The following is a 288,358-nucleotide window of genomic DNA, read 5'->3' as shown; positions in this document are numbered from 1 at the left end:
CCGTAAAGAGGTAATTTTTTATTATTTTATTATTCATTTTTTTTACATTTTTAAATTAATGCACCAACCCAGAAGACATTTCACGCATTGCACTAGTTTTTCAAACAATAAATACAAAAATACTCAAAAGAAAATAGAAAATTCCCCAAGTTTAAAAATCTACATGTGTTGGGCTGCCTGAATACAATTACAATGTTTTGGGAAACGCAGACGCTAAAAAAAAACAAAAACTACTATAGTAAAAACAAAAGCAACATTAACATCCCGGTGAAGTTTTCTTTCTAGCCGCCTGTTAAAGTTGGTCATTTCGGGCTTCATCAACCAGCTCCTGAGGAAAAAAATCTCAAAAATTAGCACGTTTAACCTTCTGAAAATAGGCGATTGGCTCCTTCGTCATGACAAACGGCGCTGGAAAAAAGGGGACACTAGAAAGCAACTTTTTTAATAAACTTGTTTATAAAATACTCTTAAACATTCAGAATCAGACGCATCGTTTTTCTTTTTCGGACGATGGACGTAGCTATGGAGTGAGCCGTCTCGCTTCTTTCTTTTCTCTATTGTTGCACTTGCACAGTCCCGACCAGGCAGCTGGCAAAGATCTGGTACAATTAGGCCTTTACTTCATCTTTTACTTCAGCTGATCAGAGCCGAAGCCGATAAACACAAAAGCCAGATGTTCGTTCGTTGACTCTGACATTTCGTGTCGTGAAGGTGCAGTGAAAGTGCACAAAGTCTCGTAGGAGGGGCTGCTCACAGTTTCATATTCAGAAACGTGTTTTTTTAGCTTTGAGCGAGCTCGAAGTTGTTTTCAAATTATGGTGTTTATTCCCAGTGGGATCGGTGGTGCTACCAGGAAAAAACACTGCTTAATGCAGTATTTTTAGTATATTCTCACATCCTCAAGTAGAATTGGTTCCGACTTCATACTTTTTAGAAAGTATTGACCTACTGTGCCTCCGTCTACGCTACAAGCTAGGTTTGCATTAATGCATGTAGTGTTAAAATATGGCTCCTAAAGACAAAAAAAAATCAAATTAACAGTTTTTATGTCCACAGCTGAGGTCTTAATGGCCCAGAATCAGGAAAAATGAACCGCGAAAACATAACAGTGAACATTCAACTGCTGTATGGCATGATCAACAAGACTTTACCTTCAACCCAACAAAGAGTAAGAAAATGGATTGTAATTTCTCTTCTACTCAAAATATTTTGACAAGAATCTGAACCAAGATTAATTAAAAATCAGACGGATACTCAACCTTTGAGAAAGAGACTTTTCGTATTGTGTTTTTAAGGCTAATTCGTCGCCTCTGGCTCTGAGGTAAACCATCTCCAACCACCATGATATGTCAGAAAAAGTACATGAGCGTACACGCGCGTACGCTCATGTACTTTTTTAGATTTACTGGGCATTCACGCTCACACACTCAAACTGTTGTGCAAAAAAACAAATAATAAGGGCATGCTCTGGTATTAAGTTACGCTAAGTAGCAAACAGCATGCTGGTACAGAAAAAGTACAATGGAGGAAAATATTGAAACACACACTCCCACACACATGCACACACACCCACACATGATTACACTGTTGTTGCACTTTTTGCCCGGCTGCTCACTGTATCGCTGTCGTCTCCAGTCTGGCGATGTCCAGGGGCTCCTTCGCAACCGGGCTGTAAGTTTTGGTCAGTTTGAGCTTGCCGTGGAAACCGGGGGGGCTGTGCAGTATACACGGGCTGGATATGGAGGTGACGATGACGGACGACGTCTTGCACGCGGTCCTTGGCCCCGACTCCTCCGTCACGTTCTCCAGCTGTGTCGGCAGAGGGAGGAAGAGGCGGAGATGTTCAGGTGTTGTGACCGATAACTGTTGAAGCGTATGAACTGTCGCTGCGATCTGGATCGATACAACTCTCCTCCACTTAACCTGTTAGCGCAAGGCATGAAGCAGTCACAGCAAATCAAAGGCATTGATTGTTTGGATTGATGAATGGCTCTCCCACAGTGCCCTTGATGAAGTTGTTGACTGATGACACGGTCGACCCCTCTGAGATCAATGGCTCTGCACTCGAGGAGCAAAGTTCTCCAGCTGAGTATGTTTAGATAGTAGATCACTTCTGTTTTTATTACAGCCGGGATCTCATGTTTGTAGCTTTGGCTTAAACTCAATTGAATTTTAAACGAAGCACAAGCTGTGACATTACAGGAGGTTATACAGCATGTGCATGTGTGACTAAGCGAAAAGGCGGTTAGCTTAATATTTAGCTGACGAACACGACGGTGGTATCATTCATCTCGTCTAACTCTTGTTAAACTGTTCCTTAGACGGTGTTAAGATGTAGGAATGTGGAAAAACTGGTAAAAAGGAAATCACACAGGAATCTTGGAACTAAAAAGGAACAGTTAACCCAAAAAATGAAAGTAGGGTAAAGTCTATCTGAAGTATTTTTCTGTGAAAGGAAGTCTTTCTTTGTACGAGAGCAGCTTTATCGAAGGTGGGTGATTTTTAGCACAATATTCTTTTCTTTTCTTCTCAATAGAGCAATCAGTCAGTCGATAACTTCTGTGGGGAGCGGTCAATCAATCTTTACATCAATTTACTCCTTTGTATTGACGGTGGAAGGCATCCAAAAACAAACAACACAATCACTTTGGTTGCAGAAACATGGGGTCTGCATGTGAAAGTATGAACAGATAATGGCAGCTTGAAGTATTGATTAATACAGATGAATGAAACTGGACAGAACAGAAAGTACAATTGATTTGGATTAATGAGAATGGACAGGGGGAAAGAAGGGAAAGGACGTAAGAGATATGCCAACCATTTCACGTGACATGCAGAGTTATTTTCAACGATCTATTTCAAATGTTGAAGGATCGTTGAGAAGTGCTGTAGAATGGGTGACATGTCCCTTTAAGTAGCCCTTAGATGCAAATGACTAAAACATCTGGGCAGGACAGATGATGAAGGTTGAGGATGGTAAAACTTTTTATTACAAACAAATCCCTTGAAAGACTAAAGCAAAGAAGGAATGTATCTTAAGAGCTGCGGTTTCAAACCGACCTCGTTTCCAGCCACTGCTGTTACGCAACTATAAGGAGGTGATGACGTATTTACAACTCAACCCTTAGTCGGTTGAACTGACACAGATAATGTTGTTATACTTTTTCCCCACACAGATGATAGTTGTTAGTACAATGAATATGTTGTCGATTTCATTTTTTCATGGGATTTGTTGATTTTCTTGATTTAAAAGACAACAAAAAGAAAATGATGCCACATCGACTGCACAGGGCGAGAGGTGAACGGTCGATGGACTCTTACAGTAGCAGGCAGATGACTGGTTGTCTTCAGACCGATGTCCGACATGGAGATGTCTTCAGGCTGTGTCAGAGTCTGAACAGTACGCACATAAACACAGCCATTTAGTGTTCGTTACAGACCAAGCCTCCAGGTCACACTATTAATAAATACAGAGATTTATTCTTTTACTCTTTGAAAGAGTCGTGTTGTTTCTTCCCACAGTTCACGGGTTATCCCAGGAACAACCACCGGGGGAGTGTTAGTGTTTACACTGCTGGCACAGGAGATCTACACCGTGACTGGCCAGGGGGTAGCTGGTTAGCATGCTAACTTCAATAGGTATATTTACAACTCAAAACACAGACATCACAACCTCAAAACTATTATTTCTTCACACTTTATAGATGATTTTAGTTAATTTTTGAATGTTTTCAATGAAAATTCTTGCACCTTTAATTTTGACATTTCTAATCCATCTATTCAGTTTCTCGCTGAGAGTTACATGAGAAGATTGTTACATCCCTTGACGCTACAGCTAGTTAGCTTAGCTTAGCATAAATACTGGAAACAAGGGCACACAGCCAAGCAACAAGCTGTAAATCCAAGGCAGAGAAACAGTCGAGCGCAGAACTTTTGACAATTTCACACTTTTACAGACAGATTGCGTTAGCTTTGCACTGTGCTAGGCTAGCTGTGTCCCCCTGTTTCCAGCCTTTATGCTAAGCTAAGCTAACCAGCGTCTGTCTGTAGCTTCATAGTTGGTGTACAGACATGATTGCGGTAACGTATCCAAAAGACGTCAATTCAATGAACCTCCAGCCTCAACTGAGCCAAATTGTCACTACTGTTTATTGATGTTTTCTACAACGTCCCAACTTATTCAGACTCAGGTCTCTCGAGTCTGATACCAACTTTTTGCTGAAGTGAGTCCAAGAATGGTGTCGCAAAACATTTCATATTATAAGGACGTCACTTGGATGTTTGAACCTTCGACACAGACAATGAAGCAATGTCTGCAAGAAAGGAAATGACTCTATTTCCCAAAAGGAAAAACTGTTAAACTCATTTACGTTACAATATCATGTTTTAAAAGTACTTCAGAGTTACCTTAGAGGTACAAAAATGAGTTTTTGTAAAGAAATAAAAAAGGGAAATGCATCGGTATTTCATTTTCTTGCATTTCTTCATTTACACCCCTGGTTTAAAATGGCATTTTTTCAAGAGGACCAGCAGCTAGTCAACGATTAAAAGCTGAAGGAGGCAGATGGAGGTCAGAGACTCCTCGACAATCAGCCAACTTCAACTGCCAACAAGTACACTACTTTGAAACACAGGGCAGCATCATGCAAGCTGTGGATTAAGACTGAAACACCCAGATTATTGGATTAGTCTTTAGACCCTCTGTAATGGAGTCCTCGTTGAACCTGACCTGCATGGCAGTACGCCTGTATGTGTGTGTGTGTGTGTGTGTGTGTGTGTGTGTGTGTGTGTGTTTGCATGTGTGTGCATGTGGGTTACTTGTGTTTTTTTCTGTGAAGTAAGATGATTACAGAGAGACGGAAATGCTCCGTTGCCCCACATAGATTGACCTGTCATTTTCCACTGACTTTACAGAACGATGCTTAGAAATGTTGCAAACGTTCACCAAGAAGCAACGTTCGTACAACCCTGCAAATCCGTTCTGACCTAAATTCAACTGATTAACGACAGACAATGTTTTAACTGATAAACGTCATTGGTTTTTGTAAATATAGTCTTATTTTAAGTTTGATTCCTGCAACGCAAGACTGGAAATGTTGCGGAAAGCTCGTTCATTGGTAACAGGTGATAGCATCGTGATTGAGTATGACGGGATCATCTTTGAAAGGCTCACCACTTTGTGAAATGGTCCAGCAGTTTAGGAACATCATTTTTTGGAGGAATTTAGGGATTTCGTCATCTACAATCAATCATATCATCATCATTCATCAGAGAAATGCCCCCGACCTTCGACCCCTCGAGTGGCTCTGCATTACAAACCGACATGACTGTAAGAAGGATATTACTACATGGGTACACTGTCAGCACAGTTTGTTGCTGCGTCTACAAATGCAAGTTCAGACTCTATCATGCAAAGCGAAAGCCGTAAGCCATCAGCAACATCCAGAAATGCCACTGACTCATGTCCTCCGAGCTAAAGAGGAAGTGGGCCGACCAGATTGTTCCCAAGCGCCTACCGAGCGTTGTTATGCAACATGCCCGTCTCGCAGCTTTTTGGGGGCGTGTTGCAGGCATCAAATTCAAAATAAACAATAAAGTTCATCAGAACATTGTGGTAACAGTATTGCGTTTTAAAATTCTAGTAATTCAATTTCAAGCAAATGTTTAAGCATCGTTTTCGTGCCTATTCGCTGATGAAGGTGAGACGTCGGTGCTCGGCCAAAACTACATTTCTAGTCTGTCATATATTTCTAGACGTCTTAAGTCAAAAAGGCTACTGGACTTGCTCTTGATTCTTGAAAATATACCAAAACCTGGATGACCGAGAACCCTTAAAGTCCATCAGAACTACCTGAACAGAGAGTAGAGAGTCGAAATCCCTGGTTGTAAAAATCTTGATTTTCCATAAAGATTCAATGGATCAACTATCTTATTCCAGTTTAGATGGTAGTGGCATTTAGAAAGTCGTCCTTCTTTGGGAGCTTGTGTATTCTTTCTAAAAACTTAGTATCTGTATAAAATTTAAAGATTTTTCCATCAAAGGTGAAAAATGAGTGTTAGCCAGACTCCAAAGCAGCGCTGCAAGTGATGCTAAAACGCTGGGATCACAAAATCAAACCACACAGTGTCAGGGGACGAAGCAGCGCGACCTTATCAGATTACACGCTTTTAAAACCGTGAAGAGCCTGGATTTTAGGAGGGCTCCAACTAACATGACCTCATGGACTTACTTGCCATTCAATACCGAACATAAACATGACGTCTATTGAATTTAACAGGACTCCAAAACAATATGACTTCACTTTTTAAAATGAGGAAGAGAGGATTAAGATGAGACCTGACGTAATGCCAAAACAGAAGCATCACAAACATCGTAAAGTTACCGTGAGCCCTCCACGACACTCCGACACTTGAAGCAATAAAGTTAGGAATGTCCGACTTTCAGATTGCGTATTTTTAATACACACTCGTGCACATTAAAGTATGTTAGTGACAGTGTGTTGACGTTAAACAGACCCTGACACTCACTGTGATCTGCGAGAGGAGACATATGGCCGGGTCTGTGGGGTTGTGGGCGGCAGCTCTGTCGAACTCTCCCATGTTGTGACCTCTCACCTTTGACCTCTGGCTGGTATGGCGCACCTGTTTGACATCACAGGATAACTGACGACTGACGGGCGTCCGAGACGAGCTGTCCTCCTCCGCGTCTGAGAAGCGAGCCTGAGAAGGAAAAAAAAAAATCACAAACAGACTAAAATCATCAACTGGTAGGTCGAGGTGTTTGTCATAGGAAGTGCAGGACAGCGACATACCATATTAGATATGAGACACACTCACTGATTCGCTCTCGGACAGGGAGGAGTTGCGCAGCTTGTTGGGGCCTTTGCACTCTGATTGGCTGGTGAGGGTTGATCGCCGGGTGGACTGGAAGCTGCTGCTGCTGAAACGGTCTCTGCCGGTAACGCACAGCAAAACCCCGAGGTAGGGAATATACTTGCTGATCGCCGACCTGAGAGAGAGGGATATTCAGAGCCATTATTGAACACATTTTATTGAATGATAGAGAAGTGTGTGTCTCCCTGAAGAAAAAAGAGAAAGGTCTCTGCAGCCAGCTGGTTTAAGAAGCTGTGGCAGAGCTACTGAGGCACTGTAGACTACTGCAAATAAAGAAAAGGCCTTCATCAATTAGGCAACACGTACGCAGCATTTTCAAAACGTGCTGCAAAAACACACAACACATTACAGAAAAGACAACCGAGTGATTCGACAGGGCGCTGGTCCGCATCCGCCATCTTTTTCTATCCTGGCTTTAGGCTTTAATTAGCTTCTAGAGCTGTTTGCTGACAAGAGGAGAGCTCAGAGATTAGTCTTTAACTTTTGGTATAAAAAAAACGTGGCTTTATCTTCATTAATATCTTCTGCGTGACGTTACAGAGAGGAGAGGGGAAGAAGAACAGAGCACCAGAGTCTCTGGTGAGTGCCGAGTACAGTGAGAGGCTCAACTGATTGAAACACGGCGACACACACATCCTCCTTTTTGAAAACAATGGCTAACAGCCAGAAGTTCGATATTTTACAGAAACGGGACGTTGATGCAGCTTGTATCGACCGCGCAGCTGATAACTTCAAGAGTGGAGGAGAACAAACCCAGCAGGCTTTTGATGGTTTTTGCACAAGCGACCAGTTGATTGCAGTCGAGCTTGATGATTGTTCACTCTTCTTCAAGTACCCGGAGTTCTTTCTCTATACAAGAGCTTGAGTGTGCACTGAATGCATGGCCCGTTGTAAACAAGGAGAAGACTGAAAGCGCTGCCTCTGTCGAGGTCAGTATACAACAACTGCCTGCAATCATCATCATCACCGCAACGACCACAGCCGAGTCTGACAAGAACTTTTCCTGACAGCAAAGGATGAACGCCCTCGACATCGCTGCTGTCTCTTAAATTGTTTCCACCATCGGCGCTGAATTAAAATCATCTATCAATATTTGATTGTATATTACAACGTCCTGCGTCATTGATGTGCCTTCATCAGCCATGCGTCGCAACAAAAATGCCACAGGTACTACTGCAAATGAAAAAAAAATCCTAATTTCTATTTAAGTGCTCATCAGATTATAAAGTGACCGGATCATTTGAGCCCGACGAGCAACTAGAAACTTGAAGACATTCATTTGATGTCGACTGAGTGACGGCAGCCCAGCTTTTGAGACACAGACAAACCTGGCAACACAGAGCGAACCGACTCAATGCTGCCAACAGCAAGAAGAAAAAGAGCAATACCAAGAATTTGACACACCCGCCGACCAGAATAAAATTCAATATTTACTCGGGGAGAAAACTGATATTGCCATGGAGGCAGCCAAATATGTCAAAGATATGTCTGCAGGAGTGAAAAACAGAAACACATGAAACTTCACTGAGCTACTTTAGAAGTCCTCCTCCAGGTTTTGATTTTTAAATCTAGTTTTTTCTGAGCTTCTCACTGTTACCATCACATTCGACTGTTAAACAGCTGTGTCTCACTGAATCATATCTTTAAAAATGTTTTTCAATACGTTGTTTGCAATGTTTTTCTGTATTTGACTTCACAATGTGCGGCACGATCGAGTATTTGTAGTGTACAACCTATTATATCGACTCATGCACTCACACATAATTGCGGTCATTCCAAGAGTGTCTTACTGAGATGTGACCTGCTGAACCTGTTTATCGTCAGCAGCAGGAACATTTCCAGCAGAAAAGATTTAAACTGTTAATAAATACTGTTATTTAATGTTCACATTGTTCTTTTCAGTCTGTCGGCTCCTTCCCTGCTCTGCTGTTTTCTCCACTCATTACCCTCACCTGTGTTTATCCACCTCTCTCCACCTGCACCTCATCCCCTCGTTAGTTTGTATTTAAGTCCGGTCATTAGTTCAGTCATTGTCGAGTTGTCTGTTGTGTCTTCCCATTTTCCTGCTGCTCTGTTAAGCTGTTCCTGTGATTAACCGTTGATCCGTCCGCCTGCGGTCTCTTGCATTTGGGTCCACCTTTGTTGCGCTCAGCGTGACAATAAATACTGATACCAATTTAATTATTAATATTAGTCATAAATATTACATGTATTCAAAGGTGCAATATGTAAGAATTTTGTTTACAAATCACCAAAACGTAAAGAAAAAACAGTTATGACTTAATGATATTAGGATGCTAACCAGCTAGCCTCAGTCTGTCCACAGCCCCTATGCTAGCAGTTGAAAGTCAGCCCTTCCCCAGTGCTCCTGTCTCCCAGTCCGGACAGCCTGCTGCACTGCTAACGGAGCTAACTAGCTAACAGCAGCAGTTAGTGGTTACCGTAGTGAGATGCTGCCCCCTTTTTTTCTTTGAGTAGGAATTGGACATGTAGCCACCTCTTACATATTGCTCCTTTAGCTATTTTCATTTTGTTTTGGTATGTAGCCTGTGTCCTACAAGGTCTCTGGTCATGGAGGAAGGACGACATGAGTCTCTCTGCAGAGATGCTCTCAAATCTCTCAACCCGCTGTCACTAAACTATGTATACCTGCACATTTAAAGTGGTTACATGTTCATCCTGGAGCTTTGTTAGTGGGTGAAAGACGTAGACCTGCGTAGAACATAGACTTCACCACTAATTATAGTCACTGAGAGCAAATTGAATTTGAGAGATGGATTAACGAAGTGCAATAACATCCTGCATAAATGGTAAATTTAACTTGTTATTTCCACATCGTTAATTTAATCTGCTGTTAATAAAACACTGAGTGCGCCTCTTACCTGTATTTGGGATGTGTTATGGCGTATATGATGGGGTTGTAGATTGCAGATGATTTGGCGATCACGGCAGGAACAGAGTTCATATACGGAGTCAACATGTCAGCGTACCTGAGAGAGGAGAGCAGGGACAGGCAAGAGAGGCAAGAGGAAGAAAAATGAGGGGAGGAAATGAGACACATTCGTGTAATGAGGGCAGTGTTGGGTGTGTTGTACAAGATTAATGTGGAGAGACAGGAGTGGGACGCACACGTCACACTAACATTCAGTGTTGGTTCGTGTTGTCGGTTAAAGATCCCATAAAATGAGCAACTTGAATTGAAAACTATTTGACGTGACAGTCGAAACATTCCACCGTGAAACCATGAAAACTACAATGACGTCTGTTGATCATCCAGAGTTTTATCTATGAACAAACAATGAAACAAGCTGCTCTGTACTGAGCTACACTGATGTTCATTTGAAGTCATGTTTCAGTCCAATATCCACTCTCTTCTAGCTCTCTACCAACACCCGAGGGATCAATCTGGCCCTTTGGCTGCTAAATGATCCATAATGTTCACCAGCTGGTTTGCTAACTGTGCAAAACAGGTAGAGTACAGTGGGTTTGTAGAGCCTTTTCACAGAAAACAGCACTGTGAGAGCGAACCGAAACACCTAATTAGAGGGTGGACAGCTGAACGCTGAGCTTGAGCTCATCAAGAAGCTCTGTGAAATAAATCACTACAAGCGACCTCTTTTCACACTGTCATCTGATACACTGTTATTATAAAAACATTGATGACAGCTTGTTATACTAAGATCTGCTCCATGGATCTGATGCTCATGTATGTCTTTGTTATGATAAGTGTTATCTTTCCCATAGTCCTCATTGCTCGCTCGGATGCCCTGAGAGCGGAGACTTTTCTGTCCTCATCAAACTGTATAAGAATTTGCTCTCCATGTTTCTGAAGTAGGATTAATGTCCCACCTTCCAGGCAGCCGGGGCTTTTCACTTCAAGCCGGTGTGATAATCAACCTGCAGGGGCTTAAAGCTTCGTTGATATAACTGCAGGTAATCCTTCAAGGTACATTCAGATTGAGCACAAAGTAAATGAAAAGCCAGTGGATGTTCTCTCCTGCCTCGCCAAACTTGCTGCCATCACACCCCTGCCTGGTTAAATAACAGAGCGACAGACGGATCACCTTCAACTAGGGCGGCTTTAATAACATCTTCCTCCCTAAACTGCCAGTTCTGCTTCATTATTATGAACCATGCTTTTCATTTCCTATTAAGATGTTTTGACATAATCGCACTTAAGAAAAAGTCTCTGCTGACAAAGCGCCCACGCATACACACCTACCCAGCAAATGCAGTGAGGGCCGCACAGGAGTACGGGGCCCAGGAGATGACGAACAGCAGGATGACGATGAGCGCGATCTTGGCCATCTTCCATTCGCTCCTCATCTTGTTGAACCTCTTCGCGGAGTCTCTCGTTCCCTCACAGTTGATTTTTGTTATCGCTCTGTCGCACACAGATACATAGCTATTATTAACACTGAAATAACAGTTAACTAAAGTTTAATGAACTTAAAAATGCTCCATTTATTGATGACGGTTATTATAAAGTGTTGCCTTTCTCTTTTCAGTCAAATGATTTTGACAGCTCAGCTAATTGATTTAGACATTTATTCCTCTTGTGTGTGCACACAGTTTCCTCATCACCTTCATTGCCCACCCAGGCAGCATTAGCGTTCAGGTTGAGCAAGACATCAGTGGAAATCGATAGAAAAGCCCAGACACATCGTTAATCAGCAAGACATCAGCATCAACACGTGCACGGCACTGTGTCAGCCGCCTATGTGTGTTTATCAATGCACGTAGGAGTGTGTGCTGCAAGAGCAAACAAGACAGGAGCATGACTTAACACTGCGCGTGTTTATGCATGTACCAACCGCGTTGTGTGTCGGATGGCTCTGAAGATGCAGCAGTAGCTGAAGATGATGACGAAGAGAGGGATGAAGAAGACGAAGGTGAAGAGAAGCATGGTGTAGGAGCGGACAGAAGGGGTAAACGTCATGTAGTCCCACGAACAAGACGTCATCAGACCTTCAGGGACGTAGGCACCTGTGGGAGAACAGTCACACTTTAGTGGTCGCTTCCCACGCCGTGACGTCGATACCTCTGACAATACCTATTTTTCTGTCAGCTTTTGTATTTTATGATTTACTGCATCTTCCCTATCTGAAAGACCTTGAACCACTTGCATCTGTAATAGTAACACATTCATCCTTCTGTCCTCCAAAGGATGCAGTCTTGATAAAAAATAACCTCAGAACCAGAATCAGGTTTACTGCCAAGTTTTTACATATGAGGAATTTGCATCAGTGTTTTTCAATAGAAAAACATAAAGAAAGAAAAAAAACAAGAACACAGGCATTCATTGAGAAAACTGCCAATAAAATATGCACAAATATTTTAAAAATATAACTCTGTTATTTAAATGAACATGATGTGCAGTTTTATGCCGTAATGTAGGGCTCTGTTCAGACCTGGTTTGTGCCTGGGATGTGCGTGTTTATTTCCTTAAAGAGTGAGGAAGTGAGATCTAATCACAAGTGGTCACTCGAGATGCATGTTAATGCCAGGTGTGAACAGGGTCAGTCTATGTTGGACCATCAGCCTAACTGACGGACACTGCCATCCTAGAGCTGTGTGCGTTGCTGATAAGCAGATTGTTTGACTAAAATGGTATTATACAAATTAATGCAGGATTCTCTTATGTATAACAGCACCTGTCAAGCTCAGGCTTTAATATATGACTGTGGGTCCTCAGTGGCACACGTGCATAATCCATCAGATAAAGCAGTTGGAGCTTTCTCTGGTTGTCTCTACTGTGAAAACAAACACTCGCTGTGTTTGGTATGCACACCACAGGCTTCTTCTATATTGGACTGCATCCTTCATTTCACACAAAGCCACCAAAGAAAATACACAAACACATGAAGAGGCACCACTTTGTCTCGACTTACACATAACAGCACCATAAACCAGGCTCAAATACACTAAATATCAAATAGCAGCAGACTTTGGAAAACACTCTCGTTTTCTCCAGACACGGAAGGAAGCCATAAGTCACTTTTATTGCGTGTTGTGTTAAGTTGTTGTGGCAGCGGGGGCTCCGAACCCCAGGAGAATATTTTTAGCAGAAAACAGCCACTGCAACAGGGTAACATACAACGTGACAGCACTTTCACAGGGGCTTCCAGAACATGTGTCCAAAAGATACGTGTAGTTTCTGTTTGAAAAACTAAACATGTCTTGTAAACTCGTGAAATAACTGGCTGTGCAAAAAGTAGTAGTCATTATAGAGACAGAGGCCATTTAATGGCTCAATACTGCAGCAATCCACATACGGGTCACTGCATATCAACCCACCTAGGGCCTCCCAGTTCATTTAATCGATTTTCTTGAAAAAAAAAAATCATTTTGTAACTTCCATTAAATTCATGGGGCCTTTCAAAATCCTATAACTGCACTCCAAACATCTTTTGAGTTATGATTTTTTCATGTTTGGCCCTCTGAACTTAATTTTAGCATTTTTAGTATTCTAAGTTTCATCAATCACTTATTTTTCACTGGATTTGGTTGAAATTTGTCCCGAACATCCAAGAGACCCTTAGGAAACTTGGTAACATGTATTCAGTTCTGTTGCTGAATGGTTACAGTAATCAAATTAAGAACAGGAAGTTTTTTTTTACCCAAATGAAGAATTTGTTCAATCACATCTAGATGTGACACAAATTTTGCTAAACAGAGCTTGAGAGATGAAAAACCCACTTTTTGTTTTTTTACTGTGAATGAAACCGGGAAAAGTTCTGGATTTTGGTTGAGTTAACATGGAACAACCCATATTATATAAACATGCAAGAAATATATTTAAATACAGATTAGTTGTATTACCTCTATATTTAATGTACATGTACATCATTCATAATATACTGCAGAGCCCATTTATTGACCATGGGTTTGGCATCTCAGGCTCAGTTAAATTGTTTATATAACTCAAAAAATTTAACTTTCTTCTCTCATTCTGACCCGTGGAGTTCCCCAGGGGTCTATGGTCGGTCCCTTATTGTTCTCTGTCTGCATGCTACATCACAAGCAGACACAACATCTGTGAATTCATCTGCTTATGAGATCAGTCTGATGGTGACAAAAGTAAAACAAAGTTTTACTAAGCTAATAGATGCTGACTTGTTAACACCAGCATACAGTCTTAGTTGGGAAGGCATACAACAAAGGACACAACCTCATCATCTGTTTTTGTTGGGCTGTTGTAATGACAGCTGCAGGTAAACATGAGGTGATCTGTCTTCTGATAACTGAATGTACATTAAATATTTCTTATATTAAATTTGGCAGTTTGACAAAAGGCGAAGTCGGATCTATTTGGCAACTTTCAGCAGGAATTTGGCACGCTGACACAAATAAAAGCAGCCAGAGAGAAGTACTAAGACAATGCTCAACAAACTGAATCCCTCAGAGGAATCACGCTGATCGATAATGACTCAGCTACCGGGTCCCAGCTGTACTCACTCCAGCCAAAGAAGGGGGGCAGGCTCCAGCCCATGGAGTAGACCCAGGCAGCAGCCAAAATGCTCAGGGCTTTCCTGCGAGACATCACCCCTAGGGAGGCCAGAGGCCTGGTGATGACCACGTACCGGTCCACTGCAATCACCATTAGTGTCATCATGCTGCAGATACCGAACAGCGCTCCGCAGAAGGCGTACAACTCACAACCTGGAAGAGGAGAGGTGAGGGAAGTAAAGGAGAGAGCGAACATATTAGTTTACAAGACTGTGGCGATCGGGATAAATGCATTGTAAACAGTGGATCCTACAGCTCTTTAACAACAGCTGGAAATACTTTAGTTGATTTTGTTTCTAAAAGTACAACTCAGTTTTGTTGGCAGTTTTGGACACGTTGATATTTCAGGGCTGTTTTGTCTGATGACCATCTCTCTATCAGATCTATTATATGCTTTGTTAACAACATATTAGCGAGAATACATCTGTTACACAAATGCTCCATTATCACTTTTAAGATCATTGTACAGAGACCTGTCTCCACCTCAACATCCCGGATTGAGATATTGCACTCGACGGACGGATGGTGTTATGAGCCGAAAGAGTGCAGGACTACAGTGGGATTAGGAAAGCTGGACTGTGTGTTTATGTCACTGATGCTTGATGCTTGCACTCTGAGACTGTTGTGCCTACATCTTTATAGAGACCTGGTTCCACCACATTATCCCAGATTGAGATGTTGCACTCAATCGGTGGACCGTTTTCAGGACCGACAGTGCGGGACTGCAGCAAGATGAGGATAGGAGGACTTTGTGTTTACGTCATTGATGCTTGATGCTCACATGCAGATGGACAGTGAAGCTGCCAACAATAAATGCACATCATGATTTGTTCCTAGATGTATTTAGCATGTGTAAAAATAACTGTATATATGCTCTATGTTTGTGTAGCATGAAGGAGTTACAAACTTTTCTATCGTTATGCAACCCTGTGTTGTATAATGACATAAGTCACCCTGACCCTTCAAATATTTTCCTGATCAGAACATTTTAATACTTTTTTTAAATTACTTTTAGAACGCCATTGCCTTCATCTGTCAGTATCTCTTCTGTTTTACCCTCTCTTTGTTTTTGAATCGACTCGATGTCATTGTAATGAAAGTCGCCCGGCAATGATCTCTAAAGGATTGACTGAAACTAATAATGAATGAAAGAATGATCAAAGATGGATGGATGGGTGACTGAGGACAAATATGGGGGGGAAAGATTGTGAATAATTGAGAAACTGATGCATATACAAACAGCATACACTATGAGTGTTCAAATATTTAAATATTCTTATGAGTGTTTAAATTTTTAATGCATGTTGAACATACTTACTGTATGTTTATAAACTATTATGCTGACATGCTTTTTCATTCAGCCAGTGTTAGTGACTTCTAACAAGTCTCTTTATGTTCTCTACAGACAAACATTATGCTAAATGCATCCATAATGTATGAAGAAATCTCATGCACACACTCATGCACACTTGCAGATATATGCACAAGCATGTACAAACACACACGCAGATAGACTACACACAATACACAAAATGCAAATAATCAGTCATCACTTTATCAGCTGCCGTCCCTTCAGGCCCAGAGTGTCATTACCACCGACCCAGTAACACATCATCAAATCACGGCACCGATTCGTCCGAGCACAAGACAAAAATCTGAAGTGCGCCGCAATGCGTGAAGAAACTCAAACAAATACAGAAATGTAATATTAATCATGATGCCTGTACGTCCGGCGTCCTGGCTTGTCTGTGTGTATTTGACAGCCCATGTTAACTAACTGAAGCTAATGAAGTCCAGATTGGCTCCCGAGGAACAGCAGATGTTCTCCAGAGGAACAATAATTAAAAAAAGTCCTGGAGCATTTTGTCCAACAGCAAAGTTCACTGCACCGTGGTCAAGTCAACATACCAAGTATATGTAAAACAACTCGGACATGGAAAGGTCATTTAATAAAGTCCTGCAGTGAGTTGTCAGGAGCCGACCTTTTTAAGAAGTGTGTTTCCGAACTCTGGAGTTTATTTGCTTGTTCAATTTGCACATAAAAAACAACAGAGTGGAAGCTCAGAAATGTGTTTGAAATAACTCAAAATGTTTTACACTTGGCTGAGTGTCACTGAATGATTTAATCGAAGCCCTTTCAAAATAAGAGCATGGTCACATAGTCAGTTTTGCTCTGAAATACAGAACAACGACGCCTGAACTGCCACTTCTTCGTCACTTTAAATGCACAAGATGTGATTTTCTGCCGCTCGTGATCCCTGAATCAAAACCATGAAAACAAAAGACATAGTTTGTTGGCCTCGAGAAATATTGTGGGATCATGGGAGTTGTTGTCGTAATTGTTATTGTATTGTATTCACTGACATAAGGGCTGTCCACACCAAGAACGATAACTATAAAAACAAAGAAAAATGTTGGGTTCTTTTACATCTTTTTCAATTTTAATTCAACGTTATATCACATATACATTTGAAATGGCTCATGGTCTCTGAGGTTGGTTTTGTCTATACTGATATCCTCTCTGATGATCAGCAGGCTAATTGATGTTGACTCGTACAAATGTATAAACCATTTACTTCTGGGTTCTTTGTTATGTAATGTACAGCAGTAACAGGTCATCAATATCCATTTTCCGAAGCTGCTGACACAGCTGAAGCACGCACCCCGTGCTGCTTGGCGCCACGGTTCACAGAGCGTTATCGATCATCAGTGTGGATGCTCATCATTACAGTACTTGTACATTATCATTATAGTTATCTTTATAGTGATCATTCTTGGACTGGACGGCCCTTTATTTCCTCAATCTCCGACATATCATCTTGTGCTTCCCGAGGAGTTATAGCGGAAACACACAACCAAATGAAACGCAGCGTTACCTTGAATAAAATGAGGGAGGGAGTTTTGGACAATACAAGTACATAACTCAACAAAAATATAACATAGGTGTAGTGGTTTTAAACATTTTATTGTGAAAATGTTACATATACGTTTAAATGTTAGAAATGTGTGAAAAACTGAAGTTGATGGCTTCATTAAATTAATTCATCCTTAAGGGATTATGAATATCTTTCATTTAGTTGCAGTAATTGTCCAGGTTGGTCCCTCTCGAACAAAGTGTTTCACCCACACTCTGACAGACTATCTTGCCACCCCTCGAGCTACAGTGCTACTAATAGAACCCCACGATTAAAGAGTTCACAGGGAGCTTCGATGAATTTGTGTGAGACAGAATGAATGAAAACAAATAAAAGGTAAGGCACAGTTGGCTTTTTTTCTTTTTGCTTTCCATCTACCTGACTCACTCTTGACCTCTCCTATTATCTGCATCTCTCTCTGCCTTCTGAAAGGGATTGGAAGAAGGGAAAAAGAAGACATTTTTTCGAGGTGGTTGGGGGGTTGGTTGGAAGAAGAAGAAAAAGCAAGAGTCTTCTAGCGGTATCCACGGTTGAGAGCAGAGAGCTGCAGATCTGACAGTGATTGGCTGTCTTCATCAAGGTCAGGACAACTCCTGAAGGAAAACACAGCGCTCCGACTATCAGTGTTTGATCAGTGGAGTGCGGAGTCTCTTTTACCACCTCTCTATCTCTGTTCCCAGTAGGTTGCACGCTGCCTAATACACACTTTAGTGCAACCCCCTCTCAATGCGCTCATGTAAAACACACGACCGACATGCAGACTTGCTTGCTCTTTGTGATCGATGGGATTTGGATACTGTGGACTAAGCCTTTGGTGCTGCTTTTTAGACCGTAGCAGAGAAGGGTGATAGAGGAGGGCAGGTTTGTGTATATGTGTGTGTGTGTTCATGTGTGTGTACAGAATCGTAATTGAACTGTAGGTCACACTCAAAGGGTAGAGAGACAATGCAGGTCCCTGAGGAATTCAGAGAGTGCGTGCATTAATGTTAAAAGCGTGTTAGTGCATGTAAAAGAGTGTGTATACCGCTAACATCTGTGTTTATGTTGTTGTTACGTCAGGTGACCTGCGCAGCACTTCTAAATGTAACAGAAGTGTAAGATGTGATGTAACGACGTTGAAATGTCATCACTCGGTGTGCACGTGTTACCTTTCTTTCCAAAGATCCATCGCTTGTGCATGCTGGTGATGAAGAAGATGGGCGTCTGTGTGAAGCACATGAGGAAGTCTGTGACTGCCAGGTTAATGATGAAAATATTGGATGGCGTCCGCAAGCTCCGGCTCCTGCACACACACGCACACACACACACACAAATATTGTTGTTATCTTATTATACTCAGACTATGAATAAATCAGACATCTCATTATCACATATATTATTATCATACAAAGAGCAGCGCTGAACTGAAAGTTTATTTAACACTAAAAAAACACATTTCCCAGACATTTACTGTGAATAAAAAGCCCGTTCTCACTTCCAAAATACAGCAGCCTGATCAGTTGCCCCATGCTTCTAAGTTTGACGCTGTATATGCCCCTTTAGCGTCTCTTCTTGAAGCGCCCACTCTGTTGCAGTAGTGTAAAAGAGCGAGAAAAGTCAGAGGAAAGAGTCTGAGATTGGTTGGGGTGGTTGCATGAGTCATACGCTGGACCTTCCCTTCAAGGACTGGAGTTTGTATCCCGTTTGTGACCAAGAGTCGAGAGTGATTTTTCCTAAACCCAAGTGGTTTTGGCTCCTAAACCAAACCAAACCGCAACCGTTTGACAATGCTAATAACAGCCCAAAAGTCAGAATATGTCATAACAGCAAATTAACTTTATTTTGAAAACTATAAACTGGACTTTGTATGGTACACATTATTGCCAACTTGACCACAAAGCCCTGCGAGTGCAAAACTGACACCAGAGAGGAAGGAAGAGCGTCTTAGATTAAGGATTAAGGCTGCTGACCTAGCTGGACTGTTGGGAGTGAGAATGTATCGTAAGTCTAGGAAATACATACAAAACCTGAAGCAGTGCGAACAAGGTACCTGCAGAAAGCGTACATGACCAGGAAGTTTCCCAGCATGCCTGTGATGCCCACGGCCAGGATGACAACACCGATGGTGTAGTGAGCGTGGTCCGGGACGTCTACCGTTGGAAATGGGTGGCTTGGAACCGTGGACCCCTAACAACAGGAAAACAGGAAGGACTGGGTTAATTTGTGGTGTTAGACTCAAAACAACATGATACTTTGTTACCACAACACATTTCCACATGCTTTTTGAAAACATCAGGAGCTGTAGGGAGCCAGAAAAAAAATACAATAAATGGTTATAATTTGATTTTTATCGGATGCTTGTGACGGCCTAAGCGTGTCAGCAACTGGAGTGAGAGAAAATCCACTTAGTCTGAAGCCGACTCTATTAACTACAAATACATTCCATTCAAACAATAATATAATAGGTCATTTAGTCACATAATTAGGTCAATAATAATCGTTTTGCAGCGCTGGCTTGAAGTTTAAAATGTCATTAGGGGGACATGAAGTAACCTCCAGTGCATAAGAAGCCACTCTGAACAGCTCTTCTTTCTCATGAGCCGAGAGAAGATGAAAGCGCCCATCAATGCTTTATGCTCCAGCAACTACTTTGTTTCTGAAGGTCATGAAGACAGTGAACTTTATAGATCTGTGGGCAACAAAGACACTCTGAAAGCCTTCAGGAATCAATCAATTACAGTTTGGTGTGAAAAGCTTCAGTTATACAACTAAACGGGTACAATCATGAGCAGAGTTAAACCAAGTGTGTGTGCAGTACAAAGTGGAACAAAATGGAAATACTTGGAAGCCGCAGAAAAACTCTTACTTAAATGTAAATTATGAAATGTTTTACCACTAGTGAAGCTATTGAGCAATGTTTAAAGGACTGGGTCCACTTTTCGTTTGTATCATGCTGCCACGAGGCACGACGCACAGTGTTTCTGTTATTTCACGTAGCAATTTGTTCAATTTGCTTTGTTGAACTCTGCGGTCATTAACCCTAACCTGCAGTAGCCACCAGGATAAAGTCATGGTGGTGTTGTCAGAGCATAAAGCCAATGATCTGTGGCTTTTTTTAAAAATCCAGATGTGAATCAAATCATTAGCGTCAATCAAAAGTCCAATCAAATTGTGGATTAAGAGAATCGTGACAGGACTATTTTAAGACATTTGCTCAGCTGTCGTACCACCAGACTACACAGCAGCTTCTTTCCTCAGGCTGTGAGACTCGTCCTCCGCCATAAAAAAGCCGGTGGCAGGCATTAAGAATAACTATATAGAAAAAGCACTTCTACTCGTTGATGGTCTTTACCAGTCAAAAGCTCCTTGCGGTATGTTCGAACAAGACTATTAGCACCAAAAGAAACCTCACAGTACCAAAAGTGATGGTACTCATGCAGAATGGCCCATTTCAGAACAATAACTACTGTTTGATTATATAGCTTAAAGTGTTGATATGTTAAAAACAAACAAACGTGTAGCTCCCTAAAAGCTGACTTCTCCTCAATGGAAGGTTTTCAATTCACGGCAGCATTCAGCCTCTGAGAAAGCGGCTGCACCTCAGAGCACATAGCTCTACTTGAGTATTCCTTTCAGAGATCATGACACACTCCCCTGCATTTACACTTTCCTTTTGTCGCCGTGTTTCATTCAAACACACACACACCCAGCCACTCACCAGGACTACTTCCACTGAGCTAAATCCTTCAGTGTCAAATCGGAGCACACACGCCTTCTTTTATTAATCCTGGCCGTCGCGTTGAAACCTGCTTGTGTGTGTGTGCGTGTCCAACATCTGTTTCAGCAATCCTACTTTTCTGCAGAGTCACAAGCTCCTGTGACTGAAAGGATGACATCTGAATAGTGTAGTGAGAGCGATGGAGCGGTTATGTAAGCAAAATGAGTGAAAAGGTCACGGGGGATGTGTTACTGAAAGTGCAGCGAGTGAAGGTGATATGCAGATGTGACATGTGCATGTGTGCAGAATATAAACACACTTCCAGTCTGACGCCGTCAGCTGCGATGTGGTGGATCGCACTCAAGGTCTCCTTCCCTCCCAGTCCGGTTCCTCCTCCTCTTCACTTCCCCTTGCTGGATCTGTCTCTCTCATCGCAGCTCTCATCGCTGATTCCCGATCCCTACTAATTCCCCCTTCCACGTCTGCTCCCTCTGTCCCTTCAATCTTCAGATCACTTCCTTTCCTTCCTCTTGCTTTCCCTCATTTCCTCGCCCTCTCTCTCCGAACTCTAGCGGCTCGGGGGCCAGATTACACCGATCACACGGTGAGGAGGAAGGAGAGGCGCAGTGAGCGGCGTGGAGGTTCTCCTCCACAGTACATTTGCGTGGGATTTAAAGATGGAAATGGTGGGTGGAAATGTCTCTCTATAATCTCTGAGCTTCCCTTCGTCAGTGGAGAGCGGGCAATATAAATGTTATTGGTCATGATGCAAACACACGTGACTTATTAATAAAGCAGCAGAGGGGCTTCCCTCTAAATACAAAAAAACAGCTCTAGTGACACTGGTATCGCACGTAAAATCAGTGCAACGGCTCATCTACAGTGAAGAAATGGGCTTTCTTTAGCAACAGGTCCGTTGCCGCTTCATCAGAGAGCCACTGAGCAAGCAATGTGACTCAGTAAGCGAGCCTTGAACAATGAATGAAGAGCTTCACGTGAGATTTCAGTATTGTACCATTGGCATTCAGGATGCTACATTCTGATTGGCCGCTGTGTAGCTTTCTAGTAACCAGGCAGTATAACCAGACCTCACTGAGAAAGGGATTTTTTTGGTGCCTTTCTCTCATCTCTTAGTCATTTAATGTAAATCAGGTTTTAACCCGCCCTTACTCATTGTTTACCGTCTCTCAGTAGAAGCATGTCATACCAATATATCGTTTTATTGTTTCACGCTGTGCAAATAATGTTGTCGAGCCAATTGTAATTGAGAAAGTGAAACAAAATAAGTTTCTAAAATGTTTTTCCTTGTTTACATGAATAAAGGGTTTTGTTTGATGTCAAATAGGTGCAAATCCCATCATTGGAAAAATAGGATTTATGATTTGTCCCCCCTAAAACATCAAATATCTCTGACGGTCACACATTGGCAAAATGCAGCCCCGGGGGCTGGTTCCTGCCCGCGACACCCTCGAAAAATATTAAAACAATCTCCACAAAATCATCAATAATGAATCTTTAGGCAGACGACTACAGAGAGTCTTGCTTCCAACAGAGGGCGCTGTCTACACCTTCGATCGAACAATACGCCTCAAGTTGACTCTTGCTCAATCACCTCAAGCGACAAGTTGCAAAAGCAGTTGTCAACTTCAGCAAGTCACGTTACAGATCACGACATTTCAACATCAGACATGATGTCTTTTCTTCATTCAGTGCGGCATTTGGTACTGAGAATTAGTTGAACATAATTCAGCACTATGTGTTTAATGTTTCGATTCAATTGCCCAATTTGTGGTCTTCACTTTGGAAGTCAGTGTGGCCCTGTATGTCGTAACTTAGCTGTCCCCTCCAGGAAGTTGATATTAATATTAGATTTTCGCCCTGGTAACACTGTTGCTTTTGGCCCATGAGTCTATAATTAGGACCTGGACACGTCTGTATAACTCTTGACAGCGTTAAGCACTCCCCCCTTCTGTGTTTCCTCCTCTGTTCTCCTTCCCTTCTCTCAGGTGTTGCTCACCAGGCAATTAGCACTGCTACTTATTTATGGGAGGCCGGAGGAGAAGGAGCTCTCTCTCCTTCCACAGATCGAGCAGTCCTGACCGTTTTAGATTGTCTCTGTCTTTGTCCTCAGTTGGTGTTTTGTTTTCTTTTGAGGACGGAGGTCTGGTTGTCCTGTTTTTGTGGCTTTGTTTGTTAGTTTAGTTTATGTAGTCTTTTCTTAGTTCATGGAGGGAAGTTCTGGATCGTATGGCTCACTGCGTGGCTGGCCCAGACTTCCTCTCATAGTTTTGGTTAATTTTAGTATTATTTATAAATAAACAATCACTTTCTTTTGCAAACTTGTACTCAGGTATGGTGCCCTTTTTAATTTTGTTGCGGGACACAAAGTAGAGTCAACTGTTTGTTTTGTTGCACACCTCAAACCGCAAACAAGCTCAATTATGACTCTTTCTACAATGAATTTTTGATTATTGTCATAACAATAAAAAGTCTATAAACCGAGCAGGAGCTTGTAGGCGGGGCTGGCAAAAGAAACACTTCTGCGTGCAATCAGTGGGCTGCATACCCAGGAAGTAAATCCAGAATCTAGAAAACCTTTTTTGCAATATGTGCCAGGCGAGCCATTCTCAGTGGACTAAATTGGCGCCATCTTTGCATTTGGTATCTAGTTCTTTGTTACGTCAGGTTTAGGAAAAGATCATCTACTACTTTTCGATCGAGACAGTTCAGGCGTTGGTTCAGAGCCAGGGTTATTGTGACAAAGTACCAACTAAAACTGCTTATGACCGCAATTAAAAAAAACAAAAACAAAGCTAGTGTAGAGTGCTCTGACTCAAATAAAAAGATTTGAACTATGTTCACTAATCAAGCAACAGTGGACCAAGGACCAGTCATGTTTGGATGCCAATGTAGCTACGTGAAAGCCAAGAACAACACTTGATCCACAAATCCATAGTTGTTCCTAACAGTGCTGGGGAATTGGAGACTTAAACAGTGATCGAATGATGTGACTCTGCGGTGGCTCTCATGCCCGTGGAAAACCAAACCGGTTCTTAAAATGTTCACAGCTTGAACCAACTTTGAACCAGCACTAGCACCAGCCCAGAACCAGCTCTTGGTTTGCTTTGATTGAAAAGGGGTCACAGTCTTGCTTAAAATATGTATGCACTTCCCAAAAATAGTTGCAACAGACTCACAGGACTAAAACCCTGGCCACCCACATGTAAGTCCTACAAATAAACCACCTGACTATCCCTAATCTCTTTCTGATATGGATTTTCTGGCTCCTGAATGCCATGTTAGGTAATGTGACCATTCTCGTTAGCTTAGCTTAGCTACAAACCTACTGCATTATCTTCTGTCAGCTTCATTGTAGTTTTGTCAAACAATCTAAACAACTCATTATCGCAAGTTTTTACTCTTGCGTGTCGTTCATCTGATGACTATATTATATCATGTTGAGCCCGTTTACGTGACCGAACATCCAGTTTCTTTGACGTTTCTACGTATGCGCAGATATAAAAGAATGAAAGATTAACAGTATACATGCGCTGAATGAAATATAATATTGGGCAAAAAACAAGGTTTGTTTATTGGATTTCTCATAATAAGATAACAGCTTTTCTCCAATCAAGCATAGTGCATTATGCTGTTCACATGACCACTTGAAGAACCTGGTAACGACCTCTTTGACTCCAGATAAGGCTGGAATGTTGAGACCATCCCTGCGGCGCTTTTCAAGCATCGTCGCCATGAAATTGGGAGGCGGAGCTTCTGAAGGAGCTCTGAGGGGTGTGTTTGTTTGTTTGGCCTTTGATTGAAATGTCAACAAGCTTCTCCGGAGTCGCTGACACCACCTTTAAGTCTAATTGGGAATGCCGGTGTAAAAAAAATAGATAAACTACTACTGTGACAGCACTAACGAACGCTTAACTAACTGCACCACCGATTATCCGGCGACTGAGTCAGCAACGTCACAAGCAAGTCATTAATCAACTTATCAATAAGTCAGCAGCTAAATGGTTATCTGTGACCTAAGAGGCCAACCATTTGTTTACCAGCTGACACACTAATCAACTGCAGATCAGAGGACATGATCACACACACACACAAACACACACTCACACATCAGCATGCCTAAATTGAACCCAGACTTTTTAAAATTATTCAGAGAATGTAGATTTGATGGGAAATTAAGAGGGAAAAAAGCAACAAACAGTGGTAAAAGGAAAAGAGGGCTCTGGAGAGAAATAGAGAGCGTTTCTAAATGAAAACCACACTTATAGCCGAGTAGAAGATCCCATCTGTCTCAGTCCAAGCTGCCCCCGGGGCTCTGCTTCAGTATCAGCTTTCCCAGAACTCCCACCATGAAGGCCGGGCCACAAGAGCTAAAGAGACTGAAGCCTGCAGGTCTGAACTTCAAAGTCAGGGGCCAAACTCAAGCATTCATACTTGTTGAGCTACGTTCACCGTAGCGGTGGTGCACCCATGTGTTTCTCAGTACGCCCCAGTCAAGGTCCGGGCTTCTGGGGCAGAGTGAAAGCACTGCTCTTTGTTTTTACGTTACAGTACAGAGGTGGATACACCGCTGCTGTATCAGTCCGAGCATCTGGAGGAAAGCATTTCCCAGAAGGCAACTCGTAAACTAATCCCACTCTCAGACATAGAGGGAGACAGAGAGAGATGAAAAGGTAATGATTACGTCTTCATGCTGGTCACCACACATCTTCGAGGAGTGGGAATGTGGCAGTGATGTCAGAGCTGGCACGATTACACACCTTTAAATTTTTTAAAAGTCACGTAACCAACTCTGTGGTGTGTTGTTATGCTGCCTGGCTGCAAACAGAATTTCCTGAACTGCAAACCTGCAGATTGCATGAGGGAAATGTTGATCAGGGTCTGTTGTTGTGATGTTAGGGCACAAATTGTGACCGAATGGGTCTGTAAACACAATTGAGTGGAACATGACATCACAAAAGTCTCCACTGAGCACTTACAAGTCATCTGAAACGTTGCAGGAACACTGACAGGAGAAGAAAAATCCATAAACTCACCACAAATTGAATTAATTATGAGCAACACTCGAACAAAAGAGAGAAAAAAATTACATGAATGGCATTTTTGGCAGCACTGATGCACAAAAAAGTGCAAGCAGAGGTGAAACTACAACCATTTTCTACAGTCAGAGATAAAAACGATCCGCGCTCCTTCATTCAGCTCCGTGCTGAATGAGCGGGGCGCAGATGCGCAGGAGAGGATGCTGAGATTCATTCATTCATTCATTCATGCAGAGTTAACACCTCGCTCACTAACACCTCCCCTCATACTGTATTCCTCAAATCTCATGAATGAAAACAACAACCAGAGGCATGAAACAGTTTATTTGGCTGTTTTGCCAGATGTGCGCTGCTGCTGTGGATCCCATCCTGCCGCTGTTACGCATCGCTGCAGCGCACTCTCCACTCACACCGAGGGGGTATTCCTCCAAGCAGCCACCAGCAAAAAAAACAAAAAACAAACACAACAGAGTGGCACGGAGCCGGGGGGAGCCGCGTACTCACAGCTGTGGCGACCGGAGACAGCTCCATGAGCCGGTGCGGACTGATGGAGCTGATGGAGCTGATGTTCCAGGGTGCCCGGGCGGTCGGGTCCGGCGTGGGGATCCCCGATCCAATCAGCAGCCTGGAATCCATTCCCGGTCCAACAGTGCGTGAATGAAAAGCTGTGTGAGAGAAGTGGACTGGAGAGGTGTGGAGTCTCTCTGAGGTGGTCTACGAGTCCAAGTGGCCCCTCATCATCGCTGCCCTGCTCTCATGTGTCACTCTGACAGGGCTACTGGTCGTACAGCAGCTGTGGAGGGGTGGAGATGAGGTGCTCTCTCTTCTCTCTCCCTCTCTCTCTTCTCTCTCTCCATCCCTCCCTCCGTCCAATCCCCTGCTCCCAGGACTGCCTCCGAGTGTGTCAATGGGACTGTGCATCCGTGCACAAGTGGCAGTTTTTCTGTTTGTTTATTTAACTCAAGGGAATCAATAGAGCAGGTTTCCTGTCATCTCAGTGCCCCCTTTGTGTACGTCCTGTCCTCCCTTTCCTTCACATTGTCTGCTCTCTGCCTCTGCTGACATTAAAGGGGCTCTAGTGTTGGAGACGACATTCAAACTCCCAAATTTTATAACATTAATGAGATAATATTACAAACTCTATGTCTATTTTTTCCATAACTGAATAAACAAGCTGTTCTCAAAGGAAAATAAGGTCCCCAGAACACTGTTTTGAAGGTGGCAGGGTCCGCCACGTTTGAAAAACAGCACGAGACTGTGTTGTCCTTTAAGATCAGTTTGTGTATTCAGTCATGAAAATGAAGAGAGTTTGTCAATGAAGATCTTTCTCCTCTGATTAAAATGTTTCACCCGAAACTACATAATGCACATTTAATAACACCGCCACGCACAGAGGGATCAAAACAAGAACCAACACTTGGTGTGCATCTCGCAGAGGTCTCGCTCCAATCTCCCGCATCTACGTAATAACAACTAAAAATCTATATTTATTGTGTCGCAGAGACGTGACTCAGACAACCGGAGCATGTTTCATTTGGCTTTTGAGTGCATCTGTGGGGAAAGGCCGGGGTCGCAGTGGCTCATGCAAAGACTAAAGAAGGATTGGAGAAATGAGTAGATAGTGCAGGGATTATGACCTATTTGTGGTTTTGGGTTGTTTTGGCCAGACATTCAGTGTGTGTGTATGTAATGTTTTAATCCTAAAGACAGAAAAGGAGGATAGAGGAAGTAAGAAAAGCGGAGGGAGGTATTAACAGAAACATCCATCATTTCATGCATCCATTTCCTTCCTCTTATCCCAGGTTGTTTCAGAGTGGCAGCAGGCTTAGCAGAGTATTTCTGGCGTCTCTCCCCAGCGACATCTTCCAGCTCTTTTTGAGGAATCCTGAGGCGTTCCCAGAGCAGATGAGATATGTTATCCCTCCAGCGAGTTCTAGGTCTACCCCGAGGTCTCCTTCCAGTTGGACAGTGCCAAACCTCCACGGGAAGGCGCCCAGGAGACCTCATAATCAAATGCCCGAACAACCTCAGATGTCTCCTTTGGACTACTCAGAGCTCCCTCTGGATATCCAAGCTCCTCACCCCCTATATAGTGCGAGGCTGAGCCCCAGCCACCCGACAGAGAAACTCATTTCGGCAGTTGTATCCGCAATCTGATTCAGTAGGCGAGGGCTGGAACATAGATCGAAAGCTTTTGCCTCAGTTTCCTGTTCACCACGACAGTTCAGTGTAATGCAGTCAGTACTGTTGACATGCAGAGGTGTTTACTCACGGTCGGACTCGGAAAAAAGCAATAAATGTTGCATCGATAGACATGTTTTCTGTAGATTGGAGGGCTTGAGCCTTTGTGTGTGTGCTCACCTCTGCCTCTGTGTTGGGTTGCCAGGTACCACGACACACATCCCACACAGAAAGTGAGAATCATCTATTTGATTTGTATTACTATGCATGTCTGGGGCCTTGTTCCACACTAAGACAGATCATTTGCAAAAAATGAAAACACTTTCCTGTACGCTTTGGTCTCTCATCCCCACACCCACACCGTTTTAGGTCATTAAAAACTGAGAAAATATCTGTACTAGTGTGGACAAGGCATCAAAGACACACAGTGTAGTTAAGGGTTTTGTTCAGTTTAAGTTCAATATGGAAATCTTAGCTCACCTCTGAAGAAGCTCAGAGGACTCAGATGAACTGAGGAGCAGCACACTTGGCAGAATGATATCTTGCCTGTACTGCCACAAAGTTGACTGTCACCCCTTCTTCTGTACAAGGAGCTGAGTCCGTTGTTTATATTAAAACGCAGAAGCATAAACACATTTCACAACTTGAATTCAAAATTAAAATCTTAATTCCTCCCCGTACAGCTGAGCGACAAGACGATCACATTTGTGCGTCTACAGCTTCATGTTAGTGTTTAGTGAGTGCAGGCCAGGGACATTAACTAATCTGCTCGTACCTGTGGCTAATTTCTCCATCTCATGATTTCTGGAGAGGGTGCAACGATAGCATGAGTTACTCCATTGAGACAGAGAAGGAGAGACCTGTGGCGGGGAGATGTTTGTTTGCGACTCTAACGGCTCCCGGGTGAAAAATAAAGCATGCCTTTCATCTCCACACATCCAAGATGACATTTAGCCGAGAGCAGTCTACCATGTGGACGGAGGGCGGCGGAGAGGCTGAATGATGGATTGGGAATAATGGCCAATTGTGAACGGTAGAAGAAGGATGTCGAGGAATTTAAGCATGACCGTCTTCCAGTTTTCTGCTCTTTCCAAGAGGAAGTGAAGGGTCTTATGATGCCTCTCGTAGCTCCACTAACCTTCCTTTGTCCTCCTTACTTCATCGCTCTGTTTGCCCGTGGGCTTGTATTAGGATTTTGTACACTGAGGCACACTAACCTCTTCCCCCGTAACCCATTTTCCCGTTTATATAAACGCCCGGCTCAGTAGTCTTCCACTCCAACAACAATAATGCTCTCTAATGCTGTTTAAGGCTCCATAACGGCATCTTAAACTCCCTTAAACTAAATCAAGCACCTCGAGAGAGTGTTGAAACAGAGTGAGGAATTTCTGGAAGACAGCGGATCAAATCAGAGTATCTACCACCTTTTCCAGGCTTGACCCCTTGTGCACTAGAGGTCACCATGCTTTCGGCACGTTTGCCTCGCTCACTGCACCGTACTAAATCATTCGTTAACACACACCAACACACACACACACACACACACACACACACACACAGCTTATGTGAGTTGGGTTGCAACGTGTTAGAGCGTTTAGCTGCTGTCCTCTTCCCGTCTCACTGAACTCTCTAACAAACAAACACATCCTTCCTGCATGGGTGTTGTGTGTTTTGTTTTTATGTGCAGCGTGTGTCCGTGTGTGTGCGTGTGTTCGTCTTGCAGCTGCCAGAGGGCTGCGTTGCTCGCAAACACACACAAAGTAACTGGTCCCATGATCCGGAGTACAGGCTGATATTAAGAGGATCAGAATCTGGGTCTGGACTTAACAACGGTAGCATTATACAAACAACACGACTAACACAAAGGCCAAAACAATACCACTCTGTGTGGTATGATCCCCCTCGTCCTTCCACCCTCCATCTCATTTATTCCTGTTCAGGGTAAATAAGGTGATTTTTTCATCATGAGCTTCAAATCCAGTGACCCAGTTTCAGGTCAGGCAGGTTCATCCGAGCAGGACATCGCAGATGTGTTTGTTGTTGTACGTGTCAATAAATCATGTGTCTGTGTAAGTTGTAACACAGTAAGTCGTACATAAACATGCAGTACAAATATTTCAACTAATGCAGTAATAACAATAATCTACAGCATAAACAACAGCCTGTAACAGTGAGTCAGCTGATTGTGACAACGATAAGAAGATCATATACAAATAAAGGTTACTGATCGTAACTGTGGTTCTATGAGACAGACAGATTCAGGTTCTATGGGCTTCTCACTCGTGTGGAGAGCACTGACGTTTGAATGAACTTAAACTATTTAAGAAATTAAAGAATTAAAAGATCTTTTCATGGCAGGAAAAGCAGAGTAAATATTAACATACATTCCTTTTTGAAAATGCATGCAACACCCCCCATCATTAATAAATGTCAATTTATAGTTAATTTATCTTTAGTTAATTGTTATTTCCCTGTTAACAAGCAGTGAAATGCTTCATAAACCTTTTTATTAAACAACTCTATATTGTAAAGTTGCAACTAATATTAATAAACCTTTACAACTTCTTATAAATAATTATCCAGGTGCCATTTTGTGACCTGCTAGAGCATAAACTCATTATAGTTCTTTATTTCAGGGAGGGAACAGAGGGTGGGTCTGCTGTCTTCGCGCTTGCTCATTGGCTGTTGTAGGCTCCAGGGCGGGCATAGAAGCTCCTGCCTGGTCAAATGAAGTGTCTGACCCGTCTGGTCTCCTGGGTGAAACTCCTGTGTTTGATCCATTCGTCTGCCCCAACCTCCCGATAGTCTGGTTTTAGACAGGTTGTTGTTTCAATGCTGGGTATGGAGTGCTTTGGAAAAGTGTAATGTCTCTGAGGCCTGTATTCAAAAGCTTTCTACATCTTTTAGTAGCAAGGCAGACCAGAACCCCCTCTTGATTTAAAATTTCTCCATCCATCTGTCTTCACCAACACATCCTTGCCACTCAGGAGGAGCTGCAAATGTTGGGAAAAGGCACCTCTGAATCAATCTCCAGCAGACTGATGTGGCGATGTGGCAGACTGATGTTTTTCTGTTGAGGTAAACCCGTTGCCCAGCTGCAGTAGTTTTTTCAGTGTGTTCATGCATACAGGCAACACGTGGGGGTATGTAGCTCCAAGACATGATTCATATCTGGTTAAGTTTCTTTATTTTGCAGGAAATAAGAAAAAATACAGCTCTTTCTATCTGTTCTCCGTAGGAGCTACTTCTGTAAAGTTTGCCCTTCATCGCAGAGCACAACTTGTTCTTTTCTTACATTAGCAGAGGTCATGAAGCGGGCAACCTGAGACAGCCCGATCTTCTGTTTGGAGAAGGCGACTGATACACGCTGTTGAAAGTTTCTGAGCTAATGGTCGTGTCAGACAAGATACCCAACTGACATTTAGAAGAATCTGTCTGGATGTAGGACAGCAGGTCAGAGTGAGATACTCGTATCACAAATTTCCCAGAAACCACATCTGGGATCAGTACAGTCATAATGCACTGTAAATAATGGATGAGGGGCTATCAGCCAGAGAGCTAGAAAGACACAGAGGTACATTGAAAAATGCAGGGCAGTTCAGTAAAAGAAAACATTGTCCGATAAAGTACATTTGTTTCCAAAATAAGTTTACTAGGAAACACTACAAAGTACTTATTTAGTTAGTTACTCTGAAAAAAGCACCGGTTCTGGTTGCTAGCAAATTTACCAGCAGAGTTTAAAAAAATATTATTTGTTCACTAACAAGATGATGTCATCTAAGAAGAGTGTACACAAACACAATGACATTTCACATTATTGACAAGGTGGTACAGCAAGTCCCTGGCGACAGTTCAATGTAATTTCCTGTTTCCATTGTCATATTTTGCTGTGTTTTGACCCTCGGGGCGCTGTATGACTCTAACCTGCTGCTGTATAATGTTCATCACATTCACCATCGTAGCTTAGCATGCTAACATTTGCCAATAGGCCTTTTTCACAGGACATATTTTGACTTGTCATAGAAGAAAGGACATGTTTTATATCTACAATTCAGGTTATTCATGTGTAAAGACTGCATTCTTTAGAGCTTATGGAAATATATACAGGGTTACGAACATTCGTGATATCATGTTGAACACCATCTTGGTTTTTCGGAGCCATAACCGACCATATTTGGACAAGAGGGTGGAACTGGGGAGGATATTAGGTTTGACTGAAAACCTGAAAACACACTGTGGTAGCCAATTGTCAATCACAAGGTAGCCATGCCTACATATAAACCTGCTTTATCATATATTTTACTCTAAAATGGGACATAATGTAAAAACTGATCATGCTGTATTGAAGAACATGAGATCATGAACTCATTAGGAAACTTGTAACGGGCTGAGTTGGGCCCCACAGGATACCAGGAATCGTTGATGATGTTTAATGACAAAACACAGCAGGAACAGGGCAAGACAGGTAATAATACAGAAAAGTCTCTTACCAAGTCGCGGGCAGACCAGCTAATATGGCAGGTGGACTGGAAAGCAGGTGAGTGAGTAGTGGGATTTGCCCAAACACACATACAGTTCAGTTCAACCACAGGCAACGGTACCAGGTAGGAGTAGGCAGGCGACGTGGTCGTAAAGGCAGAGGATCAGAAAGCCTGCAGGTGGGTTTTCACTGGGTGCACACACAAGAGCAAAATGTGGCATCACAGTGAGTCTCTGGACAGCAGGAAACCACATGTAAACTGACTGAAACACTCACACTGTAGTGTTGTGGTGGAAAGGTTACGCCAGGCAGCCACAGGCAAACCAGGAACCATGAATGCAGCAGAAAATCTCCAGGCTGGGGACAGAAGGCAGGTGCATTTACCGGGAGTCAGAGGCAGGCAGGGTCGGCAACAGGAAAAAAAAATGAAGAAAAGTGCTGGGGAGTCTTGCATGAGTGGCGAAGAACAACCTGGCAAAGAGTGTCTGTGAGGCTGGGGTGTATTTACTGGGATAACTAATGAGGAGGAGCAGCTGTGAGAACAGGTGAGTGCAGTTTGCTGATATGGTGAGAGTGGCTGGTGACAGGGCCCGCAGAAATGAGCAGGTGACAACCAGCAGCCATAAGGAAGAATGCAGGTTAAAGGCACTTGACTTTGTAGACTATGACCACTTTTTTAACAGTTTTGGGTTTTCGCTATTCATTTGTCCCAGTAAGTCAGACACTTGTAGCACCCTGCTAATTTGTTTATAAGGGTTTATTACATTTATTTCAGTTGGTAAAGTGTTCTGATGTGGGCCTATAAATGTTTTGCTGCTGTTAATATTTGTATGGTTAATTTGGCGAATGATACCAAAATGCCCTATGTTTTGAAAGGCCTTTGAACGCCTCAGGTTTCTTTTATTTGAATTCTCATTTGTTTGGGCAGCTGTCAATCATTTTCTCTGTTATTGGGGATTAACCTGTCGGATCGTTAGAGGGGCGGGACTAGCGGGAAAGCGAGGGAAAGGACGAGCTGCGTAGAGAAGCGGAAAGACGTTAAGTCCGAGAAAACTGTCAAATAACTTTATTAAAAAGTAATATTTACCGTTATCAACCGGGAGTTTATGCGAGTGTTTGCTTATTTTGTTAAGAGTGTAACCGAGCGTGTTTTAGAGGGTTGTGAGGGCTCGTTACTGGCGCAAACTGAAGACGACGGTGGGACCGTTGCTAGCGGTTAGCATCGCTAGCTGCTAATCAGCAGATGCTGTGGATGAGGATGAGGGTGGACCTTGGACGTTGCTAGGTGCTGCTGCAGGACCGAGGAGTCGGGACAGGACCAAGCCTCGGGACGGGTCTCTGGTCAAGTCGCTGCCTCTGGGAAGAGGTTTTGCAGGAAATTGCTGGATCGCTTTTCATGTGGTCCGGGTGAGTTTCCTGACCTGCGGCTCCAGCATGCGCGCCATCACAGGTACCAACTGAAACACGACACAAACCCCGGGGTATTACTATTTTGAAGGTTTCTAACGTGTGTGTATTTCTTGGTTATCAGGTGATTCAAAACAAAGGAAAAAGATATGAGCCACAAGGTTTAGACATTAAAACGGTTTATTATTACTAAATCCTTGTTTGAAGGTGTTTTTCAAGCTGATGATGTTTGAGCTATAGTTACGGTTAAAGTAAACTGCATGGGAAAATTAATGCTCAATAACAGTATCGTTACAATTAATAAAATAACCAGGCCTCTCTGCAATTTAGCCAGAGTCATTTTCAATGTGTGTTAATTATTGTAAAACATCCCGAATTATACATTTTAGTAGCTCTCACCACTTCGCTCTCACGCAGTCTGATACTTAAAGGGGTATGAAAATCATAAAACACAGTTGAGTGAGAGGGCTACACACTCATAATAGCTGCTATTAAAAAATGTATATTAGCTCTAAGCACAAAGTGAGGCTGATATCACTAGTTTTGCTGGTATTTAATCATAAACGATTTATTTTTGATGTTTAAGTAGGATCCATCCATCCATCCATGAAGTCAGCATGTTAACTGTTGCTTAAAACTACGAGTAGACTTGAAAAGTTTGCGATTTTGGCGGTCCCCAGTGGTAGCATCAAATAAGACTGAAATATCCCACACGCACATCCACTTTCTCGGTCAACGATCTGACAGAGGGGGAAGAAAGGGCTGAAAGCAATCCATAGTGTTTCCCAATATTCAGCAGGTTGTCAAATTTTTCCCCAAGAGCAAACAAACACACCATTAGAATAATTTTAAACGTGCTATAATCACATTTTAAGGTCTACAGATAGTGGTTTTAAGAGCTGAGCATCTCTAATATGGGCTCCAGGAACAAAACAGATGCAGTCACACATACTGACAATACAGTATGAGCTGTAAAATACAAACTCAAGCAAGGCAGCTGCAGAAATTCACACATGCAGTGTCAGTTTTGGTGCATAAATGTAAGTAGACACAGGCATACAGGGGAAGACACTTGAAGGGTATCCAGTACAGCAGATACTATATGTGTCATGTCAGTTCGTGTTTGGACCAGCTGCTCATTTTTTTTTCGCTTTCACTTCCCCGTTCTCTCCCTCTCTGCGAGCTGTCACCCCTCCTCTACCTGGAGTCATATAAATACACCTGTGGGACAGCTGTAAGGCTGTGCAGGTGTCACAAGGAGGTGGGATAAAGAAAGCTGACAAAAACAAACAAACACACCCACAAGGCTGCGTATATACAGATGATGTTGATAAAAAGGCACAAACATGTGAACTGCCTGCATAATAAATTGTGTCAGCTTGCTTTTCTTCCAGGGCTCAGCTCTCAATTGATGCAAATAAGTTAACCCTAAAGATGTGAGTTGTTGTGCAACCTCTCGTTCACAAGCAACTTCTACAACAACCAAGTCTCTTCTTTTATCAGATTTGCTTATCGTAAACATCTATAAATGCCGGCATAATCTGGCTCCTTCAGGTGCTCAGTGACCTTGTTGTTCCACTCAGAGTTTCTGGCTCAGTAACAAGTGGAGCATCCAGTGGGAATACTAAGGTGCTTTCACCATACTTGCCAACATTGAGACCTAAAAAATAGGAAGGATTTCGAAACCCCTGAAAAATTTGAGATTCAAGGACTTCCTGCATTCTGGTGACATTTAGACAAAGACATGAAAATACCAAAATAATAAGTCTTCCAGGTGGTATTTGTAAGAGTAAACCATGTCAACTTCCTGCCTAAGAAGAGGTCAGAGATCAGAGGATTGTTTCCAAGAAAATACCTCACAATAACCTGTTTCTGAAGGAAAACAATGGCAGCTTCCCTTAAAGCTTCCAGAAAGTACAAAGGAGTTTCCTTGTTCGTTGTACCACACTGACTGCAATTTGTTTTCAGTTCTGGACCTTTTGGCTTCTTCCATTAAGGGCAATAAAAAACCTTTTAAGATGTCAGTGACAGATTAGTCAATTAAGATATAATGTAATACTCCATCTGTACCCATTTTAAGTAATACTGTGATAAACTACTCAATCAACTGCACATTGTTAGATTTTGACTGTATTTGACCTTTGCTTTGGGTCATTACCTTCAATCAATTGCACCCCATTGTTCTTGTTGACATAGACACCAGGTTAAAAACAAAAAACAAACACTAACTGAGGAAAAAAAAAGATTTTAAGATCGTTTAACTGATTTTTAATTATGGCAGTGTGATTGTTCTACTGCTGCAGCAGTGACCCACATAATATGCAGCAAGTGGACAAAATCTAACATCAAACTCTCAAATATTAATTAATCATAATTCTTCCTGATCTTGTCCTAGTTACATAAAACTTGCTGCATTTGTCAACACTTAACCTCCTGTGCGGTTTGTCATTTAAATGACAAGTGGAGCAATCTGATTAAAGCACGCTAATGTGTAATTGTGCTCATTTCCCGAGCAGCATTAGAGAGGATTCTCACAAAGCAGCCACAGTAGTTGACCAATGTCCAAAGTAATTACAGCACTGTTTGGCTCCAGGGAGCTGGATTAACATGAATAATTATTAGGACAGATCAAATGGAATTATTAGGGTCTTACTGGTCATGCTGGCATACTGGTATTAGATGGAGCAGCTATTCTACTCACACGCTGTTGACTGGGTGAAGAAAAAACTCAAATGAAGCTCAACAGCGTGCCAACATTAAAACCACATTATGGTTCATTGTCATATTACCTATAAAATATAAGGAAACCTTCAGCTCCAGCTCTCTACTTTTAACACATTAACAAGAATCTGTGCGTGTGTTCCTATTAATGTGGTTACATAAGGGAGCTGGCAGAGGCTGCAGGTAGATCCTGACACTAGTAAGCTGCTCTGGGACCTGGAGTTGCTCCAAAACAACCAGCGCAAATGTCAGAGTTTCTAGGACACAACATCTGATGTAGAAAGATTTATCTGTCGTCACGTGATCTCTCTATCTCTCACATGCTCAATATGCTTCATTATTGACATAAGCCATTGTTGCAACAGAAACACATGACATACAGTACAGTACTAGAAACAACAGTGTGACAACAGAAACAGACATATAAATACCTGAAACATTTTGTTGCGGCCAAAATGGGATGCTTTGTTGTAGGGCTGTCGCAGTAATCGCAAAAATGAAATATCGCTATATTAAGAAGCCCACCGCGGTGCATGATGGGCCACCGCCATCACCGCACGTGACCTGACCTCACCTCACCTACAAGCAAGCTACCATCCAGGTATTGAGGCGCGGCTGCCGCCGCCTCCTGCCACACAGAGTTGCGGAGCAGCTCACGTCGGTGCCAGCCGACAGCTTGGAGTCGACGAAGCCTTTGCTCGAGTCGGCAAGTACAGCAGAGACAGTGACAGACATAAACGCCTAACAGGCGCTGTTACACAGTATCTGGTTGAGGAGATGGTGCCGTTTTCCACTCTGTTTTGAGGCCTACTGCACCGTGTGCAAGAAGAGGATTCAACTCGGAACAGTGGGAGCGAAGACGTTAGACTCTCATGCCAAATCGTCTAAGCACATGAAGTATGTTCGAGGAAAGGAACAAACTCCTTCCATCACCGCTGGGTTTCCTCCAGCTAACGTAAGCCAGCTAGCAGCTCCTGCAGGCCCTCCTCCTACGACCGCAGCTAACGCTAGAGTCGATCTATGCACGTCTTTCGGATCCACGCCAACGCTGAAAGCCCCAACGTTAAAAGCCCCCCATTAGCTGTCGACAAGGCGGCAGCTAATGGGGGGCTTTCACTTATAAAAATTCTTCCCAAGGTGACACCCCCTCATCCCTTACATACCAACAGATTTCTGTATTTCTTTATTTATTTTATTTAACTAGTAAATCACATTGAGACATCTCTTTTGAGTACTGTGGACATCTTTTGTTTGTTAAATAAATAAACACTCTGAAATTCAAGGATTTCATTCTTCTTTGCCGGTAGGGCTGTGAAATAGGCAGAGAAATAGGTATTAATTTTTGATATGAATGGTCTTAAAAAGGTCTTAAAAAGTCTTAAATTTTACTTGAAGAAACCTGTTGGAATCCTATAGTGAGAGCCCAACTACAGTCTGCAGAGCCATGAAGCCAGAGCACTGGGCCATGCTGCTGCATTGAGCGGTATTAGCTGTTTATTCAATATCTTTTAATATTGAAGATGTTGCATCCAAAGTGCATCAGATTCAACACTGCATTGTTTGGGTCCTCATCAACAAACCCGGTAAGTGTGAAGTGGATTGGGAATAACAGACAGACAGAAAGATTCACAGACAGAGATTCCTTGCTTTATAGTTAGATGATACAAAATAATTCTGTTCCTGCACTTATGCAAATATTTACATAAGAATATATTCAATAGTTGATATTTTGAGTAGGCCTGTGAACAATGGTGCTCTTCTTCTATCTGTGGGCAGCCATGTTTCCCTAATGTTTTCCTTTTATTCAAATCATTTATGTAAATATTTTATTCAACTTGTTCCACAGATGGATGACAGTTTTTATATTTGTTTGTTTTTCCCTCATTATTTGTGTACTACTCATCAATATATATTTGTCCAAGCTGCCAGTGAGCCTCTATCTGTGACAAGTGGGTCATACCTGCCGTTTCCTCTGTTTGAGACTCTTAGTGAGCTGTTGCTTCGACACATTTACACATTTACAGTGGTTTTGTTTTTCTGTCTATTTATGTATATTTTTAACTTACTTTGTCACCTGTATATCTCCATTCAGAATCTGAACACTGTACAGTGTTGATTGTTTTTAGTTTCACTTACTCTGTTCAGATAGAAAAAACAGACAAAAGAAAATGTTGCATATAAACCAGATTCACTGCAGTACACAAAAACTCCTGACATGTTGTTGACTGTACAGTTGGAGGAAGCAGACAAACCGTTTTTACAAACCAAGTTAATATGTTTAAGTTACTGGTAGTGCACTGAACAGGAAACCTGGCTCCTCTCTTCTCTACGCCATGAAAATATGCTGCTGGTCTCGTTCATACATGATGGAAGAAAATGATAAGAAACAACCAGTGTGAGCGACAGTACATTTAGCGATCACACAGCCAACAACACAGGAGGAGATGAAACCCATTCGAAGCCTTTAATGTTGACTACACTCTTCAGGAAACATGGAGAAAGCTACACCTGTCAAAGGTGAGTCCATAAAGTAACTCTCATATTGTGAATGAATGTTTTTCTGTCTTCAAGCTTTTTTTTCATGTTACTATCTTTGTCTCACTTTCTTTCCGTCAGAGCTGAACGTTATACTTGTGGGATCAAACAGCTCCCGGAAATATCTGGTTGGAAACATCATCCTGGGAAAACAGGCATTTGATGTAGATGTAACAGCCTGTTGTGAGAAGGGAGAAGGAGAAGTGTGCGGGCGAAGAGTCACATTGGTCAAAGCTCCCGGGTGGCTGCGAGGATACGACCTCTGTAATACACCTGAACTGTTCAAGACAGAAGCGATTCTCAGCGTCACACCTGGACTGCACGGTTTTATCCTGGTGATTAATGCTGAAATACAGTTCAAGGACATGTACGAGAAGACAACAAAGAAGCACTTGCAACACTTTTTTGGTGACAAGGTGTGGGATCACACAATAGTGGTCTTCAGCCACAGAGGTCAGATAGACCATGAAACCATTGAGGATTACATCAAGAGTGAAGGGGCTCCACTTCAGTCGCTTCTGGAGGCCTGTGGTAACAGATATCACCTCCTCTGTGACGATGGCAGAGACAACAGCGAGAAAGTCAAAGAGCTGTTTGAGAAGATTGACGACATGGTGGCTAAAAACAGTTGTTATGAACCTGACAGAACGCTGATAGAAAATGCTGAGTCGAAGAGGAAGGAAGTGGACAGAAAAGCTGGGGAGCTGCGTCTGCAATCACAACAACAAAGGGAAAAGCTCAGAAATCTCATGACAGGTCAGTTGACTTTGTTTGGTCATTTAAGCGACAGAACTCTGATTTCTGTAGTTGGTTGGTTGGAAACAAATCATTTTTGATCCCGTTTGAATTGGGCCATGAAATACACATATATTTGTCAATTTTAAATGTAATTTTGTAAGTTAAGAAAGTCACAGTTTGTTGTAAAGACAGTAAAATTCTATTTAGTTTTGTGTGAAACAGCTCAGTATACGTCAACAACACTGGCCGTCACCTCGGCAATGAAAAAGTATTCAAAAAGAATGATCACAATAAATCTGGTCATATTGACAACTGTAGTTATGAGAAAGGAGGGTTCGTTAAATCCGAGCGAACTAATATACTGTTTCCTGTATATTTTGTGTAATTTATATAAATTACATACGTTCTGGCTCGACCAAAATTCTGATTGGTCGATTTTTGGTGTGTTAATTACATACTGCTATGGCAGTGCATAACACGCAGCGGGTCCTCTCCATCCCAATGCTGTGTGTTCTGCATATGGCATATTTGACTTCATCAGGAGGAAAGTACCAAGTGCTAATGGGGGTGTTTTCAGAGCACCCCTGTTTCACAGGTAACAGTGTGTCTTCAGAACACCCCCCTTGTTTTCACTATTTTGGATTAGCCTAACCCACTACAGACAAACAGATTGAAGAACATACTAGAAGGCCTAGGTCCGGTGGTTTGTTAAATATTTATTTATTTTTAAGCGTTTCATTTACAGTCATTCCTATTCTACCATGTCAGACATCAGCAGTGTGGCAGCATTTTTTAAAAATAGAAAATGGAAAAAAGTGGAATGCAAAGTTTGCAAACAACAGTTTGTATATCACAGCTCGACTACAAACATGGCATATCACCTAAAAACGGTAAGATGACTTGTCTGCGTTAGGTTGTCTGCAATATTTTAGTCTAATAATCGTTTTGTAACTGCAGGCGCACCCGCCCGCAACGGCAGCATCCCCTAGTTCGTGTCTCAGCAACAAAGCTGAGCTCCTGTGTTCAGTCTCGCTCTGTGCGAGGACACGCGCAGAGCGAAATGATAGTGTCTGTCAGTTATTATAGCATGACAAAAACAATTGTCTAAATATTCCTCAACAGTTCTTGTGCTGACTAGTTGACATAGTATATTTTCGGAAATCATGGGCTATGATATTGTGCAGATGCAAGTGATGTTATTTGTCGCACCTCTTTGACGTGCAAATGTGTCCCGTGTCGGTCCATAGTGGGCATTGCTTCCCATGTCTTTAGGTGTGTCAGTACCACATTTTTTCATGATCACACACACACACACACACACACACACAGACCGACTGTCTCAAAAGATGAAAATTATAACAGAATGACTGAAACTGGGATTCAGTCATCTGTGACTGCACAACAAATGTGGGCTAGGTGTGTAAAGGTGTCCTTGTTTGGACCACACCCATTTTCAAAATCATCCTTCATTTTTTATCTCAGCTACACACCTGTAAAGGTACTCAGAACCCTTTTGTGTCATAGTTCCTGCTACAACAGGTGTCTCCAGGATGATAATTTGCTATGACACACACACACACACACACACACTTACAAGGGTAAAACAAAACCAGCCAACACTGTCGGGTACTCATGGGTCGGAGCGTCAATATGCTGATGGGTGTTACCTGATGTAATGGTAACGGTTTTGTAAGAAATTAAGATGAGCATCAAAACTACAAAAATAATATCCATGTAGTTATAATATTAATTGTCCTTTAAAAGTACCAGACTTTTAACAGCTGTGTTTTTCTGCAGAACCAACACTCAACCTGAGAATCTTGATGGTCGGGTGGGTGTTCTCCGGGAAGAGTGCGTCTGGGAACAATATTTTGAAAGCTGACATGTTTCAGGCTGGTGACAAAACAGAGAAAGCCTTAAAGCAAAGTGGCGAAGTGGCTGGAAGGAAGGTCGTCATCGTGGACACTCCTGGATGGTGGAAATTCTTCCCAGCGACGTTTACCCCTTTGCCTTTGAAGGCTGAGATTGTAAAAGGGGTCTCTCTGTGCTCTCCACCGCCAAATGTCATTTTGCTGGTCTTGCCACTTGACACATCGTTCACTGATGACCAAAGAAGAGTCACAGTGGACAACATGAGGCTGCTTGGACAGAGAGTGTGGAGACATGTTATGGTGCTGTTTACATCCAGGGACAAGTTGGGGGACAAAACTATTGAGCAACACATTGAAAGTGAAGGAAAGCCTCTCCGATGGCTTATTGAGAAATGTGGTAATCGATATCACGTCTTTAACAATATTTGCACAGATGATGATCAGGTTACAGAGCTGCTGGAGAAGATGGAGGAGATGGTGGCAGAAAACAGTTTCTTTTACCTCAATGCCTACCCTGATGGAGATTATGCAAAACATCAAGATGACAGAAGTGACATCGAGATCAAAGATGAGAACACAACCAAGAAGATCACAGAACAACTCACCATCGAATGGGATCGCAAGAACTGGGAAAAACAGCACTGTGAAGGAAGCAAGGGCTTACCACCAACGAGTAAGTTTCCACAGCCACGAACAGATGCTGTATTTTTTAAACACACCATGATTACAGTAGAACAGAATAAGTTTTATTGTCCCACCTGGATCAACATCACACCAATACAGTGTATTTGCAGAATTTGATATAATTAAGATTTACCAGCATGGGGATAATAATGTTTGTTTATTATTTTAGTTGGTTTCCTTATACTGTATATCTTTCTGTTTACCAAAGGCATTCTGATCATAATTATGCTTTAGGTTTGCAGCATGCATACTGTGTCTGAAATAACTTTTTACAATATACTATATTCACTCAGGCTGGCCCCTTAAAATCAATGGTTATTGAGTATTACATTTTTTTTAACTAGTGAGTGAAGCTATGCTGAGCTGTCAGGGCTCAGAAGGAGAAGAAGAGCAAATGGAGCATGAAGACGACCAGTTCAAGAGCTGCTTTGGTCCTGAACAAGACAGTGAAAATGTTGCAGGATCTGGACCTCTGAACATATTGAGTGAACTGCTGGAGAGAGAGTGGAGCAGAAGAGAGGTGGCCATGGAGCAGGCTTCCTGGAGACAGTTCTACAATCCTGTAGCAGGTGAATAAATCAGATTAACTTTGTGCAAGTAACTTCTGTCTTGTTTAGTTTTGTATTGCTTTATCATTCTTATTCTTTTTTATTCCCATCATAGCCCCCTCTGAGCCAGATAGTGATCAGCTGCTGACATCAAGAGAAAAAGTGAGAAGTTGGCTCAAACGTTCAACATCTGAGTATGGGACAGCCTCTAACACCAGCGACCAGATGAAGGAAGATAGTATCTGTTTTGGCCAAGAGCCTAGCCCACAACCAGGCAGAATGGGAGCCCAAGAGGAGGATGAAATCTTCAAAAAGAAATAATTGATTCGCGGCCCGTCTGCAGCAGGGCCTTTCTGTTAGGAGTTTGCATGTTCTCCCTGTGCCTGCGTGGGTTAGCTTCAGGTACTCCGCCTTCATCCCACAGGCCTAAGACATGCAAGTTAAGTTAATCGGTTTTGGGACAAGGATATTATAGAAAAAACATTGATGTTATCACTGCTACCTGAAAGAAACATTTGGGTTTCCTCATTTTGAGGATGTAGATTTGATTCATTCCAATTCAATTTTTTAGAAAAAACATTTTGAGAGTCATCAGCATAAGGTTACAATGGTGTGTTGATCTTCACTGTAACTCATGACTACAACTGAAGCAGTAGACTCTAACATCCTTGAATTAAAAAAAACAACAAAAAACAGTATTTGTCTTAAGTTGAAATATGGTTCAGTCTGCTAACAATGAAACAAAATAAAAAAGGACCAAAAAAAAAAACAGGAGTGTTTATATCTATCTTGTAAATCTGTGATGCAGTATTGCATGTTGGTGGTGGTGGAGATGTATAATGTGAGTGCAAATAAAAACAATCAATGAATAAGCAAGTATAAAAAATATAAATAAATAGATGCACATAATCCAAAATATAAATGTGAAAAATATAACAAGGTCAGTAGTTAATATCATCAGTTGCTCATATCTCAATTTGGTTCTTGGTGATGTCTGTGCAATCTGCTGTGTACACCTTTTTAAAGATGCATCCTACAAGTATTATACCATCTTATCATTTTATGGTTTTAATGTTTATCATTACTTATTTTAATTTATGTTTTATCATATTTGTTTTCTTTTTATCTATATTTAATATAGTTTGAAAATCTATTTTTATATTTTATTGTTATTATTATCAACTTATACATTTATTTTATTTTTTTTATTGCTCGTATCCATCTTGTTTTCTTTATCTTTTATTATCTAAACTACTCCTTTTATTTCAATTGGTGTGCATTAGTCTCTAAATCCATTTTTGTTTCCTTAATGTTTTAAAATCACTCGTAAGCACTTCTTGCATTATGATTTGTTTGAAAGGTGATATATTATTAACAATTAATTGATTGATGAAATTAAAGTCTAACCTTGGAATTCTGTTATTATAGAAATAAAGCTGGATCAACCTTTTAAATTTTTTGTAGTGTTTTCCTCCTTCTAAAACACTTTATTTGAAGGGTTGTGCTTAACACTGACATGACACAACATAACCATGACATTGTGAACCATATCAGCTTCCTGCCCTGGATGGATACCAGGGTAAGAAGAGGTCAGAGATCACGGGACTCTTTGCCCAATCGCCAAAATACCTACTACTCAACTAACTACTCAATCAACTGCACATTGTTAGATTTTGACCTTTGCTTTGGGTCATTATCTTTAATCAGTTACACCCCATTGTTCTTGTTGACATAGATGCCAGGTTAAAAACAAAAAACAAAGACTAACTGAGAAAAAAAAAAAAAGATTTTAACATAGTTTAACTGATTTTTGTTATGGCAGTATGATTGTTCTACTGCTGCACCAGTGACCCACATAATGTGCAGCAAGTGGACAAAATCAAATATCCAACATCAAACTCTTACATTCAGGAGACTTTTTTGGGGGATTGATTTCATAAAAAAAAGCCAAATAGAGTAAAGGATTTTTAAAATATTTTTAAAGGCTAAGATAGCGTTTAACTGATTTCCTGAATAATATTAATTAATAGCAATTCTTCCTGATCTTGTCTTAATTACATAAAACTTAGTGTATTTGTCAACACTTCCTATTAATGTGGTTACAAAAGGGAGCTGGCAGAGGCTGAATCTGACACTAGTCAGCATCAGCAACCAGCATCAACAACATATCAGCACAAATGTCAGAGTTTCTAGGACACGACATCTGATGCAGAAAGATTTATCTGTCGTCACGTGATCTCTCCTGTCTCTCACAAGCTCAAATATGCTTCATTACTGAGATAAGCCATTGTTGCAGCAGAAATAGGTGACATACCATAAACAACCATGTGACAACAGAAACAAAAACATCACACAAACATTGATTAACCCAACAAGTCCATCTAAACATGCTGTTCACAAGGGACTGATTGGTTGATCCTTGGTATTGCTGCTGAAAGCTCAAACATGACACCTGTAACTGTGCTTTCTTGAGTATTGAGTAATACACCTGCCATCACATGGTTGTGTCGAGTGTAGTGTGTGAGGAGTGTACAGATCCAGTTTTAAGCCTCCAAATCGTCATCAACAAACCTGCCAATTGCGAAGGACTTACTGACATTGATTGACAGACACATGTATAAACACCTGGCAAAATACCCAGTCGCTTCTGTGTTAGGTCTGTCGTGGCAACTAAAAATCAGTCGCTTGTCTAGTGCAGATGAGAGTTGGTCAAAACACCAAGTTTGACACAATATTTATTTTCTAGAAGTTCTTTATTGCTTACAAGCAAGAGTCACTCATTAGCAGCGCATAGATGATGACTAAAGGAAGGCAGTCTCCCCTTATCCTTTATAATAACAGAAACCAACACACACAATTGTAGCATAGTCTCAAGGTTACATATGATCTCACTCAAAACACTACTCCAATCATCTCCACATCCACCTCATGATACACATAAAACCTCCTATACACTTCAACCATTGTTGTGTGTTTGTGTTGTTGTTGTTGTCATGTCTGAAAACAACACAGACAAGATTTCACTTTACATAATATTACATCTACAATTGTTAGGTTTCATATGCAAGAACAACATATCAAAATAATAAGGGACATTAGAGAATTTCCCTCACAGGTCCTTCTATAAAAGGTGTCCTTTTCACCTGAGAATGACACACATCTTTCTTCAGAATCCCTTCAGGGTTTGTCTACATTAGTGTTGCTTTACTTGTCCACCTTAATGCATAAACGCTGGCTTGCCTCTCCTTTCTGTTTCTCTACCAGCAACGTTCTCTGCTTTTTACAAAGTCATCCCAGAAAACACACCTCGTGTTTGTTTGTTTTTTTTACCTGCGATTCCGTTGTCATAACAGCAGGTGAGCAGTCTGGGAGGAGGCTTATTACTTGAAGCCAATCAAAACCAATGTGCACTGTACGACATTGCAACAACCAGGTGCAGTTACAAGTTGGTACAAAACAAAGGCAAAAAGAAGCCGACATTAACAGGAGAGGATGCAGGACAATCAGTGAAATTACAGAAGGGATAAAATACCAGACCATTCAAGTAAAATATATGTGTGCGACACACTGGCGTCAAGGAATTGAAAGAATCGTAGTAAGCCGTTGTTCCACCACAACATTTGTACATTTGCATTTGTTTTGTTTCAAACAAAGGAAAATGCTGCAAATAAACAGGTGTAAGTGGGCATTAGCCCCATCAAACATAGTTTAATGTTAAATTTGTGACATCGAGTATATCACTGTAGTAAACCACATGCCTGCAATGTTGTTACTGGTAGTGCACTGAACAGGAAACCTGGCTCCTCTCGTCTCTACGCCATGAAAATATGCTACTGGTCTCGTTTATACATGATGGAAGAAAATGATAAGAAAACAACCAAAGTGTGAGCGACAGTACATTTAGCGATCACACAGGAACAGATTAAACCCATCTGAAGCTTTTAATGTTGACTACACTCTTCAGGAAACATGGAGAAAGCTACACCTGTCAAAGGTGAGTCCATAAAGTAACTCTCATATTGTGAATGAATGTTTTTTCTGTCTTCAAGCATTTTTTTCATGTTACTATCTTTGTCTCATTTTCTTTCCGTCAGAGCTGAACGTTATACTTGTGGGATCAAACAGCTCCCGGAAATATCTGGTTGGAAACATCATCCTGGGAAAACAGGCATTTGATGTAGATGTAACAGCCAGTTGTGAGAAGGGAGAAGGAGAAGTGTGCGGGCGAAGAGTCACATTGGTCAAAGCTCCCGGGTGGCTGCGAGGATACGACCTCTGTTATTCACCTGAACTGTTCAAGACAGAAGCGATTCTCGGCGTCACGCCTGGACTGCACGGTTTTATCCTAGTGATTAATGCTGAAATACCGTTCAAGGATGTGTACGAGAAGACAACAAAGAAGCACTTGCAACACTTTTTTGGTGACAAGGTGTGGGATCACACGTTAGTGGTCTTCACCCACAGAGGTCAGATAGACCATGAAACCATTGAGGATTACATCAAGAGTGAAGGGGCTCCACTTCAGTCGCTTCTGGAGGCCTGTGGTAACAGATACCACCTCCTCTGTGACGATGGCACAGACAACAGCGAGAAAGTCAAAGAGCTGTTTGAGAAGATCGACGACATGGTGGCTAAAAACAGTTGTTATGAACCTGACAGAACGCTGATAGAAAATGCTGAGTCGAAGAGGAAGGAAGTGGACAGAAAAGCTGAGGAGCTGCGTCTGCAATCACAACAACAGAGGGAAAAGCTCAGAAATCTCATGACAGGTCAGTTGACTTTGTTTGGTCATTTAAGGGACTGTGATTTCTGTAGTTTTAAACATGATTCCTACTGCCGTCTGGAACATTGCAAATAAGACTCAAAGGACTAGCTATAAACACCAGCTGTCAGATGATCAGACTGGGTTTAATAAACCCCTAGGTTAGCCCACATTTGTTTTAAGGTGCAGATCACTATACTCTAGGTCCAATCACATACCCATACACTCTAGTGCAGAAGGTATTGTTATCACCATGTGGCTGGCTATAATGTAATAATGACCAGAATAAATACAAGACTTTTAACAGCTGTGTTTTTCTGCAGAACCAACACCCAACCTGAGAATCTTGATGGTCGGTTGGGTGTTCTCCGGGAAGAGTGCGTCTGGGAACACCATTTTGAAAGCTGACATGTTTCAGGCTGGTGACAAAACAGAGAAAGCTTTAAAGCAAAGTGGCGAGGTGGCTGGAAGGGAGGTCGTCATCGTGGACACTCCTGGATGGTGGAAATTCTTCCCAGCGATGTTTACCCCTTTGCATTTGAGGGATGAGATTTTAGAAGGGGTGTCTCTCTGCTCTCCATCACCAAATGTCATTTTGCTGGGAGTACCGGTTGACTCATCATTCACAGATGACCAAAGACGAGTCACAGAGGACAACATGAGGCTATTTGGACAGAGAGTGTGGAGACATGTTATTGTGCTGTTTACGTTCGGGGACGCTCTGGGGGACAAAACTATTGAGCAACACATTGAAAGTGAAGGAAAGCCTCTCCGATGGCTCATTGAGAAATGTGGGAATCGATATCACGTCCTTAACAATATGAGCACAGATGATGATCAGGCTACAGAGCTGCTGGAGAAGATGGAGGAGATGGTGGCAGGAAACAGCTCCTTTTACCACAGTGCCTACCCTGATGCAGATGATCCACAACATCAAGAAGACAGAAGTGACATATTAACCAAAATCAAAGATGAGAACACAACCAAGAAGATCACAGAACAACTTACCATCGAATGGGATCGCAAGAACTGGGAAAAACACCACTGTGAAGGAAGCATGAGAATACCACCAATGTGTAAGTATCCACAGACATGAACAGAAAAATAATTTTAAACATACCATGATTACATTAGAAAAGAAAAAACTTGATTATCCCACTGGGATCATAAGCGTCACACAAGTTCATTTGCCAAATTTTATATGATTAAAATCTCCCAGCATGGAGATATTTTACGGTCACAAAGGATCCTCATGAATCCTGTTGCACAGCAGAGACTTCTAATCATTATGATGTGTTTTAAGTATGCAGCATGGCTATATGCTTGTTTTGTCTAGTATAACTTAACTATGACCAGTAGACACACTTCATTCATTTCTCTGATAGTGTGTCTTCACAGATGACGAATCTTACAGGTAAACCATGACACAGATGTAGCTGTTAAAGGGGTTTAGTGCGGTGCAGATGCTCATCAGAAGCACTGGTAATTGAGCAGCGACCATTCATAAATATTTCTAATAAAAGCAGGTGAGGATTATTAAAGAAAAAAGCAGCCTTAATGATGTGTCAGAATGGGGTTTGGTTTAACAGTTGAACCACTCGAAAGACCACCATTGGAAATCGTCTGTTTGTGCGATTTTAAAATTAGTTTTATCCTTTGTAGAACTAACCTGATGACTGTATTTCCTAACCAGTGAGTGATGCTAAGCAGAGCTCTCAGGGTTCAGAAAGAGAAGAACAAAAGGAGCATGAAGACGACCAGTTTGAGAGCTTCTTTGGTCCTAAAGTAGACAGCGAAGACAATGCTGGATCTGGACCTCTGAACTGCTTGAGGAGACTGCTTGAGACAGAGTGGCGCAGAAGAGAGGTGTGCATGGAGCAGGCTTCCTGGAGACAGTTCTACAATCCTGCCGTAGGTGAATAAATAAATTACCTTTGTGCAAGTAGCTTCTGTCTTGTTCAGTTTTGTATTGCTTTAACATTCTTATTCTTTTTTTTTATTCCTATCATAGCCCCCTCTGAGCCAGATAGTGATCGGCTGCTGACATCAAGAGAAAAAGTAAGACGGTGGCTGAAAACCCAACCTACATCTGAGTATGGTACAGCCCCTAACCTTAGCGACCAGTCGAAGGAAGACATTATGTGTTTTGGTCAAGCGAGCTCACAACCAGGCGGAGGGCGGCGCCGAAAGAGGAAGAAGAAATTGTTTAAAATGAAATAATGAAGTTAAGTGAAATTAATTTCCCAGTCCCTCTACACTTTTATGAGTCTATCACTCCCATCCAATGCACACATCAGATTGTTAAATATAAAGTGCTTACTCTGATCTTAACTGAGATACAGACAGACTCTTCTGGGGACCAACACTCGCCGGCATATCAAAACATTAAAAATACAGGTATGCTTATTATATATGAAGATGAACAGAAGTGGATGATGTAAGCAGAACAGATGTTTTGCACTTATGCAGTGGGTCCATCTGTCTGTCAGTGTTTGTCTCAGACTGGGCGTTGCTGACCTAGGTTCTGCTCATCAGCCAGACTCCTCTCACCTGGTTTATTGCCCAGCAATTTGGTGAAATGCATCCAAACTACAACTAAATAAAATTCAGCTCACTCAAAATAGGGCTGCAAGACTTGCTCTACGTCGCTCACTTAGGCACAGTGTTGAAAAATGCACAATGAATTGTCATGGATGAGAGTTCATGAGAGACTTGCTTGTAGCCTAATTTTATTTTTGAAAAACATTTATACATCAACTTAGCCTTCTTGTCTCTACTCTCAGCTGGTGCGTGCTAGTGACAGTCACAACCGTGGAACTAGACGAGCCTTAAGAGGTGATTTTACCCTGCCTATAGCTAGATCAGATGCTTTAAAAAGAACAGTTATGTACAGGGCAATTACATGCTGGAACAGACTCCCACAGCATCTAGTCTCAATCACAAGTAGAGCTGGTTTTCGGAAAAGACTAAAAGAAAGTGTTGCACAGAAAGAATTTTTTGGACTGCATTTAATATTTAGATTTCTTTTTTTCTTCCTTTTCTTTTTCCTACTAGGTTATGGGCCTTTATACATTTGCCTCATTTATTTACTTTATTTTCTTTTTCTATTATACTGTCATTTATTTTATTTTATTTGTTGTAGTTATTGTTTGCTACAGAATAGAGAATTGTCTTGAATGTTTTACATATTTTAACATGTATGTAATATTTGTATACATGTATGTAATATTTGTATATTGCATATGTGTGTATATGTTTTCGGATTGAGCATATATATATATATATTACATTTTGTATTGTGATGTAGGACCCAGGAAGAATAGTCGCTGCTGAGGCAGTGACTAATGGGGATCCATAATAATAAACTAAACTAAACCTGCTGACCACCCTAGTAAAACATATGTGTGGGAAACACTGACATCAAACAATTGAAAGAGTCATTGTAAGCTGTTTTTCCACCACAGCACTTTCACATTTGCATTTGTTTTGTTTGTTTGCTCATTTATTTAGATTTTTACTTTATCATCTGTCTGTATATCTCTAATCAGTAAATGAACACTGTACATTTTTGCTTGTTTTTTGTTTCACTCCCTTCGTCTGGTTGCTTCTAACACCAGCAACCAGACGAAGGGAGATAGTATCTGTTTTGGCCAAGAGCCTAGCTCACGACCAGGCAGAACAGTGGGTGCCCGTTCTGCCTGGTTGTGAGCTAGGCTAGAGGAGGAAGACATCTTGATAAAGAAATAATGTGTGTATAGAAAAGTACAGAAAATATAAATAAATAGATGCACATAAACCAAAATATACACGTGAAAAAAATAACAAGGTCAGTAGTTAATACCATCGATAGCTCATATCTCAGTTTGTTTCTTGGTGATGTATATGTCTGTGCAATATACTGATTTAAAGATGCATTCTACAATCATTATAACCAGCTTATAATTTTATGGTTTTAATGTTTATTATTACTTATTTTAATTAATGTTTTTTATCATAAAATATTTGTTTTCTCTGTTATCTATATTAATTATAGTTTAAAAATCTATTTTTACATTTTATTATTATTATTATTATTATTATCAACTTATACATTTATTTTATTATTATTTATCCATCTTATTTTCTTTATCTTTTATTTATTACTTTTTTTAGCTACTCATTTTATTTCAATTGGTGTGCATTAGTCTCTAAATCCATTTTTTGTTCCTTAATGTTTTAAAATCACTTGTAAGCACTTTTTGCATTTTGATTTGTTTGAAAGGTGATATATTATTAACGATTAATTGATTGATGAAATTAAAGTCCAACCTTGGAATTCTGTTATTATATAAATAAAGATGGATCAACCTTTTAATTTTTGTAGTGTTTTCCTCCTTCTTAAGCACTTTGTTTGAAGGGTTGTGTATAACACTGACACGACACAATGTAACCATGACATCGTGAACCATGTCAACTTCCTGCCCTGGATGGATACCAGGGTAAGAAGAGGTCAGAGATCACAGGACTCTTTGCCCAATCGCCAAAATACCTCACAATAACCTGTTTCAGATGGAAAACAATAGCAGCTTCCCTTAAAGGTTCCAGAAAGTACAAAGGAGTTTCTTGTTTGTTGTACCACATTGAATATAATTTGTTTTCAGTTCTGGACCTTTGGCCTCTTCCATGAAGGGCAATAAAAATCTGTTAAGACATCAGTGACAGATTAGTCAATTAAGATATAACGTAATACTCCATCTGTACCTATTTTAAGTAATACTGTGTTAAACTACTCAGTCAACTGCACATTGTTAGATTTTGACTGTATTTGACCTTTGCTTTTGGTCATTGAGTCACCTGGTCAGCATCAGCAATCAGTATCAAAAAACACTTCTAGGACACGACATCTGATGCAGAAAGATTTATCCGTTGTCACGTGATCTCTCTGTCTCTCACAAGTTCAAATATGCTTCATTACTGAGATAAGTTGCAGCAGAAATACGTGACATACCATAAACAACCATGTGACAACAGAAACAAAAACACCACACAAATATTGATTAACCCTGAGTACTACGGTACTGTGGACATGTTGTTACTGGTAGTGCACTGAAACCTGACTCCTCTCTTCTCTACGCCATGAAAATATGCTGCTGGTCTCGTTCATACATGATGGAAGAAAATGATAAGAAAACAACCAAAGTGTGAGCGACAGTACATTTAGCGATCACACAGCCAACAACACAGGAGGAGATGAAACCCATTCGAGGCCTTTAACGTTGACTACACTCTTCAGGAAACATGGAGAAAGCTACACCTGTCAAAGGTGAGTCCATAAAGTAAGTTTTTTCTGTCTTCAAGCTTTTTTTTCATGTTACTATCTTTGTCTCATTTTCTTTCCATCAGAGCTGAATGTTTTACTCGTGGGATCAAACAGCTCCCGGAAATATTTGGTTGGAAACATCATCCTGGGAAAACAAGCATTCGATGTAGATGTAACAGCCTGTTGTGAGAAGGGAGAAGGAGAAGTTTGCGGGCGAAGAGTCACATTGGTCAAAGCTCCCGGGTGGCTGCGAGGATACGACGTCTGTAATACACCCGAACTGTCCAAGACAGAAGCGATTCTCAGCGTCACACCTGGACTGCACGGTTTTATCCTGGTGATCAATGCTGAAATACCGTTCAAGGATGTGTACGAGAAGACAACAAAGAAGCACTTGCAACACTTTTTTGGTGACAAGGTGTGGGATCACACAATAGTGGTCTTCAGCCACAGAGGTCAGATAGACCATGAAACCATTGAGGATTACATCAAGAGTGAAGGGGCTCCAATTCAGTCGCTTCTGGAGGCCTGTGGTAACAGATACCACCTCCTCTGTGACGATGGCACTGACAACAGCGAGAACGTCAAAGAGCTGTTTGAGAAGATTGACGACATGGTGGTTAAAAACAGTTGTTATGAACCTGACAGAACGCTGATAGAAAATGCTGAGTCGAAGAGGAAGGAAGTGGACAAAAAAGCTGAGGAGCTGCGTCTGCAATCACAACAACAGAGGGAAAAGCTCAGAAATCTCATGACAGGTCAGTTGACTTTGTTTGGTCATTTAAGCAACAGAACTCTGATTTCTGTAGTTGGTCTGTAGTTGGTTGGTAAAACAAGTCATTTTTGATCCCGTTTGAGTTGGGCCATGAGCAACACGTTTGTCAATTTTAAAAGTTATTTTGCAAGTCAAGAAAGTCACAGTTTGTTGTAAGGACAGTACATTTCTATTTAGTTTTGTGTGAAACAACTCAGTATACGTCAACAACACTGACATGGCCGTCACCTCGGCAATGAAAAAGTATTCAAAAAGAATGAAAATCACAATAAATCTGGTCATATGTTATGTGAATGGAGGGTTTGTTAAATCCGAGCTAATATACTAATAATAAATATAATAAATAATAAATATACTTATAATAACTAACTTTCATGTATATTTTTTGTGTAATTTATATAATTTACATACAGTATATTCTATATAGTTCAGTTGTATCAGACATTCTATCAGTGTTGTTTTTATAACTTTTGATAACTGCTTTTAACTCTGGTTTTAACTTATTTTTCTTATTTGGTTGTTGTTATAGCACTTTGAGATTTTTTGTTAAATATAAAGTGCGTTCCAAATAAAATGTATTATTATTTGTAAACTGTGACTTTGTTGTTCTGTTCTGTATACGAAACATCTTCTGTCCGGCCTGGGAGAGGGATCCCTCCTCTGAGCTATATAAATAAAACTGATTTGATTTTAATTGATTTAATTTAATATGTGTGACCGGCTGTACAAGGTTTCAGTTAGGGTTTTGATGAGCATTAAACAACATGACAATTTGATGACAAACCGCGACTTTCTTGAGTTTAAAAAATATCTTTTAAATTGACAAACCCATGTGTGATCCCCCTTCACAACGCAAGGATTAAAAACATTATTTTTCGCTCCTCTTTGACCTACAAATGTATTCCAAAAATAGGTCCCATGTCGGTCCATAGTGGGCATTGCTTCCCATGTCTTTAGGTGTGTCAGCACCACATTTTTCCATGATAACACACAGGCACACACACTCATGCACACACACATAGACAGACTGTCTCAAAAGGTGAAAACAATAACAGAATGACTGAAACTGGGATTCAGTCATCCATGACTGCACAACAAATGTGGGCTAGGTGTGTAAAGGTGTCCAACAGATGTCTCCAAGATAAAATTTTGATGATGATGATGATGACACACACACACACACACTTACAAGGGTAAAACTAAACCAGCGGACACTGTCACGGCTGGCTCTAATTTAATAATGACTGCCAGGTACTCATGGGTTGGATTGTCAATATGCTGGTGGGTGTTACCTGGTGTAATGGTAACGGTTTTGTAAGAAATTAAGATGAGCACCAAAACTACAAAAATAACATCAAAATAGTTACAATAAGAATTGTCCTTTAAAAGTACGAGACTTTTAACAGCTGTGTTTTTCTGCAGAACCAACATCCATCCTGAGAATCTTGATGGTCGGTTGGGTGTTCTCCGGGAAGAGCGCATCTGGGAACTCTATTTTGAAAGCTGACATGTTTCAGGCTGGTGACAAAACAGAGAAAGCTTCAAAGCAAAGCGGCGAAGTAGCTGGAAGGGAGGTCGTCATCGTGGACACTCCTGGATGGTGGAAATTCTTCCCAGCACTGTTTACCCCTTTGCCCTTGAGGGATGAGATTGTAGAAGGGGTCTCTCTGTGCTCTCCATCACCAAATGTAATTTTGCTGGGAGTGCCAGTTGACACATCGTTCACCGATGACCAAAGAAGAGTCACAGAGGACAACATGAGGCTGCTCGGACAGAGAGTGTGGAGACATGTTATTGTGCTGTTTACATTCGGGGACGCTCTGGGGGACAAAACTATTGAGCAACATATTGAAAGTGAAGGAAAGCCTCTCCGATGGCTCATTGAGAAATGTGGGAATCGATATCACGTCTTTAACAATATGAGCACAGATGATGATCAGGCTACAGAGCTTCTGGAGAAGATGGAGGAGATGGTGGCAGGAAATTACTCCTTTTACCTCAGTGCCTACCCTGATGCAGATGATCCACAACATCAAGAAGACAGAAGTGACATATTAACCGAAATCAAAGATGAGAACACAACCAAGAAGATCACAGAACAACTTACCATCGAATGGGATCGCAAGAACTGGGAAAAACACCATTCTGAAGGAAGCATGAGAATACCACCAATGAGTAAGTTTCTACAGACATAAACGGAAAGATCATTTTAAACACCATAAATACAATAGAACAGAATCAACTGGATTGTCACTCTTGGATCATAAAAATCACACAAAGGTTTATATTTTACTGTGATTTGCTCATTATATTAATTGCACAAAGGATTCCTTATGAATCCTTTTGTATACCAGAAACTTCAAATCATCTGCTTTAAGTATGAAGCATGGCTATGCAGTGGGCTTGTCTTGTATAACTAAACTATGACTAGTACACACACTTTTGTGTCATCACAGAGGACGAACAAAGAATCTTAGGGGTAAACCCTGTTACTAATGTAGTAGCTGTTATAGGGTTTTAGTGTGGTGCAGGTGCTCATCAGGGGTGCTGGTAATTGGGCGGCTGCACATGTAGGTGAGGGTTATTGCAGAAAACAAACAGCAGTTATAAGGTTGATTATTCAGAGCCCTGGTGTTGTGCATGGTGACGCACTGGGAAACCTGAATTGAAGTAATGTTGGAAGTTAGATCTGTGTTTTTCTTGCTGTCACAATTCAAACTGTCTGGTCATCAGGTGTATTAAAGAGAAACTAGTTGAAATGTTTGACTGTTTCTGTTATGTATGATTTATGACATTTATGAGGTTCAGGTCAATGGAGTTGAAGAAGTGTTTTACATGGCATTTCCCTCTACCTTTGGTGGTTCTCAATTTTTTTCTGGCATGCCCTTCAAAAATGTCCAGGCCCCCACTACATAATTTTTCATCAATCATCAGCAATAATTGGTGACATAAGGCCCAATCCCAACACACCCCCTACCTCTACCAGTTAGTTCTTGCCTTGGGGTAGGGTGTCCTGACTCTAGTTGGGATAGAGGGGGAGGTTGAAGTGTTTCCCCCAAATTCCGCAAGATCCGTGTTTGGTCCATGTCGGATCCGCCACGGCAGCAGAGCTCATAGGTTTCACTCTAGTCTATGTGTGTACTTCCACTGGCTCCGCTCCGAATTCAGCACAGAGCAAACAGGAAGTCACACACCGAAACAACAACGTAACATCTGGTTCTTTTTCAGAATAAAACACTAAGTGTTGACCCCAGCACAAAAATCTAGAAAATGAGACAAATCCAAGCACTTCTTCTAATCCTTCGGTTGGGAACACCACGTTTGTTGTTGTGTTTACAACACATATATGTATAATTGCGATCGCGCGTGATTCTGTAATCACCGCGGGAACTCCTCGTCTGCCACACCAGCTGTCCAGCAGTGCTGCACCATGCTGCACTCAAAACAGAGCCGGTGGGTGTCGATGGACGAGGGAGCACAGAGCAAAATCACAGCCGAACCGTTCCTGGGTTAGGGCTACATGGCCCTCCAAATAGAGGCTTTTCAGAGGCACACTTCACACTATGGGTTATGGGAACTCTCTGTCGTTTCAGTGTATTACGGCCCTTTTCTTTGTAAGAAGCATGAAATAATCCACTTTGCTGATGTCTCAGCAGCGAACTAGCTAACTTTCTAACGTTACATTGTTATTGCTGATTTGTGCATGACAGTCCCCCATTTTCATGTATGTCAATGGGGTTAGACTTGGAAATGGGATTGGGCCGAACTATGGTAATAAAAAGGGATCCTAAATGAATTTTAGTAAATTAAGGTCAGTATGATGGCATCAGCAACCTCCTCTGTGTTTGTTTCTTTTAAATCACATCCATTCAACTTAATTTCAGCCACCATGTTTGAGAGACACTAGAATATAAAGACAACAAACATAACTGTAGAACTAACCTGATTACTGTATTTCCTCACCAGTAAGTGATGCTAAGCAGAGCTCTCACGGTTCAGAAAGAGAAGAAGAGCAACTGGAGCATGACGACGGCCAGTTCAAGAGCTTCTTTGGTCTTGAAGTAGACAGTGAAGATAATGCAGGATCTGGACCTCTGAACATATTGAGGGAACTGATTGAGAGAGAGTGGAGCAGAAGAGAGGTGGCCATGGAGCAGGCTTCCTGGAGACAGTTCTACAATCCTGCAGCAGGTGAATAAATCAAATACCTTTGTGCAAGTAACTTCTGTCTTGTTCAGTTTTGTATTTCTTTAACATTCTTATTCTTTTTTTTTTCTATCGTAGCCCCCTCTGAGCCAGATAGTCATCACCTGCTGAAATCAAGAGAAACTGTAAGACAGTGGCTGAAAACCCAACCTACATCTGGGTATGATTCAGCCCCTAACCTCAGCGATGACTCGAAGAAAGGCGGTATCTATTTTGGTCAAGTGAGCTCGCAACCAGGTGGAAGGCGGCGCCGAAGGAGGAGGAGGAAGAAATTGTTTAAAATGAAGTAATGAACTTGAGTGAAATGAACTCCACAGTCCCTCTCTACACTTTTATGAGTCTATCACTGCCATCCAATGCACACATCAGATTGTTAAATATAAAGTGCCTACTCTGATCTAAACTGAGATAAGCCTACAGACAGACTGTAGAGGGACACTCTCCTGGGGACCGATGCTCGCCGGCATACCAAAACATTAAAAGTACAGTTATATGCTTATTATATGAGGCTGAACAGAAGTGGATGATGCAAGCAGAGCAGATGTTTTGCACTTATGCAGTGGGTCACAAAGTCCAAAACTGTGAACCAAAAATGTTGATTATAATCAGTCTGAACTGAACTCTGAGGTAGCTTTTGTGTAGTGTGAACTTGTACAACACTGGTGATGGTTGATATTACCCTGAGGTGTCAGTTGTCCCTTCATGACCTCTGCTTTGCACATTGAGCCTTCTGTAGAGAGCAGCTTTTTAAATGCTGTGGCGACAACTGGGATTATAATCTAATCACTGCTACCAGGAAGAAATATTTTCATCATCAGATAATTTGAAGATGCAAGACAAGACAAGACATTTTGAGAACCATCATCATCAGTCTGTTACAGTGTTGTGTTATTGTTGCGACAATTAAAATATTAACGTGACTCACATCTCTAAGAAAGGTTTGTCCTTCACTTGAGATATGGTTCAGTTTGTGCTGTTCATTGTCGCATCGCGCTGGCTTTAAATCAGTCCTTAACAAAATATTCAAAGTATTGCAATATTTCTCTTCTTGCTTTTAATTGTTTTTCTTCAACTGTTTTGTTGTAATTGTTTTTCTTTGTTTTTTTATGGGATGAGCAAGTACTCGACTGAAACGAATAACCAGAACAGATATGTTCATTTTACGAGTACAAGTGAAAATGTAAAAATGTGACAATAGCTGTACATGTGATGAAGAAAAATCCTCATTGGGCACCGGACTGAAGTTTATTCAAGTTTATAAAAAACGTATCAAAAACATCGATCTGAAGCTCGTTTCTGAGTCTCCTCTATAAGTAGTTTTCTAATAAATGATAAATGTAGCAAATTCTGATCAGATCATATCAACTTTAGGCTTAAATGACCCACGTCTGGTTTGTCTCTCCCACTTGCCCATTTCCACGTATCAAGACGGGTTTAGTGTAGTTGGCTGAACAAATTGTGTACACGCTCATCGCTACTATTTATATCTAGCTCTTTATTATCTGTACTGTACTATAAGGTTACATGCTGAGGTGGTGGTGGCAGTGTATGACGTGATAAGGAGGTTGAGTACTGTGAAATGAGATCTGCTCCATTTTCCAAGAACTACACCTGAGGAAACTGGTGATTTTTAAGTATGTATGACAACTTGATGCCATGGAAATTATACTGCTTAGTGCAAATGTTAAGAATCAGAATGGTACTGTTAGCCATCTATGCAAGCATTTAAAGAATATCTTTTCATTTTGCCTAATAAAAATAAAAAAAACGTAGCCAAAGTGAGGTGATAATGAGGTGATGTTGTCACACACTGCTTGTTCCTGGTGGAATGCAGCTGATCAATGGGGGGCGGTTTGAGAGTGTATATATTAATAACCAATCAAAAAAGGTGCTGAAAGTATTCTTTCACGTATACTAGTAAAGACAAGTTCTGAAGAGCTCTCAGTTGTGAATGCTGGCTGTTGAAAAGCCGACGCTAAACGTGTTTTGCTGACTGTAAAAACTTGATTAAATACCAATAATGTGTAAATGTTGTTGGTTTGGTTTGTTGGTAAGCTGACGCTAAACCGAAGTGCTGTCTTTAGTTGATGTGAAGTTGCATCTTAAGGTTAGAGTCATAACAGTGACGTGACAATGAAGGATTCACAATATGTTTAATGGGGGGAAAACTGCAATGCTGACTCGGATTTGTGCAGAGAAGCAGCTGACAGAGTTTGAAGGAAAAATTGAATCAATCTCATAATGTATGGAGTTAAAAAAATAATATATATAATAGTTGAATGTAGTATTAATAGTTGCAAAATATACTCTACGCTTGTGTGTCTCTGTGTTTAGCTAGCTTGTAGCACACACACATGTTCGGCTGTGTTTGTGTTGGAAATAGATAAATCATGCAAAATATACTGTGTGTGTTTGATATCAAAAATCAGAAGTATATACGCAATGCCAAAATTTGCTGCCATGTAATGTCATTGTTACATAATAAAGTTCAACCTTGAAATGTTATTATAGAAAATAAAGCTTGATCAAAACTTCAGGTGCTGCGTTTTTTTTCTTCCCAATTTTCTTTTCATTCTAAAGCTGAAGCTACAGTTGGCAGAATATGTTGTACGACCAGTGTGAATAAAGCAGAATACAGAGACACATTCAACAGATGAAACATTTAAGATTTTCTTTCTGTTACAACTAAGTTTACCCTCACACTTGTTTGGATTGGTTTACTTGAACTCAGGTGTGTTTGCTGGTTTAGTTTGATTCACTCGGTGTGAGAAAGCTGTAAACTGAACTCAGACTGCCTGAAGAGGATCATCTCAGAGTATTTTCAAGCTTGTGTTGTTTGTTACTGATGAATGAGCTTCTGGTTCATTTTCGACTTTGTGCAATTTGTCTGGGCAGCTACTGTAGTGAACCCTTTAGAGGAAGTAGTGAACCCTTTAGAGGAAGTAGTTTTGGTCCAATCAGTTCTATTGTAGTCTGGGGAGGCAACCGCCATTCCGACATTAGGCCCTAATTGTCCGAATGGCAACACTCAAACCTTTAATGAAACGTCCCATCATTCCGACATTTTTTGCCTCCTAAGATCGGAATGGTGGTATTTATTTTTTTTTTAAATGTCTTGCCATTCCGACACATCTTTTAAAAGGGTTAGGGTTAGGGGTTGCGGATTACGTTGAAACCTTGTCGGAATGCCGGGACGTTCGCATGTCGGAATGGTGACATGTCGGAATGGCGGTATGTCGGAATTTTGGGATGTCGGAATACCAGCATGTAACCTGTAGTCTGAAAGCAAAACAGACCAATCACAGGATTTCATTAAAGCGTAAACATGATTTTGGCAGGTGGCCATGAACTGTCAAGGAACAATGACTGATCAATGAGCGTACAGCATGTTTAATGTAGGTATAGTTCTACTTTCTGTAGTTCAGTTCATTTGGTCCAGACCAAGGAAAAAAATGTGTTGGTGCCTTTTTCGTTCTCATCTGGCTTGTGTTCACATTAGTTTTGTACAAACAAACCAACAGCCGTAAGCATACAGATTTCTAACAGTTTTTAAGGACAAACATAGCTTTTAACTGATGTTAGGATCTGCAGAGCTTTGTCTATTTCCCCTTGTTTCTCCTGTGTTTTCTGCCCTCCCTTGTTGTATGTTTGTCTCCCTGTGTCTGTCAGTGTTTGTCTCAGGCTGGGCGTGGCTGACCTACATTCAGCTCATCAGCCAGACTCCTCTCACCTACTGCTTCACACACCTGCAGTCCATCTACACTGATCACCAGTTACCTGTCTTAAGCCAGTCTTTCCCCTCCAGTCTTCGCCAGTTCGTTGTTAAACCATCCGTGGTAACACCAAGGCCTCACTCTGTGTATGTTTTTTCTTTTCGCCTAAAACCAGCCTCTACTCTTCAGCAGGTTCAACTTCACTCTGACCTACCGCCCTGGATCCCGGAATGTAAATCCCGATGCCCTGTCCAATCAGTTCTCCTCAGAGGAACCAAACTCTGCCTTGGACACCATCTTCCGCCAGAATGAGTCATCAAAATGCTTACCTGGGAGATCAAGGAGACGGTTAGAGAGGCAGCGTGTTCTGTTTGTGCTAGAGGCAAGGCATCCCAACGTCCTCCAGCTAGCTTACTCCGTCCATTACTTGTACCTGGAGGAACCTGGACCCACATAGCTTTGGATTTCGTTACCAGTCTTCCGTCGACAGATTCTCTAAGGCAGCCCATTTTGTTACACTTACGAAACTACCATCTGCTTTTGAAACCACTAAGCTCTTAATTAATCATGTCATCAGGATTCATGGAATTGCCCCTGACAGTCTCCAACCGCGGCCCACAGTTCATTTCCCAAGTTTGGCATGCTTTCTGCAAGGCCTTGGGTGCCTCAAGTCATCAGGTTTCCACCCCAGACCAACAGCCACACTGAGAGGACCAACCAGGACTTGGAGACTACCCTACGCTGTGTGGCAGCTGCAAACCCAAACAGCTGGAGCTCTCATCTGCCTTGGGTTGCGTATTCATACAATTCATTAACCTGTTCAGTCACAGGTTTGTCCCCCCTTGAAGCCTCCTTGGACTATCAGCCCCCACTTTTTCCCGAGCAGGAGGTTGAGCTGGCAGGACCTTCGGTCCAACCCCACGTTCAAAGGTGCAGAAGGATCTGGAGAAAGACCCAGGCAGCATTGCTTCGGACTAGAGATAAAAACCAACGATCCGCCAATCAACACAGAGATCCTGTCCCGCAATGCAAACCAGGTCAGCCAGTTTGGTTATCCTCCAAAAATATCTCACTGCGCACTGAGTCCAAGAAGTTCTTGCCTCGCTACATTGGGTCAGGGTTAGGGTTGTCATTGAAAAAGTCATAAACCCCTCTCCTGTCAGACAAAAATTCCAGCCCAACTCAGCTCAAGCCTGTTCATTCCAGTGCTCTGTCCCCCTTCTTGTTGTATGTTTGTCTCCCTGTCTTTCAATGTTTGTCTCAGGCTGGGCGTGGCTGACCTACATTCTGCTCATCAGCCAGACTCCTCTCACCTGCTGACCACCCAAGTAAAACATATGTGTGGGAAACACTGACATCCAACAGTTGAAATAATCATAGTAAGCTGTTTTTTTCACCACAACATTTTCACATTTGCATTTGTTTTGTTTGTCTGCTCATTAATTTAGATTTTTACTTCATCATCTGTCTGTATATCTCTAATCAGTAAATGAACACTGTACATTGTTGCTTGTTTTTAGTTTCACTCCCTCTGTTCAGATAGAAATAACAAAGAAAGGAAATGCTGGAAATCAAATACGTTGTGGGCATTAACCCTATTAAACATAGTTTTATGTTAAATTTGTGACATGTGAGTAGTTCACTGCGGTACACCACATGCCTCACATGTTGCTGACTGTACAGTTGGAGGAAGCCAGTACCAGGTTCCTCAAAACAAGTACATTTGGCGATCACACAGCCAACAACAAGACACAGGAGGAGATCAAACCCATTCGAAGCCTTTAATGTTGACTACACTCTTCAGGAACCATGGAGAAAGCTACACCTGTCAAAGGTGAGTCCAAAAAGTAACTCTCATATTGTGAATGAATGTGTTTTCTGTCTTCAAGCTTTTTTTTCTATCTTTGTCTCATTTTCTTTTTCCGTCAGAGCTGAACGTTTTACTTGTGGGATCAAACAGCTCCCGGAAATATCTGGTTGGAAACATCATCCTGGGAAAACAGGCATTTCAAGTAGATGTAACAGCAAGTTGTGAGAAGGGAGAAGGAGAAGTGTGCGGGCGAAGAGTCACATTGGTCAAAGCTCCCGGGTGGCTGCGAGGATACGACCTCTGTAATACACCTGAACTGTTCAAGACAGAAGCGATTCTCAGCGTCACACCTGGACTGCACGGTTTCATCCTGGTGATTAATGCTGAAATACTGTTCAAAGACGAGTATGAGAAGACAACAAAGAAGCACTTGCAACACTTTTTTGGTGACAAGGTGTGGGATCACACAATAGTGGTCTTCACCCACAGAGGTCAGATAGACCATGAAACTATTGAGGATAACATCAAGAGGGAAGGGGCTCCGCTTCAGTCGCTTCTGGAGGCCTGTGGTAACAGATACCACCTCCTCTGTGACGATGGCACAGACAACAGCGAGAAAGTCAAAGAGCTGTTTGAGAAGATTGATGACATGGTGGCTAAAAACAGTTGCTATGAAACTGACAGCACACTGATAGAAAATGCTGAGTCGAAGAGGAAGGAAGTGGACAGAAAAGCTGAGGAGCTGCGTCTGCAATCACAACAACAAAGGGGAAATCTCAGAAATCTCATGACAGGTCAGTTGACTTTGTTTGGTCATTTAAGGAACTGTGATTTCTGTGGTTTGATCATGATTCCTACTGCCGTCTGGAACATTTCAAATAAGACTCAAAGGAATAGCAATGAACACCAGCTGTCAGATGATCAGACTGGTTTTAATAATCCCCAGGTTAGCCCACATTTGTTTTAAGGTGCTGATCACTGTACCTCAGATCCAGTCACACAGTTTTGTGACTGCATCTTGCACAGTTGTGATGCAATCACATTAATAACCTGCCAAAGTACAGAAAATCACCTCAGTGGTAGTTTCCACTACAGAGAGGCGAAATCAAGCCCCTTCTGGTTGTCCCCCATTGGGACCTTATGTAGGAAAAGCTATTGTACAGTAGTCAGTGAAGAGAAACAAATCATTTTTGGATCCCGTTTGAATTGTGCCATGACAACAGATATGTTTGTCAATTTTAAATGTAATTTTGCAAGTCAAGAAAGTCAGAGTTTGTAGTAAAGACAGTAAAATTCGATTTAGGTTTGTGTGAAACAGCTCAGTATACCTCAACAACACTTTTGCGGCTGGCTATAATAATGACTGCCGGGTACTCACGGGTTGGAGCGTCAATATGCTGATGGGTGTTACCTGGTGTAATGGTAACGGTTTTGTAAGAAATTAAGATTAGCACCAAAACTACAAAAACAACATCCAAATAGTTACAATAAGAATTGTCCTTTTAAAAGTACCAGACTTTTAACAGCTGTGTTTTTCTGCAGAACCAACACTCAACCTGAGAATCTTGATGGTCGGTTGGGTGTTCTCCGGAAAGAGTGCGTCTGGGAACAATATTTTGAAAGCTGACATGTTTCAGGCTGGTGACAAAACCGAGGAAACTTCAAAGCGAAGCGAGCAGGTGGGTGGAAGGGAGGTCGTGATCGTGGACACTCCTGGATGGTGGAAATTCTTCCCAGCAACGTTTACCTCTTTGCCTTTGAGGGCTGAGATTTTAAAAGGGGTCTCTCTGTGCTCTCCATCACCAAATGTCATTTTGCTGGTCGTGCCGGTTGACACATCGTTTACCGATGACCAAAGAAGAGTCATAGTGGACAACATGAGGCTGCTCGGAAAGAGAGTGTGGAGACATGTTATCGTGCTGTTTACATTCGGGGACGCTCTGGGGGACAAAACTATTGAGCAACACATTGAAAGTGAAGGAAAGCCTCTCCGATGGCTCATTGAGAAGTGTGGTAATCGATATCATGTCCTTAACAATATGAGCACAGATGATGATCAGGTTACAGAGCTGCTGGAGAAGATGGAGGAGATGGTGGCCGGAAACAGCTCTTTTTACCTCAGGACCTACCCTGATGCAGATGCAGAAATCAAGGATAAGGAAACAACAAAGAAGATCACAGAACAACTTACCATGAAATGGGATCGCAAGAACTGGGAAAAACACCATTCTGAAGGAAGCATTAGCTTACCACCATTGAGTAAGTATCCACAGACATGAACAGAAAGATCGTTTTAAACTCACCATAAATACAATAAAACAAATAATTAGGGCCGGGACTCGATTAAAAAAATTAATCTAATTAATTAGAGGCTTTGTAATTAATTAATCGAAATCAATCGCATATAAATATTTGACCTGAGAACAGTGAGAAGCAATTTTTTTCATATAGGTTTTAGTATACCATTGAATAATGACTGAATAAAAAAAAAAAGAAAGGAAAAAAAAAAGTTCCTTTGTAATATTTACATTTTTGGGGATACTGAATTTTAGGTCTTCATTGAATGTTAGCCATAATTATTACTATTAAAATAAACTGAATAAATAAAGACATGGGATGTTTCATTCGGTGTGTAATGGACATATATATAATGTATTAGTTTCACTTTTTGAATTGAATTAGTGACATAGGCCTTAATAAACTCTCCCATGACATTCTAATGCACCTGTACATCAGAAACAATAGGAGTGATAGGTGCAGTAGGATATGCAATAATTAACTACTGCATACATCTTGACAGCTCTACTTTACACTGTTGATTTGTATAATCCCTAGGGCCGGGACTTTAACGCGTTAATTAAGATTAATTAATTACACAAAAATTAACGCGTTAAAAAAATTAACGCATTTTAATCGCACTTATATTTGCACCGCGGAACGTTTCTCACTGGCTGAGTTTCAGGCGTACCGATTATACTGGAGCACAATTATTTAACGAGTTAAAAAGCCGCCGACACTTGGGGTGCGTCTCAGCTCGGGTCAGTAAAATTAACAGGCTGACAGTGACAATCACGTGAAACTGAGGCGAACTCATTCATGGTGCCTCTGATTATACTGATAATAGCCTTCCTATTAGCTTCCAATGTAGACGCGCGACATGCGCGCTCACAACCCAAAGCGGCGCGTAGCCACGTGCATTCGGTGCGACGGCGTCGCCGTTTTTCCCCCCGTGCATGTCCGTGGAGCTGTGCGCCGCAGCACGGTTCCCTACGTTGCTGTGTCAGGCAGGTGTTTCCCACGGAGCTCTGCCCCGTTTCAAAGGTGAAGGAAGCCCTAAAGCTTAGTTTATGCTTCTGCGTCGCGGCGACGGCGTAGCTACGTCGTCGACCCTACGCCGTCATTGAGCATTCGAAGTTCTGCGTCGAGGGAACGTGTTGGTCTGCAATTCACCGCCAAGCCGCGAGGGGGGGTGGGGGGGGATTGGTTTCGGGGGGTTCTTGCTCTCTTGCACTGCAGTTGCGGTCAGAGCGGATATGCTGTGTAGCATTCTGGTCACAGTGTGGGGCTTACAAGCTACATGCTGCACAACACCAATACTCCTCCTACCCTGCTGGGATCTCACAAAGCATGGAGTTCACAAGCAATAGGAGACAAGCATGCAGGCATTATGATATGTTTTAAGTATGCAGAATGGCTATAGGCTTGTTTTGTCTAGTATAACTTAACTATTCATTTCTCTGATAGTTTGTCTTCACAAATCTTACAGGTAAACCATGAGACTGATGTAGCTGTTATAGAGGTTTAGTGCGGTGCAGGTGCTCATCAGGGGCACTGGTAATTGAGAACTGAGTTTCATTTTTCACATCAAATATTAAAAAATCCACAAAGAGGATAAAATTGGTGAACTGTGAGAGCCAGCCAGTCGATACATGTAGCAAACATCTAATTATGGGTTAGTTGATGATGTTACTGAGTAAACGACATGTGTGCCGATTGTGCCTGTAGATTGAAGCGAATCAAAACTGTAAAAATAAGGCCCTACTATAAAATACCTGTTTTTAGAATGGGGTTTGGTTTAACAGTCAAACCACTCAGCAAACCACCATTAGAAATTGGCTGTTTGTGTGATTTGGCGCCCCCCATTGAGTGAAACACCACTTGTAAATAGAAATCCATCTGCTATCTACAAACAAAGCTCATCATGTCATAACAATGTTATGAGTTGAAAAATTGTATGTTGAAGTAAACATGGATGTAACACTGTGATTTTACCCTCTCACTGCAGTTACACAGTGCAAAAGCAAGTGATAGAGACAGAGACACCATTCACCCTGTTACAAGACACTGTACCATCAAAATCATTTTGAAGCCGTTATTTCAAGTAAAAAGTTGCATTTTGTTGTTTTAAATGAGTTTTATCCCTTGTAAAACTAACCTAATTACTGTATTTCCTAACCAGTGAGTGATGCTATGGGTTCAGTAGGAGAAGAAGAACAAATTGAGCATGAAGACGACCAGTTCAAGAGCTTCTTTGGCCCTGAAGTAGAGAGTGAAGATGATGCAGGATCTGGACCTCCGAACCTCTTGAGGAGACTGCTTGAGACAGAGTGGCGCAGAAGAGAGGTGTGCATGGAGTACGCTTCCTGGAAACAGTTCTACAATCCTGCAGCAGGTGAATAAATCAATGACCTTTGTGCAAGTAGCTTCTGTCTTGTTCAGTTTTATATTGCTTTAACATTCTTATTCTTTTTTTATTCCTATCATAGCCCCCTCTGAGCCAGATAGTGATCAGCTGCTGACAGCAAGTGCAAAAGTAAGCGGGTGGCTGAAAACCCAACCAACTTCTTCTGGGTATGGTACAGCCTCTAACTTCAGCGACCGGTTGAAGGAAGACGATGACAATTTTGGTCTAGGTAGCTCGCCACCAGGTGGAGAGGAAATCGTTAAAATGAAGTGAAATTAATCCCTCTGAGTCCCTCTACACTTTTATGAGTTTATCACTACCATCCAATGCACACATCACATTGTTAAATATAAAGTGCTTACTCTGATCTAAACTGAGATAAGCCTACAGACAGACTGTAGAGGGACACTCTTCTGGGGACCTACGCTCAGACATCATAACATTAAACATACAGGTATGCTTGTTATATGAGGATGAACAGGAGTGGACGATGCAAGCAAAGCAGATGTTTTGCACTTTTGCAGTTGGTCACAAAGTAAGGTTACATGCTGAGGTGGTGGTGGTAGTGTATGACGTGTTGAGTACTGGGGAATGAGATCTCCATTTTCCAAGAACTACACCTGCAGGAAATGGTGATTTTTAGTATGTATGATGACTTAATACCAAGGAAATTGTACTGCTTAGTGCAAATGTAACAAATCAGAAATGTATTGTTTGAATATCTTTTTACATTTAATAGAGAAATAATAATAAAAGCAGAGCCAAAGTGAGATGATAATGAGGTGATGTTGTCACACACTGCTTGTTCCTGGTGGAATGCAGCTGATCAATGGGGGGCGGTTTGAGAGTGTATATATTAATAACGAATCTAAAAAGGTGCTGAAAGTATTCTTTCAAGTATACTAGTAAAGACAAGTTCTGAAGAGCTTTCAGTTGTGAATGCTGGCTGTTGAAAAGCTAAACGTGCTTTGCTGACTGTAAAAACTTGATTAAATACCAATAATGTGTGAGTGTTGTTGGTTTGGTTTGTTGGTAAGCTGACGCTAAACTGTACTGCTGTCTTTAATTGATATGAAGTTGCATCTGAAGAAGGTTAAGAGTCATAACAGTGAGGTGACAATAAAGGATTCACAATATGTTTCAAGCATGCTAGCATGTTCGCCGTGTTTGTGTTGGAAATAGATAAATCATGCAAAATATACTGTGTGTTTGATATCAAAAATCAGAAGTATATACGCAATGCCAAAATTTGCTGCCATGTAATGTCATTGTTACATAATAAAGTTCAACCTTGAAATGTTATTATAGAAAATAAAGCTTGATCAAAACTTCAGGTGCTGCGTTTTTTTTCTTCCCAATTTTCTTTTCATTCTAAAGCTGAAGCTACAGTTGGCAGAATATGTTGTACGACCAGTGTGAATAAAGCAGAATACAGAGACACATTCAACAGATGAAACATTTAAGATTTTCTTTCTGTTACAACTAAGTTTACTCTCACACCTGTTTGGATTGGTTTACTTGAACTCAGGTGTGTTTGCTGGTTTAGTTTGATTCACTCGGTGTGAGAAAGCTGTAAACTGAACTCTGAGACTGCCTGAAGAGGATCATCTCAGAGTATTTTCAAGCTTGTGTTGTTTGGTACTGATGAAAGAGATTTGGTCCGGACCAAGGAAAAAATATGTTGGTGCCTTCTGGTTCTGATCTTGCTCGTGTTCCTGTTAGCTTTTTACAAACAAACCAACAACTGTGAGCATAAAATCAGTGTTTTTTTCCCCTGTTTTTTTTAAATACACAAAATATCCACAAAATTACAAAGATAGGTAGTAAAGTTACATGTCCAATGTAAAATCACATGAAAAAACTGAATAACAATATTGTTTTTTTTATTGAAAATGTAAAAGTCGAAGCTAATACTGTAATCAGGTTTATAAATTCAGAAAAAATCAGTGACAATCACCATTAAAAGTGATCTAGACAATCTAAACACACTAGATTAGGAACCCAAATGCACGACGTGAAAAAGTTCAGGTTGAAAAAGACAAAAATCTTTACTGGAATCAGGTTCGGCACACAGGAGATCAGTCAGCAAAGCAAACATAGACAAAGGGATCAGACAGAGGCAAAAAAAAAAAAAAAGGGTCAAAACACTGAAAAGGCTATCACGAGGAAAAACACTGGGATGTTTGCTACGGGAAGACAAAGATGAACTGGCACAGAAGACAGGGAGCACGCAGACTAAATACACAAGGGAGGAGGAGATAATGAGACACAGGTGAAACACATCAGGGAGAGGTGGACAATCACAACAGAGGGAAAGCACACAGGGATCTGAAACAAGAGGAGTTAGGCACCAAAATAAAACAGAAAACAACAACAAGAAACAAGAAACAAGAAAAAACTAAAAACGTGACCTGAAGGCAGACGAGACATGACACTCTACTATTAAAGCCATCTTGTGTATATATAAAGAATATATATTTGTTTCATTGACAGATATCGAGTCTACTTGTGGTGGTTTAATGTTTAAACCGAGTCAAACCTCCTTAAACGTCCAGGAACAGCACTCCTGTGCCTCAAACCAGCAACACAACTCAGTAAAATGTCTGCATGTGACAGACTGCTCCCTTTTCCCACCGCTGCATGCATTAATATCCTCAGGGCAGCGTCCATGCGTACCCACGTCATCAATTAAAACAGAAGATCAAACGATTGTGTGTGGTGGGCTGTGTGTCGTCCACTTCAAAGATGCACTTTTAGGAGGAATAATGTAATGAAATACGTGAAAGAATGACACAAAAAGGTTTTAAACATCACAGAGGGAATAAGAGCGAGGAGGGCGAGGAGAATGAGATTAAGCTGACAGCAGAAATGTGGAGAGGAGCTTCTGATGAAGAGCGATGAAGAGTTGGGAATGTGTACTCGAATCCTACCGAGACTCCTGAGCCCATCAGCCGGACCATCAGAGGGGATTAGGAAGACCGGGGATTACCATCGGAATGACAAAATTGGATCTCTGTTATATCAGAATAAATGTTAATCCAGAATTAAACCTCCTACAGTTGTGTATTCACAGAGAGACAGGCATCGATACGCATAAACACATGAAGACATCGGTTCAACGCTTACAATGATGTCATTTATCAGCTGGTATCAGGAGATCCACGAACACGGGAAGTATGGAGCATCGTAAAAACCATTAATCGATAATGAGCTGGTGATGCAGAGAGCGGAAAAGAAAGAAAAAGGCAGCATGGGAATATTCAATGTACAGACTGTCCGTCATCATGAAGCCTAATGTTACTCTACAGGTCTGCGGTTCATCAGCCCAGTGTATGAACTGCACTGCAGACTGGAGTCTGTGTTAAAACTGCCTCATGTTAAACCATGAGGCTGTTTATCCCTGCGTCTTTGGTGATCCAGTCACAAGTGGACAGCGCTAAGTCCGTCCGTTCACACTTGGAATTAATATGCGAATCAACATGCGTCTCGTCACTTCCCCACTCTATATGCAAATAAAGACATACGTTGTTTTGGACAAAGAAAGACAGAACTTAATGTGTAACGTCTGCCGAATTTACAAGAAGGCTCAAATACTGTAGAATTATTCATGGAGAGACTTTTACAATGTTTATAAAGTCATCCCTAAATCAATAACTCACAAAATTAAGCAATTTAACAAGGGAGTCTGGGGGAATTCATCTCCCTCTTCATCTCCTTGCTGTTGTTGACATGCAGTTGTGGCTGCTTTGGCCTGTAGTAGGTTGGTTTTCAGTCTGCAGTGAAAAACACTTTGAAATTGTAAAATTGTTGTAAATTACTATTAGATATAAGTTAAAAAGGTGAGTCAGATGAATACAAAGAACATGAATGACGCCATTTACTATGATGTCACTTTATAGAATGACCCTTCAGGAACCCCAGCTGTGATTGACCGCCCGAGGACGTCATTACATTTTCTCCAGTGAATAAAAGACAGCAGGAGATGTTGCTGATGTTCACAGTGGAAGGAGCTACTTCGAGTGCTGCTGCCAGTAAAACTGTTGTCATTTTTCCCACAGAGATCATTACATGAACACAGTTGAAGGCTTGTATCAGCTTGAAACTCACCTGGTTCAGTGTCAGCTCAAAATATGAAATATTCAGGTACTTTGAAGTCAAACTGCAAACCTGTGAAGTTCACTGGAGGATTTCTGTGAGTGTTCTGCTAACGGTACGAGGAAGCTAACAGCTTGAATACATTTACTTTGGGATTCTGCTTCCATTTTGGATTAATTGGGCGACTTTGGCAATGTCTTTGTTTACTAATTCAAAAACCAGGCATCTTTAATTCACCATCGCTCTTCACATCTCCGACTGTCTTCTCAACAGCCGAGGCAGCCGAAGCTCACGGGTAGTGGAGTAATAAGACCCAAACCCGGTGCCAGAATGATGGACAAAAACATGATTTTGCAGAAAAACTAAAAGAATCTTTCACAAATCTTTGGTGTGAGCAGGGTTTTAAACTGTGTTGAGCTCGAGTCCGGTTCAGCGAATGTGCCCTTTAACTCAGTTGCTTGGAAACAAATTCCAGTTCCCAGCTACTATAATAGCAACGAGGAGACGGCAGAGAGTTGTGGAAAAGACAAAGACGTTGTGTTGCTTCTCTGTCTCTGAACAGAGAACCTCAACACACCGCAGTTCTCTCTTTTTGAAGCATCTGTGCGAGTTCAAAATTGACACTTCATGATGCTACAAACAAAGACAAGAGGAAAACAAAAGAAAATAAAGAAATAACAGAGAGAAGTGGAGTTTTGTTTACGTTCTACAGATAAGTTGAAGTCGGAGTTATCCCTGTCTCCTATACCTTTTATATATTTATATAACATTCATATATTCCAGTAATGAGTGTTTTCAGTCATTTTCAATCTTGACACACAGGAACCAAACCCCACATCCCTCAGGGGAAGTCCTGTGTATGATCCATTCAGCCACAACAAACACACCATAACTTGGACTCTCCTCGCTCTTTACACCACTGCACTAGACTAGCACTTCAGGAAGAGATGCCAGAGGGGTAACAACAGCGTCCTGAATAAAAGTGTTGGGGGTGAGAACATGCTGCAATGACTGGGAATGTCATTCGCCTGGAGGGGAAATTGGGATTTCTTCAATTAAGATTGCGAGTTTTCATTTGACAGCAGTAAAATGCTTCGGTTCAACCTGTGTAATTGTAATGCACTACCTTTCAACCTCAAACATTGATCAAGCTGCTCCTCAGGGGTTTGCAGAAGTCTCATACCAGCCTGTGATTGGTCGTTTGCCACAGCTGTGCAAGAAACAATCAATTATTCTTAAATAAACTGTACAAATGTGACCGAAGACAACATACAGCTCTGCCTCTGTGGAAGCTGCGTTTGCACATTTTCAAATTAATGAACGCCGCAGAGCAAATCCGAGCTGACGCTTTGGTAGATTATTGATTTGCTCCATTGGAAACATTAATTCCCGTGTGAGGGGAGGGGTGTAATGTTGTAATCCCAGAACAGATCTCGACGAGACGAGAAGGACCCTCGGACTTTGAACTCTGCAGGGCAAATCTAATCGCATTGGGCCGAGCAGAGGATATCTGCAGGAGACAGGAAATGGAAGGTTTGGCGGGTAAAGAGTTTACAGCGTGCATGTAACTGACTGTAAGAAAATTGCAGTATTGATGCAAAAGATGATTACCTGCTCATCAAGCCATTTTCTGCACAGACAGGAAGATTGCGCCGAATTACGTTGTTCGTGTTCGTGCGTTCATGTTCACGTATATTGGGTAGTTCCAAGGTAGTGACTCAGAGGATGGCAGTAAATGAAACAGAGGACATCGCTTAACAACAACATGACGGCTGATGTGTCTCCATTTGATGGAGTTACCACCAAAAAGCATCTGGCTGCCCTGTGTAGTCCTCGCATAAAAGGCAAACAGATTAGATTAAAATGGCATACAACAGATTAAAATGGCACAACGGGGGGAAGTGATTTCATAGAGCTGGCAGACGAGATGAACGAGGGCATGTCAAAACTGACAAACAGCGAGTTGGACTCTTTCTCTGCGTGTGTGTGTGTGTGTGAAAAGAGATTAGCGAGAAAGACTGAATGAAAGAGAGAGAGAAAAAAATTAATCATCAGGTTTTTTGGAAAGGGTAGAGTTGAAGAGCGTGTGGGAGGGTTGGGAGTCGATTTTAGATGTAGAATAAAAAAAAGAAAACAGAGCGGTAAAAAAGTGACTTTCTGAGACTATAAAAGGAAAAAAATGATAACATGTCAAAGGGTTGACGGATTTTGCCAAAAGAGGCAGCGCCAGATAAGCCTTTCTGCTCCCGACTGACCCTCGAAGTGAAGCATTCTGGGGTTGAAGAAACGGTCATGGCATGAAACATAAAGGAGGAGCTGGGTGGGGAGGGGGGCGGTGAACAACAAAGCCTCATCCAAACATAATTTTCAGAGATTTGATTCTCTTTACTGAAACATCTGACGACAAAACGAAGAATATAGAATGGATCTAATTAGGATCTCACCACCTGCTCACACTCGCTCTTGAGGCGCACAGTGTTTACCGCACTGTGCTGCCAGGTGTGACCCATATTCAAATGCAAACATTCAAATCAGCTCCTCACTCTCTCACTCACATACTTACATCATCGTTGCCTAAACGACAAGATTGTTGCAGCGTGTCAGCGAAAGGCTTAACGGACCTTCGCTTGGTTAAAGGTGTTATTGCTTTCTGCTGCATTTGGGTTAAAACGCCGCAGTCGTTCTGATCATCTGCCCCCTCAAGTGGTTGCCAGTTTGTGCCCTCGCTCACGTTGCTAACGCTGGCTAATGTTGGCGATGTCGCTAACCTGGTGATACCAACAGCTATTGGCTGACAAACCTTGTGAGAAGATGGAACCAACTGTTAGAACGAATGTACCTACGTTACATTATGTACACGATGTAACTTCATTATGTCATTATGTTAAAATCACTCAAACTTGATTTTTTGGTTTCACACTAGACACAAAGGTCGACCTCTTGAGTGAAAGTCCTGTGCTTATCCGACCCGACTACCGGTCCCCGAGGTCCTCCTCATGTGGGCCTTCTCACTCTTTATTCTACTTCGCCTGACGTCCTCCTTTGTTGCCATAATAAATGCTACGGCCACTAGAGGACGCCACCTAATGACAAAATATGGGTCGTAATAAGCTACTTTCATAGTTGACCTATATGGTTGTTTTTCTGATGAGGACGGGTTGCACACTGTGCTGTACCTCCAAACTGGCATTGCAACTAGTCATTATTTTCACAACTGATTAATCTGTTGATTATTTTCTTGGTTTATTGCTTCATTAGCTGCAGGGTTTGTTTAAGACTTACTTTTGATTAACTTCTTTGTTAACTTTCTATTGATTTGTCTCTTTGCTTGCTTTTGTTTTGTTCCCTTACTTCTGTTGTGAAGCACTTTGTGACTCTCAGAGAATAAACTTATTATTGTAATTATTATTATAAGATGTCAGACCACAAGACGAGTAAATTAAATGCATAATGAAAAAACTGATAATCAGATCAGAGAACAGTTTGTGTGCTTGTTTGAACGTTTACTGTTTATCAGAAAAGTTGCTGATAATTATTTTATTTTGGTTTTTCATACAGAACATCAAACGAGATTTAATGTGTTATTGGTGAGCTTCAGAGGTTCTGGTAGGCAGATTTATTTCTTACCTTTGAACAAAAATAAAGACTAATTCCAGTCTTTATGCTACACTAAGCTAACCAGCTGCTGGCTGTAGCTTCATATTTAATGCACAGACGAGAGCGGCACTGATCTTCTCATCTGACTCTCATCAAGAAAGGTGGCATGTGGCATGCAAAGCCTTTAGTGCTACTTCAGGATCACAGTAGCTATGCATTTAGCTAAAAGTCGGCTAAAAATACCCAAAATAACATGAGGTTTGGCCACTAGGAAGACTGGCGAGCTAGTGGTCCATCTGTGTGGAGATCAGGTAGGGATCTAATGTAAACATGTCAGTGTGAGCCTGTTAAACCTGGTTCAAATGAATCCTGCCCGAGTGTCCTCGTGTAATCTTTTAATCGTCCCATATTAAATTGGCCCAGTATACGTGGAATGCACGCTACGTGTGCACACCGTCTGGATGGTGTCCTGCTGTCCATCCAATTATGACTGTGCCATGGGGGATGATGATGAGGGTGATTCAGCTGGTCAGCATAGACAAATGGAAGAGGGAAACCCTGCGGGGGGAGAGCGAAATCTCTCTTGAGGAAAAGGTAATGCCAGCCAAGTGATGAGGACGGTGTCAGTCACTCAGGTGTAGCCAATATTGTCACAGAGCACCAAACTACCTACCTAACTTCCACCTATTGGAGGATGCTGAACACAATTTACATCTACAGTGCAGTAAGTATAGTTTATTGTTTACATAGCATGAAAAAAGGTTGGGTTATACCCAGACCAAATGTGACAAGCTCCACAAAACATCCACCTTCCATGTATTACCTCTGAAAAGCCATGAATCCCTATCCAAGGGGCCTGAGAGGATGGCGAGGGATGATCATGCTGTGCAAAGGGCAAAGCCCAAATAAATTAACTCTTACCTGGAGGAGATGGAGAATGGTGGTGTGGTAACTGATCACACATGAAATAGATTATGTGACTGTAGAATAATAAAGTGTTGTCTAGTTTCAAGGAAACGCCCGGCTCAGCGCAGCAGGGAATGGGGAGTGACGATAATAACTCCACCCCCCTGGGCAAAGTAGACTCGGAGCCTGCAGGTGGATGCTGGGGTGGAGGTGGGGAATATGAAATGCTATGTGAACAGCAGGGGCAGCAAGTGACAGTTAGCTTTCAGCTGAGTGGTGTGGCGGCAGGCATACAATGCCACAATGCCAGGAATAGTTAAAACTGAAGGTTTTTCTTGAATTTTCTTCTTCTCTCTCGTCACAACACTGTGCTCGTGCTCTGGTTAGATCTAAAGAACATTTTGTCTGTGGTGTAACAAACTCAGAACACATAATGTTGCTATACAAAGACTTTAAACAAGGACTTAATTGCCCAATTTCAACCATTCTGGAGCTGCCGTTCACTGTGTGGCTGTCGTAGGAATAACCATTCACAAAATCTTGGCACTGAACATCCAGCTATCATCCTGCCGAGTCCGCTGGGACTCATCCGTCCACTTTTGCTCATTTTGTCTGACATTAAAACGTAATATCATTTTTTTCCCCCCTTCAGGTAACATCTCAATCGATTGTGTCAGTATTTTATTAATAATGTGCCCTCTTGCTGGAGATGTTACATGACTGACGGGGAACAGTTAAGCTACCTGATCTGGAGGGATGAGGCAGGGAGATATGAGACATTGGCGGGGAGAGACGGAGAGGATGATTGAAGGGGAACAGAACATGGAGACAAATAGGGAGGACGGTAAATGCACAGAGAAGAGGCAAAGAGTCAGAGAGATTGAGGGAAAGAACGACTTGACGAGGTGAAAGAATAAAGTTCGATGCGGGGATAGGCAGAGAGATCCATTATGCTCGGAGAGAGTAGATGGCCTTGGCATCAAGCATTATTGTGACAGATTAAGGGTTAATGTTCAACAGGGCGGAGAGGAGTGGAATACTTCCATCGTGCTCGCACACACACAGCGACGGTGCTGCTGAGTGTGATGCCGAGGGCTGAAATCAAAAGCGGTGATTCTGATAATAATAATTGCAGTGATTACCGCTTGTTCGCATATCTCCCAGCCATTATTCCCGTGATGTTGTTTTTTCTACTCGACTGTGTAAGCCTGCATTAAATCTCTTCAATCTCGGTCTCTGTCAGCAAGCACAGCTGAGGAGGAGATTGCACAAAGGGGAAAAAAAAAGCAAGCAAAAAAAAAAAAAAAAAAAGCATCCCTCTTGCTCTGGATCACAGATGGACTGCTGCAGAAAATGTAATCAAAAGCCCTGAAAGGGAGTTCTGACTTTTAATATGTAGAAAATTATGCCAGGTTGATGGGTTCATTGGTGTGTGTAGGTGTGTGTGTGCTCAAACTTTAACCATACTGTGCTGCTGTTCATCACAGGGGGTAAATGGATGATTTATAGTTGGTGCTGGTGCACATAACAATACAAATCACATTTGTTTTCCAATCACTTCACTTTACATATACTCCCACTATGCCTATACAATATTCAGTGTATCAGGGATATTGTTTGTCTCAGTTACACATCGAATAACATCGTCTCACATCACGTTCACATTACATGTTTATGACCAGACTTGCACACTGGGAGGAGGAGAGGATGGATGGTGGTGGAGTTACAAGCGAGATAGCTGCCAGAGACCACACTCCGAGACTGCATTTAAACATTTTAAAGTGTGAAACCACCGCATATTTTTAAGGAGACGTCAGGACAAATATCTAGCCGTGCGTGTCGGTACAAAAACCGGATGTTTTTGACAGTCAGTCGGGACATCGTCAGTCACGTTTCTGTTGACTAAAACGGGTATTTTGAGCCACAACGTGATCTTTTCCTAACACTAACCCAGTGGTTGCCAAGCCAGTGATCGCAGTTCAAGAGTGGGTTTCAACATTAGTGTGAAGCCACTGGATATTTTGAAAGTTATTTCAGGACAACATCTAGCCATGTCTGTGGCAACAAAAAACAGATATTTCACATCTTCAGCAGGTATTTTGAGCCACAACATGACCTTTTCCTACCCCTAACCAAGTGTTTTCTGTGCCTAAACCTAACCAGACCTTATGCACAGAGTTGCACAGCGAGAAATAATTGAAAATTATACCAAAATAAACAAAAAATTGCAACATAAAGAAATGTAAAGTTTCATCGTATTCGTGGTCGGCAGAAACGTACTTTGCCAACATTTTTCGGGGGGATTGGGTAGTAAAAGGTGGAGTTCTAGTTGTTTACAAAAACATGAAATAAACACTTACATCTGATTACAACTAAAATATCGTCTGTTTATTTACTAAACGATTAGACAGAATACAGCTCAGGAATGCTTAATGTGGGGATTTAAGTAAAAGTTTGCTGAAACGTGTTGCACTGCAGGTTAAATGCAATCTCTGTGCCAAAACACCTCAATCAGCACCTCCTGTTGTTAAAAAGCAAGTGTATACAGAACTGTTATTGCACTTCAGCTCGCTGCATGGTTTTTCTTTCTGACACTTAGTGGAAGTCAGTGCAGTTTCCTCATCGACGTGTGTGTGGGCGAGAGACAAAGAAAAAGACCAGGGAAGAAAAAAAAACTGAAGGAGTCAATGAGAGACTGAATGAATACATTGATGAATGGAGGAGAGAATGAATGATCCAGTCTGTGCACGTGCATTCGGCTAATTGGTAAGTCATGGTTGCTATGGTTACAGCTCCGTCTGATAGATGTATTTTTTTTCCTTGCAAACATTCATTCTGAGTCGCCGGCTCAACGTGTCAGGAGTTAAAGTGCAGTGATTTGTCCAAAAAAAAAGTTGAACTCGTACAGCGTCTCTCTGAAAGCGTCGCTGTGTGGGAGCATTAACGAGGGAAGCTGAAATGCCAGACGCTGACTTTTTTTTTCTTTTCTACCCCGAGTCACTGCTGGGTTTGATGGAAGAACTCCCCGGTTCAACTGAACAAAGAGTTTAGACGCCAGCGAGGGTGCACACCGGCAAAAATAAACCAATAAATAAAGAAAAGGCGAGAGGGTTTTCACAGGGAAGAAGTCACGCCTGGGTTGCAGCAGACTGACGCATGGGATAAAAATAACCCCAAAGTTTCTATTTCTCTCCCGCAGTAGTCTACTCGAGCTCATCTCCCTCCTCCACCGGTGTGCTATTTTTAGCCCATGATGACTCTTCTACAGAGAGCGTGAGGGGCCTGTCTGCCACCGTGCCGCACGTGAGTCCCCCTGCACGTGCGCTCCCCTCCGTGACAGGCAGCTCGGGCGTCAGACACAACTCCCACCACCGCCGCCGGTTACCGACTCCAACCGGAAGGAGGGAAGGGGAGGAGGGATGAGGGAGGAGAGACAACGAGCAGGACGGGAGGAGGATCGATCGGAAGATACACTTTATTCAAAAAGACGAGATCGGAATCGTTGCTTCCATTTTACTTCTGTTCAAATTCATGCATTTTCACATTACACTGTCTCTGAGATGGATTATTTCTGTGGATATACTGTATATGTAGGCTGTTTAAACTTGTATGGGCTCAGTGGAGAGTGCTGTGCTCGGTTTGTTGTTGATTAATATGTCTGAATAACAGATGTGACATGTAAATGAGCAAACAACGACAGGAAAAAAGTGTTTTGCATGAACACACTAAAAGACTGTGTTCATATTCTCAGGTGAACTAGTGATTGTGAGCAAGAGAGGACACTTGTTTGTTTTTTGCCTTTCCTTCAGTATTTTATACGCTTTCTTATGCATGTAAAATGTCTTGAATTTTAGTCCACGCTAACAGAAGCTCCTCTCTCCCACAGAAAACACTGCTCCTGAAGTGTCATTAGTCACTTTGTGACATCACACTACGTCAAACATTTGCATAATTCACGCCTAGCTGCTCGTTTGACACGTGAGAATTCATTTAGCACAGCTGCTCTGTCGTTGTTAGCAGCGCTGGCTCAGGCTTGTGTGAACTGACCAATCAGAGACTGAATATTCAAGAGACGGGCCTTAAAGAGACAGTGTCTCTTTTGAGCTTTAAAGCAAATTGTAAACCTATTCTAGTAGTAACTCAAAGATAAAATCATGAATCTGAAAACGATAATAATCTGCTCCTTTACGTCCTTTAAGGGCTTCGGTAGTTTTCTATTTTCCCTCTCCAGGGTTTGAGGTGCTGCTTCAGGAGAAATCAGTATTTTTGATTTGGGGATGAACTGTCCCTTTAAACCCATGATCGTGAGCAAGATATATCCCATCCACCTGACTGCTGTGGAATACTGAGATGCTGATTTAACAGCATGATAATTGCACAGATTTGCCTCAGGCAGGTCACAATAAAATGCCACTCTAAAAATGTGCTGTTTTATCACACGACAAAATGCCACAGACGTTGCACGTTTTGAGGGAGCGTGCTATCCGGCATGCTCACTGCAGGGGTGGGAGTCAGAGCTGTGTTTTGAATGTTCATTGCACGACCATAAGCAGTCCCCAACGTCATTTCTGAGAAACAATCAACCAGCCTCACGACCACTGACCAAGTGTAACCACGTCAGCCGCGTCATGTAATTATATTTATATGATTCTTGTTATTGCACTGCAGCAAGTGTCAGCAGTGTTTTTCTGCCTTTTTTCTGACATCATTCAGTTCGTGTGATTGGAAATGTGGTAACTTTGTTTTGTGTAGGATGTAAATTCCAGACAACTGGTGCAGATGAAGTCAATTTTATTCAATTTATACAGCCCAAAATCACAAATCACATTCCCTTAGGAGGCTTAACAATCTGTACAGTGAATGACACCCTCTGGGGAGGAAAGACTCAGGCACGGAGACAGTGTTTACTACTAAGCCACCATGCTGAGTTCATGTGCAAATGGACGATTTGTTTTGTGTGTGTTTGCATTTGTACTCATCATATATTTACTTTATGTCTTTATACAAAGAGAGATGTGAACATTGAGTGTAAGGCATCGCTCTGTGTCCACAGGGCCATGAAGAGGGGGTGGTGTTGAAGTCAGCGGGTGAAGAATTCACTTTTATAACATTGTTAAAATAATTTATCTGTTTTGTCGTGAAAACACAGCCTCACCGCTGAGGAGGGCTGGGTTGGCAGGGCGATTTTCAGTTGAATGATCCATTCTTACAAGTCTCCCCTCGTACGAAGCTTGCTGACTGTGACTCACTTTTAACAATCTCTTCTCCCCCGTTCTCCTCCTTTTCTTGGGCTCCTCTGGTGAAGAGTAAGGAACGCTGCGTCCATGTGCAGCGGACCGTTTGTCTCGTAGCGCCCCTCAATCCTCGAATCTCAGCTCCTCTTTCTGTGTCCAAGTGAACGTCCGGAAGTGTCCTCACTTTCTCCCTCTGGTTGTCCAGATGGATCAACTCGGGTCATCGGTGGAGCCACGTTGGAAGATGCAGCGGTGAAAATAGCTCAGAGGAGGTTTGTATTTGTGCGTCCAGAAGGAAACTAGAAGGAAATTAAAAGAATGAAGCGGATTGTTTTCAGAATTTCAGTGGATTATCTCATCACCCTCCTCCATCTCTCTCACCTACGAGGTTTTAACGTGTTTAGTTTCTTTTGCCGACTTCCGTATCCTGGAAGTAGCAGGGAGTAATAACAAAACGCTTGAGTACCTTGTGGATTTCTCTGGGTTTGAACATCTTTGGAAACATTCGGGAGCAAGTATACAACTAAATATTTACCTATAATCAAGTCATTTTTAGACATTTTAATGCAGAATTCCTACATATTATATCTTTAAAACTATCATTTGTGGTTTATGGTAACATTAAAAATGTTTTCCAATAAAGAGTGATTCAACAGCGATCCTTCCTGTAGACGGGATGCTACTTCTCCACTCTCAGATTCATCCGGTGACAATTTCACAGGTAGGTTGACCTCGTAGTACTTCATTGCAGGTGTTACAGCGAGCAATTTTTTCCCTTCATGCTCATTCTCACAGTGTCAAATCACACCTTCCTGTCCAGGCGCCTGGGAAACTTCCTTCCCGATCAGTGTTCAGACAAGATGGTGGATTGTTCTTGAGATGCTTGAGAGATTGTCTTCATTACCTTCACAGTATTTCAGCTCCTCCAGTTTTATTTACTATGTTTGCTGCATCGTTTCCTCTGAAGCCATCTCATGTGATTTGGTTCCTTCTCGTCCCACACCAGTAAGTTATCAATGTGTGCTTATACTCCATCCGAGCCTTTAACAATAACCCGCTTCACCGTCCTGGAAAATCCCAGATGTAGTTTACAATCAAAGGAAGCACTGAGAATCAATAGTGTCAGTGGACAGTTGAGCGATTTTATCATTGAGAGTCAATTATCATGTGATTTCACCCACAGTTGGATGCTTGCATCATATTCTGACACTTCCAGTTGCCTTTCCTAACAGAGCATTTACATTTTCTCACTCTGTGGGCTCAACAGCTCTCATTTTGTCCAGCGGGCAGACTTATTTGCAGTTTATCCGCTGATTTATGCGTGTAAAGTGTGAACTTTGACGACTGCAGTTTCTTCCAGCAGTTTGTTCTCCTTCCAGGCAGCCCAAGTCCTGAAAGACATCTTTGTGTTCTGAATCATCTGTGTTGTTGTCTGTGCTGACTTCACCACCTCTATTTATCGTGTTGACCCATTTCTTTTCAACTCAGGTTGTCATGCCTAATATTGGCCTGAAAGCATGGGCTCTTTTAGCAACACAGACAAATTACAATTATTGTGTTGATTTTCCCAAATCCCACAATCTCCCCCCCCTTTTTTTTGTGGTTAGCCAGTCACACCAGTGGATATTTTTAAGGACACCTGAGGAAATCTCCATCCATTTTAGTCTCGTCTCATTGGGTGTTTTTCAAAGAGACCTGCGGTGTTTGCAGTGTTTTTTGAGGCGACCACGGGATGTCGGACCATCGCCATCCTTGATCGAGCCGACCAAAACAGGTATTTTAAGCCAAACCATGATGTTTTCTTAACTCTAACCAAGTGGTTTTTGTGCCTACGTCGTGACGAGAGAGGAATAAAAAAACTCATCCTAAATTACAACTTAAAGAAACTCTCAGTTTTAACTTATCTGTGGTTTTGCAGAGAGATTATTGGGTTGGATTGCTTAATACGTGGTTGGTCTGAACATCTAAGATGTATTTTCGCCGTCTTTTCAACATCAGCGTGTCACAAAACACAAAGTTGTGTCTTCATTTTTTAAATTTTTTTTCATTTGTGTGAAGGTATTTTCTCCAAAGTCAAATTGCACTGTGGTCTACATTTATAGCATTTAATGCTTCATTTAAAATATCATAAATATGGAACCAGACAGGCTGCAAGCTGCTAATAAGAAGCTTCCAGGACTCTGTTTCATACATTAATGTAACGCCAGACAACGTTGTACAGGTTTATAGGGGACGAATGTAAACACTGATGGTTTTATTATCCTATATTCATTACATCGTGCAACATTTCATGATGGTACGCTGGTTGGTCTCGATGCTTCACAAATGCTGATGACATTTTCACGAGAGATGTCTACAGCTCTTAGCAACGTCTCAGCCATTAAAGAAGATCCGATCCCACTCACTGTTTTGTCTCTAACCAGAGTCGCCTCTCAGACATCAGATTTCACAGCTTCACCTCTTTCGTGGGCTTAAAAGCGTCTCGTCTGACTCTTAACACCTCATTCAGCAGATAAAAATGTTGGTTCGTTTTGTTCTTTCGTGTGCATTTTCCAGCAGAAATGTGTTTTAACCTTTGAGTGCATCTTTCATCCACAAAAACTACAATTTTGCGCCCACACGTCTGTGGCTTTCAGGAAATATTTGTTGCCATCTTCCAAAAATGTTGCCCGTCTCAAAATCAAGGCCAGAGCATCAATTTTGAGATGAAGTAAGAAGTTTGTTCTTGGCAAACAACACACAAGACGAGTGTCTGCGTGTCTGCTCATCATCAATCGCTGTCAAACAGCTACATTTGGCAGATTATTGGGCATTATTTTATAGTACTTTTTATGACGGATAGAAAATAATCTTTGATGTTGAAGGAGTGATGAAAGTGGACCGATAAAACTGCACTTAGCAAAACCATCCAAACCCTGAATTCAGGTCAGTGGTTCTCCAAAGGATTGCAGGACAAACATAAACCCACGCTGACATATAAAAGAACCATTAAATGTATTTTCCCTGTACCGGAGAGCGGCGTATGTGCAAGGTAATGGCTATTGATTCATCACCTTTTCTCTGCTCTGCTCTGCAGGGATTTGATGAGTTTTCTTTTTCCCCGTTTCCAAAGCGAGGACTCTGTCAAACTTTTTAATCGTCACCTCGAGCTAGAAAGAAAAAACTTTGACAACAAAAGGCGAGTGCAACGAGTACGGGTCTGTGAGTGTTTTTACGTGTCAGTGGTGACAGTTGTGTCAATACTTAATGCAGTGTGTGAGAGCATGCAGGCAAGTGTACCACTGCCTACATCTAGTGGTGGAGGGACAAACTGCACACTGGACACCATGACACAACTTAATAATATGTGCATGTTGACTGAGGGCTTCACAGTAGTAAAGTTGAGCAGCTGCATTGAAGAAAACTGCAATCAGTAAGTCTCACTTTTTAAAACCATAATTACTTCAATGATTGGCTCTGCAGAACAGATATTAGTCAAAAACCTCTTATTGTCAAGAGTCTAACTCAGTCCAGACTCAACACACAGACATGATGCACATATTTTATGTTCAGCTCGACTTACACTTTCCGAGGATGTCATTATCTCTGATGTCCATCCCGAATTCACGTCCGAAAATCAGCTTACAAATCATAGAAAAAAGACGCTCCTCGCAGCTGCAGAACCTGCCTGAGAAACTGCACGTTTTAAAGTTTTCTTCAGTATCAAATGAATCCAGTGTTAGCTATCCGTACACCCGTGAGTAAATTAAAAACAGGAACTCATATTAGCTTATTCGGCATACTTTTAATGATGCCAATTTGCTAAAAAGTAAACAAATAAAGGCTAAAACAACGCTCAGGTTGATGACGACACAGCTAACTGACGCCATGGCAACATTTTACTTCCTGTTTACATCCGCAACAACATATTTAAATGTATGACACGCAATTTGCAGTGTTTGCAAGCACAACATAATACTAATACTGCAATAATTCGACTTAAGTAGCAATAAAATTAATTGTTTAGAGTTGTGTTAAGTAGCCTGTTCAATGTTAGCATACATGAGCTACATAGGCCTCTCTTCAGCACTGTAAGAACAAATAAAAACAATTAAAAGCATACATTCGGTCAGGTATAATGGCTAATTATGACAATATCCTAAAGATTTATTTGATATTGTTTCTTCTTGATATTGTGACTCTTGTTTCAGACCTGGAGACAGTGAGAATTTTCAGTTATTACCATCTGAAATCTTTGTCTCTGTAAATATGGTACAAGAGCTGATACCTGGTTTTCCTAAGCTCTTATTATTCATTTTTACAGGTATATGGTCTGAAAGACTGTATTTAAAATCTTAAAATGTAATGTACAGTAAAGTACTGCGCTTTGGTACACATTCAAGATACTATCCAGCTTTTTGCTTTACTAAATCTCCCAGACATGTATTGTACTTTTTACCCCACTACATTTGTCTGACAGCTTTAGTTACTAGTTACTTTTCAGATTACAATTTTTCATACCCTTCCTGTACAGTAAAAAACATGTATCAGGGCTGAGGTCCGCGGGCCGAAGGTGGACCAACATAAGGTTTGATTTGTGCTGCCAGATGTTTTTAATTAAAAAAACAAATAATGTGAACATGTAGAATTTGAGTGGCTGCTAATGCAGTATTATTTTTATGAGGTAAAATGCTCTTTAAATATGTAAGATCCCTTATTATTCTTTATTATTTTTCACAATCTGAGCACGGACAGAGGGACACTGTGCAGGAAGTCAGTCAATTAAGGGAACCTCAGTTCTGAGTACTGTGAAAGCGCTGAGAGGCAAGTGGAAATATTTAAAGGAACTTAAAGAGATTATCTTGGACTGTGAGACTTCGACAATAGACCTTTTTTCTCACTTTCACCTCAGGCCTTCTGTGTAATACCATTTTGCATCCTAATACAAACAGTAGTGTGTTGCTTTTCAGCTGTGGTCCACTGTTAAGTTTCAGTTTTGGCCCTCGAAGAGAAAAAGTTTGGGTGGTTGAGAAAATTGTACTCCTTCTACTGGATTAGCTGGAAAATACATCACAGAGCTAAAAAGGTTGACTTTTAGAGATATGTGTCACGCTACAAACATATGATGACCTAATAGAGTAACAGTCAAGTAAACAGTGTATAAAATAGTTAAAACTGGCTCAAACTGAAACATCTACGGCAGTAAAATGAAAACAAATGATGACACACAGTGTACGGTGGTTACGCCCCCTGTGGGAGTGCATTGGTAATAACTTTATTGCAAAAATACAGGTTCCCTCTTTCCCCGAGCAACACCACCCCAGAACTGACACACAGTCTACACACACCCACAAACAATAAACCATCTGCAGCGGTTTCATCTTCACTCGTCACCCGTCTCTTTTGTCTCTGACCGTCGCATCATTCACAAACACACACTTTCATCCTTAAGTTTACATTCATTCGCTCTCTTTCTGCCGTTTCGCTCGCTCCTCCTCCTCCTCCTCCTCCTCCTCCTCCTGGTTGCTCTCTTTTTGCATTCCATTGGTTAAAACGTAATAGTAGATGCAGAACAACAAAGTTCAAACCAGCAGCATTAAAACATGAGATCTCCTCCTCCTCCTCTCCGTGTCTCTGCCAGAGTCCATGAGAGCGCCCGTGGGTGGGTGTGTCTGCCTCCTGACTGTCTCTGATACAGGATCGTGAGGGAAGGTTGATTTGCATAGCGGACTCATGCGCTACAATTGGCTACATTCTCCCACATCCAGAACCCAAAAGAAAAACAAACAAATCAACAACAACAAAAGAAAAAAAGAAAGACAACAACAAAAACCTGAACCTAAATGAAAAATAAAAATGTTAAATACGCTCTCTGAGTCAAGTGCCAACCTTTGGTTTAGTAACAACGATCAATCAACATCAGTAAATTCTTGAAGAACTTTACATTGGCCAGTTGTTTTGTTTATAAGTTGTTATTTTATATAATATTTAATAGAATAAAGCATATAATAAATGTACTCTACACATGTCAGAACGCTCCTCAGTAAAGGGGGGAGTGAATGAAGTTACGTTACTGTGTAATAACTGTTCATACAACTGAGGAATGGTTGACATCTCTGAAGAAGAAGATAGCTCACTGGCTGAAAATATACCTCTAATACATATATATCATATAAAGCATATTCATAGTAGACATGTCACTGTCTCAGGCTGAAGATGAGCATTTTTCTATTCACATCTGAGGTCATCAAAACCAGTTTCAGTGGGAGGGAGAACCAATAAGAAAACGAGTGAATTCATAAGTTCACCTGAGGCCTTTAAATAAAACAAACGCCAATCGGACTTCTCTCCGGCTGCCTCTCGGTCCAAAAGCCTCTCAGGAAAAGTGCACTTCTGCCGAGTAACCTTGCAAAGCGCACTTGAGTCATCTCTGTTTTTTTCATTAATAAAGCCTAAGAGAAGGGTTTCCTAACCTACATACTCTCGCTCCCCGTCTCGACTTCCCTCTCCCCTGTCGGCCTATTTCTGGTGCTACCGTTCCCTGTTTTTGGAAGGAAGAAAGCAAGCGCGAATAAAAGAAGAGCGGGGAAGAAGGGAAGAAAAGAAAAGAAAGAAAGAAAGAAAGAAGCAGAGAAAAAAGGAAGCGCTTTTCTTGTTTAATCTCCCGGTAGAAACGGGAGAGCTGTCATTAGGTCGGCGAGCGGTTTTTGTGGGGGGGGGAGGGCGGAAACTCCAGCTAGACACTTGTGAAGTGCACTCCACTCCTATTTGAAATGCAGACATGAGGAAGTACCACTTTTAAGTTTATCAATATTCGTTAATTATCATTATCAACATTCCATAAGGTCTTATTAATTAACATACAGGTTTCATACATGAGTTTTTCTGTACATGACTTTTAGTTATTAGAGAGTTCGGTCTCGGGCGGGTTTTTACTGTGCGCGCACACAGGAAGAGAAAAAAACAAACGAACCCGAAAAACAAAGAAGAGAAAAAATATGGCTGTCCATCTGAAACAGTTCGGCTACGTGTGCGTCCAACAGGAAAATGCCCGTGAAGAAAGAGGAAGAGGCGTGGCTACTTGGTAAGAGCCTCCCCCTGAGCTGAGGGGTCCTGTGTGTGGGGAGGGGCGGAGTCTGCCGAGAGCTCAGGTCCGATCAGACCCGGCCGGTGAGCGACCGAGCCGACGCTGAAAGCGGCATGCTCGCCAGGCTGACTGCACAGGGGGGAGCCCTCTGAAAACCCAGGGGGAGACAGAAACAACAGTCCCGGGAAGAAGGGGGGAAGGTTGAGGTTGTAGTTGGGGGTCAGAGTGACTGCATAGACAGAATAGTAGGTCGAGGACTTGGGAGGGGGAGGGAGGAAGGCAAGAAGGGGCTAAGCAGGGTGCTGCAGGCGCTGAGGGAGGCTCTACGTCAGTGCAGATGTGCATGTGTGCGTGCATGTGTTTGCGTGTGCATGTTTGTTTGAGGGAGGAGGAGGAGGAGGAGGAGGAGGAACAGGATGGGAGTTTGATCCTCCTGAGCCGATTCCAGGTCCGTCGAGGCGAGGCCGGCGATGGACCCCGGCGCCGCCGCTGCCCCGGGTGGAGGTGGAACGCGGTGAGAGATTAGTGAAGCAGAGTCGGACTCTGGTCAGAAGACAGTTTGACCCCCGTCAGACACAGCCAGAAGCTCCCTGCACTGCCCGACAGCTCCTGGACGGGAAGGAGGAACAACAGGTCGGGTCAGCACGAAGGTGCAACTCAGATTCACGTCAGACTCACTGAGTGAACAGTCAAACACAAGATGACATTTTTATGTCTGCACCTTTTCAGTGAAATTAGTTCATTCAAAATTAGCCATGTCTTTACTGCACTTTAATTTATAGGCATTTTAATCTTGATCATCTTTAGAAACTTTGGAATTTGTCCATAAATTTAATATGAAGTGAAGCGTGGTGCGACATAAAAACACATAAAAATACATAAAAACACATAAAAACACATAAAAACGGAAAACTGGAACCTCCCAGAATCAACTGCACCAAAGTGGGTTTGAAATTATTCTAACTTCAGTGTTTTTTTTAATGATATAAGTAAACGAGTACAGAGTATTTTTGCACATACAGTAAGTCAGAGAGAACCAAATTTCCTGTTTTGTGCTGAAGAAAAAACTTCTTTTCTAGCAGATAATGTTCAGGATGAAATATTATGTCTTTTATTTCTGGTGATGTATATTTCTCTTCTCTTGTCGTATGGCTGACTGATGGACTAAAACACAGTCTCACATACACCTTTAGTGTATTTACATGCATCTAATTGTCCCTTTTTTCAGGAGATTCGATGTAAAGAACGTTTCATCTCCCTGCACACGTGACGAAAACGCTATCCAGGTTTTATTGAGCGTGTGCAGTTGAGTCTGTGTCCCAGTGAATGATCAGAAACCTGGATCAAGTGTTTACGTGCCAAAGTTTCCTGGTTTCTGTCGGAGTAATCCAACAAAATCATCCAGGTTTCTGAGACCAGGATATAATGTTTAAATGCACAAAGCCAACATCCTCTGATGCTACGTGTGCATGTAAACATGCTCGCCGTTGAAGGTGAAGCTGTCGTCTCACGTCTCACATCCGAAACAGATTTGAAATAAATCTGACAGGTGTTTTATTTGTGACACCATTATTTCCTGCTTTGCTCATTATTTGGGTGCCAGCGCCTCCGACAGCTCGTCCCACAAATGTCATTTTTTAACTTTTAACTGGAGAGGCGCCTCACAGCCTGCCACATAAAGAGTTTCAGCTTGATGTATGACACAGAAGCAGTTTCTGTTGTCGGTGTATCCTCTGTGACATTATTAGAGATGTGAAGTGTTTTCTTCACGCCCAGCAGTTAAATCATTACAGTAAGAGCTGCTTGTTTCTCAGCTGTGGAGCACTTGTGATAATAAGTAGTCAACAACAGGAAGATTTGCATAAAACGTCTTGTAAAAATAATGCAAATCAGTGTGCACATAAAAAAATTGCTCACTGTAAGTATTCAGTGTTCTGGGACCGTATTTTCCTCTGAGAACAGCTTGTTTATTCAGCCATGGAAAAACTGAATATTTCTGAATTTGTATTATTACCTCATTAATATTATAAATATCAAAATTAATTACTTTTATGTACGATTATTAAATAATAAACACTTGAAAAACACATGAAGTTCCCCTTAACTTTATATGTAATCATTAAACAAACACATAAGGTTAGCGTCTAAGTCTACATTTATTTATTTGTTCTTTATTAAATTGGATACTTTATATTGAATAAATAAATGAATAAATACATGTAAAGGGAAAATGTAGTCCTTTTTATAGGATAATTATTTGGTTGAGCGTGCACTAACCTCAGCTGCCACAGTGAGGTGTGATTTTTATAAAAAGTCTCTAAAAAGAGACCTTAAATGACACAAACCACAGAAATCTGCAGGTCAGAAGTGTCATTTTGGTCCAAAACAAGGTAACCTGATTGAAATTCTGTTATTGCTCCGTCCTAAAGGACGAATAACAGTTTTTTTTCTCTAAACTTAAGTTACTTTTCATTTAGCTTAAGGAAATATTTATTTTTTCTAGAATTTAAATGAGCAAAAAGCATCCTCTTTATCATCTGGATTGTGTTTCAGGTTCAAAAGTTTTTGATTTCTGCAGGAAGTTTTAACTAAATTTGACACATGGCAGATTCTCCCAGGGATGAGAAAAACCTTTGGCTCTCCAGTTATTACAAATCAGCGCACATCCCCAGGATGTAGCTACGTGCAAATAGGGGCTTAGCCTACTTTTGTGCCAGACGAGTGTGGTTTGCCAGAAAGTGAAAAGATCACCAAACAGTCATAAAACATCACGAAAAGACACCGACTTTGCTGCTGTGACCTGATTTAAAAAATCAGCTCTGAAACCCACTCGTCTGGCACCAAAAGTAGCTCAACCAAGGAAAACGTGCACTCAGATGAGTGGCATTTTCCTTTAAAGACTACAAGTGTAAGGTCGTACGAGCTCAGCGCAGTGTTTACCTGTGAAGCGGTGGAGGGAGGTGGTGATGAGAAGGTGTTGGTGATGAGGAGATGGAGGAGATGATAGTGGTGGAATAGCGACAGGGACTCAGAAGAGAGGAAGTAAGCAGGGAGAGGCACTGACATCAGCCTGCTTCACCTTTGAGAGACAAAGAGGACAGAGAGGAAGAAGAGAGAGGAAGAAGAGAGAGGAGGACAGATTGGAGATCGAAAAAAAAGCAGGACAGAAGGAAGAAACGAGACAAACAGCGGAGGAGGGGGGGGAAGAAGAGCACAGGGAGAAGCAATGTGTCAGGTGCCACGGCGGGAATCATCAGGCAGGTGCAGTTTAGCAGCGCGGCCACAGGGAGGCGGCAGAGCACAGGAAGTCACACTCACAAAGCTGCGGGTTGCAGTCAGGCGGCTGCGGCGCGGGGTCACTACCGTGCCGCTCAGGCTGCGTCCGATCCGCCTCAGGTTTTCCCCGTCGTCTGGCTCCACCCCAAAACGCAGATCCCGCAACATCATTGGCTGAAGGGAAGGAAAAATGTCTGTCAGAGGCTGGAAGAGACGGATCCACGAGAGAGGGGGCTCTGTCAGGGAGATGACGTCGGTGTTACCTTGTTGAGGTAGGTGGGGGTGCTGGTGCAGTCTGCCCCGTACACACTCCTCTCCATGTCTGCGTTGGGGGTCTTGGAGCGAGCCTGCCCTCCCACCCTGGATATGAGCCTCTCTGATGGGCTGCAGCCTGGAACACACACAGGGTGGAGGCTGGAGGTCAGGAGCCGAGCATTCAAGGGTCTAAAACGTGCTTTTTTTTACATGGTTGCAGCCTTTTCAGCACATTAAATGTCTTTTTAAAAACATTTTTATTTAGAAGAGTTTGTTTTTTTGTCAAAGAACCCAAAAGCAGTGATGAAATGTAACCAGGTATATTTACTCAGGTACTTTACTTAAGTACAGTTTTGAGGGATTTGTACTTACTCTACATTTTCTGCTACTTCATACGTCCACTCCACTACAACTGAGGCAAATATTTAACTTTAACTCCACTACATTTATTTGAAAACTCAAGTTACTAGTTACTAAAGTCCTCGAAGTATGACTGTGGGTACTTTTTATAACACTGCCCAAAACGCATACTTAGTAGTTATCGTTGAGATATCCTGTTAAAATATGACTTTTGCAGAAGTGAAAGTCAAACACAAATATATTACTTGAGTGTCAAGTCTCAAAGCATCTACTGTTTAATGTATTTAAGTATCAAAAGTACAAGTAAAAGTACTTTCTTCATATATTAAAAACTCTATACTCTAAAACTCTATGCATGTCACCTCAGTCAATTTAAAAAGGTCAATGTTTGAAGGTGTGTAGCTCATAGTTTTGTTTGCATGACTGGGCGTGTGTGTGCGTGTGTGTGTGTGTGTGTGTGTACCTGTCTTTCCAGCCTGCAGACTGGCCTGGTAAAGGGAGTCGAGCTCGGACAGCTCAGCCTCTTCACGGTCACAGCAAGGATCACTGTGTTGCCCTGGGGCATGCTGGGAGCTGTAGTGCCCTGGAGAGGACTGGCAACTGTAGCTGTAGCGCTGACTGGACGCCTGCGGCCTGAAGGGAACGCAGCGGTCCGGGGGTGTTTCGTACGGCGTCACCACGGCGTCGGGCCGGTCCAAACTCCAGGAGGACCAATGGCGTGTGCCGCTGTCGGCGACAGCGCCGTGCCTCGGCCAATGCTGAGCAGCAACGGTGGGGGAGTGGGGCCGGGGCGGCTGCCAGAGAGGCGTGAGAGGTTTCCTCTGCCCGGAGGCTTCCAGAGGGGAGGACGGGGGAGGAGGATAGGACGGAGGAGCGGGGTGTGTGTGTGTGGGTTCAAGTTGTGTGGCGTGTGCGGTGTGTGTGGTGTGTGTATCCCAGAGACGCAGAGGAAGCGAGGGCAGAGAGATGGCTAAGTGCTTCCCCAGGGGTCTGACGCTCACCCCCCCTGCCTGCAGCAACTCGCACAGCCTCACCCCCGTCCCCTCCCTCCCATCCTCGCCTTCCTCCCCTCTCCTCCCACCCTCCTCCCCCTCCTCCCCTTGGCTGGAAGGGGCGCAAGGGTGAGGGATGCTGAGGGTGAGCGGGGGTCGAGGGGGAGCGGGCCGATAGGGTGGAGGGGGCGGGTCCGGGCCCAGAGCAGCGTCCTGGTTGGGCGTTGCCTGGTCCTCTTCCTCCTCCTGATTGGGCGTCAGCAGTACTTGGACCGGGCCAGGCTGTTCACTGGAGGACACAAGAGAGGGAGGGTGTCAGTCAGCCGGCAGCACGGACAGGAAAAAACAAAAAAACAGAGCTGCTCTGACGTCAGGTGAGTTACTGCATAGAGGGAAGGTCACAACAGCATACCAGGATAAACAAGCAGAAAACACACACACACACACACACACACACACACACACAAACAAACACACACACGAGCTCACCACCGTACAGAACAAACAGCTTCGAACACAATGATGCAGCCTTGTGCAAGCATCGCTTTGTGTATGGGATTTCGCAGCCATGCTGTTTGTGAGTCAGGCACAAGCTCAGCTCCACTGACTGACTGAACAAACTTCACTTCCTGATCAGAACGTCTCCCACAGATTTAATCTGATTATCAGAGCAGCTCTTTACCCTCCGCTGCACCGCTGCACTTTATCGTCGCGGAAAATAAATGTGGCTTCTGCAGTCTGGAGTAATTCAGCCTCAGCGGGCCGCTATATTACTTTATTGATTTACATACATTGATATGTGGAGGATATGATGTATGTTGAACATTAGTGGATCCTCTCTGCAGTGTAGCAGCGTGTGTGAGTGTGTGTGTGAGTGTGTGTGTGTGTCGGTATGTGTGAAGTGAGTCTGTAAATTTGTGTGTCTATTTTTAAAGACAGCGTGTGCGCAAAACCTGTATGTGTCTACGTGAGTGCCGGCCCCCATCCCCCACATTAACTCTCCCGTCTCTTTTCAGCCTTAGTAATTACCCAGCAGGCTTTGCAGCGGCAAGCTATAAATCAGAGGCTCGTGTTGATCAATAGAGGAGAGGAGGGAGGTAATAAAAGAGGCTGAGAGCCGAGCTTTACCTCCTCCTCCTCCCCTTCGTCCCGCTGTTAACAGTTTGGATTTACAGTTTAGTCATTTTTACCTAATTTCGCTGCAGTTTAAGTTGAGCTCTAATGAAGCAGAGACGACACGAACGAGTTAACAAATCCAATCATTTCTACTCTCTACCTGTAATTCTCATCAATTCATCTGGTTCAAAGTGCTGCAGTCAGACTCTGACTTTATATATATAAATAGACCTTTGCAATCAAAGCCATGTATGTGATCCTAAAATGTTTTTATCACATCAGCACTAGTGTTTATAGTAGTGTTTATTTTTCATAGCAGTCTGATCTGTGTGCTTTAATTTTTTATTATTAATTTGATTAAACATTTAATTTTAGTTCTATCTAAAATAGTTAAAGCTCCATGAAAATGCCATCATTTCTTAAAGGGTAACTCCACCAATTTTAAGATGTTTACCACCTTAAAAGCATGTACGGGACTGGATACTAAACATATTCACAACTTGCTGACTCAATATGAGTTCAACCGGAGATCCTCAACGATAAACCAGATCAGGCCTCTGAAATTCTGTTTAAAACGTTTAAAAACTGAAATTATGTGACGAAAAGTTTTGACGGTATAACAAAAATGTCTGTGTGTTGTGTCGCAGAGATATCTACTGAGGTTAGCATGCTAACCAGCGAGCCCCAGCCTGTCCTTTGTCAGAATACAACTCTCCGAGCTCTGCTAGCTGCACGGCTAACTGAGCTAACTAGCTATCAGCATCTACACTTATCAGCAGTTAGCGCTTACTCTGGTGACATGCTGCCCCGTTAGTCTGTCTTGCCTACAAGTCTAGTTTTGACTGTTTAACTATATTAAATGTGGGTTCTTTATCTCAGATTCTACGTTTTAAAAATATGAAGTACGTTTTTTTACTCAGCACTTCTCGTATGGAATAATCTACATCTGAATCTCACTTTCCACCTCCTCACACAGCAAAAAACTAAGACATCAGGAGGAGACAGACTGACTCACTGTAACACACAAACACAGCAGCGAGAAGCAGAACAAACAGACGAACGGGATGCTGAACAGTATCTGTGACTGCAGCGCACAGGACAGCAAACACAGTGACGGACTGCTGCCGCTTTAGGGCGCACAGAGGGACAGATCAGCAGCACACAAAGAGCAGAGGGAAGCCTTGGCAGCACACAGCTACAAAGAGCAGCACAACAACAATGAAGGGGAGCAGTGAAGCACGGAAAAGCAGAGAGCGACTCCGTCTCTCTCTTTTTTGCTCTCGATGGCAACACAGAGCCCAGCAAAGCAAGTTTTTTTTACTGCACTGCAACAAACACACAAACACAAAGAGGGTACGAAGTGACCGTATATAGTCGAGTGTGTGTGCTTGAGAACACACGCACATTCAGACACACAAACACACATACAGCGGGGATGTGAGAGCGCAGTGCTCGGGGGGGTTACAAAAAAAAAACAGGGGTTCTGGGATTTTGTGCAGCCAGAGCTGGAGACACACACATGAGGGTGTTGAGGTGGGTTTTTTTTGGACAGCCAGCACCCAGAGGACACACACAGAGGAGTCCTGAGGTGGGTTTGAGGACAGCTTGAGCTGAGGACACACACGAAGTGAGGAGGGGGAGGAAGGGAGGAAGGGGGGTCTGAGGTGGTTTTGAGACAGGCACCGCTGCGGACACATAAGGGGGGACAGTGGTGGTACCTGCGAGGCCCCTGTGGGCGGGCGCTTCCTGTCTCCCGTTCCATTTCCTGTTCCTGCCTGCGTTTGATTGGGCCCCCAGTGCTCCTCATGCACGCAGCTACAGCCAATCCGCTATGAGCGTTAGCCTCATGCAGGGGTCTGAGCACAGCTGAGGATGTTAACATCAGAGCGGGAGATAAAAAGGAGAAAAGACAGAAAAGATGTAACGACAGAGTGGCAGAGAGAGAAAGAGTAGTAGAGTGAGTGAGAGGGAAAGGAAACAACAAATAAGATTGAAGAGGAGTAAAAGATGACAAAAACATGAGGATGAAAGAACAGGTGAGACAAAAGGAGAAAATAGAAGCAGAGCAGAAGGAGTGGTTATGAGGGGGCCGGCATGCATTACGCTCCTCTACTGTAAGTCAACGTGTGTTTTAGACATGTATAGAGCTGCAAAGTGAGGATTTGTTTTGGGCGTCCCGTTTTTTCTTTATCGAGAACTTCTTTGAATTGGCTACATCGAAAATATTAGCATCTGCAGTAACAAAAATATATTGTTCTTCGTTTAAAAGTCAAAGGTACGGGCATGTGTACATGAAAGCTTAAAGAAGTCAACTACAACTCCCAAGAATCACACGTGTGACACTATTTAGTAACTATGGTATTTTATTCATAATTACACCAAAAAAGCGTTCCACATTTTAGCTCCCATTTGTGCCTTCTTCTCTTTAGCTAATGTACAGCTGCTGAGGCTCATGGGTAATGTAGTGCCATCCGCCACTAATCCCTCTTTCTCACACACAAAGCTGAAATAATTAAAACTGTAATCTGTGTTCACCAATTGAATGTTTCCTTAAAACTAGATTATGTAACTTTTGTAAGACGTCTATGGCGTCAGAGGAGTGCCACAAAAAACAATCTGTAAAAGATTTAGAAAATAAATTAGGAAATGTTAAGATGTATCCATTTATTTCCTTATTTATTTATTTATCTATTTATTATGTTATTTATTCCTCTTTGGATATCTTTTTAATTTTATTTTTTTTTACAGATTTTTTTTTGTTTACGGTCCTCGTATGACTCCATAAAGGTTTTGAAAACTCAAATCAATTAGTTTTTTGATTATGGGCTATTTTTTGTGCTATGAATAAAACTGACTTGACGTAGCTAATGTTAGCAAACTTATTTCTCAACTCATTTCTTACTTCTCATTTTATGTCACTCCTATGACAAATAATGATAAATGTTAATGCTAAATGCCAATGTTGTTTTCCTCACTCAGATCGAGACAGAGGATGTTAGGACATATTTTAAAGCCCACTGAGGCAATGTGAGCGTGAAACAGCCATTTCTGAATCCACTTGTGCTACTTTACTGTTACAGTATGCTTTATTCCAACAACGGTGGCTGTTTGGCATCATAACTTTTAACATTTTGAAGGAGACTCTTGTGTTTTTACATTTAACAAACATCAAGGATGTAATTTGTAGAAAACTCCGAAACAGGAAGACTTAATTGTAGGAGAAAGACTTCCACACCCAGCATCTGTTCCCACTTTGCAACTCTATTATAAATGCATCAATACAGTATGATAACTTGTACTGTAGTTAGTGAGTCAAAAAGTCAAGATAAGTGAGGAGCAAAGTTGAGGCTACGTTCATGAAACCACACACGCCAAATTCAGATTTCTTTGGTGCGCAGCTTTGTGAACGCACCTTGAATGGTGTTAGTTGGTTATAAAAAAGATGAAGAAGAAGAAGAGGACAACAAAAGAGCAGCCATCACCCATTTTGGCTTTTTGCTTAACAGACTTTTGATTGATAGACGCAGAATAAAGGGAGGCTGATGGCAGCTCTGTTGTTGTTGTTGGCTGTAACGTCCTCTAAAACACTGAGGCAGATTGTCTGGAGTCCGCCTGAAACCATCGATAGGGATGAGGGAAACCAAATTCTGTTACGTAATCGCACTGATAGTGATGCCATCTGTTCGTTCGCAAGTCGTCCTTTCACTTCATCAAGGTTGAGTGTACTCATGGGGGTGTGTGTGTGTGTGTGTGTGTGTGTCAGGTACATGAGGCTGAACACACTGAAGCACACACAGTAGGACAGACAGGGCACAACATAATAATCCCTGATATAGATTTAGTTAGTGCTGAGCTGGAGGGGAAAACCTGCACACCTGCAGTTCATACAAAACTCTCACGTACACAGAGACACGTGTTTACACACACACACACGCACGCACAGAAAAATATAATTTGCGGATGCATGAAAACACACACACACACACATACGTAGAGTAATACGTACACCAGCTGTCTTTGGAGCCAAGTTTCATGTCATCCAGGTCAGGTCCAAGTCAAGTCAAAAGTCTGCAAATTGCATCAGCGTGCTAACATGCTCACAATCACGATGCTAACATGATAATAGTTTATCTTGTATAACGTTCCTAGAGAAAATATTTTAGCTTAATGCCAACCAAACAAGCAGTCACCGCAGTAAGTTAGCCTACTGCTAGCTATAGAAGGTGCTGCTGTTCGCCATTTTTAAGTTTATTCACTTTCTTGCAAAGAGCTGGATGGGAAGATTTGTATCTCAAATCTGTGCAATAAATACGAAGCTACAAACAGTTAGATTAGCTTAGCACAAAGACAGGAAAAGGGAAGACAGCTAGTCAAGCTGTGTGAGCCTGTACAGAGTTACTTTGAGCTAAATGCTAACATCACAAAGGGCCGGAAAAAGGTATGTATGCGCCAGTATGCGCCTACATCTTTAAAAACTCATAGTCTCAGTTTTCCCTGTGACTAGTTAATTGACTTTGACATGTAAAATTGGTGGAGTGCCCCTTTAAATATAACTTGAGTCCAAGTCTGAAGTCTCACAATCTCACACACACACGTAACACATACATGACTATTTGTATGTATGTGTTTATTTACATGTAAAAACATAAACAAAGCGAGATGCACACACACACACACGGTGAATTCCCTCGAGTGAGGCGGTGACATCAGAGCTCTGAACGTGAACTGGGATTGTGATTTTAAAATGGGAATCACCCTGAGAGAATTTCCCACTCAGTGACGGTCAGTAAACGTCCCACAGGAGTTTCCATGTTGGTAAAAACTGATCTGACAGGGATTTGCTCTCTGCTCTGTTCTGCAACACTGAACTCAGCGAGAGCTCAGCTGGATGACGCACACACGCACACACACACACACATAAAACACTCGTGGATGACACACAAAAAAAACCAAATAGTATGAGTTATAGTAACACTCGCCGAAGACAAAAATACCGATGGAGGGAGACAGATGGAGAGACAGACGAACAGATGGGAGTGAGGACAAAGAGGAGGTCAGACAGAACCACGGACGTACAAGTCACTGTGACGACTAAGCTAGACAACAGGTGATAATGTGACCTTAAAGCTGCACCGGGCAAGATTTGAACACAAAAATACACTGAAGTGACGCAGAGCTTCACGTCCCTGCAATTGAAAGGCAGCAGATTTGCCCTCCGTCTGTTTCTTGTAGAGAAAATTAAGAATGAAATCCAAAGTGACGCCGTAAGTCAGCGCTAATGTCTTTGATGCACCAGTTTTAAACATACGACGTTGCCACATGCAGCTTTAAATGCAGTTTGACCTTCTTCTTAAAGGGCCGGTTCACACAAATTCACAAAGAAAAGAAACATATTTTCTCACTTACTGAGTCTGCTAACAAGCCATGCAGAAAGAGATCTCTGGACTGTGAAGAGTTTTTATCTGAAGTCGTTTTGACCAAACAAGTAGTCCCTTTAAACTACTGTGCGTATCAAAAATTGCATTAAACGGTATGAAAATGTAGACAGAAATGTCTTAAAGGTGCAATATGCAAGAAATGACATCCTTAGCTTAGTTAGCCGTGCAGCTAGCAGTCGAGACATTATGCCAAAACAAGTTTTCTGTTGATAATTTTCAGTTTTCATCTTAAATTCTTCCGAATTGCACCTTTAAAATAAAAACAGAAATATCACAAGATGGAGGTAGGTGAGATAATATGTTTTCCATAAGTTGTGTGAACCGACTTCTAACTCTTGACATCCAATACATTTCTACTCCACAATCCCTCGCTCCTACTCCCTGTCTTTCTCTTCACCCCTCTTCCCTCCATACCCTGGTGTTGGAGCTGGTCCAGGTCCATGAATTTGCTGGGTTTGGGGTTGAATCCCATGGCCGCCTCCCGCTCCGCCTCCCTCCGCTTCTGCTGCTCCTGCTGACGGGCTCTCCTCGCCACCTCCTCCTGCAGCTCGTCCAGCTCACTGCGCCCTGAGCCTGAGCAGAAAAAAAAACCCACCACAAATGAAATCATCAGTCAGAGCAGAGAAGCAAGATACAGCAAGTTTAAATATGTGCACAGATACGTACCTGCGTTGGTGCCGCCGCCCCAGCTGGGGGAGGGCAGCTCCTGCAGGATGGCACCGCTGCTCTTTGACTTGGGCACCGAACGCCATGAAGGTCCTGACATCAGCACCCGTTTCTGTTGCCCCACCTCCCTGTGGGATAAAGAGAGAGAAGGGAGAAAAAAGGTGAAGAAATAATGAGAGTGTAGATCATTCGACTCCAGACAAATATGCCCATTCATTGATTTGTTGTACTATTGTTGGAAAAATTCGCCGTCCTTAATGTCACATTCGTATTTCATGCCGATAAAGTGAAATTGAGCAGAAAAACAAGAATGACACAGAAACCGCGGGAGGGAAAGACAACGAACGACACAGACGGAGAGGAAGAGACAGTAATTGTTATTTGTGAGCGCCCTACCTATCGGGGCTGCTGCTGTTCCTCTCGCTGCTCTCGTAGCCACTCTCCATCCTCTGAATCAGACGTGGCTGGTGCTCCACCCCTCTCAGAGGTGGAGGGGCAGGGGGACCCATTGTCCGCCCGCTGCCCAGAGACCTGGGCTGCCCGACCAGCCCAAACCCCGCCTCCAACTCCCCAACCTCCCTCCCTTCCGCCTCTTGTAACCCTAGCTGTGCGGGTGGAGCGGGTCCCGCAAGGGGAAAGGAGTCCTGTGGCTCCGGAGGGAGAGAGGGACCGGGCAGGGTGTTGTAGCCCAGAGAGGAGCCTCTCGGTCGGGTGAAGATGCTGTCGATGTTCAGGGCCTCTCTCCTGGGCCTCCAGGTCGGCCGGTAGCGGCCTCCAGAAGAACTGGAGAGCGAGGAAGGAGGATGTCACACAGGGATGTCACGGTTAAATACTCAAAAGGTCCAAATGTGTCTTTTTAGTAAAATCTCCTTCACTGTGTATATAAATTACAATACTAATGAGGTAATAATACAAACTCAGAACACTGTTTGAAGCTAGAAAGGTGGCAGGGTCCGCCACCGCAACAAAGTATATATGTTCAGTTTATTCAGTCATGAAAACAAAGAAACCTTGTTATTTAGTTTGTTTAGGCATAAAAAAATCAGCCAATGAAGATCTTCAGATTTCCTCCAAAATTACATAGTGCACCTTTAAGGAAAGTCATTTTAGAGGGTAGTTAAATAAAAATACATGACCTATAAAAAGACTTAAATACAGTTCAGTCAGGAGACTCACGTCGAGCTTTTAACCGTTTATTGCACCAACATTTTATTTCTGTTCTGAGCTCGACACAGACTGAGATGTGGTGATAATTAGTTCATTTGAATACGGTAGTATAATTTTGAGACACTTGTAAATATTGTTCTTTCAAATCCACCAATTTTTTCTCACAGTTATAGTTAAAAGTCACGTTTCAGATTAAAAACATTTAAGCTTTTATAAATAAAATGCAGGATGTCTACAGTCGATGCATCAGCGGTGCAGTACCTGGACTTGCTCTCGCTGCTGGTGCTTTCATCCTCCCAGTGGGGCCCTCCAGCTCCGCCCTCGCAGCCCCCCACTCCTGACGAAGAGGAGGAGGACAGGGGACGAGAAGAGGAGGAGGAGGAGGTGAGCGGCCGGCGGGAGGAGAGGAGGAAGACGGCCGTCTCCTTGTACTCCGGCAGGGGAGGAGAGGGAGGGCGGGGAGGACCCTCCACCGCTGACTCTGAACATGGAAGACAACATTTCTATTTATCCCTGAGGGGGCAATTAAAGTAAGTAAATAGTAGCGAGGCGAAGAACACTTCTTTCCACTGATACTTGAAAACTAACCTGTGTTTGCTCTTAATGTATTTGTACAACAAGTACCGCAGTTTCTCTCTTACTCCCTGAAAACACCGCGGTCACTTGTGTATTTGCTGTTGTTTGGAGCTGTCAAGGTGCAGCTGTACTTTGTGAGTTTACATAACTTTACGCCAGTATTACCTCCGGTGTCAGAGCCGTGCGGCGGTGTGCCGGTGTCGTAATTACAGACCACCGTGGTCTGGGATTCGCTGGAGAGCTGGCTGCCGGTGGACTGGTGGAGAGATCGGCCGCGAGAGGTGCGGTGACTCGAGCTGTCCGTCGAAGAGTCGGTCCGAGTGTCGCTGGATATCGACGGCTCCCGACCTGAGAGAGAATCAGATCAACAGAGAGATGACCTTTCAGTTAATCCTGAATCTTCATATGTTTACAGTCAAATAAGTTCAGCGTGCGGGGGCAGGAGTTGGATTATAGGGTTGAAGGTCGGAGCGTTAAAGCAGTAACCTCGCCTGCCCCCTGATGATAAACACTGAGTAATCTGATCTGATCTGTAGCAGAGTGTGTCATCTTTGCTGTACCGGAGTCTTCGCTGTCGTAACCAGCCTTGCTGCTGCAGTGCTGGAGCTCCAGCTGCGGGTTGGAGCTGGTACAGGGGTTGGGGCTCTCCTGCAGTATCACCGGCGTCCCACGGGGGTCAGCGTAGAGCAGCAGCAGGGGCTGATAGTGGCCTTTGATACAGCGAGACACCACGTCCTTCCACTTAGGGCCGATCTGGAGGTGCAGCGGGGCAACACACACACATAAAGACACACATGAACATACATAGAAACCCCCCGCACGCGCACACACACACAAAGAGAAAGTAAATCTATCTGTATTGAGATATAACATTACGCATATTCCACCAAAAGCAGAAGGTCAAACACACATTGTGCTGCTGTGTGTCCTCACTGATATCATGTTATCACACTTTTCCATTAGCTCAGTGATCTAATATGACTGACAGCGTGCACTGTGACTGATGGAGGTGTCAAGGACATGTAGATCCACTTTATATCACACTTTGACAACAGGCGAACGCGGCTCCCTTCGGCTCAGCCACCGCAAGATTTATATCATGTTATAACTCACGCTTGAGCCGTGAAGCGTTACAACATGAGACCGGCTTTTAGCGCTTAAACCTGCGCTAAGATTCAGACAAAGACGGGGATTAAACCTTAAACACATAATCAATCTCCAGCCGCCCCCGCTGACCATGCAGCACTTGAACTAACCATGCAGCGTAGTTCTTGTCATTGCTGCTCTCACAGGCACAACTGGAGATGCAGCAGATACTGTACAGCAACACCTCCCCCCCCTCCCCACCTCCCCGTGTTGCAGCATGCAGACTCCGAACTGTGTCTCACCTCTTTGACGTGGGCGTCGTCGAAGTACATCCACTTGCGTATCTTGGTCTGGAAGAAGAAGGTGGAGTAGTGCTTGCCGTAGTAGCACACCATGCCCACCAAGTAGAGCTCCGCCTGGCGAGCCCTCTCCTCTGTCACACGGTAGAACAACTACAGAGAGAGAGAGAGAGGAGGGAGGGAGGGAGGGAGGAGGAGGAGGAGGAGACAGGGAGGGAGGGAGGGATGCAGGGAAGAGAGGGAGAGGTGTGCAGTAGCAGGGAGGAGATAGAGATAGAGGAGTTAGTGTGAATACAAGCACATTTTTTTGCTCACCTAGAAGCTGTATGCAGTAATCCTTCAGTCACTGCCTCTCCTCATTGTGTGCTGCACACACACCGCACAGCGCTACATGTGTGCCGCAGCTCCTCATGCAGAAGTGATGCACAGATCTCACACTGACGCCTCAGTAAGGTCAAATAACACTGCTGCACATTTCACATGCACAGATAGACGTGATAAAACTGCAGTGTTGTTGCAGAGTTGTTGGTTTAAGAATCGTCTTTATAATCCTTTATAATCTTTACCTGCTGCTGCATATGGTTCAAATGTCATTATTGAGGACTTAAAGGGACAGTTCACCCCAAATTCAACACATATCCCTCCTCTTACCTGTAGTCATATTTATCCATCTTGCTTGGTTTTTGATCCGAGGAGCTGAGTTATGGAGATATCTGCCTTCTCTTGAATATAATGAAACTAGACGGCGCTCGGCTGCTGGTGCTCAAGGCGCCAAAGAAATACATTTGAAAAACTCGACAGCAATGTCTCTTTACAGAAATCACGACCCGATTACTGAAGATAATCCACAGAGGTAGCCTCTCGTTTCCTTCAGAGCTAGGGCTGCGTATTGAACTTCAACACTTTTATGGCAATGCGAGTATCAAAAAAAGTCTTGTCATTCCACACCAAATTTCAATACCTAAGGAGTTTATCTCAGCGTCACGGAGCCAATAAGCATGCAGCATGCTTGTTGTGCCAAGATCTAATAGTGCTGGTGATTGGCTGTCTCGAGGCATGCAGGTTTCGTCCAGACACGGGGCTCATTACCTGTATGTGTACTGTAATCTTTTGTGAAAAAGGATTTCATGAAATTGGTACCAAAGAAAGTATTATTCAGAGACAGGTATCGAAGTCAGCGTATCTGTATTGACATTTATTTTAATGATATCCAGCCCTGTTCAGCGCGATGATACGGCAAGAAAATAGTTCAAACATGAAACTGCTCGGAGAAGCTCTGTGGGTTATCTTGAGTACCGAGTCATCATTCCTGTAAGAAGAAACTGCTGTTGAGTTTTTCAAATGTACTGTATTTTTTGGTGCCATCTAGTTCGATTATATTCAAGAGCAGGCAGCCATCTCCACGGCTGAGATCTCCAAACATCAGCAACTCAAACCTCCTGACAATCTAGATGGATGAATAGCACTACAGGTGAGAGGAAAGATATGTATTTTCTATTTTGGGGTGAACTGTCCCTTTAAGTCGACAAAATGTCAGATAATAGGCCGTGACGACTTTCCACAGCCCAAAGTGACGTCTTCAAATTACTTCTTTTGTTCGAGCAACAATCCAAAACTCAAAGATATTCAATTCACGGAGATAAAAAAAACAAAAGAAAAACAGCAAATCCTCATTTTTGACGAGCTGGGACCAGCAAGCGTCGAGCATTTTAGCTTGATAAATGAAAATCATTAACAATTGCCATCTATTTCATTGTAATAGACCAATTGTTTCCGCCCTAAAAAAACCCAAACAATGGGGGCAAAGAACACAAAAGAGTAACGGGGAAGCAGAAAAGAGAGAAAACAGATGCAGAAGACAAAGAGAGAAAATGAAAGCGGCGGCGGGGTAGGAGGGATACAGGAGACAGATGGATTCACTTTCTCTGATCTGAACGACTAAACAAAAGCAGAAAATGCGATAGATTATGCCTCCGATTCCTATCTAACAACTAGCTTCATCTCACAACGGCGGGGTGAAAACGAGAGAGACGGCAGCGGGCGGAGACAGAAGATAGAAGATAGAGGAAGGAATTTGACTCACTATAACACATATTCACTGATCCATTATTCATAGATATCGCTTCAGAATGCGGCTGGAGATGTTACAGTGGCATTAAAATGCATCAGCATTACTCAGTCATGACACGGAGTATCAGAGGCCAAACACGTGTGTGAGTGCGAGGTGTGAAAGCTGCAACACGAGACAGAGCAACGACATCCTGAGCTCCATATGAGAGTAATGGAGGTCAGGTCAGTTGTGTCATGTGTGTTATAATTTGTTGTTTGCTGTAACAGGATAGGTTGAGTTTACTGGGCGTTACAGCATGCACAGATATCGTATTTGTATTTAAGTGTATTTACACGTGTGTGTTTGAGAGTATTCGTGTATCCTTACGCATGTGTGTGTGTGTGTGTGCATGTTTTTGTTTCCTATTGGGGACCTTGTCATACACACTGACCATGCCAGGACCAGTAGTCTTTATGGGGACCAAAAACCAGCCCTAATGCAGCCAAACATGATCTCTGAGGTTGTGGTTGAGTTTAGGTTTAAGGTATGAATTGAGATTAGGTTAGGGTTACAGTAAGGGTAACCAAGTGCAAAAACCCACCGTGACATCACTCATTGGTTTGTGGACTATTGTTTTGATGACTCGAGTTCGACATTAAAGTCCTCACCATAGGAGGATAGGCTGTTGTAGCAACTTGTCAATCACAAGGTAGCCACGCCCTTAAGCATACCCTGCTGCTTTATCGTCTACTTCACTCAAAAGTTTACACGATAAACATCATGCTGCATTGAAGAAGACTTGAAACTAAAGATTGAGACATTAAACTCATTAGGAAACTGTTTACTGAGGTAATTAAACAAGTGAGAAGTAGGGTCAACGACATGAGCATGCCTCTGGTGATTCGTACCTCTGGCCTGGAGGTGAAGTGTCTGAATAGTTTTTCCAGTGTCTTTCCCCAGTTTCAAAACTGTTTCAAAAACCATTCTCTGTGAGACTGTGGTGCTTTGAGCTAAAAGCTAAAGTTGCAGATGTTTCGCGATGATATCATCATAGATTAGCATATTAGCCTGTGCAAAAAGTCGTTTTGCAGGTATTTGTCAGCCTCTGGAAACCAGGAATGTTTGCACCAGATTTTATAGGAATCCATCAAACGTTTCCTGCAACTAGAGTTACAAAAAACATGTATTTTTACTGTTTTACTGTAAGAATTTCTCTTGTAAAGGTCCAGTGTGTTGGGGTTAGGGGACTCTATTGGCAGAAATGTAATATAAAATTCAAATCTATGTTATCATTTGTGTGAAATCACTCGAAAATGAATCGTTGTGTTTTCGTTGCCTTAAAATGGGTCTTTTATGTCCACAGAGGGAGTGAGTCCTCTTCAGAGTCCGCCATGTTGCACTGCCATGTTTCTACAGTAGTCTCCCACAAACCTGTCTCAAGAGGGGCCTTTTGCATTTCTAATGGTATTAGGCTGTTTGCGATCTGCAACCTCAGAGGAGCACTGAAGGGGCACTCGCCACCACAACATTATTTCTGACTGTTGCTCTCAATCTTACTGCTACTAGCAGCGCTCACTCACATGTACACACTGTGCACAAACCTCTTTTTACAAACAAATTTAGAGCATTATGTCAGTGTTTGGGTGGATGTACTTGGCTGCTCAAAAAGGCATACATAACATACGTTAATGTGTTACAATGACCGTGTAATGTGTGTGTGTGTAATGTGTGTGTGATCCCCTTACATCTCCCAGACGCAGGCAGGTCCCCAGGCTGTGTATGACGTCCTCCGCCAGGTCAGAGTGGTCCGAGTCCCACACCAGCCCGATGGACACGATCTCCGGTGAGTTCATCAGCACCCGGCGGATACGCAACACCTCCCCGCAGTTACTCTGTGATGGAGGGAGGGAGAGGAAGGGAGGGGGGAAGAAGGAGAGCGTGTGATCAAACAGGTTTATTCATGCTGTGTTATGAGGCAGCGTGACAGCGGTGTACATCGCTAAAAAATCATCCCTGTATTTGGCAGAGGTGAACACACGTGCACGCATGCAGAAACACACACGGGATGAAGCGAACAGTGGGAGAATGAGTGGCCGAGATAAAAGGCAGGAGGGAAGCGACGATGAAAGGATCGTAAGAGAGAACGACAGAGGAAGAAGCGCTGTGCTGAGTTGTATTTGTCCCTTGGGCCTTCTGTTGAGTTCAGAACCGCGTGTTCTGAATCCTTCCTTTGAGTCATGACCCACCGCAGAGCTGGTGCACACACACACACATGCGCACACACGAGCATGCACGCAGTGCTGGCAGAGCGGGCTCGGAAACAGCCTGAGAACACCCCGGCAACCAGACACTTTGCCAAACACAACACTCGCACACACACATATGCACGAGCACACACAGAACTCTCTCTTTGTGGGCGGCGGGCTGTCTTGCGCTGGCACCAGAGATGGCAGGAAGGTATTTTGCCAGGGTCTGCTTCTCGATTCTCAGAAAGGGACACAAACACAAGCCTGGCAGCGGCAGCCAAGCAGCACAGCAACTGAGACACAGGCTATCTGTTAGCTTAGGACGGCGTCGACGGGACACACGGCCCTCGGTTAGCTCCCTGTGCTGTGTCTCTGCTGAGAACAGCCGCTGACAACATCATTCATCAAGCGATCGTACAAACAGATTCGCTCTGCTTCATAATACAACATTGATCTTGCAGCCTCGTCTCTGAATTTTGTATGCAAATTTCTTTTCTTTGCTTTTTTTTTTTTTTTTCCCTCGTTGTGGCTATGCAGACCTTTCCAAGAGAGACCGAGTTATATAACAAGTGCTGCTGGTCAAAGGATACTGTAGGTTTGCAGAATGCTGATTGTGGCGTTCTCCAGAGCAAAATGAAACAACTTTAGGAAAATGTTTGTGCTTATGCTTTCTCACGACTCATACGGCAACGAAATAAAGGGACAATCCCACTTTTATCAGCGTATTGGGGGCTGAGGATGCAGACTGAACAGCAGAATCAGGTGGAAAGTTACTGTAGATAAAGGACAATTCAGATGTTTTACAACTTGGATGTTATTTGTGTATTTTAAGCCATCATTTCCATCAATCATGACAATACTCAAGTTATCGCTGGGATCTAAGAAAGCTTAAAAGTCGCTACAACAAAGTCTACATCCAAATGTCGGGCGTTCCCTGCTTTTGTAAGTCTCAGAGCGCTGAGATCTGTACAAACCCATAATTCATCCAGAAGGCTAGAAGGTCCCTGAAGTGGACTTTCTGTAGACTTTCAGAGAGTCAGCTTGGGGTGAGGGTTTCACAGGATTTATCTGTTTAAATTACCCACAATTCATTGCAACACGAATTGACGTTTGAAGTTTTCGAGCTGCGGACTGAAAAAACAAAAAACGTATTATGAAAGTCTTTAAAACATTACTTGAATTGTGATGGCCAGAAACAATTTTAAGCCAATCATGACAAATATACATACGTACAGGCTATAGTGGTAATCAAAATGCATTACAGTATATTATAGTAGTCCTGAGGCCTGTTTATCACCGGCTTATATCGCCATGCAATCTCACACCTAACTACATACGTATGAGCGATCAGCAGATGAGGTTTAAACCAAGCCAAGAAGCCAGTCAGATTATCTGAGCTGCTAAAATATGAAAAATGTGTAAGTCGCTACCGGCAAAGGAGAAAAAGTTCTTCTTGAATAGAAAATTATCCTCCTCTCTAGATGCAGGCAATTAATTTGGTGAGTATACAGTTTTAGGTAATCAAATCTATGGAGATAAAGCCCAGAGAGCTGTTTAATAAAACAGCAGGAGACGAAATTGCAACATTCGCTGATACATTTGTGGTTCATGAGTGGTTAAATAGTTGTTTTCTGTCGTTGTTTCTTGTCATTAGTTAAACGTGTCAAGAAGGGAATACTGATCATGTTGCAAATTGCAGCGTGCATGTTTGAAAAATAGGTTATAACATATGAAATGAGTTCTGAAGTATAATTTTGAGATATTTAGTGCTTTATACTTTCATTTTGCTGCATTTAAGAGAGAAACTACTTCTACCACTTTTACTTTTGACTGTTAAACTGCAGTTACTACTTATCTTGCTGGATTTCACTTATAAAAAACATGCCAGTAAACACATTTATGTACATGGCACCTTTCAAGAGCAAGAATGTCGGAAAGGATTCGGTGTTGAAGACGATCAAACAGTTCACACTCAAACGTCTCTTTAAACCCCTCTAGCTTAATTTCAAATGCATCCTTAAAAGTTCTAAATAGTTATCTAATACTAGGAAAATTTCACATATTAACACATCATTTCATTTAATGCTTAATATCAGATCTAATGCGAGGGAAAAATTAGACGAGACCGAGCCATCAAAGAGGGAGCGAGGGCCCCCCCACGCGGACCCCCCGGCAACACAGCTGGAAGCCCCAGTGGGAGGCGGTGGAGGAAACTCTAATTGAATCTTGACCTTAAAATTGAAAGTCAAATGGAAACATGGATCGAGATAATCGCGACGCCCTTAATACGAAGAACGTTCAAATCAGCTCCGCCTCAAGCAGCTACAATATTAAAAGCTGCTGTAAGTGTCACTTTCTTATTAAAATAAGTGTTAAACAGCTCTGTGTTCCAGCAGTAATCACTGTGCGGTGAGTGTTTGGTCAGTAACTCACGTCTCTCCTCCTCCTGCTCGAGCAGTAAAAGAGAAGATACATTTTCTGGTATCCCTGCTCGCTTTATCCAATCAGGACAGAGAACTCTATGAAGAGGCAGTCCTGTCTGCTCGGGACGACTTATACTACCAAACAGGCCGAGTGATGAAAATGGCTTGAAGAAAAGAAAGAGGGAAAGAGAGCTGCCTCGGAAAAAAAGAAAGGAGTCGTGCAAGTGTAAGCAACTTAAAACACGGCAGTAAAAGACAATCCTACAGACGGAAACACAAAAACTTATTTGACGTTTTCTTTGTGCTGATTTTATTCACCGTGTTGCTTTGCCATCATCTTCAATTAACCTAATCCACCCAACAACAACACGTCACCACCAGTCTGCAGTTTGTGGTAAACTCAAGATGTCGTTCCCGTTAGTCTGAGGCTCAACAGGTAAATAAAGTCGTCAAACATGCATTTAAGATGAACTAAATGTTACATTTTAAAGTAAGATCATGAAAAAAGACCATTTTATTGTACGCAAGCTGGTGCGTGATGCAGGTTAGAGGATATCGCCAGATCATAATTGGTGCACCAATATCTGCAGCATCACTTTTTCCAACCAAGCCCAGTTCAAGTCTCTCATGCAAACTTATAAAATGTATCTAATTGGCTGCCAAAACAGGTTTGCATGACCCTCAAGTAAAAAACGAGTATTTTGATGTTACTTTAAAACTAGTAGAAAAACTGAAAACTTCTCCCACTGCAGCATCCATGTAATTAATTAATTAAATTCACTTCAGCTGTTAACCGACCGTCTTCACACTTCCCTCTGTCAACTCTTTGGCACCAAGCAAACATCTTCACACTCTCCTATCTTCAATCTGGCACCTACAGTATCTTCCAGCAGCCTCGCCGCCATCCAAATACCATCGCTTTGTTTGAGCAAAGCCCTGCGTGGTATTAACAAAAGATCAGCGCTGCGAGTGATGGAAGATAAACAGAGACAGGTTTGTGTGGGTCCCGCAGGACTGCGCACACAACGTCAGCGTTTGGGCCGTGAATAATCTAACGGTGCGTGTGAGTGTAGCTGCAGCGGCGAGAGTTTGTGGTGGTGGCGCTGCTGCTGCTGCTGCTCTGTGAGGCAGCTGAGGAGGCGCTTTGTGCGGATGCTTTGGCAGAGAGGGCTGGTCGAGCGCGGCCAAGCTGGATCTGTTCAGCAGCAGCACTTTCCCATGTGGCAGCAGGGAACAGACCTGCAGAACAAAGGCATCAATCCTCCGTCCACCTCCGTCAATACCTACACCTCCTCTTTCTTTCTCTGTCTGTAATCTCTCTTCACTTTCTTCACTCTAACAGTTTTCCCCGACAGGTTTAACATTATTTTTTCCCCCAGCACAGCCAAATGCTCTTTTGTTTCCTGCCACAAGAAGAGGACGATCGTTACGGTTTACTGTAAAGGAGGTCGATGACGACGGGTCGGAAAACGCTTCCGGTAATAGAAAGTGAGGAGAAAAATGGGAGAAAATGCAAATGAGATGCTGATTATGTAACGCAGACGCGGCGAGAAAGAGGGAGGGAAAAACAAACAAAGACATGATGAAACTGCCAAAGTGGTAACACTGCACTTCTATTTTTAAAAACTGAATTTCACCCGTCTTTTAGTTATTTTTATCAATCCAACTTTTGACTTTGGAAAAAACAGAAATTAGCAGATTCTTTTGGGGGTTTTAGATATTGAATATCAATATTGATATTGCGACAATATTGTAGGGATGACTCCTGGTCTTTAACAAAATATGTAAAATAATCACTGATGACGTGAAAATAATGACTAAGTGGGTAAAGGACAGTATAAGAACAAGAAGAACAGTCTGGTGGGTTCAGAAAATGACATCAATTAACTTAAATGCAGATTTTAAACCAAGTCAAACCAAAGCGTGTGTGTGTGTGTGTGTGTGTGTGTGTGTGTGTGTGTGTGTGTGTGTGTGCACTCACAGGGCAGTTGCGCAGGTCTCCCATGTTGCTGGCGTTGCGGAGCAGTTCTCCAAACATGTCCGGTGTGGGTTTCTCTCTGCACTCTAGCATCCTCACTGCCTGGTTACTGCAGCATCGAACACAAAAACAACACGTTGACACACTCTGTGAACGTGTGCGCTGCTCACAATGAGACCAGAGCTTCATTTTACAGGGCTGCAAATTTCATTGTAAGACGGTGGTGATTTACCAAGTAACATATTCAAATTTCTTTTTTAAATTACCCCCAAAGGACCATCATAATTGGCTCAAAATGTATTTAAAAATACCCCAACACCATTCAAATATAACATTCTGCTATTTTCCAGATATCAGTTAATAACTAGCTGGTAATTTATTTAGTACATTTCCAGGAAACTTCCAACTAGCTTCTGTCTAACTTCCCCTCAGCGTGCTACTCCATTGAAGTGATTTATCGCAGCTTCACCCCGAACAAAACGTCTGAAGGTAAGTAAAGTAAAAGTAAAAGTAAATTTTTGAACCATTTCATTTTCACTTCAACAACTTTGGAACAATTTTTTTATAATTGCTAATTTCCAACAAATACAACTTCATTATCAAGAATCAAGTTCGGGGAGTTTAGGAAAATGGTCGCGAAGTTGGACTGAATCGAATTTACTGACCTGCAGAAGTTGAGCAGAAACTAGTTTAAAATTAAAGTGCAACAACTCACTTCACTTTAGTGGCCTTTAGACAGAAACTAGCTGGAAGTTAAGGTAGCATGGTTAGCCAATGTTAGCTAGAAACTAGTCTTTCCTGTGTGAGAAGCTGTGAAACAGAATCCATATTCTGACTCCTCTCTGCAGATTATGATCTTTGACCTTCGTGAAGTGTTTGAGATGAAAGAAAATATCCCTACAGGGAGCAATAACAGTACAGAATCATCATTATTGTTCTTAAAGGAGAAGTTTATGTACAACTAATAATTTGATGACAGAAGCTTAACTCTCTTTCAGCGAGGCTTACACAGCGACACTGAGCTGCAATTATCCCCTTTAAGAACAGTCGTCCTCTGAAGGACAAACTCAAATATACGTTATTGTTGTTGTTGTTGTTGTCGTTCTCGTTATAATCTGTGAATACCAAATGAACTCATGCAGCTCAGCACCATGTATGGGATTATGTGCGCAATGAATCAGCATTGTTTTGTTTCTGGTGAAGTATTCCTTTAAGAATAACGATTTTTAAAAAAACATCCAAACATCCTCCCCCTCTCCTCCCCCCTCTCCTCTCCCTCACCCCTTCCATTAGCCTGACGTGAACTCAACCTCTTCTCTACTCTCATTCAGCTTCGACCTCTCCTCTTCGAGATGCGCAGGCAGATGTGAGGCTACGAAAGCGGAAAAAAACAACAACAACAACGCGGCAGGCGGAAACACACTTGTTTACTTGTGTCTGACTCGTGCTCGAACCAGACGTTTGTTTTGTATTTTTGTTGCCCTCTGATTATCTTACTCATGTTGACTTTTGCATATTTGGCTATCTCGACTGTAAACAACAGGCTCCACTAAGGGTAAAAATAGCTTGGCAGCGCTAACAGGCACAAACACAGAGCGGTGGCACCGCTGTGCCCCACAACTACCTTGACACAGTGTGTTTATTTGTACTTTTGCCCCCCATTCATCCCTCTATTTCCTCTGCCGTGTTCTATTTCCAAAAGGCATACGGAGTGATATATCCTCTTATTTCCTCATTCGCAGTCTTTCCGACCCACTGTTCCACTTATAGATTTATGTCGCCCCCTGGGTCTACTGAATCAAACAGCTGATTGATTACTTCCCCTGTTCCTTATTTCATTGACTGAGAGCGTGTGCGAGTTTTATGTAACAGCTCTGAGGATGCACACACGCGCACATGCGTCTCCCTGCCCGTGGATTTACCTGCGCTTAGCGTCTACCTGGACACTGGAGGAGATATTAAGCTCACCTGCTCTTGCATATGCATGATCGTACCCGTGTGTGCATAATGTGTGCGCGTGTTCGCAGTTCAGCAGGGACCCGTGAAGGGAAGAAGAGAACACGCTGTACCTTCCTTTACTGCCACCCAGCCTCAGCTTGCTGCCAGATTTACTGCAGTGTGTGTGTGTGTGTGTGTGTAGGTGTGTGTCTGGTCTTACCAGAGGGATGTAGTGGAGATGTAATGAACCATCTGAATGAAGGGCAAGGGGTCTGATGTGGCTCCACAGCTGTTACACACACACTGCAAACACGAAAGCATCCTCAGATTCATCGCAGGACATAAAAAAATGCTTGCGTGGGCGGTTGTTTTTCTTGATTGACAGCTCGGTAACGCTCTCCTACCTGTTCGAACAGCGTCATGGCAAACTTCTGGTGTGGTATGCAGTGTTTGGCTGTGCAGATGTCCTCTCTGCTCTCCGCGCTGATGTGGAAGTGGATACGCATCAAGAGATTCTCCTGAAGGAACACACGAGGCAAAGTGGGCATCAATTAATATGTGTGTTGTGTGGTAAGTTGGCATATGTGCTTGTTTATATTGTATACATGTGTACAGTGCATGTGTGTGTGTGTGTGTGTGTGTGTGTGGGTTTGATCGTTCCTCTCTGTTGGTGCTCTTGTTAATCTGACCGTGGGAGCAGCATCTATATTTCATAAGAAGCCGACGGATTCCCTGACTGAACACATTTACTACCAATCGATCAGACAGGGCCTCTCATGCACACACATAAAACACACACACACACACACACACACACTGTGGAGGTCCTTAAGGCAGAGAGAAAGCGGCAGAGAAAGAGACCGAAAGTGGCTGCGAGAAAGCAACAGGAAGTGCTGCAGAGAGGGAGACGACGAGTGAAAATGATAAAACCTGTGACTAATGACATTCCCTCGTCTTAATTTTCCCCCTTCAACAAATGATAAAAGTCAATTCCCAAAATGAGACACACACCATTCGAAAAAAAATGCTTCGCTTTGCTTCTGAGGAGCTAAAATCCAAATAAAACGTGATAAAGGAACATCAGAGAATTCAAAATCTGGGAATCCCCAAACCTGTGATACTTTCATAATAACTTCTTTCAGACAGTTAATATGTTTTTTTTTTCTCCATCTATCTTTAATCAAGAGCGTGGTCTTTTTATTTGAGAGCATGACTCACAGATTTCATGATCAGATTTTTTAACTCCTTCCCTCAAAGCCCTGCCTGTACTCTTGCTTTTCTTCTGCTCTATGCTTTGCACTCAGACACACTGTAGGTGCTTGAGCAGATTTCTAGCGTTCCAGTTTTTTTCTGGCAGATTTTTGTGTAAAAACCTTGTCAAAACTCCCCGTGAGGTGTTTACCAATGAAATGATCAGCAATCTGCCAGACTCCCATTCCTGACTCATAAAGCCGATGTCGTTCTCCTCTCTAGCACACCAACGGGGGCTGCTGAAGCTATTAGAGCAAAAGAAAAACTGTAGGTGCTCGTATATTTTATACTGTATATTAGAGGTCAGGTGTGTGGGATTTGTTGGTGTCTAGACCACAACTGAACCACTCAGTCTCAGATTCTGCTTTGGTGGTCGCTATGACCCGACACCTGGATTCATGCGTTGCTTTCCTGCATTCATCCAAAGTCATGTTCCTCCCGTAGGACCAAATCGCTCTCTTTTAGCTCTGTTTTTGGTCTCTACCACATCCTGAGCGACCGTCTTGCTCAGCTCTTCGGCTGCTAAATGCTCCGCTGTGTTCACCAGCTTGTCACTAACTGCTTCTGTCTTCTGTGCGGCGCTGTGCAGAAAGTGTACAGAGAGTGTTTAAGGGCTTATCTGCTAAAAACGGCCGTCCGCGGCGCCTTGAGAGCGATGAGAGTGAACCAAAACAGTTGGGCGGTACACCTAAAACAAGAAGCTGAAACTCGCTGTAAAGCTCCATAAACTGGGGGGAGCTGATCTGATAATTATCCGTAGGTCCAGCACTACGACCGACCGCCTTTCACATTGTCAGATTGTTTTCATATTCTCGTTTTAAACGTTAAAATATCTGCTGCAAAAACCCACACAGAGCTTCTCTGCACATACAATTAGTGAGGAATTACTTTAAATTAATCATCTTAAACAACACATTAGCAGGTGTGGTTAGATACAAGATACAAGATTTAATTTATTATCATTTTACAATATAAGGTTGTATAATGACACAGTTTTTTAGTAATTTATGCTACCACTAAAAACAGAAATGATATGGATGGATTAATAATTAATCTGAGTTGAGGAGTCTTGTAACCTGAGGATAAAGCTGTTCTGTAGTCTGGTACTTCTGTATGTTTTGCCAGACAGCAGCAGGGTGAACAGACTGTGGCGGGGTGGGTGTCTTTCAGTGTCTAGTATCTTAAAGAACGTCTGTGAGCTTACAGGTACAAGGGATGGACAAAGTAACACGGTATACCTGACAATATATAGTGTGATGAACCAGTCAAGTTGAGTGGATATCGTCGGTCTCCTGAAGGTTTCAGACCGCAGTGAAGAGTTTCCTCAGACATTTACTCAGATAAACCTTTAGGCAACCCCTCACCTCTCCTGTATATGTGTGTGTATACGTGTGTGTGTGTGTGTGATTGTGCCCATGTTGTGTCTCAGACTCACAAAGCACTCGGCAGCGTCGTCCATGATACCCAGCTGAAAGCGTTGCTCGTCTTGGAAAGTCTTGGCCAGAGCGCTCCGCAGTGCATCTGATGGCAGCACACGCTCACTGCTGAACTGGAACTGGGCAAAGATACTCTGCACACACACACACACACACACACACACACACACACACGGAGAAAGAGAGAGAAATCCATTAGCGCTTTATTTCACTGCTACACTCTGCCGTAAATGCTTTCCCCTGCATTGTTTGAGTTGAATCTCACAGAAAGCGTCCGCGCCCACATGTATATATTTATGTGCTTGCGTATTTATTTCAACAGAACTCTCTAAACACATTTGTCCTGTAAATCGGCACCTTGTTCCGTCAACTGACCCATAAAACAGAAGCAGTGGAACTCGTTGTCAACTTGTCAGGAACCAAAGTGCTGTACGATAAAAAAAAAAAAAAACCCAGACTGGACTAAAACAAACGCCACAGCCGAGCTGCGCAGCACAGCTGGCCTCGATATCAGACCATATCAATAATAAATGGCATTTGTAGTGCACTTTTCTCCTACAAAAAACAGCTCTCAGAGTGCTTTGTAGCGGTAAAATAGAACCAAATCAAACTGTTGCAGGGGGCGCGGAGAGAAAGCTAGGCCACTGAAGTGTGTTTTGAGGGCAGCGTTCAGAGTCTGAGCAGGAGGGTCAGTCAGCTTGGAGAGGACAGAGATGTTTACACTGTTTACACCCACATGGGTCCAGGCAGCTGCCAGATTATGACCCCATATAGTGTCATCATAATTATTATTATTAAACCCGTCGATTTTGTCCTGTTTGTTTCTCCCGTTAGTTAAAAATAAATCTCAAAAACTACATGACATAATACGTCACCCACTGCTTTGTGGACTACTGCTTTGAATCCTCGAGTTTGGCATTACGGCTGGCGCCATCTTGCTTTTTTGGAGGCAGGAGTGACCATATTTGGATGAGAGGGTGATGTCAGGGTTTGATTTTTTAGTTCTCTCATTTCCTGTTTTATTTTGTAGGTTCTTTCCTCATGTGTCATGTTTTGCTTTACACTTCCTGTCTTTGTCTTTTTCCTACCCTTTTCCCTGTTCACCCCTGTTTCATTAGTTAATTATAGTGCACATGTGGTGTTGGAATAATTGTAAAAAACTCATGACATCCAACAGATGACGCTGAAACATTGCTTTCCCTTCAATCATCTTGTAATCCACCGGAGACGTCCCTGCTCCCAGGTAAGGAATCACCACTCTTAACTATGAGGTGTTAAAGTAAAATCACTTTTTCCTGGATTGTTAAGGAATGGATATAACGCAGGCTACACCCGTATCTCCACCTTTTCCCACTCTTCTGACATTCTCCAAATTGTATACATAAAACCTGAAAAATACTCTCTAATCCAAACAATATGATCATAACTCACTTGAAATTTTAGAGAAAACAAAACATCAGGACTTTTACTACTGATCTGGATGCAAATGCTGAATAACTGCGTCTCAAATGTGTACATTTATATCATTATGAAGCCTTAGTGGAATAGTGTGCTCTCTGAGGGCTGTCTAGGTATTGTTATTGTTATTGTAGTACCAGAGAGCACAGTCCTAGAAGTTACTGGCTTCTGTGGGGTTGATCCGGGCTGATCTGTACTTTAAATGCAGACTAAACATGAGTACAAGCGGTCGCATTCATTCAAGCAGAGGCAGCCAGAGCAACTAAGTGAGCCCGGGCTGAAGAGAGCTGCAGACGTCTAAAAATGGGAGAGATAAAAGCGTGGATAACTTTCTCCCAGATTGCCAACGGTAAAAAAATGACCTATTTTTTTTGTTGGTTAGAATTCTAAGCTGCAAAAAAAAATAAAAAAAGCAAAACCAAGCAGCTACTTTTGACCAAAACTCAAAGAGCCCAAGACGGAAATAAACAGGAGTCAGGGTGACATGTCAGAGCGGTGGTTGGTGCTCTGCTGGTTTTTCTGTCCCAGCGGTAATTCAATCACTGATTAGACGGCTGAACTGGAAACCAGCAGGTGCTCTGTGTCCCGAAGACTGAGAAACACCGTATTAAATGACAGGAAGATATTATAACACAGGCACATTTTATCAGCCTGCGGTGTCAAATAAGGCTCGAGGATTCAGCAGAAATGTAAATACATCTGTGACGTGACTTTTATGGTAGAGTTTTTGATGATTAATGTGTGATTTATATATTTAAACATAATTTACAGCGTTGCAAAGCAGAACATGGAAAAAATTACAACAAAATCATCACGCAGAGGCTCACTGTTATTATCTAACAGTTGAAAAACATCCACAAACTTGTATCAAAATGGTTTTAAAAACATGAAATAAGAAGAAATATGTAAGTACGTGACGCAGGTCAGAGAGACACTGCGACTGAGCTAATGTGGAAGTCGGACAGCAGCGCTGATGGAAAATTACAGCTCAGTCACTGCTGGTTACAAGAGTCCTTTCAGTAGTTAACACAATGGCCCTGTGTTAAGAAAATGTGCTTAATTAGTGTTAGTTGTAAAAGCACAGTGCATTAATCACGAGCCAATCAGTGCTTGGATAAAAAGGCCAGTGTAAGTGAAGTTAAGAACCAAAACCTGCTCCTTAAAAAGTGGAAGAAATGTTCATGGACAAGTTATTTTAATGTCACGTTTCGTCACGTTCGCCAGCTTCCTTCGTCACTCTTTGACGCATCATCTGTTTTCCAAGAAGTTATAGCGACAGGCGAGGAAACGAAACCCACCGTAACCTTGACTGAAATTACAGATTCCTCAAGGTTGGAACATTGTTAAAAATTTGGCACAACTCAACTTTATATATAACAAAGGCCGAGTCATTTTTAGACATTTTTATATGGAAATATTACATTAATATATCTTTGAAACGTGTTGAAGGTCAGCAAAAGACCCTGGTCCGGGTTAAATACTGGAGGAGTCGACGTTGACTGAAAAGAGCGCTCCACAGATTTAGCTTTCAACATTTACAGCTTGTTCACCTGTGTAGCAGAGCTGCAAGCCTAACAGACCAACATATGTAATTAATGGACAAGGCAGCGTGGCTCCGTGCCTCGTGCTGAAGAGTTGAGATCATTTCAACTCCTGAAAACCGCTTGAAAAACACGATCAGGGTGTAAGAAACGAGCAGCCGCACGCCTGTGCCATAGTGAAACAATGGTTTCGCTGGCGACGTGTTTCTAGCGATGTGTCTCGCTGTGATCGACCTCTGAGACCTGAAAACATACTTTGTCGCTCTCCTTTGAGGCACGAAGTTCTGACTTTTACCTGACTAAATCTTGGCAATGTATGTTTCTGCAAACCATTCATACGTCCAAACTTAACATTTCTTTATGCTCAGTTTTTAATCTAATGTTGTGGCAGCGGTGCTTAAAGTCTGGTTAGGTTAAGGCACAAAAAACACTTGGTTAGGTTTAGGAAAAGATCATGTTTTGGCTGGTGTTGTTGCCACAAACACCTAGAAATTGTCGGATTATCTTCTTAAAAATACCTCCAATGTCTCGGTAAAAATATCGTATCAGATCAGATTGTATTGGATCATAACGTATCAGCGGTTTGCAGAAACTTACAATGGGGTTGAAGCACCTGTTGTGGCTGAACTCAGCCTCTTCTACTGAACATGACATGAAGGGAAATCTTCCAGCCTGGTAATCATCTCGTGTGACATCTAGACAAGTTAACAATTCCTTGAGTTGTTTGTTGAACTTAATCACAAAGTTTTTATCCACCCCTTTTTTTTTTTTTTTTTTTTTTTGTACATCAGAAGCCATATTTGATATTTCCGAAGCAGTTTACCAAGATGGCTGTGATCACATGGTGAGAAAATGTTATAAAACAAAAACAAAAAAAAAGGCTTCAGTCTGTGAGTGTGGCTGAGTGTGTGCAGAGAGAGGGCTGGCAATGGGAAAGGTAATGCAGTCGTACTGACAGGGAGTGTGTGTGTGTGTGTGTGTGTGTGTGTGTGTGTGTGTGTGTGTGTGTGTGTGTGTGTGTGTGTGTGTGTGTGTGAAAGAGCGAGAGAGAGAGAGAGAGAGAGAGAGAGAGAAAGGGAAACAGAGGAAAAGAGAAGAGGAAAAAGGGACTGTGCGATAGGGTGTGTGTGTCCGTGAGTGTGGGAGAGTGTGTGTGTGTGTGTGTGTGTGTGTGTGTGTGTGTGTGTGTGTGTGTGTGTGTGTGTGTGTTATGGTGGCTGTGCTGACTGCAGCAATGCGCCAAGGAGAATGGAGGGGGAATATACCCTACAGAGAGAGGGAGGGAGGGAGGAGAACAGGGAGGGATGAGGCAGAGTGAGTAAGAGAGGGAGGTGTGTGTGCTTGCATGTGTGTGTGTGTGTGTGTGTGTGTGTGTGTGTGTGTGTGTGTGTGTGAAGACATGAGCAATCTCCACCAACTCCTATATTCATTCATCTTTCTCTTTTCTTCTCTCCCACTTTCTCCCTTTTTCTTCTTCTCTCTTCCTATTCTGTGCCGTGTGTGTGTGTGTGTGTGCGTTCAGGTATCTGCGTCTTGTGTGTGTGTGTGTGTGTGTGTGTGTGTGTGTGTGGTGAGAGAGATAAAGTGTTGCAGTGATTTCTAGAGGGATAGCCACAGGCAGCCTCTGAACTTCTGTTTACTACAAGGGCGGGCGTCTTTATCTGCTGCAGATAAACCCCCCGATTTTGCACACAATCCCTCCAAAATAAAAGAAATCCATAATCGCAATTTATCCCCGAAAAAATGGATGTTTGAAAAATTTAACACGCCGTAAAAGTTCATTCGGTGCGTTGTCTCGCCCGGTTATTCGGAGACTTTTATCTGCTTTGCCGTGGGGAGCGCAGCTACAAACAGAGTGTAAGAACAACGTTACATCTGTTGGTTCGTGAGAGCCGGTGACAGGACGCTTAATGCAAACTGACAGGAAATGTGAACACTTAACACGGTGACAATACCTTTGATTCGTACACCCACAGCTGACTAGCACACAACACACCCACAAGCCTCACAAATGTGTGTGTGTGTGTGTGTGTGTGTGTGTGTGTGTGTGTGTGTGTGTGTGTGTGTAGCATCCCAGCACCGTAAGAAAGATTTGTGAGCACAAGGTGCATGTGTGTAGCTGCCTAACGTGTGCAGCATGCAAGTAAGATTTGTGTGCATGCGTAGGTGAGCCTGTGTGTGTGTGTGTGTGTGTGTGTGTGTCTGTGTGTGTGTGTGTGTAGCTTTCCCAGCGTGGGCTCTGCTAGCTCAGCGCTTTCAGCCAGCCAATTAATTACAGAGAAGCGCTGGAGACAGAACAGCGTGTAGAACACACACATCGACACTGCTACACACACACACACACACACTCACAGACACACACACACTACTACACAGCACATCACACACAACACCTCCCTCCACTCAGACACATATTTGTCATCATTGATGCAACAAATGGCTGGAGCAGAGCTGCATAAGGCTCGTTCATTATGAGGGTTTCATGATGTTACAGATCTTCATCTTCTGTTTGGTTTATTTTCTCTCGGCGGAGATTCAACCTGAAACCGCTTTGTGAAGCCGCTCTGTGCTGTTTCCGAACGCTTAATGTGAGGCGGCTCTTTACTGGGAAGAAAGTGTCTGGCGCATCGTACGTGATGTGTTTTACACGACGGTGGAAGAAGAGAATAAAATACAAGGGATGCACCGTGGGGGTTTTTTTCAGCCGAAGCTGATAACCGATAATTAGCCGCTTTACGTGGCCGATACCGATAAGATAAGCGATAGTTTCACAGTTTTTTATTTTAAGAGGAGCGCTATGTAGTTTTGGGGAAGAATTTTTAATCAGAAAAGAAAAATTGACTTTTTACGTCTAAACAAACTGACGTTAAAGGACAACACAATTTCATACTGTTTTACTTTGTTTATATGTGGCGGACCCTGCCACCTTTCTACATGTAGCTTCAAACAGTGTTTATTCACTAATGGAAAAGATTAATATTTTCAGGTTTCCACGGCTCTAATAAAATGTGCCCGACTCCACTTCTTCCATCCTCTCTGAACACTTAAGGATCATTTACTGCAAATTACAATCATGTAATATTATTAATCATCAACATTATTTTCATTTTCGCGTTCATACTTTTATTTTGGGTCAAATATTTGCTGGTTCCAGCTTCTTAAATGTGAGCATTTGCCGCTTTTCTTTGTCATTTATGAAGGTGAATGAACAGTCTTTTGGGTTTTGAACAAAAGAAGCAAGAAGCAAAAAAAAGGTTTTGACATTTTATGGACTAAACAATCAATCATGAAAATAACTGGCAGATGAATTAATAATTAAAGTAATCGCTTGCTGTGAAGAAGAGTAGAGTTTAGTCTTGAAAGGAAATTATTGTGAGAAAAAGGATGAATAGAAGAGGATGTTTAAAAGAAAGAAATGAGGTAACAAAACCAAAGAAAGTGAAACGAGCGTGAACTATATTCTTTATTTCATGGCATCTAACAGTTTTCTTTTTTCTTTTATCTCTTTGTATTTCCATTTAACTCTGTTGCATCTTAGATAAAAGCTTCCCATATTCAATTGTAAATAATTGAGTACAAAGTTAGAAAAGAAAACCCTGAAGAGCCGGACTGTAAAATGGATATTGAACAGACCGCAAATGTTTTGTTATATGGATCCATTTGCACTAATATTGATATTACATAAAGTGAGAAATGGGAAATGAATACTTTCCCACAATAAAAATCTAAAAGTTAGAAGTGTATAAGTGGACAGGAACTTTTCTTCTGTTCTGCCCTCTTTTTTAAAATAAGTAATCTGAAGTATGGTGGAGTGGTTGCGTAACCCGCTGCAGGAACGTCCCCTGCTGTGTTTATGAGGAGATGTGTCTCGCCGACCAGCGGGTGCACCGGGAAAAAATGAAGGAAGAAAAGAAGAGAAAAGACCAAACATATCAGAGCAGTCACATGAGTTTATCTCAGGTTTTGTGTGCGGCTGTCGCTGTCTCCCTCTGAAATGTGGCGGCTGAAATGTAGGAAGACTCCCAAAAGGGAAACACTCGAGTAAACTACTCCACTTCAGGAAACGGCCTGTGGTTTACATTTCTGACAACGATGTTTGTGGGCGCTTGCTTTAGGTTTACAGTAAGACCTCCACAAGCCAGTGGAGGACAGAGAGGGAGGGTTTTGTTTTTTTACCTTTAAAGCGCAGAAGATACACGAGTCCTCCATGCACTTGTGTGTGGTCAGCTGTCGAAAGCTTCGGCGGAAGATGTCGAGATGCCACAAAACCTGAGAGACAAAACACACACGTTTACAAACAGAGATAAACGTAAGTGAAGCAACTAAATCAAAATTAGAAAGGCATTTTTCAATTCCTTCAGTGTTTTATATGTTTTTGTGTCTGTAAAAGATCTGGAAAGTTAAAAAGTTAAACAGAAGCTCCTCTCTCCCACCGTAAACACTGCTCCTGAAACGCCTCGTCAGTAGTCCCGCCTTTAATTCTGTGACTTTGTGACGTCACACTACCTCACCTTGTCAAACATTTGCATAATTATAAAACTAGCAGCCAGTTTGGCACATGAGAATTGATTTAGCACAGCTGCTCTGTCGTTGTTAGCGGTGCTGGCTCAGGCGTGTGCGAGCTGACCAATCAGAGCAGACTGGGTATTCAGGAGGAGGGGCCTTAAAGAGACGGGAGCTAAAAACAGAGCATCTCAGAGGGGGGAGGTGTGGGAAAACTGATGTGTTTTTTGAGCATTAAAGCATGTAAATCTATTCTAGTAGTAACCTAAAATACAAATTATGAACCTGAAAATACTGTATATTTAGTTGGTCATACATTATGTGTTTTTTTTTTTTACAGGGACGCTCCAGACGCTACTTTTTCAGTGCAATTGGTTTGTTTCACATGCTTCCTCTTTTTCTACCAGAATCTGTCTTGAGCAATAAGAAATGCACATGTTTTATTCACTAGTTAAGTGTGTGACGACACCCTGTGGTGCATAAGAACTGATCAAGTTTCTTTTTATTAAAACTTTTAAATAGCTTTTACATCAGCTACAGTTTCTAATTAAGTCTGTAAACAGAAAAGAAGCAAATAATATTGGAATCGCTATTTAAAAACCCTGTTAAATATGCTGTGAGATAAGATTAGTGACATTACAGCTCATTGTTCGCCATGGCAACACAGCATGGTGTCTGGGTGCAGAGCAGTCAGAAATAGCAACTGATAGACGAGCGAAGGGATGAGTTATTATTATGAGGTGCCACTCAGTGATGAAATGAACTTTTTACATTTGAAAAGCACGTTCAAACTTGAGGTACTTGTACTTCAATTGAGTATTTCTGTTTTATGCAGCTTTGTACTTCTACTCGTTTACATCTCAGAAGGAAATATTGTATTTTTTTGCATCTCCAAATTTGCTGATTCTGATTTTTTTAATTTTTCTGATAAACTGAAGGGTGAAGCGCTCCTTCTTCAGCTAAATAAACTTTAAAAACTCTCTCGGATAAGCAGGAAAATGCATTGTCACGGAGCTGAAAGCAGGCAGTTTTTCTTCATGAAGAACGTGATGCATTGCTGTAGATTCAACAGCATAAAGTTATTAAAATTAGCTCAGCCTTAAACATCTACTGCAGTGAAATCCTACATACACATTAATGCAGCAGTAATATTAATCCAAAAACATCCGATATAATAGAAAAACACTGAAGAGAACATTTACTGCACAATGATTCCTTTTAATTTCATACTTTCCGTACATTTTGCTGATAATACTACATACTTTTACTTCAGTAGAGGCCGGACTTTTACAGAAGTGCAGGATCTGAGTACTTCTTCCACCACTGGTGCCATGGTTTGTGAACCACTGATCTAGATTCATTATCTGGATAATGTCTAATGTCAGATGTTATTGTCAAAATAAAATTCCAATTTTCTGCCCAGTGGTTTCTCACGCCGACAAACAAGCAGAATGAATTACATCTAAACGGAGCAGCGTGAAGCTGCGATCGCAGCGAGAGCCGAAGCGCCGTTCAGGTCTCCTGTTGGGTCGAGGACGGTGAAGCTGCTCTGTTAGATTCTCAGTTCAGGTGGTGTTAAAAGCTTAACTGGCTCAAAACAAACACTTCATGGCTGTAGGGAAGGATCCCTCTGCAACCGTTTTATTTGTTATTGTTTAGTAGAGCATGGACGCCTGATCCGGACCTGTCAGGACTCGACAGGGCAGGCCGGGTCTGGACAAATTTAGAAACGTCCAGGTTCGGTCATGTCACCTGAGATTGTGCTTTCAAGTGATATTAAGTGGTAACTGATAATAAGTGATGGACCTACTGTCCGTGTTGGGGCTATATGTCCTGATTGTTTTTGGGTTTGTTACTGTATTTACTCTGCGTGACAATGTCTTGAACGCAACACAGAAGTTAACTGTTGCTTTTCAGGAGGCTCAGATTTTATTTATATCTAATTATCGTAAATATTGTGATATTGCGACACCACTAATCTACAATCAGCATGTCTTTAAGTTCACACATGTGAACTGTAACTGTGGTACAACTGCACTACAAGGTAACACAATTCTCATCCTTTGTCTAACTTTGGATGCTTTGGACGGTTACTCACAGGAGGAGAAACATGCTTTTTAACCAACTTCCCTTAAACTTAAAAAAAAAACAGAAATGAAAAAGCTTTTTGTTACACAAACACTGAAGCAAATGACTTCCTGTAATAATGCGAGGCGGTTGCAGAGAATCAACACCCCGGTCTGCAGCTCTGTGTGGCTTTCAGCCATTTTCAGCTAATTGTTTTCTCCCAGCAGCTCCCACTGCGAGCAGTCCCTACTTTGTATATTTTCAGCAACAAAAGAGATTCAGCGGGACAGACGGACAGAAAAACCACCGGCACGAATCCAAAAGAGAAAGGAGGGAGGAACACATGAAAACTGGTGGAGAAGTGGTCCGCATGAGGTAGACCCCTTCATGTCCTCCCCTCCCTCTTTCTCTCGAGTGCATAATTAGAGGAAAGAGCTCTCAGTACGTTCATTCAGCATGCTGAAAGATAATATTGACACAACACTGTCCCTAAGGCTTCGACTGAGATCTGCAGCACTCATGCACGGGACCACACACACTTACAGTATGCACGCAGGACACTCACGAACACACACACACAAAACCAATAAGTATGGCAACCTTAGCAATACCAGTCTGCACAGTGTGTGTGTGTGTGTTAAGGAGAGGGTGATAGGTGGAGGAAAGAGGGGGCGGAGGATGACAGACTGCATGCTGACGCTAGTGTATGCGTTCTACCTTTCCCCCCTCTCTGTTTCCCCTCCTCTCCCCGTAGTTTATTTGGTCGTGATGAATCGGCTCCCTGCACGGCACTGCAGCAGCCACAAGGAGGGCACACTCTCCCCATGCCCATCTCTCTTTATCAGGATCTATCTGTCCATCCATCTACTTTTTCCTCCTCCTCTAAGCACATCCCTCTATCTCTTCCTCTGCTTCCATTTGTATCACTTGTCTCTCTCCCTCTCTCTCTCTCTCTCTCCCCCACCCCTCCCATTTTGACTCCCCTCGTTTTATCTGCAGGAGCATCTCAGACAAAAGAAACTGGAAAATATATCGAACAAAAAGACAAAGTGATGGAAACACGGACGGAATAAAAACCGAGCTCGTCAGTTCGTGTTTTGAGGGGGGTCATCGTCCTCCAGCTTCTTTACTGTCGTTGTATTTTGAGCAAGAGACGAATGTGAGCGATGATAGACGACGCAGAAATGTCTGTGGTCGTCTAGGAAAAGGTGCTCCTGTCTCTTTGTTTAAACACATACTGTATTTGTATTTTCATTTATTTGACCGTGCTAATCTAAGCTGCCAAGACATTTAGAGTTTTAATGAATGATATAATTTAGTCAGCTTTGTTGTTTTGTATATTTAGCAGTGGTGGAGGAAGTACACCTACTCTTTACGTAAGTAAAAGTAGAGATACCATGGTCAAAAAATACTACATCACACGTTAAAGTCCTGCACTCAAGATGTTACTTAAATCAAAGTATCAGAGGTTTCTTCAGGAAAATGTCATTATGCAACATTTTGCTCTGAAACGTAGTACAGCGACAGAATGAAGGAGCACAAAGTGGAAATACTCAAGTAAGTACAAGTATGTAAAAACTGTACTTAAGTAGAGTGCTTTAGAAAATGTACTTAGTTACATTCCACCACTGATAGTTATTATCCCTCTATAAGTAGTTTTGATTATTTCATGCATGACATCCTCCATTTTATCTTATAATATAACAGCGTTGCTTCATTATCTTCACGCCTGATCACAGCTGTGTTAACTTACTGCTAACGCAAACACACATTTCTCCCTCCTCACATTTAAACTGGACAAACATTACTGTAAAGCAGCCACAGGAAATGAAATGTGATCTGTAACGCAGCCGCTCAACAAGTGTTTGCTGCATCACTGCACCTTTATTGCTGTTGCCACAGTAACCACCGGTGTCTTCAAATCAACCCGGCCTGAAATCTCAAAGAGGAAAACTTCACTACAAACACCAGGTCGAAGGATTAGAGGTTATATGAACTCTGAACTGTGTAAACTGTTTCTGATACTACACACGCACTTTGATTTAACATTAAACTAGCTAAACTAACTCCTTCTGGTGAATTTACAGGGGTCACATATGACAATAATGGTAAATAAAGAGTTTATTTAGCTTATTGTTATAAATTCATTTTCTCATTTGCAAGAGGGGGAACGTCTCATTACATTTTTTAAAGGGACGTACGTATTTCACAGCTTTGAAGTTCGAATTGATGATATTTCACAGTAATAAAACAATGTATATGTTAATGTTTTAATTAATTATGTAATTTCTTTTCAAGCGTAACTAACATGCAGATTTAATTGAGTTCATTTGTGTGAACTGTTTGCATTTTGTGCTCCATATTGCACACATTATAAAAGGTTTAATACTGGTGGCTTTTAACTTAACGGCCTGAAGGTGTAAATTTAAAATATGTTAAAGAATGGATTTTGCTACAGATGCTCTGCAGGTGGAGTCCCTGTGATGATTAACAACACTTTGTAATAACCACCATTGATAATTGGTACATTAATAGTTAATTCAACTTGAGTTAATAGTTATTTCACTGTTCACACACAATAAACTGCTTTATAAACCATTTATAAAGCAACTGTTTACTGTAAAGTTGCAACTGATGTTTAAAACAATTTGTAAATGGTTGTTAAATTCTGTTAAGTTCAACTATAAGCTTTATTTCGCCTTTATAAAATGGCATTGATTCTTATAAATCATGCTTAATAACATAACATCACAACATGTCACAACATAACAACAAAACATGAGCACGTTACTGCACATAAATAAAGCCATTAGCTATGAGTCATAAACCTCTTATTATAAAGCCTTTTTATAAACTAGTACTTCCACCATCTGTGTGCAGATACAACCACGTATTGATCTAAACGGACGCATCTTAAATAACTTCAGTCTAAAAGCACGAGGAGCATCAGAGCCACAGTTTCTGTCATGAATGACGGGAAACATCGCTGTTGTTGTCGCTGCGAGGTGTAACTTCTGGCACGTCAGCGAGGTCGTGTGCATCAGCTGATCGGCATCAGATGGCTCTCACTGTATAAACACTTATAATCACATCACAATCACAAAACAAGCCGCCGATTGTATTCAATTAACGCAATAAGGGTATTTATCTAATCTGACAAGCTCACACTCTCAGTTATAATCTGCTCAGTCTGCCTCACACTGCTGTTACCGGCTGTGATTTCTGCCCTCCACGACCCCGAGCTCCTCCTGTTCTGGTCTCCGGTTACCCCACGTGGCAAAGGCATCTCTTTTTCTTGTGCATTTTGTGTATCACATGACACCGCTGTCATGGCGTCGGTTTTTTAACTTTCCTGCACTTTTGACCTCAGTTATCGGGCTGCCGGTCGATGGGTTTTCACAGCAGATGTTTTGAGGAAAAACTGAAGCAGATCAATGTAATTCAGCCATAGAAGTGCAATGATTAGGAAAATGTATTGCCAACTAATTGGACAATCAATTAATTGAGCTGATTTTTCAAGGAAAAATGTCAAACATTTGCTGGTTCCAGCTTCTTAAATGTGAGGATTTGCTGCTTTTCTTCATCATTTATGACAGTAACTGAAAAGTCTTTGGGTTTTGGACTGTTGGTTGGACAAAAGAAGCAATTTAAAGATGTCACTTTGGACATTTAATAGACTAAACAGTTAAAGGAGACATATCAGGCTCATAGTTTTATTCTGGGTTACTACTAGAATAGGTTTACTTGCTTTAGTGCTCAAAAAACGCATCAGTTTTCTCTCACTGTCTGAAACGCTCTGTTTTAGCTCCTGTCTCTTTAAGGCTCCCCTACCAAAAACCCAGTCTGCTCTTATTGGTCAGCTAGCACACGCCTGAGCAAGCATCGCTCACCGTGTCTACGGTCAGCTCTTTCCTGTTTTTCAGCTTCTGTTCAGCTTCACTTCTACCGTGAATGTAGGCGAAAATATGCAAAAGTGTGACATGGTGACGCAGTGTGATGTCATGAAGTCACCGAATTAAAGGCGGGGCTACTGTGGAGGCATCTCAGGAGCAGTTTTTCTGTTTTCTGTGGGAGAGAGGAGCTTCGGTTGAGGCTTTAAACTTTCAAGACCTTTTCCTGCTGTGACATGTCGAAATATCTCCTGTGAAAAAGGTCTCACATTTTACCTGCCCTCGGCTTTTCCCACCTCTCATCATCACCTGACCTCCACATCGACCTCTGTACCTGCCCCCAGTATCCTCATCACCTGCAGTATATATAGAAATGGCCCTTTCCCTTTAGTCCGACCTGCTCTGTTGTTGACCTTTGTCGCTTTTGAGTCCAAACATCACCTACCAGAAACATCAGGACAACAATATGCGGGACATTGTCGTGCCTCCTCTAATGTGAGTGTCTCTCGCTGGAATCAGCAGAAACACATAAATACGACTAGAAACTGTCAGTCAGTGTTTTCTTCAGCTGCGGAGCAACGCTGACTCCTAGAAATGATGTTTCTACATTACTGAACTGTTTACACAATCACGTCGTGATGGCAAATCTCTGCCTGGATTATCTTCAGAGGCGATGTTGTTTTTAATTAATGCAGAGCTACATTTATTTAGCATGCTGCGACGCCCGAGGAGGGCAGCTGGGGAGGATGGTGGGCGTTCACAGCGCAGGAGTTTGACACCAGAGTTCAGGGTGTAGGCAAAAAAAAAAAGTACTTAAGGTTTGATGAGGATTGTTGTTTAGATTAACTGTAAATAAAATGGTCCACCAGTGCCACACTTCATATCCCTCACATCTGAACAACCTAAGCTAAAAGGTTGTTTAAGTCAATAAATCATAATAAGTATAAAAGTAATGATAGTATGTCATAAATTAAATGCTTTTACATCAAATATTACAAAATAAAAACACAAAACATAACGATCCAAAAGATTTCTAAATGTAGAAACATGAACAAATACACTCCAAAATGTATTTGAAGTTTGAGTTTTTCGTCAAATTTTACCAAATAAAAAGATTTCTAAATGTAAAAGTAGAAATATGTATTACTTAGATGTATGTACTCAGTATTTCTTAACAATATGTACATTTTTGACTTTTTACAAAGTCGTTTCAATAGTTTCATCTGCAATAGAAATAATCCCGCTGGGCCTACATTGGTATTTTTGCTTGAGTACCTTCACAACTACTAAATACACTATAATCAAAGCTACAAAATACACTTTGCTCATCATGTGCGCCACACATAACATAATGATGTCCTTAACGGGCCTTTAGCTTTCCATTGCAAAAAGAACGGATGCTGCAGCTGTTAAGGTTTTAATTTCAGACCGAGTTCAACAGGATCATGTGAACAACCATCTCCTGCAGCCAGGTGAGGTGAGGGCCGCCTAGTTTAGGTTAAAACCAGATTATTACATAATCTAACTGTGATATTTTCCTAACCTTAACAAACTGCCTAAACATACACATACAAAACTTAAATACTTCTGTAGTTACTGTACATTATCATTGAACATTTACGTTCAGTTTCAACATTTCTGAGACTTGCCAGATTTGTTTAAAACCAAAACATTTGCTCATTATGTTCCCAGAAAACTAACTATTATAAATGTAACTCACAGAGACGGGGTTGCTGCAGTGGAGCTGTACAGCTGGAAACATACAAACACTGTACAATTAAAGTCACACTGGATGTATCTTTGTGTCTCTTTTGCTTCATCAAACAATTGAGATTCTTATTTCTTTTCTCAAATTGCAGCTTAATGAACAACATACAAAGCTTGTGTGTAGATTACGTAACATACTGAGGTCTTCTGATCCTACATAATGTCCTTTAATCTGAATTCACTTTCACATTTTTCCTACTTCTCATGAGTGAAGTTACAGTGAGATTTGCTTTTATTAACACGGCGCTATAAAGCTCATTTTCCATTGTCAAGTCTTTCTTCCCTCCCGCTGCATCACACACACACTCACACACACACACACACACACACACAGCGCTGCTGGATGAGTGAACCCATGTGTTTCTGCTCCATCAAAGCCGGTCGACTCTGTAACTCCTTCAGCTATTTTATTTTCACCTGTGTTGTTTACACAGTCAAGAGCTGCTGAGCATACACACACGTTACCTCACAGCACCTTCCTCCACTCTCATTAAAATTACCACACAGAGCAGCCGCTACTGCTGATACTGCTGCTGCTGCTGCTGCTGCTGCCACCCTGCAGCTCCACTGCAGCAGCGGGGGGTTAACTGCCTTGCCCAAGGGTCCCTTAGGGGCCAGCAAGAAGCAGCAGAGTGTTTCACCGACCACAAATAAAAGCAAGGAACCATTGCAGAGCCTTCTTATAAACTGATTGTGTTACTAGATCAATCATCATAAACTCATCTTTCAAGTAAAAACTAAATATTTGATGCTTCCAGCTTCTCAAACCTGAAGATTTCACTTTCACTTTCATTTGGGCTGCAACAAAAGATTGTTTTTATTACTGATTAATCTGCCAATTATTTTCACGATTCATTGTTTTGTCTGTTAAATGCCAAAAAAGTTTCTCAGAGCCCGAAGACGTCTCCAAATCCCATCTTAAATCCCAAAGACTCTTCTTGTACCATCATATAAGACGAAGAAAAGCACTAGTTCATTAGTTGACCAATCATTGCAGCTCTATTCTAGATTGAACATATTTGGGTTTTGAACTGTTGGCCAGACAAATCAAGCAATTTCAACATCTGGCTGTTGGAAAATGTGATTTTTCACAATTTAACATTTCGCATTTCTACATTTTCACGTTTTATAGACAAAATGAACAAAGCGATCAACAATAAAGATGCTTAAAGAGCAATTCCTTCCGAAACCTGAACTTTGACCCCTTACACTTCACCTTAAACTAAGTGCCGACTCATGCACACTTAAACAAAAACACATAAATGCAAACACACACACAGAGAAATACACTGTGAAACAGCCAACAAGCATCTCAGGACGTCACATCTCCCTCAGTTTGTCGTCACTCGTCTGTGTCCTGTCCAACATCCTCTCTCCTCTGTGTGTGTGTGTGCATGTGTGTACATATGTGTGTGTGTGTGTCCTTGAAGTGGCCCACTTCTCTCCCTGTTAAATCCTCCTTCATGCCTTTGTTGAGGCCTTTTTCTTCATCTCACAAATAAACTTCACGTCCTTCACTTTGTCTTCTCCCTCCTCTCTCCTCCTCCTCCTCCATTTTTTCTCCTACCTTATCCGACTCCTTGATTCCACTCTTTCTCCCGGCTGTATCCCCTTTGGTCTTCTCCTCAGTCTTTTCATACTGTATACTCCTCATCCCTCTTTCTTCTCGTCTCCTCCTTCAGCAACTTTTTCTTCTTCACATCTATCCCTCTGCTCTCTTCAACTCTCCCTAAGCTTCTGCCTCATCACCCCCCTCCCTCCTCGGCTTACCCCAAACTCACTCTCTCTCTCTCTTCTTGCCTTTCTCGCTCTCTCTCCCTCAAGAGGCATTAATGTGTGTGTGTGTGTGTGTGTGTGTGTGTGTGTAGAGAAGGTATGTCTGTGCCAGCTGGAAGTCTTGGGAGGAGGGATGCGAGTGTGTGTGGATGAAGAGAGAGAGGAGATGCAGCAGCAGCAGCGCAGTGTAAGCACCTCCACACACAGACTGGACGTCCACGCTGAGGCCAGACCGGCAGCCGTGCCAAAACCCACGGAAACACGCGAACACCCCCTTAATATGTCTCTAATCTCATCCCTGTCCTGCTTAAATATCAATTTACTGCAGTGTGAGGAGGGAGGAGGGGAGGGCGTGTGAACTGTGGGTGTGTTAGCATTGTGCAGTCTGTGCAACTCACGAGATTAAAGGCATATTTAACCCTTTATAAAGTGTGTCTTATCAGAAAGTTGTTGCATTTTATATTCCAGTAACGCACAAATGAGAGAATTCTACACTACAAACATAAAATTACTACGTTAAAAATCTTCTCAGTACGCACGTAAACAATAAAGGACGCAATAAAGGATCTCTGAAACATCTCTAACGCTGTCCAATTACCTTCGTACTAGTCAGTTGGATAAGTGTCTAGAAATGCAGCTGCTGCAGGCGACCGGTGAGCGCACGAAATGTGCACAGGCAACTGAATGCTCATCTCGATGGATTCTCGATTTTGACCGCCAACATCGAAATCATGACAACCCCAATCTTGATATCTTGAAATTTGCCCAAAACTACTTCATAAGTGACCAAATACCTCGATAGCGATATTGCTACGATATTGTAGGGATGACTATTGGTACTTTCGCGCAATATGAACACAATGAGATTTTACGTAATAATAATAAAAGTACATTTACAGTACAGTAAAGTGGATATAATGACTAAATGGGTGAAAGAAAGTGTTAGAACAAGGAGGACTTGTATGTATGAGTTCACTTCACTTTGATTCAATGCAGCCTTTAAGCCCAGTAAAAGACAACGCTCGTGTCATATCATGGTATAACGCTATCCAACATGCTATCATGACAACAGTACATGAACGATAACGAAGCCAAGCTCAACCATACGGCACAATAATACTGGCAAGCGCTAAAATTGTGTAAATGTATCTGTTTTTCATGAACTTAAAGCATGAAGGGATGCAAAAGTACAAACAGAAAGTGGTTTTAAAGTCAAACAACGACTGTGATGTTAAAATTCCTATTCTCAGCTTTAGTACAAGTGTATTCAAGACCTCATCTGACAAACAGTCCAGGAACTGTGTCCATTTTTTTTGCCACGTGTCCAGTTTTCGGGAACAGAAAGTAATTGGACAAGTTAAAGCGACATTAAATCAGATTAAGTCATCATATTTAATATTTCAGTGAGTCAGAAGTCTCCAGCCCACTGATTTCAGCAGACATTTGGTTTCCTCATGTGATGCTCTGCAGGCCTGCACTGCAGACACGCTCACTTCGTGCTTCTTCAGGGGGATTTCTTTGGGTCTAAGTCTGGTCTTGAGCGACTTTACGCTCACTAAACGATCCAAAATGATGCAAATATTTAAGTTCTGACCATTACATGATCCTGAAAATGTCACTCAGAACACGTTACTCTCTTCGATACCGCCTGACGTCTCTGTATATGTGTGTGTTTATCCGACTGACCTGCAGAGCGCTGTTGAGGAAGCAGCTGTTCTGTCCCGGCTCGTTGCTCAGGCCTTTGCTGGGTGCGATAGAGGTCATGGTTCTCGGGGTCACCAGCCCCTGCACCCCGCCTACTGCTCCGCCACCCGACGCAAAGTAGTTCCTCTTCCACGACATCACTACCTGGACGCCCCCGTTTCCACGGCGAGGCGGGGAAGGGGCGGGGCAGCAGACCAGGCGACGGCCTCTATGTCACTCCCATGAGAGAGAACGAGGGAGAATAAGAGAAGAGTGGAGGAGGAGGAGGAGGAGGAGGAGGAAACGGAGGGAGGAAGAGGAGGGAGGCGGCAGCGGCAGATCGAGGAGATACGGAGAGTCTTGGATGGGGATTTGGCACCCATACAACCCTCCCCCTCTCCAGCCGTGTTTTTACTTTAAAATCTGTCCACTTGCTGGAGCCAGCGGTTGGCTTTTTGTTTCTCTTTTTTTAGCTCCTTGGATTTAGCAGTTGGTGTTTGAGGACATGAGAGCGTGTCCAAAGCATCCTTTGGCAGACTCTGTGAGATAAATGTTGATGTCCCATGTGTGGGGGTGGGGAAGGGAGCCTTCAATGCCTTCTTCTCCTCTTTCACTTCGCCTGTAAGACACAAAGACCAACGTGTTAGGTATTGGTATTGGTAAACTATTGGTATTAGAAACTACTTAAACAAAACACATGCAAAAGTATTTTGAGCTGTTAAACGTATAATTTGTAGAATATGGCCAGAATTTGAAGGTAGTACCAAAAACATAGGGGGCAGCATTTCACCAGAGTAACTCACACTGCTGCTCTTTGCTAGCTATTCTTGGCTGTAGCTAGCTAACGTTAGCTTGGAGCCAGTGTCCGTAGAGTTTGCCTAGACTGGAATCTCGACCAAGACTATGACTTTGGGGACGAGAAGACGTGGAAATGTGTTTTACGATTAGTTAACAAGGCAGTTAAGCGTGGGTTAATTCAGTTAAAGAGAGGAAAATGCAACCACTACTGCTGTTAGCTTATCTCATCCCAATCGCTGATGACATACTGAAGTTTTCAAAGTAGCTCATGAGGGGAAAAAAATGTTTTGAGTTCATTTCCATAGGTTAATTTCAAACGCAGACGGGAATATTGTTAGTTAAATATTGCCGTTAAAGATAAATATTAAATCAAACCAATATTAAACCTACATTAATGCTGCAGCTTCATGTTGCCTTTTAGCCTATTTAGCTTAATGTTTTGGTTTTATTGCACATTTTCCTTTCAGTTTAGTCTAATTATTCTCCCCAAAAATGCTCTTAAAAAACCCACTGAAGACAATCGTCCTGGCACCAGATAGCAGACACAGTTATCAACAAGTGACACTTTTAGCAGCTAAAAAGCAAGATATTATCCTCAGATGGTGGTGGAGACCAAAACAGAGCTAAAAGTGGTGAAAGACAGAAAGACAAGACTAAAGGAATGTTGCTTCCTGTCTGCTTGATATTTAAGCTAGCAAATGCTTGCTAACACGCTAGCCACGGCAAACATGAAAGCTAAGGAGGTTTTGATGTTCTTGTGCCCCCTAGTGGCCACAGACACATTCATTCAAGACTGTCATTTCATTGCTTTTGCACCGTGAATCATGAAAACAACATGAACACAACAGTGTTTGTCAGGGTAACACAACATCAGTGATGCGACGCAGCAACTGCTCGGAGAAATCTGTTATGTCATAATCAGTACTTAGGGACATTAGCTAGAGCTTATGCTTGCTATACGGCATCCGAATGTGAGTGTGTGTGAGGGAGATTGTGGGGGGAAAAAAGAGGCAATCTGTGTGTGTGTTTGTCACCCTACTGTAAGTCTGCGTGGGTGTGTGTACATGAAGTTGCATAACACCACAGGGCAGTAGCTAACAGATCCGCAGTGCCCCCCCTCCACCCCTCTGCCGCCACCCTCCCCATCCCTCTCATCCCCTATAGCTTCGGCGTGGTTTGCCGGAAAGGCCACAGGGCACGGCGGATGCTGCGGCGAGCGGGGCAGCAGCGTGGGCTGTCGCTATGACGATGGCCACATGGTATCCGGGGTGGCGAGGTGGAGCGACGAGGGGGTGGGATGGAGGTAAGGGTGCGGTGTCGTGACAAGGCTGGCACGGGGGGGGGGGGGGGGGGTGCATCGGAGCGAATACGGAAGGGAAACATTACGCAACGTTACAAATTCAGTTCATCCACTTATCTGTCTGTCTGTCTGTCTGTCTGTCTGAAAAACAGAGACGTTCACGTTCGTTACATTCATCCATAAACAAACAAATCCAAATTGCCAGAGGATTTATAAAAGGATTTGGCTGGCATGCCCCCGTGTGCCATTTTTTCCTCCACAGCACAGCATCCTGAGCTTCTGTCTCAGCATACAGTGTGTGTACGCCTGTGTGCGAGTGTGTGTGTGCGTCTCCCGCTGAGCCTGTGTGGAGTGTGTGATCACACATCCTCTCTCTCTCCGACTGCACCCTGCAGCCACACACAACCGAGATGGCTCTGGCAAGCCCTCGCACAAGCGCTGTTTATGTGTGTGTGTGTGTGTCAATGTGTGTGTTTTTTGTGTGCGTGTGTGTGTCCCCACATCTTCGGCTAGTTACCATGGAAATAGGCCAAGCAGCAGGCACGCGGGGGAAAAGCCGAACCATGTGATTTAACTGAGAGACACACTGTGCTGCACTGGTTGAGACGGCACACACAGACACAGACACACACACACACACACAAGGCTGGCGAGTGATGATGATGTGTATTGATGGTGGAGAGTTCCTGGAAGCCAGAGTGAGTCAAGGCACAAGTCAATCAAACTCCCTGACCCTGCGCTGGCAGGCATAAGGAAACCAGGACCTGTGGTCTCAGTCCAGACAGCGACCACACATGAAAGACATTTTCCACGTGAGATGTTGAGGTGAGGACACAGACACACCGTGTGTGTGTGTGTGTGCAGCGCGTGGGTGTAGTGTGTAGTGTGTAGTGTGTGTCGCTTCATCCTCTTGCCGAATGGAAATCAGTCCGAGCTGAACTTTAAGCATTTAAGGGAAGTGTCGCAAAGTGAGGTCCAGAATAAGGACCGGGTTTAGGTTTTATTTAAAGGGTTAGTTCACCAAAATGTGGTGAACTATCAAGTGCTAAAATATCAATAAGATTACTGCTGCCAACCTAATACAGTTACATTTTAAACTGAATTTTGTTTGTGGTGGTCACAGTATTGAAAAATGTCGACTGAAAAACTCAACAGAAGCGTATCTGGTCCTGTAGAGCTGCAACGATTAGTCAATCACTTATCAATCGCCAACTATTCTGATAGTTGATCAATCGTTTTTCAGGATTTTCAACCTTTCTTTTCTCTTCCTTCCAGCTCTCAGCCCGTTTGCTGGGAGTTTACCCGAGGACAGAGTCTGAAGGATGGCTCGACGCCTGTTTGATCCCAGGTGCCCTGTCACGCTTCCTCTCTGATCCACATCTCTGCGATTAATGTAAACATTCGGCGCAAACATCCGTCCGTCATTCTGTCGCCCCGTGGGATCAAGAATCAGCAGCAGCAGCGGCAGATTCGACACATGTTCATTCCATTTTCCATCGCTTAATTTTCATGATGTTTACTCAATTTCTCAGCCTCCCTCCGTCACGTCTCTGTGCTTTGCTAAGAAGACGAGAAGGGTATTTTGGTGATACATAGCGAGGTCACTTCATCTCCTCTAGGGATTGGTTTTACCACGAGGGTTTCACTGTGGTCTATATTGGAACAGCTGGGTTTCCATCCAAGTATCGGAAAAGCATCCAAGCACCTGATCTCCCTTACAGTATGAGGATTTTATAGTTGAACTGGAAGTCAGGATGGGGATATTGGATTTCCAATGAATTATGTGGCCAAAAGTATGTGGACAACCAAACAAAGTAAATGGACACAGGACCTGTACAGGCATTCAATCCTTCCAGATGTTGTAACCTTGTTGGAGGAGTTTGTTCCCATTCAGCCTCGGGCTGCACAATACTGGAAAAAATAACTGACATTGAGATATTTGGGTTTCTGCAATATGAAAACGTTGCCTGACCAATACATCTGTTGGCTTGTATTATTGGCTGATAGTGACCTATCAGAGCTATATCAGAGATTTATCGTATCAGAGAATAAGTTGTCTGATATGCACCGATATGACAAGTTGCTTGGGGTAGCGTCTAATTATGGGGTTGGGCCAATTTAAAATCTTCGAACCAGTTTGTTAGAAGAGTGAACTGGGAGGGTAATACCAAATTTCACCTCTAGATGTCGCACGAGATTCAGCCGCTCACACGAGGAACAAAATGAGAGCCCATGAATGAGAGTGTAGCAGCACTACAGTCCATCAGGGCAACTGCAACAGCTCATGTTTTCATTTCTTAGAACAACAATTCAACTTAACTTGTCTTTTTCTTAAGTTTAACATCTAAATGATAAATAAAATAAGACTTCAGCCAAGTGAAACTGAAGAAAAGATGGTAGCAGTGACAATTCAAGTAGTCACATATGTGAACCAACTTCCTGGCTATAAAGTTACCTGGGTTCTCCATGTTGTGGGGCCAACCGAGCCGGCTAACATCCGGTTTAGCACCCGGCTAACTTGAACAGAGATGCAATTATGCAGGCTTTATTGTTTGCAAGGTCCATTCAGTAGCTGTTGATCATATCACACAATCTTCCTCAGCAGATGAAGTTGCCAAGTTGTTCGAATCAAAAACTTCAGAACAATTACCAACTGCTGTTTTCAAGGTCAAGACTTATTTGACTAAGAGCATGGTGTCCATATACTTTTGGCCATATATTTGTTGATATAACCTCCCTGAAAGGTCACGTGTAAAGAATCATCATCTGATCGTTTCTCATTATTCAAATTTGCTCGTTCGTTCTCCATTTCACGATCCTGTTTATTCTCTTCGGCTGAGGCGACAACATTTCGACATTTGAAAACTGGCCTTGGAGCCGGATGGAAACTGGACGCTGCTTTGTGATGTGAATGTGCTGCTGTCTCTTCTCTCCTCCTCTCTGCTGGTGGTTAGTGTGGCTCGGTGACAGTGACACCGGTGTCATGCAAGCTGAACAAAGAGCTGATACTGTCCCCCGAGGACAATAGCCTGTCTCTCACACTGTCTCGCTCGCACTCGAGCAAACATAAAGGCGAGAAGTATATTTATACATCGCTGTAAAAGAGAGAAGTCTTGATCCTTTCTTTCACAAACTCTTTCCGTCTCCTTCCTCTCTCTTGCCTCCCATTCACTTCATTCCTGCTCTCTGTCTCTCACTTTCTTCCACTGACCCCTATTTTCCATTCTCATTCACTCTCTCCACTTCTTCGCCCATTCATCTCTGTCTGTTTCCTTTTTCCGTTTCCGAAAAAACTTCACTTCACATGCATGTGAACACACACACACACACACACACACACACACACACACACAGTGGTTTCCCTGTAACTGGGTTATGTGTAACTTCAAATAGCCTTAGTTGACAATAGGGAGAGCCCAGAGTTCATCCTCCCCTCTGCGCTCCTCTCTCTCCTCCTCTTTTCACACTTTGGATCTAAAGAGAAGTTTTACATATATGTGTGTGTGTGTTTTTCGAGTGTGTGTGTGTGTGTTTCGAGTGTGTGTGAACATACAGTAGTCACACGTGCAGCTGCATGTGCGAGCGTTTTACCGAGAACGAGATCTCTTTTTTTTTTTTGCAAGATTCAAGGTCATTTCCCCACTCAGACTCCGTAACGTTAAAAGTATGCATGTCCAAAACACACACACACGTAATCGCACACAAGCACACAAACACACACACACACGTGCGCGCCGTAACCTAGATGCAACCCATTATCGCCGTGGCACATGTGCGCACCCAATCCTATTAGTGGAAAATATAAAGAGGGGTGAATATTTGCTTAATATTTAGGCTATTGCATAACCATCCTTATTTATGGTGCATGCTGGGAATTATGTGAGATTTCTACAGTTTAGGTCGGAGTACAGGGGGAGAGGAGAGGAGGAGGTACAGGGGGTTTGGGGGTGATGGGGAGGAAGGTGGAGTAGAGAAGAGGAAAAGAAAGAAAGAGAGAGAGGAGAGGAGAGGAGAGGAGAGGAGAGGACCTGTTTGAGTGCGATGGAGAGAAAGATGGAGGAAAGGAAAGGAAAGAAAAAGGAAAGGAAAGGAGAATAGGGAAGAGGAGAGGAGATGAGTGGAAATGAAAGAAAACAAGAGGAAAGGAAATGAGAAAAGAGGAGAGGAGAGAAGGGGAAAGGAAAGAAGAGGGTAGAGAAAATGAGAGAAATGGAAATGAGAAAATAGGAGTTGAAAGAAGAAGAGAGGATAAGCAAAGGAAAGACGAGACAAGACAAGAAGGAAAACAAAGGAGAATAGAAGAGAGGAGATGAGAGGAAAGGAAAGAAAACTAGAGGAAAGGAAATGAGAAAAGAGGAGAGATGGGTAAAGGAAAAGAAAGGAAAGGAATATAGAGTAAGGACAGAAGAAAAGATTAGAGGAGAGGAAAAACTGACAAATGGTAAAAGAAAGTAAAAAGGAAAGAGAGGAAAGAAAAAGAAGGAAGGAGAGGAGAGGACAACGTGAGACTTTTCATTGAATAAACAACCACCTATCAATGACGATATGGCAAAAACAGAAAGAGCACTCGGGCAGATGGTAAAGGTCAAAGGAGACATATGAGCGTGCCTTTCTTTCCCTCTCCTCCTTCTTCATCCTCTGCCATGAAGAAGATAATCTGCTCTTCTTCATACCTCGGCCCTCTTATAATCCCCTACATGTGGATCCAAACCTGACCACGAGGCACGAACACTTCACACTGAAATGTCAACAAAGCACGAACGCCCCCGGGAAACCGAGACACGAGGCGAGATTATTCACACATGGCCACATCTAGGAGGAAATACTCTGAGGATTAAAACCAATTAAATCAATTTAAGTGAATCTAATGGACTTATTGTCTTGAAATACTCGCCACAAAACAATGACACTTTGAGATCTGATCTCAAAGACTGAAGTATGACAAGGCTGTCTGTCTGTATTCTGGATATTCACAAGATATCATCAGGTTTTATCGTACAAAATCCAAAACAATCGCATGAGAGATGAGATTTTTAAAAAACAAGCTAAAAATAGATCCAAGTCCAAAATCATGAGCATGGAGCTCGGTTGCCCGGTTGTCCACCGACAGCGACAAACAACATCAAACCGTCTTCCCTTGAGTGTTTTCAATAACGCCACCTCCAAGTAAAATACTTCTGAGAGGGCTTTTCTGGCAGTGTGCATCCAGGACATCCCTCCTCCTCTTCACTCGCACAGTATGAAAAGGCTGTAAGACGAGGATACTGTACCAAAGCTACAGTGACAGCTCATGAAATATGGACACAGCAGTGTTCGTAAGGACATGTCGTACTGAATAAGGTACAAATACGGGCATCGAGCTGGTGTTTTTAAAGCTAAAGTGAATAAAGGGATACACCCACATGCTTACATTAAAGGATAAGTTCACCCAAAAATGAAAACATTCAGTCGTGCTGATGGAAAGTCAGGTCACTTCTGGAGCCTGACAGCAAAACAGTGTCTCCAGAAGCCCTGAGATCCTAAACCGTTATTTACAACCTTTTTACATGAGCAATATGTACGTATGCTATGTAGTACGCTAACTAGCTAGCCCCAGACCTTAAGACCAAGGACGTTACATTAAAACCTGGACACAGCGTTAGAGACAGAGCTCCACTCACTCCTACAAAAGCTGCTCAGTAGCACATGAAGCCTAAATGGCTCGACTTACAGCTATACAATTTACCTGGATCTTCAGCGTTGTGGGGCCCGCGGAGCTAACTTCCGGTTTAGCGCCCCGGCTAAGTTGAAGAGAGATAAAATAATTTAATCATGCTGCTCTTCTAGACTTTTCCAAACTTTATTGGACCGAACGGCTCAAATTCTGACTGTGAAACGAGTCGGAGCCGTTTTACAGACGCTTCTTTCACAGTGTTAGCTTCTGGGAAAAACAAAGTCTTCAAAGTCCGGCGCTCTTCCTCGAGGTTTTGTTAGTTTGTTGTTGTTTTTTCTCACAGCGGTCCAAAGGTCCCGTGCGAGCAGTCTGAACACCAACACTCCGGCTAGCTGCATGGCTAACTGAGCTAACAAGCCAACAGTAGCTAAACAGAACACAGCTAGCAGCAGTTAGCTACTCTGGTGATGTGTTGTTTGGAGTGGGAGCTCGACAGGTGGCCGGTTCTTACATGATGCACCTCAATGTAGCCGCTAAGCTAAAGGTTTAGCGCACACCCCGTCAAAATAAAGTACCGTCAAATCAACATGAACCAATTCTTTAAACAAGTCCCCGTCTACTCGAGCTGTTTAGGAGAACGCTGCGACGCTGTTTCAGCGTGAAGCTCCAGAAATGTTTCGTGGACCACCAGGCGTGAGGGTGACGAGAAACCGCCTGACTTTGTTCCTTTTTTTGGGTGAACTCGTCCTTTAAGTGTGAAAAAAGAAAAGCTCACTGTCTTCCAGAGTGAAAACTAAAAGTGATGATCAGTCCAACTTGAAAATGTCAAGGCGACATTTTCGGCTCAGTGCGGAGGGAGACGCTGTGTGTGTGTCCTCACGTGTGTGTTTGGTTTGTAGAGGACATGTCGGCACATTTTGGGAAACGCTGCTGCTGTCTTATAGTTTAAGTTTTATATAAACTGATGATTAAAAGTCCTTAGAAGTAGCAGTGAGGAGGACGTGGCACCCTATTCTCCCTCTTTATGTTAAGTGTTCACGTGCGGAGCGGGCGCGTGAGGCAGCAGCAGAGGGGCTGTGTCACCGTCGCTAATGTGACGGCGCGCGGGGCCGGCGGCGGTGATGCGGGGCCCGGTGAGGGGGCCAAAGTCATCAATCACGCGGATCGAAACCGCAACGTTAAATCAATAGCGGCCCCCGGGAGCGATGACAGCGGAGCGTGAATCCGCCTCGGTAAAAGGCTGCGGTCTCTCGGCCATCCATCAACAAGTCCGCGCGGTGTACAGCGGCATGTACCTGGCGGGACGGCCCGGACCGTAACACCTGTTATCCCTGGACTGTGATGCAACTTGAGATGGGAGTAGGGAGGGAGGGGAGGGGGAAGCGATGTCCGGTTAAAAGCGGCAGCCACGCGGAGGAGTTGCTGCGTAGAGGGGGGATTAAAGACCCCGCGCGCACCTGAGAAAAACCCCTGAACCTGGCAGGAGGAAACACAGCACGAGGAGAGGCATGTGCTGCTGATGAGAGTGATGGCGACAGTGATGGAGATGATAGGAAAGAGTGTCACGAGAGCACATCTGTTGAGGATCACATCTGGTCGACACGCTGACTTGCCCCCCCCTTACCCCCATAAACACACACACACATACACGCACACACGCACACCTACTGATGGTGTATTTCGTCCCGTCACACGCGCGCCCCTCTATCCGTGATGGAGCCCATGCAGTCGTGCGGAGCGTGCGGGTTTGTTTTTTTTCTTTTTACTCACCCCGGCTGCTGTCGCCGCCAGTCTCCGTCCGCTCGCGTGTCCTACCGTGTGATTTAACGGGAGAGAGGGCGAGCCGTGGGCGCATCCAGCCCCCACCAGCGCCATCCAGCGCTGCGGTCGCGGCACGCCGCTCTCGCGATACCACCGTGCCATCTTCCCAGCTCTCTCCCGTGGAGTGTGTGTGTGTGTGTGTGTGTGTGACGTAGCGGTTTTTATGTGGCGGGTTTGCTCAGCACGATGGCGCCGCCTTCCGGGCACGAGGCGAAAAGAGCGCGAGGGTGGTGATGATGTCATCCCGTGTGGTCTCACCTGTTGTCTCTTTCTCTCTGTTTTACTCGTAAGATTAAGATTTACACTATATATATCCAACAAATCTATATTTAAATAGATATTTAGATTAAGACAAGAATATTTAACACCGTATGGTAAATGTCACATACACAAAAGCAGATTTACCAAAATGTCCCCTAACTTTAAAGGTTTCCTATGTGAATTTAAAGATGTGTTGTTTACCTTTTTATATCTTCCATTCTTTCTTTTCTTTCCATTATATACAGTAGGCTACATGGCTGGTGTTTTTGATTGTTTTTCAATAAAGTTAGTTTAAAAAGTCTCTCTCTCTCTTTCTTTTACTAATAAGACCGAAGAAGTACACATCAGACTTTCACCCATATTTATCCAACAAATCTGTTTCTATAAATTTTTAGACACTGAAAACAAATGCAGCTTTTGGTTCTGATGGACCAGAATCTTCAACGCATTTATTTCACTTTTGTAGGCACTCGATCACTTTCTGGCCTCAAAATTGAGTATAAACATGTCATCATTAATTATGTATGGTAAATTTCACACATACAAATGCACATTTACCAAGATTTCCCCAAACTTTATAGGTTTCCTGTGCACATTTAAGGAATATATTAAAACTCTGGCACTTATTGACAATAAATAATGTAACAAAACCGTTCATCTTTTCACAGAGGAATGATGTGTTTAGTTCTTTCTTTCTTATAATGTCTTATTTTTCTGTTCCATTATACATACTACATGTCTGCTGTGTTTGTATATTTGACAGTTTTTCAATAAAGCTCATTAAAAAAAGAAAGTCTCTTTCTCTCACACACCTCCACAGTCAGATGTAACCCGCTGTCAGCGACATGTAGAGGACATCTGCTTAATTGGTATCATTGGAGACCTGCCAGTGCCAGTTTACAGTCACAGCCTGAACACATCGCTATTCATAGAGCAGGTGAGAGAGGTCATGGGGACATTGTTTAGTAGTTTGGCAGCGACTTTTAATACCAGTGGCTTATAGAAATGAAAAGAAAAAGAAGAGAGCAGCATACAAGACATTTTGGAAAATATCCCTCACTTTGCTGTCACAAGTTAGTGAGCAGATTGATGTTACTTTTAGGTTTGTATGATAAATATTAAGCTACAGCCAGCAGGTGATTAGCTTAGCATAAGTAATAGAAACAGGGTGAAGCAGTTAGTCTGGCTTGGTCAATAGTCCGGATAATTGTGCCCTTTTTATACATTTTGAAGGCTACAAACAATCAAGAAATAAGTTTGCTGTTAGCCGAGAGTTGGTTGAGAATATCTAGGCAGTATCACGCTCATGTCTGTGAAGTATAAAGGAAGCTACATCCAGCAGCAGCTTAGTTTAGCGTCCAATTAAGACTGTAAACAATGGGGGAAAGCCATCCAGCTAACAACATCCAGGAGCAGTAGCAGTTAGCATTTTTGCTTGTTTTTGAGTGGGATTTCTGTTAAAAGCCTGAAACCACAGGCTAAATATATTTACATGTTTTTACATATTTACATAAAATACATCACTAAATAACAATTGAACTATAACGTGCTTACGTGTCCTAAAAACGGTGGTCGCTAACAAGTGGCTAAAATCCATTTGTCCATCAGGAAAAGCCATCAATCACCAAGAGCTGAGGCAGAGCAGCTGGAGGACATTAAATGTTACCGAAATAAACGAGTGTGGTCATTTCACTTGTCTCTGTAATGCAAATCAGCTGCTGCTTGTCTACCAGGAAGTGACCTGTGTTGTTGTTGGTGTGACGTTACACTGATTTGGTCTATAATCTCCTATAAAACAGAAAATTGCCCTTTCTTGAGCAGACTCTTCTGCTGGGAGGTGGATTTTGTTTCCTGGCTAGCTGCTTCCTGTTAATGCTAAGCTAAGCTAACCAGCTTCTGGCACAAGAGCAGACTTAATCTTGTCAAGGCTTAGCGATAAGTCTTATTTACTTTCATTGTTTTTGCTTTAATTACATGAATCAATCATAAATTAGCATCAAAATATATGTCGAACCACGGTTTTCATCAACAGATGGAGTTTGTGGTCATGGAGATGACTTATGTGTCATCATGTCATTTAGGTATGGCACTTCGGTCATTTGATAACAGGTGGTCAGACGTATATGGGCGATCCAGAGGATATTCTTGGCATCGGAGACGTGACTACAACTGAGCCACGTCTATTGCAACAGAGCAAAGTTCATCAACACTGTGGTTGAAAGCTCCAGTAAGAGCTACTTCAACAGTTCTCTAGCCAGGACGTGCACGTGCAGCGTTAACATAAAAAGCAAACAGACGTTCTCTAAAGGGGATCTTTATTGCATAAATACATGTTTAAGAGTGCAGAGTGCTTATCTATATCTATTCACACGGGTCTCGCTTTAGCTCACAGTATGCAAAATTATAGTAAGACTCAATCATAGCTGGAAAAGATAAAGAAAGGGAGAAAAAGATAAGAAAGCACACAGAGACAGGTGGAGATACTTATCAAATTAAATCACTTTTAAATAATTTTGTTTGCATGTAGTTAAAGTACGTTTCATCATGTGTTCACAGGAGCCTCAGCAGTTCTTATAGTGTTTATGTTGTCAGTGTCTGTGGTGTAAGTCATGAACTGCGCCTCTCATGTATACACTCATGCGAGGGTGTATGTGTGTTTATAAGTTCCAGTGCATTTACTTCGATGTGTGTGTGTGTGTGTGTGTGTTTCAGGCGACATGTACTGTAAATCTGCTTGTGTGTGCATGCGTGTTCACAGGTCATCCGTCTCTCCGTCGAAGGGGATGTTGTCCAGGTCCATGTGGATGTTTGAGTTGTCCTCACTGCAGATCCAGCCGATGGGCGTGCGGTTGAACGAGGGGCGTGAGCGGATGTCGGCCTGCATGCTGGGCATTGGCTCCGGCTCCTCGGGGGTCATGTTGATCTCTGGGAGTTCGAAGGTCAGCGTCTTGGAAACCTTGTCGAAGCCGCCGTATGGCAGTGCCATCCTGCGGAGAAAAGAAGAGGAAATGGGAAGCTGAGGAGAGAAAAGGTGACACCAGGTCGGGCGTTTCTACAACTACAAAGACATGTAAAACAACTACAAAGAGACACAAAACTTCTACAAAAACACACAAAACAACTACAAAGAGACACAAAATAACTATAAATGCAAAATGACCTCAAAGAGACGTAAAACAACCACAAAGAGAAGCAAAAGAACTACAAGGAGACACAAAGTAACTACAAAGAGACACATAATGGCTACAAATACAAAACAACCTCAAAGAGGCACATTGCAACTACAAAGACACGCAAAAGCAAAATAAAAGAGATGCAAACAACTAACAAGACATGCAAAAACGGCCACAAAGAGACAAAAAATGACGACAAAGAATGCAAAATGACTTCGACAACATCTCTGAGTCATTTTTGTTTCTCAGAGTTTTGATTCACCAGCAAAATTGTACAGTAGTTGTGTGTGTCTCTGTCAGTCTGGGTATCTTGCTACAGTATGTAGGAGGGGCTGGTCCATTGTCTCAAATCCGTCTGGCAAATCCATTGCTTATTCAGACTGATGAGTAATTACGGAGGATACAGCTGCTTTTATTCTTACAACAACCATTAACAGTACAACAGACAGACATCTACTGTCGGGCTCAAATAAGATTAATATAATTAAATCTGGTACAAAATGCTGTCTAAGTGTATCAGAACATTTATAAATGTGAGTGATGTGGTAAGACTGTGACATCTGTATTACTGCTGAGGAAAGCCTTCGCCAAGGAGGAAGCTGCCTTTGTGATGTGATGTGAACTTTGCAACAAAGTCAAGGTTTGCTGCTTACCATGTTTGAAATCATTGTAAACTGAATATCTTTGTGTTTTAGACTAATGAAGTCAGTGTGTACCTGTTGAAGCTCTTGTACAGAGGCATTTCGGCATGCATCTGGATGGGACCCGGCATGCAGGACCTCATGGTGGCTGTCAGCTCCTCGTTGCCCTTCATGGCCCGTTCCCATGGCGATACGTAGGTGCGTACATACTCCGCCTTCCTCTTCTTCCTCTCCGCCTCCTCATCCACCGGCTCCTCCACCACTGAGACGCACAGGGACAGGGAAACGACGGTAGGACCGGGCAAAATCTTAACATCCTCAAGACCATAAAAGACAGAAAGTGTTGCTTACCTTCTACTTTTGGCTTTGGTGGAACAGGAGGCGGGCACATCAGCAGGTTCTCAAGGTTCTGCTGGAAGACAAAAGAGGAAGATGTGGTCTGATTAGTGCACACATATGCACAAAACATTTGCAAGCACACACACCCTCCCTTCCTCTTCTTCAATCCTACCTGGTTCTCGTTGGTCACAATAAACTTCTCGACTCTCTGCTGCCTCATCCTGAACATCTTGGAGCCCTTGTTATTGAGCAGGGAGAGCTCCTCCAGCATCGTGTCCTTGGGCGTCTTAATCTTGGTGCCCAGGTCGAACTCAGAGGCCTCGGGGTCTGACTCGTCATCTGACAGGAAGACGAAGAGGGACAAATGAAGGGACTGAATATCAGACACTGGAATGAGTGGTGACTTTTTGGTACAAATTCGAATTTTAAGGAATCGTTCAACATTTGGTTTATTTGCTGAGAGTTAGATCTCAAATCAATACCACACTCATTTCTGTACAGTAAACATAAAAACCTGATAGGAACCCACTTCTCCTTCCACCTGTCATACATGTGAACTACGGCAATATAAACGTGTGAGGCGCCGCTGACAGATAGTTGACACTGATAATGCCTGACCGCAAACTCGGTCATGTGTGAAGCTTTTTCAGTTCTCCAAGTGGCAACGACGCTGTGTGTGATGTGTGAGGGAGGACTGTGAGGCACTGAGGCAACACCACGACCTTGTTAAGCATCTGAAATTAAAACACAATGCAGAATATGATGAGGTCATGCAGCGGCATTCAGACGATTTTCAAATAACAGAGGTTATTTCCACATTCTTAAAACTACAGAATGCTTTTTTGTGAGGAGATTATGACAGATTTCTGTGTGAACTGTTCCTTTAAGCTTTTGTACAAAGTATTGGGCTTGTATTGGCATCGGCGACACCAGCCTGGGTTTTTACTTGGTATTGGTTTGGAAAGAAAATCAGTCGTATCGCACACGGCTAGAGGAACTGTTCCTTCGAAGAAAACACTTTTTTTATTTTTTTTCTCATGAACAGCTGCACTTACTTGAATGAAAGAAATCTGGCTCATGAACTTTTTGTTATTAAATCTTTGGCGCAGGTGGCACACACTCTCTCTGAATTGTGCTCTCATATCAGCTAAAATCCATTTTGCAAATTAAACGATGGGTTTTACCTTCCGCTACATGTCCGATATGGAATGAGGAATGCATACGACTGTAAAGGGAGCATTTTTTTTTTACCCTCTGGCTGCCATCCTGTCCTTGTTGTGATGAATTAAGGGCTGAAACCTGTTGTACGCCGTAAAGGATCCGTGTGTGTGTGAGACCGGGGGAGTTGTAGGGGTTACTAGGCCAAAGCAATATGGAAGAAAAGGGCGCTGGGGAATGCCACGGCAGGTTTTCTGGTAGAACTGTTTATGGAGGGAAATCCTTATAACACGCTCCCCTCTTCTCTCTCAGTGATGGAGAGATCTGATGGATTTTACTGCTCCACAGAGCTCCTCATAAAACACTCTTCTCATCCACCACATACACTCTGATATCACTCATAACACCTGGAGTCCGGCCATAAACCAGCGCATGCACGCACACACTCGCACGAACACATCTATAAAGCCGGGAGTTGGCATTGCAATGCTGCGGAGAGCTGTTAGCAGTACCTCATAAATCAGACTTGTGCAAGTAGGCGTGCGTTAACTGTGTGTGTGTGTGTGTGTGTGTGTGAGAGAGAGAGAGAGAATAATTGTGGCTGCTGAGCAGAGCGAACTCTCCCGTGGGGATATTGATTAGAGCGTTAATTCAGAAGAATGTGTAACTAGAGCTGGCTGCTGACTGGGAAGAAATTGGACGGACTGACAGGGGCAGGGGGTGGACAGACGGACCACATAGAGACAGACAGAGGCCTAGGACACATGACAGAACGACACAGTGGCAGGGATGATGGATATATGAGTGGGCATTAACTGGAGCTAAATAAGGGATCAGCAGGATAAGCTCCTGAATGACTGACTGACTGACTGACTGAAAACAAACTGGTGGAAAGATACAGATGTGGCTGCAGCTGTGACAGCAGGAGTGGTAGAGTGGTAGCAGTGAGACAACAAAGGACACAAATGGAGGAAGACATCAACAGATTGCTGACAGACACATGCAGAGACAGAGAATGCTCAAGTTGCAGATTGCATGCATGTTTTGCTGCGAATAGAAAACACAGCATATTACAGCAAGGCTAAACGTCCTCAGCTATGCTAGTAGGTCAACAACCAACATCAAAGAATCAGTGCCGACTGTTTCGTCTCTTTATGTCGCCTGAGACTCGGCCAGAAAGATGCACCTGAACACACCGCAAAGACTACAGCTGACGGCAACTGCATGAGAGGAAATACCTCTCCACGCCATCAGGTGGCAGTAGTTTGTATTCGTCTCTCACAAAGGGAAACCATTGTTATGATAAAACAGCGTTTTTTGACTTGCTGCCATGCAACGTGCCGATAACAAGACGCTGGCTCTAGCCCTGAGCAACAGCCGCCCCTAAACTTCAAACATTAGTGTTGTCTTGCAATGGTTTCATTCACTCATTTTGCAACAGTATTGATACAGTTGCACAAGCAGTGCCTTCTTGCTGTCAGTGAGTTGACACACACATTACTTGTAAGTTAAATAGTTCAAAAAGGTCGACTCTGGTGGGACTCGAAACCCACAACCTTTGAATCACTTCTCCCATGTTCAACTAGAAGTCCAATGCGCTATCCATTGCGCCACAGAGCCTACTGCTGGAGGTCGGTGGGAGCCGAAAAGTACGGCCGAGGCTGGTGGGAACGTAATAAGACTTTTAAAAAATACATTATTATTATTATTTTCTTTTATTTATTTATCGTTATTGTTTTAACCGACTAAATCGCGGATAATTTTAGTTTAAGTTTCTTAAATTCTGTTTAAACTATTTCCAGTGGTGAAAGAAGAAACCATGTTCTTTGCTTAAATCAAGGCACTGTAACAGGAATGTAATATTAATGTTGCTGAGGATGTAACATTGCATTTGATTTATAAACTCATAATGTTTTGCACGTAAAAACTTGATCTGCAAAAGTAACTAGTAAATATAACTGTCACATTTAGTGTAGTGAAGCATTAAGTAGATTGTTTCTGTCTGAAATGCAGTGGGAACGAAGTATTAGAATATTAGAAATACTCAAGTGAAGTATAATTTTCACCACTGACTACACTTTTTATGTCTCTGCTGTTTCATTTTATGAAAATATTGTAGATGTCTGCTGCATCATCGTGCACACATTTCACCTAAATTCAGCCTGACTTATTTATCTAATTATTTATTTATATTATGTTTATTTAATCAGGAAGTCCCACTGAGATAAAACAAAAAAATCTCATTTATAAGAGAAACATAGCAGCCGTACCTATTAAAATTCAACACACATACAGCGTGATTTCTAAAAAATCCAAGAGAAAACAGAAGAACAGCTGTCGGATATTAAAGAAACTTTGGGAACTTCGCTCCAATTCAAATTATCGTTCTGAGTTTGAACAGCAAGAATATGAACAGATGGTGAAAATGTGAGAGTGAAATTCATTAAAGTCATTGGTACTGCTTTCCAACAGTAAAAAAAAAAAAAAAGTATATCGTGCACAGGAAGTGAAATTAAATAAGATAAAGGAAGACTTGCAGCCATATGTAGCTGCTCAACGCAAACACCACTGCAATTAAAACACAAACAAAGTGTGACATAAATAGACCACATTAGTACTGATATAAATACACATTTCTCACGTCTTCACCAGTTGCATCGACTCCCTGTCCGTCGCTGCTTACACCCAGCTTCACACAAATATAGCAGCAGCTGAATCACCGTCTGGTATTTTGTTGCCTCTTAATGGTGACAGATTTGTGGCCGCTCTGCCATCTGATAATGACCCGTATCCCTGCAGGAGATGCCCCTTGCATGTAAGATATTCTGTTTCCAGCTTGGAATAAGCGTGTGTCCTTATCAAACCGTAGTATCATCAGACCACACGCAACGATTTACACCCACGCAGATCAATTTAAACACACAGACAGCGTGGAGCAAAAACTTACAAATGGATTTGACATTTACTGGGCTGGATAATCAGATCACACGGGAGATAGAGGAAGGTCTTCGAGGAATGTGGATGAAGATAACCGGCGCGATGTTTCATGTTTTTGCGTGTGGCGTGTGAATATGTGATGGGTGCGCTGGTTGTATGTGTGTGAGTGTGTGTTTTACCATTCTGGGAGACGTTGGACAGGTCGGTGATGATCCTGTTGGCCTTCCTTTTATGAGGAGCTGTAGCTGGCAGAGACATGGCTAAAGGACAGAACAGAGAAATGATGACTTAATGATAATAATAATAATCACAATCATCAGCTCCAATTACCAATTTTCACACAGAGAAAACGATAAATATACATTTTAAAAAGAAAACTCAGGGTCCACTAACTAGCTTTTTTCTGGATCTTTCATCTGCATCTCATAGACTTGATCAGCAGATGAAGTTAGCTTCCGATTCATCGCCATAGTTGAAATACGAGTTTTTATCTTTATTTGTTGTAGCGTCAATTCACAACAAAAGTCATCTCATGACACTTTCCAAACCGAGCAGGTCTAAACCACTCTCCTTGATTACTTTATTTACAGAGACCCAACATTTCCCTCATGTGCAGGCACTTGGCGACAGTGGCGAGAAAACACTGCCTTCCAACAGGCAGAAACCTCGGAGCAGAACCGGACTCCTAACCCTAACCCTAATCAAAAAAGACCTTTCATGCTCAACGGGTCCATAAATATTTCAATAAATGTTTTGATTTGTTTAGATTATTGAACATTCAATCAAATGACTACAGTGTGTGTAACGTAAATGGCTTCGACCCTTTGCTCTGCAGTGTTTGGTGTCCGGTTCAGACTGCACAGTATTGTTGTTCTGATGGTCACTGTGTCATAGGCAGTTGTAAAGTCATAAATCCTTGCCGTGACCTGGCCAAGGGACATGAGAGACTACGACCAATCAGAGCTCGCTGTCTTTCACAACACGTGTGATGTCAGGACGTCATGAGGTGTATCAGGTGCGGCACCAGCAACAAACAGCAGACAAAGTTAGCAACTAGACAGTCTCAGAACTCATCGGCTATCGTCCGATGAAGATTTAGCCTCTCGGGGCAACGGCTGATGTTTCGGGGCTTCCAGTGTGTCAGCATATATCCTGATAATGGATATCCAGGCACTGATCACTGTTAACAGCCCCATGAAGAATGGAGTTGAGGGGGGACAAATCTCTAGAAACAGATGTATGCGAGAGCTTAGCAAGTAGCTTGTACAGCAGCCTGAAAAAAACACTATGTAGACACAGCTACTAAGTGTTGTTTTTACAGGAGACGTGTCTTTCCAAGAAAAACAACAATATCCTGATTGGCAGACGCCGTGGCAGTGACATGTCAAGCACAGGGCAGCCACACCCTAAAACGTACCCTGCTTTATTGTCTATTTCACCCTAAATGGGACCATGATTTACTAAATGAACATCATGCTGTATTGAAGAAGACTTGAAATTAATGATTGAGACCATAAACTCATTAGGAAACTGTTTACTGAGGTAATAAATCCAGTGAGAAGGAGGGTAGTTTTCTCATAAGCTTACATATGATCGAGCTTCTTTCTGAAACCAGTGGAAAAAAGCTGAGCTGAGTGCAGTTTTAAGGCACTTCTGCCCCCATGTGGCCAAAGAAAATCAATTAATCAAGACAATCAATCAATAAATTAGCAGTGGTGTAGTAATAAATCACTCTTCGTAATCTCGCTTTAGTTTTTGCTCGTCTGGAGATTCAAAGTGAGATAATACAAATTTTTGGTAGAGTAATCAGCAATAAATACACCAGCCATATGTCACATTCTCAGTGTTGTAAACATTTTAAATGTTTTGACTAGGCAGGTGCACTCATTTTCACGACTGCATACATATTTTATGTATTACACTTGCTTAAACATATTGAGTCTGTCAAGGGTCTGGCAAGGAGCATGACAGATATAGCAACAAGACACTGACAGGCAGTGAAATATGATACAAAAGTGTTGAACTTTTCCATAAACATTTCACGAGAAAGTCTAAAGTGATTTCCGAGCTCTATTCGTGTATGATGAAGTTGCACATCACGTCCTAAATCCTAGCGAGCTCCAGCAGACCCTCTCTGCGTTTCCCTAATTCAGTTAAAGCACACTTTAAACATCGTGTATAGCCGGCCACATTCGCCCCGAGGCCACTAATTCCCAGCGGCAGCTCGTGTCTCTCTTGACTAACCACTCAGATGGGGGCCGGCAGTATGTCGCTGTCTATTGCACAGGTCGAAAGCAATTATGTAAGGCTGGAGGTGAGTCCCCAGTACAAGAGAAAAAAAGCTGCAGGGCCCGTCCACAGGGAGACAGTTAATGTAATTGCTTTTCATCCGCTGTAATTGAAGCTCATTTCCTAGTCTGGGATTCGCTCCTGTGTGAGCTATTTTTATGAACACATGTTCTATAGCACTGAGTAGGAGTGTCATCGGCAGTTACACATTGAAGAGCACCACACACACACACACACACACACATACACGTCGGTATTGCCAACAGGGCACTACATTTCTCCACTATCTAAGAGGGGACCTCTGTTCCTGGTCATTTAAAAAAAACAAAAATAGAATAGAAAAGCTTATTTTAAGGTCTTTTACCATAATATTACACAGTCACACACACATTTGCTCAAATAGCTCCTCTCCGGTGATGAATGTGAATCAGTGGCGGCAGATTAAAAACTGGAGATTTCAGGTATTTTTTGTTGAAATGCAACATGGAGGAGCAGCGCGAGGGCCTGGGTCCTGTTACTCCCTGAGTGAAAAGGCGCTCCTGTCCGTCCCCGGCCTGTTTTAGCTCCAGATAAATCTCGAGGGGACAGCTGGGGAGGAAGGGCATCAGTAAGCACATTCCCAAATACACACATACAGTACATGTATACCCACGGACTAAAAACTCCACCGCAGAAGGCCACATTCTTCACCTACCACAGTCAGTGTTAGGTAAGAGCTGGTGGAGGAAGACGAAAGTCATGCACCAGCTGGCTCTTCAGATCCAGACTCGGTTCAATTGATTTTTTAAATAATTGCAATTCATTTGACTCAACTGTCAAACTATGTATGAGGTGAAGCCTTTCTTGACTTCTTGTGACTTTGAACAGTCACTTATAAAAACGAAGTTGGCCTCCTGCTTCTGATTCCCTCATTAATTAATTAATCCATTCACAGAAGCCTCACAGGCCACAGATAGGGGCTTCCCCTCCTGACCACATGAATCACATTTAAGTATAACTGTATCCTCGTGCTTAATAAGGCTCAAGAATTATTTGACAACTCTCTGACCATCAGCGCCAGATAATCCACAAACACTCGAGGCATGTGCAAGAGAGATTTCTCCGGGTTTCACAGATGCCGTCACACAGCGTCTTACCTAAGAACCAGGTTTCCACAGGGAGGTCCCAGAAGGTCCCAAAACAGGTGTGGGTCACAAGGAGAGGAATATAGATTCCCAGGTAGATTTGTGTCCCAGAGCTTGTATTGTACTGCCTGCCCTCCTCTTTGCCCCAGAGAGAGTGAAACCCTATCAGCAGGGCTGCTCCAGTGCTATGGACCTGGTCTGGGGGGGTGGGGTGAATTGAGCAGGGGGGTAGAGAGAGAGGTGGGTGTGGTGTTTTGAGTTGTCAGGTTGGTAAGATCAGTGATAATCAAGGAACCTAAAAAAAAAGAGGAAGGGTCATTACATCATCGGCTCATGTTTTGGTGCCAGGCTGTGGTGTCAGCTGTATGGAAGTCTATGGGAGGTGCATGGGGAAACACACTAAAACCCAACATATCTACGTCAAATGACTTCAGGAAATGAAAGAACACACTTCAGAGAGTAGGTTAACAACTGACTTTTGTCAAGTCCGACCAAATATAGCTGATGAGACTGCAACTACACTGCGAACAGGAGCCTTTCCCAAACGAAATAGAGGGATGGACATCGTGTTGATAAAATAAATCTGTGGTTAACCTACTCTCTGATGTGTGTTCTTCATTTTCTGGAGGCATTTCTTCACCAGAAGTCATGCAACGTTGGGTTTTAGTGTGTTTCTCCTTGCATCTCCCATAGACTTCAATACGGGATGATAAGGATATTTTTTTTATCCATCAACTTTATCCACCCAATAGTCTAGAATAATAAATGTGCAGTGTAAGTTTTTTGCAAACCATGGATATGACATAACTTCACATTTCCTATGTTGTGATTTTAGGTTTCTTTAGGTTTGGTTGTGACAATGCTGTACTTATGGTCTGGCAAGGTTTAGTCACACAAACCACTGCGTTAGGGTTCGGAAAAGAGTCAAGATATCCAGTTTTTTCACTCTTACAAATGTTGAAACACTGTCTCAAACTGCAGTCACTGGCTTGGCCGCCTTGTCGCCTAACTCCACCACCATCCCCTCCATCTCCAGATATGTCAGTCAGGTCATAAACATGCAATGTAAATACATACCTGTGATATCATACGTATGATTTTACTCAAGTTGAATCACGTTACAAACTTTTCTGATGTCAGCGGGGCCAAAAGTCAACTCCTTGATTGTGAATAGTAGGGAACTATTTAGTGAGCTATTAATTAAGAAGTATGGGACAAAATCAGGATCGGAGCTTTTAAACTGTCGACTGAAAGCGAGATGTGAGAATAGGTTCATCTTGTTTACCCTCCTGTTTCAGTGAGGCTTAAGCAGAGGATAATCTCCTTTGGGAAATTGTTACAAGTTTAGGTTTCCAATTCACAAAGATCGCATTTAGTCCTCAGACGAGACTTTGATGCCAGATGCTAGCGAAAAGACAACGATCAGCCTGATGATTTTCGTGAATTCATTCTCCCCATCCCTCTCAACTGCACGAGAACAGGAGCTTTTGATAACATGACAAACATCACAAGAGAATAGAAAGCATCTCTCCAGCAGTCCCTGTATTCCTCTGTCACTCTGTTTTACGTGCCTGAGGCTATTTTGGCTTTTGTTGATGTGTCTTCCTCCCCCTCTCATAGTCTCTTTATAAATCCGCCTCCAAATGACAGACCTTTGGGTATGATTTGCAGTTTCATGCCTCGTTTGTGCCCGGCAGCAGTTACACCTGTATTATCATGTCAGTCACAGTTCCTCGTCAGTCCTCTGCCTCTTAAATCCAACCAGAGGTTTTTGTTAGTCACTGATGGATTTTTGGCTTTTCTGTGCTGGTGCAAAACAAAAAAAGCTGCAAGGTGCTTCATATTTCTGTACTGTGTCACTTTGAGTTGTGTATGCTAACATTTGCTATTTAGCTTTGAAATTAGCAAAGCAAAAAGGAGTTGTGGTGTTGTTCCCGTCCTTTGAGCCATGCTGGGTCGTGTGGTAGTCCTGAAATTGGATGGGCCAGGTGGCCTTGACACAGATGAGTGTGTAGCTGGGTTATAAATCCATCAGGGAATCTAACTCCCATTTCGAAGGTTTATTACCGAGCTGGTTGGTTATTACAAATTACCTTCTTTTAATACTTTGTTACAGCCGAGCAGATCAGTTAGTAATGAATCAGAAGACATTAAAAGAAACTCGTGTTTTTGATCGATCCACATGAGAGTGAGCACGTCCATTAATTGTCCATCATCTGACCTGCCCCTAAACCCTGACCCTTGACCCCAAACACTCGACTCTGTCGACCCAGAAACGCGGCGTGAGGAAAGAGCCTCTTTGGCTGAGCAGCGGGTGGAGACAGGATGTACGAGGTAGCTCTTCCCCTCCGCTCTCAATCACATTGTAAAAAAGCCATCAGAATTAAGAGTTTAGCACCGGGCCAAATAGCTGGAGATTAACGGCTCCAAAAATAGGTGAAATGGGCTGTGTGTGTGTGTGTGTGTGTGCTCAACTGAGCGAGAGAGGTATTAACAGAGAAGAGGAGAGAGACCGAAAGGGGGAGAATCGTAGAACTAATTTGGTAATTTGGCCGAGAGTTAAAAGAGCCACTTCAGTCATTACTATAAGTGCAGTTACAGCTTTTATATATTTCTAAAATCCAGTGACCTAGTTTGTTGAAAAGTGAATATGCTGCACACTGCAGGGATTTGTGTGTATGTGTGTGTGTCGCGCCTTCCACTAGCACAGCGGCTAGGCTTACCAGCAGACCTTGCACACGACTAAAGTTAGCAGCTAAAGTTAGCCCCGACCGTCACCTGATCCCAGTCAAGGGTCGAAGGTTAGGTCTCTTTCTGTGGGCCGTGGTTGGGTTTCAAAGCGCCAAGGCCATCAGGTGGCTGTCATTAAATTGAAAATCTGCTCCAAAATGTTGGCCAACAGTCGTACAAGGACATTTTTCAACTGGGATGAGCATAATTAAATCTTAAAAAGAAGAAGAAGAAGAAGAAGAAGAAGACGCTGTTCTCAGAGGAAAATAAGGTCCCCAGAACACTGAAGCTAATCAAGTGGCAGGGTCCGCCACATATAAACAAAGTAAAACAGAATTAAATTGTGTTGTCCTTTAAGGTCAGTTTGTTTATTCAGTCATGGAAAAGAAGAGTTTGTTTATGTAGTTTTTGATGAAGATCTTTCTGTTTTTCCCCAAAACTACATACTGCTCCTTTAAGGTCAAAAGACATAAGATATAAAATGGAAACCTGACGTTTTTTCCCTGTTACGCTAAAGGTTACTTCATTGCAGGATCTGTGATGAGACGAGAAAGGAGACCATAAACTGGTGGTGCAACGTGACTGCATCACAAGTCCTACAGTGCCTCCATGTGGTGAAAGCTTAAAAAAAACATTTCCTTGAAGCCTAAATTATTGCTTTTGAAGGCTGTGCATTTGATCTCAAAACTGCCTAAATCCTAAGAGAACGATTAAGCCGTTAGACTCGTCAGAAAATGCCTGAAAAAGAGAAAAAAGCTTAAATGGGGAGGAAGGAGATACTGGGGCCCGGTGTGGGAGCGGGTGATGACGCGGGTGACACAGGAAGAAACAGAATGACAGCTGATGTGAGTCATGTCTATTTTTATTCAGACTCCCAGTCTCTGTGGAAAAGAGTCACAGCTATACAGACGCGTTATACCTCTCCTGTTTCATATCAACAGATCAGAAGTGTACAAGTGTACTGTAAAAGGCTTCCCTCCTTCGTGGGCCTATGAAAATCTACATAAAACAAAGCACACACTGCTGCAGAGTGCAACTAAAAAAGACACTCAGAATCATCAAACACAAATATTCAGAATATATACTATATCAGAGGAGGAACTACAGTAGTAGTAGCTACATTAAAGCTGCTGTAAGCGCTATTTTCTTATTAAAATTCTTCATGTTTAGTCAGTAACCCGTGTCTTTCCTCCCCCAGTAAAAGAGAAAGGAAATGTTCCCGTATCGCTGCCCGCTTTATCCAATCAGGACAGAGAACTCAATAAAGAGGTGGTCCAGTCTGCTCAGGCAACACACAGGGAGCAAGATACCGGCTTTTTCTACCGAACCGTCCAAACGATGAAAAACGCTTGACGAGAAGAAAGAGGCAAAGAGAGCTGCCTCGAAAAAAAAGGAGTTGTGCAAGTGTGGCGATGTCGAGAGGAGGGAGGGGCTTGCTAACTACAGGAAGTTTGCTAAAACGACGACAACACTTACAGCAGCTTTAAATTCAAAGTAAGCAGCATTTCTAATATGATATAGCAGGATGGCAACATGTACTGTATAGTGTTTACAGATTTTTTAAAAATAAAATGTATTCAGTTTATTTCTCAGGGACAGTGCTTGTTCATTAACTTAACTGTAATGAAAACTAGCCAAAGTGCTTGTTTCCAGGTGTAAAGATGGCAACCTAAAATCAAGAAACAAACAAAACGATTGTGAAGTTAAACATGAAATCTGCATCTTGTTTACGTCATCGTTGCCTCCTGTGCTTTCCTTTTGACCTTTTCCCATCCTCGGCTACATCTCTCTCACGACAGTCTCGTCTTTTCACGTACTCTATTCTTCTTTTCTTAATTTTTCATCAATCAATACAATATTTACAGAGCTTTATTTCAGTTTCCTCTCGCATCTCTTTCTGTCCTTTCCTATCTGCTGTTGAGCTCCTTTTTTAAACTTTTCTCAGGTTTCCTTTGCAAAACACGGTGTTCCCTTTAACTAAAATCAAATGTGTCGGATAAATTAATGAGTCAACAAGATTATAAGTGATAAAATGTGCTACGTGGGCGGCTGAGCCAAGCAGATCTCGTGAACAATCGTGGCTGATAAAACCCGAAGCTGCAAGCCTGAATAACAATATTGCAACACTAAAAACACATGGATTTATTAAGAAAATGTTGCACTATGTTCCAGTAGAGCCATGGTTTGAGTCTGTTCAGTGTGTGCTGGATCCAGGGCGCCAGACACAAGGCTGCAAACCCAGGTTGGAAGTGCTGAACCTAGGCCGGGGCACCCTGGGAGGTTGAGTGCTGCTGGACACCGGCCGAGATGCACCAGCGGGGCCCAGGGGACTCAGATCTGGGGCACTCTTAAACTGCCTGTTGGCCTGTGCGCTGTTGGGGGGCTGGAAGTGGGAGAAAGTAGGGGACTGGACTGGATGTGGAGCAGGAGCACAGAAGGTGGGGAGCTGAGGGAGTGGAGCGGTAGGAGCAGGGGGAGGTGGGGGACACTGTGGGGAGGTGGCCCACTGAGGTTGGTGAGGATGGGGTTGAGGTTGATAGGGTTGGTAGGGGGCGGGGTTAGGTGGAGGGGATGTGACATCAGAGCGCCACATCGGTTCTCCGAGCGTCGTAGCTGATCGAGGGACAATAACTTTGAGGGCAGGCCCTGTGGATGTCGGCGGGGGCGTAGAGAAGCGCTTCACCTCATATACTCGTGCTGTCTTCTGAGGACCCTGCTGCTGCTGATGGTGATGATAGGCCGAGGTGTCCTGGGGAACCCCACCCCCATAGCTGAACAGAGTAGAGTTGAGCTGGTAGGGCTGGTGGCTCATAATGTCCACAGGCTTGATGCCCGCTTTGTGCCCTTTAGGTCCAGCTGGTGCAGACTTTGCCACCTCAGGCTTCTTCTGGGCTTTTGGAGGGCAGGAGGGAGAGAGAAGGGGGTTGTAGCTGATGGGAGGAGGAGCACGGATGTTGGACGAGTATTTCCAGGCGGCAGGAAGAGAAGGTGTGGGTGAGGGCTCCCTCGTCTGGGCAGGGGAGTAAGGTGCTGCAGCAACAGAGGGCGCTCGCTCCACAATGTACCGATCCATTCTGTTCTGCCTGCGGGCGAACAGCTGACCTCCCTTCCCCGCCAGTTGTGGCACCTGAGGTTGTGGTTTCGGAGCTACAGGAGGTGGCCTGGGTCCCCGCTGAGCCTGCAAGAAGTTGCAGGCCTCTGCTCCCAACCTCAGCCAGTCCTCCTCAGGCCCTGACTCATGTCCGGTCTCCCCACTGGGTGCAGCTCTCACAAAGCGGTCATCCATGTTCTGGACCATCGACATCAAGTCTGGGTTTGGATTAACATCTTTATTCTGGACGGCGCAGAACATCGGCTTCTTGCCACTGCTGCGACGACGGGCATCTTGTAGGATGCCGGTGCGAGCGGCAGGGACTGAGATGCGCTGCTCACGTGTCGCCAGTGAATCGGGGGCTGTAGGCTGGGGAGGTGATGCATTTGCCATGGCAGCATGCGGACCAGGAGTCTCTGCACCTGTCATGTTGATGTAGGGGTGGGCAGATGGAGATGGAGATGGAGAAGGTAGGGCAGGGGGAGGAGGGGGAGGAGGAGGATGAGGTGGCGCGATAGGCTGGGTATGGAAGGAGGCTTGAGTCAAAGCTGGGGGATGAGGAGGGGAGATGGGAGAAATGATGTTGGAGGGAGGTGGATAAGCAGGAGCAGGATGACAGTGAAATGGCTGTGGAGCTGGAGGGGAGAAGGGTTGAGCAGGTGATGGACACAACAGGGTACTTTGAGCTGCAGGGGGAGAGAACTGGGTGGAGGGGGAAGCATGCACAGCGGGCTGATGGTAAAATGTTGGCGGATTTGCAGCAGGCTGGACAAAAGGTGCAGAAGACAGAGAGGATGGAGGGGAGAGAGCTGATGGGGGAGAGTTGACAGAGGGGGGAGTGTTGCTGGTGTTATTTCTTGGAGGGATGTACAGAGAGGTGCTAGACACCGCTCTCCTCGCATCGGGCACTGATGGATGGCGAGTCGGCTGGATAGTCACCATGGTCACGGCTGTGGGTTTTGGTTGGGGAGGGCGAAACATCACAGAGGTTACAGATGCACGAGAAGATGAAGGGCCTGGGGTGAAGGGCCGTGCGGTGCGGTTCAGAACCCCTTGATTAGGACTGAGGTTGGCGTTCATGTGATGATCTGAGTCTGTGATCAGGCTCTGACTAAGATCAGGGTTGGGACTAGCATTAGGGTTGCCATGTTGCCCGTTTTGGCTCAGAAGGGGTGTCTGAGAGGGCGGGCTCAGAACAACATTAGCCCGACTTACAGCTACCGACCCCCCATTGGTCAAAGCAACAGCTGGAGGAGACATGTGTGCAGGGTAGTTACTGATTGGCTGCTTTGTGATGCTGCTCTCCAGCCTTGAGCCCTGATAGGCTGAGCTTTCCTGCCCTGAGACCGCCAACCCTGGGCTTTGATTGACAGAGGTCACAAGTCCTGGAGTCTGATAGGCTGAGATGTCCAGCCCTGAATTGTGATTGGTTACAGGCGTTGTTGGAGTAGTTGGTGTGGTTGACGGGCAGGCAGAGCTTCTCCTATCCAGCAGGTCTAGATAACCGGTATCCCACGTAGGGTCAAACGATGCTGAGAATCCCTCTTCGTCAACTTCTGAACCACTAAGGAAGGAGCTCCCTCCTTCCTCCTCTGTCTCCCCTCCTGTCTCTCCCTCTGTATCCCCTCCTCTATCTCCCTCAGCTTTGCCGAAGCAGGTCAGCGTGTACTTCTTGGCCCTCTGCCGGCGTTTCTTGAACATAAGCACCCCTTTCGAGTTGGGGTTGGGAGCATCAGTCAGCAACGACGCAATAGAGCGGCATTTGGTACGAGCTTCCTTCACCTGTTTCTCCACCACACTCTCCCCACGGTGCAACTCTGCAAGACAGGAAAAGAAAAGAGACAGAGACCAAAATAAATGTGCTGGGAGAGAGATGAAACAAAGGAGAGAACCGGTAATGAGATTCCTAATGAATACATAACAAGGCACGGGCGACAAATGAGGGAAACAACAGTGTAACAGGCCTCGCCGACTGCGAGCAGTGGCTGATTTATACAGTATTATCTCAGTGAGGAGCTGCCATGAGGATTATCAGTGACAGACAGGAGTGAGTGTCGTGGATTTAGAACAAAGAATTCCTGCTGCTCTCCAGAGTTGAGTCACACACTCCGGGAAGGTTAGATCACAGTGTCTGTCCTGCACAAATGCTTGTTGGCCACATGTGTGTATCTCTGCTCGGTCCAAGGTTATTTGAGTCTTTTTAGTATCTTGGCTCACCTCACATGAATATCCTCACTACATAACTATAGTCTGATGCAGCCTCTGTGCACACATACATCTATAGTCTATATAACCTTCATACAGTCAAGCCTACCAAGACATAAACAAACACATAATCCCAATATGAAACAATCTTTCAAGTGCAAAGTTCAGATTTTTCTGTGGCAAGATTAATGACATCCTCAACATGACTTAAACAAGGGTCTGCTACAGTAATGCCAGCTGCTCAGATTGGTGCAGGGAGCTAAAAGCTAACACATCTCAGCTCAGACTGTTAGCATGCTAATGTTTGCTAATTAGCCCTAAACACAAACAACACCTGAGACTCGGGAGAATGCCATTTAGTCATAAAACAAGTATTGCACACATTAAAATGTTGACCCAGAGATGGTGCTAGAGGAAGGTCAACATAGTCAACATCCGGACTAAATTTGTGACAATTCTTCTAATAGCTTTACAGACATTTCACCCAAAACCACAAAAGTTGACTTTATGATTGCGCAGAAGGGAAAGTCAAGGCGACATCAAAGTCACGAACAGAACCTGACCGATGTATTGTTTGGCTGATAGTATCGGCCAATCAAAGATTCGTCGGTTTGTAAACTTTAAAATACCCTGCCTCTGTAACATATCTTTGTCACCACATTTGAGGGTGTATCGGCCATTATATCGATTTCTGAATATCAGTTGTGCACTAGTCTTGATTATCTGTACCCATAGCACAACTATTTATCCAGAGATATTTCAGTGTTGAACAAATTGGTAAACTGACCGACGAGCCAACCACCAGCCCGACATTGAGATCACTAGATATATGCCGCTAGCCCGACTACAAAATATTCATACTTTTACGTTATGTATTCGTCCCATAGTAAGCAACATAGCTTATAGCGTAGCGTATAAATGCTTCAGCATTATTTCTCTTTATAGCGTACAACCACAAAATAAGACGCACAATCACAGGTAGAGTGGCTCAATAACATCCTCACGTCTACATCATTTCATCAGGATCATCAGCCAAGAACATGATGACAGATAATCTTGACATTAAACTTCCTAAGGTGCTGACATAGAAAAGAAATGAAGTAAAACAACATTTGTGCAGTTATTCTAATGTGAGTGAATCTGTTTGTAAATTAAGCGTTGAGAGCACATAAAAAGGATTTAACGTGTCTTACCTGCGTACACGACGTGCGGGACTGTGTGTCCACCTAGATCTGACCCTGAAGAAGATGTGAGAACCCTCATGTCACAAACGTGAGTGTGTGTGTGTGTCCTTAAACTCCCTCAGACCCTCCCACACACACCCTCACAGAGTCCAGTTCTGCTCTGAGCGGGGAACCGTTTAGTCGCTGTCCACCAGCCCTTCTCTCAGGGCACAGCCCATGTAAAGACCTTTGTCCAGCAACCCAAACCAACACATGATGTCAACCCACTATTCCTGTCTGTGTGACAGGCATCAAACACCTGTCTGGTCTCTGTCTCACACACACACACACACACACACACACACACACACACACACACACACACACAAGGACGGGAAGACCCCACACCGGAGGATATTTAGACAGCGGTGTCATTGAGTGTGTGTGTGTTTGTGTGTGTGTATGAGTTCATAAAGCCAGTTATAGTTTATAGAGGAAGGCTCGGTCATAACTCTTCACTGATGTGCCGTTCTCTGCTGCTGACACTTCACACCCAACAAACACTGCACACACACACAGATACACAACTCTGTTGAAGCAGAGACAACAATCCCCATACCCAAAGATAAAGGCAATGCTCATTTGTATGTGTGTGTGTGTGTTTGTGTGGGTAACGTGAGAAAGGGCAGGTCCCTGAACACCTCAGTCATCATCCGTCCTGTAGTAAAGCCTTAACCTAAGTCACACAGGAGGACAGATCCCTCATTACTGCAACAGTCGGTAATGAGTCAGTGCATAAGTATTCAGAGGTATCAGCTGTGGTCATTGTTACTTTGTTGTGGTGATGAGTTAACCAGACAAGGCTAATAAAACTTTATGATGTAGAAGAATAGTTCAACATTTTGGAAAGTGTTAAATGACGTCTCTTCGCTAAGTACAGCCTGCCACATAATCTGTCGTAAAATGCCTAAAAATTATTGTTCTTACACTTTTTGTATGAATTTAAAAAACAGACATATTTGTTTTAACAAAACAAAACATTTTTGGAGCTTCACAACAAAACAGCGTCGCAGCGTTCTCCTCAACAACGGAAGTAGATGGGAAATTTGAAAAGACGCTATTTACGCTTTTTTTTTAGACTGAAATCTTCTCTGTAGCTGCTAAGCTCAAAGTGTGAGTGTGCACCTCTTCTGTGCGAGCTTGACAGCACATCAAGGGTGTAAATAATATCTCTTTAAATTAATTTGAGATTGCCATTTTATGTTTCTTTTTTGGGGTGTTTTTTACATTTTAAAACAAGCTCCCAGCTACGATTGTTGTTTAGAAGAATGCTGCAATGCTTTCTTGCTGTCAAAGCTTTAAAATTTCACCCAACCCCGAACAGATAATAACAGATATTTTTCTTTCCTTCAGGTAGTGAGCTTCAGTGTGCTAATGAGCAGATTTTGTTAGCAATAAACAGACCCATGCTAGCTGTTCCTTTTGATTCTTAAATTGTATTTTTTTCACACAGTGAGTTTGCGTCAACTTTGTTTGTTATTGTTTCCATTCTTGGGTTCTTTTGTTTGTCATCTTATTCATACAGATCTCACCTGTTTTCTGATCTTCGTGTTGATACTACTTGATGAGTCGCATTATTCGCATTTCGACCCCTGGAAGATTAGCGACCAGCTAATGGAAGCTAATGGGATGCCCGTTAAAACGAAGAAAGAAAATTAGTAAATGTATTTCCCAAAGTGACAAACTATTCCGTTAAAATAAAATGTCACCATCACAGCAGAAATCATATTAGGCTGTGAATAGCAATTATCGATTTATCTTGTAATTGTTTTGCTTGTGACCCCTTAACATGAAGCAACATCTACCAACGCTTATTCGACTGTTTCATTCATAAGTTTTTTTTTAACGCCTGAAGACATGATGAACTATACAGCAACAGAAAAAAACAAAGATATGCGGCAAAGAAAAGTGAAAACCACTTATTTTCTATCCCACTTCTCATCTCACCCACCAACTTCGTCCATTACTTTTCAGCTTAGTAAATAAATTGTTTAGCCAATAAAATCGTTTCCCGTCCAAAAGAGGACCTGTAGCTCAAAATATTTAATTTACAAGAATTTAAAAAGTAGAGAAAAACAGTAAATCCTCACATAAGAGAAGCTGGATACAACAAATGTTTGGCCTTTCTCTTGATAGATCTTCCACATCTTTGATTAATCCGACAAATCCGTTGACGAGTCATTTCAGCACAAGAATGAAAGACGTTTCACCGATACTGCGCACACATGCACACCACCGCTTGCACATATACAAACATTCACGTCAACACACACGACTACACACCACATATTCAGCTGTGTGGCCTGTAAGTCAGAGATGCGTCCAGTCTATCAATCAGAGGCTTCAATGCCTATAAATACAGTGAGTGAGGCAAATGCTCAGAATACTGACAGAAGAGACAGGCTGCTGTTTCAGGGGACAGAGGACGGGAGGAGGAGGAAGGAGGAATATCTCTGTCGGTATCTGGTATATCTCACCCCATCACCACCGGCCCGTGAATGTGACTGGATGCTCCAGTTCTGGATAATAACCACTAGAGGGCGATGTAGCGTTTGATTTAAGCTTGACGCAGCTCTCTGCAGCTGATGCCTTCAGACACACCAGGGGAATGTTTGGAATTTAAATTAAAAAGCAAAAACACAGTTGTCGAGACTGAAATAGCTGCGTTACAACGAGAGACTCGAGAAACTCCTCTTTCTGGTGGGCAGCTGGTGTATTATCCTAAAACTTTTACTGGTGGAAGTGATGTACACTCATTGTAGCATCAATTATACATTATATATATATTCTATGTGTAATTGCCATACAGATATAAGCCCGTGCTGTTTGTCAAAATTGGGACAACTGTGGTTTGATTCCTCCAAAGAACCCTCTTTGTCTTTGTGAGCCACTTTGTAATCTAGTCGTATTTCTCTGTACTGTTGTTTTGTATGAAGATATATACTCACTGGCTTGCCGTGCCTTGTCCATGTAAGTGGTGGAGAGCTCATCGCTGATGGGGGTCAGCTGTGGTCCCACCATGGGCACCAGATGTTTAGCAGAGCCCATCATCAGAGCCTCTTTCGCCCGTTCAGGAGACACAAGCGGCGGGCAGGTGAGCCCGATGCAGCCCGCCACCTCCTGGAAGCCGCTGTCGCCCTCTCCCTCGGCCTCCGCCTGCCCCTGGTCCGGGGTCGGTGTGAGTGTGTGAGGGGTCAGAGTGTGCGGGGTGTGTTCTGGAGTGGTCCACTCGGTCTGGGGGGGCTGGTAGATGAGCTCTCTGCGAGGGACGCCAGGAAGACACTGAGCCTCCCACTGGCCCTGCGTGGGGACCCCTGCATCTGTGGCACTCTCATACCTTAAGATACAACAAGGAGCATCAACTTCAAACACCATAAAGCTTCATGTGTTTAACAAGGATAAACAGTTCATGGGCTGCGACTCTAGATCACCATCCCTTACCCGCTCATCTCTGAGGTCTCCTCCTCCTCTTGGTTGTCATAGCGAGCAGGCGAGCGTGCGTGAGGAGGCGTGCGCCGTGGACGACGTTGCGTGTGCAACTGTGTGTCCGCGTCGCTGTCTGTCTCTCCGTAGTACGCCTCGCTGTCTGGAGGGGAAGTGATGGTTATCCCGGTGGGGGAGAAGAGGGAGGACCGATGGGAGGATAAGGGGGCCGCGGTGGGAGACAGGACCCTGGAGGAGGAGCGGGGCGATGCAGAGTGACCAGAGTAGGATGAGGAGTGGAATCCAGGTGGGGCCCTGGATGGAAACGCACAGATGACAAGTTGTGAAAATGCCAAACATGCATCGGTTTGCTTGATGTGTTTTCATGCACTGTATGTGTGTGAGTCCTGACCTCTTAACCCTCAGGTTGAGCGTAGCATTCTGACCATCTATGAGGCTCATGGCTTCAGCGTGACTGAGCTCTGCACACAATTGCTGGCCGATGGCAACCAGCTCGTCGTACTCCTTCAGTCCAGCTCTGCAGGCTTTGCTGCGCCTGCGTATCTGCAGAGAGAAGAGGGGTTAAAAACACATTGGTTCTCATTGCTGTGGGAAATGACATTACATTGTTTACTTTGCCACCTAAACCTCACCGCCCTCTATTAGTTATTTAACTTTTCAGACATGTGGTTTTACACCTTTATGGCTTTTGACCCAGTAAAACACACTATGAGGCCACTATTGTCACACATTGCATACGTCTTTCAGTTATTATGACCAGGCGAGGGATTTCTGAGGGGAAAATATCCAGTAAATCACAAGAAATACAAGCTATAGTTTAAGGAATCTATGAAGAAATATGTCTTGCAGTCCCTAAAGATTAATCTTGCAAACCCTTGCAGGATCCCCACACCCTTCTCAGTCTTCTACAACCTTTTGTGATCCTGCATGTGTATCCTGAAACTGAGTTTATTTAATCTGCTGTTATCATCAGAAACAGTTCAGAACGTAAAGCCACAATATTTAACAGTCGTAGTATCCAACCCCAACATTCAGTCTAACCAGGGGCATCGAGAATAAATGGGCCGAAAGCAACACATACACTGCATCAGTCTGCACTGGAATTGTTTCATTTTTCTACAAACAGAAAATGTATACGGGGATTTAATATCATAATCACATTTTTCATCTTCTTACTTGAGTAAGAGTAATGTGTTCCCATGCAAATCACTATTTCCTGCCAGGGTTTGAACAGTTTTAGATATTTCACTTGAGCGATTTCAGTTTTTCTGACTGATTTAAAGTGATTGGGGCTATTTCGGGGATGGTGATACCGCATATTTCCATGCACCAATCAGAATTTAGCAACATCTTAATCAAAGCGTGATTTAGATTGACTAACGTTTCGCGTGCAAAACTAGTTTTCTTTTATTTATGAATATTTTCTGGTTTCTTTGCTCTTCTTTGACAGTAAACTGAATATCTTTGGGTTGTGGATGAAACAAGACAATTAAAGACGTCATCTTGAGCTTTTGGAAAACATCGATCAACATTTTTTGAGCATTTTCTTGACCAAACATCTAATCAATTGGGTATGCTGTTAGTAAAATGTCCAAAGGCTCTGAGACTTGTAGAACGGCTGATGCGCTCTCTTCTAGCGCCAGCCTTCGTCGTATCGAAATAACTCGTGAAGTCATGCAGCTGTTGCTGGAGGTCGCCAAGAGATGATGTCATGGGATCGTTCAGGAAGTATGTCGGCGGGGGGCCGGGTGACAGATTGGGACGGACGGGAAGGCGAGTATTCTTGTTCACTCGAAGAAGAAGAAGATAAAAACCTCCCCTCTGTCTCCTCACACACCTTATCTAACAATGTTGAGAGGGGGAAAGTGTGTTCCCGCACCTACTCGGACTCAAAGAGGAAACAGTATTCGCTTCTATCAGTATCTCTTGACCCAATAATCCAATTTCTGCGTCACGCGTGCTATCGCTCTCGTACTTAGATGTACACACACACACACATACACACACAGCACAAGTGTACATCATGAAAGAGGGGGTTTGAACAGCTGCAGCACCAGTCTGGACCGGGGGGGAGGATGCCAGTCATTCACCATATGTTCCCCAAATACCCAAAATAAAACCTCGCAGGAAAATCAACCACATTCCTAAACGGACGAAGAAAGACAGGCGCTACTGAGACGGCAAAGAGAGAAAGAGAAGGATTTACAGTAAAGTGTGCGAGTGTGTGTGTGTTTCTGCATCTTTGTGTGTGAACGAGAGGCCTTTTTCCATGCTCAGCGTCCAGCTCCTCTTAAATGAGCTATTCTGATCCCCTAGTTTGCGCTCCATTCCCAACCGGGCTTATCTGAGGTATGCCCATCCAAACACACACACACACACACACACACACACACACACACATTTACGAACAAGAAGAGGCACGCACACTGATCAAACTCTCATTAAAGGTGACCTTATCTGAGTGAAAATCCTGGATAAAGAGAGGCGTTCGATGCCAGAGCGCCGCCTCCTCCATCTTGAATCGGACGTCATGACAGCACGAGAGACGGGCCAAGTTTTGAACGCCGGTGTGAGCGAGGTCACATTCCTCCTCTCCAGAATAGATTTTCTTATTAGAGAGAACATTCTGGACTGTCAACGAATATAAACAGACACGAAAAGCTTCTGCGAAAAAGGAGTATAACTTGGCTTAAAGTCGGCTTATTGTGTCCGATAAATATGCGACGATGACAAGTCTGAAACAAGTTTATTACCCACTGTTTTGTTGTTAAGGCTACAATAATGTTTATGCCTGCAGCGTACACTAACCTGTTTAAACTTAATCTCTGCTGCTGTATAGACCATATTTATACGGCGGCCATTTTCCTCTTACATAACACTCAGGGGGGAGCTCAAATGTCGAACTGCTCCGTTCACATAAACGTAGGAAATCTGATGTTGTTATCATTTCACTGCTTCTTGATTGATTATCAAATGTAAAGACAACGGAAAGTTTCATCTTTCATCATATTTCAAGGCAAAACAACACATTTAATGACCAATTAGCTTCCATTAGACGACAGCTAACGTTAGCATTCAACCAGAGCGTTGAGAAATATCAACACACATCTTGGAGACATCTGGAAGTGAAACACGCAGGAAGTAATCAAACAGTATTGTTAGCAGGGGAGTTGTTGTATGCTAACATCAGCTAGCGCGTTATAAAATGTGTTGTTTTACGTTGAAATATGGCCGAATGTGCCCTCCACATGAAACTATCCATCATCTTTTCAGTTGCAGATCAATTGGGAAGCTGTAAAATGACAACAACTTGTCACCCTGACCGTGACATGGAGGAAAATGGCCGCCATGTGAATCAGGGAGTGTGAAACTGTAACCACAGAGGTGCTGTCTCTTTCTGTTTGTTTGACATCTGTTGTGTGTTTCTTTTATGTGAAAATGTTTTATGCCGCTGTCTTCTTTGTAAAAGAGATTTTGAACCAACAGGCCCCTCGAATTCAATCGAGCTCGGTCCAATATCAAATAAAACATGTTTAAATCTGCTCGCTCATAAATATCAGTCACCTAAATACACCTGTTTTTTTCATCAAGATCACTGCATTACTTCTTGAGAAATGTACGTAAATATATATAAAAAAAATCTTGCAATGTTAACGCAAATGAGAAAATATTTCTGATCCACTTCAAAAGTTAACGGGGTCTATTCGGGACCGAGAACCATCCTCCATCAAAGTTTCGTGGAAATCTGTTCAGTAGTTTTTGTGTAATCGTGGTCACAAACCAACCAACTGACAAACGGACATGGGCGAAAATATAACCTCCTTGGCGGAGGTAATATAAAAATATAAATAACTGCTGAGGAAAGTAGAGGAAAGATTGCTTGTGTCAAATATACTCAAAGAGCAGTAGAAGAGGTTTAAAGGCGCACTACGTAGTTTTGGGGAAGAAATTTTGATTTATTTATGATAAACTAAATAAACAAACTGACCTTAAAGGACGACACAGCTTGATACTGTTTTACTTTGTTTATATGTGGCGGACCCTGCCACCTTTCTAGCTTCAAACAGTGTTCTGGGACCTTATTTTCCTCTGAGAACAGCTTGTTTATTCAGTTGTGGAAAAAATAATTATTTCTGAGTTGTACTGGTACCTCATTAATGTAGTAAATATTAAAATTATGAGTTTGGATTTCTTCCCCAAAACTGCATAGTGCCCCTTTAATGTGGAAAAGACAATTTCAGTATGATGTCACTCATCAAACTGATCCCTCTCCAGTGCTGCTTTCAAGGGACAGTACTTCTTGCCTTGCTCAAACCAGCTGAGAACAAACTCAGGGAAAGTAGTACAGGTGTGGGAAAAGCTAGAAAGTTACACTGACAAGAGATTTATGGTCAACGTGATAAACACACAATGAGCAACAGGTTCGTTTACACTGATTTTACCAAAAGCTCAAATTACAAACAAAGCACAGGACTGACCATCAAACAGCTGTACTTTCTATTAAACCCGACCACTCATGTTACCGCTGTGGCAGTAAGTCTTCTCTGCCACACACACACACACACACATGGGCTCCACTGTACCTTGGCCACCTGTAGAGGTTTCTGCTGCTCTGCTCCTCCCTGCAGTCTGAAGCCCCACGGGGCTCCTCCTGAGAGGGTCACCACAATCTCCTCCGCTACCATCCCAGCTCGCAGCTCACAGCCTGCTGTGTGTGTGAGTGTGTGTGTGAGGGTGTATGAGTTGCTCTGCCCTTCTCCAGCTCCTCACACTCTTGCGAGGATCAATGAGCGAGTGTGAGGCTCAGGTCTCTCACTCCACCCATGAGGAGACGGGGGGTGGCTGCAGGCTTTCATGTGCTTATACTGGAATGCTGTGTCGGAGGGTGGGCATGTGTGTTGTGTGTGTGTGTGTGTGTGTGTGTCGTCTCTTGCATTCAACACTTGCCATGTCACTCTCAAGCACTCTGTACAGGAGGGGATGCTTGCTGATATACGCTCCCGAAATAACCACTATCACCACTCCCCCCTTCAACCCCCCTCAGGGCAGCCGGGCCTGGCCAGCAGCCACGGCTCGAAGATCTGCACCCTGAGACGAGAAGGTGCGAGGAGGATCTATAACTTCATGTGAACAGCCTCGGGGAGTGACCTACATCATCTGCTTCACCCCTATGAGTACTTGCTTGCAGGATAAAGACACAGGTGCGCAGATCTGGCAACCCTAATTAAAGGACAAGTTCACACCAAAAATGAAAATTGAGTCATTATTTTCTTAACCCCGACGTGGATGGAAAGTGTGAGGGCCATATCAGATTCCTCTTGGCACATTATTATTTGATAGATGAGTGGCAGGGTTGCCAGGTTGGCTCATGGCCTGATGGAAACTTTAAAGTGAATGGAAGTCAATGGAGAATTGAGTTTTTTGTGCATGAATTTTTGACATGTGTTAACTTCCTGGTGACAACATTATCTCCCTTTAAAAGCCATAAATTAAAACATGTTTTAAGTTGTTTTACTTGTATTATCACATTGATGGCTGGCTGTGTGCGGAGCCTCTCACGCAGCGCTCGGAGGTGAACGTGGGGGAAGTCGCTCTGCGGTGTCCGGATGTGGACGTGGCACAGCGCTGCAGCAGTTCCGCTGAATGTCCGCTTCTGATACCGAGAAGGGATTAGTGAGGAGCACCCCGGGACGACATCGGCTTCACAGTTTGTCGGCCACCGGGTTTCACACTTTGCCCCGAATACAGGATAGCCTTACTGTTCACAACACTTCGGAGGTAGGTTTCGATTTGAAACCAGTCGGTGTCAGACATCCGTTGCCCGGCTTTGACAGGAGAGCTTTGCCTTTTTTTTTTTTTTTGCTAGCTACGTCTGCTAATGCTACCTAAATGCTAGGGCACGGCTAGCACCGCTCTGCGAAGTAGCTGGTGGCTGCTAGCTTAGCTAACGTTAGTAGGCTAACGTCGGCTACCTCCGGTTGAGGCGATTTGGTCACAGCTGATTCAACCGCTGCCGCTGTCATCATGATTCAAGTGGCTAGTGTGGTTGCTAACGAGCTAGGTTAGCCCCCCCGTGACTTGTACGTTTGTTAAATCATGTATGTTGAGTGCAGCTTCGCCCTGCGGGTTGGACTCGTAACAGTTAGCCACCTCAGGTGTTAACCAGGCTCAGTGTTTTGAGGTTTTGGTTGACATGTTGTGTTGCTAACGTTAGCTAGCTAGCTAGCTAGCGAGCTGATTGTAATGCGGCACTGAGGTTGTTCGCGTTAGCTTACTAGCTTTGTAGTTATCACACTTTACCCCCAACAAAGCTGGCGTTTGACTTTGCCAACATATGTTTATTATTATCAATGAATTACAGTTCCAGTAAGTTTATTTTGTTTGACTGCTAACCCAGTTTCGTAATTGTGCGACCTAGCCAGGGGAGCAGATGTGGGTCACTCAGTAGGCCCGACATACTAAATAGCTGTACGGCTCCAGCGATTGTGTTTCTCGTTGTGGCACCTGCACTGCTGAATTATTCAAGGGCCCCGCTCGTTTAGCCCGTGTTTGTCTGTTAGCTGATACTCATCTCTCTGTCATATAAGTTAGGGACAGTCTCCAGAAGCCAAGTGAGTAAACAACGCCACTCGTGCACTCTGCTAGCAGGGGTTGAAGTTTGACATGTGATATGTAGGAGCTATCATGCCCTTAAAGTTGAGTTACCTGTGGAGAGGGGGGTCTTCTCACAGCTGACATGTAAACACCTTCATAAGTGACACACATGAGTCCTGCAGACATCACACACTGTCTCGACAGCATCCAGCCCTCACAGCTGAGAGTATCAGCTTGTCTTGTGGTTTGTGTCTGATTTTCCTTCAGGTGATTGTTTGGTAAGTTTTGATCCAGTTGAAGTGACTTTTGTCAATTTTCAGCAGCAGCTTTCATGATTTCTTTCATTGATTCTCAGTGTTTGTGTGTCAACTTGATGGTGACACAGATGCAAGCTGTGGGTGTGGTCCAAGCAAACCTCAAAAGCTAATAAAGACGTGAGTGAACCAGGAAATAATTAACGTCATAAGAGAGAAGGCTGTAGCGTCTCGTAAAGCTGAGAGCTGTGGAGACTCAGAAGTGTTTTGCATACTTTTTCCCAGCTGTGTGTTCAGGTGCAAAGTGCTCAGCTGGGCTCAATCACGTCTTCTTAAGACCTCCAGTTGTCCTCGTCTCTTTTTTTGAGTTGGACAACATGGAGGGTTATCCTATATGTTGAAGAGCAGTTAACGTAAACATTCGTCCTCAGATCAGTTCTCGTTGCCTTTTTGAGTCTCTGTCAGTCATCCACATCAGCTTCACGGAGCGAGGAGCCTGCGATCGTCCTCGCTTCTGGAAAAAAACGCAGCCTGTCGCTTCAGACTCGAAACTCAAAACTGTCATATAAGCTGTTAACAGTTAATAACGTCCCTGTCACGCAGGCGTTTACACTTCAGGCGTCCTGGTAGTGAAATCTCTGTCGAGACCCTGGAAACAGGCTGAACAAGTTCACCGTTAAATTGTCATATTGTGTAATAGTTGAATTTCCTCCAGATTTAGGGATGAACTGAGGATGAATGTAAACCAGCACACTCCAATGGCCTCTCCATACGGCCAGCCCCAGCCTGGCTACGGCCAGCCCGGCTACGCACCCCTGGACGGGGGATACCCCGCACCCTACGCACCCTACAACGGCCCTGCTTCAGCCTACCAGCCCGGGGCTCCACCACAAGGTAAGCTGCTTCTTCTGAACAAGTTGAAGTAAGTAAGTTCAGATAAGGAGACACCAGGTCGGCGGTGATGCTCTTCAGAGCCGTAACCTTGGAGTGTCCTTCTACCTGCTTCCCGCCATGTGATTGTTCACGTATGTGCCAGTGCATACTAATCTGAATCTCGTCCGCCTCATTTCTTTTCGTCGCTTCACCCATTTCCCTACATCTCTCTGTATTTGCCCTCTTTCCCCTCTTTTCTTGTATTTCAGGTTATTCTCCTTTCACAAGCTTTCCCTCTAAGGCTGTGGCTGCCAACCCAGTCTCTGACCTCTCCTCTCCTCTTGACTTAGGTAACTGCCTCCTCTCTTGATCTCGCTCATTTCACTTCACACTCCACGCGCTCTGCAATCATCGAATCCTCTCTGTGCCTACATGCATTATTCTTGCTGCCACGAGCCTTTCTCAATAAACAATAGGAAACCTTTTGTGTTTAACGCCGGTGCCTGTAAAAGCGGAGCAGCCACCCGGTTTCATTACCTTGAAATGTTAGCTACTCTTTAATTATCTAGGGATGTGCGCAGTTAGTCGACTAGTGTATATAACGTTGCTACCCCTGCTAGTCTGCACCAGAAATACAAGTTATTTGTCACAATTTATAGCAATTTACTTTTTTATTGGCCATATGTGAGCAGATTATAACATGACGTGAAAAATGAGACCTTCCCCGCCTCTCTCAGTTGCCTAAACAAGCTTGTGGATGATTTCTTTAGTTGTTTACAGACGCTGGACTGCAGATTTCTTTGTGAAAAACTTGGGTTCGATTTTCCGTGACAGTCCAAAGGATGTGACTTTATGCACTTTCTCGAGTGCTTCGCCTCAGTGCCTCGCTCCGCTACGCTAACAGAGAGCAATAATATCAGTTTAGAAATGACGACCGGCTTCCAGTACAGCGCAGAAGATAAATGCATTCTCCCAATGAAAATGCAGTTTTTAATAATCCTAAACCTTTTTTACTACGTTGAATATTGTTTTCAATAAATGTTATCTGTTAATTTTATTTAGGGAGTTGTTATGTCTCAAAGGATAGAGTTGGTTTAAAGGGGCTCTGTGGAACGAATCGTTAGTTTATGTTTGTGGACTTCATTTCTAAACTAACGTTAGCTGCTTACGATGTTAGAAGTCACATCCTTTGGACTGTCGCAAAAAATCTGGCAGCGTTAAACAAGTCGTCCACAGTCTCGTAGTGGCAAACGAGAGACGGGGAAGGTCTCATTTTTCACGTCACGTTACAATCCGCTCACATATGGCCAATAAAAGGTGATTAAAACACATAAATTGCTAAATACCTTCACATAGAGCCCCTTTAAACTTCAGTTTAAACGTCGGGGAGATAAGTTGTTGGGAACATCTTTATTATCATGTGAAATAGACGATCCAAGTTCAATCTCTGCAGCACTGCTCATGTTTATTGTCACGTTTTATTATTACACATATTTTGTTGTTATTACAGTTTCCAGCAGGGAGGTAGAAAGGTTTAATTAAGCTGTTTGAGAATGGACATCACCTTTTATTAACTGACTTACCAGCAACATCCTAAAAATTGTCTGTGTTTATTTCCGGCCTCAATCAGAATATGGTCACATAAATTTAACTGACCCTCTCAGCGCACTGTCTTTGCTAGCCTGGTTTCAGTCTGAGGTCTGTGCTCCTAACCCCAGAGGCAAATCAGGAAATGTAATCAGTCGGATCTAAAAATGTATTTGGGCACCACCACGGCCTATAGCCGCGTTTAGCTTGCTGCTCTAATCCCGTCACATTAGAAAGATTGATTTCAGAATGGATTCAGGATTATTTGTCTCGGGGACGATCGTGTGTTTGTGTATGTGTGTGTCTAATCTTTTGTCCCTGCGTTTCAGGTCCCGCCAGGGGTCCTCCCGCCTCTGGAGCCCCTCCAGTCTCAGCGCCTCAACCATACAACCAGTACAGTCAAAGTCAAGGTGACATGCAGAATGGACCCCCGCTCATGACACAGGCACCACCCAGGTAATTACATGTTGATTGATTTTGCCCTGTTCAGACGAGAATGACTCATTGTGCTGTTCCTACTAAAGGTGTGTTCGCTTGTGGCTAGAGCTGCAGCGATTAGTCAATTAATCAAACTATTTTCATAATCGTTTGTCATTTTTCAAGCAAAAATGTCGAACATTTGCTGTTTCCAGCTTCTTCATGTGAGGACATGCTGCTTTTCTTTGTCATGTGTGGTAGTAAATGAAGAGTCTTTGGGTTTTGGACTGTTGGTTGAGTCTCTTCGGACTCTGGGAAAGTGTGATGATCACATTTCTGGGACACGTAATAGTTGAGTCCTCAGTTAATATTAAAATAATCGGCAGAATCCATTTAACACACCAGCTAACCGCACCGAGGCCGTCTGAAACCTCAGGAGTTGGTGCTGTCATGTGGTTAGTTTGTGAAAGCGGACTCCGAATCAACCGATGCAAATTATTCATAAATGCACTCAATGTGATGTTTGTTAGGAGACAGGCGAAGTGTTTTGATGGAGAGCAGTTACTTGTGCTAAACGCGTAGCATAGAAAATGAACCGAGAGAGAACCAGAGCTGCAGTTGCTGCTCAGTTTTCATGTGCTGGTCCAAGTCCATCATGCTAGGATAATAATTTGTCACCTCTCCTGTAGCAAGCAACATTTTTTTGACACCACTCTTGCTAATATAGCTGCTCGTAATGGAGATATATGTGTGTGATAAAAGAAATTGCAAATGGCACTGGTGAAGAGGCCGAGGAGAAAAATAAGGAGAAACCGCACTAAACGGGCAAAATCATGGATCCTACAGCGACAGGCTCAAGAGGCTTTCTCTTTCTTTTTCTTTTTCTCTTGTCGTGCACTGATCCGCTTACCTGAACAGCCAATCAGAGATGATTTGTCTCGCCGATGATATGCCGCCATTTCTACATGCTCAATTGGCCTAAAAGCCACTGACGAGGGCTGTCATAGTCCAACTAGAGCCACGGGCGCTCACTGACAGCCTCAACAAGGCCTGTCAGCCTGGTGCATCAGAGCCTTTACACAATAACATAATAACCATTATCAGTTACAATAACCCTTAAAGGAATAAAACAGTTTTTTGAGGGGTTGAACAAAAGTAATAATATATAGTATAGTAAATACGATTAAACAATATGATTACCGTCAACTTAGTATACTGCTTCAACCCTGCATTATCTTGGCAATAACTGAATTGCAGGAAACTCTAATATCAGGATGATGTTTGTTTGTCGCTGAAGCCCCAAGCTTTAGTTATAAATCTGGTAGTTCAATAAGAGTGTTATCTTAGTGTGTTTACATTTATTTAAACTCAGAGAAAGTAGGTTACGCATTTGCATGCGCTGTAGTAACGTGGCTACTGTGAATCCCTGCAGCAGCTCCTCTCCACCCCCAGCATTATTTTGGAAGCATTTCTTTCTTATTTTAACTGTGTTAAGGACAGAAATGCTGCGTCAGTTGCTTCTGGCTATTTCTGTGTGGACGTGTGTCCGAGCAGACTGATTTTCAATTGAGAAGACAGACAGAGCGACAGAGTGAAGCCTTTCTTCACAGCGTGAACGTGTCTTGAGTTTTTACAAACAGCAGAGAGCATATTCAAATCAGCTGTGGAAACTTCATTAGACGTCTAGAGGGTAGTGTCTGTCTCAAATTTAGTTAGACTAGAGGAGAGAGAGGTTTCACTCCTCGGCAACTTCCACAATCACGTATACGCAGGGGGAAAAGAATTGAATGTTGGCCGGTTTACAACCAACGTATATGCACTAATTTGGGTGAAACAGAGGTAAAGAAACCAGGTTTCTCACTCACATGATTTTATAGAAAGCGACTTAAAAGTAACTTTAATCCGTTTACTTGATTTCTGTGTTTCCAGGCCTGCTGTGTCTCAGCCATACAACCAGGGAGCTGTGAACCTGTCAGGGCCACCACCCTCCTTTACCCAACACTACGGGCCCCCACCCTCAATGCAGCAGGTCACTAACCAGATGACTGGGATGCAGATCGCCCCTGGACCGCCAACCCCTGCCGGGCCGGGATATGGTGAGTTCGGGTGGATTTCTACTCGAGTCTAACATCTCTTGCGTGATTGCGATGCGGATGAATCTAAACAAACATCTTGTAGATTCATGAATCATAGACTTTGTTTTACAGTCTTGTCGCTCTCTCCTCAGCTCCACCTCACAGCTCACAGCCGCCTGTCAGTAACGCCTACTCAGCTGCACCTCCACCCTCTTACACCCACGCCCCTGCGCCTGTGTCCTCTGCCCCGACTCAGCCGCCGCCTCCCAGTGGCCCTGCACCTTCCCAGCAATACTACGGAGGCCCGCCACCTCCTTCTCAACAGCCGTTCAACTCCTCTCTTCCCCCTACCTCTCAACAGCAGTTCACCTCTCCTGCACCGCCTCCTTCCTCTCGGCAATCCTTCCCTCCCACCTCCTACTCGGGTCCTGTGCCTCCACCCAGCCAAGCTCCCGCTCCCCCAGTTTCCCAACCACAGCAGCCCTTCCCTCCGGCCCAGCCCCCCTTCTCCTCAGCGCCTCCACCTGTCAGTCAGCCTGCCTTTGTGTCTGGCCCGCTTCCCCCTGCCCAGGGCGCCTTCCCACCCAGAGCACCCCCACCTTCCTCTCAACCGGGGTCATTTCCTCCTCCTGGTCCTCCTCCAACCTCGCTTCCCTCTGGCCAGTACCCAGGCCCCATGCCACCCCAGCAGCAGCCCCCTCCATCCCAGCCATCCCCCTACCACTCAGGTCCTCCTCCTCCCAGCTCTCAGATGCCTCCCACTTCCATGGCCCAGAGCAACCACCTGCCTCCAGGACCGCAGGGCCCACCAGGCCCGCCTGGGCCCCTGCAGCAGCATCCACCTCAGCCTGGCATGCCGGGAGGATTCCCTCCTCAGCAGAATGGTGAGGAGACGGCCACGCAGGAGAAGAGACATAGATTTAATGTGTTTTCTCCATCAATAAGCTGTTTTCTTGTTCTCTTCAGGTGCGTTTGGGCAGGTGAGAGGCCCTCAGCCTGGATATGCAGGCCCGTATCCTGGGCAACCAAACTACGGAGCCCCTGCACCAGCACCGGCTCCTGCTCCACCTGCACAGAAAAGACTCGACCCAGACGCCATTCCTAGCCCGGTGAGCAGATGTAGCACATGCATATTTTCTAAAAACAACATATTGATATATGGATTTTTGAAAATCAGCCACTTTGTTTGTGACTTTCTGTAGACTTCTTTTGTAAAGAAGGCTAGAGCTGCTTAGCATGTGTGTCAGGCTACTGGTATATTAGTCTATACCTACAGTCTGTAGTACCACTAATCTATAATCAATACTACTGATCAGTTTCTGTCTGAATAACAACAATGCTGCCTGCTACTCAACAAAGTCTTGTTGAGTTTTCTCTTCTCACACTCTTTCTTTATATTTTCACTCTTTGTATTTATTTATTTTGTCCTGTTTTGCACAATTTGCTGGACAAACTTTTGAATGTAAAGCAAGCGTCTGACATGCCGGCTGTGCAGAAATCAAGACATAGAATAGATCCAGACGCTATCCCCAGCCCAGTAAGTTTCCTGTGTGCCTGCCTCTTCCTCTGCTTCATCCTGTCCTCTCCACACGCTTGCACTAACCCACAGCCTCCACCTCCTCCTCTAACCTCTCAAATTCAGCGATAGTCACAGTGTGAAAGATGGGCTCCTGTTGGGAACAAGAAAACTCAGACTTATGGTCAGCCATCCCTGATAATTACTGTGTTCAACTAGAATCCTTTGGTATCCAGCAGGACTGGAAAAATGCACTGGTGCTGTATGTCCTTGATACATTTTGGCATTACTCCAATATAAACCTGATATATATCGCTGCAGTAAAGCTGAGTAAAGTTGTCACAGTCCAAATACAACACTAGTGTATAAAGGGGCGGTAGTACCCGTTTAACAATATTAAAAGAATATTGATACCGCTGTATTTGAAGTATGAAGCCACTGCTAGCTAAATTAGCTTAGCATAAAGATTGGAAAAGGATAAACTGGCAGCCTGGCTCTGTCATAAAAGTAACAGTCTGCCAACCAGCGCCTCCAAAGATTATTAAACATGTTATAGCTTGTTTGTGAACCACTATAGATCAGACTGTTTGATTAGCCAGGACCTGTTAATTTCCCAAAGTGATTAACTATTCCTTTAAGAATCAAATGTATGTCTTTTTGTGTCTTAGAGACTGTAATGAGGAGATAAGTCATATTATAGTGGCCGTTCTCAGAATACTATTAATCTTAAAGATATTTCCCAAAGTTATGACTTCCCCTCCACTTACCGTCATATGCACTGGAGACCATAACCTGTGTTGGTCTGTCATGATAACTCCTTTTCGTTGGACTAGATATTGTCCCAGAAATAAAGCACTAAATGATACTATTGTCGATTTAAGACCATTTTATGCAACTGATAAAAAAGCACAGTAATGCATGTAAATAACTTGTAAATAAATACAAACACCAACCAAAACAATAAATAAAATCTGAAAATAAAAACACTAAGGATGTTGGGCCCAAGTCTTATAATGGTAGGGAGAACCTTGCTAGTAATTCTGGCTTCACGTTGACTAAAACGACGGTGATGCATACGTAGTTACTGTGACAGGCCTGTCCCATCTTGGTTGTCCCTACTGTCTCACTCCCACCTCAATGTTTCTGTGTGTTTGAGGCAGCCCATCTTAGTTTTGACAACTTTAGGGTACAACTTTTGGACAGCCACCCCCTCAAAACCTCTTCTCTGTGCTCTGCATGCTAGCCTGCAATGTTTGCACTTACCCACAATCCCTTGTATTAATGGCATGCCTTGATATGTCCTGTCCTTTTGTTTCTAAGAGGTGTCATTTGGTTTTGTTTTGAAGTCAGTTTATCATATTTGTGAATCTAGTTCAGCACGAATTTGTCCCATGTGTCTGACAGTTACATCCACAGATGTCGATGGGTGTCAGTGTGTGTTTAGAAGCTGCAGGTGTTTGTGTTGGGGTTGTGTGAAAGTCCTGCATGGGTGTTAAATGTTCCTCCTTCCTGCGAACTGGAGACAATCTGTCTATCTATATTCACATGTTTGTATTTCTGCTGAAGGTTTTTATATATTTGTCTCCATCTTAGATCCAGGTAATAGAGGATGACAAGGCTAAGAGCACTGAGCCATTCACCACAGGGGTCAGAGGTCAGGCCCCACCGCTGGTCACCACCAACTTCCAGGTCAAAGACCAAGGTATGTTCTACTTCCTGTGACCAGGTTCACATCTGGAAACTACCCTGCAGACATAATGATATTAAAGGATAATCCGTGTGTGTGTGTTCAGGGAATGCCAGTCCCAGGTTTGTCCGCTGCACGGCCTACAATATGCCTTGCACAGCCGATATGGCCAAGCAGTCTCAGGTGCCACTGGCCGCCGTCATCAAGCCCCTCGCCACGCTGCCGCAAGATGAGGTGAGTAATGTCTCTTTTCACCGTCCCTCCTGTGTTCTCTCTCCTGTTGAGTTAAAATCCCAAAACATGGCTTAAGTTACTCGAAATATGGTCCTTGTATTACCAATGTGACATCTGATACACATTGGTGTTGTCGGCTGCAATGTCTAAAAAGTGAGTAAAGTCAGCAAGCACTAGCAGTTCGCTAGTTTGCATAACTGGGAAGTGTTTGTTTATTAATGTGGGATTTGAACTACGATTAAAGTATGTGGCCCAGGAGAGAGGCAGACCCCAGCCGCACTGGGAGAAGCAGCTCTGGAGCTGTGATTGTGGTCGTGTCCCAGTGCAAAAGCCACATATTGTTTACATATTGTTTATATTGTAACCCTAACCACATGCAGGATGTAACAGGCTGCCAGGTAGAAGAGCTCGATAAGATATTTATAGTTTTATCCTTGAGGTTGTTGACTGTAACAATTAGTGGATTCATTAGTTCATTTATTGTAAAAAATGTAACTATTTTGATAATTTATCAATAGTTGAAGTCATTTGTGAGGCAGAAATGTCGAACAGTCACTGGTTTTAGCCTTTAAATGTGAACATTTGACACTTTAGTTCATCATGTATGATAGTAAACTGATTTTCTTTGGGCTTTGGACTGTTGGTCAAATAAAACAAGACAAGACTGATGCTCTATTTTCAGAGCGGATCCAGATTTCGATATATCGGCCGATATACACACATTTTTTTGCAGTGATCCCTCATATGTGGTTATAAAACAAAAATATGTAATGGAGGCAGGGTATTTTATATTTGTGAGCTCTAAATACGTCTCTGTCAGCTGTGGTAAATTATAGAGGCTGTTTTTTGACATTTAATAGACCAAATGATTTGACCTGACAACAAGCTTTTTTGCCCTTCACCCTTATCATGTTTATGTTTCACTATGTAGATTTATCTGCTAAGATTTTCTGAACAGTTTTCAGCCATGACCAGATTTGAAAAAAGATTAGTTTTCAGGGTAAAGCCTGAAATGTATTCATCATGACAGGATGCCTGTAATGTTGGTGGGATGGATAATCTGCCTCATAATCACAGCGGTGGGAGCAGCTGCGTGACCTTGTTTCATGCGCTCACCACATGTGTAACCGATATCCATTTGGACTAGTTTTACATTACATCATTTTGTCAGGAATAAACAGTTTTGCAATAAATGGGGTGTAAATATTTACGATGTGGGAGCGGCACACGTTACATCCTGTTTCAGTAATTCAGGCCTTTACATGAAGTCATCCTGGTAGCTTTAATTGTATGAATCGACTTGCTCACTCCTCTCATTGCATCTCTTGTCAGAGCCCTCCATACCTGGTGGACCACGGCGAGGGCGGTCCAATCCGCTGCAACCGTTGTAAGGCCTACATGTGTCCGTACATGCAGTTCATAGAGGGAGGGCGCCGCTTCCAGTGTGGGTTTTGCAGCTGCGTCACAGAGGGTGAGTTTTTGTCTGCGTTCATGTGTTTAAACTTATTTTTCTTATCTGACTGTGCTGTACTGATGTTATCCTTTTTCCAACAGTGCCTCCACATTACTTCCAGCATCTGGACCACACTGGGAAGAGGGTGGACTGCTATGACAGGCCGGAGCTTTCGCTGGGCAGCTACGAGTTCCTGGCCACTGTCGACTACTGTAAGGTGAGTCCTGGGATGAGAAGGGCTCCTTCCTGATGGAAACAAACTTTTTCCTCAGTGGATTCATAAACTCTTTGTTTTATAATGATCGTTTAGCCATGAACCCCCTCAGGGATCTGCAAATGTCATTCTGTAAAGTAGAAGGTTGTTTCATGAATGTTATTACAGACCAGAATTATATAATAATGAACAAAACCATCAACCACAATCTACAAAAATGAGCTGGTACTGAACGATCGTGTTATTGAGTCTTAGTTGGAAGAAAATAAAATTCCAGACCCCGTCTGTGTGGGAAATATGTTGTGATTTACACACAACGTCATGAGTCTTTTTTTCTTCTCTGGAACAGAACAACAAGCTTCCTCAGCCTCCAGCCTTCATCTTCCTTATCGATGTGTCCTACAACGCTGTGAAGAGCGGTATGGTCAACATCGTCTGTCAGGAACTCAAGACTCTGCTAGACTATCTGCCCAGGTACGCAAACACGACAAAAGACTGAAAGTGAAGATGAAGTAGAGAAGGAAAATGCTAGAAAGGATGTAAGATAGGAAGAAGTGGAGCATGAAGCAAACACACTAGGTTTATTCGCTCACTTGCGGTCAGTTATTATCATCCTCCGTTTCTGCATCCAGGGAGAACCCAGAAATGGACTCCATGGTCCGGGTGGGATTCGTCACCTACAACAAGGTTTTGCACTTCTACAACGTCAAGGCGAGCCTGGCCCAGCCCCAGATGTTGGTGGTATCGGACGTGTCGGACATGTTTGTACCCCTGCTGGACGGTTTCTTGGTCAACGTCAACGAGAGCCGGCTAGTTATTGAGAGGTGGGAAACCACACACACACACACACACACACACACACACACACACACACACACACACACACAAATAAATACATACATGAGGTTTGTATAGATGAGCAGTTTCATCTGATTTGATGACACGCTGTTTGTGTTTTCCAGTTTGCTGGACCAGATCCCAGAGATGTTTGCAGACACCAGGGAGACGGAGACGGTCTTTGGACCCGTCATCCAGGCAGGACTGGAGGCACTGAAGGTAAACACATGTTCTGTTCAGGTTTCCAAGTCCAGACTCAGATCTTTTTCTATAGCATTTAAGGAACTAGACCATTTCTTGAGTTTAGGGCTGCAACTAATAAATTATTTTCATTGTAGCTTAATCTGACCGTTATTTTCTTGATTGATCGGTTTTGGCTCTAAAACATCAATCAGTGAGATCCTCAAATGTCTTAATTTGTCCACAACCCAAAGATATTCAGTTTACTGTGAGAAGTAAAGAAACCTGAAAAATATTCACATTTAAGAAGCTGGAATCACAGAGTATTGATTAATCGATTGTCAAAATAGTTGGCAATTAATTTAACAGCTAGTTGATTTATCGCAGCCACTCTACTTTCTGGCATTTCAATTCCTGGGATATTTTTTCATTAATTTTATTTTTCAAGCAAAAACACATTCAAAATAAATACTGATTATTATGTCAAAATGAATAAAAGATAACAAGCAAACACAGGCATTTATATACCCTCCAAACTCCCACTTCTCCCTCTTTTACTGCCAGTCTGAAACTAAAAGTGTGTAAAAATGACTGGGCAGTACTCCAACGGATCCTGATCTTCAAACATGTGTAAACATGACACGACTACAATCCACTGACACGCCTGACGACTTGTATGTTGCTGTGTGTCACGTTCTCAGGCTGCAGACTGCGCTGGGAAGCTGTTTGTGTTCCACACCTCTCTGCCCATCGCAGAGGCTCCCGGGAAACTAAAGAACCGAGAAGACAAGAAGCTGATTGGGACGGATAAGGAGAAGGTAAACTCATGATTTGAAGTGTGTGTTGTGTGTAGCATCTTACTATGCGTCAATCCACACTGACTCCCCTGCCTCTCCTGTCACCCTCAGTCTCTGTTTCAGCCCCAGGTGGGTTTCTACAACACCCTTGCTAAGGAGTGTGTAGCCCAGGGCTGTTGTGTGGATCTCTTCCTCTTCCCCAACCAGTATGTGGACGTTGCCACGTTAGGGGTGGTGCCTGTCTCCACTGGAGGATCTGTCTACAAATACACCTACTTCCAGGTGAGAGGAAATCACTCTTCCTCCTTCAGTCTCATCCTCAAACTGATCGAGCACTGACGCCTCAATGCTTTCACCACTTCCTCCAGTGTTTCTTTGCTCTGCGATTTTGATGAATACCAGCTTGATCGTGTGGGTAACACATGCTGTGTTTTCTTTACACCAGGCTCAGACGGACAAGGAGCGATTCCTGAACGACCTCAGACGAGACGTTCAGAAACTAGTCGGGTTTGATGCCGTCATGAGGGTGCGAACCAGCACAGGTGAGGCTCCTCTACTTGAAAACAAAAACAAAACACTCCAGGCCAAGAGAGATGTGACAACTCACCTCATGATCTCTCCTCTTCTGTCTCACCCTCCCCTCCCCTCCGCTCAGGTATCCGAGCGACAGACTTCTTCGGCTCCTTCTTCATGAGCAACACCACAGACGTGGAGCTCGCAGGCCTGGACTGTGACAAGGCCATCACTGTCGAGTTCAAGCACGACGACAAGCTCAGCGAGGAGACGGGGGCGCTCATGCAGGTGTGCAACAAAGTCCTTTAAAACGGGAACACATTTTATTTTATATTTTAAGAATGCCTTAGTTTCTATTACGTACAAACCCCAGTTATCAGGAGTCACACAGGGATCATTCAAAGTCTGAATATTCTGAATTGAATATAACCTCCTAAAAAATGCTTGATTTTGAACTCTGTCTAAGCGTCTTCATTTGTAAGAAATGCACGTCTCCTCTGTCTCCCCGTAGTGCGCCGTGCTGTACACCAGCTGCAGCGGCCAGAGGCGTCTCCGCGTCCACAACATGGCGGTGAACTGCTGTTCTCAGCTGGCTGACCTCTACCGCAACTGTGAGACCGACACAATCATCAACTTCTTCTCCAAATACGGTGAGAAGAATCTCTTCCTCATTGTTATTCAGTGTCAGTGCAAGAAATCCCCAGCTGCTCCAGCAGAGCTGCAAAGAAGCCGACAGTAGATCGACATCTGGAGGTGTTCCTGATAGCTTGTTGATGAGAACGTGTGAAAGAAAACCAATTCCAGTTTCCACAGAGCTGCAGAAATCACATACAATAAGCCATTTAATTCATTTGAACAATCCCAGATTGATGTGTGTGTTTGTGTTTGTGTGTGTCGCAGCTTTCCGCGGCGTCCTCAGCAACCCCACTAAGGCGGTGAGAGACACTCTGGTCAACCAGTGTGCTCAGATTCTGGCCTGCTACCGGAAGAACTGTGCGAGCCCCTCGTCAGCTGGTCAGGTACTGAAACCCGAGCATACATGATGATACATAAGATCACATAATGCAGATTTTCTCAACCTTTGGCTCACAACCCATTTTTCCTCGCACCTTGTCAGAGATTTCTACAACTGATTCTACCATTACCAAAGTATTTTGGTGTCTCAGCTAAAGTTATGAAGCTCACACACATTTTATCATAAAGTGTCATATTTACATCCCTGTGTTTGTGTTTTCCAGCTGATCCTCCCAGAGTGCATGAAGCTGCTACCGGTCTATCTCAACTGTGTGCTGAAGAGCGACGTGCTGCTGCCGGGAGCCGACGTCTCATTGGACGACCGGGCCTACCTGAGGCAGCTGATCAGCTGCATGGACGTCTCGGAGAGCCACGTCTTCTTCTACCCCCGCCTGCTGCCACTGGTGAGATCACACACACACTGAACCCCGAGAAACTCGAAATCGCGTCATCTTCACCTCTGAAAATCAGCTTTTTATATGAGCAGAGGCATTTGTTGCATGTGTTTGCTGCTCTCTTACTCAGTATGATAATAGCCTCTGTATTGTTATTAATACTGTTTTCTCAAACCTGAATAAATCTGCATAATCAAGCTCTCAGAACAAAGAACCGGTGCTTGTTTTGAAGACGATGGTGATTTTAAACTTCATCTGTCACCATTATTTTTTATCACTGTGTATAATCTGCTCATGCAAAGTCTGCAGCGTTGTAGATTTAATTACACCTGGGTCAAAACAGCACAGGGGCTGCATCTGTGTTAAAGGTACCAGTGAGGGAATGAGATATGATCCAGGAAGTCCAGTTAGAGTAACAGATTAAAGTGTTTAAAGGCTTATAAGACAAACGTGTGATACTCAGGGACGGGATCTTACAACCCTGGAAAGTTATCACAGCAGCTATTATTTTTTTATATTTTGAAGATGGAGTAATCTGAGTAAATGCTCCGTGTGATCAGTAGATGGCAACACTGACACATTCATCTGATATTGTTTCTTGTCTTCGACTCTCCAGTCAAAGTTGGAAAGCGGGTCGTTGCCGGTGGCGGTGAGGGACTCGGAGGAGAGGCTGTCTAAAGGCGGCGTTTACATCCTGGAGACGGGACTCCACCTCTTCCTGTGGGTGGGAGCCAGCGTTCAGCAGGAACTGCTGCTCAACATCTTCGGCACGCCGAGCTTCAGCCAGATAGACCCGAGCATGGTGAGAGGAAACGGAGTGATACACTGCCCTCAGTTTGATCCTTAATTGTGTCGTTCTGTTGTGTTTTTTTATGTTATGGATTTTACACAACATACATTACATTACATTTATTTTATATTTCCTCTATAGTGATGTACAGTATATTTGAAGATATTTGAATGAATAATTCCATATTGATTTCACGCAGCCTTGTGTTGGTGTTATGGACAAAGTTGTATAAAATATCTAAATGTCCCTGATTTGTGTTTCAGACAAGTCTGCCAGTGCTGGACAACCCGTTCTCTGAGAGACTCCGAGAGATCATCGACTCCTTCAGAGCTCAGCGATCACGATACATGAAGGTAAACTTTTTAATCTCTAAAGTCTCTGTTCAAACACTTGTTGACTCTCCTCCGTCGTCCTGTCAGGAGCTAGGTACCAATAAGCTGAGTGTCTATATCTGTAGCGAAACAAAGCTTCTTTTGAGATCATACTTTAACGAATATGAAGATGTTTTACTGCAGTTCCTTTCTGTCCATTTTAACAAAAGATGTTCTTTTAATCTGTAGCAGAACAAAGCAAAGCTAAAAGAATGAAAATAAAAATATGAATCAGGGAGTAATTGATCTAAAAATAAGTTAAGAAGACCGGGTATCTGATGCCGGCTTTTGATACTTAAGGTAGAGGTGAAATAATCAATCCATTGATTGATAAGATAATTGGCAACGGTGGCAAGTCAATCATCAGGCTTTCTCTGGCAGCGTCTCAAATGTGTTTGTTGTTCTTTAGTTTTTTTGTAGTATTAGACTGTCAGACAAAAAACAAATTTGCCCCATTGGACTTTCTGAAATGTTCTCACTATTTTCAGACTTTTAATAGACAAAAAAAAACAATTAATTTAGACAATCAACAGTGATATAAGGGTCTAAGCCCTATTTGATAGTTTGTGATGCTCAATCGTTCAGACACACCCTAACCCTAACCCTAACCCCCTAACCCTCTCTCACTTCTCTCTCCTCTCCGTTGCAGCTGATGGTGGTGAAACAGGAAGACAGAACCGAGCTGATATTCAGGCACTTCTTGGTCGAGGACAAGAGCGCCAGCGGGGGAGCGTCATACGTGGACTTCTTGTGTCACATGCACAAGGAGATCCGCCAGCTTCTCAGCTAGGCCTACAAATCCCCACCTTCCACCTGTATGACCCCACCCGGTTCACCCTTCCTTGTGAAAGAAAGCGCTTTATCTTCCCTTTTTTTTTTTTTTTAACCCAATAAACTAAAGCTCTCCTCGCTGTCTGTCGGCTGAGCGTCAGAGACAGCTGGCAGATCTTGTTGTGTGTGTGTGTGTGTGTGTGTGTGTGTGTGTGTGGTTGTGAGAGAGAGAGAGCGAGAGAGAGAGTCTGATGTTAATAGAGCTTTACTCTGCCTCAAATCTTCTGCTCCAACACAGCAGGAGCAAAATAACTGACGAGGGAGGGTAATGTATATACACAAGTGAACAATTTATGTATGCAACAGACTGAGTGAGTGTCGGAGACGGCTGATGTTGACTGTAGTCGGTGTAACTGTCTGTATTAAGAGCACTGAAAGGCTGTTTTGGGTGAATTAACGACCCTCAGATAGCAAACACTTTTTATATGATTGAATCCCAATAGAGTGAAGGGCATCTACATACCGAGACATAAATGGAATTAAATAAATGCTGTTCTTTTCGTCTTTTTCCTCCTTTAATCATGGCCTTAGTACCCGCTTCCCCAGGCTGCTCCAGTCATCCATGATGTGTGTGTCTGTGTGTGTGTGTGTGTGTGTGTGTGTGTGTGTGTGTGTGTGTGTGTGTGTGTGTGTGTGTGTGATCTGAGAGGATTAATCGCCCACTGCCCAGTTCTTATTTCCCCGGTGTGTCTCCGGGTGTGAGCACCTGAATTTAAGCCTGGATTCAAAGCTCAAACTGGAGTCTGAAGACCCTTTTTTTTTTTTTTTAGTATCTTGAGATGTAAAATCTGGGTTTTACGGAAGAGGATTAGTGCCACTGTTGGAAAAAAAGAAATTGACTTTTGACTACTGAACTGAAGGAAAAGAAGAAAGTCGGCACTGATTTAAAAAAAGTGAGAAAATCTGAGTGAAAGAAAAACAAAGTCAAAAAAATCAGAACCCCCTCCAAAAAAATGTTCGGTGGCTTTAATCCTCGTCCGTGGGGGTTTAGTGTCCAACTGACAAGCAAACTGAAAATAAACGTACATGCATCAATCGGCATGACCCAGATTTGTTTAAATCCCCTTCAGTTGAGTTTTTCGTTATTGATGCAGACACGTGGCTCAGATGTTTGGTCGCTGATAAATCAGATGTTTCTGTTTCGAGAGGACGATTTCATTAGTTCAGAGTCTATGCAGCAAAGAGAACGGCCCAGACATAATAAACTACAGAACAAATAGAAATCAAGGGACAGGTGTGAACTGTTGATCTCAGCATCACAGCCTCTCGTGATTCTGTCTGGTCATGACGTGTACGTGCTGCAGACTTTATATTAATCAAGAGGTTTGATGTCCAAAAATTGTACAAAATAAAGAAAACAGAAGCAATTTTCCAGCAGACGGAAGTGAGCGGATAAATGGACATCAGTTAATGTTTGCAGACTTTGAGTTGTCTCCGCACTGATGGTGTTCAGTGTGTAAATAAAAAATATATAATCTGTACAGAATTAATAGAAAATAACAGTTTTAAAGACCTGCCTGAACAGCTGCAGTTTGTTGATGGTTGGTTTCTCTGTCACGAATGGCCGAAATATAAAATCACGGCTTTTACTGAAGAGAGGAAGACGCCTTGACTGGCTTTTTGATATGTTTGTGTGTGTGTGAGAGAGCGAGAGAGTGAGGTATGAGTGTGTGTGGGTTTGGGTGTGTGTGTGTGTGTGTGTGTGTGTGTGTGTGTGAGAATGTGGGGTCGGTCCTGGTGAATTTCTCCTGAGGAACAGAGGGATCAGCCAACACACACATACACACACACACATACACACACACACACTACCCATGAGATTAAATTCAGTCTTCTTCATTTATCACTTTCTGTTCCTTTTTTAACAATGTGACTTTGTGTTTGTTTGGTGTGTGTGCAGCCCTCTGTTCCGTCTTTATGTTCACTGACTTTGATTGGCCCACCGTCTTGACTGTAATCTTAATTTCTGTTCTCTTTTCTTTGATTTGTTGTTTCTTTTTTTTTTTTCATTGCCTCTTGGGACTGCTAATAAAATGATTGTTGAAAGTGAAATTCAACATTGTGCTTCTCTGGAGTGTTTTTTTCTGTGACTTTACTGTAAACTGCTTTAAATGTCATCAAAATACATTCTTTTTACGTTGCTTCAGAAGCTGATCAGTATCTTGTTATACTGTGAAAACTGTATTACCTCCGCCAAGGATTGTTGGTTTGTGAGCACAACGACACAAAAACTAGTCAACAGATTTTCACGAAACTTGGGTGGTGGAGGGTTCTTGGCCCACAATGGAGCCCTTTAACTTTTGGTACAGATCTGGATAAAGGAATTTTATTTTTTTATTTCACTTTTCCCAACATTTTGGTCAATTTCTCAGAATAATGCTTGGATCTTGATGGAAAAAACAGGTTTCTTAAGGTGGCTGGTATCTATTAGTGAGTTCAATTTGATGCAGATCCATATAAAAGTCCTGATTTAGTGGATTTAAATATGTTTTATTTGATATTGGACTGAATCAGGGCATTGGCGGAGGTACAGTATGCACTCTACTGAGAGCCATTCAAGTTATTAGAAAGAAATGTTTTTCATGTTCTAACAAGATGTTTTCATATAAGTACAACATTACAAACTTATACTAATTATCATGTGAAACCTGTTATATTCATGAAATATTTCACATGATAAGCTATAAAGAATATTTTTATAACAAAAGTTTCTTGTTTAAACCTGTTAAGTTTGTATGTTGTAATAACGGTAAAGTATCTTGTTTTAGCATGAAAATATCACATTATACTGTGATGCTGATCTGTTATTTTGGCACGGCAGTAACCATCAGTTTCCCCTTTTTTTTATGCCAAGCCTTTTTTCACTTCCTCTTAGTATCCAGCCATGTAGACATATTTGGTTTCATAAGTTAAGGTTTGAGGTTTATGTTCTTGATTTGTGCTTCCAGCATTTAAAAATAAATTAAAATTCTGCGCTGACAAGTTTATTAACTCTTTAATTCTACTGTAAAATGCCCAAAGAGCAGCATAAATAAGATTGAATCTGCATGATAATGAAAAAATGTTGAGATATATGAGGAATAAATAAAAGAATATTTACATCACGCGATTTCCTAAAGTGTTTCTGCCAGACAGATTCATTGGTGCTAGGAGAAGTTAGAGCCTGGACACATTTTTGATTTACTTATTTATTCTTTAATTTATTCCTTCTTATTCTTGTAAGATGTATTTTTACGGCACCTACATGACTCCGAACTTGTGGTCATAATTTTTTTAAAACAAATGTACCAGAGTCCAGCCATGCTAGCAACCAATGCAAATTTCTATGCTATTATGCTCACAATAACAATGCTAACACGCTAATGGTTACCATCTTAGTTTAATGTAATAGCATGCTAACATTTGCTAAGTAGCTTAAATTATACACAAAGGTTGTGATTGATCAGAATCAGGTTTATTTCCAAGTAGGTTTTCATATACAGATATAATGACACAAAAGAAAAAAACAAATACTGCAAAAATAGAATATAAAAATGTATTTACTATAAAAATATGTCAGATACTTTGTTTAAAAAAGAGCATACCATTGGGAATGTTATTAGTTTTGCAGGTGTGATTTCATAAACCACCACCAAGCAATGGACAAATTAAAAATTTGACCTTTGAAAGTTCAACTTTTGTCGAAAAAACGTAAATGTAGACCTCATTGTTGTGCAACAGGAAAGGTTTGTGGATTGTTGAAGTCTATAGGTTTCATCCTCTGGGAACCATGAATGTATGAACACAGGTCTGAGAGAATCTGGGCAAACAAACTTAGTTATTTTGTTTTCTGGCTCAGAAGCAGAAGAAAAGAAAACACTACACTATGTTACATGTCCTCTGTGTTGTGTTGGACAGGGAGAATATGAAGCTGTTCACTGTGTCCAGGTATCACCTAACACAAGTACACTGTGGAGTCCGCCCAGCCCAGCCTGAACCCTGGGTAGACGGGCTCAGTGAAGGTGGTGTGGAAGCAGTGGAGGAGCGTCAGTTCACCACAGGAGACCTTGAAGAAGGACAGTTTCCCTGCTGGCCAGTCCAGAAAGACTCCCACTTTGTTGGAGACGGGCTGGATGGCTACAGCAGTCTCCATGCCTCGGTGCCAGGTCCTGTAGCCATTGCTGTTGCAGTTCAGTCCCCAGGAGGAGTCGTTTTTGCCCAACCAGCTGTCGTGACCCTCTCCCTTCCTGGACATCCCTCTGTAGGCGACTCCTATGAAAGCTCTCCCACTCCATTCTGTCTCCCAGTAGCAGCGCCCAGTCAGTCCCTCCGTGCACAACACCTGTCTCCAGAAATCAAACCTCTCTGGGTGGTCAGGGTATGGCTGCTCGGTCCAACGCGTCGCCTGCCTGTTTACATCGGCCAGAGAAAGGTCTTTGTGCGCTGTGTTCGGATCCAGGGTGAGTTTTTTGGTGTCTGATGAAACAGATCGAGAATGTCAGTCAGTATCATGCTCGCCGTTGTCTCGTGACTTTAGAAGAAAACAGAGAAGACCAAAGTTGCTGGTTACTCACATTTCTTCGGACCTGGTTGAATCCTGGACTCACCGCACTCTTCCACTCTACAACATCACAGAAGAACAGTTTGTATCATTAAAGGTGCAGTATGTAACAATTGGCATCCAGTTGAGTTAATACTCCAAACAGTAGGGGGCAGCATATCACCAAAGTAAGCGCTAAACCTGCCAGAAAACCACTTTGGTGTCTTTGACGTTACGCCAGCATCGTTATTTTTTGAATTATTTAGACATTTTGATACTTTTACAGTATGTATATAAGACCTGGACCTGCTATATGATCAAAAAAGACATGGAAATATCGCTTTCTATGATACAAGACCTTTAAATTAAAGCCCTGAGATCGCCATTTTCCAGTTGAAAAATGAACTTTACAGAGTTTGGTGACACTCAAATATCCCTTTGGCATTTCCCTACCGCAGTATCTTCCTACTTATAAATCTGTTGTTGTCATCATTTGAGTTTTTCTTTACACCACCACTACCTGAGTTCCTTCAGGCTGCACTGTGGGTCGTCTCGCAGGGCAGACATCAGCTGCAGGCCTGAGTCTCCCGGGTGGTTGTAGCTCAGGTCGAGCTCCCTCAGACCGGATGAGTTCAAAGTGGCCGCCAGGAAAATGCAGCTTTCTTCTGTCAGTCTGCACAGGGACAAACTTCACAACAGACACCCGGACATGTCATCCAACTGATCTCCATGCATGTTTGGCACTGTACTGTAATCTGCTGTTAAAAAATAATTCATCTGGCATGAAATTTCACTCAAGGCACTCACATGAGTATTTCCAGTTTACAGTGAAGACTCCCCAGACCACCACAGAGCTTTCTGACTCCTGCGTCCAGCAAGTCATTGTCAGAGAGGTCGAATACTTTCAGGTGGCAGGAGGCCGAGCTGATAACTGAGGTCAGGACGCCGGAGCTGTGCTCTGTAAGGCTGCAGCTCCTCAGTCTTAACAAACAGAAAAATAAAGAAATAAACCACTTGCTTGGTGTCTGTAAATAAAAACCTGTATCTGAAAGAAACATGTCCAATATTAACCTGAGTGTCTCCAGTTTGCTGCTCTTCAGTCCACCAGAGAGCTGCTTTATTCCTGCATCTGTCAGGTTGTTGTTGCCCAGGTCCAGCTCTCTCAGCTGGGATAAGCTGATGCCATTCGCCAGGTTTTCACAGCAGGTCACAGTGAGATTACAGGCATTGACACTGCAGGAGGAGAGACAGTATAAGGAAGGCGAATAATGTAATAAAGAAATGTCCCCTTATGTTTAGACAGAGTTAGACAAAGCATCAATATTTGAGGTCTAACACTTGCAGTAACAGCTTTTTGACCACTTGGGGGTAACAGTGACACACTGTGTCACTTGTTTACACATCAAGGATGACTTTATCATTCATTTGGTTTCATGTTTCTGGCCTCTTAGAGAATATAAGTCCAATAAAAACTCTATTTTAGCTCCAATTTTGGTCTCCACCAACTCCTGAGGGACATATCTGGCTCTTTAACTGCTAAACATTTCTCCATACCAGAAAGAATCTGAGCATGGAAGCTGAATATCTTTAACATCTGTGCCAAAAAATAAACTTTAAAGCCTGCTATTCGAGATAAGGATGCACTTACTTTGCCGCTCGGGCGGTTTTCATCACAGGCAGCAGCCTCAGAAGTCCCTCCTCTGAGCGGGTGTAGTTGCTGAGCTCGAACACGCTCAGCTCTTCCTCTGATGTCAGCAGAACAAAGACCAGGGTGGCCCACTGGGCAGCTGAAAGTTTGGCTCTGTTAAGATGATCTGGTCGGAGGTAGTTCTGAATCTCGTCCACAAGAGAGCGGTCGTTCAGCTCATTCAGACAGTGAAAGAGATTGAGGCATCTGTCTGGAGATGGATTTGCCCTGATCTTGTTCTTTATGTGTTTAATGATCTCTGTTCTTGTGTTTTGGTTTGTTCTGTTGCTGGTCATCAGACGTTTCAACAGAATCTGATTGGACTCCAGAGACAAGCCCAAAAGGAAGCGCAGGAAGATGTCAAAGTGTCCATTTTTGCACCGCAAAGCCTTCTCTATGGCTTCCTTGTAGAGGATGACCTCTGATGCATCCCTGAATGGGAACCGTCTCGAAGCGGATGACTTCTTGATCAGGACGTTGAAGTTGTCGTTGTGAAATCTGAGGTAGACATACAATGCAGCGAAGAATTCCTGGATGCTCAGATGCACGAAGCAGAACATCTTTTCTTTGCCGAGTATCAGCTCCTCACTGAAGATCTCCGTGTAGACTCCTGAGAACGCCTCCGTGACTTTTATACCGTTCTGGTTGAGGTCGCTCTCATAGAAGATCAAGTGGCCCTTCTCGAGCTCTTTGAAGGCCAGTTCACCCAGTGACATGAGGTTATCTCTCAAGCAGTCAATGTTTGACCCTCTTCTTCCCGGAAGCCTCTTCTCCATGTCATCCGCATACAAGGACAAGAAGTGGATGTACATCTGAGTGAGATTCTTTGGTGTGTCTTTACCGTCAGTCGTCGCCAACTTCTTCTCAAGAACACTCGCCGCCATCCAGCAGAAGACTGGAATGTGGCACATGATATGAAGACTCCTGCAGGATTTCACATGTTTGATTACCCTGTCTGCTAAGTTCTTGTCACTGATTTTCTTCCTGAAGTACTCGTCTTTCTGGGGGTTGTTGAACCCTCGCACCTCTGTCACAAGATCAATGTGCTCCAGAGGGATCTGACTGGAAGCCACCGGGCGAGATGTTATCCAAACAAGAGCCCGAGGAAGCAGCTTTCCCCTGATGAGGTTGGTCAGTAGCACACCAACCTTGGTTTCCTGTGTCACATCTGACATTATTTCGCTTTCTTTGAAGTCCAGAGACAGGCGGCTCTCGTCCAGACCATCCAGAATGAAGAGCATTTCCATTTTACCATTAGCAAAGATTCCTGTGTCTTTTGTTTGAGGAAAGATTTCACTGAGAAGATCCACCAGACTGAGGGTTTTCTCTTTCATCATATTCAGCTCTCGAAAAGAGAGAGGAAACACAAAGTCCAGGTTGGTGTTTTCTTTCTCCTCAGCCCAGTCTAGAGTGAATTTCTTGACAGATACGGTTTTCCCAATTCCAGCGACCCCCCGCGTGATCACAGTTCTTATGTGGTTGTCTCGTCCCGGTTGAGGAACAAAGAGGTGATTGCAGTGGATTGATTTCTCCTGGGCCGCATGTATCCTGGACGCCATCTCAATCTGTCTCACCTCATGCTCCTGGTTGACTTCACCACTCCCTCCCTCAGTGACGTAGAGCTCTGTGTAGATCTTATTGAGGGATGTCTTGTTTGCTTTTCCCACCATCCCCTCAAAAAAGTGACTGAAATCCTTCTTCAGAGCATCTTTCAGTTCCTGTTGACATTCTGCAACCCTGTCATCTGGATATCAAAATGCAATAATAGGTTATTTAAGTTTTATTTCATGCTTTTAAGAATCTGTCAACACATTAAACTCCACCTTTAAATGAGGTTAAAGGTGTAATTTGTAGGATATGACCAGAATTTGAAGGTAGCTCCGAAACATAGGGAGCCAGAGTGGACACAGCCTCCAAGACTGAACGAGGTCAGTTTGATAACAGAGGATACAGTATGGAGGTGATTTACAGCAGCTCTGAATAGGACCATGACTCCGGGGTTTTCGAAGGGTCGAAGAGTTTTTAGTTTATGTGGAGTGTGTTTTACAAAGAGTAACTTCAACACAGTGCATCGTTGACATAACTTCAACACTGTTTGTTTATTCACACTCTTTTTTCAACAAAAATTCTGGCCGTATCTTCTTAATTGCTCCATTAGGTGATGGTGATAGTAATAGTCAGTACTCACGTTGGGATTGCAGCGTCTCTGCAGTGTCACGGTTTACGTCAACGTTCGACTCTGCAAAAAAAAAAGAAGTGAGTGATCAGCACTCTGCTGCCCAAACCACAGTTTCAGTTATGACCACATCTTACATATATCTACCTTGACCTGTCGAGATGATACTGATGTTTAGGTTGCCGACGTTACCAGTGATGGTGGGAGCGACCACATTGCTGCCACCCTGAGCGATGTAGCTGTGATGGATATGATGAACCAATGACTCAATAGAGGAAACAGACTCTGAGAGAAACCACAAAACTCAATTTCAGCACTTTCTTACAAAACCAACTTAAGTGAATGATCACTGGAGTAAAATGAATATAATAAAGTTGGATTAACACTTTATCATTATTATTATTATCATCAGTATTATCAGTTTGTTAATAATTTTTCCTTGCCATAACAACTTCTTATTCTGAATTTGACATCTTTACCTCGGGTGACCTCGTCTGTTTTGTCAGCGACACTCTTGCTCCATATTTTCCTCATCGGCTCCTTCGTAGCCTCCATGACTTAGATTGATACTCCTCATAAATGGTCTTTATTTGGGCCTTGGACATGAGATGAAAACTTTCCTTTGCAGTTGCAGACATTTACTTTCAGCAGATCGAATATCGGGTCATGGAAACTATATTAAAATAAAGCAAAAAAAAACTCTTTCAGACACATAATGACTAGCGAGGGCTAATATTAGAAAAGCTAAAGGAAATGCTTACCTACTTTAACAACGACTGCGATTTCCGTCTGATTTAGACATCAACAGCAAACTGATCATGAGCAGAGTTGTACTTTCACAGATAAAGCAACAGTGTCTGGCTTCCTTCCTGGTTGACGGTGAAGAAAACAGGAAGCTGGTGGGTTTTTCTGTCTGCACAGCTTCGCATTAAAAAAAGTCTCACTGAATAAACCGCAACTCTTGAAACAGTTTCATTTACTAGAAAATGAACTCCAGTTAAAAAAAAACAAACTGCAACAACATGCTATGATTAGCTTTATTGGTAAATTATACACTGATCTTGTTAATATTTGGCATCAAGTAAAAGCAAGATGTTAGGATTTAATAACAAAAGACAAAAACACCCAAAACCCAAAGAAGTTTTGAGAAAAATGTGTCCTCATTTAGGATATTTAGGCAGAGTGGTGCTTTGAGCTAAATACTAACAACAGCGTGATTTCACATGAGTATATCACAACAACGACTAAATCATGAAAAATCTGAAAATGCAAAAAAAACCTTAAACACCCTTAAAACAACAGAAACTAACAGATAAACTGAGATTCCTCATGTAAAATATTTGCTCATTAAAAAAACAGGCTGTATTCAGACACAGTGGTGCTTTGAGCTAAATGCTAAAAGTCAGCATGCAAACATGATCAAGGTACAATAATGTGGCATCAGATATAACAGATTTTCAGTATTTCAACCATGTAATATAATTTTTTCAAGCAAGATACCAGGATTTCACCTGAGTATATCACAACAACAATAATGGCTTAAGAAGTTTAAATCATGTAACATCAAACAATAGAAAAACAGAACAATGATGTGACATCAGAGGGTTTTGGCACCTGCCCCTTTGCCCCTGATGTCCAAAGTGCCCTTTTGTCAAAGTGTATTATATTGTTTGGTTGTTGTTGTAGTTGTAGTTCTGTTAAATTGTAGGAAATAGTACCAGTTGTTTTGCTAGTTTGAAGAGCAGAATAACATCCATTGAAGTGTTTTTCTATAATTTCCCTTTAATGAGTCTCTTAATAGTAAAAAGCATTATATTTGAGAAACGTAGGCCATAAATGTTCAAGAATCTAAAAGCATGTATTATCAAACAGCTTCTGCTAAATCTAGAATTATAATATAAAGCTGCTTAAGAGATCATTGTGTCATCAGTAGTTCACTTTGCAACTTACACAGTTTTAACTGTGTGTATCTTTTATTGTTTATCATAATTTCTTGTATTATCATGAAATTTCATTCAGCAGTGCAGAGACACCTCGTAAAGAGAGGACTGAAACAAAAAGAGATGAAGCTGGAGCCAACACATGTTTTGTGTTTTTGTTTGAAAAGTGACTTAAACAAAAAAATCTGTTATCAAAATAGTTGTCAATTAATTTCGACTGATCAATTTATTGTTTCATCTCCAGGTCCATGTGCCCCTTTTAACTTTGAGCACCTTCCTCTCTGAAGGTCTCTGCACGGCCCTGCTCCACCTCATCGCCAGCCTCAGCCTTATACTCATACCTGATTTCAAGCTCAAGATGAAGTGGGTACTGCCTCTGAGCAAATGACCTGTAATGCGTCAGGATGGATGTGTTATTATCAGGATCATGAAATGACACTTTCCCATTATCGTAGTCTTGTTCTGCTCTCATCCTTTTGGGACTTTTCTGTAGATTCTGCTGAAAGCGGGTTCTGCATTCTGGTTTTCCAGGACACAGCTGCCGTGTATCACTGACCATCACCTCGGTACTCCGTTTTATGTCGTTAAACACCTCTCCAAGACTGTAAGCAGAAGGTTTTTCACATGCTCTAACATATTTATCCATGGTTGTGAAATTGTCCGTAGATTCCTCAAAGTCCTCTCCATTCTGGATCAAATTCAAGAAATTAATTAACAGGTTTGTCTTTTTAAAAAGTCTCACCTAAAACTTTACTCACACACCATATATACCTTGAAAGAGTTATCGAAATGCACTTATCGTTAATTGCTGTGCAGAGATCCCTTCCTAACACAATTACAAAGCAAAGGTTCACTGATCGCTGAACCATTTGTGCAATCTGTTTATTTGACCCTGTGCATTTATATACATGTGCATGCGTGTGTTGGAGAGAGAGAGCCCAGCGTCTGACTAAACTCGGTCTCTCTCCTGTTTGCTCTTGTGTCTGTAGGTGTATGAAGTCGACTCGTAAAGCCCCAGGATGAGCAGGATTTCTCAGCTGAAACATTGAGTATCTCAGCATCTTGTTCACAAGTGACAGGAAATGGGGCGTCAGGTGTCCTGAAGAAGGATCTCTTCATGGCCAGTATGGACAGGAGAAGGGATCACAGTGACCAACAACTCTTTCAATTTACATATTGGCACACAGGAACTGATTCATGACAGAACAACATCAGAGTTTTATCAAAAGGCAAGGGCTCATAAACACAAGAAAACATCATTAATCATACACACCTTGGCATTACAACCTTACAGACCTGCAAAGAAAACAAAAAATGCATAATTATTATTATAATTTTTGTCAACACGTTAAACTCCAAAATGAGATTAAAGGTGCAATTTGTAGAATATGACCAGAATTTGAAGGTAGCTCCGAAACATAGGGAGCCACATTTCACAAGCGTAACTAACAACTGCTGCTCTTTTACAAGCTTTACTTAACTCTAGCTAGCTACTGTTTGATAATTAGCACATGGCTCAGTTAGCTGTGGAGCCAGTGGCCCTGGAGTTTGTCTGGACCAGGACCTCGGATGACAGGGAGACTCACCGCGGGCGACATAGCTCAGCTCAACTGGATTTGGCAGCCTGACATGAGAGTGAACACAACTGGAAAACGAACGTGGACTTAACACAGCCTCCAAGACCGAACGAGGTCAGTTTGATAACAGAGGATACAGTATGGAGGTGATTTACAGCAGCTCTGAATAGGACCATGACTCCGGGGTTTTTGACGGGTCGAAGAGTTTTTAGTTTATGTCGAGTGTGTTTTACAAAGAGTAACTTCAACACAGTACATCGTTGACATAACTTCAACACTGTTTGTTTCTTCACACTCTGTTGATAACGTTAGCTCATATTTTAAATGTTTTAAACTAAAATTCTGGTCATATCTTCTAAACTGCTCCTTTACGTGATGGTGATAGTGATAGTCAGTACTCACGTTGGGATTGCAGTGTTTCTGCAGTGTCACGGTTTACGCCAACGTTCGACTCTGCAAAAAAAAAGAAGTGAGTGATCAGCACTCTGCTGCCCAAACCACAGTTTCAGTTATGACCACATCTTACATATATCTACCTTGACCTGTCAAGATGATACTGATGGTTAGGTTGCCGACGTTACCAGTAATGATGGGAGCGACCACATTGCTGCCACCCTGAGCGGTGTAGTTGTGATTGATATGATGAACCAATGCCTCAATAGAGGAAACAGACTCTGAGAGAAACCACAAAACTCAATTTCAGCACTCAAAACCAACTTAAGTGAATGATCACTGGAGTAAAATTCATATTAAAGTTAGATTAACACTTTATCATTATCATTATTATCAGTATTATAAGTTTGTCAATAGTTTTTCCTTGCCATAACAACTTTTTATTCTGAATTTGACATCCTTACCTCGGGGAGCCTCGTCTGTTTTGTCAGCAACACTCTGTTGCTCCATATTTTCCTCATCGGCTCCTTCGTGGCCTCCATGACTTAGATTGATGCTCCTCATAAATGGTCTTTTGTACCTTGAAAAAGTTATTGAAAAGCATTTATCGATAATTGCTGTGCAGAGATCCCTTCCCAACGCAATTACAAAGCAAAGGTTCACTGATTGCTGAACCATTTGTGCAATCTGTTTATTTGACCGTGTGCATTTATATACATGTATGTTTGATAGGGGTGTTCCAACAAGGGTACCTCACGATTCGATTCGATTTCAATAATGGGAGCTTCGATTCGATTATTGGCCACGATTCTTCGATTTTTGCCATTTTTAATGCTTTTTTCCATACAAGATTGATTTTGTCTTCATCTGTGGCTATATTTGTAAATAAATAGCCTATCAATTAACTCAGTTCCTCTAAAACTACACTCATAAAGTAAATAACAAGGTTTTTTGAACATTTGATTTGTATTTTTCAAAGACACAAAATATTTTATTTTATGACTATGTAAACATTTGCACTTTGACCTACTTAACTTTGACCAGAGAAAGCTCCACTTGCAGGAGAGCCCCCTCTATTGGCGGAAAACACTGAAAACAGTCAAGCCCTGGATTTAATGAGGCGTAAACATGTGACGTGACGTGGCGTGAAGCACGAAGTTGGGCAGTGATCAGTGACAACAAAGTTGTCTTCAAAATAAGAGCTTTACATTGCACCCCATTGGATTTTAGAACGGGGTTCTTAGCGGGGGGGCTTTTAATTTGAAAGTAGCGACCGTTCGTAGCTTGCCGCTACACAACAGCTGACAGTCAGCAGCTACTAGCTGTTTGGTTGTGTCCACTAGCTGTCAGCTATAGAGACCGAGGAGACGGTAGCATCTCTCGGATCTCAGCGGCTTTCCAGTTGCTCATCTTGACATCCGCGGATGAAGTGATGAACTGACTGCTGTGATCAGCTGTTTCCTGGTTTTAAAACTACCGGCTGCGGGTCGCACAACAGTGCACGTTATCGACACCTCCGCCCATGTCCCGCAATTGCCGGCACATTGACGCCTCGGATTTAGATAGCAATGGAGGCGGCAGTAAGTGTACCCTCAGAGGCGTCAAATTGGCGGACCAAAACAGACCGCCAATTTGCCGCCTTATGTCTAAATGCGCGGACCTAGCAAAGCATCGACGTTAATTAATCGATGCCGAATCGTAATGTGACGCATCGCGATGCATCGCCACATCGATGAATTGCACCCACCTCTAATGTTTGAGAGAGAATTTTATCAAAAGGCAAGGGCTCATAAACACAAGACAACATTAATCATACACACCTCATTTCAGTCCCACAGGTCTGCAAAGAAAACAAGAAATGCATTATTATTCCTCACATTACTTTTCATGAATTAGACCTGTTATGAGATCTGATAATTACCACTATGAACCTTTCGTCGGCAGTCATTATCTAATTTCTAAGATAATGACTGCTGTTCACTGTGCTGACAGTGACGATCCCACAATGTTTCTTAATAAATGCAGAATTACAGCAACTTTAATGCTGATTGATACAATTGTCAAACCTGTGCCCCATAATCGGTAAACAGTGGCTTGAAGCTTCATTCATTTACACAGTGAAATATTTTTGATCATAATACGACATTCAACAATGCAGTTGAACAAAGTTGGTTAAATAACTAAAACAACCTCACCTGACACGACTCTGTGTTGTTGCTGTGTCCTCCTGATGGATCACCTTGACTTCTCCCTCTGTACTTTTCACACAAACTCTTCAGATTCAAATTAATCGGAGGGTCACCTCCAAATGAACACTTCTTACAAAGTGAGCATTCCCTAACGATGTTCCTCTCCCAGTCTTCATGAACGCAGGTCTGACAGAAACTGTGGCCACACTGCAGCATCACAGGCTCAGTGAAAAGACTTAAGCAAATTGAACAAGAGAGATCCTCGGGCACAGTGGGATCATCTTCTCTTGGTCTCTCTCTTACAGAGGAGGCCCCTGGCTCATCTACTTGCTGTTTCATGCTTTGGCCCATTTTGGCTGTAAATCAAATCAATAAGTTAAGTAATATTACTGCTATAATGAAATCACAGGTTCCTCAGTGGGAATCATAATATTTGTTATACTCTACTGTATATACTCCAATTGTCTTTCTGCTTCCACATGAGGCTCAGCTACAGTTTGACACTTAATCAGACACAGCTTGTCATAACATCGCAATGAAAATGACAGTAAAAATGTATAAAACATTTGTTTTCTCAACTTATTTTTGGTCCATAAAAAATATGTAAAGAATTAACTTACTAAGACATTTTACCTTGAACTAGCTTTGAGGCAAGGTCATTAAGATTAATCTCATATAAAGTATCCACTGTCCTCTCCACAGCACCATCTTCCCCGAAAACCTGCACCAGTTTATCCACAGTTTCCTCTCTGGTAGCTTTCTCCAGTCTGGACCTTGGGATGGGTTGGGATCCGTCTACCTGAATCTGGACCAAGTACCACTGAAATGTCCTCAGCCTTTCTTCAGTCAGATCATCCAGGACATTTTTCAGCAATTTTCCGATTGACACAGGTGTGGTCATTTTTAATTTTCAGCAGGTTCACAGGATGTCAAACTATCAATTGGAAATTAAAGTCAGAATTAATTTATGGAAAAAGGAAATACGTGAATATCTACAGTACAGCAAGAGCATCTTCATTGTTAAATGACCCACATTGCAAATGAAAATCTATCAACATGACTCAGACAGAAATGTCCACAGATGAGGCAATGTTTTAAAAGTCTACTCACGTGATGTTTACTCTTGTTCGCCCACTTCTTTCTTCACTCTCTGACTCTCGCTGAAGTTATAGTGACAGGCGATAAAATGAAACACACTGGCACCTTGAACAGAGTTGGAAACGTTTTGCATAATGTAAGTACACAACTCAGTCTAGTCATCTTTACACATTTTAATGCAGAAATGTTAAATTCTGCATCTGTAACACAGTTTTATTCTAGAGGAAATTTGGATATTGTGTCAATTTTTTTTCAAATGTATGTTTTATATACTACTGAATTAAAAGAATCACGATTCTTTAAAAAAAATGTTTTGGGAGTCTGTTTTGTCTTTACATACTTATCTTGAACAGATGGTGGAAGCAAAGTCCACCATGTGCTGTGTCGGTGTTACTGACTTCATGTACAGTACAGGCTTTGAGTGATCACAGATTTCATGGCAGGTTGTGACACCAGTTTTTTTGTTTGTTTGTTTTTTTCCAAAACCCCAAAACATAAAGAAATACATAAACACACAGTGCCTTTAGTGAAGTAGATTATACAGATAATTCTGTATGTAACATGAGAGGATAAGTTCACAGTATTTCAAGCAGCCGTAAAACACTTGTCAGTTACAGGTCTGGACAATATGTTGATATTATATTGCTATTGTGACATGTGACAAGACACCATCTACTACTTTGGATATTGTTATATCCTGGTATGGCACAAGTGTTGTCTTTCCCTGGTTTTAAAGGCTGCATTACAGTAAAGTGATTTAACTTTCTGAACATACCAGACTGTTCTACTTGTTCTTATTTTGTGAGGGTACCAATAGTCATCCCTACAATATAGTCGCAATATCTAAATTATTATTTTGTTGCCAAGTCCTAACATTTATGAAGTGAAAAATATCACAATATTATTATACGGCTATTTGCCCAGCCCTATCAGGAACCCATGAACACAAAACAGGTTTTGCTTGGTGTAATCATTCTTTCTGTTATTAATGGATGTTACATGCTCCCTCACTGCTGCCCAGGATCTGTCACTGTGGTTAGTGTAATATTCAATGATGTTCCATGTATGCTTTTATTCTGAAACTCCAGTATCGGAGTAGAATGTAACAGATATATATCTATGGTTACTGTTGCCTAAGGAACGGAAATAAAAAAGTAGCGGAGCTACAGACAGCTACAGAGTTGCAGTGAAGGTATCCGGTTTGTCGCACAAGGTAGATGATAAACACATCGTGAGTAGTCTGTCACAACAGCTGGTGATTGGCCTCTTGCCTTGCCAGGTGATGGCAGTCCGGCTGATTGGGAAAATCCAATAAGAGGGGGTAGGGCACTACACTCTAAAAAGTCATTCAGGGCCTTAGTATATATCACAATAATAAAAAAGTATATTATCTTAATAAAATCTCTGAAAATCACAAAACTGATTATTTCACTTGGATCTATCAAAATAAATGCTTAAAAATCCAACAGTTAATTTTGCCTTATATTTACATCTATTATTTAAATTTATTTCACAAAAAAAATTAGTATTTGACAAACAAATTATAATTTAAAGATATCCTTAATATTTTCAGTAAATACCAGTCAGAATATTTGAGTATGGAGCAATTATAACAATCGGTTTCAAGAACTTTAATTATTACTTACTCTAACTCCATAGTCTTCATCTCTAACAACAACTTAAGAAATTGAGTAACTTAAGGTCATGACGTGCTGCCATTCCCGCGCAAAGAGAGTGGAACCATGGGATATCTACCCTGCTTTTTGCAACAACAAGAGGCGAGCAACGTCTCAGAGACACGCGGTGAAAATCACTTGGAGGACTCCATATGCCGGTAAGTAGAGACTAGCAAAATGTAATTAAATAGCGACCCTGTCTTCCTGCACATAAACTTTATTGTTTTGTTTTTTTAAAAATACTTTGACCACCATGCTGTTGTACATTAGCTAACTTCGTTAACAGTTTTCTAGCCACCAAATTGCTCAGCTAACACACGGTTCATTCAGCTAACACACCGTTTTTTGTTTGTTTTTTTTACCAAAAAATGGGTGTAAAATGACTAATTTATTCGTATTTTAGGGCTACTCAACATGCTCAGACATGACCAATTTTTTCATCAGGGCATGCTGAGCAAGCGCAAGCGGTGAGGTGGGGGAGGGGGAAGGGTAAATGTGCTCCATGTTTCCGTAGCTGCTGGTTTAACTCTCTGGGGACGGATTGGGCGGCTTCGCCTAAAAGGCGTAAGTTTTACATATCTGTGAATATCTCTGAAACGGTTTATAATAGAGAGATGTGTTTTTTGCACTGTTTTCCTGAGATTCCGCTGACGACGGAGATATACGGTTTGTGTCTGTCCGACACTTCCTTGTTGTTTTATGCCACCGCGTAAAAGACCGATCGAAAAATAGATGTTTGGCAGACTGAGAGCGCAGTCAACGAATAGACAAACTTTACTAGGCGGGATATTTTCTTTTTCAACCAATCAGTGGATGTATCTATGACGTATTCTAGCCAATCAAAGGGGGGACAGGCATAGACATATATACATAGACGCCTCATTGAGCGCTGGACCGTACGTCGACGTCGCCGCCATATTGGAGGAGGAAGATCTGCCCCGTTAACTAATACAAGTGAATGGAGTGAACTTTATAAAGCTCCTTCTGCAAAGTGCTGTAAGTTGATGCCTCTCATTTACACATTCACACACGTACGAATATATTCAGGAAACAGACAGGAACCAAAAACAACGTCTGTAACGTTCTCTGATGATTATAAACGTTAACTACTCCTTACATGTTCAGTATACAGGTAGGCACCAAACCACCGGATGTATTTTTATAATGTTTTTATGAGTGTTTACAGCTGCCAACGTATGTTACGCTGCTACTGTGATGTTAAATGACAGTTAAATATTGAATCTGTGTCTATAATAACCAGATCCTGACATGTAAATGTGACATCTGTCTACCATACTGTCACCTTATGGACTACTGACTGCATAATATAATAATCAGAATCAGAAATACTTAATTAATCCCCGACGGGAAATTGCTTGCGTTACAGCTGGGAGCAGCTGTAATTCAAAGTCAATAATATGTAGAAAAATAGTAATAACAACAACAACAACAACAACAACAACAATAATAATAATACAAACTATAGCCTATATAGGCCTATAGTGTATATTTATAAAAGTAGCCCACTGCAACTTTACTTTTTTTTTTTTTTTTTTTACATGTAATGTTATTTTATACAATATCATATTTTATAATGTTCTGTCATGGAGTTTATCACTTCACTGCTAAACGAAAAGAAAGCAGGCTCACTGCCAGTTGCAGTTTCTTATCTTGATTTGCGGACTTTTACATTTTTTTTCTCCATGATTGTTATTATTATTACTTAGATTATCAGAAATCACTGTGTAAAAACGACGTTGGTGCTGTTTATTCCCACAGATGTCACATTTACGTGTCAGGATCTGGTTATTATAGACACAGATTCAATATTTAACTGTCATTTAACATCACAGTAGCAGCGTAACATACGTTGGCAGCTGTAAACACTCATAAAAACATTATAAAAATACATCTGGTGGTTTGGTGCCTACCTGTATACTGAACATGTAAGGAGTAGTTAACGTTTATAATCATCAGAGAACGTTACAGACGTTGTTTTTGGTTCCTGTCTGTTTCCTGAATATATTTGTACGTGTGTGAATGTGTAAATGAGAGGCATCAACTTACAGCACTTTGCAGAAGGAGCTTTATAAAGTTCACTCCATTCACTTGTATTAGTTCACGGGGCAGATCTTCCTCCTCCAATATGGCGGCGACGTCGACGTATCGCATCAGCGGGCCAACCCGCTCAATGAGGCGTCTATGTATGTATGTCTATGGGGACAGGGACAACAGAGAGTGATGTGTCGGCGTAGAGCAGAGCAGAGTAAATAATAAAGTGGCTGGTGACCGTACATCCTACTAAAAATTATAATGGAACAGTCACCAGTTCTTTTCTCTTTTCTCATCTCTATCTCTTTCAGGTTAGCGCAGAGTTTCAGAGGATCACCACACTGAATCTTGAGCCAAAATTCATGGCAATGTTGGACTTCTATACACCTAAACTGCTGTCCTTGTTTCAAGCGAAGAAAGGTGCTGGAGGAGAGCGACATCGGGCACAAATGAGTGTTCTACTTCAGGTATTACAATTTATCCTCCACCTATTCAATTTATACCTTATTTGCAATAATCATAATTCCACCTGTCTCATTCACATTTCTCTCCTTTAATTACCATCTATAATTACCTATTCGTATCCTAATCAGACAACTTATCTTTATCCCCTCTGACTCTCCCTCATTCCTCCTCCTATCCTCCAGCCATCCTTAACAGTTCTTGCTTTTTCTTCCTTAGTTTTCTGTCCCTCAATCTCTCACATCCTCTGCACACCATTTTACGTTTTGTTTTATTCTAACATCACTACACTCCAACTCCAGTTAATTTTTTCTAATGTAAATTCTATTGAAAGGTTTGACATCAAAGTTTTTCCAAAAAATCAAAGCTCTGCTTGAATGTGTAGAATTGCATTTTGTTAGTTGCTGAAAGACTTTTTGTTCTGCAGAGTGGAATCCCTATTCAACAGACACGTGAGGTTGTCATCCGATGTCTCATTGACCATCTGGCAGAAGATGCCAGTGTCTTGTTCAAGGACTTTGAGGTTAGTGTAATACTGTAGTTTTCGTGATTTTTAACAATGTAATCATGGGTGACCATAGAGTTGCTGCAGTACAGTTTGTTTTTTCCTTACCACACACAAAGAAGAAGCTGCTTTTCATATAGTATAGAGCAGCTGTGGACATCAGATACTGTACTAATCACCCACATTCATTTATAGATTGATGACTGATGACTGACTGATTTCACCGTCTGTCCTGCTTTAAATACATCAAATGTTATTTTCTGTGACAATTTTGTTTGGGGAGAGCAATAAATTATATGGAAGCATTAATTAGTTATTTTGTCTGTTTTTAAAAAGAGATCAAAAACAAATTTGGGACCACCACAGTAGTATTGTTCAGTTTGTACACTTTATGTCCTGCTATGTGCTTTTATGTTAGTAGGTGATATTTGTTGTGTGACATGCAGGTTGAAAGTGAGCCCTAAACAGTTATCTTTACAATGTCTGCAGGATGCTGCTGATGGATCTGCCAGTGTTCAAGAGGAGTTGGCAGAGGAGGTCATGAAGATTTACCTGCTGCGTAACCAAGATGGGTCAGTCGATGTCGGGATTGTGATTGAGGGCAACACCGTCCTCAGCGGTCTTGGCGATATTAGCAGAGCCTGCTGCTATTTGCTGGGACTGACCTATGCGTTATATCTGCGATACCCAAAGAACCTCAAATACACTTTTGAGGTATTCCAGAAAGTACTGCTGGAGCTGGAATCTGGAAACCTTTCCAACAAGGTTCAGAGACTGAAGAATTACCTCTCTATGTAGTTGCTGGCTACTGTTCAGCAAGATGCTCTCTTAGTGAGAGAATTTTTCTTTGGCAAGTCTAAAGTTTAGCTGATGTTCTGTTTCCATTCATAGTGAAATTGCAAGTTGGACTGGTATTGTTTGCTTTTGTGGAACTTTAATGTGAAATGTCACTGTTCTTGGTGCATTTTAGAAAGATGTAAAATGTCATTGTTCTAGGTGCATTTTAGAAAGATGTAAAATGTCACTGTTCTAGGTGCATTTTAGACGGATGTAAAATGTCATTGTTCTTGGTGCATTTTAGAAAGATGTAAAATGTCATTGTTCTTGGTGCATTTTAGACGGATGCAAAATGTCATTGTTCTTGGTGCATTTTAGAAAGATGTAAAATGTCACTGTTCTAGGTGCATTTTAGACGTCAGATCAGATGAATAAATGTTTAATTCAAAATGTTTGTGTGTAGAATTGCTTAATGTTTATTATTTTGTTTCATATATTGACCTGATTTTAAAAAATTAAGTAAATGTAACATATTTATTCTGATATTTGATAGTCCAGTATGAATTACATTATGTTAAAAACATTAAGTAAATGTAGCAGATTTGTTTTGTTAAAAAATAATCTCATTTTCAGTTGCATCTACCTAACATTTTAATTATATCTACTCATTCTCTTTGAGTGGTTTGAACGTAGGGTCACTATTGCATAGACTTAAAATTTTAATTATATCAACTCAGTTTTATATTTCATGGTACTCAATGTAGTTGTTCAGATCTGCTTAAATTTTTTAATTACATTTACTTAATTTATAAGGTAAATCTAAATGATTTCACAGCTTTCAAATTTACTCAATATTTTTAAGTGTAAAAATGTTACACAGATTAAATTGAGTAGAGCATAGTTAAAGTTTTTAGAGTGTAGGCTCTGGTCTCTCTCGCCTGCTCTTGCTCCTGCTCTCACTTTCACTTTCACTTCAGGCCACCAGACAAGAGGTGCAGTCAGTTCAGTCAGACTGACATATGTCATATATTTTTTTCCTCACTCGAATCGAGGGTCGAAGGACAGAGGGTGTCGTCTCTGTACAGATTGTAAAGCACTCTGAGGCAAACTGTGATTTGTGAATTTAGGCTATACAAATAAAATTTGATTTGATTTGACTTGATTTGATATATCCTTACAAGTCCCCCATTCATTCCAAAGGGATCGCTGTAAGGCCACTGTGAACAGGAGGAATAGTCACATTAACCTGACCCTGTTGTAATGTTCATAAGGCCACCTGACTGACGATGGTTTTAGGAGACTTGTGTAACCGTGATATCCTGTCATTAAAGCAAACTGCTGAACACTAATAAAAAAAAATGCTGAAAAAATATCATCAGTATCTTACCGCTCACCTTTATTCTTCTGGCTGCTTTCCAGACATCTCAGAACTCAAAAGTTTCACACTTCAAGAAGAGCAAAGAAGAGCATCGAGGTCGTATTTCCTACTTGTAAGCCAGCAGCTGTTCACGTCCACCTGGTTTCATGCAATGGACAGTTAATGACGTGTTCAACGTTACTGCGGTCAAGCCCGCCTCCACTCCGAAAACCCCGGTCAAACTAACACGTTTTATGTCGGACTATATATAGTAATAGTACCCCACCCCAGGGAGTCACTCAGGCAATACCAGGAAGTGCTGATGTGGAATTTCAAAATTAAAGCCCTCTGAAATGTAAAATATTTTCCAATATTTACCTTTAAATTCAGATTGACATTGGAAGCAAACTACCTGTTTCCACAGAGTTATTTAAATTCAGAATAATAGTACTCCACCTCAAAGTCATAAATCTGAATTCATATGGAAATATTGAAAATAATTTTACCTGTTAGAGGGCTTTAATTTTGAAATTCCACATCAGAAGCTTCTGCTGCTATCTGAGTGATGCTCAGGCTGAAATTACTCTGTGGAAACAGGTAGTTTCCTTGTAATGTAAATCTGAATTTGAGGGAAATATTGAAAATATTTGATTATTAAGTAAAGTATTCATCAGAAGCTCCTGATATTATGTTTATTTTTACGTTGGACTACTTATTCACACAGATGAAATGCCATGGCCTCCATCTTCTAAGACTTCAATGTTATCAGAATAAGGCTGGTTAAATGATTTACGTAAATAATCAACGAATTTCTTAAATGCTCAATTAATGAATTAACTAATCGTTCAATTAATTCAACAATTAATTAACAGACTGACTAGCTGAATTAATATGAAATTGCAAATTGTGCTTTTATTTTGAATTCTGTTTTCTCGGACTGCATTATCGTAATATGTAGAATATACAGGCACCATAAAATACCCGGGGGCTAGTTTGACCGGGGGTTTTTGGAGTGGAGGCTTTCAATGTCGCTTCTCACGCGCGTGACACACTGCGTGGCCTCATCTAGAGATTTAAATTGACAGTTAAAGAGTGTGTACAGGAAATAAATTGTCCCTCACCTGCTGTGTGTATTATCTTCATGCCTGAGACATTTTCTACACATACAGAAATGAGACACACCTACAGGCACAAATGTTCAGCTATTAAAATTTCCTGTTGCACGTTCAGTTGTTTCTCTCTCACCAGCAGCACTCGGCACAGACTCTGAGGACCTCTAGTGGAGAGACTTGTGCACCTCTGCTTTACATCACCCCCAAGACTTGTACCAGTTTAATAGTTATGACAACAGCAATGACAATTGACGATGGCCTACTGTAGCCTACTATTTATGATGATGGAGCTGGGCTGCCAATGGGGCAAAGGAAGGTAACTGGATTAAAAATCACAGTGAAAGTAGCACAGTATTAACAAACATGAGTCAGCTGCTTTATTAGCTGTTCTTGAGGCAGGTCGTGATCAGATGATATTGTACATTCATTGGGCATATTCCTACATTACCTATAAAATGTATCCTTATTTAGGATATTTAGGCACAGTGGTGCTTTGAGCTTAATACTAACAACAGCATGCAAACGTGATCACAATTATACATTGATCTTGTAAATAAAATGAAGTGGCATCAAATGCAACAGTTTTTCAGTACTTCTATTATCTACAATTTGATGCAAGATATCAGGATTTCACATGAGTAAATCACAATGACTAAATCATGAAACATCTGAAAATGCAAAAAAGCCTTAAACACCCTTAAAACATCAGAAACCAACAGATAAACTAGATTCCTCATATAAAATATTTACTTCAGGTCATTAAAAAAACAGGCTGTATTTAGGCACAGTGGTGCTTTAAGCTTAATGCTAACAACAGCATGCAAACACGACAAAGTACAATGATGTGGCATCAGATATAATGTTTTTTTAGTATTTCAGCCATGTAATAAGCAAGATATCAGGATTTCACCTGAGTATATCACAACAACAATAATGGCTTAAGAAGTTTAAATCATGTAACATCAAACAATAGAAAAACAGAACAATGATGTGACATCAGAGGGTTTTGGCACCTGCCCCTTTGCCCCTGATGTCCTAACTGCCCTTTTGTCAAAGTGTATTATATTGTTTGGTTGTTTTTTTTAGTAGTTGTAGTTGTAGGAAATAGTACCAGTTGTTTTGCTAGTTTGAAGAACAGAATAACATCCATTGAAGTGTTTTTCTATAATTTACCTTTAATGAGTCTTTTAATAGTAGAGAGCATTATATTTGAGAAACGTAGGCCATAAATGTTCAAGAATCTAAAAACCTGCTTTATCAAACAGCTTCTGCTGAATCTAGAATTATAATATAAAGCTGCTTAAGAGATCATTGTGTCATCAGCAGTTCACTTTGCAACTTACACAGTTTTAACTGTGTGTATCTTTTATTGTTTATCATAATTTCTTGTATTATCATGAAGTTTCATTCAGCAGTGCAGAGACGCCTCGTAAAGAGAGGACTGAAACAAAAAGAAATGAAGCTGGAGCCAACACACGTTTTGTGTTTTTGTTTGAAAAATGACTTAGACAAAAAATCTGTTATCAAAATAGTTTCTCAAAATAGTAATTTCAACTGATCAATTCATTGTTTCATCTCCAGGTCCATGTGCCCCTTTTTAACTGTGGGCACCTTCCTCTCTGAAGGTCTCTGCACGGCCCTGCTCCACCTCATCCTCAGCCTCATCAATAGGAACAACTAACAAGTTGTGCTCAACCTCATCCTCATCTATGACTCTAATGTGAGAAATATATGGGTACATCTTCTGAGTAAATGTCCCCTCATTGGTCAGGATGGATGTGTTATTATCAGGATCATGAAATGACACTTTCCCATTTTCGTAGTCTTGTTCTACTCTCATCCTTTTGGGACTTTTCTGTAGATCCTCCTGATAGCAGGTGCTGTATTCTGTGTTTCCAGGACACGGCTGCCGTGTATCATTGACCATCACCTCAGTCGGATGGACAGGCACAGAGAGACGTGAAGATGCAGTTTTGCGGTCCAGAACCACAGAGGCTACAAATCAAACAGAAAGCACTTCACTGGTGAGTTTAATGACCAGAGGTGAAATCTGAATTCATTCAAAGCTTATGGGTCTGAAAACTTACTCAGTTTTATGTCATTCAACATCTTCGTCAAGACTGTGAGCGGAAGGTTTTCCACATGCTCTAACATATTTATCCATGGTTGTGAAATATTCAGTAGATTCCTCAAAGCCATCTGCATTCTGGATCAAATTCAATAAATTAATTAACAAGGCAAGGGCTCATAAACACAAGAAAAATCATTATTAATACACACCTTCCCATTTCAGTCCCACAGGTCTGCAAAGAAAAGAAGAAATGCATTATTATTCCTCACATTACCCTTCATGAATTCGACCTGTCATGAGATCTGATATTTACCGATATGAACTTTTCGCCGGCCCCAAACGTCCCAATTTCTCTAACGGTGTCAGAGAGTGAGGATGTGTTTTTGGTCATATCATGGATCAAATGTGACATACGAATCTTTTGTCTCGCTTCTTCTCTTAATGCATCTCGTCTGATCTTTTCCTCTTTGTCGAGTAAGGCATGAAGCATCTTGAAGTCGTCTACAATCTCATTGTCTGTGTAGAAGCTCTGAGTCTGTGGGTCACAGTAGAAACTGATCATCGTCTTTATTTCTTAATGTGTTTAAGATGTGAATCATCAAAGTCCAAATATACGTAGAAGTGCTGACAAACCTTAATGTGCTCAACTGATGAATCACACAATTGTTTGGCTTTTTCCTGCATCTCTTTGATGTTCTTGGGTGGAGTCTGAAATTAAAATCCCTCTTGAATAAATAATGTTATTTATTTATTACAAATATTTCTTCACAATCCAACTATCTCTTACTTTAGGGTGACATTGTTTTTGTTTCTTTTATCCATAATTGGTAAACACTGGCTTGATGGTAGGCTTCATTCATTTACACAGTGAAATATTCTTGATCATAAAACGACATTCAACAATGCAGTTGAACAAAGTCGGTTAAATGACTAAAACAACCTCACCTGACACGACTCTGTGTTGTTGCTGTGTCCTCCTGATGGATCTCCTTGACTTCTCCCTCTGTAGGTTTCACACCAACTCTTCAGACTAAAATTAATCGGAGGGTCACCTTCAGGTATAAACTGCTTACAAAGAGAGCATTCCCTAACGATGTTCCTCTCCCAGTCTTCATGAATGCAGGTCCAACAGAAACTGTGGCCACACTGCAGCATCACAGGGTCGGTGAAAAGACTTAAGCAAATTGAACAAGAGAGATCATCAGGCACAGTGGGATCATCTTCTCTTGGTTCCTCTATTGCAGAGGAGGCCCCTGGCTCATCTACTTGCTGTTCCATGCTTTGGTTCGTTTGGTCCATTTTGGCTGTAAATCAAATAAAGAAGTTAAGTAATATTACTGCTACAATGAAGTCACAGGTTCCTCAGTGGGAATCATAATATTTGTTATACTCTACTGTATATACTCCACATGAGGCTCAGCTACAGTTTGACACTTAATCAGACACAGCTTGTCATAACATCGCAATGAAAATGACAGAAAAATGTATAAAACATTTGTTTTCTCAATGTATTTTTGGTCCATAAAAAATATGTAAAGAATTAACATACTAAGACATTTTACCTTGAACTAGCTTTGAGGCAAGGTCATTAAGATTAATCTCATATAAAGTATCCACTGTCCTCGCCACAGCACCATCTTCCCCAAAAACCTCCACCAGTATATTCACAGTTGCCTCTCTGGTAGCGTTCTCCAGTCTGGACTCCGTGATGGGTCGGGATCCGTCTACCTGAATCTGGACCAAGTGCCACTGGAATTCCCTCAGCCTTTCTTCAGTCAGATAATCCAGGTGCTTTTTCAGCAGTTTTCCGATTGACACAGGTGTGGTCATTTTGAATTTTCAGCAGGTTCACAGGATGTCAAACTATCAATTGGAAATTAAAATCAGAATTAATTTATGGAAAAATTAAATACATTTACATATGAAGAGCATCTTCAATTGAATTAAATTCAGAAAACTTTATTTGTCCCCAGGGGAATTAAAGAAAGATAAAGATAAGTTAATTGTTGAACAACTCACATTGCAAATGAAAATCGATCAACATGACTCAGAGAGTCTACTCACGTGATGTTTACTCTTGTTCACCAACTTCTTTCCTCGCTCTTTGACACTCTCGCTGAAGTTATAGCGACAGGCGATCAAATGAAACGCACTGGTACCTTGAACAGAGTTGGAAACGTTTTGGATAATGTAAGTACACAACTCAGTCTAACGAGTCTCAGTCTCGTCTTTACACATTTTAATGCAGAAATGTTAAATTCTGCAACGGTTCTACTGTTGAATTAAAAGCATCATGATTCATCAAAAAAACGTTCTGGGAGTCAGTTTTGTCTTCACATACTTATGTACATAACTTCTTCACAGGGCTCCAGTTTCTACATGCTGCAGCTCTGCCTCTTGAACAGATGGTGGAAGCAAAGTCCACCATGTGCTGTGTCGGTGTTACTGACTTCATGTACAGTACAGGCTTTGAGGGATCACAGATTTCATGGCAGGTTATGACACCAGTTTTCTTTTCTTTTTTCAAAACTCCAAAAAAATAAAGAAATACATAAACACACAGTGCCTTTAGTGAAGTAGATTATACAGATAATTCTGTATGTAACAGTCACAGTATTTCAAGCAGTCGTAAAACACTTGTCAGTTACTAGGTCTGGACAGTATGTTGATATCATATTGTTATTGTGACATGTGACAAGATACCATCTACTGCTTTGGATATTGTTATATCCTGGTATCGCACAAGTGTCATCTTAGCTGGGGCGGCTGTAGCTCAGTGGGTAGAGCAGGTTCTAAACCCTGGCTCCCCTGGGCGGAACTGAGCTACATGCCGAAGCATCCTTGAGCAAGATGCTGAACCCCTAAAATTGCTCCTGATGCGCAGTTGGCATCTTGCGAGGCAGCCTCTGCCATCAGAGGGCCCTGGGATGAGCTGGCGTCTCATCCAGGGGTGTACCCTGGTCTTCGCCCCTTGAGAACTGGATTTGGCCCCAGTAGCCCCGCAACCCCCCAAAAGGGGGGATAAAGCAGCAACACCCCGCGACCCCAAATAGGGATATAGCGGACAAGAAAATGAGATGAGAGATGATTTGTTGTGTTAGGGTAGAGGGTTAGCCCCAGATCAAGCCCATCAATTTGTTTGTTGGGTTGTTTGTTTGCAATTTACTTAATAAATTTACCTTCCTCTAAAACTACAACCTGTTTGTTTTGTGTTGGACCTCACTTGAAGGGGGTCTAAAACAATAACTTTGAGTCAGACAGAGGGGATGTCTTCCAGACAGCTGAAGCCTCATGTCAGCAGCATGTTTGAATATATTTTTGCACAAAACGAGAATAGAGAATACTCCTCCTTGACACCTTATCGTGGTGGAGGGGTTTGAGTACCTGAATGATCCTAGGAGCTATGTTGTCCGGGGCTTAATGCGCCTGGTAGGGCCTGGAGGCCGGGTCTTTGCCCACGGGACCCGGCCGGGCACAGCCTGAAGGAGCAACGTACTGTAGGCCCGCTCTCCAGTAGGCTCACCACCCGCAGGAAGGTTCAGAAGGGGCCGGTGCGGTGGGATTTGGGTAGCTGTTCTGGGTGGGTGCCCCGGCGACCCAATCCCCGGAAGGTGACTCTAGCCATGGGGACATGGAATGTCACCTCGCTGGGGGGGAAAGAGCCTGAGCTAGTGCAGGATGTTGAGCGTTACCGTCTAGAGATAGTTGGGCTCGCTTCCACGCACAGTCTGGGCTCTGCAACCCAACTCCTTGAGAGAGACTGGACTCTCTTCTACTCTGGAGTTGCCTGTGGTGAGAGGCGGCGAGCTGGTGTGGGCTTGCTTATAGCTCCCCAGCTCAGCCGCCATGTGTTGGAGTTTTCCCCGGTGAACGAGAGGGTCGTCTCCCTGCACCTCCGGGTCGGGGATAGGTCTCTCACTGTTGTTTCGGCCTACGGGCCAAACAGCGGTGCAGAGTACCCGGCCTTCTTGGAGACCCTGGGAGGGGTACTGGAGAGTGCTCCAACCGGGGTACTCTCCAGTGCCCCGGTTGGAGCACTGCGCGGCCTGCTCACATGGGCGGCGACAGTGTTACCTGGAGGGGTGTGATTGGGAGGAACGGCCTCCCCGATCTGAACCAGAGTGGTGTTCTGCTGTTGGACTTCTGTGATAGTCACAGTTTGTCCATAACGAACACCATGTTCAAGCATAAGGGTGTCCATCAGTGCACGTGGCACCAGGACACCCTTGACCGGAGATCAATGATCGACTTTGTGGTCGTGTCATCTCCCACCTCCGGGAGAGCTTTGACCAGATCCCAAGGGAGGCTGGGGACATTGAGTCCGAATGGACCTTGTTCTCCGCTTCCATTGTTGACGCGGCTGTTCGGAGCTGTGGCCGTAAGGTCTCTGGTGCCTGTCGTGGCGGCAATCCCTGAACCCTGTGGTGGACACGGAAAGTAAGGGGTGCTGTCAAGCTGAAGAAGGAGTCCTATCGAGCCATCGAAGTCACCGAGGTAGTTCGGAAGCTCCCCGGTGGCATAGCACTAGGGGTGGATGAGATCCGCCCTGAGTACCTCAAGTCTCTGGATGTTGTGGGGCTGTCTTGGCTGAAACGTCTCTGCAACATTGCATGGCAGTCGGGGACAGTGCCTCTGGACTGGCAGACCGGGGTGGTGGTCCCTCTATTCAAAAAGGGGGACCAGAGGGTGTGTTCAAACTATCTGGGATCACACTCCTCAGCCTCCCTGGTAAAGTCTATTCCAGGGTACTGGAGAGGAGAATTCGGCCGATAGTCGAACCTCAGATTCAGGAGGAACAATGCGGTTTTCGTCCAGGGTGTCGTTATATCGGTCTGTTGTGGTGAAGAGATAGCTGAGCCGAAAGGCGAAGCTCTCGATTTACCGGTCAATCTAAGTTCCTACCCCCACCTCTGTATCGGATGCCCCCTGGACGCCTCCCTCGGGAGGTGTTCCGAGGAAAACCCAGGACACGCTGGAGTGACTATGTCACCCGGCTGGCCTGGGAACGCCTTGGGATCCTCCGGGAAGAGCTGGAGGAATTGTCCGGGGAGAGGGAAGTCTGGGTGTCCCTGCTCAGACAGCTGCCCCCACAGCGGTAGAGAATGGATGGATGGATGGAGAATAGATTTTGTCTTCCATCACTTACACTGGAAGTGGGGGAGACCAGGGGCAATGGTAACAATATTTGGTTTTGATAACATTTCTCATAAACCTCTTCAACTATTTGGACATATTTTTTATGAGGGTAACCTTTATATCTGTGTTAAAAGTCATCAAATTTTTTTACAATCAACATTAGAAGTCAAATGTTACATCTGCCACCATGTGCAGGGTTGATTGTAACACCTACATGAAAACACCAAGGATATAGAAATAGTTACAACAATTTAATATCTATTAAATTTAATTCCATTTCAAATCTAAACTTTTAAGTCTTGCTGGAAAAATGTTGAAAAGTGTTTGTCCGTTGGCAGTCAGAGAGGGATCATCACTGTAGTACAAAGGGATTTAAACTGAACACAAAACACTTTGTTTTCATTGTTAGAAAATCAATCTATTCAGATGTTGTTACTAAACTGGGAATTATTTGATGGTGTACCACTCATAACACATGACACTAGAAACAGCTCACATTTGAGAAAGATATCAAATGTTCGACAACATTGCAATCTCCGGTCCGAGGCCGCAAATGACGCTGCCTCCCCCTTGTATCAAAGCTGTCAGCAACTCTGAGGTGTGACTATCTTTATGTTCTGGTTATCAGACGAAAGCAATATAATAAAGACTTGGACACACAGCTTAATCTCTAGAGGTCCAATGTACATGTGGAACCCCCCCCCCCCACACACACACACACAGTCTGACTGGAAACTGATGCACGCCCACATGTACAATGAAAGAGCTTTTCCATCCTATAACTCTTCTTCCTGTTCATATATTCTTACAAGTCCCCCATTCATTCCAAAGGGATCGCTGTAAGGCCACTGTGAACAGGAGGAATAGTCACATTAACCTGACCCTGTTGTAATGTTCATAAGGCCACCTGACTGACGATGGTTTTAGGAGACTTGTGTAACTGTGATATCCTGTCATTTAAGCAAACTGCTTCAAAATTCTACCACTACTAACATATAACATATTGACTAAATCTAAGGTCAACAAATAATTTACAAAAAGAATAATAGTTTACAATGTGAGTAGATCACTTTGTCACGAAGGTGATCATCTCTTTGTGATCAAAGCTCAGGTATCACATTTCACAGCATTTTCTTGGGGAGAACCCCCCGAACCTCTGTCAGACTGTCCCACTTCACTTTGAATGCGACCTACGCCTCTGTCACTTCACTCTTATCTACCAGCAGGTGAGCTGAACCTGAACACTAATTAAAAAAAATGCTAAAAAAATGTCAGTATCTCTTATTGCTCACCTTTATTCTTCTGGCTGCATTCCAGACATCACAGAACTCAAAAGTTTCACACTTTCTTCTTGAAAAAGGACAAAGAAGAGCATCCAGGTCGTATTTCCTACTTGTAAGCCAGCAGCTGTTCACGTCCACCTGGTTTCAGGTAATGGACAGTTAATGACTAATAGTACCCCACCCCAGAGAGTCACTCAGGTTATACCAGGAAGTTCCGATGTTGAATTTCAAAATTAAAGCCCTCTGAAATTTAAAATATTTTCCAATATTTACCTTTAAATTCAGATTGACATTGGATGGAAACTACCTGTTTCCGCAGTTATTTAAATTCAGAATAATAGTACTCCACCTCAGAGTCATAAATCTGAATTCATGGAAATATTGAAAATAATTTTACCTATTAGAGGGCTTTAATTTTGAAATTCCACATCAGAAGCTTCTGCTGCTACCTGAGTGACGCTCAGGCTGAGATTACTCTGTGGAAACAGGTAGTTTCTATTAACGTAAATCTAATTTGAGGGAAATATTGAAAATATTTGATTATTAAGTCAAGTATTCATCAGAAGCTCCTGATATTATGTTTATTTTTACGTTGGACTACTTATTCACACAAATGAAATGCCATGGCCTCCATCTTCTAAGGCTTCAATGTTATCAGAATAAGGCTGGTTAAATGATTTACGTAAATAATCAATGAATTCCTTAAATGCTCAATTAATGAATTAACTAATCGTTCAATTAATTCAACAATAAATTAACAGACTGACTGGCTGAATTAATGTGAAATTGCAAATTGTGCTTTTATTTTAAATTCTGTTTTCTTGGACTGCATTATTGTAATATGTAGAATATACAGGCACCTTAAAATACCCGGGGGCTAGTTTGACCGGGGGTTTTCAGAGTGGAGGCTTTCAATGTCGCTTCTCACGCGCGTGACACACTGCGTGGCCTCATCTAGAGATTTAAATTGACCGTTAAAGAGTGTGTACAGGAAATAAACTGTCCCTCACCTGCTGTGTGTATTATCTTCATGCCTGAGACATTTTCTACACATACAGAAATGAGACACACCTACAGTCACAGTCACAAATGTTCAGCTATTAAAAGTTGATCTTCTCTCGTTTTTATTTCCTGTTGCACGTTCAGTTGTTTCTCTCTCACCAGCAGCACTCAGCACAGACTCTGAGGACCTCTAGTGGAGAGACGTGTGCACCTCTGCTTTACATCACCCCCAAGACTTGTACCAGTTTAATAGTTATGACAACAGCAATGACAATTGACGATGGCCTACTGTAGCCTATTTATGATGATGGAGCTGGGCTGCCAATGGGGCAAAGGAAGGTAACTGGATTAAAAATCACAGTGAAAGTAGCACAGTATTAACAAACATGAGTCAGCTGCTTTATTAGCTGTTCTTGAGGCAGGTCGTGACCAGATGATATTGTACATTCACTGGGCATATTCCTACATTACCTATAAAATGTATCATAATTTAGGATATTTAGGCGCAGTGGTGCTTTGAGCTAAATACTTAAACATGATCACAATTATACATTGATCTTGTAAATAAAATGAAGTGGCATCAAATGCAACAGTTTTTCAGTACTTCTATTATCTACAATTTGATGCAAGATATCAGGATTTCACATGAGTAAATCACAACAACTAAATCATGAAACATCTGAAAATGCAAAAAAGCCTTAAACACCCTTAAAACAACAGAAACCAACAGATAAACTGAGATTCCTCATATAAAATATTTACTTCAGCTCATTAAAAAAACAGGCTGTATTCAGGCACAGTGGTGCTTTGAGCTAAATGCTAACGACAGCATGCAAACATGAACAAAGTACAATGATGTGGCATCAGATATAATGTTTTTTCAGTATTTCAACCATGTAATATAATTTTTTCAAGCAAGACATCAGGATTTCACCTGAGTATATCACAACAACAATAATGGCTTAAGAAGTTTAAATCATGTAACATCAAACAATAGAAAAACAGTACAATGATGTGACATCAGAGGGTTTTGGCACCTGCCCCTTTGCCCCTGACGTCCAAAGTGTCCTTTTGTCAAAGTGTATTATATTGTTTGGTTGTTGTTTACGTAGAGGTAGTTCTGTTAAATTGTAGGAAATAGTACCAGTTGTTTTGCTAGTTTGAAGAACAGAATAACATCTGTTGAAGTGTGTTTTTCTATAATTTCCCTTTAATTAGTCTCTTAATAGTAGAAAGCATTATATTTGAGAATTTTATTTTCGTTATTGTTATTTTATTGTTTATCATAATTTCTTGTATTATCATGAAATTTCATTCAGCAGTGCAGAGACGCCTCATAAAGAGAGGACTGAAACAAAAAAGAGATGAAGCTGGAGCCAACACATGTTTTGTGTTTTTGTTTGAAAAATGACTTAAACAAAAAATCTGTTATCAAAATAGTTTCTCAAAATAGTAATTTCAACTGATCAATTCATTGTTTCATCTCCAGGTCCATGTGCCCCTTTTTAACTGTGGGCACCTTCCTCTCTGAAGGTCTCTGCACGGCCCTGCTCGACCTCATCCTCAGCCTCATCAATAGGAACAACTAACAAGTTGTGCTCAACCTCATCCTCATCTATGACTCTAATGTGAGAAATATATGGGTACATCTTCTGAGTAAATGTCCTCTCATTGGTCAGGATGGATGTGTTATTATCAGGATCATGAAATGACACTTTCCCATTTTCGTAGTCTTGTTCTACTCTCATCCTTTTGGGACTTTTCCGTAGATCCTCCTGATAGCGGGTGCTGTATTCTGTGTTTCCAGGACACGGCTGCTGTGTATCATTGACCATCACCTCGGTCGGATGGACAGGCACAGAGAGACATGAAGATGCAGTTTCGGGGTCCACAACCACAGAGGCTACAAATCAAACAAAAAGCACTTCACTGGTGAGTTTAATGACAAGAGGTGAAATTTGAATTAATTCAAAGCTTATGGGTCTGAAAACTTACTCAGTTTTATGTCGTTCAACATCTTCGTCAAGACAGTGAGCGGAAGGTTTTCCACATGCTCTGACATATTTATCCATGGTTGTGAAACTGTCTGTAGACTCCTTAAATCCGTCTGCATTCTGGATCAAATTCAAGAAATTAATTAACAGGTTTGTATTTTTTAAAAAGTCTCCCCTAAAACTTTACTCACACACCATATATACCTTGAAAGAGTTATCTAAAAACGCTTATCGTTAATTGCTGTGCAGAGATCCCTTCTTAACGCAATTACAAAGCAAAGGTTCACTGATCGCTGAACCATTTGTGCAATCTGTTTATTTGACGTGTGCATTTATATGCGTGTGCACGTGTGTGTGTTGGAGAGAGAGAGCCCAGCCTCTGACTAAACTCGGTCTCTCTCCTGTTTGCTCTTGTGTCTGTAGGTGGATGAGCAGGATTTCTCAGCTGAAACATTAACTCCCACAGACAGAAAGAATTGAGTATCTCAGCATCTTGTTCACAAGTGACCGGAAATGCGGCGTCAGGTGGCCTGAAGAAGGATTTCTGACCAATAACGCTTTCAATTGAGATATTGGCATGCAGGAATTGATTCATGACAGAACAACATCAGTTTTATCAAAAGGCAAGGGCTCATAAACACAAGAAAGCATCATTAGTCATACACACCTTAGCATTACAGCCATACAGACCTGCAAAGAAAACAGGAAATGCATTATTATTCCTCACATTACTTTTCATGAATTAGACCTGTTATGAGATCTGATATTTACCCCAGTGAACCTTTTGCCAGCCCCAAACTGTCCAATATCTTCAATAGCGTCACAGAGCGAGGATGTGTTTCCGATCACATCAGACATCAAATGTGTCATACGACCCTTCAGTCTCGCTTCTTCTCTTAATGCATCTAGTCTGGTCTTTTCCTCTTCGTCGAGTAAGGCACGAAGCATCTTGAAGTCGTCCATAATCTTATTCTCTGTGTTGCAGCTCTGAGTCTGTGGGTCACAGTAGAAACTGTCTTCATTTCTTAATGTGTTTAAGATGTGACTCATCAAAGTCCAAATATACACAGAAGTGCTGACAAACCTTAATGTGCTCAACTGATGAATCACACAATTGTTTGACATTTTCCAGCTTCTCTTTGATGTTCTTGGGTCGAGTCTGAAATGAAAATCCAATTTGAATTAATAATGAAATATTAACCAAAATATCTTCACAATCCAACTATCTCTTACTTTAGGGTGACATTGTTTTTGTTTCTCTCTTGTTCCCCATGTCATTTCATGTAATATAATGACTGCTGTTCACTGTGCTGCCTGCAGCTAAAGTAATAAAGCACATATACCATCGTCCTTCTGTCTACCTCGACAACAGACGATCCCACAATGTTTCTTAATAAATGCAGAATTACAGCAACTTTAATGCTGATTGATACAATTGTCAGACCTGTGCCCCATAATCGGTAAACACTGGCTTGATGGTGAGCTTCATTCATTTACACATCAAAATACAACATTCAACAATGCAGTTGAACAAAGTCGGTTAAATAACTAAAACAACCTCACCTGAAATGACTCTGTGTTGTTTCTGTGTCCTCCTGATGGATCACCTTGACTTCCCCCTCTGTAGTATTCACACAAACTCTTCAGAATAAAATTAATAGGAGGGTCACCTCCAAATGAACGCTCCCTACAAAGTGGGCATTCCCCACGGGTGTTTATCTCCCAGTGTTGGTGAAGGCAGGACTGACAGAAACTGTGGCCACACTGCAGCACCACAGGGTCAATGAAAAGACATAAGCAAATTGAACAAGAGAGATCCTCGGGCACAGTGGGATCATCTTCTCTTGGTTTCTCTCTTGCAGAGGAGGTCCCTGGCTCCTCTCTTGCAGAGGAGGCCCCTGGCTCATCTACTTGCTGTTCCATGCTTTGGTTCATTTGGTCCATTTTGGCTGTAAATCGAATAAATAAGTAAAGTAATATTACTGCTATAATTAAGTCGAAGGTTCCTCAGTGGGAATTATAATATTTGTTATACTCTACTGTATATACTCCACATGAGGCTCAGCTACTGTTTAAGAGTTTGACACTTGACAAACACCATAAAAAATATGTAAAGAATTAACATACTAAGACATTTCACCTTGAACTTGAAGGTTTGAGGCAAGGTCATTAAGAAACATCTCAGATAAAGTAGCCACTGTCCTCGCCACAGCACCATCTTCCCCGAAAACCTGCACCAGTATATTCACAGTTTCCTCTCTGGTAGCGTTCTCCAGCTTGGACCTCGGGATGGGTCGGGATCCGTCTACCTGAATCTGGAGCAGGTACCACTGAAATTCCCTCAGCCGTTCTTCAGTCAGATCATCCAGGTGCCTTTTCAGCAATATTGGGATTGACACTGGTGTGGCCATTTTGAATTTTCAGCAGCTTCACAGGATGTCAAACTATCAAGTGGAAATTAAAGTCAGAATTAATTTATGGAAAAAATGAAATACATTTACAAGCTGTCAGCAACTCTGAGGTGTGACTATCTTTATGTTCTGGTTATCAGACGAAAGCAATATAATAAAAACTTGGACACACAGCTTAATCTCTAGAGGTCCAATGTACATGTGGACATGCATCAGATAACCCCCCCCCCCACACACACACACACACACAGTCTGACTGGAAACTGATGCACGCCCACATGTACAATGAAAGAGCTTTTCCATCCTATAACTCTTCTTCCTGTTCATATATTCTAACAAGTCCCCCATTCATTAACCTGACCCTGTTGTAATGTTCATAAGGCCACCTGACGATGGTTTTAGGAGACTTGTGTAACTGTTATATTCTGTCATTAAAGCAAACTGCTTCAAAACTCTACCACTACTAACATATTGAACTGAATAACTGAACACTAATAATAAAAAAAAATGCTTAAAAACATATCAGTATCTCACTGCTCACCTTTATTCTTCTGGCTGCATTCCAGACATCTCAGAACTCAAAAGTTTCCCACTTTCTTCTAGAAAAAGGACAAAGAAGAGCATCCAGGTCGTATTTCCTACTTGTAAGCCAGCAGCTGTTCACGTCCACCTGGTTTCAGGTAATGGACAGTGAATGACGTGTTCAACGGTCAAACTAACACATTTTGGATTAGACTAATACCAGGAAGTTCTGATGTGGAATTTCAAAATCAAAGCTCTCTGACATTGGATGGAAACTACCTGTTTCCACAGTTATTTAAATTCAGAATAACAGTACTCCACCTCAGAGAGTCATAAATCTGAATTCATATGGAAATATTGAAAAGATTTTACCTGTAAGAGGGCTTTAATTTTGAAATTCCACATCAGAAGCTTCTGCTGCTACCTGAGTGACGCTCAGGCTGAGATTACTCTGTGGAAACAGGTAGTTTCAATTAACGTATTAAGTCAAGTATTCATCAGAAGCTCCTGATATTATGTTTATTTTTACGTTGGACTACTCATTCACACAGATTAAATGCCATGGCCTCCATCTTCTAAGGCTTCAATGTGATCAGAATAAGGCCGGTTAAATGATTTACGTAAATAATCAATGAATTTCTTAAATGCTCAATTAATTAATTAACTAATCTTTCAATTAATTAACAGACTGACTAGCTGAATTAATGTGAAATTGCAAATTGCGTTCATAGGTCGATGCTTTTATTTTGAATTCTGTTCTTGGACTGCATTATGGTAATGTCTAGTATATAGGCCTACAGCATGAATGTATTATTAGTGGATACCGGATTGGAAAATAGCCGCCGTTGATTTCAACGGAGTTGCTCGCCTGGCGCATACGCATAGACCCATGGCCTACAGGCGCCATAAAATAACTGGGGGCTAGTTTGACCGGGGGTTTTCGGAGTGGCGGGCTCTCAATGTCGCTTCTGAATTGACCGTTAAAGAGTGTGTACAGGAAATAAACTGTCCCTCACCTGCTGTGTGTATTATCTTCATGCCTGAGACATTTTCTACACATACAGAAATGAGACACACCTACAGGCACAGTCACAAATGTTCAGTTATTAAAAGTTGATCTTCTCTCGTTTTTATTTCCTGTTGCACGTTCAGTTGTTTCTCTCTCACCAGCAGCACTCGGCACAGACTCTGAGGACCTCTAGTGGAGAGACGTGTGCACCTCTGCTTTACATCACCCCCAAGACTTGTACCAGTTTAATAGTTATGACAACAGCAATGACAATTGACGATGGCCTACTGTAGCCTATTTATGATGATGGAGCTGGGCTGCCAATGGGGCAAAGGAAGGTAACTGGATTAAAAATGACAGTGAAAGTAGCACAGTATTAACAAACATGAGTCAGCTGCTTTATTAGCTGTTCTTGAGGCAGGTCGTGATCAGATGATATTGTACATTCACTGGACATATTCCTACATTACCTATAAAATGTATCCTCATTTAGGATATTTAGGCACAGTGGTGCTTTGAGCTTAATACTAACAACAGCATGCAAACATGATCACAATTATACATTGATCTTGTAAATAAAATGAAGTGGCATCAAATGTAACAGTTTTTCAGTACTTCTATTGTGTACATTTTTAATGCAAGATATCAGGATTTCACATGTTTATATCACAACAACTGCAAAAAAGCCTTAAACACCCATAAAACAACAGTAACAGATAAACTGAGATTCCTCATATAAAATATTTACTTCAGGTCATTAAAAAAACAAGACTAAGTGTCAACAGCCATGCTATCAGCCCAGTCAGGCTGTATTTAGGCACAGTGGTGCTTTAAGCTAAATGCTAAAAGTTAGCATGCAAACAAAACAGTACAATGATGTGGCATCAGATATAATGTTTTTTCAGTATTTCAACCATGTAATATAATTTTTTCAAGCAAGATATCAGGATTTCACCTGAGTATATCACAACAACAATAATGGCTTAAGAAGTTTAAATCATGTAACATCAAACAATAGAAAAACAGTACAATGATGTGACATCAGAGGGTTTTGGCACCTGCCCCTTTGCCCCTGATGTCCTAACTGCCCTTTTGTCAAAGTGTATTATATTGTTTGGTTGTTGTTGTTGTTTTTGTAGTTGTAGTTCTGTTAAATACTTTTATTAAATTGTAGGAAATAGTACCAGTTGTTTTAATCGTTCGAAGAACAGATTTAACATCCTTTGCAATCAAATGTGCTTTTCTATTATTTCCTTTTTACTGAGTCTCTTAATAGTAGAGAGCATTATATTTGAGAAACGTAGGCCATAAATGTTCAAGAATCTAAAAGCATGTTTTATCAAACAGCTTCTGCTAAATCTAGAATTATAATACAAAGCTGCTTAAGAGATCATTGTGTCATCAGCAGTTCACTTTGCTACTTACACAGTTTTAACTGTGTGTATCTTTTATTGTTTATCATAATTTCTTGTATTATCATGAAATTTCATTCAGCAGTGCAGAGATGCCTCGTAAAGAGAGGACTGAAACAAAAAGAGATGAAGCTGGAGCCAACACACGTTTTGTGTTTTTGTTTGAAAAGTGACTTAAACAAAATATCTGTTATCAAAATAGTTGTCAATTAATTTCAACTGATCAATTCATTGTTTCATCTCCAGGTCCATGTGCCCCTTTTAACTTTGAGCACCTTCCTCTCTGAAGGTCTCTGCACGGCCCTGCTCCACCTCATCGCCAGCCTCATCCTCAGCCTCAGAGGAAGAGGAAAACACAGGAGGAAGATAAGCAGAAGGAAGAGGAGCAGGAGGAAGAGGAGCAGGAGGAAGATAAGCAGAAGGAAGAGGAGCAGAAGGAAGAGGAGCAGGAGGAAGAGGAGCAGGAGGAAGAGGAGCAGGAGGAAGATAAGCAGAAGGAAGAGGAGCAGAAGGAAGAGGAGCAGGAGGAAGAGGAGCAAGAGGACGTTGCAATGGCTGGAATTGAAGTGGATGGGCCTGGATGGATTTGTAATAATAAGGATAATCAAATGGCACTTGGTATGGTAATGGTAAAAATTTGTAGTCTTGTTCTAGTCTCATCCTTTTGGGACTTTTCTGTAGATACCGCTGATAGCGGAGGCTGAATGCTGTGTTTCCAGGACACAGCTGCTGTGTATCATTGACCTTCACCCCGGTCAGATGGTCAGACACAGAGAGGCGTGAAGACTCAGTTTCGGGGTCCAGAACCACAGAGGCTACAAATCAAACAGAAAGCACTTCACTGGTGAGTTTAAAGAACAGAGGTGAAATCTGAATTAATTCAAAGCTTATGGGTCTGAAAACTTACTCCGTTTTCTGTCGTTCAACATCTTCGTCAAGACTCTGAGCGGAAGGTTTTCCACATGCTTGGACACATTTATCCGTGCTTGTGAAATTGTCCGTAGATTACTCGAAGCCATCTCCATTCTGGATCTAATTCAAGAAATTAACAGGTTTTTAAAAAGTCTCCCCTAAAACTTCACTCACACACCATATATACCTTGAAAGAGTTATTGAAAAGCGCTTATCGTTAATTGCTGTGCAGAGATCCCTTCCTAACACAACTACAAAGCAAAGGTTCACTGATCGCTGAACCATTTGTGCAATCTGTTTATTTGACCCTGTGCATTTATATGCGTGCATGTGTGTGTGTTGGAGAGAGAGAGCCCGGCCTCTTTCTAAACTCGCTCTCTCTCCTGTTTGCTCTTGTGTCTGTAGGTGTATGAAGTCGACTCGTAAAACCTCAGGATGAGCAGGATTTCTCAGCTGAAACATTAACTCCCACAGACAGAAAGACTTGAGTATCTCAGCATCTTGTTCACAAGTGACAGGAAATGGGGTGTCAGGTGGCCTGAAGAAGGATTTCTGACCAATAACGCTTTCAGTTTACATATTGGCATGCAGGAACTGATTCCTGACAGTCAAGTCAAGTCAAATTTATTTATATAGCACATTTCATACAACAAGCGTAAACTCAATGTGCTTCAAAAATAAAAACAGCTTAAAGATAAATTGTATTACATAAAATAACATATAGGATAAGAAAATATTACAAGTATAAAAAACATTCAGGGAACAGAACAAAATCAGAACAAACATCATTAATCATACACACCTTTTCATTTCAGTCCCACAGTCCTGCAAAGAAAACAAGAAATGCATTATTATTCCTCACATTACTTTTCATGAATTCGACCTGTCATGAGATCTGATATTTACCCCAATGAACCTTTCGTCGGCCCCAAACTTTCCAATTTCTACCATAGTGTCAGAGAGCAAGAATGTGTTTTTGATCTTCTCATAGATCAAATGTGTCATACGAATCTTCTGTCTCGCTTCTTTTCTTAATGCAGCTCGTCTGGTCTTTTCCTCTTCGTCGAGTACGGCACGAAGCATCTTGAAGTCGTCCGTAATCTTATTCTCTGTGTTGCAGCTCTGAGTCTGTGGGTCACAGTAGAAACTTTATTTGAGATGTGACTCATCAAAGTCAAAAATATACGTAGAAGTGCTGACAAACCTTAATGCGCTCAACTGATGAATCCCACAATTGTTTGATGCTTCCCAAATATTCCTGCGTCTCTTTGATGTTCTTGGGTGGAGTCTGAAATAGGGATGCACATTTTAAATTTTTTTTATGACCGATAACTGACGCTCATTAACCGATTAGTAACCGTTGCTTCGGAAGACGCATTTGGTCCTGTTTGGCCTCCAGTGCCATGCATGCAGGTGTGCTGTGGTTGAAGTGCCTAACAAGCCGCCCCGCTGCAACAATAACCCGATGCACAAACACGTTAAATCCGTCATTTACCGCCAGCTGCAGTGTATGTGCAAAACAGGGGATCGAGTCCCAGCTGACCCGTCCGGGAGAGTTGGCTGCCACGATGTTGCGCGCGTTGTCGTGGACGCATGCAGACACTTTCCTACTAAGTCCCCACGTCTCCACCGCATCAACTAGTTTACATGTCACTATATCGATGAGGACTGGAAAGTTAATTCCGCCGTCCTGTTAACGCAGAGTATGCCAGGTAGACACACAGCTGATAACCTCACAGCTAATTGTCACATACCTCTCTGTTGTGAGCGCGGTCCAGCAGTCCGTTGTAATAGCCACGAACTTAGTACTTGCAAGTTGCGTTTTCAGTCCGTTTTTCCGCTCCTCAAAACGAGCCTCTAATCGACGGGTAACGTAGGTCTTGATGGAATTTGGTAATTAGGCTCGACAGAGCCCAGTAGCTCCTGAAACCCGTCGCCACTGACCACGCTTCATTTTTGCTGTGAAGTGGGCTGTGGCGGAAAGCACGTATGAGTTGATTGACAAGTAGCTAAAAAAAAAAAAGTCTAGTCTAGTCTGAAATTAAAATCCCTCTTGAATTAATAATGAAATTTTAACAAATCTCTTCACAATCCAACTATCTCTTACTTTAGGGTGACATTGTTTTTGTTTCTTTCTTGTTCCTCATGTCATTTCATGTAAGATAATGACTGTTGTTCACACTGTGCTGCCTGCAGCTAAAGTAATAAAGCACATACACCATCGTCCTTCTGTCTACCTCGACAACAGACGATCCCACAATGTTTCTTAATAAATGCAGAATTACAGCAACTTTAATGCTGATTGATACAATTGTCAAACCTGTGCCCCATAATCGGTAAACACTGGCTTGATGGTGAGCTTCATTCATTTACACTCAAAAATGAACACTCATTCAACAATGCAGTTGAACAAAGTTGGTTAAATAACTAAAACAACCTCACCTGAAATGACTCTGTGTTGTTTCTGTGTCCTCCTGATGGATCTCCTTGACTTCTCCCTCTGTAGCTTTCACACAAACTCTTCAGATTAAAATTAATCGGAGGGTCACCTTCAGGTATAAACTTCTTACAAAGTGAGCATTCCCTAACGATGTTCCTCTCCCAGTGTTGGTGAACGCAGGTCCGACAGAAACTGTGGCCACACTGCAGCATCACAGGGTCAGTGAAAAGACTTAAGCAAATTGAACAAGAGAGATCATCAGGCACAGTGGGATCATCTTCTCTTGGTTCCTCTCTTGCAGAGGAGGTCCCTGGTTCCTCTCTTGCAGAGGAGGCCCCTGGCTCATCTACTTGCTGTTCCATGCTTTGGTTCATTTGGTCCATTTTGGCTGTAAATCAAATAAAGAAGTTAAGTAATATTACTGCTACAATTAAGTCACAGGTTCCTCAGTGGGAATCACAATATTTGTTATACTCTACTGTATATACTCCAATTGTCTTTCTGCTTTCACATGAGGCTCAGCTACAGTTTGACACTTAATCAGACACAGCTTGTCATAACATCACAATAAAAATGACAGTAAAAATGTATAAAACATTTGTTTTCTCAACGTATTTTTTGTCCATAGAAAATATGTAAAGAATTAACATACTAAGACATTTTACCTTGAACTAGCTTTGAGGCAAGGTCATTAAAATTCATCCGATGTAAAGTATCCACTGTCCACGCCACAGAACCATCTTCACCAAAAACCTGCACCAGTCTATCCACAGTTTCCTCTCTGGTAGCTTTCTCCAGCTTGGACCTCAGGATGGGTCGGGATCCGTCTACCTGAATCTGGAACAAGTGCCACTGAAATTTCCTCAGCCCATCTTCATCCAGATCATCCAGGTGTTCTTTCAGCAATTTTGGGATTGACACAGGTGTGGTCATTTTGAATTTTCAGCAGCTTCACAGGATGTCAAACTATGAATTGGAAATTAAAATCAGAATTAATTTATGGAAAACATTTAATACATTTACATATGAAGAGCATCTTCAATTCAATTCAGAAAACTTTATTTGTCCCCCGGGGGAATTAAAGAAAGATAAAGATAAGTTAATTGTTAAACAACTCACATTGCAAATGAAAATCTATCAACATGACTCAGACAGAAATGTTCACAGACGAGGCAATGTTTTAAAAGTCTACTCATGTGATGTTTACTCTTGTTCGCCAACTTCTTTCCTCACTCTCTGACTCTCGCTGAAGTTATAGCGACAGGCGATCAAATGAAACGCACTGGTACCTTGAACAGAGTTGGAAACGTTTTGGATAATGTAAGTACACAACTCAGTCTAGTTGTCTTTACACATTTTAATGCAGAAATGTTAATTCTGCATCTGTAACACAGTTTTATTCTAGAGGAAATATAGGTTTTTGGTGGAAAAAACTATTTGGATATTGTGTCAAGTTTCATTTACTGTTAAATTAAAAGCATCACAATTCATCAAAAAATGTTTTGTCTTTACATACTTATGTAAAGACATTTGCAGATTAAAGTCGACCTTTTGAGACTACATCAAACAGCGCATGTGACTGCCTCAACAAAATGCCTTGTGTAGATGAACTGGTGAAACTGTACTTCAGAATTGGCTTTAGTAACAAAGAAATGATTTCTCTTTTAGCTCATCAACACAGTGTAGTTGTCAGTATTAGGACTTTCAAGAGATTGTGCCTAAAAACCACACAAGCATGGAAGAGCTGGCCGCATTCGTGCAAGCTGAAATTGAAAAGATGTAGTAACCGGATGCTCGGGCAGCTCGCATCGCTGTCAGTTGCTCCCCTAACTGGATTTGAGGGACCAGAAGAGTTGACTTTATTCTCGACATTTCGACTTTATTCTCAACATTTCGACTTTTTTCTTGTAGTGCATAATGAAAAAAAAAACTTCCTCCTCTCATTTCCCCCTCATCCCTGGCTCTAATACCCGTAGAGCCGAACCTGAACACTAATCATAACAAAGCAACAGAACGACTGGCAAACAAATATTAGTTAGTGTTAAACTGCTAATCATGCTTAAAAATATCATCAGTGTCTCTTGCTTCTCACCTTTATTCTTTAGCTGCATTCAAGACATCTCGGAAGTCGAAAATTTCCCACTTTTTACTAGAAAAAGGACAGCGGAAGAGCATCCGAAGCTGTATTTCCTACTTGTTAGCTAGCTAGCTAGCTAGCTAGCTAACAACAACTTCCTCTTCTTCTTCTTCTTTTTCTTTTTTCTTCTTCTTCTGCTTCAGTTTCTTCTTCTTCTTCTTCTCTGGATCGCAAACCAACGTGTAGAGGTGCATACCGCCACCTACTGTACCGGAGTGTGAAGCCTCAGTGCTTCATGTATCTCAGGTTACATTCTACATGTAAATGATTGATAATAATAGTACATTAGTACAGTATATATTTAAATATATATTATATATTATAATTAAATCTTTATCTTTCAGAAAAATAATGAGGGCCTTGTAACATATCCTCATTTTGTCATTCATCCCTAAAATCCCTTCCAAACTCCATCTCCGCCCTAGTTCATATATCATAATTGCTACATTTCATGACAACATTTTCAGCAACCTTACAAACATCACACTTATCCGACACGCACTTTGCCATTAAAGAAAGACTTGATTTTAATCAATTGAAATTATCACTTCCTCTCTTCTGCACTTCCCTTTGAAATCCTTCATGTTAATTGATTTCTGAATGGTGTAGTAGTGTCTTCCCTTTTCATCTGCATCCCACTTCTTCTGCCGCAAATCCCTCACTGGCTTACTTATTAATGATTTGGCATCACCTTTACCAAAGGGGACTGTCATTATATCATTTAATTTCAATACTCTTTTACACTGGATCAGGAAACGATTAAAATGAGGACGTTTCACTGTGCTGTACTAAAACTACTGATATACTGATATAAAGGAACATCTATTCCTACTCACCCCATGTCGATCAGAGTCAGATGAAGTTTCGTAGTCCAGGAAATATTTCTGGAGCTTCACAGCGAAACAGCTGTGATGCATTCTCCTAAACAACTGAAGTAGATGGGGACTTGTTTTAAAATGTAAAAAACAACCCAAAAAATTATGAAATAGCCCCGTGCAGTTCATCCGAGTCTCTGGAAGCCCCAAGATCCCAAAGTGATTTGAAAAAGCTGAAGTCTTCACTGTAACTGATAAAAAGCGTTTGCGCAAGCTCGACTGCATGTTTTAAAAACAAGTCCTCATCATTTGCCGTGAAGCTCCAGAAATGTTTTGTGGACTATGAAACTTTACTTCACTTTTCATTGCCATGGGGTGAGTAGATAACGATTAGATTTTCATTTTTGGGTGAACTGTTCCTTTAAGACAGATGTTTTTGGTTTTTTTTCTTCAAATGTGATGTTTCAATTTGTCTCATTATTAATATTTCTAGGTAGATTTGAGGTGGCAGTTTAGTTAATTTGGAGTATCTTGCTGTACAGAATTATTCTGAATTTAAAAAAGGGCGTTTTTTGGTTTTAAGACACTTCATTATAATGTAATGAATATTATATTCTGACAGACATGAAACTTGATATAACCTTGAAATATTATTTATTAAATTACACTAATAGATAAGAATTCAGTTCCTTAAATAAGTAAATCTATATGGTATGATAATCGTCAATTTTCATACCATGGTATACCTTCAAAGTGGTATATCACTGCAACCGTAAACTGGAGTAGTATGATAATAAAATATAATGACTTAAGACTCCACGTGGAGTATTCAGGAGCATCTCTGTGCAACCAGAGCATGACAGAGAGATGATGACTTTCTAATGACTATGTTGAGTAAGACTCCAAACTTTAAATGACAAAACTCTTTAATCATCAAGAACAGGAGCTGAGCGTGTCACCTCTGATTATCGCTGTGATGTTCAAAAAACGCACCATTACTTATTCATCTTGGCCGAGCTGACTGAGCCCACTGGCATTTCATCAGCAACACCCAGCTTTTCACCCAAAAGGCTGCACGCACTGACACCCGGGTGCTGTCCAACACGACCGTCGACGACTGACTTCCTGAGCAGTCGGGGGTCAGAAGCTGATTGCTCCGGGGCGTCACGACGGTATCTGTTGAGGGAGGAAGGAGTGTTGCTCATTCACTTCCCCCAGTCAGATTATTTCTCCCAAGCGGTGGAGAACAGGAGTGTCATGACTCAGCTCTTGGCTGCGTCCACTCTCTCAGTTGTGATGATGTAACAGATGGCATATCCACCCTCATTAGTCACAACAAAAGGAAAAGTCATGACTAAATGTAACGCAGCTACTGAAGCTCTTTTTGCAAAATTGGTCTATTCTGGATACAAACAGAGCTTCAGTCAGCCACGGGAGTCTGCTACAAACTGCAGTGTGATATTTTGGCTGTGCAGATCGTACCACAGGACTGATTTAGCTCCAAGAGGGCATGTAAGCCCGCATGCGTGTATGGATGCAAGCTTCAGCTGGCCCCCGTACAGAAAGACAAGAATGATGAACCAGGAGAGACTGTGTGACCATCATAGTCATCAGCTTTTTTGCTAATTAGTGTTTTCTCTGAGGGCGTGTGGAGAACATCCACATCCTCTTGCCTTTTTTTTCAAAAGTGCTGATTGTGTTTTTCACAGCAGGGTGGCATAAGAACACCAAGTGATGACAACATCGAGTAGATAACTGCCTCCTTCATGTTACATTTCTGCTGCAAAATCAGGAGTGAGGTTGTCATGCAGGGGCTGGATTTCTTTCTCGTGTCACTGTAGCGTCTGAGTCAGCTGGTGGCAGTGTTGTACAAAGTATCCAAAAGTCATACTTGAGTATAAGTGAAAGGCACCCATACGAAAAATACTTGAATAAAAGAATTGGATATTAAGTGTGTTTGAGGATTAAAAGTAGTTTTCTGGCAATAAATGCATTCATACTGCCGGTAATCAGCTTTTTAGCTCTGGCTTGTCATTCAGAGGTAGATACTGATTGCACAGTAGAAAAAAATGACACCATCCACGCATAGATTGGCTTCCCATAAACTTTGCTCTTAAATTGAAACACTTAATTTTTTCCTGTCGAGATGAAGCATCATGGCACAAAGGAAGCGAGTCTGCCATTGTGCAACCGAGACAGGAAGAGGCATCATTTTCCCCGGTCGGTATCTCCAGGTAACAGTGGAGCAACTGGAGTAACTGTGGAAACTCTACTCCCACTGATGGAGGAGGCAAAGAAGGAAAAGAGGAAGAGTGATAGAAACCGAGGACAAACAAGAGTGAACGGACGGGCGTTCCCTCGATGGAGAGCGCCGGTGTTGTGTCAGAATTTGTTCCCCTGTTGATATGTGTTCCCCCTTTCCAGCCAATGTAATCATATGTGTCAATTTACATGTATTAATCACTTTTTAATTGACCATATGTGAGCAGATTGTAACGTGAAGTGAAAAATGAGACCTTCCCTCAATTATTGGATCTGATATTCAGCATTTTTTCAATTATGAGGATCAGTGATACTTTATCTAGTTTTGCATAAACTAAAATGGCACTCAGTAGAGCACATACCTCTGCCAAGGCCCAACAAGCCTAATCCAACATCAAATAAAACATATATACATCCACTAGATCCAGATTTCTATTCTATGAGGACTCACTCATAGATACCAGCCACTTAAATATGACTTATCTTTTTCATCGCCATATCTTGCAATGTTAAAGAAAGGAAGAAAAATTCCTGGATCCGTCCCTTTATCCAGATCCGCACCATAAGTTAATGGGGTCTATTCTGGGCCAGAACCCATCCTCTATGCAAGTTTCTTGGAAATTCGTTTAGTAGTTTTTGTGTTATCGTGGTCACAAACCAACAAACACGTGCAAAGACAAAAATAAACTGATTTAAATATGTGCTACTTTGGCTCTGATGCAGCATGCGATCTGCAGAGTGACTACCAACTCTAATACACTACTACATGTTTTTTCTGTGACATATCTGAATTTTTATTTTGTGTTTTGTCACAAAAATAATACGACACATTTAATATATTAATATCCCTAACTAATTTTGAGTAAATGTAATGTATTAAATGTACAATATTTGCCTCCAAATGTAGTGAAATGGAAGTATTTTTTATTTCTATCAACAGGAATTCTTACATACTGCACCTTTTAAGTGCCAGAAAAATGTAAATACTCAAGTACAGTACTCAAGTAAATGTACTTAGTTACATTCCATCACTGGCTGGTGGTGGCTGGAGTCTTAAATCTAACACATTCAGTGCTCAGTGCAGAATGGCCAACAGGCTGCTCGGGAGGAAGATGGGAAAATGTCTGACTGTAATAATACTACAATATGGAAAATGGCACACAGACTTTCTTTCTTTCTTTCTTTCTTTCCCTCGCCGACTGCCGATTTCAGCTGAAACCATCCTACTTTCTCTTCTCTCGGCCTCCCGTGCTCTCCCTCCTCTTCCCTCCTCTGCTCCTCTGTCTCTCATGAAGCGGGCAAGGCGTAGTGTGTGGTTGGTGTGAGATAACAAAGGCTGAGGAGTTCACCATTATATAACTTCTGTGGAGGCTGAGGAGGTGGAGGAAGAGGAGGAGAGGCAGCAGGGTTAGCACGTAGGAAAAGGAGGGCAGGAGAGGGCTAGTAGCCTACGTTGCAGTGCTCATTTGTCTTCCACGTAACACACATACACACACACACGCACGCTCACACACACACATGCTGGCCTCCTTTTCCTGCCCTCCATCACAGATTCAGCAGGCTGCACTTGCAGATACGGCCTCATAATATTTGAACTTTCTCAGTGTTTCAGCTTTGTGTTCCCACGCTGACAACCACACATAAAGATTTTCAAGTGAAATTTCGCTCTCCATCTTTCTGACAGTGTCTACGCGAGCTGGAGTGCTGAGCAGGCAGCCACATGCACACACACACACACACACTCACATATACGCAGGGCCTCTAACTCAGGAGCTCTATGGCTCCCTCCAGCCCCACCCGCCTGTCCTCTGATGGCCTCCCACTCATGCCACATTAAACATTTAGTGAGGCACTCTGGATCCGTGTGACACCATCTTTTAGCGCCGCCAAGCTAACAGCCCTCACACACTGTGGAAAAAACATAGGTGCATGCACGTTGGTGGAAACCTGATACAGCAGCCACACTACTCGCTCTGCCCATCTCTGTCTCTCTTATGCACGTACACGAACGCAGAGGCAAAATCAGTGGCTCAGAGAGGCCTTCTGTGTTGAGAGCAAGACCTGCATTAATCAATATTGATTCCTGGAGTGTGTGTCTGTATGTGCATGTACTTATGCAATGTGTGTATGTCTGTCTGTGTGTGTGTGTGTGTGGGTCACAGTTTGCCTCTCTGCTGCAGTGAGGTGTGACCCAGGGTTGGGTGTATCCCAACCCAGTGCAGTAAAATGCAGCTGTGATGCTCCCTGCAATATTTTTTTTTTCTTGAGAGATATGAGAGGAGACAGGAACCTGATGTCAACGCCGTTGTTTGCAGCCGGTCACACGCACCACTGCGGGAGTGTGCGCCTTCCAACAAAACGTCACACAATTATGATCCACTGTCCCTCAGAAGTTGATTTACTGAGCCCCCCCCCCAAAAAAAAAAAAAAAAACAAGGCAGAGAAGTCAGCTCAATCTCATCTCATTTTCAGTGACTTCATTGAACTGGAGGCCCTGGTCTCATGCTGCACGAGCCTATTCTCGCGAGGATTCCTCCCCTTTACTACACACACACACACACACACACACACACACACACCATCATCATCACTCCTCCTCCTCCTCTTCTACCCAGCCCCTCCCTTTCCGTCTCTACTCGCCTCTATCCTCTTCAGCCTTGCCTGCCTGTCAGAAAGGTACTCCAGTATTGGAGGCTAGGCTACCCTCCTCCCGGACCCCGTACGAGAGCCAGCCACCGTCGTACCCCAAGGCTCGGGCTCCCCACTCTCGCCACCGACCATGGCAACCACCGTTACTTCCACCAGGTTCACCGACGAGTACCAGCTGTACGAGGAGCTCGGGAAGTAAGCAGCAGCCGTAACGTTACAGTGTGCATCGTGTTTGTCTTGTCGTTTTTTCTTTTTTTTTTTTTTTGTCCCCCACCCCCGCAACCTCGCCTCACATTATTTCTGGTTAGCCAGCTAGCAGGGCGATAGCTAGCCAAAATAGCTTACAGACTAATCACGTTGAGTGCTGTAATAATGTGCCCCGTGTGTGTGTGTGTGTGTGTGTGTGTGTGTGTTTGAGCGGAGGCTGTTAACTGTCGTGGTGCAGTCCCGGCTAAATAACCGTTGCTATCGGGCTAGCTTAACTAGCAGCTCCCGCAGCAAACGGAGAACAGCGCACTGACGTTTGGTTACTAGCCGACTAGTTAGCCACCGTGCTGATTATTGATAAACCAGCCCGAGTTAGCCCCGCTAGCGTTGCGTCTTTGATGAATAGCCCGCACAGAGGTTGGCGCAGTAACAGCTGTTAGCCCTTCCGTGTTTGCTAGCCGGTATTTTCTGGTCTGCTGGACCCGTCAGCGGGGCCCCGGGAGACGCCGGAGACGTAGCCCTGTGACATTTCACCGGCCCACGGGTCTGACAGCTCCGCGCTGGCTCGATAGACCAGAGGCTGTGGTCGCTAGCTAACTAGGCCGACCACTTTTTTTTTTTCTCTCTCTCCCCCCCCCGCCTCCTCCTCCTCCTCCTCTCTCTCTCGAGCAGCTGCAGATGATTTGTGTAACCGTGTTGAGTAACGTTACGTACCCCTGGATCACTTAATGAGGAAGTTATTCGGTCCAGGCTGCGCTGCGTTTTGCGGTGTAAATGCCCGCACGTTTCCCCCCCGCACAGCAGCTGGCGCGATCATCGCGCAACGTAGTTATCAATAAATGCGTTAAATTAACGGAGGTGAGAGGGGGGAGATCGTCAAGCACTGACGATTATAGCGGCTGTTTTACTGTGTAAGAGGCAGTGACGCGTTTTCTCGGTATTTTGATGACGGGCCACTACCTCCTCTGTTTCATCACCATCAACATCAGCAGCAGCAGCAGCAGCATCTGTTGTTCTTGGCCGATGAAGCCTTTCTCCCCCCCTCCTCCCCTGCTGCTGTACCCAAACCAGCGGCAGCAGGGCGACACTGGCCCTATGAAGATACACCGGCCTTAATTTCCAGCTGCCATTTCCACTGCCGAGTAATTGTCAGTAATCGATGGCACTGATTGCACAGCCAGAGCACTGGGGCACATATACACACCTACACATCCTCCATAGTGGCTCTGCGCTTTACTGCTCCCGATTCTTAGGCATACCGAGCACTCACCTCATCTTGTGTCTCTGCAGCCTGTCTGTTAATGCATTTTGCTCCGTCATAGGTTATTAGCGTCAGGGCACTGACTTGTATTTCTGTCACCTGTCACCTCTCATTTGCTGGTAAATAATTGAAACTAAGAGCAGAGCGAGAGTGGAGGGAGCAGAGTGCAGCAGACAGCGGCAGCCCTCCATATATCATGGATGGGGGCCTGTACAGGGCCAGATACTGCAGATTGTACAGGCTGTGATATAGGCTCTGTGAAAATCATGCATAATTACTTGTTCTGTGATGCTCCAAATTGAACATCGCCATAGCGGCTCGCAGGTGAAAAATATGGAGCGTTCATCTAGGTCAATATGAAACTCCTCGGAGCAGGAGTTGTGCACTTCCTTTCCTGCTCGAGCAGATTTATAAGTCAGTGTTGTTACCCTGTGAATGTATCAAACATCGCCCATTGTTGCGCGAGATGCAGCCCATTCTTTGCGCTGGCTGTTGCAAATTGAATTTCCTTAGGGGGCTGTAGGTTGCGTCGCATTGTTGTGCCTATCAATAGATTAGCACTAGAACTTGGCCATTCATTTATAATCCAAGACCTGAGCTCATATCAGACACTCACGCTTGAGAAGCTTGTTATATTGCCCACCTTTTTCAGGTTGTAACACACCGAAAGCTGTGATAGTAATGACTAAAGTGTGTGTGTGTTTGTGTGTGTGTGTGTGTGTGTGTGTGTGTGTGTGTGTGTGTGTGTGTGTGTGTGTGTGTTGGAGACAGAGACCAAGGATGTTGGCGTACACAAAAACAAACCACTGTCACAGAAGTGATGCAGTTTCAAATGTCACGCTGTGTGTGTGTGTGAGAGGGAGCATGTGAAATGGAACTGATTTTTGGTTGTTTATGTGCTTTTTTCTTAGGGGAGCTTTTTCAGTGGTGCGTAGGTGTGTAAAGAAGTCATCAGGACAGGAATATGCTGCAAAAATCATCAACACTAAGAAGCTGTCTGCAAGAGGTATGGTAACACCACGCACTCTCACACAGATGCTGATATGTGCATATTTGCCCCATTTGTGGCGTTTATCGAACCACGGAGCATTACGGCGCACGTTGTTTTATATTGTGATAGTTATTATTATTGATAGGGCTGCACATTTATTCTTAAAGTTATCAAAATTGCAATTTCAAAATCGCAGGAGCTGCAGTTTTTTTGATAAAGCTAAACTGTGTCACAAGAAACCTTGTGATGAAGCATTGTGGTGCTACACAGATGCTCATGCTCACAAATTTTTTGTAAGAGCACATGTACCGAAAACCACACCATCATCATTTATATTAGAGATGCACAATGTTTCAGCAGATACTGATAACTGATGATCTATAATATTCTTTATCTCTAATAAGACTTAATGTGGTAAAACTGGTAGACTTGATTGTTGTCGCCTCTATTTTTATCGGTTTGAATTTCACAGATATCGATAAATAGCCAATAATAAGTTTTCCAATACTGTAATTTACTGGTGCAATATGTATCATGCATCCCTGATGTTCTTCAGTAATAAGTGAAATGCAAAAATGACCAATCCCACTACAATTGTGACTCATATGGCAATATGAATCTGTCATGATAATCAGTCATTCTTTGCATATTGTTCAACCCCCAAATGCTTTAGAGAATCAGTTCATAGATAAAATAAATAACAACTTAAATTTGCTGCTTATCCAGTGAAGGAAGCACTTGATGAATCATAGTACTTCATCCTGTGGATGCAGAAATCTAATACATTCAATATTTCCACGAAGTACCAGAGACTAAAGGGATAAATACCCAGGTATTGTGCAGCAAAATATCTGCCCTCTCACTGTATATGTCTTCACATCCCCCAGCCTTATTGGAAAGCATGCACACAAACAGAAGTCCCAAATTGTCCAATAGCGGAGGAAATCTTTTATTCAATCACCATGTCTGTGGGGAGTTCTTATCAGCAACCTCTTGGTGGTTTAATGACCCTCTGTATAAACACTGTATTGAATAACTCTATCTGTCCTCTGTGGTATCGTTAGGCCACCGCTGTACAAAGAATTGATCCAAATTTCTTGAATGCTCTTCATGAAAAGGACGCACGTTTGGGACTGAAATAAAAACAATAAGAGCTGGGCAGTACATGAAGGATGCGTCTTGTGTGTCGTGTTGTTAATTGTTGCTTTGGTGTGTTCAAATATCACACGTTGCTCGCTGCATAGATCCACACCCACGTGCACATGCCCGGTGCGGCGTGCCATGTGGTAACGATGACGTGAGCTCGTGTCAGTGTGTCAGAACCTCCTCCTTGGCTCCGGACTGAGATACTTAATTGCTTTCTCCTTTTTGTATCTGACAAATTAGGCCTGCTCTCCTTCCTGACATCCACGCACACCTGGCTTCCTTTGTTCTCCCTCCATGCACTCTCTCTCATTACCTCCGTGCCTCTCTTTCTCCGCTGGCCTCTCTCCGTCATTGCCTTTCTCTTGTCGTTCTATGAAGGGGGATTGGTTTGTATTGAGGCTAATCCACTTATGCTAAATGTATCTCATCAACCACTAAGACCCCACGGATTCCATAGGCGCCTCCCTGTTTGCCCTGTTGTTGTCTGAGTCTGATGGCATTTGCGTTGTGTGTGTGTGTGTGTGTGTGTGAGAAAGAGAGACCGAGAGAGCAGGGAGCAACACTAATAGAGCATGTCTGCATTGTGAGGCATCTGTGAGTGTGTTGTAATACCGTTATTGTTCTATCCCTGCCATCAAGTGTCCACACAGGGCCGCTCCTAGTATTAATGTCCCACCGAGGAAAAGTAAGGGCTCAGCAGAAAACTGTTGGCTCTTTGCAGAGGCAGGCAGCACAATGTAGGCCTGTGTATGTGTGTGTGTGTGTTTGCCAGGGGAGAAGAAAGCTGGCCAGTAGAAGAGTAGAAGGAGGAAAAGAAGGAGGAGGAGATTTTAAACAATATAGTCTTGCAAGGAGATCAGTGACACTCCACACCAGGGGAAGTAAGGTGAAATGAGACAAGGGAGCGAGACGCGATTGAGTGAGCGAAGGAGGGAACAAGAGGATTTTGTGCTAAGAGAAGAATTGCGGTAGGCCGCCCGGCTGACGCAAGATGCACCTACACGCACACAAAAAAACACACCGTCCACACGCTCACACACACAGGCAGCCAGTGCGTGTGCAGGCAGCCTGCCTGGTAGGATTTGGGTGGGTTTTTTTTAGCCTGATGGGGCGAGTGTGACCTCACGCGTGGCCTGGTGGGTAAGTCTCTCAAAGCTCTGGTAAACACTGCAGTAATCTGAGGAGGAGGGGGGGGCAGGGAAGGAGAGGAGGGAAGGAAGGAAGGTAGGGAACGAACCAACGAAGGAAGGAAGGAAGGAAGCGAGGGTGGACGGGATGTCAGGGATGGATGTAGGCGGTTGGCTGTGGGATAGTCCAGCCTACAGGCAGTATGGGGGTGGATGCGAGTGGGCAGCAGGGTACACGTAACGAACACACACGAAATACATGCAACTGATTCTCGGCACAGAGAATAAAGGGTTTTGAACGCTCTCTGGTTTGTCGTGGTTTCAGTTTATAAATGAGCCAAAGAACAAGATACAGCCCCTGAAGTGTCAAAAATCCTCGTGATTAATTGAACTTGAAGAAGAAAATGAAAAGCTGTGTTGGATGTAGATGGTTTAGAGTTCAGTTTTAGATAGAGCCTGACCGGATTTTTGGGCCGATGGCAATGTTCGACATATCTGCCGATATATACACTTATTTTTTGCAATGATCCCTCAGATGTGGTTATGAAACACTTGGCAGAGATGAGTAACAGAGGCAGGATACTTTACAGTTTAACAATAAACTCTTCTCTGGGAATTTGATAAATATTGATTATCCTAAGCATGTTTTTCTGTTATAAGCTCTAAAAAAGAGTTTTTCATATTGGCACATATCCACAACAAAAATGCTATTGATATATCTGTGGTCTAATGTTGGCCAACTGAGATCAGTCGGTCTCTAGTTTGAGATGATAGTGGTGCAATGGTGCGATTTCATAAGATAAAAATAAATGCCGTTTCATTTTGTTGTTGATGAGTGAGATAACTATAAAAACTGGATATCTGCTGCAACACTGTGCTTAAGAGAGTCTCAGACTATCCACTTTAATTATACATAAATGGTTATTGGCATATAGCATTTTTACTTATTTAGTATTGGTGTTTTTTGAGTTTCTGATGAACTTAAAGTGCTACTGTGGTTCTGATGCAACAACCTACTTCTGTTTGTAGTGACCACAATGTGGTGTCACTCAATGTCCTGCCCACAACACTATCACATTGTTTAGTGTCAGTGTCAACATAACCATTTTGTTTTTTTAGAGAAAAATCGCTGCTTCCTCAGAGCGCTGTTCCTTTTTTGTGTGGCCGGTACGAGTGCTTTTAGCTGAAAATCGTTCAACTTTTCAGAAAAGCGCTGGGGTCATCACCGTCACTCTTTCTCAGGCGACCAATCATTTATTAGATTGGGCGGGACTTGTTACCTGTCACCCTGGTAACCAAGAAAATGCAGGAGAAGCTTTTTCTGGGTGCTCTCTCTGCTACCCTCAGCTTTATCAGACAGAATCTCTCATAAGCGAGCCAGATAAGTCAATTTGTTGCAGCGGATCTGCCGCACGCTGAATGTAGCTGGTGCGTGTTGTGCTTTTACCACCCTATGCATTGTCAGCTGTGTAGTAAGCCCTCTGTTACCATGACGTTGCAACCCAGCGCTCCCAATCGCATTGCCAGAAGAAACATTACGTGATAGTCCATCAACACTTAATAATCTGAACCTGCAAAGTAACTGAAGTTATCAATAAATGTTGTGAATTTGCAGTATTAAGTAGCAGAAAATGGAAATACTTTGGTAAAGTACCTCAAAACTGTACTTAAGTACAGACCTTGGATATATTGTACAATTGGTTATTGTATTTTTACTCCAAATGTGTATCGCTATCAGATATCGGTCTCCTTCATTACTAATAATCTTTATCTCTATCGGCCCTGAAAAATCCATATCAGTCGATCCCTAAATGTAATGCACCACCGTAAAAGCGTACATTTCAGCGTCTGCAGTCACTGTCTTGTGGCTGTATGATTCTCTTAAATGTGTTACTTCACTATTATTAATTCCTTTTCAACAGTGTCCCAAATTTCCAGTTCAGTCCCGTTAGTTCCTCGCTGACTTCCGGTAGCCAAAGCCTCTCATTATTATTAATGGCAACCCACCCGGACTCTGCAGTCCCCCCCCTGACTGTCAGTTGGTCACAGACCTCTGAATCACCGCCCACATCTTCAATTTGTTCAGCGATTTGAACAAGTCTGGTATAGAGCTCATTGATGGCCATTTTCTTCCCCAGCTGAAGAAGCAGTCGACCTATCACAGCTTGAAGGCGGGATTAAAGAATGGGGACCTCGTCTTTGTAGACAGCTACCTAGATACATCCATGATAAACGGTGAAAGGAACATGGCTGCAAGAATAGAAATAAGCATTGATGAGAATAGCTCTTCAAGAGCAACTACTACTACTTTCGGTCTCAAAATTAGCTTGTATCTGAACCTTTTAAGAAATAGGCAAGACTCTGAGGCCTGCTTCGGATGTCAGCTGCCACGACAAGTGTAAAGAGCAAAACAGCGGCTGAATCTCGTCCTGTTCAAGCCTCTTGCACATTCTGTAGCTGCTGATAAAATTAGCAACCCTTTTAAACGTCGGCGGAAAAATATGTCAGACATTAACAAGATCTATGCCTCTGCAGCAGCAGTAAATGCAACACATCAGCCGATAAGTGCTTAACAAGATATTTAGTTTGACAAACAGTAATGTTAACCGCAACTAACAGCAGGGTTATGGCTAAGTAAACACACACCAGGAGAGCTTCTTTTAGTTCAGCTGCTAGCCAAACTACAACAGGTTCCCATAATGAAATGTGCCTTTAGGGACTTGTGTTTCCAGCAGAGAAACAGTGTGTCTGATAGTTGCAGGTGATTGCTGGTTAGTTTAAAGGCTGGGACAAAATATCGATACGCTAATGTATTGTATTGCCTCCTCTTGCGATAGGATTATCGATACACTATCTGACAGTCAGTGTGTGTGACAAAGTGGTGCGAAGCTAAGACTCTGTGCCCACATCGCCTGAAGTCGTTGTTTCCTCGCTCCTCTGCTGGATTATTTGAATATGCTTTGGGGCAGACGTCTAGCAGACTTTGAGCAGCAGTTACCTTTTTAAACAAGCATGTTTCTTGAAAATTGTTAAATGAACGGCTCCTAGCCACCGCTACAGCAGCGTCTGTCTAAACTGAAAATGGCAGAAACAGAAATTGGCCTGATATGAATGAACACAGGCTGAATAATGAAGTGAAACAAAATTCAGTCTGATTATCAGGCAGCACGTTTCCTGCCATTGATCAAAAAGTAACTCGAGAGGACAGCTGACGGAGTGCTTTTTGGTGTGTAGTGGTTACCACGGTGACCGTAATGGCAGCTGCGTGTGCATTTACATCACACTGCGAAAATGATGGTTGTGATTACACTTTTTACCAGATGAAGAGGCAGGTAAATACCGACACATTTAGCATATTTTGCTGCCAGATAAGTGGGTTGGACTATTCTTCCAATTAGCCAGTTGCATTACAAACATTTTGGGTGGTAACATTTATATTATTTATACGAGAAAATATTGAATAGGGTTGTTTTTAATATAATGATACAGCTTAAATACTATACTATACTAGACTATTACGATACTGACTAATTATATGAAAATTATAAATCGCATTTGAACCGTTTTCCACATCGTTCAGTAGATAATAAAGGGGCAAAACAGAGTAACCAGTATATTAAAAAATTATGTTTTTATAAAAAGTGTGGTATAGAGCCATCTTCATTAACATCCTCTGAAAACTTCCCGAAATACTGTCATGTCATGAATATTGAGGTGCCTTGTGAAAAATCCCGAAACAGATTCAGAGACTGAAGTGGACCCTCACGTGTGGAGTCAGCTTGTTAAATTTATGCATTTGTGGTGGACAGGTGTGTGTGTGTCAGTGTCAGGTCGTCTCCATCCTCCTCAGCTGATGTAAGATGGCTGTGGGCCCGCCCCATGGCAAAGCAGATGGCCAATTAGAGAGCAGCAGGAAGTGCCAGTAATTACCCTCCAGCCCTCTCTTTCCTGTCTTCTTCTTCTACACACTCTCGCACCAACAAATAAGGAGATTGAATGAATTAGTGAGTGCTGCAGTGACACTGCACCAGGGTAGACGGCTATACACAAACACACACGTACACACACACACACACACACACACATGCGCACGCACGCACAGGGGAGCTGTGATCCTCTTCTAGCAAATGGACGTTCCGTGTAATCCTCCCTCCTTCTCTCAGTCTGCCTCCCCGTCCTGCGTCACTGGTGTAATTAGAAGGAGGTTCAGGTCTCTCCCTTATTCACTCGCTTTCTGTCAGATGAGGGAAATCTATACCTGCGGGGAGACGACAGGGAGGCTAGTGGTAGGTAGATGTGAAGAGTGTGTAGCTCTGTGTTAGAGAACAGACGACAGGTCTACAACACGCCTCGACTGCGGCTTAACAACTTGTTCACACCAACTTAGAGAAAGTCAGACAGAGAGAGCATAAAGGAAGGATGCAGAGATGTGACGATGCCATTTATATTAACGTGCGATGTTGAGTAGATCTTGTTTTGAAAGTAACTTGTTGCATTACAAAATGAAACCTCTTTGCAATACTTTGTGTATGTTGCTGCTTATATTGTCCAGAAGATGCACATGTATTGACTCTACTGACATTAAATAGCATATTCTACGACCCATAATCTGTAACTCTGCAGTACGCATGGGCTGATATGAAAACATCACGCCAGGATTACCCTGTCCGACATAATTGCGATTCAAGATTTTATCCCAATAATCATCAAGATATTCTTAAAACTTTCAAACAAAAAATAAAAGTGTACTAAAACATCCTGGAGTCACTTTAACTTACATTTTGTTTTGTATGTCAGCGAGCTAAACAGCTTTTTCAAATCAATCATGTGAGGATATTCAGAATTATCTTGGTTCCTGATAATGAAAATTCACAATAAATTTTTTTGAGTGTTTTTATCGTATATTTTAGCGCAATCTATCTATCGTACCATCACTACTCTGCAGGCTAATAATAGCAAGAATGACAGACACAATATGCCCTTCACGGCTCTTTTATGTTTGAGAACAGAGCATAAAATCGAGTACAGGGGAGAATTTAGTGTTATTTTTTTGCAATGAAGAAAATGGAAGGATTTTGAGTACATATAAAGCGAACGAAAACCAAGACATACAGGGTAAGCAGCTGCTTCTAAGAAAACAAGAAAACACAAGAGCCTTATAGCCTACAGTACATTATGTTTCAACATGCTACTAATGAACCGGAGACTGCCCTCTCTGCTCTGGCCATCCCTCTAGCTGGGTTACATCTGCGCACTGACACAACACAGCAGCACTTGCGCATCCGAAGGTGCCTGTGCACTGCCTACCAAGAAGTAGAAGAGAAACAGAAACGGCGCGAATGCATCAAAAGAAACAAGGAAATACGGTTAAATTCTTATAGTAACAGATTTCTTATTTGGAAACGCGAAAATAAACCCAATACCACACACTAACATCTGTTTTTTATCTCCAGTGAAAAAATATATAATCAGAATTTTTAGTTTTAATGTCTTTCGGATGAAGTATGATGAGGTAGGTGATACTGCAGCTTTTTTTTTCTGTTCCCTGCCTGTCTGGCATGATGATGAATGTGACACATAAGAAAAACAAAAGTGCACACTCATCTCCTGGCAATGTGAGAAAGTGACACACCTATTTTTAACGGGTTTACCTGCATTTACAAACCTGAATATACACTCTGATATGTAAAAGTGGTGAAGTTAACTGATTACTTGAATTGCAAAACCAACATGTATATGTTACCTGTTACAACAAAAAAGTAATCGGTACTCTCAATTCAGATAATGTGCTCTTATATTATGTCTGTACACACTGTATTGCATTTGTAGAACAGTGGGAACGTTAATGCTCAGCAACAGCATGTGAATTTTATCTGAGGCTGTTGCTGCACTGGGGAAATGAATGCAAATCTTAGTGAGCCTGCCCTCTGTGGTGTAATCGCTATGGAGCTGTGGGGTTGAGCTGGCTTTACCACAGTGATCACACACACACACACACACACACACTGAGTCACACTGCGTCTTCACTACAGTTGCCCCATGTGACCTCTGACCTGAGCTTCGTGGCTCCTAAAGTGATGGGAGGGAGCAGTTTAACATGCGGTTGACACACCGGCTGTTACAGGATTCAGTCAAATCCTCAAACAAGGATGTTGGTTTGGACACGGGGCGTTTGCGTGTTCGAGTGAGCATACCCTCCCAACCATATTCTACTCCACTAAACCCTTTACACACACAAACTCGCATGCACAGGCTCGCAGGTGCAAACTCCTGCACCCATTACTACACATGGCCTCATTAATCTCAACTATAACCTTAAATAAAAACATACATGTGGTTAGTGGAGCGCTGCTCGGATGCAGCTTGCAACTGTTAGTTTTCAGAGGCAAATGCCGCCTCTCAGCTTGATGGACTGTAATGCTAATAGGTCAAATATTTGCCTTTGCATACGCAAAACAAATCTTTATGTGAAACAAATTACCTCGTACTTCTCAAATAGTTGCTTATACAGACTTAATTTAACTGCACGATTTTTATTTGTTTTTGTTTGTGGCCGATGCTCCAGTAAAACATTAAACACAGGAAACTGGAGGAGTGAGTCAAATTAAGTTTAATACCAGTTATCAAGTGTTGGCCATAAGTAAGCTTTCAAGACAAAGCAGTTGTCTCAGTCTCATTGTGCATAAGATGTAAATCTTAGTTTAAACCGTGTGGGATGGAGAGAAATCATGACTAGGGTTTATTGTGATTATTTTGAGAGATATTTTGATTTCAGTATGATTCAGGATTGGTGACAGTTTTTCATTTTCACTATAAAAACTATTAAAATCAAGACAATGTGACAAACAAACATGTTTTCTTACAAGACATTGCTGCAGCGCTACATTATAGTGCCGTTTTGTCACATATTTTACTGCATCTGATATGTCTGATAACCCATTTCAGACAGAAATGTGTGACAACCTAAATAAAAAACAAATGTTACTGTATGAGTTCTTGTAAATTGGTGCATATGTGGCATCCGGAGGGCTAGAGGTTAAGACCCGCACCATCATAACCACATGCCCCTGTTTCGATTCAGTTGAGGGGAGTTTTGTTGCAAGTCATACCACCCCAGTCTCTCTCTCTCTCTCTGCTTGTCTGTCTCTCTCTCTCTCTCTGCCTCTGTCTCTCTCTCTCTCTCCTTCCTGTCTGCATCTCAGCAGTCACAAAGTGGCAAAAATGTTAAAAGTAGACATTTTAAGAGAGAGGGCATTGAAATGAAGGTATTTTTATTGATGCTTCTGGAATATGGAGTTATTACATGTTTCAGACTGCTGAACATGACTTACTTTACGTCTCCTTTGTCAAGTACCACAGATAAAAAGCATAAATGCAAATGAATATCTCCAATCAGCTACTGAACACGAGTATTTGAGCAGGTGATGATGTACAAACACTTTGCTGCTCTGTGACTTGTCTAAACTGCGACTTTTCTCTCCACAGACCATCAGAAGCTCGAGAGAGAGGCTCGTATCTGCCGTCTCCTGAAGCACCCCAACATCGGTGAGTTTCTGTGTCTAAACGTGGCCAAAGGTGAAACCTGTGGTTCTGTTTGTTGCCCGTGCTTACAGGATAAAATTCTCACCTGCAGTGCACCAATGCTGGTACACTATCACATTTGAGTCTCACGCTTTTCTGATTTTGGGTACCTGTAAGAGAGAGCGTTTCAAGAGTTGAGACACCCTCTTTATAGGTATGAAAGCGCACATCGGGGTAGGGGCAGGGGGCTGTGTTGGGATCGGGCCTTCCTCTTAAAGAAATCAAGGTTTATTTTAAGGATATTTTCTGAGTAGATAATTGCTGTGCAGCTGCTTCTATAACTGTTGTACCGGGTGATCATTTGGGGAAACTGGCAGCTAAATTCAGTCTATAGAAATCACAGAGAACTAAGCCTGGATCTCTGGTATCACAGAACTGGTAAGCGACTGATTGTTTGTGGATTTCTCTGGGTTTTAAGCTATGGAGCCTGTTTATGTGAAACAGTTCGTAATTACAAACCAGTGACATGAAACAAAAATGTTGTATTTATTATTTACTGAGCTAATTAACAGCATTTAAAAGGTTGCCCTAGTGTTGGCTGTGATAACTCATTTTGAATGTCAGTGTAGCTGATCTTACAGCACTGCTGCTGGCAAGTATGGACATTGGTGCACAGAGCAAAGCTTTGTTGAGCAGACAGATGAGGGCCGGAGATGCGGGGTGTTGTCAGATTGCAAGGCTCACTTGTCAGGATGGAAGAGGGGATCGCAAGCTGGACTGCTTTAAATTAAGGAGCAGAGTGAATGATTAACATTGATCATCAGAAACATGTAAATGTAAATGCACAGTAGGGAGCTAGCAAGATAGTTGATATGACCACTGTGTTGTAGCCAGTATGTTAACATCGCCAGTTTGCACTGGTATCAAGATGCTAACAGCTCAGGACTGCTATCTGTGCTGAGACATTTGTGAGATCAGTTGTGCAGCTGTCGTGACAATAGAAACAAAAGGGTATGTGGATGACATCACCGCTATTGCCTAAAAGCACAGACTCTGTAAACCCAGTCAGACTAAAAGGTGACGGAAGGTTATCTTCCTCTTTCTGACAGCGTGACTGACTCTGCTCAGTCTGATAAGACGAGACAGTCGTTCTCCGTTGTCAGACATGTTAGGAAAAATGTCCCCTGCTTTCTTGACATTCTGGTTTCATTACTGCTCTGATAACCCACCACATCATTTTGTGTTAAACGTGGACATTTTTGTTGCAGTGATGATTAAAGAATTAAATGCATTGCACTGCTCTAATAAGGATATCTGGAGGAGGGATGGGTGTTAAAGGGCAGAAGGGAGAAATATGACAAAATCAATGACACCTCTCCAACCGCACTCCTCATTTCTCTTTTCCTCATGTCCCAGTTTTCTGTCGGCCCCTCCGGCACTCATTCGCCCCTCGCCTACTTTCCCTTCCCCTCTCTGTCTAGATTTCTCTCTCTCTCTCTCGCTTGTCCTTCTTCCCCCTTTTGACATATTTTGGCATCGTCTGCGTTCAAACTTCGGACAAAAGAGGGCACAAAAAAAGAGACAGATGGAGAGACGAAAGCAGGAGGAGTAGGAGACAGATGGAGGGAGAGCGAGAAGATGGGAGGAGGAGGAAAGAGCAGTCGCTCTTGTTTCTTGCTGCAGGGCGATCCTACTTCATCTTATTATACAACTGATATTCATTTTACATAACCAAAACTGTGGCTCCCTGACACTGAACCTAAGCTGCATCTCAGGCCCATCCTCTAACGCCTGGCTCCCACTGCCTGGATATCTGCTTTGTCATTCTGCTGCTCTTTAGTCATGTTGACACAAGGGCTGGGGTGGTAACCGCATAACCGTAGTATTGAAGTAATACGAGCTCTTTACTGTAATCACCACTTTATGTTTTCTGTTCTCCACCAAACGCTCACTTATCTCCATCAGTAATCAGGAAATAGCTCTTTTTGGGAAAACACAACATTTCCTAACCTGGTCCCAGACCCCCGAATCACTGCTCACATCTGCAGTGTATTTTTTTTCCCAACTATTCACACACTGTAGCTCTTGTGTTTTGTGCTCTTTGACAGCTATTTCCTTTTAGCTTTTTACATTATTAAGAATGGAGACGTCATCTTAATGTGCCAGAGCCAGAATACCTGCCACAAAAACAGGTTGCAGTAAGTGGACGTACAAAAATAACAATTCAGAAATCCGACCTTTGTTTGACAGACAACAATCCGCTTGACAAACCTGAATTAAAGTGCTCAGCAATCAAGATGCAATATCTAAAATTAATCGGCAACTATTTTGATAATGGATTAAGTCAAAAGTCTCCGATTCCAGCTTTTCTTTACTCCTCTATGACCGTAAATTGAAATATTTTTGGGCTGTGGACAAAACCAGACATTTGAGGATGTCATCTTGGGCTTTGGGAAACACTTATTACACTTATTATTATTTACTGACATTTTATTTAATGGAGAATGAAAATGATTGTTAGTTCGAGCCATACTCTGGGCCATTAAATGGTGGTTAATCACCTAACCACTGGACGCACCACTGGATGCACTGATGCACCACTGCATGCACTGCTGCACCACGATGTATAAAAAACTCAATACGTAACATCTGCAGTTCACTCCAGATTCTCCATTTTCTAACAGTCGAACAGTACAGCAGTTCTTTACGTGTCTTTGTGCGTCTGTCTCACTGCCCACCCTCTCTCTTGCAGTGAGACTCCATGACAGCATTTCAGAGGAAGGCTTTCATTACCTAGTCTTTGACCTGTGAGTATATTCTGTACACATATACACACGCTGACATTTTATCCATGCATGTGACTGCGGTTGGTTTGTGTATGCTAACAGCTTCTCTCTCTTCCCCTCCTGTCCGTCTCTCTCCGTCTTTCTTTTCCCCCTCCTTCTCTTCTTTCTTTCATTCCTCCCTGCCTGCCCTCCCCCCTCCCAGGGTGACAGGAGGAGAGCTGTTTGAAGACATTGTAGCCAGGGAGTACTACAGTGAGGCTGATGCCAGGTAAGAGCACATATGAACACACACAGACAGACAGCCTAATCCCTTTAAACATATGAGTCCTCGCTGTCGTTTCATGAGCGGGAACACACAGGCACACAGTGGCGGATATAATTGGTTTGCTTGTATTCTTGTCAGCAAATGCACCCCCCCTGTCAACAAGTACATCAATATACTTGCGTCTCTTCTCTCTTTGGTCACTCTTTGTTCTCCCTCTACAAACAGTGGTGCTGAAACAATAAAAATGGAACTGATAATGTGAAATTTTGATAATCGATTTACTAAAAAAATGCTATTTTAAGCCTCTCAAATGATTTGCTGCTTGTTTCTGTTTTATGTTACTGCTAATTAACTAATCTTTGGGGTCGATTGGACAAAATGATCAATCTGAACACGTCACCTTGGCTACTGTTAGAATTTGACAGTGTTTTCTGACATTTGTTCACGTTCTGACATTTAAGCTTTCTCTCCTCCTTCTCGGAGTCGCCCTCCTTTTTCCCTGTGGCTGTGTAGTGCGCAGCTTATGATGTCTGTTGTACAATTGGATTAGGGGTCTTTGTCTGTTCACACGGGGGGCTTTGGAAAGACACAAATGGTGCACACACACACACACACACACACAAACCAAGCCACGTGGATTGAGCCTCGGCCTCGCTCTTCTCTAGCTCGCCGACCTTTGACCCGTTAACCTTTTTCTAGAGACGTGACATGAACATGAGCCTCAAAGAGTGGGATCGTGGAGCCTGACACCACAGTACGTAAGACAGTACTGAAGTGGTCGGGTACAGGCTTGTAGGAAAATTTTTACAAGACCCATCATGAGCCAACACACTCAGCAGGCGAGTGTGAAAACAGGCTCAGCAGCCAGAATTGAGAAATAATGGTATTAGTAGCAGCTGAATTGACGCCCCCATTATTAAAATTGCTACTGGGATAGAGATTTATTGACTGCGTGGTGTAAGACCTCCCACACAAGTTTCTTTGTATTGATTGTTCAAACTGCAGTACCTTGATTATCTCTTTGAAAAATGATCGTTTATAGTGAATGATTGTTAGGCAACTTTGCCTTAAGTTTAACATTTACTGGCTTTGGATGTAATAAAGATGATTTCTCTGTTTAGGAGTTTAAAAAGGATGATTTTTATCATCAATTAATCCAGTCATTATTTTCTTGATTGATGTTTTGAATATTGGGGAAACTGCAATTTCTTGTTGCATTTGATTAAAAAGTAAAAAAGACCTGCATTGTGGTGGGGAGAAAGAAGGATAATAGGTCTATTCCTAATCAAGATGAATTGGTAAAAGTTTTATAATCGAATCGTAGCCCTCTGAATCGGAAATCAAATTGTGAGGTGTCTTGAAATTCCCACATGGACTATATACAGTATATACAACTTGTCTGAAGTTTGTATTTCAAGTTGGTCAACAATATGGACAGCATTTGGTCAATCCAACCCTTTTAAATGTACGACAGTTTTAATTTTATGTCGTTTATCGTACAGTGAACAAGGATGATGTCAGCTTTTTTACTCCTAATGAAGTGCATCAGTTTCATAACCAGACCACAATCCACCAGGCTTTGGGAAAAACACACGCAGATCATGTGGAGTATATGTGATGGTTTCCTTTTTATTGGTAATGAAGGGCAGTGTCTGACACGTCTTTCTCTCTGTTTGTCCCCTCTTCTCTCTCCGTAGTCATTGCATTAGTCAGATCTTGGAGAGTGTCAATCATATCCACCAGCATGATATTGTGCACAGAGACCTCAAGGTGAGTGGCTGCCCGTTGCCATGACAACCATGCACTCACTCACACACACACACACATACACACACCTCTGCTCGTGGCCATGGCAACACACAGATGGCTCTCGGTCTCTTCTTTTCCTCTGCATTTTCTGCTTTTATCCCTATTTAGTTTTTTCCCCTGCGACGCTCTCTCCCATCCACTGCTTTTACCCTCGTTTATTCGTCGTATCTGTTCTCAGATCTGTGTGTGCGTGTGCGTGTGTGTGTGCACCCGCATGCATGTGTGTTCATGTCGAGCCGAGAGATGGTGAGTCATGATCACATGGCGGGGTTGGTCTCTCACCTATGGCAAGGAAAAGACAAGGACTCAAACGGCACATATGCACGTGAACACACACACACACACAGTTTGCACTGTTATGAAGCAGATCTATTATGAGAGAGGAGGTGAAGGCATAGATAAACCTCAGGAGTTGCCAGGACAACCCATGTGACATCACACCCCACCCATGGAGCGGCGGGGGAGGGGCTTGAAATGTCCCAAATTGCTGATAGGCTCAAATGCAAAAGAGTGGAGGAAGAGAGCTGCTGTGAAACCTCCAGTTTTCTACTTAACCCAGTTTAAGGTGATGATAATAATCCTGGTAGGAAGGACGGTAATAATAAGTATTGAATTGTACCTTTTTCATACAGAGAGCACAAGGTGTGGGGGGGAGAAACAACCTCAAGGGGTGTATGAGACGCATGTGGGCGGCTTTTGTACGTGTGTGCGCGCACTCTGTGTCGGAGAATAACGCTATTACCTCGAGCGCTGCCCGTCTGATTTGTTGGCCTTTTATCCTGAGTGGGCTTTTACTGCGGCCATTTATGTCCTACTGCCCAAACAACGGCCATTTAGAACGCTGCCACACACGCTGCCTCTCGCTAAGTACACTTTCCATTTAGCATGCAGTCTGCAGCGCTGCCTAAATGACTCCCGACTGGTTTCTATGGCTACGAACCCATGCCCATATAAGGGCTTGTGGAGATTCTCAACCACCCATCCTCTCTCTCTCTCTCTCTCTCTCTCTCTCTCTCTCTCTCTCTCTCTCTCTCTCTCTCTCTCTCCACATCCTCCGTCTTTTCCATCGCTTTCTCACACCTTTACCCCACCCCCACACGAGCTGTGTCGAACACATCAAATATGAATATTTTCTGAGAAGGGGCTTTACTGAAGAGTGGCTGTCACTATCTGTCTCTCACTGTCTTGATCTCTTGTCCTACCTTCTGCTTCACCGTGTGTGTGTGTTTGTGTGTGTGTGTGTGTGTGTCTCAGCCTGAGAACCTGTTGTTGGCCAGTAAGATGAAGGGAGCTGCAGTGAAGCTGGCAGACTTTGGCCTTGCTATTGAGGTGCAGGGAGACCAGCAGGCTTGGTTTGGTAAGAAAACACAAACAGTGACACACACATATCAAACGTGCTGGACCATTAACTGATCTGTTATTCTGCCCGGGTGTTAAGTATACAAATCACTGCTGAATAGCCTCATTCATACAGTAGATCCGTACAGATAGACATCCACCTGCTCACTTGGACGCCAAAGACTATTTGTGCGAGCTCTGCTTAAGAGGCTCACGGACACTTTGCAGTTCATGCTTCGGCCATTGTGTCTTGGCCAACAGCCGAGCTGCTAGCATTTGGCTGACTCTACAGTGGGGACGGGATGATTAACGGGTATTTGCTTGTGACTCTACACTGTCATAATCTGGTCTTGCTTTCGGAGTCCAGCAGGTCACTATCATCTGAACCATTCACATAGCTGCACGGAAATAGCCTTCATCAGAATTTAATAAAAAGGCGTCAGTTAATTGTGTCCTCTGGTTCGGCAGGGTTTGCGGGCACCCCAGGCTATCTCTCCCCTGAAGTCCTGAGGAAGGACCCCTACGGCAAGCCTGTGGACATATGGGCTTGTGGTGAGTCGTAGGCCTCACTTTTGAGCAATAAACATGTTGCAATCAGCTTGTTACAAACATCAGATTCTGGTCAAGTTTGTCTTTTAGTCGAATGAACCAACATAACAGACTTGCAAAATATTATCTGAAGGTAGATTTCTTCAAAAGATGCCTTAGGTTATATGTCTCTTCCCACAAATAATGAGTTTAGAGTTTATACTCTGACTTACTTGTTGCAGTATGAATTTTAGCACTGCTTAAACAAAATGCCTAATTTGAAGTGTTGTAACTCTTGTATCTCTTTGTTTTCTGTCAGGTGTTATTCTCTATATCTTGTTAGTGGGATATCCTCCATTCTGGGATGAAGATCAACACAAACTCTATCAGCAGATTAAAGCCGGAGCATACGATGTAAGTGTGTGCGTGTTTTAGGTGTACATCTGTGAGGGGTGCAGTGCAGGGGTTTGCTAAGCAGTTTTTGAATGTTTAATAGTGTCCAATTGAAAGCTGGTCCAAAGCTATTGATCCTATCAGGGCCTCCCTGACGCATTGCAGAGGGGTATGTGTGTGTCTGAGTCTGGGAGTGTGTTTGTGTGCGTCTGTGTCTGAGAGGGAGAGAATCAGAGAGGGGGTATCCTCCTCTCTCTGTCTCTGGATAATCAAGTCACATTGCAGTTTCCAGAGAGACTGGAGAAGAGTCTGTTTTTTAGGGAATTTTCCTCTTAATAAAAAAAGGTTTGAAGACCTTAAAACACGCACGTGTTCTGTTAATCAAAAAGAAATTTAGCATTTGTTGCAGCCTGATTTTGTCAAATTATCTCAAGACCTGGTGCCCAGATGGCGTGGATTAGCCAGAAACATGAGGAAGCAGACTTTTAATCAGCCCGTTAGGAAACATGTATTGTTTTCCAAATCGCTTTGCTTATTTACTTCGCTCCTTTCCAACTGTTACACCCACTTGTTCCTCCATTTTTCTCAGTTCCCGTCCCCAGAGTGGGACACAGTGACTCCAGAGGCGAAGAACCTGATCAACCAGATGTTGACCATTAACCCAGCCAAGAGAATCACTGCCGAACAGGCCCTCAAACACCCTTGGGTCTGCGTAAGTATCCACTAAAGAATTATTGGAATTACAAAAGATACTCGGTCAACAATACGTAAAGAATTATTATATTTTGCGGGTTAAAATCAGCAGTTTCATCACAGTCAATTTTTTTGGACAGCTAAGCGATATTTGCCAATATCAAAAAGTCTTACACAATATGATTTCATTTCAGTTGAATTGAGGGACCTGTGATCGTATGAGACGGTATCATATGCCCAATTAACAGTTGATTATAGAAGAAGCTGTCACCACTTTCTTGTCACCTTTTTGCCTTTTAAAAAAACAATTGTAACCTGTTAATTTTGAATTGACTCCACGAACACATAAAGGAAGACCTAACCATAACTTTTAACAAAAGCATAACATTTGGCTCGATAACAAATGTCAAGGAGACGGCGCTAGGCACCATTATTAGCTTAAGCTTATGGAATTTTACATTGCATAAACAAGCCTAGCAGCTAGCGCACTTTTCCTGTAATTCCTGTTATTTTTACTTTTTCGTACTCACTGCTGGTTTAAGTCACTGCATGGTTAAATTTGAGCCTACGCGCACGTTTTTTCAGCTGAACATTGTTGAAACAAAGCAAGTAGCAAGAACAACAAGCTAGTGAACGGCTGAGTGAGATCATTAGTCCGAAATCCCAAATATTTCCCCTGAGGGGAGAGTAAATATCCTTGTCGTCTTTCTTGTGGATGCTTGCCATTACGCGCCTGGCACTAGAACTGTTGTTTAGGAAGGAGGTGCCATGGGAATTTCAAAGTAAAGTCGTATCTTTAAAGATGATGCTATGGACCGATGCTTTCACGTTGCGTCGATAATATTGCATCATTAGTCATTAAATTGATTTAAACGACCCGAAACAATAAATCATTACACCCTTCCCTGCCTTCATGTTATTAATTTAAAATAGATTCAGATTGACACAAAAACTGTAATGTTTTTAATTCTTGTTTTGTTTGTCCTCCTGCAGCACCGTTCTACAGTGGCCTCCATGATGCACAGACAGGAAACTGTCGAGTGTCTCCGCAAGTTCAACGCTCGCCGAAAACTCAAGGTACTAATCCTACATATTGATTTGACACCTTCCATTTATTGTTAAAGAAATGAGTCACCCTGCTCATCCTCTGCCTCCCATGCATACCTTTTATGATCTGTGCAGTCCTTCAGTGCATGATCATTGAAATCTTTCTTTATAATCTATATTGCTGTTGAGCCTGAGTATTAAACCTCAGGACTTATTGTACTGCTTTATTCTTTTCATTTATATTTATTTATATATACATTTTGCATTTTTGTATCTTTTGTGTTCTTTAAACGTTATCTTAAGCTTGAGCTTGATTTAGTCTTTCTTTTGTTTTCTGTTTCTGCTTTTAATCTGTCAAAGCACCTTTAAAACTATGTTTTTAGTAGTGCTATATAAATAAAGTAATTCCTTTTTGGTACTGTAGCGTTGAGTATCAAAAACTGTGAAGCACTAAAAGTTGGTATTGAATTTCTAGTCAGTTTTTTGATCTGTTAGATCCTGATTTAAATAAAATGTTACCAGTTTTATAGGCAGTTTTATTCAGGTACTCATTTTTAAATGGGCTCTGCCTCTATTGTTAAATGAAAAAAGGGAAAATGCTTTTATACTTCCCTAAACAGAAAAAGATATAGTCTCTGTATGGACACAGAAACATTGTGTTAGCAGCAGCCTTTAAACATTTCATTATCCAGCTCTAGTGGATGTAGTTTGCATTCACAGCTGCACATGCAAACTAATGGATCATGTAGCAGTTGTTCTTTTTTGTCACATCATTTAAATCCATTTGCATACCAGAACATGTTATTGGACGTGGAGACGTGAAGACTATTAATGGTTCATCTCCCCCATTTAATAATTAGATACTGTTTGACGGAGAACAAACAAACCGTCAGCCTTGACTGGATTTAGCCGCGCTGTGATGAAAGCAGAAAGATAAAAATGTTATTGTCCCATTTAGAAACGAATACAGAGCAGCGAGTCCAGAAGAAGGGAAGAAAAAAAAAATCCTGTTAAATAAAACAAAACTCCTTGCTCTCATTATACCTCCCCTCATTTCTCTCTCCTCCTTCCTCTCCTCCTCCAGGGAGCCATTCTCACCACCATGCTGGTGTCCAGAAACTTCTCAGGTGGGTGTGCACTTCGCCCTCAGCCCTCCCACGCAGCACATGCAGAGGGAGAGGAGGAAGGAGTGGATAGAGTCCTCTGCACCTCTTTTAACCCCCTCACCACACACACATACACAACACGCACACATGCGCACACACATACACACACCGCTCACCCACTCATCCTCAAAATAACAATGTTTTTGTGTGTGCACAGGAGTTTGCTTGCTTACAACATTCAAGATCCTTCGAGTCTAGAAATAAAAAGTATCGATAATGGTGGATTATTATAAGTGCATTGCATTCTGATATGTGATATTGTGTCATGTTTTATATGTGGGTGTCAGTTACGTCCTTGTCCATGCTAATGTCTCTCTCCCTGTGTGTTTGTGTGTGGGCGAGTGTGTGTGTGTGTGTGTGTGTCCCTCTTTTCTGCTGCCACTGGAGCGTTTGCATGTATGAGAGAGGGAAGCCTAGACTTTTTATGAGATTCATTTATGTTGGGGGCAAGTGTGGTGTTATAAAACCAGGTGACTGTTAAGAATCTGTGTCGTTACCTCAGTCTACTGAGAGTGACTTGTTTTCGTTGAAGCCTTGTTCTCAGCCTCTAAGTAATTGGCCAGTCGATGGCTAATGATTTCGACCCTGGGCCTAGGAAACCACAGGGGTGCACGTCTTTTGCTCCAGCCCATTTCTGTCAGCCCTTGTGATGTATCTGGGCTAGCCAGCACAGCCTGTGATTTTCTAGGCCCACGATTGAACAGCGTGAGATAGATCTGCCTAATTTGCACAGCCCCTCCCAACTGTAGCATTTCTGTCCAATAGTGGGCCGGCAGCATACCAACTCTGCTGCTGCCGCCTCCTCCACGGCCTCACTGGCTCAGGAAGGTACGTCCCAGAGACACGCCCATCCTCTCCACACACAGTTACTTCTTTGGTTCATAATACAGGGGTGGGACCTTATTACCACCTTCACACTCCTGCATGCAGCCTCTGCCAGCATCTTCATCAACATTCACACACACATGCACGCATACTCGCACAGATTTTATACATTAAGGGTCTTAGGGGTGTATATGTCTTTGCCGTAACGCAAAGATATCACATTTTATGCATACAGTCATATACATCAGCATCACTTAATGGTAATCGATCAACTTGCACTCCAAAGTGCTTTTTTACATTTACACTTCACTCACAATCATTCAGACTCGACCCCCATTTCATCTCCAAAATTAGTTCTGTCGTCACACGCTCCATCCTGACTTCCACCTGACCCCACACGCCCCAGTGCTCTCCCCAAGTGAGGGGAGGCACAAGGCATACTGGGGCAGGGGATGAGGAGGGGCATGTATCCTGGGGGCGGGAACTGACACTGCAGGGGGCCGGCAAGAGCTGGGTTGGCGTGCTGCCATCGTTCGACCTGGGTTTGGTGGGAAGGGATGGAAAAGGCGGATGTTGAGGAGCTGAGGGGGAGAGGTTTAGGCCGAGACGGATGGGAGGTGCCGCTACCGGAGCCTACTGTTGAAGCCATCATCGTTGTGCAGCCTTCCTGATGAATCCCCCAGAGGTTAAAGGCATCCCACGTCTCATCTCCCCCTCCTGAGGTCTGTTTTAGTACTTTCCAAACAAGTCTCTGTGCCTCCTCGAAGAAATGCCACGGGCCAACGTGGCAACAAACCTGTCGTCCAGTGACATATTCCAGTCACTCTCATTGTGGACTGAGGGATGGACTATTTTGAAAGTACTAATATCAGTCTCAGCTCTCATCCTGCTGGGTGGGGACGGGTGGTGAAGGTCGACGATTCCGATGGTGGCTCCATGGATTGAGTAAAGTAGATAAGTCAGTGTAGAGCAGACTGGATTTTCTGTCACCTTTTCAGACGGGAGAATCGTCTCTGCTCTACAGTGTAAATAAATATCTATAGGTAGGATATGTATAGGCAGGATAAAGGTAAAACTGGAGAAACCTAAAGGGAGGAGGGTGATTTTACTTGAACGTGTGAGTGGTGCGCTGAGATTCTGGGTGTTTGTGGTGGTTTGATTGTCAGCTAGAGCCCTCCGAATGCAGGGCTTCCTCACTGAGACTGGACAAAGTTGCCTGTTTGTAAGTTTCCGTGAATATCATGAGTGACATCATCACACCAGATGAGACTCCTCAACTCTCTTCTTTTTTTGTAATTGCTTAGCTTTTTTTTTTTCTTGGCTTTCGGTCCTCTGATGATGTCACTCATCACTGTCCACAATCCTAGCACTTTTTAGTTTTGTTTTTTTTACTATACTGTAACTGCTTCCTTGCACATCTCTGTAGAGTATGGCTAAAGCAAGGCTTGGCGGTTTGCTCATGATGTTTACTTTTTCAATGACAATATAGCAATAATGTGACAGAAGTGTGCGTTTCGAAGCATTTTTCTAGAAAGGTGTTTGCCTTGCTGTCTTTCGCATGTGGGTGTCCTGTGTGGTTACATTCTGTAAAATGCTCTCGGGAGATACAACATCAGATGCTTTCTAATCCGTCCTTCCCTGCAGGCTGGTATCTTGCTCGAGTGGTGCAGCGCTCCCACTGTGGGTCACTTTTACCCACTTTCCACCAAAGCAAACCATGTGCTGGTTCTGGGCTGGTGCTGGTTCAAAGTTGTTGCAATCTGTGAACTTTTTAAGAACCGGTTTGCTTTTCCATGGGTATGAGACCCACCATAGAGTCTCGTCATTCAGTCACTGCATTATCAGGAGCAACTATGGCGGACTGCATCGACTCTTTTCAAGCATTGCAAAGCGTTACATTGGCATCCAAACATGAGTAGTACTGGGGCCACTGTTTCAACTCGTCCGCAGTGTTTATTCTCCCATGGATAAGTCCGAAACACTCAACACTAGTTCTGGTTTTCAGAAAATGGCAGTCAAAAGCGGTTTTAGTTGATACCTGGTCACGATTTCCCTGCACCCGGCCCCTGACGTAAGCTTTTCTTTTTTGTAGAACCAGCAAAGTGTTGGTGCCTCTCTGGAACCAGTTTTCCTGGCCAGGAGCCAGTTCATTGGCTGAAATGCAAAGAACTGGTTCTGGAGTAGGCACTGGCTCTGAACCAGCACCTGAACCAGATTGGACTAAAAGGCGTACTTGGCTCTGCCTGTGCTGAAATGCGAAATTGGCGAATTTCTCTTTAGGAGCTGGAGGGACGGACTTGTTTAGAAAGCATTTGTACGTGGTGGTCCCATGCTGTCGTGATTGGCACCCTGATGGCTGTTTGGTAGAAGATGTAGATGAGTTCAGAGTGTAAACAATCAGCTCTCCTTTCCCTAGTCGTGGAATGAACATTTTCTTTTTATTATATATTTTTTTCCTTCTGGATGCTGCATGGCAGGGCCAAGATAGAAGCTGCAACAGCCAAGATTAAGGAGCATGAGTTGACACTTGATATGTTTGCTGCTGTAAATGCTGTGGCCCTTATCTCCATTCTCTTGTATTGAAATGCTCTTTCGACCTTCCCCTCTCTCCCCCTCTTTCCCCTCTCCCATTTCTTATTGGAAGGTAAGAAACACAAGATAAGATATTTGCAACCCGTGTGTGTGTGTGTCCATAGAAAACGAGAGAAAAGGAAACAACAGACAGTGAGAGCTTCAGACTGAGGGGAAAAGTGACTTTGGCCCTGAACAGAAATCAATGATTTACATTAACCTCGCTCATCACAGTCAGTCCTGGCGGCAGTTTGAGTCTGACCATCACTCTCTTTTGAGATCTGCTGGGGTCTTCCAGGCAGGAAATGGATTTAGGAAGTTTACTTTGCTCTCAGGTTTCTCTTTTATCCCCAGATGGCAATGAATGGATTATGATGTTGAATGGGTTTTGCAGAGTGTAGCAACTTGCAAAGCCAAGGGGGGGGAAAAAATGAACAACAAATCCATTAAATGCATGTTATTCTCAGACATCAATCTAGACTTACTGTCATAAAGGCTCAGGTATTGGGGTTTCAAAGATTGTGACAAACTGCAGATTTCTTGCTCAAGTTGCGGATTTTCTCTAAAAGCTGCAAAGGAGCTGTGTGGATGCTGTCGTCAACAGTTAAACTCTACCTGTTTCTCTCCCTTTCTATCCTCCTCCACCCTTTTTTTCAGCATGCAAAAGTTTACTCAACAAGAAGTCAGATTCTGCTAAGGTAAGGTTGTCTTGTCACCTCTGTGCCCTCTTTTGTTCTCCTACACTGCGTCCTCTCCGTCTGTATTTGATGACCTCCTTTTTTACTTTCTGTTCTTATTCTGTACCCTTCTGTTTCTCTCGGGCTCACTTTCTCTTCCTCGTATTATACCAAGAACAATCTTCATACAGTTAAAGATTTTTATTTATTTTTTTTGGCTTAAATTTCCCATTCATTTCAATTGGGGATTATGTTATAAGTCAGGGCTTCTCAACCTTCTGTGGCCTGTTTTCAGATCCAAGAATCCCATCCACAAGTTGGAGAAACTTGAATTTCTTTAACCCAGTTCTGGTCTCATTAGCTGTGTTTCTATTAAAAGGAGCAATATGTAAAAAAAAATATTTACTCTAAACAGCTAGGAGACAGCATATTGCAAGAGTTACTGCTAACTGCTGCTAATCATAGCTGTTTTAGCTAGCTAGCTCCGTTTGCCATGCAGCTAGCAGTCCATACTGGGAGTTGGGCCTCCCCTATGTAGTGCAAAACAACAAGGAATTGTGGGAAATAATTAGGCATGGGCCGATATTAGATATTATCGAATATCGCGATGTTTGCCTCCATATGCGATATTTTTTCACAATATCAAATATCGAGCAGCCGTTCCGGCATTTTTGAGCTTTTATTTTAAAAAGAAAATGCACAAGGGCTATCATGGCAGCTGGGGCAATGCGTGTCGACATTTTGGAGGTAACTGCAGGTTTATTGGCTAGAAGTGGCGGCATGCGCTTTAACATACAGAAATGGAGGACTTAGTTTCTAAGGAGGCGGCCAGCTCACTAATTTTGTAGTATTTCGGGTTTAAAGTGGGAGAAAATGACGAGCCAAGGGATTTGAAAGAGGCTACATGCCATTTTTGCTGTAAGCAGGTGTTAAATAAAGAGGACAACAACACAAATTTGCTGCTTTACGTCAGAGTCCATCATCCAGCACAATTCGCTCAGCTCATCTCGCCGAGTGAACAAGTGATGATTGATTTAGTTTTCTCCAGTTATGCCGTTTCCATCAACATTTTCTTATGCGATACTTCAAAATGTGCATAAAATTACGTTAATGGAAACACAGCTAGTGTTCTGTGTCGTCATCGGTCACATCTTTCCTGTGTTGGTTTTACCCCTCCACCTTTAGTCGGTCTCACTCAGAGGGTTGCTGCTCTCTCTCTCTCTTCCGAGCAGTCTCCGTCATTCTCTGCTGCTATTAAGCATCTCTCTCCTCTCCTCTGCCTCCCCCTGCCTCCCTGTCTTTCTCCCCTGCCCCAGGGGTCTCTCTGTGCAGTTAAGTGGCGGAGGCATAGAGAGTTAGTGAGGCAGTAAAAAGGATGATCTAGAGGCCATTCTGTGGCACTCACCCTCTCATTTACCCTGTTAGCTCTCAACAGCCCGGGAGCGTCGACCAACATTAGCCCCATTCCCTAAAAGGCGTATAATTCTAATGCATCTGTGTGTGTAACGTATGTGTGCGTGTGTGTAACGTGTGTGTTCACTTTGAGTGTCTGCGTTCTCGTCCCAGCCTTCTACCAACAACAGTAAGAACAGTATAGTGAGCGCCATCAATGCCCTGAAAGACACCAACATGGCAACCAACGCCCAGATGGTACAGTAGGCCGCCGGAGTGTCAGTTCCCGCCTTTAACACCCCCCCCAACCCCTACCCCCCCCAGTAGTTGCATAGTAGCCCGTTGTGCCTCATCCTCCATCGTCATAGTTGCTGCTTGTCATCCTTCATCTACCATCCAGGAGGTGTTGCACTGTAACACCCCCTGCCCCGGCAGTTCCCATCCATTTTAGCTATTTTATCCCCCCTCCCCCTCCAGGCTGCACATGTGTTCCTGAATCAAAGCTTTTTGGAAACGATTAAAAAATCATTACTTTGAATCTCAGGCTGCACATGTGCACCTTGTTTTTTGGATTCCTAAGGAGCATGAACTTTAGGATTATATGCCTCTAAAGTGGCAGCGCAGACAACTGTAGAGTCCTGGTTCAGTTAGTTACGGCTGCTGATATCTAAGTAGAAATTATCATGTAATGGCCTCTGTGTTATCTGCTTTTTCGCCCATGCTTAACCAGCCCTCCCCCTAACTTTCTCACTGAAGTCAGCACGGCCTTGCACCCATCTGTCCTAACATCTTACCTTGTCATCAGATTTTTTTAAGCCCATCCAACCATCTTCCTCACTCAGACCATTGACATCCTTTCCATACTGCCATATGTTTATCGTTGTGCTGTTATTCAGTGTTAGCATGTTGAGATTTTAAGACGCTTTACTAGCATGCATTATATATATAACCTCTTGTTCTGGTGTGGCTACATAATACACTGTCTGATCGTTAAGGTGGTGCTTCTCAACTGGTGGTGCAGGACCCGGAAGTAGACCTGGGTGATGAGGCTGAAATCAGTATCAGAATATTCATTAATATTTTAACAGTAGGTTTTGAAAGTTATGGAAAATTTTAGATAAATCACATATATTATTGATGCTCAGTGCAGATAAAACCATGGCTGAAACAATTAACAGATTAGTCGACCGCAAGAATGGCTCTCAGTAGAGCGCATTCCTCTGTCAAGGCCCAACAGCCTTTAATTCAACCAACCCTAACCCGATATCAAACTTGATAGCCTTAAAACCACCTGAAACTGCTCAACCATAATTTAAGCTCACCAGATCTAGGCTCACTCATTTTTATTTTTTTATTTTTTTATCAAGATCCATGCATTATTTCCTGAAATTAACAAACAATGTGAACATTTGAAGATCTTACCTTGGATTCAGGCAACTGGGACTGTGAGAAAATGGGATTTTGCTCTCTTTCTGATTGATATCTTGTAGAATGATTAAACGTGATAAAATTGGCAGAATGATCGATTTTTGACGACGGCAGAGAATGACATCATCACTAAATGATTACAGAAAATTATGGAGCAACAATCTTCAGTGATAGTAAACTGGAATACTTTTTGTTTTTGGACTAAACAGGCCACATTAACACGTCAGCTTGAACATTGTGAAATTCTGATGATCGTCTCACTATTGCTAAACTAATCACTAATGAAAATAAGGTTTAGTGTGAGTGATCACATCCCAGCCCTAGCCATGGATGTAGCTGACGGTTTTGAAGACAAACCTACTGCTAGGAAGGAGATGTTAGGTTATAGAGCCCATTGCTGAGGTGAGGTATGGGGCCCAGTTTAAAGCCAGTTGAGAGGCACTGGTTCGGGATTATGACGTCTTGGTCTAACTGCTCTGTTCTGCGCTACAGGAATCTCAGAGCACAGTGGTGCACAACCCTCCTGATGGAGTCAAGGTAAGATGTGTGTTTTGTCTTAGCATTCATACACCAAGATTAGCGCATACGGGTTTTTTAAATGCTGGTAAACCCTCTAGAAATAAGTGATTGACTCCTCTCCCACTGCCAGTGGACGAGTTTGCCTTCCTGTTTTAGTTTTTTCCTGGAACGTCATAAGCGAAGTGACGCACCGGAAAACTGCAGCACAGATCTGTTGCTGTCATGAGGGCTAGTGACAATATTATGGTGGTTACTTTTCTTTATCGTTACGCACCAAAATCGACGGGCGTCCTATCATCTCAGCGGAAAAGGAGCAAAGATTAGCGTGTCCACCCAGGTGTCATGTTTCCATCACTGCAGATTGAACCTGAAGCTGACAAATACCGTGATTACTGCAGTCATTTGACCTGCGAATCAATGCTGATTGTACCATTTCTGATTGACGACAGCAACCAGATGTTAGTGGGTGTTGGTGTTTTTTTTTGTGGTATCCGTCTAAACGGTGCTTCCCTCTCAGGCCCGTTGGACTGGGAGCTGTCTGTGTTCATTTCAGTCTGTTTCTGATTGTCTGTCTGCGCTCCACAGGGATCAACAGAGAGCAACGCCACCAACGACGAGGAGGAAATGAAAGGTAGGAAAGGTAGTCAAGTGTTTTCTTCCCTATTTCCTGTTCTTATCCGCTCTCTCTTTCTCTGTCTCCCATCTAGTGAAGTGTGTTTAATTTGACTGTCGTGACTGGCAGGTGTGCCGAGATGCAACACGTGTCTCTCACACTCTTGACTGTGTGCCTGTGGTGTGTGTACGTACGTATTTATCGTGTGTGCGGCTGCGTTTTTCGTGTGTGTGTTCTAGCGGACAGTTCGGTGCTGAGTCAGAGCAGCGCCACAGAGGAGATGCCCCCACTTCTGCCCTCACCTCAAAGCTCACCTGCCAGTAAGTTTTTAACCATGGCAACCAGAAGCTATACGGTCGCCACTGGCAAGGACCTAACACCCCCACCCACCCAACCACCCGCCCCACCCCCACTCCCACCTTGGCTTTTTGTAGTCACTGGCAATGACGTCTTACATCTTTGAGCTCCCTCACTCTGATCCACCAAGCTCTTTTTGAGGGTTCCCACTGGTTTTGGAATTTGTGGAATATTGTTGATTTATGTTTCTTTTGTTTTTAACTTTTTTTTTAAAGAAAACTCAGGGACCATCATAACATTTTTATCTTTCTTAATACTGCAATTGATTTGATTTATTTTTAAGGATTTAAATTCCAGTTTATTACAACTTGGATCATATTTTTGGACTTTTGGATTCAGATTGGTCTGATAATCACTAAAAACAAGTCCAACATCACAAGCAGTCAGACATGTTTTAAGTAAACCTGTGTTCCTTGGACACCAATAACTGCAGTAGCTGATTCATGACCAAAACTTTAAGGTGAAAACAGACACAGATAAGTCCTTTTCTTTGTTGATTTTAGATGAAAACATGCAGGTCGATGTCATTATGATCTGTTGCAGAGTGTAAATCATCTAGAGTTTAAAGTCTAGAAAGGTAGTTGATTGAGTCTTAATCAAACACCGTGTTTGTATTCAGTCCAGCCTCTGGCTGTACTCAGCACTCACTAGAAACTCCAGTTACGTCCTTCAAGTCTCTTCCCCTCTTTTCTCTGTACGTTCTTTAATAAGGTACATTTCCTCTCCAGTCAGCAAGAGTACAATACACCTGACAGCGGAGGTTATGCATCTCCTCAACTTGCTGCTTTAGAGAAGTTGAGAGGCGAGAGTGAGGATAAAGTAAATACCTGCATAAGGATGCAACAATCTGCCAACACCAACGCTGATTTTCCTAAATTTAATTCTTCACGTGATAACATGAAGGTCATTGTACGGTAAAATTAGGTCATGGACTGCTGTGGCACTAAAATCTGAATCAGCTGCTCGCCTTTATTGAATGTTTATGATGCTAAAGATGATAGAACTATAATTATTTAATGTGTTTCATCACTCACGCTCCTTCAAAAGCGATCTGCTCAATAAAGTCGGATCAATAAATCCCCAGTTTCCATTGATATGATTGTCTGACCATTAATGAGACCCAAGTTGTTATGAAGTGGAATGTTCCTTTATCGGGATGCATTACCAGACTTATTACTTTCTCACAAACATGATTGCAGAAGGTCATTTCCTGCTGTGTACATCCATTACACTCGACATTGTTTGCTCACTTCTTAAGAGCCAAACTTTAACTGCTTTACTACCTGAATTTAACTTCACTGAACTCAGAAGAAACTTAAAAAAACAACAGCAGGGGCGAATTTTTTAGGTCACACAGGCTCTTTGACCTAATTATAGAAAGTCATTTAAAAAAAAAAAGAAAAGAAAAAGTTGTGGAATTTTTCATCAGGGCCACTGTGGGAACCCTGAAATGTGTGAGTGTGTGAGTCTGTGTGTGTGTGTGTGTGTGTTTCTTGGTGCATCTATCCCCTTGTCCTCCTAATGTGACAGCACCAGCTGGAGGAAGCCTTGCTTACCTTGCAGCTGGGTGTCCTAAACCGGCCTCCCAGTCTGACAGGCCCTGCTGCCTGTCTGACTTTCCCCGGAGTCCGTGCACACACACCATAGAGCATCAGGTTTCTCTTTGTCCTCACATTGTCTCCTCCATGCTCCTCTCCTCTGTCACGTACTTTAATCTTTTAATTTATTCTCCATCTCTCTCTAATACGCCATTCTCTGCTACATCGTTATCTCACCTCTCCCCTCTTTCAGATCTTCCCCACTCTAATCTCTCTCGACCTCTTGTCCTCACTTCCTGCTCTCTCGTCATACACACCTGCACTTACAGGGACAGACTGATCTTTCCCCTCTCTTCCTCTTAACTCCTCTCCTGCATCTTTTATCCACTCTCACCTTCCTTCCTTCCTTCCTGAACATGCTTAGTTCCCCCCACAGGCATAACACGAGCTAATAGCAAACAATGGCTTCGATCCTCTCTTTGCTGGGTGCTGCAGCTCATCAGACGAGGCTTTATTAATGTATGTGCGCATTAGGGTAGAGTAGACGTGAGCAGAGCAGGCAGTTAAATGACTTCCACATCACACAGCATCACGATCAGAGCTGCCATGCTGTCCTCTTGTTGCTCATCTGCATGCTTGTCATAAACAGGGTTCGTACAGAGTCTTGAAAGTTTGGAAAATTAATTAAGGTTAGAGAATGCTTGAGTTTGAGTTTAATCCTTTGACACAATCTGGTGTTTCGTCTACACAATCACTCATGTAAACCAAAAATGTTTTAATATTTGACATGAAACGATCTTTTCGTCATTTCTTGTTTGTCTCCTGGTTCAGAATGAACAGGAATTAAATAATAATGTCCAGCCAGAAACAAAGTGACAATATACATTGATTTCTGAAGGTATAAAGCAAACTTTTTCATAATTACATTTATAGAAATAATTTAGATTTGGTCATAGAGGCTTTGACAGTTTCAGGTTTCACTGAAGATCTTTCTCGTCTGATTGACATTTCTTCCCTTACATAATGCACCTTCAAAGGCAGATTTAATAACAATAGTTTGGAGCAGGAAAAAGTTGATTAGCTAATTGATAAGATGCTACGAAGAAGAAGTTGTGACATTTTATATCCAAAAGGTCAAAGGTCAACTTCACTGCGACATCATAATATTTGGCAACTGTCCATTATTCAACGCCACGCAGCTCAGGAACAGCAACTTACGCAATATATGTCTTCATATTTTGAAATCTCTTCAAAAGCACCGTGTTAACACTGGGCAACAAAATCAAATGTCACAAAGTTATTGATGAAATGCCTCCATGTTGATTTTGCGACAGTATTGTAGGGATGACTATTTGCTTTTTGACAAAATACGAACACAGTGAGATTTTTGATCAATAATCATCAGTAATGTGGATGTAATGCCTGAGTGGGATAAGGCTCTAATAGGTTTTAAATCAAGTCGGATAAGTTCAGAAAGTTGCATCACTTGACTGTAATGCAGCCTTTAAAACCAGGAAACGATGCTGGACATTCATTGATCCATGCCGTCAACGATAGTTTGAAAAGGCATCAATGCAGACTAATCGGCCAAACCGATTTTGTCAGTTGACCTCTACAGGAATTTTCCTCTTAATAAGCTGTACGAACCCTGCATGAACTAAACCCACACTAACTTTTGAGTGTCCTTCATTTATTACTAATCTTACTGATTTCTAACCCACGTCAGCTTTGTCTCATTCAGTTTTTAATTTTACTGCATGTCGTCTGCGTGTTTTTGGGATGCTCACATGTACGTTTCTGTCACCCTTGTCATCCATCCACGTTGTTTTGTGTTTGTTGACCACCCCGTTGTGTGTTTCAGTTCCACCGCATGACGTAAAGCGCATGGCATGGAACAGCACAGGCAACAGCTCCTGCCCTGACTCTGAGCTCTCACAGTCCTCCATGCCTGCCGCTCCACTAGGGAGCAACACTGTCGCTGCTATAAACAACACTAAGCAGAGTAAGGACACAGTCTTGACTAACTTGACCTCAGCTTTTCCTTGCTGTCTACTCACTGTAGCTGTCTCACACTAAAAGCTTGCATCTCAGTCATTTAGTCAGGTTCGAGACTCCTTTCTGGTTCGTTTTCGCCAGTTTTAAGACTGGAAATGAGGAGAACACCTCCGCATGTTATCAGACCAATAATACTTAGCTCAGGTCTTAAGAAGGTTCATTTACATTGGCAGCAAGTAAATACAAAATGGCACGAAGGACAAAAAAACAACAATGTTTTAGTCGGTCTCTTGATACTTTCTGGCTTCCCTTCCTTGTCCATTTTACTAAAGTAGTAAATTAGTTGCAGGTGTGAAGTTTCTGTTTCAAGAAAAAAAAGCCAAGTAATGTCCTCAAACATCTGGGCATTGTAGTTCATATCAAACATTGCTGAAACAGGACTAAGTAGTGCCTTTGTTTGGGCTTATTTTCAGCTGCAGATTAATACACATTCAATGCTTTTAATGTTATGTAGCGTCACATGGTTTCATGGAGGTTTTAAAAATTAATCCTTGTATTTTTAGACCCGAGCACTATGTTTACATATTTGGATGTGTTTAAATGAGTAAAGTTTTGGAGTCGGTGCAGTAGATCACCTCAGGTATCTGTCACAAACCTGGCTACACCAGCTGCAGTGCAATCCTTGTGGACAGGCTCAGATGTTGAATGTCTGAAAACAATACGTAAAGAATCCCTCCAGAGAGAGACCTTTTTAATAAGCAGTAAGATATTTTTGTTTTACCAGAACAGCCGTTACGTAGCTTTGTTAAAAGCCAACTCCATTGACGAAAATACTAATTTTACCTCACAGAACTCAGGAATTTCTGCCTACCAGAGCTTCAGATGGTTCGTTTGCTTGTGTTTATGTGTGAATTTTAAAACACCATAGTCACAAAAGTAAATGACTAACCCCTTTTAAATTGTATGTGTTGAAAAGTTACAGGCAACAAACAATTTGAGTTTTGTTTTTTCCCCTTTTCAAACCTTTATTTAAGCCTCTAAAATCCTTGAAGTTTCCCTTGTTTGCAATCATGTCAAGATGCACATAAATTTGCAGAGTCAAAACAATATATTCAGTGAAACCAACTGCACACTGAGGTTAAGTGATGTCAGATCACTGTCTTGAATTGTCCAGGGTTAGTGAGACTGTTGTTGCAGCACTGTGGTTTTGTGAGGAGGGAGACGTTAATTTGGGACTAACATTGTCTCTATTGACATTATTAAAACCGTTATTTTTATTTATTTGTTTATTTGTAAACCTGGTCAGAGGCCGTTTCATAGAAAACGACTGTAGTCTTGACAGTGATGTGTTGCGAAAGTAAGTTTATCAGCTTGAAAGGTCTTAAGTCTTATAAATCTTATCTCCAATGCCACTGATTATCTTTTTCTGGAGCTTTCTGTAGCATCTGTCAGTCTTCCTCAGTGGTAAAAAAACTTGTCAACAAGTTTGCTCAGTTGTAAGTGGAGCTCGAGTTCAGATTTCGCGTGTCAAAGCTTATGGTGTTTACAAGCAAATTTCCGTGTTTTGTTTTGGCGGCAGTGTTTGCTCACACAGCAGAGTGTTCAGTCAGTTTTTGTGCTGCACAGAAGGCGAGAATCAGAGCGACGGCTAGTGATGAGGGGTAGAGTCGCAGCGACGGAGCTGCTCAGACCGAATGATGAGCTTGTAGCCGCAGACGAGAGAGCAGAGAGAGAAAATGTCATCAAGCAAAACCACCACATAGTTAATTGTTGTCTGGGCTTCTAACAGACCTCTCACCATTTACCATCTGTCTGTCTCTTCTCTCTGCTGCTCTCTCTGTAGCTCGTAAACAGGAGATCATCAAGATAACAGAGCAGCTGATTGAAGCGATCAACAATGGAGATTTCGAGGCCTACACGTGAGTACGGCTGCATGTGTATAATGAAAAGCAGTGGATGAATTTATGTAACGTTCCAGCAGCGTTTCTTTCTTAGGTCTCTCTCAAGTTTTCTCAAGACTGTGTTTCTCTGCACTAATGTCTCTGCTTTCTCACCCGTCTCCGTTTCTTTCTCAGGAGGATTTGCGATCCCGGACTCACCTCTTTTGAACCCGAGGCCCTGGGGAACCTGGTGGAGGGCATGGACTTTCACAAGTTCTACTTTGAAAACTGTGAGTCTCACAAAGCACAAAGCATCCGTCTATTTTAATCTGCCTGAACAACAGCCAGGTGAAGCTTTCTCTCAGAGTGAGGTTCACCACAAAGCGTGGTCAGTTTTTGGGAAAGTAAATTTGTTTTGTTTTTTCCATGACCGCATCTGAAATGTCCCGGTGTTGTGCAACGATGATCTGCTTTACACTACTTTTCCCACTGTCCACTGGTCTATCCGGTAATCAAGGATACATTTCACCGTCTTGTCTCCATTTGTTTTGTGCAGTGCTGAGCAAGAACAGCAAGCCCGTGCACACCACCCTGCTCAACCCACACGTGCACCTGATCGGCGAGGACGCCGCCTGCGTCGCCTACATTCGGCTCACACAGTTTGTGGACACCACGGGCCGCCCTCGTTCCAGCCAATCGGAGGAGACCAGGGTGTGGCATCGTCGCGATGGCAAGTGGCTCAATGTTCACTTCCACTGCTCAGGAGCGCCTGCTGCACCACTACAGTGATCAGGTACACACACACACACACACACACACACACACACACAGACGGTGTCACACATGTATAATGTAGCTAATTTTAATATCAAATCTGAAAATGAACGGCTGAACTTCACCAAGTTTCAAGGTAATCGGAAGACAAATTTAGATTTAGTTGTTTGTCCCTTCAGTAAAAGACCCGTCAATCAATTTGGCTGTTTTTAATCGTGTGTTTTGATTCTGAACATTTAGATTTGGATGTCATAAATCTGGTTTATTGTAACTTTATTTTCAAAGCTTTGGCCATTATATCTGTCTGAATGGTAACACCCACTCATGGCTGTAAGAAGTCTGTGCCTCTGAGTTAGAGATGCACCAAATGTGAAATTCTGTGCTGATACTAATGTTTAAAATAACTATTTTGCCAAAAGTTGATGCTGATGGGTTTTGTTTTGTTATTTATTTTGTTTGTTGTTATTTTTTCCCCCTTTTGTGTCATGGAGAAAAGAAATCTTCGTTAAAAGTGCACAAATTTGATCATATACATTTCTGAAGCAGTCTTTAATAGAAACTTCTTTCATATGTAAAAGATTATTTTTTTTCTTTTATTAAGTAACTTCAAAAGCCTTTTCAGCCTGCTGTACAACTACCTACTCAATAATAAGAATTATTCAGTACTTACGTAGCCTTTTAAACTGATGGCAGGGATGCTGAGAGCCTGTAGTTTATAAATGTTGTAGCGCAAAATTGATTCGACACAACAGATGATAAGCCGCTGCCATCAATGAATGTCATCATATTTGCAGATAACAGTCAACAAGACAAATATCTGCTGATATATTAGTGCGTCTCTTCCGCCAGTATTCTAAGAACGGCTGGTTAAATTGACTAAATAAGTTATTAAGTCGGTCGGTAAACTGTGACCGATGGAAACTTCACTCTTTGCATTTTCTCCTCTGAATAAGTTTTGCTAATGTTGAGGTTTGTTTAAGAACCTGTCTGAGGACATGCTGGTGGCCCTGGAGGTTAAATCTGCCATGTAATCGCAAAGTCCCCCAATGAAGTCCAGCTGGGGACCTCTGCCGCCGCCCTGTTCTGTCCTCATTTCCTGTCAGCTTTCTGCTGAATGCTACTTAAAAAGGCAAACATACTTTTTTTTAAAAAAAGCTGTCTGATTGCCTGACTGCTCGTGCTTCTTCCACATTGGACTTCTTTTTGGAGGCATCCCGCATCTTTCCCAAAAGTTATCACCTAATGGCCAAACTACAAAAATAAGATCCAGTAATAAACCAGAATTATTCTTTAATAACTTCTGACAATGTTAGTGAAGCGTCTTTGGAAATGAAGCCTAATTTCAGTCTCCTCTCTCCCCCCCAGTGGTCCTGAGCCTCCAGTCTACTGGAGTGTGTGTTTTGGGGGGCAGTTTTTTTCAGCGAGCGTGTTTCGGAGGCACGTCCTCTGCGTGGATTGGCTAGTGCCAGGAGCCCGGCCGGGCGAGATCGCATCCCTCTCCACGATACCAACCAATCCTGTCCCCCCCTTGACCTGCTGGGGGCCGGCTGAACACAAGACACCGCCCCCATGGGATGATGCATGCATCTGGCGCCTGATCGGAGGGCGCGTCTTTGCCCTCTATCCCTCCCCTGGCAGCCATCTTTTTTCTGCCCGCGCGAGATGAGACGTCCTGCGTGAGGAGAGGATTTACAGTTGAACTTGTGACAGTTTATGAGTATGAGTTATGAATATGCTGTGTAAATTATGACTAGATGTACCAGAAACCACCAAAACCCAACCAAGCATTTATATTCACTATCTAATAAGGGAGGAACAGAAGGGAGTGTGAGGTTAAAGCAGCTGAGATTTTGGACACTTTTTCTTTTTTCTTTTTTCTTTTTTTTTTTGGTATTCTAGGGATTAACCGGGTAGAAAGTGTTGTGCTCGTTACCCGGGCGTTGGTGTGAAGACGTAGGGAGGTATTCCCACCCCACAACTGAATTCTCGAGGGGGAAAAAAAAGTCAAGTGGGCTCAGTCAGAGAACTTGATGACGAGAGAAACTTGATATCAAAAACATGAAGCACCAAAGTGTAGAACTTTAGGCTTTTTATGTGTTTACGTGTTTTCGTTTGTGTGCTTGTTTTTTTTTTTGTTTGTTTTGTTTGTTTTTTGTTTTTTCTTCGACCGAGCAGAAAATCGTGTCGTCGTGGGATTCGGGGCGGGGCGGGCGTCCGATTTGAGGTTAAATGTTTTGTTGTGTTTTTAGCGTCCTGTTCCCTTCCTGTGAATAACCGGAGCCTCTTTTTTTATTTTATTTTATTTTTTTTGTCATTATTATTATTATTATTATTATTATTATTATTATATTTTTTTTGTCTGACTGATCCTATAATCAAGGCTCCTTTTTAAAGCAGCTGAGTTTTTAAAAAAAGAGGGATTTTATTGTGCAAGTTTAAAGCTAACCTGCGCGTGTTAACACGTTCTGTTGTGTCTGTATGCAGTGGAGGGAGAGAGCGGCCCGGGGAAGGCGTCTGCGTTTTGCATGTTTGCCCGCCGCCTCTCCCTCATTCACCCCCGTCCTTGACCCCTCCCCCCTTTTTTCTCTCTTCTTAAACCATTCCCTCTTTCCCTCCTTTTTCTCTGCTTTCTTGCAAGGGCCTGGTTTGTTTATAATCACTGTGTAAATACAGTGTATGTATAGATATATGTAGAAAAGTGTAATATATGTACATGTATCTAAGAGACACTCATCCTGTGCATCTGGGCATGAACCTCTGTGACCCCGTTCTAGTTTAGAAGCAACATTTTCCTCAACGATTCGCTTTAATTCTCCTCCTTAAAGTACTTCCTTAAATATATTGGTAGCTCTTGATGAATCACGACGATCACACACACACACACACACACACACACACTCGAGTCCCGTGGCCATAAGACTGTTTTTAAAGACGGGGAATAAAAGAAAATAACAGGTTGAAAATAATGAAACCCTTCTGCCCAACGAGACTTTTTAAAACAACCTCCATCATAGTGTCCTTAACTCCTGATCCCACAATGCTGTGAGCCATCTCTTCATATCATATGCACACACTCACACACACACACACACACGCCTGGTGGTGTGTTTCGGCTTTGTAACATATCTGCACCACTGCTGTGTGACCACGGTGCCACCCTTGCTGTGCTGCTTAATTGTCTCCATCCATCCGCGACAGTCGAATCTTAAAAAAAAACCCCACCCGATATCCTCTCCCCCTCCTCCTCCACCCTCCCTCTCCTCCCGTGTACCTGCTCTCGAGATGTTTATTTGTACCTCTCTCTGTTGTTTCTCTGTTCCCGTGTGTTACTGGTTTGAGTTTTTTTGTCGTCGTCGCCGTTGCTGTTAACTTGTCGTTTGGTAAATTTGCCGATCTGCCAAGCTGGAGTTCTGCACTCTCCCTCGCACACAGAAGAAGAAGAAGAAGAAGAAGATAAAAAGGGAAAAGAGGGAGGAAGACAACACAAATTTTACAGATTGAGCGATCACAGATTGATCGGGACAAAATTATTTATTAATGTAATCTGCCCTTGGTGGTTTTAAAATCGTGCCTGCTCAGTCGAGAGGAGTTTTGAAAAGCCAGAGAGAGAACGAGTCGGTGTGGGTGTGCAGGTTTTCTGTGACCTGCACTGTTGAACCAGAGCGGGAGACCTAGTTATATGCATGTTTCAGTTACGCATTTCTACCATGTACCTACCTGAATAAGGATGGAGCTAGTGTTAATATATGATATTTGCATCTTTTGAAATAAGAATTTTCCTCCATCCAGAATGTTGAATAGGTGACATGAAAAATACAAAAAAATGCAAAATTTTTAAAAAAAGGATTCAGGAGCCGTAGCTTGGTATGAGGCCCTCGATGTTAGCGTTTTCCCTGCGTTGTAATGATATACTATTGGGCTGCGCTTTCTCCCCCAGCCTTCACATGGATGCTGGAGTTTTTTTGCATGATCATGATGTACAATGAAATACAACCATGAATTGACGACTATCAAGTGTTTGTCTGAGTGTTAGTTGGTCTTCATCATAGCTTTGTTATTCTTCGAAACTTGGATCTTGAAAGTATTTAATAAAAATACTATTTCAGCACTGGTTTGTCTCTCTCGCCTCGTTTATTTTGCTTCTTGTTCCTGCAGTCGAGTGTTTGAGCTCCACTGCGAAGAATGATGTATGAGCAGAGTCTGACACTAGAAGGCTGTTTTCACATTCAGCCCTGAAAGTGTACATTTCTGCTGTGCTCGTTGAAAGTCTGATTTTTAGCAGGCGGACGATGCACTTCATCCAATTCTGATCATGGAAAAAACCTTGCTTAAAGGTTGAGTCTCGCTTTTAACTCCCATTCGTCAAAAACCTACGCTATGGGATCATCTCTGACCCGTCCTACAATCCCTAACCGTCATTATTTGATGAGTTGGGAACTCAAAAATCAACTTTGCTTACTGATGACACTTTTTTAAAGGGTTGAATGTAGTTGAAAACATAAAATAAATGAACAAACATTATCAACAGAGTGTGAAGGAAAACTTGACGTTTCTTCAAAGACATCTGTACTGTGTTGCAGAGATGTCGGCTGAAGTTGGCATGCTAACCAGCTACCCACACCTCATCCTGCCTCAGAAAATGTAAAAACAAGTAAAGAAAATTAACTCTGAAAATGCCGGAAAGAGAGTTGTCATGGCGTAAAACCAACGATCTGTTGATCTTTACTGATCCACATGCAAGTCTTAACAATTTTTATTTTAATTGACTCAGTTGTGAGTTTGGAGAATCATAACACTGACAATGGACTTCACTGTGACATCTTTGAAATGACAAATATTTGTATATTCATATATTCTGCAATTTAAATGAGGATGAAGGAGTCGAAGCCCTTTTAAGGATTTTATTGTGGTAAAAAAAACAAACATGTCAGACATTTTAATGTCTTAATACAACTGTAGAGGGAATCTTTAAGCTTTGTCCCCATCGTGTCCTGTCGGATTTAGCTTTTGTTGTCACACACGGAAACATTTTTGAACCTTCTCCAAAAAACATCTTATTGGAAAGGCATCCATTCAGTGGAAATGTTGCTCCAAACAACCTGCCAAACAGTTTAGTGTTTACCTCGGCTGCTTTCTAACTCCATGGTTTCTGAACTCTCACACTCGTCTGGTACCACACACACTCAGTGACACGACAAACATGACCCCTTTTTCTTTTTAGACATTATAATAACACATTTTATTTGAATAGCACTTTTAATGTTACAAAGTGTCCTGCAAAAGAAAATAAACAAGATCGAGCAAATAGAATGAGAATATCACATCAGCACGGAGGAAGTAAAGACAATAATGTGTCGGATCCAAAATATATAACCCGTATAAATAAAACATGAAACATTTCCAGAAGCTTTCATAAAGAGAAGAGTTTGAAGAAGCCTGGGCCTGATGACTGTGCATTTTTGACATTTTCAGCCTGGATTTAGAGAGAGTTTCATCAGCACGGTCTCACCCTGAAATCACCAAATTTGGAGCTAATAGAGATCCGATTATGTAACACTGCAACATTGATTAGTCATGCTGAATATCTGCTCATGTGGTCCAATTTTAGGAAATGGAACTAGATCGTCTCAGGTGACATTTAGCTTCACGAACACTGGCCGTTCTTTAAAAGGCTCTGATTGAATCGTGCCGCAAACTAAACTGGACCGTGCGTCTGTGCTTGGCCGGATTGCCATCGCAGGCTGGCATCGTCTCTGCCCTCCATACTCGTCTGTCATCGCATAACGTCAGATTTAAGCCCTGCATAACGCTGCATAGCCCCTCAGGCCATTAACATAGACACGGGATCAAATAATCACTGCTGTCCGTTCAACAGCTCGTGCATCTTCACCGTCTCACCACCTCTCGGCCTTTCTGCCGTCTCCCATTGCTCTTGTTTTAGCTGTATCGAGCCCTGTTGAGTAATGCTGCAGCCTTATTTAAAAAAAAAAAAGGGTTTCATGCTGTTATTTATGATGGTCCCAGTTATTTTAAGGATCGAGTCTGTGTGTGTGTGTCCCTGGGATGTAGGACAGCTCCCACTGGTTCCTCTGCTTTCTGTGTGATTAATGAGGAGAGCTCAGCAGTTGGTTAAGTTCGACACTCGCACTTACTTTCTCAAAGACGCACACAAAAAGAGGAGAAACTCTTGAGGGGAATGTGTCTTGTTAGCTCCGTCTGACCTCCGACTCCTTGTGTCAATGAAATTAGGAGAAAAGCCGACCCACAACGAGGCTCCTGAATCTAAATTACTTTTGACTTTGTTCAGGTCTTAAAGGACAAGTTCCCTTTTTTTTATTCTTCATCTCAGAGCTTACGCAAATATTTCCAATCTTATGTAAGCGCGCAGAGCACCGCCTCGACAAGAGCTTTAGTTTTCCAAGATGGTCCTCAGGAACCATGGATGCATCTATTTTCGGAAAACAAGCCCACGCTGAATTCAGACGGTTTTAATAT

General features: G+C 42.5%; 11 protein-coding genes across 38 annotated transcripts; 4 read left to right on the top strand and 7 right to left on the bottom strand.

The window, feature by feature from the left end:
- Positions 1-78: 78 nt before the first annotated feature.
- Positions 79-26,812, bottom strand: LOC311250132 (melanopsin-A-like). 2 transcript variants are annotated; one of them, XM_084341688.1, is made up of 11 exons: positions 26,577-26,812; positions 19,348-19,484; positions 18,467-18,600; positions 14,353-14,556; positions 11,709-11,880; positions 11,117-11,278; positions 9,777-9,884; positions 6,838-7,009; positions 6,529-6,720; positions 3,322-3,393; positions 79-1,809 (listed from the first exon to the last, which is right to left on the bottom strand). In XM_084341688.1, the coding sequence occupies exons 1-11, from the start codon at positions 26,706-26,708 to the stop codon at positions 1,612-1,614; spliced, it is 1,683 nt and encodes a 560-aa protein (XP_084197814.1). In that variant the 5' UTR covers positions 26,709-26,812; the 3' UTR covers positions 79-1,611. The 2 variants fall into 2 exon arrangements, with proteins under 2 accessions (XP_084197814.1, XP_084197815.1); XM_084341689.1 differs by lacking the exon at positions 3,322-3,393.
- An 11,246-nt stretch (positions 26,813-38,058) lies between these two features.
- LOC311250188 (uncharacterized protein) lies at positions 38,059-69,819 on the top strand. Its single transcript, XM_084341764.1, has 20 exons — positions 38,059-40,152; positions 41,932-42,678; positions 43,034-43,258; positions 43,353-43,557; positions 47,246-48,006; positions 48,323-49,075; positions 49,693-49,914; positions 50,011-50,214; positions 53,382-54,056; positions 55,496-56,248; positions 58,040-58,264; positions 58,358-58,565; positions 62,185-62,340; positions 62,879-63,029; positions 63,631-63,709; positions 63,797-63,826; positions 63,922-64,596; positions 65,345-66,061; positions 68,262-68,474; positions 68,569-69,819. The coding sequence occupies exons 1-20, from the start codon at positions 39,414-39,416 to the stop codon at positions 68,757-68,759; spliced, it is 7,929 nt and encodes a 2,642-aa protein (XP_084197890.1). The 5' UTR covers positions 38,059-39,413; the 3' UTR covers positions 68,760-69,819.
- Positions 69,820-87,530: 17,711 nt separating this feature from the next.
- On the bottom strand, positions 87,531-146,273 carry usp54b (ubiquitin specific peptidase 54b). The gene is made up of 20 exons (XM_084341763.1): positions 146,144-146,273; positions 136,626-137,241; positions 125,113-125,205; positions 117,937-118,071; positions 115,655-115,768; positions 115,471-115,553; positions 113,316-113,421; positions 108,411-108,557; positions 104,619-104,768; positions 103,791-103,983; positions 103,396-103,578; positions 102,916-103,135; positions 101,884-102,270; positions 101,488-101,615; positions 101,236-101,394; positions 97,102-97,249; positions 93,739-94,556; positions 92,924-93,051; positions 92,703-92,834; positions 87,531-89,993 (listed from the first exon to the last, which is right to left on the bottom strand). The coding sequence occupies exons 2-20, from the start codon at positions 136,779-136,781 to the stop codon at positions 89,907-89,909; spliced, it is 3,567 nt and encodes a 1,188-aa protein (XP_084197889.1). The 5' UTR covers positions 136,782-137,241; positions 146,144-146,273; the 3' UTR covers positions 87,531-89,906.
- A 2,480-nt stretch (positions 146,274-148,753) lies between these two features.
- Positions 148,754-158,289, bottom strand: myoz1b (myozenin 1b). 2 transcript variants are annotated; one of them, XM_084343255.1, is made up of 6 exons: positions 158,129-158,289; positions 154,883-154,963; positions 150,781-150,947; positions 150,621-150,681; positions 150,345-150,531; positions 148,754-149,442 (listed from the first exon to the last, which is right to left on the bottom strand). In XM_084343255.1, the coding sequence occupies exons 2-6, from the start codon at positions 154,959-154,961 to the stop codon at positions 149,208-149,210; spliced, it is 729 nt and encodes a 242-aa protein (XP_084199381.1). In that variant the 5' UTR covers positions 154,962-154,963; positions 158,129-158,289; the 3' UTR covers positions 148,754-149,207. The 2 variants fall into 2 exon arrangements, with proteins under 2 accessions (XP_084199381.1, XP_084199382.1); XM_084343256.1 differs by having other exon boundaries at positions 150,621-150,678.
- A 3,401-nt stretch (positions 158,290-161,690) lies between these two features.
- synpo2lb (synaptopodin 2-like b) lies at positions 161,691-177,531 on the bottom strand. Of its 3 annotated transcripts, XM_084341895.1 has the most exons (6): positions 177,515-177,531; positions 175,393-175,517; positions 171,201-171,352; positions 170,807-171,103; positions 170,314-170,702; positions 161,691-165,754 (listed from the first exon to the last, which is right to left on the bottom strand). In XM_084341895.1, the coding sequence occupies exons 2-6, from the start codon at positions 175,492-175,494 to the stop codon at positions 163,041-163,043; spliced, it is 3,654 nt and encodes a 1,217-aa protein (XP_084198021.1). In that variant the 5' UTR covers positions 175,495-175,517; positions 177,515-177,531; the 3' UTR covers positions 161,691-163,040. The 3 variants fall into 3 exon arrangements, with proteins under 3 accessions (XP_084198021.1, XP_084198022.1, XP_084198020.1); XM_084341896.1 differs by lacking the exon at positions 177,515-177,531 and having other exon boundaries at positions 170,807-171,037; positions 175,393-175,659; XM_084341894.1 differs by lacking the exon at positions 177,515-177,531 and having other exon boundaries at positions 175,393-175,658.
- Positions 176,414-195,498, top strand: sec24c (SEC24 homolog C, COPII coat complex component). 3 transcript variants are annotated; one of them, XM_084341891.1, is made up of 25 exons: positions 176,414-176,587; positions 178,373-178,551; positions 178,800-178,880; positions 180,447-180,573; positions 182,464-182,630; positions 182,762-183,493; positions 183,576-183,718; positions 184,078-184,146; positions 185,719-185,827; positions 185,919-186,046; positions 187,379-187,517; positions 187,601-187,716; positions 188,063-188,187; positions 188,346-188,537; positions 188,676-188,769; positions 189,432-189,548; positions 189,639-189,809; positions 189,973-190,069; positions 190,183-190,328; positions 190,552-190,690; positions 190,941-191,059; positions 191,279-191,458; positions 192,066-192,251; positions 192,503-192,592; positions 193,260-195,498. In XM_084341891.1, exons 2-25 carry the CDS (start codon positions 178,392-178,394, stop codon positions 193,398-193,400), a joined length of 3,768 nt encoding a protein of 1,255 aa, XP_084198017.1. In that variant the 5' UTR covers positions 176,414-176,587; positions 178,373-178,391; the 3' UTR covers positions 193,401-195,498. The 3 variants fall into 3 exon arrangements, with proteins under 3 accessions (XP_084198017.1, XP_084198019.1, XP_084198018.1); XM_084341893.1 differs by lacking the exon at positions 178,800-178,880; XM_084341892.1 differs by lacking the exon at positions 184,078-184,146 and having other exon boundaries at positions 176,415-176,587.
- A 1,381-nt stretch (positions 195,499-196,879) lies between these two features.
- Positions 196,880-202,672, bottom strand: LOC311250436 (NACHT, LRR and PYD domains-containing protein 3-like). Of its 2 annotated transcripts, none has more exons than XM_084342133.1 (10): positions 202,585-202,672; positions 202,303-202,496; positions 201,971-202,108; positions 201,836-201,886; positions 199,609-201,391; positions 199,032-199,193; positions 198,768-198,941; positions 198,481-198,648; positions 197,995-198,041; positions 196,880-197,896 (listed from the first exon to the last, which is right to left on the bottom strand). In XM_084342133.1, exons 2-10 carry the CDS (start codon positions 202,376-202,378, stop codon positions 197,376-197,378), a joined length of 3,120 nt encoding a protein of 1,039 aa, XP_084198259.1. In that variant the 5' UTR covers positions 202,379-202,496; positions 202,585-202,672; the 3' UTR covers positions 196,880-197,375. The 2 variants fall into 2 exon arrangements, with proteins under 2 accessions (XP_084198259.1, XP_084198260.1); XM_084342134.1 differs by having other exon boundaries at positions 202,589-202,663.
- A 324-nt stretch (positions 202,673-202,996) lies between these two features.
- On the bottom strand, positions 202,997-216,010 carry LOC311250933 (uncharacterized protein). 4 transcript variants are annotated; one of them, XM_084343092.1, is made up of 10 exons: positions 215,887-215,971; positions 209,033-209,125; positions 208,556-208,856; positions 207,929-208,278; positions 207,554-207,573; positions 206,198-206,313; positions 205,877-206,014; positions 205,743-205,793; positions 205,037-205,059; positions 202,997-204,451 (listed from the first exon to the last, which is right to left on the bottom strand). In XM_084343092.1, the coding sequence occupies exons 3-9, from the start codon at positions 208,821-208,823 to the stop codon at positions 205,052-205,054; spliced, it is 951 nt and encodes a 316-aa protein (XP_084199218.1). In that variant the 5' UTR covers positions 208,824-208,856; positions 209,033-209,125; positions 215,887-215,971; the 3' UTR covers positions 202,997-204,451; positions 205,037-205,051. The 4 variants fall into 4 exon arrangements, with proteins under 4 accessions (XP_084199218.1, XP_084199217.1, XP_084199216.1 ...); XM_084343091.1 differs by lacking the exon at positions 202,997-204,451 and adding an exon at positions 204,625-204,876 and having other exon boundaries at positions 215,880-216,010; XM_084343090.1 differs by lacking the exon at positions 202,997-204,451 and adding an exon at positions 204,625-204,876 and having other exon boundaries at positions 215,887-216,010.
- Positions 210,834-215,054, top strand: LOC311250935 (uncharacterized protein). 4 transcript variants are annotated; one of them, XM_084343095.1, is made up of 4 exons: positions 210,834-210,854; positions 213,060-213,215; positions 213,638-213,733; positions 214,205-214,928. In XM_084343095.1, the coding sequence occupies exons 1-4, from the start codon at positions 210,849-210,851 to the stop codon at positions 214,511-214,513; spliced, it is 567 nt and encodes a 188-aa protein (XP_084199221.1). In that variant the 5' UTR covers positions 210,834-210,848; the 3' UTR covers positions 214,514-214,928. The 4 variants fall into 4 exon arrangements, with proteins under 4 accessions (XP_084199221.1, XP_084199224.1, XP_084199223.1 ...); XM_084343098.1 differs by lacking the exon at positions 210,834-210,854 and adding an exon at positions 211,162-211,260 and having other exon boundaries at positions 214,205-215,054; XM_084343097.1 differs by lacking the exon at positions 210,834-210,854 and adding an exon at positions 212,732-212,900 and having other exon boundaries at positions 214,205-215,054.
- A 17,154-nt stretch (positions 216,011-233,164) lies between the features above and the next one.
- On the bottom strand, positions 233,165-238,115 carry LOC311250236 (uncharacterized protein). The gene is made up of 7 exons (XM_084341819.1): positions 237,819-238,115; positions 237,156-237,541; positions 235,918-236,001; positions 235,620-235,841; positions 235,516-235,538; positions 234,709-234,833; positions 233,165-234,616 (listed from the first exon to the last, which is right to left on the bottom strand). The coding sequence occupies exons 1-7, from the start codon at positions 238,084-238,086 to the stop codon at positions 234,063-234,065; spliced, it is 1,662 nt and encodes a 553-aa protein (XP_084197945.1). The 5' UTR covers positions 238,087-238,115; the 3' UTR covers positions 233,165-234,062.
- Positions 238,116-244,955: 6,840 nt separating this feature from the next.
- Positions 244,956-285,974, top strand: LOC311250767 (calcium/calmodulin-dependent protein kinase type II subunit gamma-like). 15 transcript variants are annotated; one of them, XM_084342787.1, is made up of 23 exons: positions 244,958-245,211; positions 247,396-247,490; positions 257,234-257,293; positions 260,022-260,076; positions 260,258-260,323; positions 262,018-262,090; positions 263,384-263,486; positions 263,936-264,019; positions 264,315-264,409; positions 264,978-265,100; positions 266,075-266,158; positions 267,213-267,255; positions 268,060-268,122; positions 271,348-271,388; positions 272,934-273,017; positions 274,680-274,724; positions 275,292-275,337; positions 275,559-275,639; positions 279,076-279,216; positions 281,053-281,128; positions 281,285-281,379; positions 281,646-281,882; positions 283,229-285,974. In XM_084342787.1, exons 1-22 carry the CDS (start codon positions 245,147-245,149, stop codon positions 281,876-281,878), a joined length of 1,851 nt encoding a protein of 616 aa, XP_084198913.1. In that variant the 5' UTR covers positions 244,958-245,146; the 3' UTR covers positions 281,879-281,882; positions 283,229-285,974. The 15 variants fall into 15 exon arrangements, with proteins under 15 accessions (XP_084198914.1, XP_084198915.1, XP_084198918.1 ...); XM_084342780.1 differs by having other exon boundaries at positions 275,292-275,346; XM_084342788.1 differs by lacking the exon at positions 268,060-268,122 and having other exon boundaries at positions 244,956-245,211; positions 275,292-275,346.
- The last annotated feature ends 2,384 nt before the right edge of the window (positions 285,975-288,358 follow it).

Source organism: Pagrus pagrus, assembly GCF_965226575.1.
Source record: "Pagrus pagrus genome assembly, chromosome: 21".
Lineage (NCBI taxonomy): Eukaryota > Metazoa > Chordata > Actinopteri > Spariformes > Sparidae > Pagrus > Pagrus pagrus.
The sequence above is the reverse complement of the archived record's forward strand: the minus strand, read 5'-3'. Positions and strand labels throughout refer to the sequence as shown.

Bases quoted from the DNA above. Each gene is read 5' to 3' on its own strand.
- LOC311250767 (XM_084342780.1), top strand. From the start codon at position 245,147: ATGGCAACCACCGTTACTTCCACCAGGTTCACCGACGAGTACCAGCTG. The intron at 245,212-247,395 runs GTAAGCAGCAGC...CTTTTTTCTTAG, and splicing joins CTGTACGAGGAGCTCGGGAA to GGGAGCTTTTTCAGTGGTGC. The intron at 265,101-266,074 runs GTAAGTATCCAC...GTCCTCCTGCAG, and splicing joins TCAAACACCCTTGGGTCTGC to CACCGTTCTACAGTGGCCTC.
- sec24c (XM_084341891.1), top strand. From the start codon at position 178,392: ATGAATGTAAACCAGCACACTCCAATGGCCTCTCCATACGGCCAGCCC. The intron at 184,147-185,718 runs GTAAGTTTCCTG...TCTCCATCTTAG, and splicing joins CAGACGCTATCCCCAGCCCA to ATCCAGGTAATAGAGGATGA. The intron at 190,691-190,940 runs GTGAGAAGAATC...TGTGTGTCGCAG, and splicing joins CAACTTCTTCTCCAAATACG to CTTTCCGCGGCGTCCTCAGC.
- LOC311250188 (XM_084341764.1), top strand. From the start codon at position 39,414: ATGTTTTTCTGTCTTCAAGCTTTTTTTTCATGTTACTATCTTTGTCTC. The intron at 42,679-43,033 runs GTAAGTTTCCAC...TTTTTTAACTAG, and splicing joins CAAGGGCTTACCACCAACGA to TGAGTGAAGCTATGCTGAGC. The intron at 63,710-63,796 runs GTACATTTGGCG...TACACTCTTCAG, and splicing joins TACCAGGTTCCTCAAAACAA to GAACCATGGAGAAAGCTACA.
- usp54b (XM_084341763.1), bottom strand. From the start codon at position 136,781: ATGTCGTGGAAGAGGAACTACTTTGCGTCGGGTGGCGGAGCAGTAGGC. The intron at 103,579-103,790 runs GTACAGCAAAGA...ATTCTCTCTCAG, and splicing joins TTACGACAGCGAAGACTCCG to GTCGGGAGCCGTCGATATCC. The intron at 101,395-101,487 runs GTACGTATCTGT...TTTTCTGCTCAG, and splicing joins GGGCGGCGGCACCAACGCAG to GCTCAGGGCGCAGTGAGCTG.
- LOC311250436 (XM_084342133.1), bottom strand. From the start codon at position 202,378: ATGGAGGCTACGAAGGAGCCGATGAGGAAAATATGGAGCAAGAGTGTC. The intron at 201,887-201,970 runs GTAGATATATGT...TTTTTTTTGCAG, and splicing joins TATCATCTCGACAGGTCAAG to AGTCGAACGTTGACGTAAAC. The intron at 199,194-199,608 runs GTAAGTGCATCC...CTCCTCCTGCAG, and splicing joins AAAACCGCCCGAGCGGCAAA to TGTCAATGCCTGTAATCTCA.
- LOC311250933 (XM_084343091.1), bottom strand. From the start codon at position 208,823: ATGACCACACCTGTGTCAATCGGAAAATTGCTGAAAAATGTCCTGGAT. The intron at 208,279-208,555 runs GTAAAATGTCTT...TTTGATTTACAG, and splicing joins TGCCTCAAAGCTAGTTCAAG to CCAAAATGGGCCAAAGCATG. The intron at 206,015-206,197 runs GTAAGGATGTCA...GGTTTCTCTCAG, and splicing joins AACAGACGAGGCTCCCCGAG to AGTCTGTTTCCTCTATTGAG.
- LOC311250935 (XM_084343095.1), top strand. The intron at 213,216-213,637 runs GTATTACAATTT...TTTGTTCTGCAG, and splicing joins AAATGAGTGTTCTACTTCAG to AGTGGAATCCCTATTCAACA. The intron at 213,734-214,204 runs GTTAGTGTAATA...CAATGTCTGCAG, and splicing joins TCTTGTTCAAGGACTTTGAG to GATGCTGCTGATGGATCTGC.
- LOC311250236 (XM_084341819.1), bottom strand. From the start codon at position 238,086: ATGACCACACCTGTGTCAATCCCAAAATTGCTGAAAGAACACCTGGAT. The intron at 236,002-237,155 runs GTGAGGTTGTTT...TCCCTATTTCAG, and splicing joins ACAACACAGAGTCATTTCAG to ACTCCACCCAAGAACATCAA. The intron at 234,617-234,708 runs GTAAGTTTTCAG...TTTGATTTGTAG, and splicing joins GTTGAACGACAGAAAACGGA to CCTCTGTGGTTCTGGACCCC.
- synpo2lb (XM_084341895.1), bottom strand. From the start codon at position 175,494: ATGGTAGCGGAGGAGATTGTGGTGACCCTCTCAGGAGGAGCCCCGTGG. The intron at 170,703-170,806 runs GTAAGGGATGGT...TTGTATCTTAAG, and splicing joins GAGACCTCAGAGATGAGCGG to GTATGAGAGTGCCACAGATG. The intron at 165,755-170,313 runs GTGAGTATATAT...CCTGTCTTGCAG, and splicing joins GGACAAGGCACGGCAAGCCA to AGTTGCACCGTGGGGAGAGT.
- myoz1b (XM_084343255.1), bottom strand. From the start codon at position 154,961: ATGTCTCTGCCAGCTACAGCTCCTCATAAAAGGAAGGCCAACAGGATC. The intron at 150,682-150,780 runs GTAGGATTGAAG...TTTGTCTTCCAG, and splicing joins TTGTGACCAACGAGAACCAG to CAGAACCTTGAGAACCTGCT. The intron at 149,443-150,344 runs GTACACACTGAC...TTTTCTCCGCAG, and splicing joins CTGTACAAGAGCTTCAACAG to GATGGCACTGCCATACGGCG.
- LOC311250132 (XM_084341688.1), bottom strand. From the start codon at position 26,708: ATGGATTCCAGGCTGCTGATTGGATCGGGGATCCCCACGCCGGACCCG. The intron at 14,557-18,466 runs GTAACACGTGCA...CTCCTCTTCCAG, and splicing joins ATGGATCTTTGGAAAGAAAG to GTTGTGAGTTGTACGCCTTC. The intron at 3,394-6,528 runs GTGAGTGTCAGG...CGTACTGTTCAG, and splicing joins GTCTCCTCTCGCAGATCACA to ACTCTGACACAGCCTGAAGA.